Source organism: Cnephaeus nilssonii (genome assembly GCF_951640355.1).
Source record: "Cnephaeus nilssonii genome assembly, chromosome: 9".
NCBI lineage: Eukaryota > Metazoa > Chordata > Mammalia > Chiroptera > Vespertilionidae > Cnephaeus > Cnephaeus nilssonii.
Genome location: NC_137080.1, coordinates 35,684,827 through 35,949,900, shown reverse-complemented (window position 1 = coordinate 35,949,900; position 265,074 = coordinate 35,684,827). Strand labels below are relative to the sequence as shown.

Here is a 265,074-nt window from a genome sequence, read left to right as displayed (position 1 = left end):
GGCACTGGCCAGCTGGGTCCCACATCTGGGTCCTCGGCAGGCACGCTGCTCCTGGTGCTCGGCCTGCCTCCTGTGGGCCGCAGTCTCTCCATCCTTGTGCAGGGCACAGGCCCCAGAGCCTCCTCAGCCAGACGGCCAGGTTCTGCTCAGGGCATGTGAGGGGGGCTGCTCTCTATTCCTCAAGCAGAGGGATGCTGCTTGGTTTTAAAACAGCATATGCAGGTAGTCTACATTTTGATATAGACTTACAATGACATACTACACAGCTGTTAAAAACCATAAATATTTATTTACGTATATATTTTCTACAAACTAACATGGAAAAGTAGATATTATTTAATAAAAACATGATCTCATTTTTGCCAATATATATGATAGATAAACACATTCATAAATATCTAGATTTGTTTGTTCACCACTGGTCGCAGCTCCTAGCTAGTACACTGTCCAGAGCATAGTAGGCAATCCTATCTAATAAAGAGGGAATAATGCTAATTGACCCTCACGCCATTGCAAAGATGGCAGTGCCCACAGCCAATAAGGAGGGAATATGCTAATTGACTGTCACACCCTCAAAGATGGCGGCACCCACAGCCACAAGATGGCGGCGCCTAGTCCTCTCAGCTCCGCCAGGGCCACATGCCTGCCTCCAGAGTCCCCCAGTCCCCTCAGCCCCCCAGCCACCCAGGGCTGGCTCGAGGTGCAGGCAAGCCTCGGATGGTGGCTGCCCAGCCACCCAGGGCCGCCTGAGGCTCAGGTAACCAGGGCCGGCCAAGGCTTGCACTGCCGGCAGTGGCAGCAGCAGAGGTGTGATAGGGCATCGCCTTCCCCTGATTGCCGGGCCACCTCCCACCCCTGAGGGCTCCCAGACTGTGAGAGGGGGCAGGCCGGGCTGAGGGACCCTGCCTCCAGTGCATAAATTTTCATGCACCAGGCCTCTAGTCTATAATAATAGAAGGGTAATATGCAAATTGACCAAATGACTGAACAGCAGAACAACCATCTGGACGACCTTCCAGATGACCATGCTATGACACGCACTGGTGCCAGGCCAGCCAAGGCGGGTGCGATGTGATTGGTCGGGGGTCTGGCCATTGCCCCATGATGGCCCTGCAGAAGGAGGCCCAGGCCACCGGCCAGTGGGGTGATTGATCATTCGGGGGGCTCCACAATTGCCCCAAAGAGGGAGGCCCAGGCTACCTGGCCGGCGACAAGGCCTCCCTCTTTGGGGTGATCGATTGCAGGGCTCCCAGACTGTGAGAGGGTGCAGGCCGGACTGAAGGACAACCCCCCGAGTGCACGAATTTCATGCACCGGGCCTCTAGTCCCTATATGTTTGTCAAATGACCAAAAGTGACAAAAATTTCTGGAAGTGGTCGTTGCCTCCAGGGAATGGGATTGAAAAGACTAAATGAGAATGGATGGCTTTTATGCTATATACACATCTGGGTTGTTTGATTACCCCTCCCCCCACAACAAGCATATAGTACTTTATTCATTAAAAAGAATAAAGATTAAAAAGTAGTAAAATTAACTTGGCCTTGAACTTTCTGCCTCAAATTATTATTATCACCATTATCATTATTAGTTGTTGTTATTGTTAATCCTCACCCCAGGATATTTTTTAGAGAGAGTGGAATGGAGGGAGGGAAGGAGGGAGGGGGAAGAGAGAGAGAGAGAGAGATATCAATGTGAGAGAGACACATCAATTGGTTGCCTCCTGCACATACCTAATTGGGGCTGGGGATCAAACCTGCAACCCAGCTCTGTGCCCTTAACCAAGAATCAGGCTGAAGCTCTCACCACTGCACTTGGGGGGGGGGGGGGAGGTTACCTCAGCCCAGCCTGCGCCATCTTGCAGTCTGGGAGCCCTTAGGGAATGTCCAACTGATGGTTTAGGCCCACTCCCCATGGAGAGTGGGGCTAAGCTGGCAGTCGGACAACCTTAGTGCTGCCATGGAGGTGGGAGAGGTTCTCCCTAGCCGTGAGAGCCTGCTGCACTCTCTAGCCGTGAGCCCGACTTTTGGCTAAACGGCGCTCCCCCTGTGAGAGCGCACTGACCACCAGGGGGCAGCTCCTGCGTTGACTGTCTGCCCCATGGTGGTCAGTGCGCATCATAGCGACCGGTTGTTCCACTGTTGGGCCAAAACCCTCTCTCCGACATCCTCCGAGGGGTCCTGGATTGTGAGAGGGCGCAGGCCAGGCCAAGGGACCCCACTGGTGCATGACTGGGGATGGGAAGGGACGCAGGAGGCTGGCCAGCTGGGGAGGGACCACGGGAGGGCTCCAGGGAGTGTCAGGCCTATCTCGTTCAGTCCCAAATGGCCCGGACCCCAGCAGCAAGCTAACCTACCGTTCGGAACGTCTGCCCCCTGGTGGTCAGTGCATGTCATAGCGAGCAGCCTTAGCGTATCATTAGCATTTTATGCTTTGATTGGTTGAACAGACAACCAGACAACCAGACACTTAGCATGTTAGGCTTTTATTATATAAGATCTTTTTTTTTTTTTTTTAAAGAAATAGCATTCTCTGTGGACTGCTTGGTATAGAATACTTTGAAAAAGCTGTCAGTGTTAGGAGATGAGAACAGGAATGAAAAGAATGGCAAGGGGAAGACACAAGAGGGAGAGCGAAGAAAAGGTGGGGTGAAAAGATTTTTTCATTTCTCTTCGATGCCCTTAAATGGATTGGGGAAACCCTGGAGGATGCTCCTGCCAAGTACCTTTGGAATACAACCATGAGGAAGAACAAGGGGGGCTATTTTTATTTCTCCCACCATTTCCCCAGATGTGGGGGCCCCAGGGTCCTGTAGGCAGAATCCAAGTGCTGAAGTGTTGCTTTTCATTGCTGTTAGCGGGGCCTGCCTCCTGTCTCAACTTAGTCTAAGCCGAGAGGCAGGCACCCAGGGAACGAGTTCATGCTCCTACCCAGGAGCCTTTGCTGGGCCCCCTACTGCCAGGCAGCCTGAGTGGAGCTGTTTAGAGGGTGTCCTGCAGGTGAGTAACTTGGGTTGGAATGTGCCCCCCGTCAGTCACAGAGAAATATGATCCCAGGGGAAGTGTCAGGGAGTCTGGGGAACGAGCATTCCCGGCCCCAGGAGTCCCCACGGGGAGCTGGTTTTCAGGCTCACACACACACACTCACGCACACACACACTCACACACGCGTACACGCACACACACGCGTACACGCACACACACAGACGTGCGCATGCACATGCACACACGCGCACACACTCACACACATGTGCGCGCACACTCACACACACACACACACACACACACACACGCACACGCGCGCACGCGCACACACTCACGCACACGCCCTTTTAGCTGCCGCCCAGGAGAGGCGCTCTTCCCTGAGGACCACCGGGCACTCCCTGTCAGCGCACTTCCTCCTCCACGCCGCCCGCGAACTGCATCCGCTGTCGGTCCCATGGATGTGTGCGGGATCCCAGGCTCGGAGAGTAACTTCCCCGAGGTCCCACAGCCAGGGCGGGTGAAGGGTTCCAGAACCTTCCCACTGCAGAAGCGGGCGTTACTTCCCCTCCCCGGGGCCCTGTGAGTCCGGCCTTCCTACCCGCGGGTGGGACTCAGGCAGTGCTTTCTTGGCTCAGCTCTGGACTGTTCCAGAGCGGGAAGAAAAGGGCGGAGGCACCCGGAGGGCGGGCTGGGGCTGCCGGTTGCCATGGCGCTGTGTGTGCGGGTGGATGGCCGCTGGAATGAATAATGGGTCGGCACGAAGTGGCTCAGCCCTCTCCCTGAAGTCTAGGAGGAGCGGACTTGGCTGCCAGAGTCTGCCGTTTGCTCAGTATTCTTGCAAAAGGCTAATGAAATAAAGGTCAGTTCTCCCCATCTCTGTAAACAAAACCCAAAACAAAACCATTTGGATTTAATGCTCAGAAACTTTCCATTCCGCGGCATTCGTCTATTAATAGAGAGGAGGGGAAAGGAAGATTCACTGCTGGACAACGCCATGCTTCAACTGTTGCAAGGGGAGTGAAGCCAGGCCACATCACGGGAAGAGCACGCTCCGCTCGTCCTGCCCGCACCCTGCCAGGGGCCCGCTCGGAGGGGGGCCCTCCCCACAGCTCTCCTCGCGGGCTCAGGAGGAGGAGCAGACGTCCAGACGCCCCGTGTCCGGTCCCGCCGCGGCCCTCAGGGAGCACCTGCTTTATCCCAGACAGAGCCGGGTGCTGGGCATGCAGACCGAGAGGTTCTTAGCGTGTTCTGTGTCCCTTTCAGACGCAAAACGGTGGAGACGCAGGGCAGCCCCAAGCCGGCAGAGCTGCGTCCACCCGCGGCTTCTCCTCCGCTGTGGGCGGCTCTTCAAGTCCAGAGGGGCTGCCAGACCCAGGCCGAAGCCAGAATCCGTCCCCCTCCCTCCCTCCTGCCCGAGGACCCTGCCACCACCAGTCCAGGGGCTTCTTCCTTCTTGGCAGTTCCCTTGGGAACTCTTCCCTGTCCTGTCTGCAGACTCAGTCAGGACCCGATGCATCAGGCAAAGGGGTTCTGGTAACGCAGACTCTCCCAAGCAAAGGGCCAGCTCTCCATCCTCTCCCTTCCAAGGGGCTCCTCAACACCAGGCCGGGTTTACTCCCTCCTTCCCCTGTGGAGGGGACGCTGGGAACAGCTTTGGTATAAGGTCCTGCCGCATCCGTTTCCTAGGGCCCGGGGTGTCTACCCAGCTTCCATGTGCGCATTTAAAGGGGAGCACTCTAAAGTGCTGAGGAAAGCCAAAGATCATCTGCTCCAAGGATGATCTGCTCCAAGGGGATTCCCCTCGTGGTCAACCGGACCCAAAGTTGTTGGCAACTTCTCTTTCTAAAAAAGATGACGTCCTGGCCCCCAGGCTCCCCATTGCTACCACCGCCATGACCATAGCTAACCCGCCGCTGGGGCTGGTGGTGCAGCAGGGCTCTAAGGGCTTTGTATGCATTTGCTCACTTAATGAGGCAGGCACTAGAAGGCGACCTACCATTTATTTTATTTTATTTTTAAATATATTTTTATTGATTTCAGAGAGGAAGGAAGAGGGAGAGAGAGATAGAAACATCCACAATGAGAGAGAATCATGGATCGGCTGCCTCCTGCAAGCCCCCCCACTGGGGATCGAGCCCGCAACCTGGGCATGTGCCCTTGACTGGAATCGAACCTGGGACCTTTCAGTTCGCAGGCCGACGCTCTATCCACTGAGCCAAACCAGCTAGGGCAGGCGATCTACCATTTAATGAGTGTCTACTATGTGCCAAGTGTTTTTTATTATCTTCATTATAAAGTGGAGATAGCTGTTCAGTAGAACACCAGGTAGTTGCTTTCAAAGAGAGAAAAGCAGATAGAGGCCAGATTGTGCTTCTTATGGGGGCTGAACTCAGCAGGCCAAGTCGGAGGAGAGAGGGGCGTTTGGAAGGGGATGATGAGGAAGTAGCCTGAGCCCAGCAGAGGAGGTGGAGGGGGCACCGTGGAGCGGCAGCAAGGGCCCGTGTGGCAGCGGAAAAGCAGGTGGACCATCCCTGGGTCCCTGCGAGAAAATCTATAATAAATAATCTATGATAAATAATTCTCCAAGTGTTCTCTAGTTGGATGTACTCAATTGGCTGACTTTTGGACAGGTACATGGGCAGCTTTATTTAGGTTACATTTAAAAATTAGGATGGTTATTATAAAAAATAGAAAATGTCAAGTGTTGGCAATGATGTGAAGAAACTGAAACCCTATGCATGGTTGGTGGGAATGTATTAGTAAAATGGTGCGGCTACTATAGCAAACAGTGTGATGGGCCCTCAAAAAATTTAAAATAGAATTACCATATTACCCAGCAGTTTCATTTCTGGGTATCCACCCAAAAGAATTGAAAGCAGGGTCTGGAAGAGGTGCTTGTACACCTTGTGCGAGCAGTGTTATTCACAACCGGCAAAAGGTAAAAGCAACTAAGTGTTGGATGAATGAACAGGTAAACAAAAGTGCTACATCCATGCAATGGACTATTACTCAGTCTTGAGAAGGATGGAAATTCTGACATGTGTTACAACATGGATGTACCTGGAGGACATTATAGTAAGTCATAAAAGGACAAGACAGTCGTAAAGGACAAATACGGAATCATCCCACTTATATGAGCTATGAGTAATCAAATTTATAGAGACAGAATTTAGAACGGTGGTTGCCAAGGGCTGGGGAGAGGGAGGAATGGGGAGTTATTGTTTAATGGGTAGAGAGTTTTGGTTTTGCAAGATGAAAAGAATTCTGGAGATGGATGGTGGTGATGGTTGCACAAAGTGTGAATGCACTTAATGCCACTGAACTTTACACTTGAAATGGTTACGATGGTAAATTTTATGTCATGCGTATGTCACCACAATTAAAATAAAATAAAAATTCCCAAAGCAGCCCTGCACACTAGGTACTAGTAACCTCATTTTACAGGCGAGGAAAAGAAGGTGCAGGGAGGTTAAGTACTTGCCAGGGCTACACAGCTGGGTTTCAAACCACGTATGACCCTCTCAGAAGGCCACGCCCGGGCCCTGCACCGTGCTGCCTGGCGCCCACTTGAGGAGGTGGCACGGAGGGCAGTGGGCATATTCTGAAGCCGCACAGATTCATCTCCTTTCCGTGCCCGTCTCCCTCTCTCGTCTGCCCTTCCTCCAATACGGCTTTTGCTAGTGTCCTTATGCTCTCCCCTGCCTTTCCCTCATCAAAACCTGGTCACTCATTTATAGAGGTTGCACGGTGTGAATTTAAATCGCCTGCTACCTCTCTGAGGGGTGCTTGCATTTTAAGCCTCATCAACCGATGAAATGAAAGCCTTTGTTCCATATTAAAGGAATTTCAGACATCGGGTACCAAGCAGGGAGGAAAGGGAGAGTGGTGGTGGCAGGTAGGGCAAGCACAGCCCAAAGAAATGCATTAAATGGTGGGAATGTTAGGCATTAAGTTAGAGGAGAGATAACGTTTTTGGACAGACTGATCTTTCAAGGCGACCCAAAGAGATGAGGTGTGGGAGCCAGGGAGACACTTGAACCTTCCCCTCTGAGCAGACTTGGCTGACTGACTTCCAGGTTCCCTATGCTTTTAAAAAATATATATATTTTTATTGATTTCAGAGAAGAAGAGGGAGAGAGAAATAGAAACATCAATGATGAGAATCATCGATCGGCTGCCTCCTGCACGCCCCCCACTGGGGATGGAGCCTGCAACCCCAGCATGTGCCCTGACCTAGAATCAAACCATGACCTCCTGGTTCATAGGTTGATGCTCAACCACAGAGCCACACCGGCCGGGCTCTATGTATATTTTTAATTCCTTTAAGTCCATTTGTCTCTAGCATCTTCTGTCCTCTCTCCCCTTTCATCACCCAATGTAAGAGCATTGTCTCTCCTCCTTATTCCCTAAAGCACATCTAAGCCCAAGCCGGCATGTTAAAGGGTTCTTAAGGATTGGGGCTGTTTGCTGGTAATAGAGGGTCACCACGCCATAGGAGAGCTCAGTAAAGAGCTGCAAATTCAGAATGGGGCATGCCAGTCTGCAGGCCCGCTCCTACCCTTATAGGGATGGGACACAAGTGCAAATAGAGGCCCGGACACTCACCCCATCGCCCATGGTCTTCCTAACACCAGGGCATCCTGCACACGAGGGCCTGCATGTGTAACACCGGCCCATGTTTGACTTGTACCACCCGCTCTGGGAAGAGGCCTGCCGAGGAGCGGGGAATTCCACGGTCCTGAAGGAGGGGGTGGCTAGTGTGCACACACCCACTGGCCCACGCAGTGGGGCACTGCTCAGCACGCTCTCGGGAGCTGAGCCACCCCTTCCCACTCCACCTGCAGTGCAATCCCATGGATAGCCTGGAATCGGCTATGCTGTGGTGGGACTATTTCCACAGAGGGAACTAGCAAACATTTTAATCAGATGAGATTTTATTTTTCCTGGAGAGCCTGTTTATCGGTACCTCATGGACACCTCACTCCATACACGGGGGCACAGCCAAAAAAATGCCCATTTGGAGCCCTTGAAGGCAGCAGTTCTCAGATTTCGCTGCATATTAGAATCCCCCGAGAGCTCTGGCGTCTGGCTATTAGTATTTCTAAGTTTCCTAGGTCAGTGGTCGGCAAACTCATTAGTCAACAGAGCCAAATATCAACAGTACAACGATTGAAATTTCTTTTGAGAGCCAAATTTTTTAAACTTAAACTTCTTCTAACGCCACTTCTTCAAAATAGACTGGCCCAGGCCGTGGTATTTTTGTGGAAGAGCCACACTCAAGGGGCCAAAGAGCCGCATGTGGCTCGCGAGCCACAGTTTGCCGACCACAGTCCTAGGTAATTCCAAAGTATAGCCAACGTTGCAGACTGATGATCTAAAACATCTCTTATCACACGTTAGGGTACATATACATTTTAAATGACAGAGTCTGAGGCCTGGGAGTCTACATTTTAGTCATCTCTTTGGTCTGCTAATGCTGCTGTTCTGTGGACCACAGTTTGAGGAGCAAGAGTCTAAAGCACAGGGCCGGAGGGCAGTCGCGCTGTTCTGAGGACCCTCAGCTTTGCTTGTCACGGAGAATTTCTCACTGAAGTTGCCTTTCTCCTGATGCCCTGACCTTAGCCGTTTTCTGGAGTCTATTATGACCCCTGTTTTTGGTATTCTAGGTATGGGACACTAGTCTTCCTTGATGCCTTGGGAAAAGCCCCAAATTCCTCCACCTCATTTTGCAGATCACTTTAGTTCTTCCAGACCACGCTGGGAGGCTCGCCTCTCCTTCCTAACCAAACACCGGAACACTACACTGCTATAAAAAAAAGAAGCAATTCTTACCATTTGCAAATGGTGTTTTATTTTTTAATATATTTTTATTGATTTCAGAGAGAGGGAGAGATAGAAACATCAATGATGAGAGAGAATCATTGACTGGCTGCCTTCTGCTTGATCCTCACGAATTGAGCCTGCAACCTGGGCATGCGCCCCACCGGAATCGAACCTGAGGCCGATGCTCTATCCGCTGAGCCAAACCGGCTTGGCCCTAGCCGCTAGGGCAAATGGTGTTTTCTTAAACAATGAAGTTGTTTTCTTTCTGCTTTCCCTGGCTCCCCACCCAACACCTCTAGAATTCAAACTCACAGCCGCAGGGATTTACTTTTTGTATCAATTCCTTCCCTTCCTGTTATATCCTCGAAGACTGAGACTAGTGAGCAGGGCCCTGGTGCAGGTACGAAGGGCCGGCTGGGAGCAGAAGGCGCCGGTCCAGGCCTTAGTCACACGGCTGCTCTCCCAGCCCCAGCGAGGAGAAGCACAGGCCTTGTCTCAGGCTGAAATGGTAGCAAACCTTTCAGCTTGTCGTGTAAAAGTGCAACTGGAGAACAGTATAACTACACCCGATTCTTCCTACCGAGTGCGGGTCCAGTCACCATCAACAAGTCTTTCGTTGCTTCAAGTCTTGATGAGAAGCCACCCCTGTGCGTTTATAGATGCATCTCTAGACAGAGGCGACCCTCCCCCACCATCAGAATCCACGTCCTGGCTCCCCCGTGGCCTGACGAGGCTGGCAGGGCCTGGGGCAGGGAGGCGGCTTCTGTCTGAGCCGGGTCACTTCCAGGCCGTCCTGCCCCGGCTCAGCCCCGCCGGAGCCCTGGTTGCCATGTGCTGCAGGCACAGTGCTGGGAGTGAGAGCGAATCCAAGCTGTCCGGTGTCCCCAGACCCCTGACGCCCAGGTTTCTGTCCCACAGGCTGTGCACTTGCCGAAACCTGTCTCCGAGAGGGCGGGTCTCGGTGTCCGGCCGCTGAGCACTCACTGAGCAGAGCTTCCTGGCTCAGCGTGGATGCTGGGCTTCAGGCGGCTCTGCCTTCCTGCTCAGCATCCCTGAAAGCCCGAGTCCTCCTTGTCTGCAACTCCCTCTTCCCTTAATATCTACGCCCAGCGGCTGCAGTCCCCTCGCTTCCTGTAGGATTTCTGAGGCACTTCACAGCCTCCTTGCACTCTGAATTCCTGATCTCACTGGCTATGGGTGCGGCCATCTCCCCCCCACATTGGAGAGTCCCTGCCCCCCCCACCCCCCCGCGCGCTGTCCCTCCCCTTTTCCCTATTCGCTGGAAGGGCCACCATCACAACTCCTTTGCACATAACAGATTTTAGCTGAAGGTTTCGGGACAATGGAGGGAATGACAGCCAGGGCAGACCGAGAAAGCAATTTAAAATGAACTGGGTGACATTCTAGCTTCATTGGCCGACGTTGCCTTGGTGATCTTACTGATCATCTTTCATTGTACGATTCCCAGACCTTGGTGGTGCAAAACTTGGCCCCCCTCTTTCCAGAGATCTCCTCTTTCTCCCCATTCAGGCCCAGAGCCCTGTCCCGACACCCCCAGTGAAGACGATATTCTTGCAACTTCATCAGGCAGTACCTTCCAGGTCCTTTTCTCGGTGGTCACATGCACCTTCCTGACCATGGAAGGGATCTTACCTTTCATGGCCAACCGTGTCCCCTCATGGTTATTCCGTGAGCATCATCCGCCACTGAGATCAGCACTGCTCCCTAAACGCCCGACGTGACCATCTTTTTATGGTTTTGTAATGATATTTTTCTTTCCGTTACAACAGAAATTTTAGGAATATTGAACACACATTAGGATACCATTTGGGGATTCCTTAAAAAGTTAAAAGTTAAACATATGATCGGGCCATTGTTTTCTTCTGGGTGTATGCCTAGAAGAATTGAGAGCAGGGGCCTGGACAGGTATTTGTACACCCATGTTTATTGCAGACTATTCACAGGAGCCAAAAGGTGAAAACAAGCCGTAGGTTCACTGATAGGTAAACGAATAAACAAAATGTGGTATATCCATGGAAAGGAATATTATCCAGCCGTAAGGAGAAATAAAGGACTGGCACCTACGAGGCCAGGAATGAAATCTGACATTATGCTAAGTGAAACCAGGCAGACATAAGAGGATAAATATTATATGAGGTCACATTTTGGAGACAGGAAGTGGAAGAGAGGTTACTGGGGCCGGGAGAAGGGAGAATGGGGAGCCACTGCTTCACGGGTGTGGAGTTTCTGTTGAGGATGATGAAGGAATTCTAGAAACTGATAGTGGTGATGGTTGCACAACAATATGGATATACTTAATGCCAACGAATTGTATGTTTGGAAATGATTAAGACAACACATTTTATGTTATATATATTTTACCACACACAATAAGAACAAAACACAACACCGGGAGTCTTGGCTCTTTCATCTTCTACACCAGGGGTGGGGAACCTTTTTCCCGCCAAGGGCCATTGGATATTTGTAACATCATTCGAGGGCCATACTAAATTATCAGCTTAAAAATTAGCCTACTCTATTTGGTCAAACATTTAATTAACTCACCCCTACTGCCTTGGCAGGGCCAGACCAAATGATTTGTGGGCCCGACATCCCCCACCCCTGTTCTACACCCTCAGGGAAGACCCTTCTCCTTACAAGTCCCTGGAGAGCCCTGGAGGTGACAGGTGAGGGCCGAGGGCAGGTGAGCTGGTTGTTACAGCACAGCTGGGCCTGCAGAGAAGAGGGGCTGTTTTTCAAAACCTGCTTCTCTTTGGGACTCAGCATCCACACTTGGCTCTCAGGTAAGCCTTCCCTCCAAAGATCCCAAATGTGTTTCTGTTTTCAGTTTTCACCTGTCTTTTGATTGGGTTGAAGCCAGCTCCCTCCCTGGGATTAATATTCACAACAAGCAGCGAGCGATTAATTTAACCAGTTGAAATTTATTGTGCATTCGCCTTAACTCAAAGCCGGCTTCTGCTGGGTGTTTATTTTTCACTGTTGATGCATTGCTCATGACAGCCCCTAAGCACCTGAATTTAAAGCACAGCATCGCACAGAATTCCTGCTGCCCCCCCCCCCGCCCTCCCCCCCCCCCCCCCCGCTCCAACCCCCTGAAATAGATAGAAATCCACACTGAGTCTCAGAGAAGGTAATTCTTGATTGCTGGCCTATGGGAACAGTTGGGAGCCTTAAGGCAGTTTAAGATTTGGATTTCATGCCCGGCACATCGAGCTGGTGACTCATTTCAGGAGCTACAGTCAATAAATTCTGATTCTAACTTACAAGCACATCCCACCCCACCCCCAGCCATCACAGGAACAGCCAGAGCGTCTGAGCTTGTCTCTCAGACCAAGCATGAAACCTTCTCACTCAGGGCTGCACATGTGCCATCAGGCATCGGTGAGTGCATCCAGCCCCAATGCCTCCCTTCCCACCTCCCCTCTCGCCTCATCCCCCCCGCTGGCCCTCCCTGCAAAGTGACTGTCTGGAGAGGAGCTAACTGCTGGTGCCTAACAAGGCAGAACAAAGGCCCTCATGCTCCGGAGTTCCATTTGGAGTGCATGACAATTTCAGAGCACAAATGGAAAAAGAAAAAAAAAAAAGATGGTTTGAAATCTATAGCTAGCTTTTATCAAACCAGAACTTGTAGCTCTCGGCTGACAATCAGCCGGCAGCTAAAACCCACCAGGGACAGTTCTTACTGGCAGCTTCTGGCTGGCTATTAGCTACCCGCAGCCTTCTGACCCTTTTTCCAGGGACGTAACAGCTGGCAGCTGACAGAGGCGCTGGCAAAGTGGGCAACTTTCACTTCTCTGGAAACGGATGCAAGATTGGCAGGAAACAAGGCGTTTAGAATATGACGATTAGAAGCATTTCCACTTGCCTTTATTATGCTTTGGCTTTGATCGCTAAAATGTATTACATGCTAAGGAGTTTTTATGATATTTCTTTGCACAGTAAATGTCACTAACACCCATCTGGATAAAGGTGCATTCTATGAGTGTTGTCTGCTTGGCTATCTTTAAAGCAATCTATATATATAAAAGCCAAGCGACCAGAATGACCAGTCGCTATGACTCTCACTGCGGCAGGCCAACAGGCCCGATCGGGGGTGGGGCTGGCCACCCAACCTCTCGCATACCCTCCCCCCAGCTGGCCCAGCCCCGATTGTCCCTGACTGGGGTGGGCCGGCCGGACCCCACCAGTGCATGAATTCATGCACCGGGCCTCTAGTTGTTAATAAGCAAAGATGATAATCTAATGGCCACGAGTGTGGTGCCGAATAATTAAAACACGGCTTCAGTTTAATCAGAGCCAGCCGGGCAGGGCCTCCTGTGTGTTGCAGCAGGCAGGAGAAGTGAAATCAGGATTAACTAGCAATGCTGTGGATAAAGATCAATGTAGCCTAATTTCTCTGTTCTATGCACCACTCTGCCCTCCATTTTTCTGTCAGAAAGGGCCGAAGTGGTGGGTGTAAGTAGGAGGCCCCATCTCATCATCACTGAGGAGTGAGCGATGGGGAGATGGGCTAGCCACCCTGAGGGCCCGGCGCGACCACCCACACTACAGCCACTTCCGTCCCAGCTGCTTGGCCGCTTTGGGGCTCTTCACAGGGCAGAGCACTTTGGGACTGTGGCCAATACACTCTTTGCAATACTGCTGTTTTCCTTCTGATAATAACGTAAAAATCTGCTATTGTAACGGTTGACCTATATCAAATGTTTTCATTAAACTATAGATGAGGACAAAAAGCCAGGTTCTGAACCCACGTGGCCAACAGGATAGTGAAATATCTAGAAGGTCAAAAGGACTAGACTAGATGGAAGAAGGATGTTTCCATGATAGGCTTAAACGACAAACACAAAAATATGCATTTTGGCTTACTGAGCTGAGAATTTCCAGAATGCTGGATTCTGTTTCTTCTGTTCTTGCCCAGGAGGAAAAAAAAATGAGTCAATGTTGAGAGGAAGGTTTATTTTCCAAGAATGGTGGGCAGGGTACAAGGGTTTCTCTCTGCTCCCTCCCAAGAACCTATTGAAATAATAAAGAAGGAATAGGAAAGGGGAATGACAGCATGATAATTGAGGAGCAGGACTCAGCGGATTTGGGAGAAAGAAGGTAAGAGAGAGGACTGTTGATTTTCTCACTTAATCCTCTGTGCCATTTGTTCTTTAATCATGTAGGTATATTACTCTGATAAAAAAAAAAAGATTTTTTTTTTTTTAAGTTGGAAGAGATCTTTGTTGCCTTGTTCCTCCTACTCAAGTTTTTAATGGAGACCACACTTACACCACCCTAAAGAAACACATTGCCATCCTATTCCTAACAACTCCCAGAGAAAGGCATCGCTAGCCTCTCCTTAACTGAGCCATTTCATTGTCTGACAGCCCTCGTGGTTTTGATTCATGTTTTCCTTGTAGCCATAAGGTGCTAACGTGCTGTTTGAAGGAGCTGATGTACACCCGGGAGTAGCTGGGCTCTGTTCGAAGAAATAAAATGTCCAGAGCTGTCCTCTTCATGTTTTATACGGCAGCACACTTTTATGTGTGATTAAGAAACAAAACAACTAAGGGAAGAGCGTACTGAACTTGTCAAAGTATGAAAGTTTCTGCTTCACCAAAAAGCACACGAGTGCTTTCATTCCATTTCATTCTATTAGGCTGACCCTGGGGAACCGAAGATGTGTTGCATTGAAATAAAGAGTAACACTTAACAGTTATTGTCAACCCATGGCAAACCTGTGAAATAGGCAGTTTGTCATTAGGGTTTTTCCATCATCCCTTACTGGGTCTTTCTTGTTTCTGTCCCCTCTCTCAGCTCCAAGGCACCCGCTGCTCTCTAGGTGCCAGGAAAACAACACAAACTATTTTATACTAAAGTGTCATTGACTTCTGGTGAATTCTATCCCAAGAACATTTGTATTGCATATCACTCTGGATCCAATCAAGAGAGAAAATACACACCGTAATTTGGACAAAGAAAGTATAATATAAGAATTACTAGAGGCCCGGTGCGTGAAATTCATGCACCAGTAAGGGTCCCTAGGCCTGGCCAGCAATCAGATCCGATTAGGGCCTTCTGGTCGCCAGTGGGGCCTTCCTTCCCCTGCTGCCAGCTGCTGGCTGGGGCCTTCCTTCCTTCATTCCGCACCGCTCCCTGGTGGTCAGCATATGTCATAGCAAGCGATCGAACTCCTGGTCTCCCGGTCGAACTCCTGAGGGGACACTTTGCATATTAGCCTTTTATATATATAGATTAGCAATAACAGGAGATTAAGTAACAAAGAGTTAGTAGGAAGTAAAGAGAATTCTAAAGAATATAGGCAGATAAGGAACAACAGCTACCCTTAAGGCTGAATGAAGTTCTCAAGGAAGAGCTCTCCAGGTTGAGATTCAGACCTTGCTGAAAGGGCACCGCTGTGGCTCATAGGATGGCAGAGAAGGCTCTGGGGTGCAGCATTGGTGGAACTGGCTGGAAATATGCTTGCAAGGGTGTCAGGAAAAGCTGATCGCAAGAAGACATTTCACCAGAGGTACTCTGCTGCAAAACCACCTGAGAAACTGCAGGTGTCTGCCACTCAAGCTTAAGGGAAGCAGGACAGAAAACCCCTCCCTCTTGCAGGGACTCTCCAGCATCCTTATTGACAAAGCTCAATATTGTGCCAGCTGCAAAAGGAAAACTATTTGAAGGGTACAGGCCTATTTTTGAAGAGCAGGCAATGCTAAATTTGGAGCTAAGAGGCAATACATTGATAACTGGCATACACTTTAAGAGAGAAAGAAAAGATGCAGGTAACATTGAACCCAATGGGATTTTCTGTGGCAAAGTTCCAGGATAGGCAGGCTAGAGCAGGTATGTTGGGGCAGGAGAGCTTTATAACAGCTCAGAAGTCACACTAGTAGGTGACATAAATGTATAGTCAATTGAATGGAATTATTATTTTTTTAAAGTAATCACTTTTATTTATTTATTTTTATAGATGTTTTTATTGATTTCAGAGAGGAAGGGAGAGAGAGAGAGAGGTAGAAACATCAATGATGAGAGAGAACCACCAATTGGCTGCCTCCTGCACGCCTCCACTGGGGACTGAGCCTGCAACCTGGGCATGTGCCCTTGACCAGAATCAAACCTGGGACCCTTCAGTCCGTAGGCCGACGCTCTATCCACTGAGCCAAACCGGCTAGGGCTGAATGGAATTATTAAATTTTGCTTCTAGACAGGACAGGGACACTGTCAAGCCTTAAACTCCTCCATTCCTAGATGTGGCTGAAACTGGCTTGATCCCCACTAATTCCATTTCTTCTTTCAATAATAAATGCTACTCCTCAAGTACACGAAGAGACAATGTTCCCCAGGTTTCTTGGTTCTAGGTGGAGCATGCAACAAGTTCTGGTAAGTGAAATGTGAGAAGAGACAATAAATGCTACCTCCAGATCTGCCTCCTAAAATGTATGTCCCTTTAGACCATCAGTTCACTCTCTGTTCTCTGATGTCCAGATGAAGGCAGAGGATCAGTAGAGGGCTCTGAAGAAGCTTCAGGGGATGGTGGTGCCATAGATGGAAAGAACCTCAGTCATAGCTCAGAGGAGAGATACTAAGGAGAGCTGTTCAACCCACATTAGACTAGAATGTGACTAAATTGTGTTAAACCTCTGAGACTTCTGGGTGTTTTGTTATGCAGCTAGTGTTAACTTCTCTGACTGATACACTGGGCCCATTGGAGCCCTAGGACAGCATCAGTCTTAAACTTAAATAACAGAGAGATAACACCAGTCATTCCTTTTGTTTGAGCTTATCAAAATGAGGAAGCTGGATCACATATTTTCTTTGGTTCTATGTCTCATAAGTGTGGTATTTTAGAGTCCCCAAATAATTTCCCATGATCCACTGTGCAAGGCAAAGCATGGCAACTAGGTTTCTCTATTGAACAGAACAGAGGCTCCCTGAAGGTGAACGTTAGGGCACATTCTTTTCTCACTTCTGGGAGTTAATTTTGGTATTGTGGTGCAAACTACAAAGTTAGCTGTTGACCCAGAAGCCGGAGGTTGCCCTCAGTGGGCAGGGAACTTGTCCTGATGCACAGAGGCTCAAGGTCTGGGGCTCTCCTCTCCACCATCCACCAGGGAGCAGAGGCAGATTAGGTCCCCTCTACATTCTATTCACACACACACACACACACACACACACACACACACACACACACACATTTTTTTCCCCATTCACTTCTTTTCCTTTCAGTATGTACGAACTCTTTTTGGGTGTATATTGTTTAAAAAGGAAGAATATTGCACATGTGTTTTCTGCCATCCATAAAACCAAGCAAGATCTACTTCTGTGGCTCCTTCTATTATTTGGTGTCAGGCTTCAAAGGAGACATCTCCGCCCCTCAGCCTGGGGGAGGCATCACCCCCGACCTCTGCCATTCAAGGCCCTACGGAGGACTGCTCTGACCCTCAGGCAGTGCGTTTATGTGACTCCGTGGGGTTAGTGCACATCTGAAGGCCTGCCTCCTGTGAGCGGACACCTCATGAGTAAATCACTTTCAACAGCAGCGTGGCACCTTATAACGTTGATGGAGGATGGACATGAGTTTGAGTCTGAAAGAGCAGTTTCCTGTGGTGACCTGCAGGGAGGCTGGTGTGTTTAAGACTCACTTGCGCCTTCATTGGATTGCAAATTATGCCGGCTGGAGGCCTTTGTAGCATAACAGAACTCAGAATGAGGGTCTGCAGAGGGTCCAAGGTCAGACCCTGGCACAGGCATCCACGCTCGAACTCAGAAAGGCTTTTAATACTGCTTTTAATTTCCTAGGTGTAGGAAATCGATTCCGCTGGAGGCAGCACCCTCCAACCCCAAACAGACACCTTTCTGGAGGTTATGATGAACTCCAGAGAAACCAAAGAATTAGAACGTGGGTGGGGGTTGGGGGTTGGGGGTGTGATAGTGTTATTCCTTCGCATGTGGTTATATGGTTCTACTTTAAATTCTGGTTTGAGATAAAGAATTTCCAAAGAACTCACTGAACCAAACACGTGAGGGGCTTTTCCATTGAAATCCTTATCAGCTCTCCAGGTTTGCTGCCGAACCCACCTCTCCAGCTTTGTCTTGATTCGAGGCGGTTGCACAGGTTGACAGTTGTGAACACGAGGGACCTTGGAGCCTGCAGAGGTGAGAGCTTCTCACACACCTCAGCCCCAAGTCACAGGAGCCCTGGCAGGCTGGCTGATGGCAACTGCTGGGCTGCCCGAGATGTTCCAAATCATTCCTCCCCGAAGAAAATAAGGTGGGTGTAGGGCAGGAAAGAATCTACTGGAAGAGGAGGCCGATGGAGTAGGGCTGATGTAGAAGAAGGGAGTGTCACTGTCAAAAATGAGAAGTCTGGGCTAGGCTCGGACGTCCCCGGAGCCAGCAGTAGAGGCAGCTCTGCAGGTTGGGAATGGAATGGGCCGCAGAGGAAGCTTAGTGCCACCTGGGGCTGCGAGCTCTGCTCAGGTAAAGACCTGGAAGGCTAATGCCACTGTGGCTCCTTCCACCCCAAAGCAGGAGGTGGGGAAGAGAGGAGGCGAAGGGCTTCAAGGAGGGACTTATGACCGAGAAAGGAGACCGAGCCCACGCTAGAGGAGGTGTCTCGTGCGGAGATTAGGAGAGGGGATTCTGGCGCGGGGCAGTCGGCACTCAGTTCCTGGCTCCCCCCACTTATTAGGCTATGACCTTGAACAAGTCACTGAGCCACCTTGTTCTCTCAACTATGAAGTGGAGGTAACAGACTATGTGTACACTGTTTAGAACAGAACAAGGCCCACCAGGGGTTAAGTTAGGAGGAGGAGTAACGGTCTAAACCCCTATAGGGGAAGAAAAAGAGATGGAAGTCCTTTTCCTCCCCATGCTTCAGGCCCCTTATGCTTCATGAACATAGAAATCTACTGCCAGACACAGAAGGCCAGGCCCATAAAAATCAGTGCAGAATGAATACATCCCTAGATTCCTCCCTTTTAGTGAGGCAGCAAGGGGGTGGTGGAAAGACCTCTGGGCAGGGAGTCACAGGAATCATAGGCCCACCACCCAATCTTCCTGGCTTTCATTTATTTATAGATGCCTACAGCAGCTGAATGGGGCCTTGCAGTTAATCTAGTCCATATTCATAATGCTGACAATAGCATTGGCAACTGCTACCATCAGCATTTATTGAAAGCTTCCTGTCTGAGAAACTGTTCTTAGTACTTTACATGAATTAGCTTCTGATATGTGATAGTTACTACTTTTATACCCATTTTACAGATGGGAAAACCGAGGGAGAGAAGTTAAAGAACATATTTTATATACAGTACCTGATTATCAAATTAATATACCCAAGGTAGGTATTATCTCTATTTACAGATGAGAAACTGAAGCTCAGAGAAGTTAAACATTCCATCTGCTCCCCAACGAGAGCAGACTTAAATTTAAGGCAATATAAAGTTCTTTTAATATGAGCAGTCTTTCTCAATTATTTTATTTTTTATTGAGGAATAACTTACATTCACTAATGTGCGCTAGTCTTAAGTGTATACAACTCAGTGGATTTTTACTTTGACACCAATCTAACCATCAACCCGAGCAAGATTTAACACATTTCCTTCACTCCAGAAGCTTCCTCTGTGTTCTCTCCCAGCTAATATCCCCCAACCCCAAGATAATTGTGAGGCTAACTTTGATCACCATTGATTAGTTGTTTGTTTTTGAACTTCATAAAATGGAATCATAAAAAATGTACTCTTTTATATCTGATTTTTTAAACTCACATTATAATTTATTTTTTATATTTTAAAATTGATTTTTAGAGAGAAAGGAAGGGAGAGGGAGAAAGAGAGAGAGAAACATCATTGTGAGAGCAAAACATTGATCGGCTACCTCCTGCACGCCCCATACTGGGGGTTGAGCTTTCAACCCGGGCATGTGCCCTGACCGGGAATCAAACCAGCGACTTCTTGGTGCACAGGATGATGCTCCACCAACAGAGCCACATGAGCCAGGGCTCACATTATAATTTTGAGATTTTATCCATATTATGGCATGTATTGTTAGGTTTTTTTAGTTTTTTTTTATTGCTGTGTAGTATATTCCACTGTATGAATTTATTCACAACTCACTGACCTATTCTATTGATTAACATTTGGACTGTTTCCAGTTTTTAGCTATCATGAATAAAGTTGTTTGCTATGAATATTCATGTTCATGTCTTTTTGTAGGCATATGCACTAATTTCTCTTGGATATATACCTGAGAGTGGAATTGCTGGGACACAGGTAGTAGGCATATGCTTAACTTTACTGCCAGTTTTCCAAAGTGGTGGAATAAATTTATACTTCACCAGCAATGTTGCTCTACATCTAACATTGATATTGTCAGTCTTTTTGCTGTTCAATGCGATCCCACTGTAATTTTAATTTGCATTTCCTTGATGAGCAATGTTGAGTACCTTTTCCTATGCTTATTGGCCATTAGGATGTCCTTTTTTGTAAAGGGCCCGTTCAAGTCTTTTGCCCATTTTTAAATGAATTGTCTTTTACTTATAGATTTATAGTTCTTTATATATTCTGGCTATGAGAACTTTGTAAGAAATATGTATTGCAGATATCTTCTCCAAGACTGTGACTTGCTTATGCACTTGCTTAATAGTGTTTTTGATGAACATAAGTTCTTATTTTATTTTATTTTATTTTATTTTATTTTTATTTTTTTAAATATATTTTATTGATTTTTTTACAGAGAGGAAGGGAGAGGGATAGAGAGTTAGAAACATCGATGAGAGAGAAACATCGATCAGCTGCCTACTGCACACCCCCCACTGGGGATGTGCCTGCAACCAAGGTACATGCCCCTGACCGGAATCGAACCTGGGACCCTTCAGTCCGCAGGCTGATGCTCTATCCACTGAGCCAAACTGGTTTTGGCGTAAGTTCTTATTTTATTTTATACTAGAGGCCCAGCGCTCGATTGAAATTGCACGAGGAGGCTCCCCGCTTCCCACCTCCTTGTGCATCCACCCTTGTGCACCTCGCTGCGCACGCAGCCTCCTACTGATCGGTAGTTACGGCGTGATGGCATGACGGCCATTAGCATATTAGCTCTTTATTATATAGGATTTTTTAAATACATACATTTTTTTTTCTTTTTATCCTCCCACGAGGATATTTTTTTCCCATTGATTTTTAGAGAGAGTGGAAGGGAGAGGGAGAGAAACACCGAAGTGAGAGAGACACATTGATTGGTTGCCTCCCACATGCCCCCAATCAGGGCCAGGAGCCTGCAACTAAACCTGGGACCCTTCTGTCCATAGGCCGATGCTCTATCCACTGAGCCAAACCAGCTAGGGCCATAAGTTTTTATTTTAAATAATGTTCCATATTTTCTGCTTTACTTTAATCATTGAAATCTTCTAAAGAAATATCTTCCTAGTTCAAGGTCATGAAGATATTCTATTCTATTTTCCTCTGGAGGCCTATTCCTATTTAGGAAGATGATCCACCTTCAAATTAATTTTTGCACATGGTGTAAGTGTGAAAGTTCATTGTTTTCCCTCCATATGGATCCTTATACATTTAGAATCCTGTTGTCAGTTTCCATAACAATTCTTCCTGGGATTTTGATTGGGATCGTCTTGACTCTATAGATTGGTGTAGGGAACTGACATCTTAATATTATCAAGTTTCTAATCCAGGAGGGAGCAATATCTCTCTTTGCTTATTTAGTTTGAATAACAATAATTTGAATAAAACTTTTAGTATTTTCAAATGCTTAAGAATAGAGTTACCAATTCCACTCCTAACAGAATTGAAAACATATGTCCACACAAAACTTGTACATAAATTATTCACAATAGGCAAGAAGTAGAAACAATTCAAACATCTATCAACCAATGAATGGATAAATCAAGTGTGGTATATCCATACTGTGGGATATTATTTGGCAATAAAAAAGCACCAATAAATGCTAATCATGGATAAACCTTGAAAGCATACTAAGTGAAAGAAACCACACAAATGACCACATATTGTATGATTTTATTTAAATGATCTGTATTGGATAGGCCAGTCTACAGAGACAGAAAATAGATCAGTGGTTGCCTAAGGAGAAGGGGATGAAAAGGGAATGGGGAGAGATGGCTAAGGGGTGTGGCGTTTCTTTGGGGTAATGAAAATGCTCTAAAATTGATTGTGGTAATAGCTATATAACTCTGTGAATATACAAAAAGCCATTAAATTGTATACTTTGAGTGAATCGGATGGTGTATGAATTATATCTCAATACAGCTGTGTAAAATTTTTTTAAACTTATTTTGTCCATAATCTATTGTTATGGGGTTAGACACATTCTAGCACATTATGTTTTGACTCATTAAGTTACATTCTCAGGTCCTGGGATTTAAGGCTCCAACATGTGGTTTTGGACACGTGTCATCAAAAAGAAAAATTTCATATATTTAAAAATGTACATTTCTGGGTCTTGCCCAGGATCAGAAGAGCCCAGGGATATGCATTGAACCAAAATCACAGGTCTTGTTCTCTCAGCTGCCTGAAGCAGCAGCCAGCCAGGGTCAGAGCCGACAACTTGAGTAGCCAGTTGCCAGAGCCTGTGATACCCTGTGGATTCCCCGGGCCAGCGGGGGGCAGAGGACAGCTCCGCCTGAGGGTTTCTCAGCCTGAAGAACGCCAAGTGGGACAGGACTCGAGTCACCCAGCCCCTGAGGAAGTCCCTGTTGGCTGCTGGAATCCCCTCCACCCGGGTCCCATCCCGCCTCTCAGGAGGGTAAGGGGAGGCCCTGGAGGTAGTTACAGTCCTCAGAAGAGGGCATAAAAAGTGAGGTAATTACCTGTGGCCAGCCCAGGGACGGGGCGCTGGAGGCCACTTCACATGGAGACGTTCTCATTATGAAAAGGATGAGACAGGGGCAGGAATAAAGACAATGGGAGTTTCCAGTGTATTTTTTCAATTTAAGTAGAGTTGGCATACAATCTTACATTGGTTATGTTAGTTTCAGGTGTACACTCAATGCATTTTTGGACTAGTTTCATCTGTAAAACCAGGAGCTTGCCCTGAAATATAGTCCCTTGTCTGGAGGTTAGGTTCATCCAATCCAACCGGGCGGCACTTCCTTTAAGTGCTGGGGTTGAGGTTTGGGCTGAAGCTGGCCTCGTCGCCCCATATCAAGAGGGAGAAGAAATGTGCGCTGGGCATCTCTCCCTGGTATGATGGTCAGGTTATCCTCTTCCCAAAGCCCAGTCCACTTCACGGCTGCACCCAGGAGCCTGCCCGCAGCTCCCTCGTAGCAGGGACTTGCTTTCTCAGGGCGTGAGTCAGGCCAAGCCCTCCTGCCCTGCCCTGCCCTGGCCTGGCTGGCTTCTCTAAAAACTCCAAGTCCCGGGCCGAGACTGCTCTGTGCCCTCCCCGGAGGGGAGCGCCGCAGCTGTGCCCTGGGTGCTCTGGCCACCAACCCCTTTGGTGTCCCTCCTTGCCAGGCTGTGCCACAGCTGCCAGGGCAGCTCAGTCCAGAGTTGAGGGCGGGAGCCTTCCGTGCCTGGACCGCTGGGGCTGAGGCAAGTGGGACTTAAAAGGATGGTCGTGCAGTTCCCTGCACAGCTTCCGGGGGAGGAAAGAGCATACACGCTCAGCAACAGGTCCTGGGCCTCCTGCCAGGCACGCCTGACTCGGCAAGTCTGGGGAGGGGCCTGGAAACCTGCATTTTGAAAGATCCTCGTAGGTCCCGCACAGGCAGGTGTGGGAGCCGTGGCCTTAGGTCACTCTCACGGGGGATTGTTCAGAGAGTGTGGGAAGGGTCAGAGGGCATGTAAGAAAGTGAACTTTGCCTTAGGAGTTGGGAGCCTCCCTCCCTAGTCTTGAGGTCAAGGGCTTGGCTCCTCCCATGACCTGGAACCCCAAACCCAGCTCCCCAGCGGGAGCCTGGGGCGGTCAGATACACAGTGGCTCAGGCTGGGAGTATGGCCATGAGCCTATCACTGTCTACACCCAGCATGTCAAACTCAAAGGCTCACACGGGCCAAATAAACAAGGTTTAAGTTTATGTGGGCCGCAAAAAAGCAAAAGCTTCAATTTTCATAGAAACGTAGGTTTATTTCGATAGAGACATGAGTAATCGTTAACATAAAATAAATGAACATTTTAATAAAAATTAATATTTTTTTTTGAACATTAACTTACCAGGCACTGAATAACTGCACAAATTAATGAGCGTAATGCAAATAAACCTATTTTTCTTGTTCTCCGAAAGCGAAATATTTCCTGTTGCGCACACCAAACAAGTCAGTCCAAGACTAATGACGCAGCAGTCGGCTGCTAAAATATTCGCTGCTAGTATTAGTGGAGAGAAACGGTGCGCCTGCGTGTAAGGCGCGTAAGGGAAATGAATGCAACACGATTACAGTCATCAGTCATTAGTGAACATTGTAGTTCATTATTAGTAATTACGTATGACAGGATATTGTAAAAATTAAGTTATAAAATTTTTATTAAAACATTTCTTACATACCGTTATATTGGCTGGGCCTCAAAAATATTTGTTGTGGGCTGCATGTGGCCCGTGGGCCATGAGTTTGACATGCTTGGTCTACACGAACTGCTGCTTTCGATTCTCCACACGAGTCCATAGGATCTTGAACCTGAGTGGACATGTGGTCACATGCGATACAGCCACACCCTCTCCCCATACATGTGACGCCGGGTGTGCCTGTAACTGCAACGGAGGGCCTGGCTTTGCAGGTTCCACGTCCACAGGGAAAGCTTCTTTAAGTCTGGCCTTCCAGATTACCAGCCGGTTTCAGCCACGGGCATGCGCGCCAAAGCAATCCTAGCACTTCCAGTAAAGAGGCAACAGACTTTCCACCAGGCCAAACGTTTCAGATTACAGCGCCAAATCCAGTGCTGTGGTTCCAATCAAATCAGGAAATAAAACGTCTACAATTTATTTGGGTCTCTAAGACTCAGAACTCCTGGCCAAAAACGTGCCCTTTGATCTTCATCCCTTTAATCTATAAATGCAATTCCATTTTAACGAACAATGCCTTATATTGGCATCATACTCTTTATTGAAGAAACTTACATCGTATTTTAGGATTCCAACCATTGGATTAAGTTCAGGGTAATATCCGAGCCTAATGCGTGCCAAGTTCCTACCCGCCGTGAGGACAGAGGCAAGGAGGAAAGCTCAGGGAGTCGCGTGCAGTGAACGCAGAGGAGAGACCAGAAGCCAAGTCCGCGTGTTCTCAGGAGGGAGCCGTCACTTATGACTGGGGGATCGAAGAGGGCTTCGTGGGGAAGGAGATGTTTGAGTTGGGCCACAAAGGGTGGACAGGCTGTTAAGAAGAGGAGACGGGGCCAATGAACACTGCAGGCCAGGGGAAATGGCTGGGCAGCGCTTGCTTAAGGAGCTGTAGACAACTCATGTAGTCAGGATCTAGGGTGGGGGTGATGGTAGAGGTGAGGGGGAGATGAGGCTGGCAAAACAGTAGAGCTCAACTTCAGGGGCCTAACTTCCCTTGAATTAGCTAATTGGTGAGATAGTGTATTGCAAGGGATTGAGGAATCTCATGGAAATGCTGCTCAGGAAGTGGAGTTGGACAGCCGTGGTTCTCAGCTCTAACTCTCTCTGTGGCCCGTGCTCTCCGGCCATTGGTTCTCTCTGCAGACTGTGTCCTCTGCTTCCCCACCAGGCCCACTCTGACCCTGACTCGGCCTAACCTGTAGGCCAAGCATCCATCACCAGAGCCTCTTGAGTCTTGGTTCCAACTCAAGAGAGACAATTCCATTAGCTGGTGGTCAGTCAATAGATTGGTTCCTCCTGGTCAGGCGTCTGCCCCTGGAATCCTCAGCTGTTCTGGTGGGAGGTGGGGGTGGGGGTGTCACATGGTGAAAACCTAGCCTTCAAGAAGTATAGTGTGGGGGGAAGTTAAAGAAAGGAGTGTGGGCTGGACAGGCCTTCTAATCACGCCTTCCTCCACTAGTGGGGATCAGTGGGAACCATCACATTGTTAAAGAAGGAGAATCACACAGTCACAGGGTTGATCTTAGGTTACTCTCCACCATGTGAAGGGCAGACTGACAGTGAAGGGGAAGTTGCCCACACAGACTAAAGGACTACCACATACCAAGCACTATCCCAGACGCTGTCTGCATCTTCCTTTCTTTAGTTTCCATAACAGCCCATTTTACGTATGAGGAAATGGAGACAAAGAGGCTTAGAGACGTGAGGTAACTTGTCCCAAGTCACACTGTGGTGAGTTGTGAATTAACCTAAACTCAGCCCAGATGTTTCCACCACACCAGGCAGGAACTCAGCCTCTCATGGACGCCGGCAGGTGCCTCACGTGCCACACGTCTGCACCGAATCTGCCATCTCCTGCTTGTTTTCTAACCCTCCTCCTGGTCTCTATCTCTGTCAGTGCTGTAACCATCTACCCCGTCACCCAAGCCTACCCAGTGTGCTTTGGGCTACGGTGGGGAAGACTCCTTCGCCTAGCCCGAATAGACACCCAAAGGGACAAGAAGTGCTGAGCTTTGGGGGTTCAAGATTCAGGCTCTTGGGGTCAGCAGGGTTATAGAGGCCACCAAGAGAAGCAGACAGAACCAGCCACAGATTTGCCCTGAAAGGTAAAAATCTAAGGGTGGCACCGATAAGTAAACAATGGCCCTTTGTGGGGAGATGGAGATGAAGAGAATGAGTGAATATCTAAATAGAAATTCTATGGTTCTGGTGGGAGTAGGGAGCAGAGGTAAGGAGGATGGGCGGGGGAGGGGAAGGAAGATGAATGGTGATTGACTGGGAGCGCACTGTTGATGTGAAGGGCCTCAGGTCCCCCTCTGGGATTCCACCCGCCTCTGACCACTCTGGTTCTGAAAACCTACACTGGTCATGAACAAATATCATAATCCAATCCATCGCAATAACACAGCTTCTGAATGTCAAGGTGGAGTAAGGGTGCCTTTTTATTTCAGATATTGTAGATTGCAAAATCTCCACAATTGGAACGATGTTCTCCATTTTGCATTTGATTCTGTGACAGAATCGCAGCCACATACGGCTTTTTGTTTTATCTCTGTATCTTCCAAGGTCCCCTTTGGCTGCATGCACGGTGCTTTTGTTCTCGGCCTGCTGTTTTAAGTATAGCTTTGCTACATTGCCATTTCCCCTGCAATTCAAAATCAAGCACTTATTTGAATTAGAGCAGAAAAATCCTGAGTAGAATGAAGCATGCTTTCCAGCCATCAAATATGGTGAGGTCATGGTTAGTGATAGCAATGACAGTGATTAATGCTTCCCACTTTTCACTTAGAGACCTTCGGGAACCTATAAGCAAATATTTTCCGAAATTTGCAGGTGAGAGGAGGGGGTGAAGCGGCTCACACAGGAGTGTCTGATTGCAGTCTGATTCCCCTTCCCCTCCCCCTCCCCAATTATCTCATAAATTGTGCTTTGGTGAACAGTACCGGAGCTGTTCATATTTTAAATCAAACTAAAGTCCACTGAAGTAGGAAAATTATGCATTTTACATAAATGATGTGGGCAAATTACTGTTCAGTTTTTAACAGGGTTTTTTTTCCATCCCTTTGCTGTGCACAATGTAATACAGTTAATTTACCAGAAAGCATTGTTATTCATTCCCTAATTCTCCAGGCAACTGCTGCCACTTGCTCACCGTTTCCTCGCTGCTCCCTGGGAGTTGACAGACCTCCAGGCTCTGTGTAGGGTGGTTTGGGTTCCCCAGCGATCTCTAGTGGCTCCGCCTCCCTCCCCGGTATCTTCCAGGGCTCGCCCCTTGGGAGGACTCTGCAAAATGAAAGAATTCACATATCCGGATTTAGTTTTTAAAGGGATCCTTTTGTAAACACACACACACACACACACACACACACACACACACACACACACACACACACATCTTGCTGTTTAGTAATATTTCCCCACAGTATTACATGTACGCTTTTCATTAAAAACACTATCTGATTATACCCATTTCATTCTCTTGCTTCCTATTAGCTACTTATTGATTATTATATAGCAAACACTTGATAATTAACTAAAGGAGGAAAAAAATAGTCCAAAAAAAACAAAAAAAAAACAACCAGAATACCTTGCAACTGCTAATATATACCTTCTTTCATGAGTTTACCAGTTGCATGATGATTGAAGCAAAATAGCCTAGTAAATGGAAGGAAAGGATGACAAGAGATTCATAAAGGAGAGAAAACCCTCTAGTAATCCTTATTAACAGAGGTGGTGAGGAGTTATTACCAGTCTCTTCCCAAGCAATTATTTTATTCTCATACTCTATAAATATATTCCAAACTACATTCCAGCTGGGACATTGGCGCCAACAAGCTGTCTGAAACGTTACACTTTGTTCTTTTATGGTATCATCTACCCTCCAGTTAGCAGCCCACTAATCAGAATAAATGACGTGCCTATATGCTGTGTGTGTCGGGGGTGGGGGGGAGTTAATTTTCAGAGTTTTCATGGTGTGGTTTTGTTTTTACTTCACTTAGATGCATTTGCTGAGCATCTTCTGTATTAAAGCATGAGCCAGCCATAATAGAAGGAAACACATTCAAAGGCAAAAAACACTGGGCCTACCGTTAAGCAATACATACTCTGCTTGTCCTTTAAGACTGAGCTCAGGCATCACCTCCTCCAGGGAGCCTCCCCTGCACTCCCCATCTTGGGGTGAATGGCATTCTTTTTTTAAAATATATTTTAATTTTAGAGAGAAAGAGAGAGGGAGAGAGAGGATAGAAACATCAATGATGAGAATCATTGATTGGCTGCCTCCTGCACGCCCCCTACTGGGGATCAAGCCTGAAACCCGGGCATGTGCCCTTGACCGAAATCGAACCAGGAACCCTTCAGTCCACAGGCTGACACTCTATCCACTGAGCCAAACTGGCTAGGGCCTGAATGGCATTCTTTTGCTACCACCTGAGCTTCCACCCAGCAGGTAGCTCATTGCATTGATCTCTTACAGGTCTCCATCCTCACTGGACTGGAAATATTAATGGTCTCTTTGACTTTCTAGCGTAGAGTTTAACCTATAATTAGTAGTCTGTGGATGCTTGCAGAATGAATGAATGTTCTTACACATATCAACAGTCATATCCACCATCATCCCATCGCCTTGAAGAGTGGTGGCAAAAGAGTCCTCTCATTCCAGCTCTGGTTTCTGGCTCCTTGTCTACCATCTCCCTCCTGTCTTCTCCTGTTTGCTGCCATCTGGGACAAGCAGGCTGACCTGACTGGACCTGTACTGCCTGTGGACGCTGGACGGTTTCCTCTTTCCATCATCAACCCCCGTGTCTTCTGTTCCATTCCCAGTCAAAGTGCTGTTGTTCGCTGGCTAAAAAAAGTGAATCAGATATGAGAATCCATATTAATGGGGTTAATGTTACCTTTCCCAACTATAGTATTTTCACGTTAGCAATAACATGTCATGGACAGCATGCTCACCGTGCTTCTCGAGCAGGGCCCAGGCCTCCTGGTCACGCAGAGGTGTGCCGGGACACGGCAGGCCACAGGCTGGTTAACGATGCACAGCATGGAGGTCTGGGAAAATAACTTCATGTGAAGACAAAGATGGATATCTTAGGAGCAGATTATCCATCCAATATTCATAAAATCACAACGTTAGAATGAGACCTGAAGGCCCCAGGCCTCAGGGGTACAAGTGTATTCCCATTGGTGTTGGGGTGATTTCTGGGAAAGGTTTGGGGAACACTAATGGGGTTCACTTCAGGCTCCAGCCTGGGCCTTCCCATCATGCACTGACTCTTCAGACTGGTGACCACACACTGAGAACAGTGAGAACCAGCAGGGCTAGTGCCTCGGCAGCTCACGGCGAGTCCAGGTGGGCTCCGCAGGTTCTTAGTGGGTCACTCCCAGGTCAGCCATTCACCCTGTCGGATGGCATGCTCCTTCTAGCCATCCATCCATCCAGTGTCTACCATCGCCTCATCACTGCTCAGGGTGCAGGGAGAATAGTGAGCAAGTTAGGCAGTGTGTTCTCAAGGAGCTCACAATCTGCCAGGGGAAATGCAGGAAAAGAAGAGTCGTATTACTAAATAAGCGATGAGAAGAGGAGTAACTATTCTGGAAAAAAGCCTTGTGATCTGGATGCTGGGGGAGCTGTTTGTCACTGATCACATTCTCCGTGGAAGAGTCTCTGCCTCACTGGGAAACCATGTATTCCTATTGTCAGTCCTCAACGTGAATTTCAGAATAAAGGTTAAACCCCCTCTCCCCACCTAAGGGGTTCTGAATATTCTGCATGTTTGGAAGGAATGAGGTACAATTTAGAAATTAATTAAAAAACAACTTCTGGGAATGCACGTATATATAAATGAAGGTCCATTTGATATTTCAAAGATATTAAAGGTACTAATTTTTAATTATTTTCTCTGTAGTTGTAATCTATCCTATCTAATAATAGACAAATATGCAAATTGACCATACCTTCGCTATGCCCGCGATTGGCCAGGAGGCACGGGGGGGGGCGGGACTCGGGGTGGCCGGGGTGGCTGATTGGGCCGGCGGGACGCTGAGCTCGCGTCGCCAGCGGTGGCGTGAGCTCAGCATCTGCACCATGGCTGTGCTGCTGCACAGAAGGGGCCTGTGGGGCAGCGAGCTTACGTCCCACCGCGGACCATCAAAAGCGGGGAGCTGGGTGCCTGTCCGCTCAGGCACCAGGCCTTTCAGAAGCCTCCGCCGCGCAGGAGGCTTCTGAAAGGCCTGGTGCACCAGCGGACAGGCACCCAGCTCCCCTCCCCCAAACGTGCATGATTCAATCATGCACTGGGCCTCTAGTTTTTTGTTTTTTTTAAAATATATTTTATTGATTTTTTTACAGAGAGGAAGAGAGAGGGATAGAGTTAGAAACATCGATGAGAGAGAAACATCTATCATCAGCTGCCTCCTGCACACTCCCTACTGGGGATGTGCCCGCAACCAAGGTACATGCCCTTGACTGGAATCGAACCTGGGACCCTTGAGTCCGCAGGCCGACGCTCTATCCACTGAGCCAAACCGGTTTCGGCATGGGCCTCTAGTTTTTGATAATTAAATGAGATAAACATAATATTGGTAGCTGCTTTAGTCAATCTGTACCCCACAATATCATTTTTAGAATAAAAATTTGAGCTTCCTCCACCTCCTCCCCCAAACTATCCCCTTCCTCCCCTCTGTCGCCCTGCCTTTTAGCAACTATTTTGGGAAGTCAAACTAAACTCCAACAGTCTAATATATAATGGTGAGAAAGTCAACAAAAATCACGTAGAAAGTAGCTTTCAGGAACACACATGGACCAACACCATCTATCCACTGCGGCTCGTTAGCAAATGCCCACCTGGGAAGGCAGGTTGTGGTTCTGAGCCAGGAGGGAAGAGCGGGTGACACCGCACACAGCGGCTTCGGCGGCGTCTCCGCACACGGCGGGGACCTTGCCTGCTCTCAAGGCTCAGGAAGGACCCTTCCAGTGAGTTCCACATGGACTCTTAAGGTCCGGGGACATGTCTGACAAACCTCTGCAGCGCCAGTGCGGCTAGAACGGGCCTCTGGCGCCTGCAGGGGATCATCAGTCGTGTGGCCGAGGGGTTAGGAGCACCCTTCCCTTTCTGGGGAACCGCCTGGGTCTGCACCCGCCTTTCTCTGCCGTGACCGGGCAGGGCCGCCCGCACCCTCGCCTGGTCGGCAGCCGGTGCCCCGCACGCACGGGGAGGCCTGCAGCTCGGGCCGGCTCGCAGCCAGCAGCACCGGACGGCGCGGGGCGGGCACAGGGAGCCGCGGAGCGGACCCCGTTTTGCCCAGGTGCAGTGTCTGGGCTTCTTTGCCCAGCGCTCCTCCGGCGGCCACGTGAGCGTCAGAAAGGAAGGGCACGGTGTGCGCAGGTGTCCCGTGCGGGCGGCCCTGCCGGGAGCCCTCTCCTCCGGGACAGGGCGAAGCGACGATTTCTTCCTACACGCGGCACTGGAGGCAGATTTCCGTTACTCACGCCCGGGGACAGCAGCATGTCCCCACCGCTCCCCGCTAAGGGACCTTTCAAGGTGCGTTTCTTTCTGAACCAGAGAAATCCCTGCTCAGAGTGCACCTGCCTCACCCCGGGCTTCCAGGGCTGGAGAGGAGGGGGCCTCCCGAGGTGCTGGGGCCCCGGGGGGGGGAGGAGGCTCCTGCTGGGAGGGGCTACCGCAGGGGCAGCTCCTGACAGCACACCAGCCTCTCGGAGGAAACGCCCCCCGTGCCTCCATCTCTGTCGCTGCTCTTACCCTTCTATCTGGGCCCCGCCCTGCGGTGCAGGATGGCTCCAGCGCGGGTTTGGGAAGCGTGACCCCGAGGTAACCCGAGTCCTGGGTTTTGATTCATCTGAGAGAATCCACAAGGAACTCAACTGCTGAATTAATGGCTGTCCTTTGTTTTTTTTTTCTTAAAGAATCTATGTTTCCAACAGGTTTTTATGACTTCTACGGGTTTTTTTGAATGACCGAGACAAAAAAACATACACAAAAATCCTTCAGAGAATATTTGCAGATTATCCAAACTGGCGGGAAGTGAAGACTAAAAACAAAGTTATCTTTACAAATATCTAGAACATGTTAATAAATGGACCAGTGATAGTAACTGTATTAATACCAAAACAATACCATAAAGACTTGATTTTCCAGAAAATCCCTTTGTGTCACTTAGAAAAAAATGTTGGATACCCTTTCTAAACACAAAGGTTATTCCAGCAAGAAAACGGTCCTCCTTGTGTGATTCCACATCACACCAGTGATCTGAAAGCACAGGGTCTCAGACCTTGCAGGAAACTACAGCAAGTCTCAGCCAGCCCCTCATTTCCATAGACAGGACCCGGAAGTGAGAGAGGCCAGGTTGCTGTCCAAGGTCACACAGCTGAGCGCGTGCAAAGCCAGGCCTGGACAGCTAGCCTGAATGCCCACTGCCCCTCCAGGCACGCCAGCCTATGTCCCTGCTTAGCAACTTCATTACAGAAGTGGAGGGACACTGGGAAATACATATACTGACTCCACGACAAGGAAGATTCTCCTTGTAATTGCTTCATTCTCCTTGTAATTGTCTCTTTCCCCTACATGTGGGACACAGAAAACTCCAGTTAGAGAAAATGTCTGATAAATTAAAATGTTAAGGTATGCCTAGTCATGCTTTAACGTTCCTTTGAATTAGCTAGACAATAGCCTAGCTTTTCTGGGGAAGAAAAGAAAAAAACCACTCCAGGTGTCTCGAATGTTTCTGTCGTTTGGAAATCACTGCACAATGGTTACATTCCCCAGGTGGCTCCTCACCACCTGGTGTGGAACAGATATGTCATCACCAGAGTCCCTTCCATGTTTAAACAAATGAACAAAAAAAAATTCAAATGTAAAATGCTCTCTTTTTAATTACTAAATTAAGAAAGTTAAACAATTTAAAAATGTAAACTCACAAATAAATCATAACAAAAAAGGAATTAAGACTTCAGAGTTGCTACTCAGTATTAAAAACTCAATAGAAATCGGCTTTTTTGATTTGTTGTTGTTAAACATGTAATTCAAGGTTGGTACAAACAGCAACTAAAAATGTAATACTTTTTTGTGTGCATCCCCATGAAATGTCAAGTAGTGCATAGTTATTCCACCGGAGAACTGTCGGACACACAGAAAGTCATTTCATTAGCAGTACAGGACATTGAAACACTTAGTTTACAATGGGAAGTGCACAGCCCCCACCCTCACCTTCCTGGGAGTTTTAGTTGCATGAGAAAGTTTAGCAGGTTGCCATGACTACAATGCTATGGGTTTTAGACCATTTAAATGTGGTTACAAGATTTATTAAATAAAAAAAGTTTGAAACATTTCAGCATTCATATTTTTATACAAGGAGTTTGTGTGGTATCCATCTTCCAGTTCCCTTGGTAGTTTGGCCGTTGGTTGGCTTAAATGTGCCCACTTTTAAGTTTCAAGAACAAATCGCAGTAAGTCGAAGCAAATACTGGAAACAGGCCTTGTGAATTCAGCTCGGGGGCTGCTGAAAAGAGTCAACCTAACAGCCACCTATAGGTACAGTCATGAATCAAAAAAGTGCAATCCAAATTAAAAAAAAAAAAAATTCATGCTTTGAAAAAGCCAAAAATGAGGCCACTGGTTTTTCAAAATAACATCAGTGCTTTTCTACTGATTCCGCAGTAAAATCCTCACTCTGTGTCCTGAAGCTGTGGTCCAGGCTGGCCATGGTCTCCACGTTAGCACCCACATGGTGTATGTACAGGGACAAATATATTATATGTATTCCTATTTGTAAAAAAGAAAAAAACAAACACCTGTCCTGATTGGTTTTTGTTAAAACATGAAAAAAAATTTTATTGTTTTAGACAAAGAGGCCACTTTTGGAAAATAATACTTTTTTTTAGTTGAATCAGGTGAAGACAGTTAAAATCACATAGGATTTGCATTTTTTAAAAAAGGAAAGCACTGGGATTGTTGGCACTGGAGTAACTATTTACACTGAACAGAGGTTTGGCCTTTTACGTGACATCGATACAATGCATTTTCCAAAGTCTGAGAAATAGCAAGGTCTGTCTTGTATGCTTCACGGAGGAGGTTCGGATTTGGGGACACGTGTCATTAATGAGGGCCATGGAAGTTCGTCAGCTTCAGAGTCACATGCAATCTGATCCTGGACGGTTCTGGCTGCCCCAGCAGCTGGCTACGGATGGAAAGCTAATGGGGAGGGCGGAGCCTCTGGTACAGGCCTCTCTGCTGACCCCTATCTCACAGGTTTTCGCCCGGCTGATACTGGGGCTCTGTGGCCGTGAAGTAGTCTTCCAGGAAGCCCTGTAAGTACTCGAAAGTGGGCCGTTCTTCGGGGTCCTTTTTCCAGCAGTGGATCATGAGCTCGTGCAGAGAGATGGGGCAGTCCTGCGGGCAGGGCATCCTGTAGCCGCGCTCCACCTGCTCCAGCACCTCCCGGTTGTTCATGCCTGCAAAGACAGGGGCAGTGAGAGCGGGCACCTGCGGCCCCCAGCCCTGCCCCCCCCTTTCTATTTTAAGCCTGCACGTGAAACCGTGCTGAGGTCCCCACCTCATGCAGGGTGGGACCCTGCCTTTAACGGGACAGCACACTGCTCAGAAATAAAAAAGGAACGCACGACCGGTACACACAAAAACCCAGATGATGAACCTCAAAAGTGTTTTAAGTGAAAGAAGCCAGACACAAAAGGTAACATACCGTATGACCTCATTTCTATGAAATTCTAGAAAAGGCAAACCTGCAGTGATAGAAAGCAGATCAGTGATGGCCAGGAGGAGGGGCAGGCAGCGCCTGCAGAGGGCCCGGGTGTGCTGAGGGGTGATGGAAATGCTCTCCATCAGGGCTCAGCAAACTAGCCCTGTGAAGGCCAGAGAGTAAATCAGGCTTTGCAGGTTGCATGTATATATATTTAACTCTTTAAAAACGTACAAATAAAAACAGGGTGGAGCTGTATTTGGTCCCCGGGCAGCATTTGCCCTATATCCTGTATATGGTGGTGTGACTGCTTATGTTTGTCAAACTAACTGTTTTCTTAAAATTGTTGAGTCCTATTGTATGTAAAACTACATTCCAATCACGATGACAAAGAACTATGGATGAAGCAGACAAAAAGAAAAAGCCCATGGAATGAAAACACACCGTTTCTTGGGTACAGCATCTGTAAGCTCCATTTACCAAGTTCACAAATTAGCTTTCCTCCTGCCTGGGAAAGCACTGGTGCCCTATTGTCCGAGATCTGCCATCATGCCACGCGGGGCACTGTCTGACCCCCTGACCCTGGGGTTTGGTGACGCTGATGAGGAGACAGGATGTCTCCAGGGCCAGTGTTTCCCGATTACTTCGGACAGACCATCTATCATTTGAGACCTCGGTGACCCTCTGGGTTGCTGCCTCGGGGAACACCAGGCTGCCTCTCGCAGGAGGCATCGGAGAGACTGCTAACTCTCTGGGGAAAGCAGCCCCCTGCACGTTGGCCTTCTTGACAGAACAGGAAATAGCACACTTGGGGTGAGGCGAATGCCCCGACCCCGTTCCAATCACCAACAGGCACCGTTCTCTCGTTTTCCATCCCTTTTGTTCCGAATCACGTTCTGCCATCGCCTGCCAAGCCCTTGTATGTTTTGGCTGCTCCTTGGCCCTGAGCCTGTAATCTGGACTCCTCCCCAACCTCTGACCCCGATAATTGACAAAAGCAAGAACGGAATTTTAAGCCATACAGAAACCTAGATTTCTTCCCTGTCTCTCAGGGGCATAGCCATCAGGACCGAGCGTGTGCATGCAGCAGCTCCCTTAATTCTGGGGGGCTGAACCCTCAGCGGGGCCCTGAGCCTGTCCAGAGGAGCTGGCTCCGTGCACAGCCCTGTCTCCCCGCGGAGGCGACACCCAGACTTCGGGATCTGTTGCCAGTTCTCTTTGTTTTGTTGTTACTGTTGGAGCTGGTTTATCCTGGCTCCTGTGGCTGCCAACCACAGCCCTGTCACTCACATGTTGTCCAAGGCTTTTCGGTGCTTTCTTATTCTGCCACTCCAGTTTCTTGAGGTGATAAAATCCACATGTTCTTTCCACTGTACTGAAGTAGGCCTTCACTTCAATTATTGTAACATAACCTCCCTCACATTTCGGGGTGACCCTTACTTTAGTGAGAGAGGTTCTGTGAATGAGTCTGGGTCCCCGTCCCCACATCCTGCCAGACTTCATAGATGGCCCCTTCCGTTGGTGGCTAATTAGCGTAATTGGCCCCAATTGCTGGAACTCACTTGGAAAACTCAGATGGGGCGGGCAGCTGGAGCTGCGGGAGAAGGTCCTGCCCTGCCCTGTGCCCTGGAGCAGCCGGTGCAGGGCCAGCATTTCCTTACCCACAACCCACAAACCCAGCCGGCTCTGGAAACCCCAAGTTCTGGGAACTTACTCACTTGGCAGCAAAACTGATCTGAACTGACCTCATTGGGACCTAAAACCTGGCCCGACAGGAGGCTATTCAGTGCTTTTCTGTATTCACAGGTATTGCTGCAGAAGGAAGGATGTTTTGAATAGAGTGCTGCCTAGACTCTCCTAGGGCCGTGGTTGGCAAACTGCAGCTCGCGAGCCACATGCGGCTCTTTGGCCCCTTGAGTGTGGCTCTTCCACAAAATACCACGGCCTGGGCGAGTCTATTTTGAAGAAGTGGCATTAGAAGAAGTTTAAGTTTAAAAAATGTGGCTCTCAAAAGAAATTTCAATCGCTGTACTGTTGATATTTGGCTCTGTTGACTAATGAGTTCGCCGACCACAGGCCTAGGGTGTTCTATAATGTATGGCTGCGCACTGTATGGGCTTTAAAAAAAAAGTCTCATTCTGGAAGCACATCCGGTCCCAAGGGTTTTTGCTGGTTAGTCCTGGCAGGAGTGACAGCAGCCGGGAAAGGTTAGGAAGAGAGTGTAATGGCATATCTGGACTGGCATTCTCCAAAGCGTTTCCCTGTCTGTCAGCACAGTCCTTGGTTTCATAGTATCTCAGAAGCCACAGGGCCTGAACCTGCAGAAGTCGCCCTGTCCCCACCCTTGCCAGGAGCTGGGAGGAACTGGAGGAAAGACAAGCAGAAGGTGAACCCCGAGGCCTGACAGGCCCTTCTGGAGGTAGTTCCACCCCTCCACACCCCACGCCTTCTAGAGCTGTATTCTGGCACTGAGACCGTCTTGCACGGCACCACTGAGTTTAACTGGTCATTCAATTGCTCTGTGGAGCTTATGTCAGTAAATGTTTCATTTCATTAAAAATAACACTACTGAAATAGAAAGATTTCATGTATTTTTTAAAAACTCTAAATTTAATCTCCACCAACAGAAAGTTTAATTGATCACTTGGGTCAGGCCTATTTTTCCAGTGCTCGGTCCAAGCCTGGGACACAGCACACGCAGCAACTTGACCCTCCGCAGGGAGCATCTCCTGAGGCAGCCTGCTCCCTGGGGACGTGGCCAGGGGGGAGCAGTAACCCGGGGGACGCTGCTGGCCCCACACTGCCAGCTCCGGGGCACACTCCTTCGCCCTCCTCGCCACTCTCCTTCCTCTTCTCGTGCCTTCTCTCCACAGGCCTCTCCAAGCATGGAGAGCAGACGTGACCAATCCATGCACGGGGCCAAACAGAAACCCACTAATGACAGCGTTGCCAGGGAAGTGGGGTTAAGACAGTGGACTTGGCTGACAACGGCGATCTGAATGGGGCTGGCTCATTTCCAGCCACCCGCCAGGCAGCACCCACACAGCTGACCCGCGGCCCTGGCGCCTCCCCTGCAGGCCTTTGCAGCAGCAACTGCCCAACCAAGGGCTGCCCGCTCAGAGGCCTTAGGCTAGCTGCTGCTTTACAAGCAATGGCCAGTTTGAGTGGCTGTGTCACAGTTAAAACACAGTAGGAGAATACAGCTATGAAACTTCGAAAAATCATATTTATTTCAAGAATTTCTTTTTTAGTCAAAATGGATTTTACTCTGCATACTACTCTAAGATGAGCGTATTTCATTTTTCTGTTTTAGATGGTTTCATATTTTTTTTACAAAGAAAACTGTTATTTCTCCTCTTTTAGCCACTTTTCCCAAGACATTGGCTTGGCTTGTGCCTAGAGTGAAGGGCAGGGCTTGGGAAGGAATATGCAGGAGCTCGAGTGCCGGGCGGCCAGAGATGGAGGGACACGGGGACCCAGGAGAAAAGCACCCTTTCATTGAACTTTCTAAGTGACAAGCGGACAGCGAGGGAGGAGGGTGCTTGGGAGTGATTTTCTTTTTTTGCCTTTTTCAGTGGGAAGAATGCCAGAAATAGAACAGATAGAAACGTTAAAGCACGGTGTATGGGCACATTTTTAGGACACACTCATCAGTAGCTGGGGTTTCCCGGTTTCCTAGTGGGAGCTGTGACAGAGACCACTTCGCGGCAGGAGGGCGGTCTCCGCCAGCCCCTGGTGTCTGACCATGGCAGGTGCCATATTCACCAAGTGTGTCCAGGTTCCCACCCTCCACGTCCATCAGAGAAGGGGCGAGGGCCTGGCTGCCAGCAAGCACGGACACCCTGCCCCTTCCCCCCAGCGCTGCCCGCCTGGGCCCCCACTGCGGCACCTGGCCTCCTGCCGCGCGCGGGAGTCGGCCAGGCAAGTGGGCCGACTGTGCCGGGCCTGCTTCCCGGTCCCTCTTCCCCAGATCCTCCCTGCGGCCTCCTGTCACCATGGATGTTAGGCCGTCAAACGTGGTCTGATGGCATCACATCCCGTTGGGCTGCCCAAAACACGGCAGCCGACTCTCCAGCCAAGTGGACTGTGCCCACGCCCGCCATTATGATTCCATTATCCCTTCTAAATCCTCGTCCTGGCTTCCTCTTGGTCTCCGAATCATGTTGTTTCCAGCTCTCACTTTCCAACCCTTACTGTGCTCTGGTTGCCAGCAGTGTCTGTTCCCACGGGTGTGGGTTTCTTTCCCTTCTTCCCTTTTGGCCCCTTTAAACTTCCCTATTCCTCCTCTTTGAGCTACATACGAACCCGTAGTGCCTCCTCCTTTTCCTTTTAGATTCTTTAGGGAAGAAAACCCCTCAGAGCCACTGCGCTACTTCCAACTGCATCTCAGTGTCTTTCACTAGGTGACTTGACCGTCCTGGCCTCAGTTTCTCCATTTGTCAACAAAACACCTCACCATTCACTGTGCCTTCAGCTGTTTGGAAAAAATACCTCATATGAAAGAGAATGTTTTGCTTTACACGTTCCCTTTTTGTGCAGCTTCCTAATATGGGTCTTGGAGGGGCCGTCTCCACAGCCTGGGACCCTGAAGTGTTACCTGTTCACGTTTGCACTTGGATGTGACTGTGGGCTGCAAGAGCCTGGCCCTCTGTGCCACGTAAATACCTGAGCACGGCGACAATGGGAACGAAGTTCAGGCTATCAGACACCCAGGTTACACCTGAAAGCTGAGCTTCCCACTCAGAGGAGATGGTCTCCTGTGCACAGGCTTCCGTCAGAGGCTCCCTGGCTTCGAGCATGGCCCTGTGGAAGGCGCTCTGTCTGCTGACTGTTGAGCCTGCCGTGTGGGGCCGGGAGGGAGGAAGCAGGACTAAGGCTGTGTGGCTTGCTCAGCACGAGCACCTGCTGTCACATCACTGTAGGCTCTGGCTGTCGTACGGGGTAACAAGCAGGTGCCAAGTTAGGTTTTGGTGTTGGACCAAAGTACACATTTTGGGCAGACAGATGCTGGTCAAAGAATACAGATGGCAGTAAAGAGTCACCCTGAGAAGGCACAATGCCGACAAGCTTTGTTCTCTTTCCCTGCCTCACCAGATAACCTCAGGACAGTTATTCTTATTAAACCCACTGTACTGATAAGTACAGAAAGGACAGGTGCCATAATGCACAAGGGTTGTGTAAGGTAGACAACACAGCATCATAAAGAACTCCTGTCCAGAGGAGAAGTGAGGGAGATCATGAGGTGCCAGGAGGAATGCCAGGCAAATGCAGGGCTGGAGTGGGGAGCAGCAAGGACAGAGCACAGGACAGAGTGGAAAGCCCTTCTTTGCTGCTGCCTCCTCACCTGCAGTCTGATTCCCCTGCCCCCTCACCAGCACACAGGCCCGAGGAACCTCATTGGGGGAGGCGGCCACATGGCTCCTGGGCATCGGCAGGATGTCCTCACTGAGGGACCAGGTGAGCTGGATGTCCTCTCTGAGGGACCCTGGGGGCTGTGATGGGCAGAGAAGGCAAGGGACACGACAGTCTTGGCTAAGATCCGAGGTTCTATCCTGCTTCCCATTCTCCTGGCCGGTGAGTCCTAACCTCCTCCTACCCCAAGAAAAAGCTGCTCCTACAGGCATGCTGGGCACAGCAGGAGCAGGAGTGCGGGCCACAGGCTGGGCTGCTGAGCACAGCTCAGGGCTCTGGAGCATGGGTGGGGCCGAGGGAGCTCAGGGTAGGACTTCGGATTCTTTAAGGAAAGTGCTACCGTTTCACTGATTTCCCTTGCTTCTTTAAGTCACCATCAAGTGACTCAAACCTTTCAGCAGTCAGGCAGCTGCCACTCGCTAAAAGATTTGCAAGTGCTTCAAATGCTTGATAAATGTGATGTGTTCGAAGGAATGTTCCAGCTTCGCCAAATCCTGCCAAATGCACAGGCAGCTGTTGGGTTGAGAGCCAGGGTTCTGGATGGCAGGGCCAGTCTGCCTGGAATGGTGCTGGAACACAGTGTATGAGCTCACTACAGGGTCAATCTCCCCACACAACTTTGAGGACAAAGTCTATCTCATGTCTGAGAAAATACATGCTGTATTTATGTGTAGGATGATGGAACAGAGTTGAGATTGGCCGAATTAAAAAATCTTGTTTAAAAAACCTCATAGGCATGATCTTTTTTATTCCCTGTAGCATCCATCCATCCATTTACCCACCCACCCACCCATCCATCCATCTACCCACCCACCCACCCATCCATCTACCCACCCACCCATCCACCTACCCACCCACACATTCATCCATCCACCCACTCACATGTGTTCAGTCCAGACAGACACTGTGCTGGGCATTGGGAACACATAAAAGCAGCCCCCCCCCCCCCCCAGTTGTTCAGAGGTACTGGGAAGTACACACACCTAGGGGCTTCAACAGAGAAGCAAGCAGAGGGACAACCCATTCGATCTGCACATGGAGAAGGCTACACAAAGGAGGCGATGTTTTTGTGTTGGGCTTGGAAGAGTCTGAGGCAGACGGGGAAGCTGAGAAGAGGAACTTCATATTTAAGAGTGACCTCTTGGTGTGAAGGGTGGAGGTGTGGCAGGAGAAAATCGTACATCAGACCTCGTCACCCTCCCTCAGTGTCTCCCCATATCACTAAGAATAAAAGCAAAAGTCCTGAGAATGACCCAGGAAGCCCTATCTGATGTGCCCCGAGGCCTTCAGACTTCCCGCTCCCTCTGCTGCCGCCACACTGGCCACCCTGCAGCTCTTCGGGGCCTGTGCCCAGTCCCCTCGGAAGGAGGGCTTCTCCCCAGATCTCCACCTGGCTGGCGCCTTGCTTCCTTCCGTCTTTACTCAGATAGCACCTTCCCGACAAGACCCTCCTTGCCACCCTTTCCTGATACCCTCCACCCCCTTCCCTGTTTAATTTTCTCCCTACCTGTTACCACTAGCCACTACTGAATGCATTTTGCTTATTTATCTTTGTTTGTTTGTCTCTTCCAGGAAGAATAAAAGTTCATGAGAGCAGGAGTTTTTGTCCATTGTTCATTGCTGTACTCCTGGTGCAAAACTAAGGCTTCCGGTTTATTTGGAAGGTAAAGGGAAGCCATGAACGTTTATAACTAGGAGAGGAGGATAACGGGGTCTGTGTTTTCTAGGATAGTAACTGTTGGTGCCAATGACAGACGGTGGTGGTGGTGGAGGAGGTGGGGGAGACTGGAAGCAGGAAGTTCCGTGAAGAGGTCACTGCATGAGGGGACGTCAGCTTGACGTGGGAGTGGCAGTGGAGGGAAAGAGCAAAATACCTGAAGGTGAAATGCAGGGTAAAATGCATAATGCTGATTTTATGCATCAACACCAGAAAACTGCTTTTTGCGTTTTCATTTCTCACATACAACAATCCATCAGTGCAAAATCAGCTCTAACCTTGGTGCAAAACATGGTTCTGAACCTGGGCTTGTGGAAAAGCAAGCTGGACTGCTGCGCTGAGAATGTATTCAGGTCAGGCTACTACTAGGAAATTTGTAAAACGGAGCTGGTTTTTGTCACAAATCTTGCAACCTTCCTGTCTGATGTGGCTCCTCCCTGTTCCTCTCAGTGTCACATTTCAGTTATTTTTTATTTTTTGGCTTTAAGGCTCTCAATCAATTTGAGCTTGTCCTTCTCCCCTTCCTGTGAATCTACTCCTTTTACAAAACTTGCTAACTAACCAAGCAATCCAATGTTTTACTGTCTCCTCATACCTTCTGCCCTTCATGTGGCCACACCTCACATACTCCATTCTAAGTTCCTTCTCTGATTCTTACTTTGGACCTTCTTTCATGCTGGGCAAAGATGCCCGGAAAGCGTTAAAAACCCATTTATAAGCCACAGCCCCTCCCTTGACCTCCACCCTCACCTAACAGCCAAGTACCCCTCTCTGTGTGAAGGTAACACAAGGCCATTCTCAGGTATGAAAGGACTCAGAAAAATGTACCGCCACCAACCTTTCTTGAAGAAAGAATGACTTGAAAACGCACTCTAGCCAGCTGAGCAGGTACTACGCGGAGACCTCAGAATGGAATCATGGTGGACGGGGACTGGGAGTCTGGCTGGGTACCACCCACAGGCAGGAGGACGCGGTGCAGCAGAGAACGCCGGGCGGCAGCACACACTGGCTGACTCGGCCACCCCAACACACGCAACGCGGAGAGGAAGGGCCTTCCCCCCACAGTGACATCTGGATGAAGCTAATGAAACTGTCTGTTCCTTAAGAACTGCTCTCCTTCATTAAGGTAATAATCCTGTAATTGGAATCCTTCCGTAAAGGCCTCTCCCTCAAGAAGAGTCTACTGTGAGGTTCAGAGTCCAATTTAATCTGATTAGAGCCATGTTATAAGACAAAAACAGGAAGCACCCATGGCGAGGACCAGGCCTCGGAACAAGTTTCTGTGGCTTTCTGAGGATGAGGGGCGGCGTATGTCCCTCCCCTCCCCGGGGCCGTGCCAGAGGCCCCGAAGATGGGCTCAGTCAGCCCTTCCAGCTCTTGGCCTTCAGCCGCTTCCCAGACTCATCTCCAGCAGCTCCTGAACTGGCGCCTCCGCCCAGGCCTCTGTGCCCCTCCACATGCCCACCCTTGTCTGGGACGCTTCTCCTTCTTCGACTCAACTGGAGGAGGGAGCCCTATTTGCCTTCTTCATGTAAAGCCTCCCAGACACAGCCCCCTCTCCCTGCCACCCTGGCAGAGTCAGGGCAGCTGTCAAAGCCCCTTGCATATCAGCAGCTGCTCATCCTATGTAGCTGTGCACAACAGAGTGGGCTTAGTTCTCATTTCACGCTGCTCGGCCATCCTCACAGGATGCGGAGTGAAGGCCCCTTTCAGTACCTGTGGTGTGTAGATCCCTGCATCAGGCGTCCCAGACCCCACTATCAGAATGAAGATTTGGGGCCACAGTGGGTAAATTCAAGTAACCCGTCCCTTGCGATGATTTCCTCTAATAATAAATAAGTAACAAAAAGGAAAGATTTTTTCCTGGATTGGCTGCACATATTTTATCCATGTGACTAGAAGCTCTGTGGGTGCAGGGACTACATTTAGCTCTTTGCTCACTGCTTTATCTGCAGCACCTAAAACAGTGCCCCACTCCACTGTTCAATCAGTTTGCTGAGATGAGTTCTTATTTGTACTTATTTCCCAGGCATTGCAAAATGCCCTGCACAGTTCACATTTTCTGGCGCTCTGCTGAATGAAGGAATCCCAGTCTGTGCGTAAAACGAGGCCATCTTCGTTATGCTAAAACCAAACTTGATCACCACTCGCCCTCCCACGCACACACCTGCCTTCCTTCGCCAGGCCCCGCCCCCACCCCTTTGTCTGGGCTTCTGCGCGACCAGAGAAACAAAAAGCAGCTCGTATTACTGGAAGGACAAGCTTCAAAGAAATGCAAAGCAACATTAACCTTTCCCCCCCAACCGCATTTAACACGGGTGATTATAAACCTGGGGGCTCAGGGAGAAATGAGTGCAAAACCCAGACAATGAAAAAAGAGGGGCCTTCACATCTGCACAGTCCCGAGACCTGCACATCTACCCCCTCAAGCAACTACGAAAGGCGCCCCTGCTGCGCTCCAAGCCCCTCCAGGGCAGCCCTTTCTTCTGCCGCTGGGGGCTCCTCCCACTGGTGCACACAGGGGCCCCGCCCCTGGGGCAGCAGTAAAACCGCCTTCCACCCGAGACTCTAACCGCCCAGCGCAGGCGCTTCGGAGGCGGGGCATTTGTCAATTTTGACTCTGTGCCAGCCTGGCTCTCCCAGGAGTCTCGAGGCCACACCAACCCAGAAAGAGAACCTCTTTCCCTCTCCGCATTTTGACGATGACCAGAAACAATCCTAAGAAATGAACAAAGGGATTACAAATTAATCTGCGCCCACTGGCTCCTCTGACTGCAAAGACACGATGACAAGAGACCTCCATTCCTCGTTAATCTCCACTATCGTTTTCATCACTGCCTTTTTTTTTTTTTTTAAAAAGGCAGGGCATGAGGGGAGCTGTGTTCTTTCTTCACTTGGCAGTAACTAAAAAAAATACGTCCTTAACATTTCAGAAAGCAGATTGTCCCTGCACTAGAACCACTAAAGCGTGGAGGTGAAATGGCATGAGTGTCCTGTAAGTCACCATCTGTCCAAATTAATGAATTTAAGCGTGAATAACCTGAGCCTGGGCTTCCTTTGGAGACTGTGAATCTGATCCCCAGAAAAATTCCAGGGCCACAGACTCTCCCATTGCTTTACGTTATACTGGCTTCTGCATAGTTTGACTGTTTTAAAATGGGCAGTGAGTGGCCTCCAACTGCGTTTCGCATGTGCCTCTGCTCTCTGGCCATCTGGAGCCGGGCCTGCTGAGAGAACGGGTCCTGGCATCTTCCTGCCGGCGTGGCTCCACGGGTCAGTGCTACAGGGCAATCAAAACGCAGTGGGGGCCTTCTCTCTTTCCCAGAGAGTCTGCAAACTCCATCGGAGCAGAGGCTCTGCCAGTGACGTTTCTGCTCTGGGAGACACAGACACACTCCTACTGAGGGAGGAGAGATGCCTCAAATTGGGGTGGACCCAAGCGCTCGTTCCAGCTGCTAATACATTAATCCTGGCACCCAATTCATGGCGGCTGCTTGTCTACACACCACAGTGGCTCCCAGTTCTGCTCCTCTCTGGCCAAATACCTGTCCATGCTACTCACACTCATGCTCAGCAGGAAGCTGAGGATGGGGCTTAGAAGGCAAACTGGGTGAGGTTTCCCCAAATGCTGTTGAAAGAACATCCAATCAGAGGCCCGTTTCTGCTGGGTCCTGCGCTTACCTGGGTAGGGCACTCTTCCTTTGGTGACCAGCTCTGTGAGTAAGATTCCAAACGACCACACGTCGGACTTGATGGTGAACCTCCCGTACAGGGCTGCTTCGGGGGCCGTCCACTTAATGGGGAACTTTGCACCTGCAGAAAGAGCACCTGGTTATTCACCAAACCAACAGCATCACACCGAGTATGGGCCGGGGGGGAAAAGCACTTGGAAAGCGCTTTCCCAGGAGCAGGTTCACAGAGAGGACGGACAGGAGGTGAAAGCAGGAATGAACAGGGACTGAAAAGCTGTGGGGTCTGGTCCTGGCTCTGTGACCTCAAGCAAAGCCAGTTTAATTTTAATTTTCCCATCAAAGGGTTGCACTTCAAAGCACCTTTAAGCTCTGGCTTCTAGAACTTGAACCTATGGCTACACTGAATGCCATAGGTTTCGTCTGGAGGTGAATCTAACTTGTGAATTAGGAAACCAATTTTACACACACACACACACACACACACACTGCTTTGGAATAATGTTATCCTATATAATAAGAGAGGAATATGCTAATTATCCATTAGGCCTTGAGGCGTAACGACCAACCGTGTAACGACCAGATCACGGATCTGCAGGAGGGTGGGCCTGCAAACTACAAGCGGGCAGCGAAAAGCTACAGGACAGGGCAAGGCAGCAAGCTATGAGGAGGGGGGAGGGGGACAGGGGAGCTACAGGAGGATGGGGCAGCGGGCGGAGAGCTACAGGAGGGCGGCAGAGAGCTACTGGCGCATGGATTCATGCACAGGGCTACTAGTATTTTTAAAAAAATATATTTTATTGATTTTTTACAGAGAGGAAGGGAGAGGGATAGAGAGTTAGAAACATCGATAAGAGAGAAACATAGATCACCTGCCTCCTGCACACCCCCTACTGGGGATGTGCCCGAAACCAAGGTACATGCCCTTGACCGGAATCGAACCTGGGACCCTTCAGTCCACAGGCCGATGCTCTATCCACTAAGCCAAACTGGTTAGGGCAGGGATACTAGTATTTTATTTTATTTTTTTTTAATATGGAATGCTTCACGAACTTGCGCATCATCCTTGCGCAGGGGCCATGCTAATCTTCTCTGTATCGTTCCAATTCTAGTATACTAGAGGCCCGGTGCACGAAATTCGTGCACAGAGGGGGGTTGTCCCTCAGCCCAGCCTGTACCCTCGCCAATATGGGACCCCTAAAGGGATGTCCGACTGCCCGTTTAGGCCCGATCCCATCGGGATCGGGCCAAAACGGGCAGTCGGACATCCCTCTCACAATCCAGGACTGCTGGCTCCCAACTGCTTGCCTGCCTGCCTTCCTGATTGCCCCTAACCGCTTCTGCCTGCCAGCCTGATCACCCCCTAACCACTCTGCTGCCAGCCTGTTTGCCCCCAACTTCCCTCCTCTGCCAGCCTGGTCACCCCTAACTGCCCTCTCCTGCAGGGTTGATCACCTCCAACTGCCCTCCCTTGCAGGCTTGGTCCCTCTCAACTGCCCTCCCTTGCAGGCCGGGTGCCTCCCAACTGCCCTCTCCTGCTGGCCATCTTGTGGTGGGCATCTTGTGTCCACATGGGGGAAAGATCTTTGACCACATGGGGGCAGCGATATTGTGTGTTGCAGTAATGATCAATCTGCAGATTACTCTTTTATTAGATAGGATAGAGGCCTGGTACAGGGGTGGGGGCCAGCTGGTTTGCCCTGAAGGGCATCCCGGATCAGGTGGGGGTTCCCTTGGGGTGTGGGGTGGCCTGAGCGAGGGGCCTGTGGTGGTTTGCAGGCTGGCCACGCCCCCTGGCAATCCAAGCAGAGGCCTTGGTATCTGGAATTTATTTTCCTTCTACAATTGAAACTTTGTAGCCTGGAGCGGAGCCAAGCCTGGGGCTCCCTCCGAGGCCGGCCGGCAGCCATTTGTATTGGGGTTATAATTGAAACTTTGTTGCCTTAAGCGGGTGGGCCTGGCCAGGGTGTGCGGAAAGCTTTGCTTCCCCTGTTGCCGGCGGCAACCCTGGCCTGCTCTCTCAAGCTCCATTCTGCCGCCATTTGTTTACCCTTCTATAATTGAAACTTTGTAGCTTGAGTGGAGGCTTAGGCATCCAGAAAGCTTGGCTTCCACTGTTACCTAGGAAACCTTGCTCTCTGTGGCTGTAGCCATCTTGGTTTGGGTTAATTTGCACACTCGCTCTGATTGGATGGTGGGCATGGCTTGTGGGTGTGTCGGAGGTATGGTCAATTTGCATATTTGTCTATTATTAGATAGGATGTGCCGCCGAAGCGAGCACAGGGCTACTAGTTTTTAATAACTACACATAGCATTAAATCATAATGCTACTCTTAGGAATCCTTTCGTATAGAAAACCATGGTTCTCACCTGGTGCGTAAAAACCAAATCAAACCACCATGCTTCTCCCAGTAGGGAGAGGATTTGCTGCAGCCCCTGTGTTATGGGCTCCACCTCCCTAAGGCCTCTCACACTACAGCAGAGAAATGATTTACCTCCAGCTGCCTCCCTCCCTCGGCCCATTCCCGGAGAGCAGCCAGCTTTAACTCTGGGGCAGTTTTTTCCTCCAGGCTGTGAGAGCCCTTGCTGACCTCCCTACCTCCCCCCTGCCTGCCAGAGAGGCTACTCTCTAACGTTTGTCTTTTTAAAGAGAGCCTGGCCTCCATGACTGTCTTATGAGTCTCTGATTTCTCAAGACCAAGGAGCAAATTTCACGCCTAAGCCAGTAGGACGTTTTCTTTTAAACTTCTCCAATCGTGGAAAGAATCCTCTCTCTAATCCAAAAGAAGGGTGGGTCCACCCTGCTCTCCACCACTCCCCGTGTGTCCAGGAGTGACACGGACCCGCAGCCCGTGCTCTCACACACGGGCTCAGCAAGGATCAAACGGCTCCATATATTTCATTGAACAAACTAAAAGGGAACACGAGGAGTTTTATTTGGTACAAACACAATTATATGTTTAAAGCACGTTAACTTTACTTAGGAGCTCCTAAAAAATCACACAAAGGTGAACAGAAATTTCCATAGTATCCTCCATAAAAAGTCACAATGTGCAAAAGAGGCAAGTGATTAAAATCTTTAAATTAATATGGTTTTAATAACCAGAGGTATGATAAATTATAGCAATTAGATTTTTGTGTTTTAAATACAGTATATGATAACATCTTTAGCAAATCTAACTGGAATTTTCTGGCAATATAATTTTCCTTCCCATCTCTTCTATGCCAGTGTGAAATGAAATTTTAAAAAATCCTACTATTTCATTATGTGGCATTTCACATTAACACTTTTTTTTTTCTTCTATGCACTGTACTATTTGTGCTTAACTGTTTCTCAAGCATAATTATTTATCTCTGTCCTTAAGGGCTGCATGATTCCACACGAGGCTTGGTATTCTCTGAACAGCCACTTAGTTTTAAAAGTTTCTTTCAAAGGATTCTTCCCATCCTTCCTACCCTTGAGCATTCTGATCACACAGCTTTGGACTCTGAGCTACTGGGATTAATGGGATAGGTTTCCTTCAGTGTTGAGAGCAGACTTTGCCCTGGACCAAACTTCATTTCAGAGAATTAAAGGTATATTAAATTCATTCCTATTTAAACCATCTCTTGAAAATCTATGCCCGTCTCTGAAGCAAATAGAACATTCTTCTCCACCGTGCAGACACAAATCCTGTAAATGAAACAAGCCAAGGAGCCTTTCTTCCCTTCTTGGAATCACTGACATTGGAGATGGTATGTGTTGCTGAAAGTATACTATTCAAAATTTGATTAAAGGCATTCTGGATTTTCTGGGAGAAGATTTCATAATTTCAGATTTAAAAAAATCCCAGATTTCAATATATCAGCCAGCTGTGCTAGTCTGCTTTATTTTCTCATTATAATATCTACAACAAGAATTATAATACATAAGATTTCAAAAAATAAGCTAAAACAAAGGCTGTAAAGACTCTCTGATAGGAAATCATTTGTAGATAGGTATTTTGACTTAATAGCAAGAGCTCACTTAAATTTATTTTGTACTCGTTTTCTTTCTACCTAATGTATTTATATCTAATACATTTTGGAGGGGAGAAAATGAAGGATGTCTTTGTTCAATTTCTCCTATTTCTTTCCCTTCTTAAAATAGCACGTGCAATTGACAAAAGAAGGTTCTTTAAATATAGCTCATATTTTCCTTTTCAAGGAAGATAAAGATGAATAAATTAAAGCCCCTATAAGCTGCTAATCATTAATGAATGTCTCAGCAAAATACCGAGTCTATGCTCACTTTTTTATTCATCTCATTACCTCGATTTCCCCTCATCGTGTTCCCCCCTTTCCTGAGGACACAGATGTAGCTCCAAACAGGGGAGAGTTCACCTGGCCTCTGGGGCAGGGGTCTTTGTAAACGGCCATGCCGGCTGCACATTGCAAACCCTAGTCAATGAGAACGACGTCCCTAAGACTGCCAGTGAGCACCTATGCGAGCCCATGGTGGCCCTGCTGAGGCTGCGGTGGGTTCTCTCCTCGGGTGGAGTTAGGGAAGCTCAGGCACCGGGGAGGAAGGACTCCTGGGTGCAAACAATGCTTTTCTCCTGAAAGTAAAGGCCTGCCCCCTCAGATTTCCCCCCACATATCGCGGCAGGCATAACGTCAGGATCAAAGTTGTCTTCTAAGCGGTATGGATTGTGGAAAAAGAGGAGACAGCATCAGGAGACCTACACTACCGTGAACTTGGTATTGATTCACTGTTTTTGAAATTCTTCTGTTAGGGGGCGGGATTCAGATGCCAACACAATTTCCTCTCCTCTTCACTTTATTGAAGGGAATGTAGCAAATTAAACAGGTATGATAAACTAAAAAAATAAAGGAATCACTATCACTCTAGTTTTTATTTTTTACTGAATAACTGTAACAGTTCAGGCTTCTTTTAAGCCAACAGACAAGGCCATGCGTGATACATAAGCATTTATGTGTGGACTCGGCAGTTTCCACGTTTCACTGCCTCCTATGGTAAACGCATTGCCGTCACTGGGCCCACGTCTGGAACCACCAGAAAAGTAGACCATCTTTGTCCTTTAGTTGCTTACCTCCCTGGAATAGTACCGAGGACTGGTTAGCCTAAGTCTGAATCCTTTTCTGTAGTGATAAACACACCAGGGTTTCACATAGTTTCTCTAACTTCAATTCTGTTTCTCTAACGTTTGTTGAGATGTGAAATGAGTGGTCATAGGCTTCATGGAACAACAGGGGTCCTACTCACTCTCTTGGCTTCAATGGTTCTTCTAATTCCAACGACATCAGATGGGACCTCCCTCCCACGTTCCCGACCTCCTCGATGTCTCTGAAGGGCCTCTCAAATACAACATCCAAAATTTATCTTCCCCACAATTCTGCTTCTTTTTCAGAGGGTGCCGCCCTGTAAACTGCCTGGCTGATGGGAGCAGCATGCGGACATCCTCCTGGCCTGGATGCTGTGTCTATCTGTCCTTCGCGGTGCACGCAGGCAGCCGCACAGAGCCCGCCTAGAGGAGGAGCTCAATACATCTTCACTGAGGCCCCTTTGCCCCTGCTGCTTTGTCATTCTCCACATGGAGTCCACGTCACTGCCCTCACGCTCATCCTCGCTCACTCACTGTCACCTGCCTGGACTCCTGCAGTGGCCTTCCAACTGGGCCCACCTGGTCTCTCCTCCCCACTCTCCGGCTCCTCTATGACCCTGGGCCTGCCCTCCTTTGCCTCCTGTCCCACTCCAACCTCTATGACCTCCGACTGCTCTTACCCACTGCAGGGCCATGGGACGGGCCGTTCTCTTTGTCTAAAGTCCTCACCCCACTCCCATCCCGTGGCTAACTCCTGCTCCTCCTGGTTACTTGCACAGGGGATCTTTGCCTGAGCACCAGGACTGGGAAAGGTTCCTTAGCTTTTTGCTGCCAAGTGTCTTATTCTTTGTAGCTGTTACTATTCAAGTGCAAGCAATGTGTTGCAGGTATCCCCCCACCTTCTTAAACGTTAAGACACTCTGCTATTATGGGAGACCAACACTAGTACCTGTTTTCCCTAACCAAAAGAAATCCGAGGAGGGTTTTCACTTTCACAAAAAAAGGCAGAGAGCAAAAATAGCGATCCTGTTTGTTTTGCCGCGAGCGTTTTGGAAGCAGCGCACACCCAGAGCGGCAGGAGCAGCCCGACAAGCTCCTGGCCAGGGAACTCCGCTCAGCATCTCAGCGTCACGCCGCCTGAGCTCCGAGCTGCGTCTGTGAGCACCTGTGCTTCATCTCCATCGATTTTGTGCATCCGTTAGCAAGATGTGTCCCGAGGTGACTGCTTCTTTGCTTTACGCCACTTAGGCTTACACATGGCTTCATTTTTGGACAGTGGGGAACCTGGAGCTGCCTGAACGGTGACTCTCGACAGGTACCGTCCTTGAGAGCAGGAGCGGGTCTTTCTGTATGGCCAGCATCGCCCCAGGACAAGCCCGGCGCCCGGTGCCCAGGAGCAGCTAGATGAAGAGGTGCTGAGTGAACACTGAACCCCAGCTCCTTCTAGGGCTCATTACCAATTTCCTGCTCTCTGATGAGGCCTCCTCTCCTTGTCCTCGGCGACCAGCTGGGAGCCCTTTTAAGAGGCTAACAATTGCCAAGTACAGTAGAAAAAGCATCTGTCACACACTACTGACGCTGAAAAACTCCTGGAAAACCCTGTGTTTTTGGTGCCAAATGAAGTGTTTAGATCCTCTTTGGGTCCGAGTGAGACTGTCTGAGGTGGAGGGAGCCTCAGACTGCTCTGTGAAGTCAGCAGCCAGGGGGTGGGGTGGTTGTTATCAGTGGAAAGATGAGGTGGCCAGAGGCCTTGGGAGTGCTCCCAGCAAAAGAAAGCAGGAAATCCTTTTAATAGACTAGGGTGAAAGCAGGTGACTGGACATCGATCGGTCAACCCATGGGGCCATGGTCTCTCCCATTTAAATAAGGTTAATAATCATCTATGTTTTCAGCAAGAGAAAGGAGAGGGTTGTGGCTGTACTCTGCTATCAAAGTTTTCCCACTAAACAACAACAACAACCCCTCCCTCCCCCCAACTGGGCCGGTTTTGTTCTCTCTCTTCCCACCATCAGTATTTCTGGAGCTTCCCCACATGCTTGGCCCTGTACTCAGTGCTGGGCGAACCCAACCTCCGGCTCTCACGGAGCCTGCAGCTTTGCTTGGGAAGGAGACAAAATAAACGAGCGGCCATTATGTATGTCAGACAGCGACAAGAGCCATAGCGAATAACAGAATGAGCTACAAGGACAGATTTTGTGGGCTTTGCGGCCACAGTAAAACCTTGGGATGCCACCCTACGTGTGACGGGAAGCCACTGGGGCGTGTGAGCAGAAGTGTGATGACATCCCACCTCATCCTTTCGCCTTGTCTCCGAAACATGGAACATAACATTACTACCTTGAGAACGATTTATGAGGAGACAGAATGTGAAAAGCATTTTGACTTTTCAAAACTCTCAGAAAGCATCGTGACATTTCAGGGCCCATGGGTGTCTGTTAGCAATTAGCAACTGGGTAGATTATACTTCTATTGTCACTTCTGTCATCGTGTTTGTCTAACTCGTGCTGGCTCTAGACATATTTATGCTATTTTCTCCCACTTTCACATTTGAATAACACTAATAATCTGAGGGACAAAGGAGTAAAAAGCCTTCTGCAGGCCTGTGTGAAGCTCAGACATTTCTATGAGAAATGTCCTTCCCGATGTGCTTCCTTTCTTCGCGAGCATTTCCTTTGTTCCGCTGTCGGCTCTTCTTCCTTCTCCCACTCTAATTACAAGTGTCCAGGGACCTCAGTGTTGCAGACTCCTCTCTCTCTCATTGCTTGTTCCCCTGAGGAACACCCTCTCTCGTGACTAGCCCTGCCCATCATCTCTATGTGAATGGGGCTGGATACGCCACACACGTTGTTTATCATCTGAAGTCTTCTTCTTCTTCTTTTTTTAAAATATTTTTTATTAATTTTTTTACTGAGAGGAAGGGAGAGGGATAGAGAGTTAGAAAAATTGATGAGAGAGAAACATCGATCAGCTGCCTCCTGCACACTTCCTACTGGGGATGTGCCCGCAACCAAGGTACATGCCCTTGACCAGAATCGAACCTGGGACCTTTCAGTCCACAGGCCGACGCTCTATCCACTGAGCCAAACCGGTTAGGGCTGAAGTCTTCTTTTTTGATCTGCAAATGTCTAAGTGACAAAGTCTCAAAAGTGGCAACTATGAACCTAAATCGACTTTTCACCAAATCATTTTACTATGAGTAAGACATTTTGTTATAAAGGAGATTCTTTTATTGGGTAAAGGATGCTACTAAATGACTAACTTATAAAATTTATTCTCACTTTAATTTTTTAGGATGCAAATGAAGTTCCTTTCTCACTCTCTTCTGGGGTTAGATCCCCATTCTGCCAGTCTCCAAGCTGAAAACCTAAAGTGGGCTGGGACTTCTCCCTGTCCTTGAACCTCTGCTCTGATCCAGCACCAGCGTCTACTGGTTCCCTCTTTGAGACTTCTCTCAAATTTGCTCTTTCTTGTTAAGCTCTCTGCCAAAACTTGGTTGGGGTCCTCATCCGTCGTAAAGCCCTCCTTCCGTGGTGCCCTGCCTCCAGCTCACTGTCCATCCAACCACAGATGATGGCACAGGTCCACCTCTACGTGGGTTTTTCAATTGATCCACCAATTCAAACCCGGGTTGCTCAAGGGTCAGCTCCACAGTTGGGAATCTGCGTTTTGGAGCGTTGACTATAATTATACATGGATTTTCAATGGCGTGGGAGGTGGGCATCCCTAACCCTCATGTTGTTCAGGGTCAGCTGAATGGCTTTAAACCTCAGCTTCGTAATGCCCCTGCCCCAAGCATATAGTGAGCTCCCTAGTGCATAAAATCAAAATCCCCCACCTGGTTTTCATGGACCCACATACCCATTCAACTTTGGTTCTTGCTACCCCAAACACTGTTACTCTAGTTTAGTTTGCTCCCCCATAACCTGTACCTGCACTTGGCATAATCATACTTGCTTCTTACACATTACCTTGTTCTAAATGCCTTCTCTCCTTCCACCTGCTTAACTAAAGCCTATTCAGCTCAAGGCTCCTTCATGAAGTCATCTGTGATTACTCCTGCCTTCATTGGCCTCTCTCATGCGCTTGGGGCCAACACTATAAACAACAGTCGAATGCTTGACCTTAGTAACTTCCACAATAGCTAAACATGTATTGAATGCTTATTGTCAGGTATCATGCTAAGTGCTTTACATATAGGAGGTTGATATTGATAACAGTCCTGTTCTATAAATAAGAAAACTGAACACAGAGACAAAATGATATGCCAAAGGATAGGTAGGAATGGTGGAATGGGGTTTTGAACCAAAGGAGTCTGGCTCCAGAGCCCAAGCACTTAAACATGACACACTATGCTGCCATTCCTATGTCTCCAACATGTCTTCCTACTAGCACTACATGTGTTATTTTTATCTCTTTAAATAGAATGGAAGGCCTTTAGGTTGGAGACCATGCTTTACACTTAACTTTCTCCATAGTACTTTGCTTGAGGCTGGTTAGACCACAACTGCTCAATAAATGTTCTAATTGGCTAACGGGTCAACCTAGCAATGTACCTAACACTCTGATGGCCAAAGAAATTTTCTCCCTTTATACAGATTTAATCAAACTGAGCAAAGAAGAGTGACAGTACAGCAGTGTAACAAACTAGTAATCGCACTCTAGGACAGTCTGACTGAATGCTCTCATTTTTAAGGTGAAAACAGGATGACCAGCACATCCCAGCCCCCAGGCCCTCCATTCCGGTTAATGAAGGTCCTCTCTCCCCAACGGCCAGGCTATCTGCTTTCTCCTGCCTCTAACAGAAACGGTTCTCCCTTGACCGGTTACTTGCTGTACTTGACGCATCTTCAGACATTAAGATGATGGCAGTGGCATTTCAAAAGCGCGAAGGAGGATGGCAGAGACTTTTGCTCCCAAGTCTAGCTCCCACACCAAGTGTGTGTAAATTGGCCAGAGAACAGGGCTCCCTAGCGAATGCCCTTCAGTGACCATACAAAGCGGCCCTTCTGTGTGCTGAGCAGGGCTGAGGGGTCATTGTGGGAGGTCTAGGGGACTCATTTAGGAAAGGAGCTCCAGGGTCCAGCAGATCTGGTTGGCACGCCAGATTTCCTGGGTGACCATGTAAAACCTCCCTCAGTCTCAGTCTTCTTACTTGTAAATCAGGGATGCCGATACCCTCATAAGGTTGTGGTCAGAATTATAAATAACTTGAGAGGCTCAGCACAGACCTGGCACCTCGTAATAGCTACATAAATGCCAGATATTATTTTCTCTGGGTAGTAGTGCAAAGGCTCTCCAAACTTCAAGAGAGGGAAAGAGGATGAAGGAAACCCCAAACACTCACAATCAATCACTGAGAACTTACTAAGTGTCGTTAGGCCTCAGCGCAGTGGGAGGGGCCTGAGAAAACCAAGCGTAGGTCACCTCCTACCCTAGGACTTGCCAGGCAGCCGGGGAGACCAAGCTCACTGGCAAACCCAACAGAGAGCTAATGTGGTGCTGGCTTTAGGAAGAAGGGGCTCAGGAGAGAGGAGGACGAGGAACTGCACGGAGCCCTGGGTTGAGGTGGCCACATGGAAGTGCTACAGTATGACCCTGGTTCTCCCGGGGGAGGCTCAGGGCGGGGCCAGGGCAGCCCTGGGTGGGGCCCAGCTCACAATACAGGCTCTTGCTGGAGAGTTGGGCTATCAAGCCTATTTTTTTGTCCTGGTTATCAGGCCAACTTCATAGCCCTGCTTCAGAAAATATCCCCTCTGGCTAAGAGCCGGGCCAAGGTGGGGAAGGCAGAAGCAGCAAATCCTTCCTGCAGAGAACACAAGGGCTGCCTTCGCAGCATTTTCAAGGAGGAAAGGCATCAGGGTCAATAACAGACACACTGGTTCTCCGAGCCAAAGACCCACCCAGAGCCCCCTTTAATTATGGGGCCACAGACTGCAAGTCATTATATTCAATATGAAATAATGTGCAGTACTTCAACTTTAAAGGGACCCTGGGAATAAGGGAAAAGAAATCACAAACTATGCTAATAACAGGAAGCTGATTACACAGGGAAGTGGCAGGATGAGGACAGGATATCCTGGGAAAGAGGTGAAATCAAAGTAGGGGACTTTGTGGTTACGCAAACAAAACAATGATTTCAAACCCAATAAAACCTGGCAGGGCAAAGCTCAGAACTTTCACAGCAGCCAAAGGAATGACTTTCACATTTCCTAAATGTGTCCGGAGTAATACAAGTGTGTGTTTTCCAGTTATTCCTGGTGCCACATTCTGCTGAAACTTCTACTCTACGTTCATAAGGTTTTAGCATCCTGTTTTAAAGATAAAACTAAATGACAAGTAAATGGTACAATGGAGTGAGATGATATTTCGTCTGAAACGCACAATGGTGGGCGGGGTGTCTGAGAAGAAAGGAGATGGGAACAGGGAGGAGTGCTATCCCACAGGTGGGATAGAGGAGGGACAGGCTGGGCCAAGGAAGACAAGAACCAAGGGTGAGAGGCAAGGCCTGAACACAGCACACAGATAAAGATGGATTCGCTAGCTCGGATCCAGTCGGGGGGAGCTGAATCCGAAGAAGAGATGTTCTGATGCACAGCTCCAGTGGGGCAACCCCAGCGTTGTGGACCTTCAGCCAGGACGAGAGTCAGGGCGGCTGTGTGCAGGGCTCCCTCGGCTGCTGCTCACAGGGGTGAGAACTCAGACCCAAGTAGTAAATGGATGGAGCTCAACACAGAAATTATTCCAAGAATCCAGCCATCCTGGAGGGGCAGTCGGCCCGGGCCAATCTGCATTCATGTGGCAAGTGTGCCAGGCAGCAAGGACGAGCACTGAGGTGGAGGGCACTGCCTGGGAACAGCTGGTGTCAGATGGAGGGTTTGGTTGGGAGTTAGGGAAAGAGGCTACACAGACAATAGCCACTTTGGGTGGCTTTTTCCAACGGCCCCTCCCCCCTCCCGGGGAGCCGGGTGTGATGGATGCTGCGGTGCACCCTCCTTTGGCAGGAAGAGACAGAGGCTTCAAAATGGGGCCAGTTTTCCTATGCGCTGCCTGCCCTGGTTATCCAGACGACGCAAAGGCAGGAGTTACTTTCGCAGCCAAGCAAGACAAGGAAGCCAAGTGACATTTTTGATGTTTGATGGCAGTCTGCAGTTCCTATTTACACACTTTAAAATCACAGAGGGTGACCATCTGCTTCCTTCTTGCTGATTACTAGGAAATGTGGGGTGCAGAGACCAACGACTTGCTCTTGACCACTCAGAAACCACCACCAAATTGCTCTGCTCAAGACCATACAAAGGAGAAGGCGTCCCCTCGGGGTACATGGAGGACTGCCCAGGGCAGATAAAGAGGAAAGGTATTCAGACGAGAGGCTCTCCTCAGTGACGGGGCTAACCCCAGTCCCATCTGTGTCCCTGGGCAGTCAGGGCGCCGCCCCACTGTGGGAGTGGAAGAAATGAGCCCGCCCCTCCCCCACAACAGTTTTAAGCTTAAAGGAGAGCCGGGTAGGCAAGGGTGAGTTGAAATCCCTTTCTTTTCATTTTGAGTCCTTTCTCCCAGGGAAAGGATGGTCTGTACTCTCCATCTCCCTCTCCCTGCAGTCTGATCCCTAGCCCCGAGGTTAACCTGGCCGGGCAGCTCGGCTGTGGCCCAGTAGACACACAAAGCGTCCCTCTCTCTGGAAAGGCGGTGGAAGCCGGGCACTGTGAGCGGCAGAATACAAATGAAGGCGCTTTTCTCCCTAGCGACAGAAGTGTACCAAACTCAGATCTGGGAGGATTGATGAGAACCAGGCTCGGTTCAGGCTGCAACCCATCCGCTCAGCAGGAACGATGGCTCCAGCCCGGCCACCAGCAGGCGTTCTGCGGGAACCCCCAGCTCTCACCAGACGGCCCCTGGGGGCCATGTGTGGTCAGTTCAAACAAACGCGTTTCCTGCTCGGTACTTAAAACAATGGCTGCATTGGAAAGGGTTTGCTTGTTGTTAAAGGATGGTTTGCTTCTCTAGCATGGGAAGAATTAGATTAAATTCAATAATTAACTTCCCCTGCCGCCTCCCCCGCCCCCCCGCCCCGCCCCGCCCCGGCACACACACACATTTGCTGTTCAGGTCACAGCACACTGTGTGGGAACTGCAATGCTGCTGCTGACAGAGAACAAGAAATGCATGTGCGGCCAGGGGCAGAGGGAGGGCACCTCGTGGCGAGATCAGCCTTGATCTGCCACGGGATTACAGGGGCCTCAGAAGAGCTGATTAAGAATTCTGCAGGAGCCCTTGAGCTGGAAAGCTGGCGTTCTGAGCCTGATAATCCCCAGTCGTAGTAACACAAAGGAAGGACAGGAACTGAATTCACAGCTCAGAGCTGTGAAATTCAACATATGAAAGAAATAGGGACCCGCTTCTTCCTGACTGTGTTTGTCAACCTAGCTGCCTGCTTGTTTGTGCTAAATGGCTACTGTGCTTTTTGAATCCAAAATCTGATTATATTTAATTAGTACAGGCATCTGGGATATCTAATACACAAAGAGTTATTAAAGTAACAAATCTTTCTAAAATATGTTCTCCATGAAAGAATGTGTTAATTTATGCAGTAACAATTTTTTAACATGAAATAATTAATATGAAAACTGCAACAATTATGAATTCTTTGCAGTCTAATTTATACGCAAAATTTCCTCCAGATAATACTCTTTTCAACGTAAACCCTTAGTACTGAGAGCATCTGAACAGAGGCGTTTTTCTTTTTCTATTTCATACACAAATCGAAACTTACAGCAGGTCTTATACAACGTCCGAATGCCCGTTTCTATGTACATTCTGAAGATCCAGTGATTAAATTGCCTTGACATTTGCTTCCACAACAATGATCTTGTCCTTAACTTAGACCTTAAACTAAACCCCAAACACAGAGCAGCTCTATGTTCCTGTCTTTGTGATGATTCAGATCAGGAGAGGAAAGGGTTAAGGAGGCAGGTCCTTGAGAAAGAGCCTGATGGGAGCGAGTCAGGAAAGACCAGGGCGATGTGTGCCTCTGTGTGTGAGTGTGTGTGTGTGTGTGTGTGTGTGTGTGTGTGTGTGTGTGAGAGAGAGAGAGAGAGAGAGAGAGAGAGAGAGAGAGAGAGAGAGAGAGCGAGCTGTCAAATAATGAAATAACATTTTTTCTCTTAAAAGATTGATTCTTTTGTATTGATTACCAATAGCCATTTTCTTAAAAAACTTTTAAGTAAGAAAATAAAGATCCTTTTCAAGGAAAATATACATAAAACATACAAAAATCAGATTATGAGAATGGCTTTTATATTTCAGAACCCCCAAAGAACTTTTAGAGACAGCCCATTTAATTCTCATGTTAATTATGTGAGGCAATTATTTTAATCTCCATTTTACAGATGCTAAAACAAGGGTCAAATGGTTAAGTCAGTGGTCAGCAAACTGCGACGAGCCTCGGTTTGCCGACCACTGGGTTAAGTGATTTGTCTGGGGACAGCACACCTGTAAGTGACAGAGCTAGTGCAAACCCGGGCTCCTAACCTGTAACTGCAGGTTCCTCAGTCTCCCCAGGCCGCCTCAGCGGCCCAGAGGGAACGGAGCACTGGGAACAGCACAGTAATGCTAGGCTTGCTCTATGACTTAACAATTCCACCCCTTCAAATATACCCAATAAATAGGAGGACGTGCATGTACCACCAGGCAGCTTAATTCATAATAGCCCCAAACTAGAAATGGCGGTAGAATGAACTGATATATTTGTACAATGGAATACTACTCAGCACTGTAAAGGGAAGAACTACGGTTATGTGCAGTGACATGGATGAATCTCACAGACATAATGATGGGTAAGAAGCCAGTCACAAGAGTATAGCCTATGATTCGTTTGTATGAGGTTCAAGTACAGGCAAAGCGAATCTATGGTGACAGGTGAAGACAGTGGCTCCCTCTGGGTGGTTACTGGCTGGAAGGGGATGAGGAGGTTTTCTAGGGTACTGGTGGTGCTCCCTGTCTTCATCTGTGGGGGATTTCAGGGGCATATACAGATGTAACAATTCACTGAGTTGTACACTTTAAATTTATTCATTTTATGGTTTGTATATTATGATTTCAAAAAAATGTGTCCACTAGAGCAAGCCATTTTTTGGTTTTGTTTTGTTGTTAATCCTCACCGGAGGACATTATTTACATTGATTTTTTTTTTTTTTCAGAGAGGGTGGAAGGGAGAGAGAGAGAGAAACATGGATGTGAGACAGACACATCAATTGGGTGCCTCCCAAACGCACCCAGACAGGGCCGGGAATTGAACCTGCAACCCAGGTACGTGCCCTTGACCGGGAATCGCACCCGAGACCCTCCGGTGCGCAGGCTGACACTTTAACCACTGACCCACACTGGCCAGGGTGAAAAGAAGTCACTCTTATACATAAGCCAGGTGTGTCTGAACTTGTTAGGTTTAAACGATGTCTGTCAGCACCGAGTTTCCTGAAAGCTAATGAAGAAAAAAAGCACGAGTCTGTCAAGAATTCTCCTGCTGCCTCCTGTCTGTCTGATGGCTGAAGCGGCTGTGAGTCTTGGAAGTGCAGCTGGGTGACAGCTGCCCATGCTGGGGGTTACAGGAGACAGGTGTGGTTGCAAGTGTGAGGACCAAAGGGCAGACGGCAGGTCTCTGCGGCGCCCTGGCACGGCATGGTTGGGGTCAGCTGTGGAATGAGGCTGGGATGAAGGTGCAGTGCTGGGCTGGGGAGGTGGCTGGGAACAGGGAGGGTGTAGGTAGCACGGGGGTGAGGCCATGGCCAGCTGAGGCACAGGGATGTGGGAGGGCTGGAAGGTGAGGACCGGTGGCAGGGGGCACCCTGACTGACCTCTCTGGGCTTCAACACCTCACTTGGATGTAGCACCACAACCACCTCAAGCTCAATAAATCCCAAACTCACCCTCTTTCTCTGAAAATAAGACCACTCATTTCTGTTATGGGCAACTCCATTCTCATGATTACTTGCATTAGACTATGTGGGAATTAGGTTTGATTCCTCTCTCCCTTTCCTGAAGAGTGTTTCAGCCTTTCCATTGTGCCTGCAATCCATTCTTGCATTTGTTTATTATCCAAAAGCTTAGTACTATGTGGAACATAACAAGAGTATTTTTTTATCTATTATCCGCAATGCACCGGATACTATGCTAAATACTTTACATTTATTGTTTTACTTAATATTTGCAAAAATTAAAACATAAAGCAGGTAAAATATATTTCCACAACTAGGCAGACTGAGATGTGGCAAAGTTAACGAGCTTGTCCGCGACCCCAGATGACAGAGCTGCTTTCCCACCTGGTTCTACTTCAGCGATGCTCCCATGTGTTCCTCCCCATGCCTGCTCCCTGCCCCTGTGCAGTCTTAGGCTTCCTAATACCAGCAGCTCCCAGCAAAGTCCCTTTTACACACAAGGCCCTCAAATAATGAGTGCTGGCATTACTCAGAGGCCCTGAGTGGTCAGAATTCAGCACAGAGTCTATGACCAAAGAGATCTATAGAGATGTATCTGCTGTAGCTGAGGAAAGTACAGGTAACAGAACGAGCAGCACCACGCCATGTCTGGTTGCCTCCAGACTGCTGTTGGCAGAGCATCATCCTCACCGATTCGGGCCTAGTCCTGACCTTCCTCCTCACATGGGGTGGGGCCTCTGGGCAGTGCAGTGGGGTAGGGGGGTGGGAAGGAGGAACACAGGAAGGGCTGTTTGACACAGGTCCACGTTCCAGTGCTGCTTGTGCCCTGGGAAATGCCATCATAGCCACCCAGGGGGAGGACAGACATTTCAGTGTGCCCTTCAATGGGGAGGTCACAACTGTGCTGAAAACAACTGTCACTCACAGTCCCAAACACCTGTGTTCAGCACATGCTTCAACACTGCTCACAGTCTCATAGTCACGATGCTGCCTGGCTGAGGCCTGTGGGATCATAAAACCCAACCAGCAAATATTACCAGGCACACGGGCCAGCTGTGTGGAGAAGCGGCTTCCTCCCAGCAAAAACTTCAGCACGCAGCACGCATGCCATCTGCAGAGCACACCACAGACACACACCAGGCCTCCTGCCTTGCCAAGAGGCCAGGGCAGGCAGACCCCTGGGAGGAACTCTGTAAGCAGCCGAGTTGTCCCGGAGCCGGAAAAGGAAAGTCTTTCCAACACACATACACACACATACCACCACCACCACCAAACTTTTACATAAAATAAAGGGACTTATGACTAATCTCAATTTTTAATTTTCTGTTCTTTTAATCACTGTCTGGATCGGAGGCAGTCAACATAGTTTAGGAGGGCAGAGGCAGTAGGGCCAGCCATACATAGAATCAAATCCTGCCTCTGCCCTTTCACTAGCTGTGGGACTTGACGTGAGTGACTTAACCCCTCTGAGCCTGTTGCTGTTGTTGCCTGTCCACTGCTCACATTCTCCCGCTCAGGCCTGGCACTTGTAAGTACATTCCATAAATGCCCCTGCTCCTGCCACTCCCTCTGGTGTAGGGCAGCATTTCTTTTATTCTCCCTTGCAGATCCTGGGGCCTCACAGACTTTGTGGTCCCCCCACCCCAGTTCAGATTTCCAGTTCATTTACTTCTTACTTATCTCTTTCCAGTCCTTGGCATGGATCTAAAGATATTAGTGAAAGGGAAGACTCAGTGATTCCACTTCTGGGAATTTATTTGACGAAACCTGAAACACTAATTAGAAAGAATAGATGTACCCTGATGTTCATGGCAGCGTTATTTACAATAGCCACGATTTGGAGGCAGCCCAAGTGTCCATCAGTAGATGAGTGGATAAAAAAAGTTGTGGCACATTTACATAATGGAATACTACTCTGCTAAAAAAAGGAAGAAACTTTTATCCTTTGCAACAGCATGGATAGATCTGGAGAACATTATGCTAAGCAAAATAAGCCAGAGAAAAACAAATACTATATGATTTCACTCATATGTGGAATTTAATGAACAAAAATTTAATGAACAAACTGAACTACCAAGCAAAATAGAGATAGACTCATAGATAGAGAGCAGACAGACAGCTCTGGTGGCAGGGGTGAGGGTGGGGGATGAAGAAATTGAGAAAAACAAAAGAGAGATAACTCATGGACATGGACAACAGTGTGGTGATTGCTGGGGTGGAGGGGGATGGGTGGAGGTGAGAGAGGGCATAGAAGGGATAAATGGTGATGGAAAAATAAAGAATTTTAAGAAGGAAGGGTGAATACGCTTTGTGGAAATTAAGTGAGGAAAACATAGTACTCAAACGGTTTGAGGCCAATCCTTTGAAAGGTGATGGTGGAGGTGAGGGCCCACAGAAAGCAATCAGGAGAGCTGACTGAAGAAGACAGGACTTGAAGGCTGGGTTGGCCGCTGGGCCTGTTCCACAGCAGCCGCGGGTGTGAGAGTAACCAGTGAGGGCTCCTCACACGCCTTCCCCATGGGCGCTCATCACCCAGGGCCACCGCCAGAGGGGTCTCACTCCAGGAGCTAAATAGCCAGGCCCTGTCAACAGCACTCCTGCCAGCATCCTCGGGCTTCTGGCCCGGTAACCCTCTCATTTATGGATGGTTCAGGACCACAAATTCCATAAAGTCTAAAGTCCAGGAGAAGGGGAGAAACAAATCCTGGACCAATCCCTCCAGCAACATGAAGGATGCTTACAGGACCAAACAACAAGACTGACTCTCTCTCACCACGTCCTAAATCAGATATTCATGCCTCATAACCTTCGCCGCTCTGCTCTGCTCTGCTCTCCTCTCCTTCCAGGTCTGTGAGCTGAGATCTGACAGGTTTGCCTCTGGGTAAAGGCTTTCATTTAGGGCCAGGTTTCAGACCCAGTGGTACTTCAGATCCTCTCAGCTCACCTTGACTCAAAATCACGTCCACATTTTCTCTGGACTGCCAGTGCCAACCAAAGCTGTCCGTGTGCCTTTGATTAGAGATCCGCATGCCATCTGGCCCTGCACTGGTGTGTGTGTAATGTGTGGGCATGCTTGCTGTGTGGGCATTTGGCGCCAGGACAAGAACTGCCACATGTTGGGGAAATTCAAATAGCCAAGCTGTCTGACCGACACATAATTTTGCATTTGGACAGTGTCTGTGCAAGCCAGGATTTGAGTTTAACATTTTTCCTCATCACTGGAGACTGCCGAGAATGATAAAAGCAGGGAAGAATTGGCATGAAATGAAAGAATTGAAAAATAAAGAAGAATAAGAATTCTGGAGGTGGCCTTTATGAAATCCAGCAGAAAGCACCGCCCTGTAATATATTCCAGTCACCACTCAGCCTTGCTCAGAATAACCAGCTTTGGTTAAAACAACAATGAAGGTTACCTCTTCCTGCAGACACAGGCATTATATTCCACACGAGGAGCCTACATGTAATTGCCAACAGCCCTTTTAACTCTGCATGTTTACCTGCTGACCGCTACGTGAAGATATCTGAGGACAGAAATCAACCGTGGGCATTTCCTCCCCGGTGCTCTTAAAGCACCTGACAAGCTGCCCACCGGAGAGGCTGCTGGTTGCGATATATTTTTTCTAGAGGCCAATTCTACAAATCTTTGGAGCGGGTGGGTAGGAGGAGGTAATTAAGGGAAGTTATTTTCAAGTGACTACACGTTATCTTCTATTTTCCCTCTAAATCCCCTTTTTACTGTTCTTGCTCTGGACCCATCTGAACTCATCAATGGGCACCTTTGACCCCTAGCTTCTTGTTGGGTTTGGCAGGAGGTCTGGAGGAGGCTGAAGACTGAGCCTGGGTATGAATCCTCCAGACCCACCCTGTTACCTCTCTCATGAAAGGTGGCTTTTCAGCATAGCTGCGTCCATAGTTCGGGTGCCCGCTGCCCCCATACTCCTTTGCCTTCAGGCCTCAGGTCCACTGCTGATACAAGCCTTGGGATATACAGTGGAAGGCACCATGGTCTGCTGGCTTTCTGAAACCCTGCCCATGCCTTTGTAAACAACTCCTGTACTAAATTACCCAACGAGCGTGCCTTCTGCTTTTTGCCGAGACTCTGGTGGAATGATGAGCTATTGCCTGACTGATCTATTGGCCTTCCACAACCCTCCTTCAAAAGCAAAGTGTCCCAGGCCTGGACACTGTGAGAGTGGCACAAACCAGGAGGACCACACCAGTGAACACTCACTCATCAAAAAGGAACATCTCATCCATCTACTGAAACCCACGACAGCCTCCCACCAGCTGAGTTGTCAAATTCCTGCCAGATAAAAAAGAAAAAAAAAAATCTAGCTGAAGAATGACATTTCAAACATTTTCTGAAGGAAAGGGAAGGAGGGAGGAAGGGCTCTGCAGGAAGTGACTGTTTTCAACGATGCGATCAAGAGCTATCGTCATCCAAGTGCCTACCTTGTCTGGCTGTGTACTCATTGTCCTCGATCAATCTGGCCAATCCAAAGTCGGCGATCTTGCATATTAGTCCATTCCCCACTAGAATGTTTGCTGACCGCAGATCTCTGTGGATGTAATTCATGCGTTCGATGTAAGCCATTCCTGCAGCAACCTGTGCAAGTTGAGAGAATGGAACACGTTACACCTTGGCTTGATGTATTTACACATCATTATATCTAAGGCAGGAATCAAGGTACCATGGGGCCTACCTGTGCTGCCATGTCCACCAGATTTGGTAATTTCAGAGCTCTTCCTTCTCCATCTTTTAAGAAGTCAAGCAAACTTCCTATGAAGAAAACATGATACCATTTCAATTTACTTTGAAAAATAAAATGTCTAACAAAGGGCTATATTTGGCTTTCTTATTAGAAGTAATGAGGTAACTGAACTGAATAATGCCATCCGTGCAAAAGAAAGGTTCATACCAAAAACACAGAAAAAAAAACCTATGCAATGGAAGGCAGTAGTTTTACCTTTTAAAAATAAACCATGGTGACGCCATTTCGAAGGACCACAAAAACTTGATGAAACTACAAGAAATGGGACTCGATTCCCTTTTTGTCATAAAGAAGAACATGTGAAGAGCCGGGCCACTTCAGTCGCCTACCCCAGGGTCAACCCGCACAAAGGAGTGATGTGGGGAAAGACCATCCAGTGGTTTCCGAAATGGGGTCCTGGGACCAGCAGGAATAGCATCCCTCAGGGAATGTGTCAGAAATGCAACTCTCAGGCTCCACCCCAGATCTACTGAATCAGAACTCTAGAGGTTAGGACCAGAAACCTGTATTTTAAGAAGCCCTCTAGGTGATTCTGACACATAGTCAAGTTTGAGAACCGCTGGCCTAGCTTATTTACAGATTTTAAATCAAGAAAAAAATACCTGAAAGAAAAGAATATCTAAGGAATATAGGGTGGGGCAAATAGCTCCCCATTACATCATGGCCAGCCAGGCCTCAATGAGCCCTGTATGTAGATAGCTGAGCTTCAGTGCCGCTGTGATAACGCAGCTCGAGTAGCTCAGAACTAATGCCACGGCTGGGACAGCCACGTGCAGAGGCTGGAGGCTCATCATGGTCACGGTGAGTTTTTTCATGCTTTAATCCCAAAGTTATTTACCAAATCACCCTGGATACAAAGGACAATCTGCCAGGAAAAAAAAATTCCTAGTATAGTTTCAGAGAACATGGAAAGGAAAAATTACACTGGTATCCTCTGATGTACAATGCATGGCCTTTTAAGGACATTTCTTGTTTGGTTCTTCTATTTTTCCAAAACAAAGTGATCTTTGGCTTTATCCCCAAAAATACTGCTTTGATTAGAAGACAGAGAGAGACAGAGCCACACACAGAGAGAATGAGAATAAAATGTGCTCTTTAAAAGCATGTCTTTCTTCATCTGATTTTAAGAAGAGAGCTGGGGAAAAAAAAAGTTAAAAAAATAGAGACTCAACTTAGCCCAAAGACCAGCGTCTGATATTAATTGCTCAGCCCTGCACAAAGAAAATTTAATACAAGCGATGGCGTTCAAAATAACAGCAAACTGTCACAGGCCCCTGTATCACTGACATTAGAAATGGATGCATTCATTAAGGGGAGGAGCTAGTACTCTGCATGTGCAGCATGCAAAAGGTACAGGCATCACAAGGACCTGGGGGGCAAACGGGAGGTCACGGCCTGTTTTAAAACGTTTTCACTGATGAGCACACAATTTGCACTTCCTGATGGGCATGCTTGACTCATGCAGAAACCAGGGAGAGAAGCAAGCAGGCAACTCCACCCCTCTCCCCGAAACAAGCCCTGCAGGCCACTGTGCGGTGAAGCCCGGAGAGGCCTGGCCCACCTTTATTCATGTACTCGGTGACGATGTAGATGGGTTCCTCGGACACCACGGCATACAGCTGGACCAGCTTGTCGTGCTTCAGCTTCTTCATGATCTGCGCTTCCTCGAGGAACGATTCAGGGGACATTGTGCCTGGTTTAAGAGTCTTTATGGCTACTTTTGTGTTTCCATTCCAGGTACCTGCAGACATCCCACAATATTAAGTCAAACAAAAGGTCCTCTTTTGATGGAAAAAAAGTTTTTAAATTAATAGCTATTTATATAAGGTTAGATTTTAAGTTAAAAATTTAATAAAGTTTTTATCAAACAAAGACAATAAAATGTAAGGGCTCGGTCAAGGATTTTCGATAGAAAAAATGTATTTACTTCTGGCTATATTATGGTTTATAATTGAACTATTTTCTTATTTTGATATATACCACATTCCTTTTCTGATTCAGCCATTTGATTACAAATGTATGCCAAAAGCTCTGGACACTTCTTTACAAGAATAAAAGCCCAGGGGTTAGAACAAGCCTGGCCATCCAATATCCATCCATTAGGCAGTACAGTGAGCATGGAAGAAATGAGATTAAGTTCCGTTTTATGGGGTATACCATTTTAAAAAGATGGCAACACGCTGAGGATGTCTGGAAATTACCACCAGACTTTCACTTGTCTGCCATGCATGAGCTACTTGACTGAGTCCTTGAACAGGTGATCTATAAGTAGAATGCAATTATGCTGATAAGCAGAGGCAAGCTCATAGACTTCTTGCCCATACTTCAACCAGGTAAGGAAAATTCCTCAGGCTTACTGATGGTCAGCCACAACAGAGCAATGACTTCTATCAGCTAGACTGGAAAAATTAGACAACAGCTAAGAGGGAACAGAAATATTTAAACTTTACATGTTAAAAATATCTAGTAGATCCAGAGGCATGCCTGGTTTATGATCATCAGTTACCTCATCTGCAAAATACTGAAATGAAACAGGATTGTCTTTTGAGTTTCTTTCAGCTCCCAAATTTTTAAAAAAGTAGGTTGTATGGGTATTCCATTATTAGCCCTATGACTTTGAATTAAAACTATTTATAAGGGGGGGAGGATCTTCTACATTAGATTATATTATTTTCTATTTGGAAAATGCTAGATTAAATTAAGATTAAACTTTAAATTTAATATAATTGAATTTAGAATTAAAAAATTCTGTAAATTGAAGCAACTTTTGTTACCCTTTTAAAAACATGGTTCATATACTTATAAAATGCAACCATGTTTTAAAAACATGGTTCATATACTTATAAAATGCAACTTATAAAATGCAACTTATAAAAATATGCATCATGAAAGAATAAGTAGCTTAAAGAAATATTCATCAAATCTTACAAAATATCTGACCACTAAACATAAATGGGAACTTTGACAACTTGTAAGTGGTCTTTGCTATTTGAGTGTTAGTAAACCAAAATTTTAAATAGAAATCTTTTTGTCTAATAACAACTCAGTTACTTACATTGGCATTCCATCCTGATCCTGAACTACCAAAAAATGATGTTTTATGTTCAGTGGGAAGCAAAATCTTAATAATATGTGTAATGATTTAAAGTTTATAATTAAAATGTTTGTAAATAAATTTTGTATAGTGTTCAATTATTCCTGATTGTATTAATGATTGGATAAAAATTCTTAGGACCCATAATTTTAATTATAAATTGGGCAGATGGAGGAGGTCATATAAACATATTTTACAATCCTTGAGCTAAAGTCCAGTGAGAGATGGACATCACAATGTGGACTCTGAAAAACAATAATAGTGATAATACTTATTAAAATAGCTTATACATATGCACATATGTGTCTGTCTGAGTATCTACCTGTCTCTCTATTTCTATCTCTAACTCTGGATCTATGCAGTATGTCCTCATTGTCAGACTCTGTTCCAAGTGCTTTAAGCATGTTAAATCTTTTAGTGCAGACTACACCTAAATACCTACAGCCACACATAACAACAATTATTTTTCATTGAATCTAAGAAAGGAAGAAGGATGACTCCATAAATACTAATACTGCCTTACTGACAGAACTTTTTTGGGTGGGGCCTAAGTCCATGGATTGTCTAAGCAAAGCTGCAACTGCCTCAGAGGGAGTTATATGGGGAAGGCCCAGTGCTGAAGGCCTTATCCATGAGATGACAACCAAATTAAGAGAACTACCTGTATCTGCTGAGCACCTATTATGTGCAAGGGACTCTAAACATATTATCCCTTGTAATCCTCCTAGTTCTATGAAGTAGCTATCATTCCAGTTTTACAGATGAGGAAACTGAGGCTCAAAGAGGTTAAACAAGCCCTTTGCCCATGGTTAATCAGCTAGTAAAGATTGAGCAAAAAACCCAGGATCATTGAGCAAAAAAGCCCAGGGTCTCCTCCTACAGTAGCCCATCTATAGTATCTTACCTTCCCAGGTCTTAGGCAGAAGAAACCCCAGAGTCCTATTGTATTGGTTTCCTGTACTGTGCATGCCTTAATTAACCACGTGAGGTAGGATAGAAGAGAACAGGAAGGTACTGCCATGTTCTGAAAATCTGGGTGGCCTGTACCAGCTATCCAGGTTAAGTGTCTTGGTCCCAACGGCTGTTAATGTGTTTTGTTCGACACCGTCCTTTTAATTGGCTTTGAGATGCAGCCAAAACAAAACGTGCCCTCTGCCTTACCAAGCCACACTTCTGCGAAACACCCCTGACCCAGCTTCTTCTGCAGACACAACGAATCACGTGCAACTTCCCACGCATCTTTAGCCAATCCAGAAGTTTGTGGGGTACAACTCGATGCAATCACAGTTAAGTTAAAACACAACCCATCAGCTTTCTCTACAGGAAAGAGGATTAATAAAGAAAACACAGTCCTTATAATCCATAATCATGCATGCACTAGGGAAGATGGAAGGTGACTTGCCCTTGAGGGCGATACTGAGCTCATTGAACAGACATCTGCAGTTTGAAATGCAGAGCAATGCATATGGTGCAGGTTGGATCATTCCTTGTGCCATTTACTGGTTTATGAATCGAAACACATATAATAGTGTTTGAGCCATTTGCCAATCTTGACCACTTACATAGTTTTTCTAGAAATTCCAGAATTCCAAAGTCAAAATCATTATTCCCCACTATTAGTAATTCCAACTTTCCTTCTGCTCACAGTCTTTACTTTCACCTTCCATCTTTGACTTCCCAAACGAGGATGCTAGTAATAAAGTAACTGAGGCTTAGCATACCCATCCATACTTCCCCAAACTGCCCATTTCCCAGTCTCTTGATCAACTGCAGGGATTCTCGAGGGATTTCCCAGACATCTTTGGTTTTGACAGACAGATCGGTAAGCCTTGGCATCCCTTTGTGACAGGGAACTACTAGGCGGCAGCAGAGACCTGCAGCTCTCTCTGACGGAGCGGGGGCAGCAGCGAGAGAGGGAGAGAAAAGCAGAACACGTGAAACAACAACACTTGCAGGTGCACACACCCAGCCAGCACACAGCGTTACTCCAAACAGTACCACACGGGCAGAGAACTACACACATCTTGGAAGATTAGACACCACACACTGAAACATGTTTATTGAAGGTAGAATAGAGGACATCTGAAGTTTGCACTACTCCATATCCCCAGGTATAATAGGGTCTATTCACATAAACAGATACAGACTGTTTTGGTTTCTATACTCATTAAATAAGAAAAACATTTTCAGCCCAATGTGCTAATGACATGCCTTCCGCAACCCTGCAAACACCTCCACTGATTTCCAAGGGTACGCTGGACTATAGATTGTCAACATGATTGTCCTCCCCCCAAAATTAAGGGTTTGGAACTATACTGAAAATGGTAACTTCAGAACAGGATCCTTCTACACAACATCAGACTTACAGTCTACTAAGAATCAAGATGGTACCTGGCAGGGGCAAAACTGGCCACATTTCTCTGGCATTTTAACTGACTCCATCCTGCTTCCTTGATACTTCCTATTAAAAATGTTTATAACAATCTCCAGTGTATAACTTAGGAGACTGGTTTGAAAGCAGAAAGAACAAAACTAACACCTATGGAAATTTAAGGATGTGAAGAGCTCTCTATTTCCCATGAAAAAGAGAAAGGAAAGAAGTAGTTATCACTGTGAGGTGATCTGGAAGTTTTTTCCTCTCTCCCTTTAAAGATTATGCCTTGTAGAATTCAGCAGCGGTCAGGGGAAATTGCCTAAATGCCAAGTTCAACATCAATCAGGTGAGAAAAGGGAACCAAAGACAGGAATGAGGGCAGTGGCAGAAGCTACGCAGAGCCTGGCTGTGAGGTAGACAGAGCCCCAACCGCCCCCTGCAGGTCCCTCAGATCCGGGGAAATCAAATGTAGTATTGCTGCCTTTTCTCCAGGAACCAGTGAATTTTTTTATTCCTTTCTTTTTGATAGAATTAGGTTCCAAGATGTTTAGGTAGGAAATTATTTATGTGGCCATATTTCAAAGGCACTTTATTGTGTGAGAGAAATGAGGGAAGAGAAAAAGTCAATATAAAAACAAATCTAACTTGAGATGAATTTTTTTGAGATTAAAAAAATGTCTGTTGCTCTTCCCATCCCTTCTCTCCTTCCAGCTTTATGATGTTATTAAGGTGCCTTTTCCGACACAATATTTTCAAATGATTCAAACTCTGGGGATCCTGCTGATGTTTGGTTGTAATGCAATATATTTTGGCATTTGAAAAATCCTTACAACGTGCAGGCATTCTGAGTACATCATTTAAGCTCAGGGAGATATTCTGCTCCATTTCTCCCAAATATTTCATTAGAATTTACATAAATCAAAGTTCCCCAATGCCATAATCCACAAATACACCGTGTTGCTAATTTTTTCACTTGTTCATTCGTGCCTAGGATCAATAGATAGGTATTACTTATTGCCATCTTCAAAAGACTGTTTTTTTGTTGGTTGCTAAAAAAATTCACACACATGCACATATACTTTTTAATGAATGTACACACAGCAATAGTTGAAATCAAGGCATGTACTCTTTTGGGGTACTGGCATTGTCCTGAAGAACAATTTAAAATTACATATAAGCTACACAAAAAACTGCTGGGTTTACTGGGACATAGATCTATATCTGCACATGTATATCTACAGTATATCCACCTATGTGCATGTTTTATACAGTGGAATATACTTGCTCATCTAGGAAAGAAAGCCATCATTTTAACACTGGTACATAAGACCACACTCTTTAATAAAATGCACAAATCGCACACCCAAACATCTAAGTGTACATTTCTAGGAACAGCAGACTACTGGCGACATCTGAGTGTTAGGATGGAGACTGATCACTGTTTAAAAGTTTAACACAGCAGCTGTAACTGGCCTGTGGGTCACATAAGTCTAAGTCTAGTTAGGAAACAGAAGTATTGGTGGGGAAGGAGAGCGTGATAAATGGGTCAGAAAACTCATCTAGTCATGAGAAAATGTACGAGCAGTCATTCCTGCAACAGAGCTGAGTGTAAGGTGATGGTAGAGACACCTTAGGAGGCCCATGTAAGTGTGTCTCTCCCCACCCCGCCCCTCCCGCCAGAGATTGCTCCTTCACCCTCTCACAGCCTCTGAGCTCTTTCTGTAGGGGAATAGGACAGATAACAACTTAAGGTTTAACCTATGGCTTTCCACTTGGGAAACTAGAATGTTATAGAATCTTTTGATGGAACTTATAATTACCGTAGAAAAACATCAAAAGAACCTATTTAGCCACCGTGAGGGGCTAGCAAAGAAAACTACCATTGACCCTTGAACAACATGGGGGTTAGGGGCTCCAACCACCATGCTGTTGAAAATGCACATATAACTTTAGACTCCCCAAAAGCTCGACTACTAATAGTCTACTGTTGACTAGAAGCCTTACTGAACATATAAACGGTTGACTAGTGCTTATTTTGTGTTACATGAATTATGTACTGTAATCTTATAATAAAGTCAGCTAGAGAAAAGAAAACGTTATTAAGAAAATCTTAAGAGAAAATGCATTTACAGTACTGGACGTATTTACTGAAAAAATTCCCATAGAAGCGAACCTGCAGTTCAAACCTTGTTGATCAAGGGTCAACTGTATTTGACCAGTGACTTTGCATGTATTTGCTATACTTGTTCCCCCTGCCCTTCCCCTTTCCTGCTCTGTGCCCACCCAGTCCCTCCAGTATCCAAATGTTTAGTGGCTGGTTAGAATTAAGGTTACCTGAGTAATGCTGTACAAGCTGCTGAAGTGTTTCAAACTGGGCCCGGGTGGTAATGTAGTACCCACCATTGTCAAGTTTGCGAATTTTATAATGTTTGACATGGTCTCCTTTCATATCATCCCAATCACGGATGGAAAGTGAATAGGCACCTGGTAAAAATGCAAAGTATTAGCAGCTCCAATCACTGTGAGTACTCATTTGTTATTTAGGTCTCATCTACTTGACTATTCTGATTAATAATTAGCAAGCGGAGACTCTCCCCCACCCTCTGCTCCCCTCCGCCCACACACTTCCACTCTGTAACATAGGAAAAAACACCTCTTTTCTGAAAATGTCAGACGATATTAGCAATAAAATGATTTGCCCTTGAGAATGAAGGCTATTTGAATTTTTCCCTACACTCCTTCCTCCCCCATCCCGTCCCCTTTCCCCGGCAAGATGGAGAGGAGCACAGACATTCCAGGCTGCGCCTGCTCTTTGCCCTGGAGCACCAGGGAGGAGGGGATGGTGCGAACCAGGGAAACGAACCAGGGAAATGTAGGGACTGCTTCTCTAGGAGTGAGCGTCCATTTCTGCTTCCCAGTACTTTCCCAGGAGCAGGTAACCTGTGTCTGCAGAGGGAGCTAGAGGCCTCTGCTCTTTTCCGTGGCAGGGCTCCTCTTGTGGGCTCTAATGAGACGTTAAATAATGGAAAGGCCACTAGTGGAGGAAGAGCAATCCTCAGTTATGAAAAAAATCACAAAGGAAATGTAAAAACAACCTGTATGTTTGGCGCCCGAGGAAGTAAGAGTTTCAGAAATTTATAATTCTAAAGGATTTGTGAAAATTCTGTGATCTTGTGTGCCTGGAGGAGGGAAGCTGCCCAGCCCCTGTTACAAGAGGAGGTCTTGGCTCTGAGCCTCTGTAGTCTTTTTGGTGCTGTGTGTCTGTAGTTCGAGAGCCTGGAGGAAAAGCTGAAAATAGGACTCCCTCCCTCAGAAGGCAGGGAGGGTCTGTGCCATTTACAAACCCCGTCCCTTAGAGATAAGCCTTTCATCCCCTCTGACTGATCCACAGATCTGAATGACAAGTGAACTTCTTGGGCTTATTATCTTACCTTTGGTGGTTTCACTCTCACGGATAAGAAAGGTACCTCGTGGGTTTCCAAAGGACAAAAGCTGTCGCTCAGCATCTTTTCGGCCAAGTTTTCCAAAGTACCACCTATAAATGAGATAAAGAAAAGGAAACATTTTATAAGAATCACTTACAAAAAATGGAATCACGCAAGCTCTTTTGCCCCCCCCCGCCCCATCCTCCTAACCTCCGATTTCATCCTTAGCCTTTCCCTATCTATTTTTCCCCAGCCTCATTTAGTTCCCTTTCAATCTATTCCTGATTCCACCCTTAATTCATCTCTTTCACTCTTAAAAAAAAAAATCACATTTGAATTATGGGTTATTTTCCTTCCCTCTAGAGATGACAAGAACTGATTTGTGTTAAAACTGCCACCTGCCTGCACAAAACGAGAAATCTAAGACCTTGTTTAAAATGGCAACCCCAGGAAATCCTTCCCACACACATCTACAAGACCATGGATTTCTGAGCATAATTACAATCCCTAGAAAATAACAAAAACATAGTCTTAGTGTACATAAAGGTCATTAATCAGGCATTTTTTTAAAAAAGGCAGTCAGAATGGATAAAGAACAAAGACAATATTTTCAGTGCCTGCCTACCTATAGGAACTCTGAAAAACGAGGCCTGCCCTGGGATGCTGTCTGCATTGTCTTCCTGTTCAGCAGGTGTGAGGAAGCCCATCAGTAAAAGGCGTTTGCCAAGCATCTGTACTGGGACGTGCCGCACGCGTGCTCTGTCACAGCTGCAGGGCAGGTGACTGCATAGTCAATGAGCGTGCCCTTGAAAACGACTCCGTGTCATACACGGCCTCATATTCTCTTTGTGATGACACTCCTGTGCCACTTTAGGATGCATCGCGTGAAGTCACCTCGCAACCTTTGCCATTTGTCTTTTATCCCCTCCTGCACTCTCTAGCCCTAACCATGGCCTGGCAATCAGTTAACGTTTCAGTCTGCTCAGTGCTGAACACGCAGCAGGGGCTCCAAGAACCCAAGCGAGAATTCGGGAGCACCCCATTGGAATCTGCGTAAAGGAACCATTTTTAGAATATTTAGCTGTGAAAGAATCCAGCTTCAGAAGTGAAATTTCAATTCATTACACTTGAACATAGCTATTGTATGTTCACTGTCAAATTCTTCTGTGAATGAAAGAGCTTCCCTGAAGGTAAGAAAAGACACGCTGCACGCTAGCTCCTCAGTGACTTTTAAAGGCACCAGACTGTGCAACAATCCTAACCTAGCACTAGATGGTATAAAGAGAATTACACCAATTGTTTGTGAGAAATGACTCTGTGGGTCTGTATCAATTAAAATGCAGTGCAAACACGAACAGTGGTGAAAAGAGAGCTGTTAGAACAATGGATTGCACTGAGACAATAGTATAGATAATGATAATTAATTGTATATGTAAAACCACAGGCATTTAAAAAATGCTATTTTATTCTTTAAAAACAAAATATTTAAAAATGGACCATTATAAATACAACTTAAATATATAGTGGGTAGGTTCCCAGTTAAATTAAAAAAAAAAAAAAAAGAAGCTACATTTTGGTGGTACCTTTTATGCTGAAAGAACTCAAAGATGTCTGCCAATCTGCCCCAAAATAAAAATTCACTACAAATTCCTTTATTCACTGATGATGAAACACACTCACTAGGAGAAAAAAGGAGCTCAGAACCCCTGAGTATTTGAGAGTGGGAAACAAAACCAGTCTCTGTAGAGGGAATACGAAGGAATTAGAGACAAGAGTGTGATCCAGTGGGGATTTGGCTGAGGTGTGGAGTCTAATGTTCCCTGAAACTTAAATCCAGGGCAAAAATTAAATATCAGGGCCAAAGGTTGGGCTCTGTGGCTGACGTTTCTCCTAAGGCAAGACGGCTCCCATTGAGCAGGAGAGGCAGGTCCCCAGGGTGTCAGGGAGGGGACCAGGTTCTTGCTTTCGGGAGACCACAGCCCAGCTCCCTTTCCCTCAGTTCAGAAATTAGGGTCGTCCACAAGCCACAGACAGTCCTCCAGGCTGCAAGTGCCTGCGAACTCCCACAGGTCCGGAGAGGAACAGTGCTTGTTCCTTCTAGAATGCCCCCAGACTATGGGCCACCTTCCAGAACTATTAGCAGTGAGATCATTGGGCCAACTCACTGCTAGTCACTATTAACTACCAAAGAAAAAACAGAGATCCCAAAGCAAAGGAAAGGACGATTTGAAATGCATCACCACAGGATTTCTCGAGTTGTGGGACACACCCCATGTGAGACAGTTCGACCTGTGGCATGGAAGGCCTGTCTTCTCAGTGCTCCCTTAATATTTCTGATTAGATCGAGGAGCAAAAATCTCAATTTGGTAAGAATTATTCCCTCCCTCCCTCCCTCCCTCCCTCTCACTCTATCACCCTCTCCCTTTCTTTTTTCAGGAGACTGTAGGCTTAGAACCTTGGGTTGGCAGTAATATATGCTCTAGCTAGAATTTCATCACATTTTTATGGTTATTCTCTATTTATGGCAAGTAATATTGAGTTTTCATTTAAGTTACTGACACAATGTTTCCTTTCAAAAATAAATGTCTTAAAAAGTGAGCAGGCTTAAAGAAAAACAGTAAGTTAATAATAGCATGGTATTCCATAGATAGGGCAAACTTAGGCCTGGGAAACATGGCATTACCATATCTCACCCTTAATCACTCCAGTGAATTTCTTCTCCCTCCTGCACAACGTTAATGGCATTTTATTATGCCAACTAACTTTTAAAAGCAAGTAGTTAAGTGAAATGACAAAACAAAACATACTCTTCTGCCTGGATAGAGTCAACTGGAGCCACGTAATTGCTGGGAATGTAACCCGTCTCTCCAGTTGTCAAGGAGCGGGCTTCCCACCAATCTCCTTCCCTGCAGAGAAAAAAGAGAGAAAGAAGTGAATACAGTGACCATTTCAATGTTTTGCAGTTACAGACTCAGTGCTGTAAGAGTGTATGACTATCTCCTAGTCATTCTACCACCTGATTTCTCCTATTCCAACACAGCCCTCTGTGAGGGTCAAAGGATCTCCTGTGTGTTAAATCCATCACTGTCTCTTATCTCTTGCCTTATTTGTTATTCTTTAAAAATTGATTTTAGAGAGAGGGAAAGAGAGAAAGGGAAACAAGAAAGAAGAAGGAGGAAGAGGAGGAGGAGGAGGAGAAGGAGGAGGAGGAGGAGGAGGAGGAGGAGGAGGAGGAGGAGGAGGAGGAGGAGAGAGATGTGAGATCAAAACATTGATTGGCTGCTTCCTGCACACCCTACTGGGGATCAAGTCCCCAACATGGGCATGTGCCCTGACCAGAAATCGAACTGGTGACTTTTCAGTGCATGGGATGATGCTCAACCAACTGAGCTACACTGGCCAGGGTTCTTGTCTTATTTGTGAGTTTAGAATATAGGACCTGGGCCAGGAGAGGGCTCTCTGAGTGGGGGGTGCAACTTTGCTTGGTAAGTGTCCCCAACTTGGACAGAGGAAAGGGAACTCAGCCTAGGTTATTTAAGAAAAACACTGTAACAACATCGAAATGTTCATTATGTGAGGTGGAGTAGGTGTTAACTAACTTGTTATGGTAAACATTTCACAACATATACGCATCAATCCATCACACTGTACACATTAAACTTAGACTATTATGCCAATTATCTATATATATAAAAGCCTAAGCAACCATTATGACCAAATGACTGGTTGACCAGTTGCTATGAGGTACATTGACCACCAGGGGGCAGACACTCAATGCAGGAGCTGCCCCCTGGTAGTCAGTGCGCTCCCACAGCCAACCTCCCATGGCCCCTCCCCCTGGCCAACCAACCCCCTGTGGCCCCTCCCCCTAGCCAGCCAACCTCCTGTGGCCCCTCCCCTTTCCCTGGCAAGCAAGCCCCCCAATCAGCCCTGATCAGGGGGCCGGCCAGTCAACTTCCCGTGGCCCCCCTCACTGGCTGGCCAACCTCCCGTGGTCCCTCCCCACAGGCTTTGATGGGGGTGGGGTGGGGCTGCTAGGCCAACCTCCCGCAGTCTCTCCCCCTGGCTGGCCGACCTTCCCCATGGCCCAGATTGGGAGGGCCAGCCAGCCAACCTCCCGGGGTCCCTCCCCCAGGCCGGCTGGCACCCCCATAGGCCTCAATCGCTGGCCAGGGCGAGGGACCCCACCGTGCACGAATTCGTGCACCAGGCTTCTAGTATCTCAATAAAGCTGGAGAAAAGTAAAGCACACACTGACTGTCTCCAACAGTCTCTGTTTTGTCCCCCACCCCAGGCAACCGGGATCCTTTGGTTGCTGGAGAGACGCAAGCTGTTGGCTTTAGTGTAATTTGCCAGCCATTAAAAGACTCATCAGAAAAAGAAAAAGAAATGCATTAAAGCTGCAGATCATCTGAGAGAGCAAGCCTGCTAGCAGGCCCAGTAAGGGATGGAAGCATATTCTGAATACTTGTCTGGCTTGCTGAGGAAAATGGGTAGAATAATAAAGATACAATAGGGTATGCATTGCTCAGACAGGTTCAAGCTGAGGTCATTTCAATGTCTACTTATAGCAATGACGAATCTGGTGGGGAAGAGGGAGGTGGGTGTAGCTGTGAGTGTACAAATGCAGGGGGAGGACCAACACCTGTGAGATTCAGTCACACCACTTTGTTCGGATGCAATAGCCTGGTCTCAGTCTGGGGAGCTCTCAGAGCTGTGGGCTGAAGGACAGGAAAGGGGGCTTATAACGCCACTCACAGCTTAAAACCGGTGAGAGAACTGAATGGGTAGTTCACGTGCTCGACTCACAAGCTGTGTGCGGCAGAGAGCGGGGATGGCGTGCGTGCTCCTCCCTGTCCACCGGGGTTAGCAGATGTGCGTGGGGCTGTAGCTCTGGCACGGACTGCCCAGATCCCTCCACCCGCCTGGAGTCAGGAGTGTGAGGGGCAGGGAGGGACTGCTGCCCTTGAGACGGGAGCTGAAGGACCCACCCTGTCCCCAGAGGCCCAGCGCCTTCTCTCCTTCCTTGTTTGGTCCTTGGAGTGAGCAAGAGAAACCCCAGGCCTTTCTTGAGATCACTTGTTGGCTGGACTCTGTGCCAAACCCTCGGCCAGGGAAGAAAGCGTGTTGGCTTTTGGCCCTGGTCAGGATCTTCCCCAGACGGATTTAAGGAGAGAGAATAACCAGCCTCCACATTACACGGGAGCCTTACTCAAGAGACCCATTCTTTAAAGATGGAATCTGAGTAAAGTGACCGATGAGCAACAGCTCCATATGCGATTGAGTAAGGCCGCAGACAAATGGTGACAGCCCACATGTGTGCAGTTGTGGGAAGTGTTTGGTGGCACAACTAACACAGAACAGCCCACAGGAAAACAGGGCGCTGGCAAAGGTTTATAAAAACGTATGTTAGATTAGATTTTCAGTCTTTTTCCTTTCTCACCATATTAAACAAATTTAAACAGGAAAAAAAAATCAGTCAAAAGAGGGAAATAACTGTTCTCATACCTAGGAAGTCCTTTAATAATTTTAAATTTAGTTCATGTCCAGATTTTTATTATAAAATAATTTATACATACAAAGAATAGATTTATATATGAACACCTATGAGTCCATTACCCAACTAAAGAGCTAGATCATCATCAATTGTGTGCAATCTACCTTGTGCTGCTTCTCTACCTCATCCCTCTGCCTTTCAGGTTCAAACATGTCAACATATTTACAGTTTGTATTGGTTTCTTTTCTTTGTCCTCCAAAAGAAATACATGGAGTTGTAAAGAAATCATATAAGAACACGTGGGAGTTTACTTTTCTCTTTAAACATTGCATGTATTTAAGGAAATGTTTGGCGACACTATCTTTAACAGGGTGACAATGCTTACTGCTCTAAAATTCCACTAGATGGAGACATTTCATCATAAAAAACAATACTTATCATCTCCCTGCCTTCTCTTTTCTCCTCCCCATAACCCACATCCACTTGGGAAATGCTCCAAAATGGTGAGAAAAAAATTAAGTGCTGCAGCACAGACTTATTTTTTAATGCAAGATAACCTTCATCAAGTTAGTTCTAATGGATTTAAATTAAGAAAAATGAAGTATAGCATCAATTTTGGGATACTTGGTAATGTCAGCTGGGGCAGGAAGCCAAAACATTTTGCTGCAGGTTGGGGCAAGCTCAGTCTTATTCAGGTGATCTTCTATTAATCAAGAAATTTCCATTTCAAATCCAGCATTAACTCTCTCATTCTGTTCTGGGTACCTAAAGAGTTTAGCACAAATTAGAATCCAACTATCAGCTCATTCTCAAGTCATGTACAGGAACTCATGAATTTCTCTTAAGTGATTCCATTAATCTCATAAGAGTTTTCAGTTACTCAGGAGAAAGATAAAATCCTTTTCTCTTTTTCTAGGCCATCTAGGATCACTGTCTTTATCAAAGGAGATATGAGGTGACAAGGACACAATGTATTAGGTAGTAAACTTAATTATGTGGTGCCCAGAGAGGCTGGCACAGACTCAAAACATCTATCAAAAAAGTCTTTTGAGCAAATAAATAAGTCATCTTTTTAAATAGCCCAATTCACCTATATATTAATAATACACTCTTTATAATTCATTCACTTGATTTAGGAAAAGAGGGTCTTTACTGTGCTACCTTTTATTTCCTTTTTGAAAATACGTTTTTATTGATTTTAGAGAGAGAGGAAGGGAGAGAGAGAGAAACATTGATGTGAGAGAGAAACAATGATTGGTTGCCTCCCGTATGTGCCAACATGCAGCCTGGGTATGTGCCCTGACCGGGAATTGAACTGGCGACCTGATTTCAGTGCATGGAATGACGCTCAACCAACTGAGCTACACCAGTCAGGGCCCTTTTATGTCTTTACTTGAGTAATTGTGAGTAGCATTATTAAAGGTGCATGTCTTTAAACTGTTCTTACAGTTCAGATATTTCATTAATTTAAGAGTTGATGAGCTTTTCTTTAACTGTTATTCTTTTTTTTTTTAAATTGATTTCAGAGAGGAAGGGAGAGGGAGAGAGAGATAGAAACATCAATGATGAGAGAGAATCATTGATCGGCTGCCTCCTGCACACCCCCTATTGAGGATCGAGCCAACAACCCGGGCATGTGCCTTTGACTGGAGTTGAACCTGGGACCCTTCAGTCTGCAGGCTGACACTATCATTGACCCAAACCAGCTAGGGCAACTGTTATTCTTTAACATATCCAAATATATGATTTCAGCCCTGGCTCTGAATAGCTTTTAAGTTTTCACAACAGCTCCCCCTGTTCTTCTAATTTAAAGATTTATTAAGAGTGTAGCCCAATCCCCAAAACTGCTCATAGGGCTTGAGGTCCCAGGAGCTGGGAGCCCTGATGGAGCCAGGAAGTGGTATTTGCAAAGGAAGGTCAGCCTTGATCTGACCAGCTGTGGAGCCATTTTATTTTAAATGCTGGATTCTTTCTAAATTGACACTGCCCATCCTACTTTCAGAGAGCATGATCCATAACAATTTTATCAAATGTTTAGGTGGGGCGCTAAAGCAGGGCTTCTTCTTATCCTGATGAAAAGCATTTGAAAAGAGTCACTACCCTAGGCAATGACCCCAGTTCCACTGTTTATTATGTTTTGAAGAATAGCTGTTTCTAGGTGGTAAGTCACTCACCATGAAATGAGAAAACAGAGAATGAAACAGATGAATTAAACAAAGATATTTTGCAAAATGGGTTCAAGCTTAATACTGTCCAAATATGCCACGCTGAATACTTACTACAGGTCAGTGAAGGACCACCCACCCCCAGGCTGGGCGGCAGTGCCATTAACTCTGGGCACATATGCACACACACAGATCACATGGTTCACGCTGCACTTTAAAACACAAAAGCCAGCCCTGTGGCCTCCCATTTCTGCCTCCAGTCAGGGAAAGGAGTGGGAAGACACACAATGGGAGGTGTGGCAGCTGCCCCAGGGAGACAGAGCCCATCCTTCCCTCTGCCAGGGAGAGGCTGGGGGAGGGGAGACACATGCCATCTGGCTCTGTATCGCTGCTTTGTTTTTCCTTCATGATTTTGTCTTCCCTGTTATTACCCTTGACTTCAGGTTATTGCATTTGTTACAAAAACCTTCTTTCCCCCAGAGCCTTTACATGGCATGTAGAATGAGGAATTCCACTGGCAAGAAGGAAAAACATTAAAGGGAAAAAAACCTTGTAATATTTTCTTCTAAGAGAACAGGGTCAGAGGCTCAAAGCCTTCCATAAACATTAAAGGCAAATCACAAAATATAGATTGAGATAGATCAGATCTTGTTTTGAGTGTTTCTCCAAAATTTCAATTTTGATTGAAATTTTAGATTCTATCCACATTACCAAAGGAAGAAGGCATGGCTTTGACTTCGGCAGGACTGGCTTGCCAGGCGCCTACAACCTGGCGCCAAGCCCACTCGCAGTGTGGAGAGAACCTGCCGGAGAACTGGGAACAGCACTTGCTGCCACTCCTTAGTTCTTATCTTTCTGGATCTGGTTAAAAGTTCTAACCAACTCTGGCTTTGAGGGAATATTACATGAAATGGGGAGGGAAAATGGAGTGTATTTCAAAGTCAGTAGACTCTGACAAGAAACATTCATCTGAGAATCAAACTAACAGTAAGGTATCGGATATCAGAAGAGATCAAAGCCAAATTTTCTCCTCCCACACCCCCAGCCAACCTTTCACCCTCATGTACCTTGAATGGTTCAGTCCCCTCTGATGGGAGTCTCTGGGCCTTTCCAAGACCAAACCTGACACTGTACTTAGGATGCATGCCCACGTGTCACTCTTGGCTCTGGCACCTGCTAGCTCCTCTGTGCACCTGGGCAGCTTCCAAACTTGAGCCTCTGGCTCCTCATGTGTACAAGGATGACTATGAGACACACCTCAGGCAGTTGTTGTGGAGAATAAACGTGAACATTTGCAACTTAGCACATGGCTGGCACATAAGGAGCCTTTAATAAATGGCAGCTGTTCACTATTTCCAAGAAAATTCCTGGGGCTTTTCCCTTCCACGAGATGTGGAGAGAGTGGCTGGGACGGAGACTGCACCTCGGTCCCCGCCACCTCCCACAAGGAGCTCCGAGTGTGCTGCACCCATGCTCCTTGGGAAGCAGAAGAGCCAGGCCTCAGGTCCTTCCACCATCATGAAATCCAGTTCGCTCAGGGAGCAGAGGACAGGGCAACCAGACTTGGGGCACAGGAAAGCTTCCAGGGGGGCCCCCACTCCTTCCCCACCACTGGGAACACTCACAGGAAAAGCTGAGGTGCAGGAGACAAGGCTTGTCATGTCAATGTTGGACACCTCCACCTTCTCCAGTGCCCGGATTTTTCTGGAGGGCACTCATGCATGCACACTGCCTTCACCGGACAGAAGCAATATTTAAAAACTACAGCGAGATCCGACCCCTATTTACTCTTCCTAATGGAGGTATTCATTGTAGTATCTGAAGAGTGAGTGATTCTCACCCTGGAACTTCCCCCATGGCCTGTTGACTGTTGTTCCTACAGCCACATTTAAAATGCACACATTGAAGTTACTCAAGAGTGGGCGAGATCACTTCTTCTCCCACCTCACAAAGATTTCAGTCACTCACAAATTTTCACTATGGGGCAACGCCTCCTCAGGCTTCACCCAACTGGAATGTTCAGCAGTTTTGAAAACAGAAGGAACTTATTGCCAGCCTTAAGCGAGGGTTTAGCTAGTGCAGCATCTGAAATGTGAAGAAAATCCCCAGGCAGAGGGAGGGTAGTGTGGGTAGCCAGGCCTGTGCCAATCATCTGAAAACGCAGATTTGCAGAGAGTGATGTGGGGGCATTTATAACCAAACCAAAACCAAAACCATCAACTCGGCTACTATGGGTAGCCTCCCAAAAGCGCCCCACACAGACAATGCCATATAATATGGCACTGGTCACAGACTCTTCGTTTCTCAAGTTAAATTGGTGTGAAGGGATTAACTGAACAGGGTTCTTCCAGCATTTAATACATCTGAAAAGGCGCAGCCTGGCAGCAAGGATATTTTCCCAATCTGAAAGGCACACGCTCCCCCTTCCTCTCCAAACTTACGAGCTGTTCAATATCTGAAATTTCTCTCCTTTGTGAAAACTCAGGTCATCTTCCGTCCTTGCTTCATAATCGTAAAGGGCCACAAACAGGGTCACTCCTGGAAAAAATGAACCGAAAGGGGAGAGATATCACAAGAGGAACTTAATTCCAAGAAATTAAATCTTCGCTAAAACCTCATTCTTAAAATCTAAAGCTAATCAGCACGGACAACACGCTGCGGCCTTGTAAGTAACGTGTGAACCCAGAGTCCCAGGCTGGACTCATGCCTTGGTCCTTGCGGGGAAGCATTGTTCGATCCCTCTGGCGTTGAAGGACTTTCCTCTATGCACTTTGGAATGAATCCTCGGGAAGAGACAGGTGTTAATACCATGTCCACAGCGAAGGGCGGCAGCAGTGTAACGCCAGATTTGCAGTTCCGCAGCAATCAGACACCCTTTCTCTGACACTTGGGGGCCCACGTTAGGTTCTGGTAAATGCATCCCTCTTCCCTGGCATAACAGGAAGGCAGGACGTAGCAGGAAACCCCTGCAGCTGGGGGCTGAGAAACCTCTGAAAATGTTCACTCATTAGAGGGTATCTTGCCCTTTGCATCTGCAATTGCTTTTGGATCTCCCGTCTCACCTTGATGTTGCCTCTCCTCACACTGACTTGTAGTTCTTGCGCTTCCTCATACCCACCCTACTCTTCTCTTCTGGTTGAGTCCCCACACAGGTCTTTCCTGCTTTGCGGAAGTTTGCTATTAACAGCACAGACTGTCCTGTGTCCCATCTGTCCCACTTCCTCCACGTAGTGGGCAGGACTCTGAGACAGCCTCAGTGATTCCCACCTCCTGGTATTCATGCCCTTGTGCAATCCCCCTCCCCTGAGTGTGGGCGAGCCTGCTGACTTGCTTCTAACCAATAGAACATGGCGAAGACGATGGGATGTCTCTTCAGTGATTAGGCTTCATATGATTGGGACTTCTGTCTTCCTAGCAGTCCCATTCTATCGTCACTTTGGCTCCAACACTTTCATGAAGCAAACTGCCATGCTGGAGAGGCCCACACGACAAAGACTGTGGGTGGCCTATGGCCAACAACCAGCGAAGAACTTAATCCTGCCAACGCCATGAGCTTGGCAGCAGATCCTTCCCCGTTGGATGGCGAGGCGACTGTAGTCCAGCCAGCACACCTAGATTGTAGCCTGTGAGAGACTCTGAAACACAGGACCCGGCTAAAGGCAGGACGTAGGTTCCTGACCCACAGAGACTGGGACATAATAAATGTGCATCATTTTAAAGTTGCTAAGTTTGGTGGTAATTTATTATGCGGTAATTGATAACTAACACACCCCATTTCTCTGCTCTCTGGCTTCTCATTTGATCTATACACCTTACAGTGCTCGGTGTGGATTGTACTCTTCACCAAGCTGCCGTTTTGCTGAGTGGGCGGTTCCAAGGGAACAGATGTGCCCGGGGGACTACTGAAGAACCAGAGAGGGAGGCAGGGCTCGTCTTTCTACCCCATTCCTGTGAGACCTCCCGTAGGAGAGCTGGCATTCAGAGGGTCTGACCCTGCAAAGCATGGCTCATTTGGCAACGGTCCTCCTTTCTTTAGATTTCTTTAAAAGGTTAGAAGAGAACTGGCTAAAAACAAAATAGCAGGAGCCTGTAAAGTCATGCTTATTATTTATTCTCATTGAACACTCTGCCAACAGATTCCTTTCATTACATAATTTAAAAACAAATCAAAGCTGCATTGTGCGTAAGACAAGCACACGAGGATGGACACTTCCACTCTCTCCCTTGACCAGCCAGCAAGTTCTCATAGGGTGTTTTTTGTTTGTTTTTGAAAAATATGTTTTTATTGATTTCAGAGAGGAAGGGAGAAGGAGAGACAGAAACATCAATGATGAGAGAAAATCATTGACTGGCTGCCTCCTGCATGCCCCTCATTGGAGATCCAGCTCACAACCCGGGCATGTGCCTGGACTGGGAATCAAACCATGACCTCCTGGTTCATAGGCTGATGCTTAAGCATTGAACCATGCTGGGCTCACTGGGTATTTTTATCCTTTAGAAACGGAAGGGAGAGTCAAAGGAGGTCACAGAAACACACAGACACTGTCCCTGGCCTTAATGTTCTGAAAGCAGTGGCGAGAAGAAAGACATGCATGTATAGTAAAGCCAAATAATGCAAGGCACAAAGATCCGCTAGTATTTGGGGATAATGTTTTCAACTTTCAGATTTATAAGGACCAGATGGCCTTTACACTAAGGTTGTCTCTGAGTACAGTATAGACCCACACATTCAAGACAAGTAGCTTTATGACCCCTCTGGTGACTTTATGAATGACACCTGTGGACACAGGGATTCATATCCAGCACCGACGAATGAATGAACAAAGTCAATGCCTGTATCAGCAGAATTCAGAGGCTTGTTGGCAGAGCACTCAGCAGGCACAGGGTGGATGGCTGGGTGCAGTGCTGGCTCTTTTTTCTCTCTCCTGCATCCTCAAGAGACTTTCCGAGACAGCCTGACAGCCTCTTTCCTCCCTCCCTCCATTCTAGGCGCCATTCCGGAAGGCAGGAAGGACAAGTAAGTGTACCTAGCATTCATTCACCCGAGCGAGGCCTGCTTTAAAGGGAAAGCTAGGCAACCATCACACAAGGACACAATGCCCAAAGCTCCGGGTCAGGTGCATGGATATACGTGCACTGCCCTCGTGCATGCAATGGGACAAAAACCCCGCTAACGTCTCAGTAATGCCAACTCCCCCAGTAACAAGGCACAAGGGGTCTTATATGAGACACTGGCTCCCGGATGAGTTGAGAGCACAATGGTTGATGTATATTTCCTTAAACGTTTGTAATGAACAAAACAATTTTGGAACAAATAATGTCCCATATCTAGTTACCATGATTCACATACTGGGAGAAGATTTGGAAGACTAAGGATGCATGAGATAACTTGCAAATGTTTTGGAAAACATATGTCTGAGAATGTATGCCAGATATTTTACAAAGTATTAGCTCAGTCAGCAAATGCACATGGCTGTGAAACATAGGCCTTGGTGGGAAAGAGAAGGAAACTTAAAAAAGAGAAAAATATCCCTTAAGGATACATACAATTAGTTTTAAAATACAGAAGATACATGGAAATACTTAAGGGCTGATAAACTCAGTCATAATGAACATAATAGGGAGGTCAGCGAGAGAATCAAAGATGACGAATGGCCAAAAAATAGTGCCGCCAAATGGCCCCACTGGCTGGGCAGTGACAGGCAGGCTGAAAATTAGGAAGGCGAGGGAGAAGACGCTACCCCTGGCTTTCAGCCGGGAAATAGGAGTGCCTTAATATCTGGAAAACTCAAAATATGTGCTCTCAGATCCAGTCCTGGAGCTTCAGATTCAAAAGCTCCGAGAGGGGCTCGGGCATCTGTATTTCGGAAAAGCTGCCTAGTTGTCCGAGCCAGTGAGCCAAGGTGGAGAGCCCCTGCCCTCAGTGCCTGGGAGAGCTGTGCCTCACACCCAAGCAGGCCTCACAGAGCAGCCACGCGGGGTCCCTGCACCGCTGTCTGCAGCATTCTGATGTGTATGTGAAACGCTGTTTTTTTTGTTTTGTTTTGTTTTGTTTTTTACAGCCCCTTCTCTGGTAGAAGATAGGTGGAAATTAATAAAAACTTAAATATGAAGTCCTTAGTCAAAAGGAGCTGGAGCACCAATCTTCAATTGGCAAAAGAACGAAGAGCAGCTGCCCCCTCCCCCGAGCCCTGTCACCGTTGGGGCTTACCTGTCCCTCCTCTCGTACGCAAGGTCCCAGTATGAGACGAAGAGTTCACACCCCCAAAGACGGTGAGTCCTTGGCCTCCGGCTGCGTGGAAGTTGTTGTAGTTTGGGATGGAGGTCACGCCGAAGCTGGGGTAGTGCTGAGGAGTGGGGTCTGTGCCATAGCGGTACCCGGAGCTCTGGTTCAGGCTGCCATCCCTCTCCTCTGTCAGTTTTGTTGCTTCTTTATCCTTACATTGCACACAGCCCATTATCTAAATTCCTGCCAAAACCAGAAAAGGAGGCACGTGAACTTGGATGCTCCTTCATTACCAGTTGCTTGACTATGAAAGAGGCCCTTGGATATCTCAAGCCTGTGAGGGCATGAGACAAAGCAGTGGCTGGGGTTGATAGTTAGAAGCAATTCCAGTGCCCTTAACTTGACAATCACATTTGTTCCCCATATGCTCTGAGCAATGGGATCAACACAGAGTTGATGTTCACCACACAGCAATTTTCCTCAAATGAGGTCTGCACACCTTAAAATTCTATGATATCACACACTTGCCTGGAAGCAGCCTAATAATACTTATTATTATGCTACTAGAGGCCTGGTGCATAAAAATTCATGCACTGGAGGGGGGTCCCTCACTTAAGCCCAGCCTGCCCCCTCTCACAGTCTGGGAGCCCTCAGGAGCGGGAGGTGATCTGGAGATCAGGGGAAGGCAATGCCCCCATCACACCTCTACTGGGGCCACTACCGGCAGCACAAGCCTTGGCTGGCCCTGGTTACCTGAGCCTCGGGCGGCCCTGGGCGGTTGGGCAGCCGCCATCCGAGGCTTGCCTGCACCTTGGGCTGGCCCTGGGCGGCTGGGGGGCTGAGGGGACTGGGGACTCTGGAGGCAGGCATGCAGGAGCAGCCGGGCCCATCTGGGGGTTGTCCTGGCCTTGCCACGCGCCTGCCGCCCCGGCGGGGCAGAGGGGACTGGGCACCACCATCTTGTGGCTGTGGGTGCTGCCATATTTGAGGGCATGGCAATCAATTAGCATATTCCCTCCTTATTGGCTGTGGGCGCTGCCATCTTTGAGGGTGTGGCAGTCAATTAGCATATTCCTCCCTTATTGGCTGTGGGCGCCATCATCTTTGCGATGGCATGAGGGTCAATTAGCATATTCCCTCTTTATTAGATAGGATTTTTAGTCATCTCCAAAAGTAACATATGCTCTAGAAAATGAGTCTACCACAGTATTAGAATAAAAAACTCCATCATGGCAAAGGACATTTAAAGAAGAGGGTAGAGCCCTGGCCAGTGTGGCCCAATTGGTTGGGCATTGTCTCATGCCTGGAAAGGTGGAGGGTCAGAGCACATGCCCAGGTTGGGGTTCGGTCCCCAGTCAGGGTGCATATGGAAGGTGGCCAAAAGATGTTTCTCTCTCACATCATGCCTTTTTTCCTCTCTCCCTTTCCTTTCCTTTATCTCTTAAATAAATAAATAAATAAATAAATAAATAAATAAATAAATATTCTAAAAGAGGGTAGAGGTGTGTTGGAAAAGCCTGAATACAGACCCTTAATGCCTTACTGTACTTCTTCACTCAGGGTACCCATTGTTCAAGACTCATTTGGTAAAATTTAAGCAATATGATAATGATAAGTATCAAAATGAAGCAATAGTTGCTGGATAAAAAGCTAAATTGGCAAAAACTAAGAGGTCAAATTGTATCAGGAACAAAACTAAAACCTGCAACTTAACACCTTACATTTCCATTAGCTTTTGGCATCTTTCAAAAACATTTAAAAAGCCATTCCCATGTTCTAGGGGTAGTGGTGGATAAAAAACTCGAGTCTTTGCCACCCTACCCTCCTCCAAACCTACTTCTCCTGAGCTCCTAATCTCAGTAAATGGCACCAGCGACGACCCAGTTGCTCAAGTCAGAATCCTGAGAAGCTTCCTTATTTGCTTTTTCTTGTTTACTTCTCCCTCTTCCTGTCTCACACTCTACTATCCAAACATTCTGAGTTTCTCAGGTCCTCAAAGGTTCCATTTTTTCTGCTCTCCTATAGGCCTTGGAACATGGCCTCGAATGCTCTTTCCCTCTCCTCTTTGATACGCAACAGATCCTTCAAGTCCCAGATAAGACACTGCTTCCTCTGCAAAGCCTTCTCTGATTCTCCCCCTCCAGGCTGGGGTGGTGCTCTTCTTAAAGTGTTCCCATGGCATCTCGATTTGCCTCATATTGGCACCTGTTGTGCCCTATTAAAACGTGGCCTGTTTACTTGTTTCACTGCCCGATCAACTGTGAGTTCCAGGAAAGCAGGGCCCTGCCCATTTTTGTCATAGCTATATTGCCAGTGCCTGGCACATAGTAGGTGATCAATGAAGAGCAATGGAATGAGTGAAGATTCTCTAGCCCACTGTGTTTCTCTTTCACCCTTTCTTTCTCTCTGCATCAAGACCAATCGTTCTTCCAGTGACTTTTATCAGAAGTTTGCCCTGCATTTTTTACTCTGTTGGTGTGTGAGAGAAGTGAAGATGATTCAGAAATACAAGGCAAGTTGGTTAAATGACCCCACTATGGACTAAAATATCCTGTCAAGCTGACAGTGGGGAGGTAGAACGTGCAATGGATGTCCCTGGCAAAACTCTGAGAAGCGGCCCATTTGGGACCAAAGAACCAAATAAGAAACACATGACATCATGCATAATTACATATATTCACCGGGGAGGGCACAGCTGGTACAGGATGGGAATGGGCTTGGTGCGGTGAAGGAGAATGAAAAAGCTAGCTTTCCCACAGGATCCTGCAAACCAAAGTGGGGAGTGCCACGTCAGACATGGAGGCTCTCGGGGGCACTGTTGTGCGCACTGCTTTCCTGCTGGACGGGGCCATGGAAGCAACCTCCGATTGTTCCAAAGTCCTCTCGCATTGCATGTTTCAACAAATACTTATTGAATTGAATGTCGGTTCCTGAGAATGGAAATATTTGGAAATGAGCCGCCTACTGCTTGAGCTGAGATCACCAAATCTGGAACACATTTACTTGTAAATCATTTGAGATTAACTTAGAGTATACTGTGTCCAACATGCTCTCTAACTTACGGTAAATGAATATGATTTTAACAAGTTTCCAAAAGGAAATGCAAAATATCTCCAAGATGTCATCATTTGTTGCTGGTGTTGCTTCATAAGACTGAAAAATGTCTTGCTCACTTTAGATTAACTCTTTCATGGTGGAAAGTTACTCCAAGCTTTTACAAAGAACAGACAGAAGACACTTCTTGTCCCGGTGTTTTTTGTCAGGGATCTCACTGATGTACTGTGCCTCGAGGATGTGAGACCTGAATCACAGAATAACATCCATCACACCAGTGGTTCTCCGCCAGGTCTGATGGAGGGATGTATTCTTTCTTTCTGCATCAAGACCAAATGCCTGGAGGAATTTTTGGTTGTCACATCTCTGGAATGAGAGGTACTACTGGCACCTAGTGGGAAGAGGCAAGGATGCTGCTAAACACCCCACAGTGAACAGAATAGCTTCCAAGGACGAAGGGTTACTTAGCTCTAACTGTTAAAGTGTGGCAAGGCTGGGAAATCCTGACTTATGGAGGGGAAAGGTTTATACCTTTGAAACAATATAACAGCTGTTTCCCTTACAGGTATATGATTAGCATGTGATCTAGAATGCATTTCTTAGGAAAATAGGCTTGCTAGGTAAAAGGAGGCAATTAAAAAAATAGACATGAAATGCTCTGATTTTTCTCTAGAAGCTTGTCTCTGTGATAGAGAAAATAATCTAAAATTGCCCTGGCCCGTATGGCTCAGTTGGTTGGCGTGTCATCCTATACAGCAAAAGATTGCAGGTTTGATCCTTGGTCGGGGTTCATGCGGGAGACAACCGATTGATATTTCTCTTTCACATAGATGTTTCTTTCTCTCTCTCTCTCTCTCTCACTCCCTCTCCTCTCTCTAAAATAAGTAAAAACATATCCTCAGGTGAAGATTAAAGAAAAAAATCAATGAGAACTCTCATATACTACTCTTCCAATTCTAACAAAACAAAACAAAACAAAACAAACTCTATTATAAGGATCTTGCTGAAAATATGAAAATAGGACCCTACATCTAACCAAACTAAGAAAAAAAACAGTCTTTCAAAATCTACTAAAATAAATGAGTAACAGCTTACATATAATTCTATAAAATAGTGGAAGGAAGTAATAGTGAGTTCCTTAAAGACAGGGATTATTATTATTTTTGTTTCCTTATTATATCCCTAGTGTCCAAGACAGTGCCTGGCACGCTGCAGGAGCTCAATAAATATTTGTTAAATGTTTAAATACAAAACAAAACAAAACCAAAAAACAAACACGCAAAACTCAATTCATCTTGGAGAAAACAATTCTCTTTTATACAAGGGACAGCTCCGTTACCACTTCGTGCATTTGGAATTTTGAATAAGGAATGTTTCCGCACAGATCTTGCTTATTCTTTTCCTTTCATTGACAAACATGAAGACTCTGAAATAAATCAGTAAACGCAGGCTCAGGCCATTAAAAGCTAATCACAATGAAAATATTTGTGTAAGAGCTTGTGGTCTTCTTCCTCCCCCTTAGGGTGGCCTGACTAACCATTCCCTGATGGAAGAGCAAAAGATGCTATATGCGTTGTGCTCAATGTGACTTCAGGCTCCTTGCCACGAGGCAAACTTCTCAGCATCTGAGTTAAAACGAAAACATTCTTCATTACGCACAGTTTTGTGGTGGGGCTTTTATGGCCAACGCTGTAGGTCCACGATGAACTAATGCACCACTATACTTGCTCAAGATATGTGGGGCATTGGGAAACTCTGAGTAATGCCATTCTGAAAGAGCTAGGGCCCTGGAGTTACTCTGATCAGTAAATCGCACATCATGAACTCATGACCATCTTTCTCTGCATGTTGCTGTGCCTAGAAAAACCGATGGGCAAGCACTCTGACAAACAGGATCTATAGCTATGGATCTCCCTATGTGCCAGTCCTGCAAACTGAGGGGCTCTGTTTCTGTAATGCATGGAAAATCTGATTTGCTTACAATTTCTTTAGTTTGGTGGATCTTCTCATATGTGCCAACAGTATGAAGCAACTCCAGGAAGAGTTGCTAAAGGGAGATTGCAAGGATGGTCACACCTTGCTCCTGTGAGCCTGGCAGACGCCATCAATTGACCAGAGCACTTTCTGGTGCTATGCCATGTGCAGCCCCAGAATCCGTCTTCACATAGCCCTCGGGTGATTGACTAAAACTGACACAGAGGATGGGATCTCTCTGCTCCTCTGGGCATAGGCTGCTGGTCCACAGTGAGTCTGGTTGAACTACATTCCCTCCACTGATGCCAGAGACCACGAGACCACGGTCTGTTCTGCTAATGGCCATTAAACACAGATGTGCTTATGTTTTCTCACATGCCAGTTGATAAAGCACCACCTGTATGCTCAGGGTATAATGTTGCAGGGTTGCTGAGAAGATTTCACAGGTGTGTGAGAGCTCGGTACCAAAAATGGGAAAAGGCCACGGGCAGTCTTCTGCAAAGGCAGAGTACTTTCTCTTGAGACACCTAAACTTGCAGGCAGAGGAGGGGATGGCAGGAGGAGGAAAGGTGAAGCTGACAATAACTAACTAATTTCAGCAGCATAAGCACTTTTGTCTCAGAAACCAGCCTAGGTGCCTGTGGAGGAGCGACAGCCCCTAGGCATCAGTCACCACTCTTGCTCCTGACAGCCCAGACTTTGGAGGGTGACAGGAAAGCCACGTTGGCCGGTACTCTGATGTGGCATGTTTCCTGGGAACCTAGAAACCAAACACAAGTAACTGAGATGGGAAGGTTGAAAAAGGACTTAGAGCTGAACTGTAGATCTACTACACAGTTCCACCCACTTCTCTGGGAGAAAAGCAAAAACTGGCAGCTTAACAAGCAAACATCCTTTTCCAGTCAACAGGGACAGCGGGAGGCAAGAGGATAATAACATGTGGCAGAGACACATCAGAAAGGACTTCAGGAAAGAAGATTCATGGCAGGGGGCTGTTGCTTCTTGAAAAATTTCTCAAGAATCAACCTGAGAAATTCTGCAATGTTCTCAATGGAGAAAATGAATCCCTTCAAGCCCAGGGACGGCTGGCCTTGGTTCCCCCCTGTTTAGTGACAGGCGAGTGCCACATTGCTAGCAATGGTAGTTGGGACACAGGACTTGTCACCCAAATTTCCTAACACTTTCAATCCTTGATGATGATTTTCAATCCTCTTTGTAGGACATTGGATCCTGACACCCCACAAGGGTCTGCAAGCAGGGCAGTAGGGTCCGAGATGACTGGGGAGGCTAACTCACTAAATTTTCAGGACAATACTAAGACGGAGGTATTCTCATTTCCCTCACATTACAATGGAAGAACAGAGAAGTTTGGGAATTTGCCCACGGCTCAGTCAGGGGTGGAAATGGGATCTGATGCCAGACAGAGTGATACCATGGTCAGCACATGAAGCCTTTATCCTGGAGCTGCCTCCCGCCCCATGGAATCCAGGTCAGTCCACGCAAGCGTGTGGGTGGGAGGGTGGGAGAGACCTGTGGGGAAGGTCCTCTAGTTCTAGGGAACCCAACTTCATGTGTATGACTGATGAAGGCCCTGATTTCGGGTCCTGGGCCTCACTCCCCCACACTCACACCCGCCCCCTGAGACTGGCTCTGTAGGGGTGCTGGGGCCATGCCAGGCGTGGTGAGTCACCAGCTCCCTTTATGTAGTTTGGCATCTTAATGAACGTTTGAGCCAATGACAGCAAAGCAGCCCTGAGTGTCCTATGATTTCCTAGACATGGTGGGGTATTTAAATATATCATGAAGGAGTCAGCATCGGTCTCTTGGTATACAAGTGAGCCTTCCTATTGCACTTAAAACGTGATTTGTTTACAAGTAAAACTTCCTGCAACATATTTACTGCATAAACTGAGCTATACACGAAATGCCACCTCTAAGCACAAAATAACAGATTTCTACTCTCAATGGAGTCTTTTGAGGGCGAGGCCCCCACTCACACACAAGTGATCAACACTACACCTCTGAGAGGAGAAGGCAGATGTAAAAGCAGAAATACATCCGATGCCAGCACGGGCCACATGCAACACTGGGAGAACAGAGCGTATGTGAAAAATCACATCAAAGCTCTGCTTCAAAAATGAGTCCACGTGGAGCTGGCCCCATGTGATCATTTATGCACAACTTGCAAAGACCCTCTGGAGGGTGAGGAGGATACACCTTGTTCTGCGCTGCACAGCCAGGGAACTGAACTACCATGGACCACTTGTACAATGTCACATTACTTTAAGGAAAAGCCACATTCCTGGCACCTAGAATGTATGTTTGGCTCCCCCTCTCTGGCTTGTCTCATTGAAATGACCCCCAGGCTGAGAAGCACAGCTCCCGCCCCCGTAGTGTGCTCTCCTTTCCCTTCTGTATCATCTTCCATTCCCCAAAGCTCAGAGATGCAAAAGCACTTAATAAAAAGGGAAATGGAAGCATTAGATGCCAATGGTGAAATTTAACGTTGCCGTCAGCTAAATGCTGGAACCATTCCCAAACCCAAATGGCCAAATGAGGGTTTAACACCAAATCATGGAAAGGCTCCAAAAGGAGGGAAGGACGTTTTCTTTCCACATTCACTTTACTCGGCGTGAAATGGTGGTAAAAACAGGGATATGTTTTAACTGTCTACGCCAGAGGTTCAGAAAGATTTAGAGCACAGATTGTAAAGCTTCTCAGGCCTCCCCCACCCCTTTTTGGATCACATCGAAGTTCCTTGTGGTCAGTATTTTACAATTTTATCTTATTTTCTTTTTATTGAGATATAATTCATACACCATAAGATTCACCTTCATAAAGTGTACAGTCCAGTGGTTTTAAATATATTTACAAAGGAAACCATTACCACTATCTAATTCCAGGACATTTTCATTACGCCCAAAAGAAACACGCATTCATTAAGCAGTTACTCCCCATTCCCTTTTCACTCCAGTCCCTGGCAACCGCTAATCTACTTTCTGTCTCTATGGATTTGCCTATTCTAGACGTTTCATATAAATGGGATCATACAATACGTGGCTTCTGGTGACTGGCTGCTTTTACTTGGCATAATGTTTTCAAGGCTCATTCATTTTGTAGTACAAATTAGTACTTCATTCCTTTTTATGGTTGAAAGTATTCCACTGTATGGATATACCACTTGTTTACCATTCATCCGTTGATAGACATTGGGGTTGTTTCCACTTTTTGGCTATTATGAATAGTGCTGCTAGGACCATTCATGTATAAGCTTTTGTGTGGACACATGCTTTCAATTCTCTTGGGTTAGTATTTTAATATATAAGGAATTTATACAGATACGAAGAAGTCTAAGATTATGTAAATGGAATATGATGTGAACTGGCAAGTCAAAGAATGGAAAAACAACTTGTGAAACATATCAGAAAATGTTACCTTCAGTAGTAATCAAAGACACACAATTTAGGTTAGTGAGATACTTTCACCTCTAAATTAATAAAATTTAAAAAAGAAGTCTGCTCAATAGTAATGAAGGTTCCTTTAAATGCATATTATACACTGATGATAGAAAACTAGGAATAAGTGGATAACCTTCTCGTAAACCAATTTGACAATATTATAAAAAACAACAACAGCCTTGCCCTGGCTGGGTGGCTCAGTTGGTTGGAGTGTCGTCCCCTACAATAAAGGTTGTGGGTTCGATCCCCAGTAGGGGCGCTTGTGGGAGGCAACCGACTGATATTTCTCTCTCACATCGATGCTTTTCTCTCTCTCTAAAAATCAATAAAAACATATCCTTGGGTGAGGGTTAAAACAAACAAAAACAAAAACCTTAAAAATGGGTCTGCTCTTTGTCTGAGTCTGTGCTAAAGAGATACTTAAAAAAGACATATAAAGAAGTTCTATGAAGTATTATTTACAATTTGAACTGTAATTAGAAAACTTGCTAATTGCTTAATAAAAAGGTAATAGCTAAGTAAATTAAATGTAAGGCATGCCTGTAATATAAAATTAAACAGAAACTAAAACCTATGTTTACAGAATATTGTTAGTAATACGAAATAATGCTCATGTTACAGTAAGAAGGATCACATGAATGAGACTCTATGACTAGAAATTGGGAAGAAAAGACACTGAGACGCTTGCTGGTGGTATGCAGACGATAAGACTATGGGTGACTGTTCTTCCTTCTTTCTGTTTCTTTATTTCTCAGATTTTCTATACTGAGAACATACCATTTTTAAAAGAAATTCTTCCCTGAGGATATTTTTCCATTGATTTTTAGAGAGAATGGAAGGAAGAGAAGGGTACAGAGGGAGGGAGGGAGGGAGGGAGAGGAAGAGAGAGAGAGAAGGAGAGGGAAAGATACATTGATATGAGAGAGACACATCCATTGGGCCGGGATTGAGCCTGCACTGAAGTACGTGCCCTTGACCAGGAATCCAACCCATGACCCTTCTGTCCAATGCTCTAACCACTGAGCAAAACCAGCTAACTCAAGAACGTACCATTTTAATAAGAAGAATAAATCATCATTTTAAATAAGAAAGGTCCCTTTAGTCTTATCAGTTACTGATTTAATCTCTATATATAAAACCCTAAGCAACTGGTCGACTGGTGGACCGTTTGACCGGTCGCTATGATGTGCACTGACCACCAGGGGGCAGATGCGTTCCCACAGTGGGAGCGCCACTGCGGCAGCGCTAGCCTCTCCAGCCTCAGTTGCAGCACTACTGAGCAGTGGTGGCAGGCACAGCAGGGCCCGGGGATGAGCAGGAGCAGCACAGCACCCAGCAGGGCTAGGGCTCCTCCCCGGCCGCCTGCTGCTTCGTGCATTACTAATTCCTCAGGGGTCCTGGATTACAAGAGGGCGCAGGCCAGGCTGAGGGACCCCACTGGTGTACAAATCCGTGCACCAGGCCTCTATTTTGTATATAAATTGACAGCAACCATACATGGATGAAGTATGCTTCATGAACTTAAATGTTAAGAGAGGGAGAATGACTGATTCTAAAGCCTGTTAGGAGGTAATCTCTCCTTTTGGAAGGTGTGAATGGTGACAGTACCAAAGGACAGAGAGACTTCTGAGTGTGTTTTTATAACATCTGTGCTGGGTAGCGGGCAGTGAGGGAGCAGTGCTGGGGGTGAGGGGTTGGCGCACACAAATGAACAGCCATAGGAATCTAATTAAGGTCAGATTAAGCAAAGCCAGAATATACAATCAACTCACAAGATCCTGTTGGTGGCAAGTGTCAGAATCTGAGATTACAGAACCAGGAGTGGGGTGGCTGGGTTGGTGGGCTTTTGAGAACATTGGGGGCCCAAACTCCTAGGTACCTGGGGAAAGCCAGTAAACTCAGAATGGCAGTAGTACTCGTTCAAGTCGCCCGTGGACCCCAACCAAGGAGTCCTGGCTACTTGCGGTATTTGCAGGACCTCTCGGTGAGAGAGTGCCTAATGACCACACATCGGCACGGCTCTAAGAAGGTGGGGAAGATGAAGCAAAGCACTGTTCCTCTTTGGGTGCCTGTTAGTGGTGAAAACAAGGAGACTTGCTTAGGGCACAAGGCAGAAAAGTTCTGTATTTCCCCTCATCTTTCCTCTTGTTGCCTTCACCCTTTCTTGTTGGTATGATAGTCAGCCTAGCATTTTGATGTTTTGACTTTTTCCCCCGTCCCTAGATTTTGGGGCAATCCAAGCAGGGTACAGAATAATACCAACACTCGTTTACGCAACCTGAAAATTTTTCAGAAACAAAAGATCCAACAAAGATGTTTCTTTCTAATGTTGGTATTCAGTCAAGCATCTTTCCTTGGCCCTGTTCTATAAAAACAACCAGAGGAAAACAAAATAAAAACAAAAATGTGGGCTTTATTCATGAAGTAGCAAAGAGAAATAGGAAAGTCAGTGTCACATCTGGGCCACAGTGGCAGAGACTGGCTTTCTGGGCTGGACTGGCTGAGGGCCCAAGGGTCAGGGTGTCAGCTGGCGGAGCCACAAGAAAACACATTAGCACAAAGCAGCTGTTTGAATAGGCGTCATCAATGCCCCCTCCCCGCCAATGCTGAGAATGAAAGCCAACGAGGTTCACTCTCCAATGCTCAACAAAACCCTCTCTGCCAATCTTTCCAGTCTCTATAGAGGTTCCTCACCAGATGATTCTGTAAATGTGACCTCCTCCTTTCAAAAAACAGTGAATTCTTTTTCTCTTTAATTCACTAGTTCCAGTCAAGACAATCCATTCCTTTAAAGAAACAGAATGGACTTCGAATAAGAAAATGTTATTTTTCTTCTTTTCGCCCTCGAGCTCATGTGTGTGTTGTGACCCCCACGTCTCCCCTTTTCACTGATCAGTTATCTGGTTATGCAGTCAGAGCCCATCAAAATCTACTCCCCTGAGAATCTGGTTGTGAGGCCATTTGTACTGTGTTTTTGGAACCGAGGCTGGCGTCTTTTCTTTGAAGAATGACATGAAGCCAGGTCCCTGCTCCTCTGGATCTTTATGTTGGCACATTCTCAAGTTGCAAGGAATCCAGCAACACCAGGAGCCATAATTTTTGTATCCCTGGCAGTGGTTTAGAATTTCAAAGCATCTCAGGCAGCTGTTTAGGTGTGAATGCTGATAAAGTAGGCTGTCGGAAAACATACCCCTCTCTAATTCCATGGTCTGTACTGGGACAAGGGACGGTGATAGTGATGGTGACGATGGGAATAAAGGGGAGCAGAGAGGAGGACTGACTCTAGCCACACTCTTCCTACCACTTCCTCGCCTAAAAGAAATGAGGACTGTCTCTGCTTGAATTTACTTTCCTTACCTCTGCTGAGGCCAAGTTGGTTGACTGGGTATACAATTTGTGGTAAATCAATTCAATAGTGACTTTCCCCTTGGAATATCAATGAGACAGAGTATGATTTCTTTTTAGAGTGTTGTATTGCAGAGTAACTGAACTTGAGATTATCTCCTTAAAGATGACAGCACAGAAGTTTATCTTCCCCTTTGCTGAGGGTTTGCAGGATTCTGAACCTGGGCATACAGCCTTGCAAACTCGAGTCCCAAATCTACATCACTGAAAATAAGTGAGTAGTGGGAGGATGAAGGCAGGAGAAGGGTATGGCAGACTGCTCACTGCCTCATCAAATCCACCAGCTGCTTCTACAGTAACAGTTTCAACAAGGCCCATCTATGGCTATTCAGCTGAAGACTCCCTTTTTCAGACTCGATTGTAGTAGGTGTGGCCATGCCACTTAATCCTGGCTAGCTGGTAGTAAACAGACGTGATATATTCATCTGCTGCATCCTTCCAAAGGAGTGGGTTAAGCTCCATTCTCCTTCCCCTTCCTTGTAGGCAAAAATGGATGTGGTGCTGGTGAACTGGATTCAACCAGACCGAGGATAGCAACCTACAGGGGATGGCAGAGCTGCAGGACAGAAAGAACCTGGGCCTTGGATGGCCTCACGAAACTGCTCGTTCACCCTGAAGCTTTGATCTCAGACCCTAACATCTATTTTGTGTGAACCACTGTGTTTTTGGGGGAGTGAGGTGGGGGTCTTTTGATTATAATAGGTAGCCTGCACTCCAACACAAGAAGGAAGTAAAGGAATTAAACTTAACACAGAGGTCAAAGAGTAGCTGAGTTTGTCACTTGTGTGTCTCCTCCCCGCCCCACCCCAACCCCCTCCCGCCTCTAGACCTAATATGATTGTCTGACCTCCTTTGATACTGACAGCCAACCTTGGGTTAAGGCAGGTTCGTAGGATAACAACAATAACGAATCGTAACAATTGCCACCATTTGTTGAGAACTTATTTTTCGCTTGGCACTTCACATACGGTATTTCATTTAATCCTCAGAGCATCCTTAAAAGTGTATTTCACAATTAAGAGACCTTGGACTCACAGAATTTAAGTAACTTGCCCAGGGCTACCCAGTCACTGGGACCTGGATCCAAGTCCATGTCTAACGCAATCACATCTTCTTCCGACTCCCCGTATGATCCCTTTTGAGAAGCATGCTCTCTCCCAGCCATCATCTTTGCTCCTTTTGCAAAAGCCTCATCACAGTGAGGCTCCCGTTCTCTCCGGCTCTTCCCTAGGCTTGCTAAATACAGCTGTTCCCCTCCTGAACTGCTGGAAATGAGGAAGTTAAAAAGAAAACACTAAGAACAAAGAAACTCCCCCCAAAAAAGTTACTCAAAAATCACCATAGTAACAAACCACCAGTTTTCAACTGATTTCCCCTGCATTTTTGTTTCTCTGTACATATCCTTTTACTTCCATTCAGCAAACATATTTTGAGCCTCTCTATGTGACAGGCACTGTGCAAAGGGCTGTGGATATACAGTCAAGTAAATAAGGCCCCTGTCCTTGAGTTTATATGTACTTAGGAGGGAGAGAGACAAGTCAATCAGTGGACTTGGGGTGGGAAATTCATCCAAGTCTGCAACTGTGAAGGTGACTGGACCTTGGCCCAGGCAAGGAGGGGGTGAGACAGCACATCTGAGCGCACAGAGGTGTGGTACGGCACGGTCCCAGGTGGCTCATTTGATTTGTTCGCATGTTTATGGAGCACTGAAACATGGGCCAGGCATACTGCGAAGCTTTGGGCTTGCAGAGCGAAGGAGACAGGCTCCTGCTGAAAAGGAGCTTACAGCTTAATGGAATGGATATGTACAGCTGGGAAGGTGGTTGGAAATAAAGCCAGATCATGAACAACTACGTGCACGTTCTAGTGAGCACTCACTATGGTGCCTGGCGCTTTGCTATGTGCAATCAGCAAAATATCTCTTTCAACCCATCAGCGGCCTTGTGAACCAGGTATTAGTACCATCGGCATTATTTTACAGGTGGGGAAGTAAGTGTAGGGAGGTCAAGTTACTTGCCTCAGGCTCACAGCTAGGCTGGCTGGATTTTAACCCAGACCTGGCTGAATCTAGGACATGTACTCTTAATCACGTGCTCACAGGCTAAAGCATTTGTATATTAGCCAGCTGACACTTACTCAGTATTATGCGGGAGTGAAACTGAGTCCTGACAGGCACATACTGAAACCAGGAAAAGAGAAGCATGGGGAGCCAGACAGGGAGGCAGAGAATGGGAAGCGATTGCATGCACGTGGACAGAGGGGCATCTGAGGAAGATGTGATTTACTCAGCTGGACAAACAACTCTATCCATTCTAGCTACATGTCGATGCATAATTCATACCTCATAAATCATCCCCAGCCGAAGCAAAGCTGTAGCTTTTGTTGCCCGTGAGCATAAAGATCTGAAACCGTATTGCTGCAGAGGCGGCTTACTATGGGACTATGTAAATTGCATTTTCCGAGAGCCCTGTCACAAAAAGAAGCCCCAGATCTTTCGGGGCTGGTAGGAGTGGGAAATAAAGGCTTGTGTGCAGCTGTGTAGCTAGCTGCTGAAGCATGACCAGGATAGACAACAACAGACACAGATACTGCAACACAGGACATTTGGGCAAAGACTACTGCTCTCTAAAAAGGGTATGTAACAACCAAGATCCAGTGATGGACTGATGTCCTCTGATGTCCATAAGAGCAGCCTGAAGGGGCTCGAGTTAGAGGTGCAGGTAAGTGGAAGGTAAACAGGGGCCCAACACCCTCCAATTGTGGGGCGTTTACTCCATCAAGTCAAACAGGAATGTCATTTTCATGATTCAGAAGTGGCAGTTACCCCTGTTTTGCACAAATAATGTAATATTAACAAATTCTTTGTGCTAATGTCAGAATGTGGCTTATGTTTTAACCGCAACAGCTCTGTTCACATTTACAGGCTCCCCACAGTGAGAGGATGGAAACTCCTGCTCATCCGCAGCACCAGTCATCCACCAGCAGCCCCAAGCAGCAGCACTCGGTCCCAGCACGGAGCAGAACTGGCCTGTCCCCAGCGTTTGTGCTGAGCTCCAGGTAACAGTGACCCGAATGCGGCTTCACACTCTGCCCCAGTTCTGGTTGAATACAGCCCGAGCTGACTCAGGGAGTAACAATGGCACACACTGGAATGAGCCCAGGCAACAGCTTGCCATAATTCTTCTTGACAAAGGCTGACCCGACATGCTGATTATCAGCCAAGTGAAAAAAAATGGCCCTTTGTATAAGCAGCCTACACAGCCTTGGTTTCTACCAGGTTTCATTTTTAATCTGGATACACTTTCCCTGGATGCAGTCTTCTTTACACCCCCCTCTTCATTCCTAGCCATCTTGCTTCCCTTTTAAGATTTACATTTTCTATATACGTTCCACTGCTAAAATTAAACTGTTGCTAAAAAGTAGTGAATCTATTGATCTCTTATAGAACAAATTGATTATTTATACCAATTACTGCCTTTTCAAACCTATGAAGCTGTTTACAAACTTTGTTTTTATTAACCATACCTCCACTGACTGTTTTAAATCTGTTTCTGCTTTAACACGCTTGCTGGTTAATCTCCCATTCTTCTCATTATTTCTTTTGTGTCTCATACATTTGATTCTTCTTCAGCTTAAAAAATGGCTTAAATAAATTTCTCCTTTTTACTTTTGGCCCAGTTGCCCCATTGCAAAACAGACAAATTTTATCACTTTTTTTTTCTTTGTACCAGAGCAGAGCATTTTGCTTTCCCATTTAGGCCAGGTGACAATGTCAAACATTTTCAAACAAGACAAGACAAAACAGAACAAAACCTACTCCAAACCCAACCCTTGTTTCTATGTTGTGATTCCAACACAGACAAGTGATGCTATTGGCAGAATTTTCAATCTGCTAACACCAAGTACAATAAGTCCTAACTTAACATCGTTGATAGGTTCTTGGAACTGTGGTGGAACGATGTATAACGAAACTAATTTACCACAGGCTAATTGATATAGGCAAGAATTAAGTTCCTATAGCATCTCATCAATGTTATAACGAAAGGATGTTATTCAGGGACTCGCTGTAATGGAGAGAATGTGGAACAAAATTCACATGTACTGTTTGCTGGTGGATGTAAATTCATACAACTAATCTGGAAAACCAGTTTTACATTATTTAATAAAGATGAAGATGCATCTCTCCTACGAGTAGTAACTCTACTCCTAGGCACATGCCCTAAAGAAACATGCCTACATGAACCAGGGGATATGTGCGCCCTGCAGGATTGGGGAGGCCCAGGAACCTGCATTGTAACAGCTCCATCGGCAATGTGGGGGGCTCACTCTACTGCAAGGGTCTGGGATTGCAGGCTTACAGTAACAACTCAAATCTGTCTGTGGCTGCAGCCGGAGGAAAGCTCCCTGAGGAGGAGTGCTGGGGAAAGGCACGTGGCTGTGTGACCATCCTCGGAGCTCTGATCCCTGGGCAAAGGCAGCTAGTTTGAGAATCTGGGAGAACTCACTGTGGTTTCCTCCTCTCCCTTCTGTCCCCCTTGGCATCCCAGGCGAGGTTTGGCTTGTGCGCTCCTCACTCAAACCCTGCCCCACTTCATCTTAGAGTCACAGCATCATCCTCATCCTCATCCTCATCCTCATCCTCATCCTCAACACAAATCCCAGCCCAACAGGGCTGCTCTGAATGTGGTACTCTCTGCCAGAAACAGGAAACGTCTAGGCGAGGCTTCAGGGATGAGGCTGGGAGGTGAGCCCTGGTGAAGAGCCACCGTCTTTAGCGCACAGGCGGCGTGCCTGCTCTGTGCAGGCCTTTACATGGCATCTCTGTGTATTCTGGTTGAGCCCAACACAAGCACAGTGCCAGTGCAACCTGGCCTTTAATAAATACTTCCCAAAGGCAGTGAACAGGGAGTGAGAAAGTGAGCCAACCTCTTTTAAATAAGTGAAGGGAACGGAGTGCTCTGTCTGCTCTCGTTCAGGGAGGTTGTGTAAGGATGACTCTCTGTCACCCTCACTTCCCCTCTTGACATCAAGAATGACTTCCGCCTTCTCCCCCTAATCTCTAAGTGAACAAATGGGGAAATGGCACAGATTGGCTAGAAGGCCTCCCTCTACTTGTCCATTCTAATAATCTTCCTATCTTGAAACAAAAATATCCCCAGGGCAAAGTACAGATGATCACGGAGCTAGTGTTCTTTTAGGTTTAAAAATATCTTCACGGTGTCAAAAGCTCTACTGATTCCACTGGGCACCTGAAATCTGCTCTATTATTTAGCACCAGTAGCGTACTGAGGGTGGAGGCAATTTGTTTAAATTATTAACTCATAATAATGGGGGGTTCTGGCAAGGTGCATATGTGTGGGAGACGATGCTATGTTGGGAGGAAATCAAGATGATGGTAGATGTAAATACATACGGTGTTCATGGAGGCCACAGAGCCCATCTCCACATCCCAGGGCCCTGCCGGGTTCTCTCTCTCACATGGGGCTGCTCTGGTCCCCACTGGGGCTGCCTGCCGCCTGCCCAGCCACTGTCTCCAGAGGCCTCAGCCAGGCAGTTCATTATTTGGGCATGTGGGCAGAGACAGGAGCGATTTTCCTTTAATGGTTTTAATTTCACTCTGTTCAGTTCCGAGATGGGTTTCCTTTCATTTCTCTCCTCTTCCCATCCTCTCTCATAGCCTCAGGGTGTCAGAAAGGCAGAAAGCTATGATCCAGGGGAAGGGTTTACATTGTGTGTAAGTGACTAAACTTATTCTGGTTTCTTTCCTGTAAAATGTGCACTATGCCAATTTTTATAAGAACAGCCATATTCTAATATTAATTGCTAATAGGAAGTTACTGATACTCAACCATCTTTGACCATCCCTAAAAAAGGGGTCACCCATTTCACATGGTTCAAATTAGTAGACAGCATCTAGACCATTATGAGCCACACAACAGGTGCTCAATAAACCATAGGTTTGCCCTAACCGGTTTGGCTCAGTGGATAGAGCGTCAGCCTGCGGACTGAAGGGTCCCAGGTTTGATTCTGGTCAAGGGCATGTACCTTGGTTGCAGGCACATCCCCAGTAGGGGGTGTGCAGGAGGCAGCTCATCGATGTTTCTAAGAAAATATATTTTTTTAAAAATGAAGAAAAAAAACCAGAAAAAAACAACAACCCCACTATAGGTTTAACAGGCATGCGTGTGTGAGGACAGGAGGCATGCTGGAGCCTGGGGGTTCTCCTGAGGTCATGACTGGCCTTTCTATCCCAGGCACAGATGACATCTACGGACTTCCTGGCTGCCCAGGAGACAGCCAGCCTGCCATCACGGGCGCCCGGCCGCACCACCAAACTAATCACCTTGGATTAAGGATAACACTTAACAGGTCTAACTGAAAAGACAGTGAAATAAATTATTCTGATAAAGATTAAGAGAAAATAAAAAAGGAAATGAGGAGGAGAGATAGCTGAATTCTTGCCTAACCTTTATTTGGTTTTAACTCCAGAAAGAATCCACTGCCTATAATTTTCAAAAGGAACCACAATAGTTACACCATATGCACATTTTAAAATGTATTAGTTGGAAGGTGGGGATGGAGGGTTGCTTATCTTTTAGAAAGAAAAGGAGGTTTTAGTATAACTCTTGGGTTAAAAAACTGCGTTTGAATCATACCATCAAAGGGTCAATTTCAGAGGTCACTAAAATGAAGGCACCCCAATCAGGCAGCATCTTTGCATATAACATGCCCGTTACACGTAAATAGCAATGCTCAAGTGCAGACTTCTCAGAAGCCCTACTCTGACGACTGAGAACACAGAGAAGAGTGCCTGGATCTCCGAACAGCAGGGGTTATATTTAGCTCCACTTCTTCCTCCAATGCATGAAGAGAGGGCTCTGAAAGCCTGGCGTTTTCGGCAGAGTCCTCGTGGCCTGGTATGATGTGAGATCAGAAAGCTCAAAGGGAATAGGAACAGCCACATTCTGGTTCCACGGATCACTTCTGTGGCTCCATGAAGCACTGTCAGCCTCTCCCATTACACTTTCCCAGAGGGCCGGAGTCCCTGACTGCAGGGCCTCTCCCAGACACCCTGAGACATTCACAGATCAGAGGGACAGCAGACCATAAGTAGGTGCTATGATGCCAGCAGCCGCCACCATCTCAAAGTCACCTGAGCGAGGTCACATGGGCCTTCTCCTCTTTCCTGTGTCAAGGTAAGGGCATAGTCCTCTGCCACACAGACTCACTCATCCTCTGACCAGAACGGAATGATCTGGAAGGATGTGGCTTTGAAAATTTGGGTTAACAGTTTTTGGACTTACGGCTTTTTCTGATCGTTACTGTTCCTGCTAACCAACTACCTACTGACCTATATACCCAACACTCATTTTGTTTGCTGCAAATAGGCTCACTGGATTCAATAATAAAAATGAGAAAATGATGGAGGAAAAAGACAGATTGCTTGGTAGTGTTTGGAGAACCTTTGGAGTGTTTTTAGAGGCCCTGGCTCTGTGGTGTGATGGGCTGCCCAGCCCAGGAATCCTCCGAGGCTGACATCAGCTGTGGGTGGAGGTCTGCGTATTCAAGGTCAACAGTACCATGTGCACACAGCCCCGTGGCTGAGAGATGGGAGGGTAGTGGCTCCTACAACACACAAACGTTCCTTCTTTGTCTTCAATTATTGCTGAAAGGAGCCTAAAATGCTCCTGACTTCTGGAGGAGACCAAGTGCTGGGAGTGGGGAGTCAGAGAAGGAACCCAAAATATAGAACTGGAAACTTGAAGAGTTTTCTCTTTGGATTCTAGCTAATTTCTCTTTTCCGTCAAACACACAACAAAAACTCCAACTTTCCTTTTTAGTCCTCCAGTTTTCCTGAGAAGGTAGAGAACATTAAAGAGTCTGAGCAGAATGAAGAAAACAACTGGCCGCTGTTGGGACTGCAAGATTAGGCTGTTTGACGCCCAATGGGCTTCTGTGAATCCCACAGAGGAGCCATGAAAACCTAGTTATAACCCCAGGTCAACTGAGCAGGACCAGGAAGCACATCAGACATGATGGCAGCCATTCATGAGGTCAGGGAAAAGTATGGTGCTTAAGATAGCTGTGTCCCACACACCTATAAATGATGAGCATGGATCTAAGACCCATTACCTGTTACATACCTGTGTTTTCTAATTACTTGAGAATGAAGATGATAATGGAAACATGCAAATATGTGGCTAACAATTAAATTAATGATGTAATTCTGTACATCATTAAGGATAAGTAAAATTCAGACTCAAAACCAGAGACAAATCATTACTTATATTTTTCTAAATAATAGTGCCAGGGCCAGCCCTAGGATGAAATGAGTGAGATACTTGCCCTGGGAGCAAAATATAATGTGATGCCAAAAAGCTCAATAGGATGAAAAAGATAGCATGAAGGTATTATCTTGAGCACTGAGGTTTTTTTGGGTGCCCTTACATTACATACATAAGGAGAGTGCCTCAGTTGCCTCCTTCTGGTCCCAGGCTGGTAAAAGTCCATCAACTAAAGGTAGTAAATGACTGGAGGATGCCTAGTTATAGAATTGCAGAAGAAATCAACTAAGATACTCAAGAAAGAGTCTTCAAATATATCCACTGTTGGCCAAGGATTTCTACTTCTTGGAATTATCCTAAGGAAACAACAAGGCTGTGCGCAAATATTTAACAACACTCATGTCTGTGTTACTCGTAATAAAACGTGGGAAACAATCTAGGTATTTACCCACAGGGGATTAACAAAATACAGTATCATACCAGATTCCTATGGAGATTAAAAATGATAATGTGGCAGAATAGCAATAATCCTGAAAGATGTTCATGATAAAGTCATGGGAAATATGCAAGTTACAAAGGACTAGCTGGAAATATAATCCAATCTTTCTTGTTTTCATTCCTACCCTTCATACCCATCCCTCACATGGCAATCAGGTGACCTTTTAAAAAAAGTTATTCCTAGTCTTAAAACGCTTTCCTGTTGTACTTAGAATAAATGTAAACTATACAGCATCAGGCCCCTGGCCATCTATCCCTCTGACCTCATCTTCTACAGCTCCCCCTGTCACGCCTCTTCCCCAGCCATCCTGGCCGCAGTTAGGGCCTCTGCACAAGCTTTTCCTTTCACCTGAAATGCTCTTCCCCAAAATACTCACATAGCTGGCTCTTTCCCAGGATTCAGGCCTCAGCTCAAATGTCACCTTCTCAGAAAGGTTTTTCCTGGCATCGACTCTCAGTTGGCCACTGCCCTGTCACTCTATCATATCATCCTGTTTTCTTTCTTTCATAGCACTTAACACTCTCAGAAATGATCTTACTTAATTACTTATTTTCTTGTTTACTGTCTACCTCCTCCCATGAGAATGAAAACTCCATGGGGACAGAGATTTTTCACTGGGTACCCACAGTTGTCCCTGGCATAGAGCAGACTCTGGTAGATAGATGCTGAATGACTGTATGGAGATGTGTATGTACATACACACAGATTAATGTACACGTGTGCATTCATGTAAAAAGAGAAATACATGAAATAGCACAGCACAAAGGAATATCTCCGAATACTGAAATTATGGATGGTTCTAAGTTTCTTCATTTTGCTTATTTTCATTTTCTATAATAATGTATTACCTCTAAAATAATGAAAACAAAGTTGTTTTCCCTCTGTCTACTTTTCAGAGTATGGTCACTAAGGAATGTTGGCACAGCGTGATTGAGACCAGAACCATGAGATGTCAGAATTGGAAAAGATCGTAGAGGGGGTTGGGTTCAATCCCACCTCTCATTTCAGAGATGAGGTGGCCCAGGCCCAGCATGGAGAAATGATTGCTGGTTTACGTAGCCGAATACTTGAAAGCTAGTCCGGTGTTCCTTTCACTACATCAGTGGTTCTCAAACTGCACACATGTGAGAGTCATCCAGAAGGCATGTGGATACACAGGCTGCTGGGCCTCACATCCAGAATCTCCGAGTCAGCGGGGCAGGGCAGGGTGTGAGAGCCTGCACCTCTGACAGGTTCCTGGATGATTCTGATGTTGCTGGTTTGGGGTCATACTTTAAAAACCATGAGGCTATGTCACATTGCCTCTCATGGCTCCCTTACAGAGGTCTTCCTCTTTTTGCAGGAATGGGAGTAATGAAAACAATACCTTCAACCGAAGGATTCATGGAAAACCCTACCTTTTAGGTGACAGAAGGAAAGGGGCACGGGGATAAATGATTTTGAGAGTCTTCTCTACACCAGGCATTGTGCGAGGTGACCTACAGTTTGTTTAACCCGTTTTACTGGATAAAGCCTAAACTCCGAGAAAGGAATTTATCTAAGAGCAAACAGCTAGAAGGGATGGAATCAGATTTCAAGTCCCTGTCTATTTGACTATAAAGTCCATGCTCATTCTCTAACCTTCAGAACAAAACAAAATCTGGCATTCAGAGTGGCAAATCAACAAGTCCAACATAGAAACAAACACCCCCAAGAAGTATTAATATGATGCCACATTCCCAAAGGTATGGAAGGTGTATGCACCAATATTAACAACCAACCTTTTCTCTGGGTCTGACGCCAGGGTTTATTCATTTACATGATATTCAGCAATTTCCAACCCCCAAACCCCAGGGTATAAAGATGATTTGCATCAATGCCTGGCTTACTGCAAGCCATCTGTGAAAAAAGTGGAAAAGAGAGAATTTATCACTGGGCCAGCGTGGCTCAGTGGATGAGCATCAACCTATGAACCAGGAGGTCATGGTTCAGCACATGCCCAGGTTGTGAGCTCGATCCCCAGTGGGGGGTGTGCAGGAAGAAGCCGATCAATGATTCCCTCTCATCATTGATGTTTCTATCTCTCACTTTCTCTCTGAAATCAATAAAAATATATTTAAAAAATAAATAAAAAATGTTTTTTAAAAAAGAATTTATCAACCTCAACCTTCGACAAAGGGGAGAATCACACATGCTCTGTGGAGAAAGAACCCAACAGACTTAGTAGCTGAACAGAAAGGTCCCACTATTTGAGGAACTAAATTTAAATTCAAAGGCCAAAAGGCAAATGTAAATATTGGAATGTGTTATTTACCACTTTATGTCAAAAATAACCTAGAAACTACTTATTGCTTCTTTTCTATTTAATTGAGGAGGAAATTAACAGGGGACAAGGAAGTCTTGGTGACAAGGTCACCACACCCACAAACATCCACACAATTAATGACTTAACAATTTGTAACTCGTGACCACATCATGGTCACATGCGATCCAAGTCTGGGAAAGCTCCGTAAATACTGAGGTCGAAAGGGGCTGGATGGCATTCTTTAACATCACAGTTTTCATCAGAATTCCAAATCAAGAACAAGGTTAAATATTAGTGAATGATTTCAGGAACAACAACAAAAAATGTGGTTTTCTTTATCTGTCTCTCTTTTTTCTTATTCAACACCATGATTTCCTCCATGTTTATTCCAGATCCCTGAAGCAGCTGCATAAAGAGGTTTTACACGAAAATAAAAGTAAATACTTTCTGCGTAATTCTGGCTATAAAGCAAGGGTTCAACCAAGACAGCTCACATGATCAGTCCCCTCCCATGTTCTCTCCAAGGGCCCTTTAGTATCTCTTTCAGAAGCTCATGTTCTTACTGTGACCAGTGACATATCTACATTTTGGCTAGCAAAGCTTGCCAGTGGAGAATTCCGAAGAAAGATAAGTTGTCAAGGGTGAAGAGGGCAAACTAGACATCATAAAAAGACACAAGATTCCCAGAGATGGGTACCTGAGAGCAGTTAAAATTTGATATCCAAGGCAACCTTGCTCTAAACACAATCAAGAGCATGTTTAAGGTTGGAAATGACTGTGGCCTTCTCTGTGTAGCACATCAGTAAGGTGGACCAAATTCACAGCCTCTCATTTGGTAATGTCTGAGAAGATCTGGCTCTCTTACCCCCAATTAAAATGCACAGGATTTTATTTGTTATAGGAAAAGAAGGTCTGAAAGATCTTGTGGAATGAATCCTGGTTCTCAAGGCTGAAGAGCTGTCTCTGCAGTCAGCTTCTAAGCTAGGCGTCTAACACGGGACACGAGATTGGACCTTGTAGTATTAAATGTGAGCAGTTCTTTTTGTTCCCGATGCTCGCCCTTTATGAAGAGTTGGAGAAGAGCCATCTTGCCTTCCCCAGAGGAATGATGCAGCCGCAGCTGCAAATGCAGGTTCAGCAGCCGTTATCCTACTGTTACATGTTTGCTTTTAAATATTGCACTGGCCTAGCAGAAACAGCTCTCTCTCTCTCTCTCTCTCTCTCTCTCTCTCTCTCTCTCTCTCTCTCACACACACACACACACACACACACACACACACACACACACACACACACGGGCGACAAAGCTTTATCTGCATTAGTGCCCACACCTGTGTCCTGGCAAGGATTTAAGAAAAGGCAGTCTCTAATTTCTGTCTGAATGGCCAGTTTCCTATTCCATAGGTTTCTAATATACGTATACTGGCAGTGTGTGGCGCTCCTGATTCTCACAGATCTCACAGTGGCCTTCAGCCTGGGGGAGTTTATGCTGAAGACAAAAGAGTAGCTACTTGGCAGATAATGCTCTTCAGGCCTTAGGGAGGGCACTCAGCTGGAAAGATCTGTTTTCCTTGGAGATCGGAAGTGCTTTTCCAGCAATTATTTGATCTTTCCTGGGAACTCGTACTTTTGAACAATCTCCCAGGCTGGTGGGAGCACTTGGGTTTCTATTCTGGTCTCCGCATTATCACTAACCAGACGTGTGACTTTGGGCAAATCATCTGGCCTTTATTTCACCTCAGTTTTCTTATTTGCCTGCAGGGACAATTATCCCTTCCCTGCTTAATTCACGGGATTCCTGTGAAGATAAAGCAAAGAGGTATACGTGAAGGAATTGAGGAAATGTCAAAAAGCTAACATTGTTAGGTGCTATTTGTATTATGTCTTTCACTTTTTTCCTGTTCTGGTGTACATTATTAGTGGTATGTTCTGCGTTTCTTTCTCAGAACTGGGTAGGAATTCTTTCACGCAGAAAAGGAGAGGTAGGGAGTGCAACCCAGGAAGAGAGCATTGTCAGGTTCTGGCTCCCACTTGGACAAAGAAAGCAAAGAGAACAGGACCAGAACACGGCAACATTGTCCCAGAAAGTCTGCTTTTGCTAGGCCCCCAGAACATTCTGGTTCTTCTCTGTATCCTTTCAGAGGTCCTACAAAGAAGGCTACTGCAGTGTTGAATGAATGAACAAATGAATGAATCCACCCACCCCTCCACCCACACTTTATGGACCAATACTATGTATCCCAGCAGTGTGCACCGAACACAAAGATGCGAAATGCCATCCCTGTAGCTGAAGAATGTACAGCCAACGGGAGAAGGCGGTCATGGAAAGGATTTGTTCTGTTCCATGTGGCTGGTGTGCTCTCCTGAATAAATAGACGTGGGCCTCTGAGGAGCTCAGGCATGTGTGGGTCACTCCTACCCAGAGGAAGCTGGGACAGATTCTCAGGATGGGCATCCTAGCTGGAATTGCGGGGAGGGCGGTGAAGGAATGGGGTGGGCCAAGTGCTCCCCAAACTGAGGAACAACTCCGTGAGGCACAGATTCAGGAAGGAGCACTCCAGGATGCAGCCTGGGTTGGTGTGACAAATGCCAAAAGTGTGTAGGTGGACAGGCAGAGAGTTGGGCAGGGGCCGAAATGTGAAAGAGGAGGCAGGCCACCAAGGCCTCTGGGCAGAGTCACACAACAGATTTGTATTTCCGAAAGATTGCTGACCAGCAGGAAGGGTGGACTGGAGTGAGAGGTCGAGGGGCTGAGTAACTGATTTAAAATTTAATGTTAACATTTACATTTCACAACACAGAACACAAAAAAAAGTCCTGGTTCTTTCTGTAATCTTTGCAAATTCCAAATTAACACAACCAACCATAAATTAGGGAGTGACTATATGCCTTCCAAAAAATATTCTTCAAGTTATAAATGTGTGTTGCACAACTTACAAAAGATTGATTTCCCATATAATCTAGGACAATCTCTGTGGAAAGGAAGCAGTACTACTCCATCTTCTAAGCGTGGCTGGCCGTTGGTGGACCGTGTCCAAAAGAAACAGGAAACTGCTGTCCCACTATGCACCTGGTGCAAAAAGGGCTGGTAGCCAGCTTTGAAAAAAATACCTCAGAAATAAAAAAAATTTTCTAATAATTGGGGGAGGTTTAGTAAGTATTACACATTTTTTCAGTTCCTTCCCTCTTTTTTCGTAGTTTTTTTCCTTAAGCTTAGGTGTAATTCCCATGCAGTTCCATGTGTAGATGTTAAGTTACAGCTCAATAAGTCCTGACAAATGTCTATACCTGTGTAAACTAAGAGAACATCTTCATCGCCCTAGAAAGATCCGTCAGGGCCCTTCTGCAGTCCATCCCATCCAGGGCGACCACAGTGGTGACTTCGACCACCACAGATTAGTTGTCTGGTCCAGGACTTCCTATAAATGTAATCATATCTTTGAGTCTACTTATTTTTTATTTATCCACGATAATGTACATTTCAATAGTTCATTATTGCTGAGTAGTATAGTTTTTATTGCTTTATTCATTATAGTAGTTTTATTGCTAAGCAGTATTCCATGGTATAAATATAACGCTATTTGGTATGTTTTTAATGGCTTTCTCTTTTGCTAAAATATGCAACTGCTACCCCAGGCCAACAAAAAAGAAAAGGCATTGAGTGTGCAGGTCAGGTGAAGTGGCGACTGTTCTCCATGAGGCAGGCAGTGACTTTACACGTGGGCTTCATCTTCTGAACCTTCCCACAGCAACAGGGGCTAAAACTTCAGGCAAACCAGGCAAACCAAGAGAGAGACCATCCTTAGTATTATCTTAGTGCTCACGTCTGGCTCACAGGAGCAGATGAAAAATGGTTCCCAAAAGAGAGATGCCAACTTACGGAGAATGCAGGTACTCAGGATGAATGGTTAGACAAATAATTTAGATAGCTACAATATTCTTTAAAGAATTAAAATGTGCCCACAGGCCCAGGATTCGATATTGTTTTCCCACCTAAATGTCAATGTTTTACTCTTACAAGCAGACTGAGGGAGTTGAGAGAAAGAAAGTGATGCAAACATATTGTAAGAGCTCACCAGTTTTCAGTAGAACTGTACTTATGTCACGAGTGCCAAGTCACTACTCGGCATGACTTCAGTTGTGTTCAACCAAAAAGTGACACCTGGAAGCTTCTGGGAGAGCCAAGGAACTCCAGCTAAAAGGATTTACTGGGCAGCAGAGCCAAAAGGCAAAAGGCAAGGGAAGAAGGGAGTTATCTTGAAAGTCTTGTATTCAAAAAAATATTTCCCCCTACTCCATGGAACTTGTTTAAAGAAGCATCCCAAATGACACCCAAACACTTCCTCTGCCTTCTCCAGTTCAGCTGTCACAATTCCCTATGAAAATCAAGTAAGAACGTACTCTGAGGACTTGAAACACACTATCTGGGTCAGCTCCTCCCTCCGCCATTGTTACTATTGTTACGCTGCAGGAGCTAGTCGTTTTGGCTCCAACATTCCCGTTATCATTGGAAGTGAGGTTGGTTCGAACAATCATGCTGAAGACACTCTGCAATCAAAAAGCACTCAGCTCTGGGTGGAGTCTGGTTTGGTTCCAAGAATCACAAGGATAATGTCCTAAAAAAAACACTGGCCGGCTTCCTTTTTCAGAATAGATACACCTATTTGCTCTCTATTTTGCCCATCCCCCTTTTCTGAAGGAATTGCAAAGTAAATAATAAAAACAGCTATCATTTTTGTTGAGCACTAACTATGTGTTAGATACTATGTTTTATGCTTCATCCTCACAAATCTTTGGGGGTAGGCACTATTATTATTTCTATTTGAATGATAAGGAAAATAAAACGCAGCCTCAGCTTTCACAGTTATTCATTACAATTCCACGTGTTGCCTTTGGCTAGCTGGGTTGGAGGTGGGGGTTGGGAGATGAGAAAGATGATGCATGAACAGAAAGTGAAATATCCCCCTTCTTTGATCTCCCTCCTCACATATTTTAACATTAAATTTTATAATTAGGTCAAAGTGAGAGATGAACTGTTGAAAGCTACAGCTAAAGTTGAACAATTATTTCTTAGACGTTTGTTAATGAGACTGACTTAGGATACAGGCTTTGGAGTATATTCATTCTGGGTAGCAGTCACAGTACAAGACATCTCATAAAAAAAAGCCATGTAGAACATATCCACAGGAAACAGCTGCAGCTGCTAAGGGAACTCTGACATTAAGGAAGTACGGAACTTCATGGAATTCGAGGAAGGCAGGAGTAATATATCACACAGCAACACCACCATGGCAAGGGTTGGGCCACATTTTCAATAGATACACTCATTTTACAGCAGTTCATGCTTGTTTACCTCTCTCTGGGTTTTCAGGAGACAAGCATGGCCTATCGAGAGCAAAAGTTAAAAGAAATGTGAACTAGACACAGAGTCATTTACAATGTCAAGGGCGAGGGGCCTGTGGTTTGTGCAGACTTGGGCCTGTTCAGCTGTCCAGTATGCTATGTAGCACTAACCACACGAGATGTGACGCAAGCGTAAAGTACATAACCGCACTTCAAAGACATAGAATGAAGAAAAGAATGTGAAATATCTCATTAATAACTTTTACGATATTGGCTGCATGTTGAAATGAGAATGTTTTGGATATATTGTTTTGAATAGAATATATTATTAAAATTACTTCCATCTGTTTCTTTCTCTTTTAAAAAAATGTGGCTATTGAGTGAATGTTAAAAAAAGTAAAAAAAACTGTTGTCTGCAACTACGGTTTGTATTATATGTCTATGGACAGCACTGGCATAGATATTTAATAACGGAAAAGATTAACCCAAGTTGAAGGTTTGGGGCATTTAATCAAAAGTGGTAAACTGTCTTGTGACACATGTTCCCTAAGAGGTGAATAAAATGATTTAACAGGAAGCAGCCATGCCTTCTGCGCTAACCCACTGGTGACCTCAGGTAAGCCACTCACTCTTCCTGCGCCGAGACCCCATATGAGTGATCCAGATGACTATTTCTTCTAGCACTAACATATTGAGTCTGTGGCAAACTCCTGGGGGCTGGTAACTCATGGGTGAAGGTGAACGAAAAATCGCCCTGTATTTGCTCGATATTTGCAGCCCCGAATGTTGCCTGCTGATCTCTCACATGTGAGGCACTTTTGATTAAGTCTTTCTGGAGAAACGGCTGAAATGTAACAGCAATAATAATCGTGTTTATGATATACAGATTGGGCTCCCTAAAGAAAGGATGACTCCACTTGCTCTGCGCACCCAAATAAGTAGGTTTTATATCGATAAGATTATACTTCTAACATGAAAAAACTTAAGATCTCCTAAAAAACCCAACAAATACTTAATAAAAAGGTCCTAAAATATCCTTGAGGGAGGGGGTGGAAACAGAACCAGTTATTCTTTTAGTTCAGGTTCTACCCTGTTTCTATGTATTTTCAAAGCATCTAATTAGCTGCTGGAAGTTATTTTGAATCTCCCAGGCAAACTTTGTCATTCTAAAAGTTTCCCTTAAAGGGTAAAAAATGTCAATTGGTAGCTCAATTATAACTAACAGGGTAAAGTTTCAAGTATAATGAAAGATAAATAGCATTCATGACCCCATAAATATTTGAAGTAAATGTATGCTCAAAATCTATGGGTGGAAACAAATGTGGAATTAAGAAAGTGTAGTGAATAATGCCTATACTGTAGGATGATAATCTTGCTTATTGTAAGACCTCCAGAAATATTGCATGATCTCCCCTGGAAAGAATCTCATATTTTATATCCCCATTTTTGTAGAATTCCCCTGTTATTTCTCATTTTAATCTGACATCTTTAACTTCTGACCATGTAGTGACAGTGTTCAACTGCTACTAATATACTTACTTGTTCATTTTGAAGCCGTCCTTGCTTTTAGTCCCAAGGCTCTGAATGCCTTCAAATGTGACTTTCTGTAACATGACTGTGTCACTAATACTGATAAGCCTTGTTTGCACTAGAAATAACCCAAGAAATACTTGGTAAGAAATGTTTGACATGCAGGCTCTTCCCTTCTCTTGCCTTCTTCTTCCCTTCTTTCTTTCTTTTTTAGCCAACCTATCCATATCATGCCAATAGAATTCAGGTCATTTTTGTTTTTGTACTAATATTGAAGGTAAGTTGGAAATTATGACTGAATTGCCAAAACAAATGGCTTGTGATTCAGATATTCCATACTTTGGGGAAACTTTTTTTTTTTCTTTTAAGCAAGAAAGGCTCAGCTGGAGTGGCTCAGTTGGTTGAGTGTCGTCCTGTGCACTGAAGGGTTGCCAGTTTAATTCCCGGTCAGGGGCATGATCTCTCTCTCTCTCTCAGCATGTTTTCAGGTGAGGATTAAAAAGAAATAAGCAGGAGAGGGCTCCAACATCACAGAACAAGGAAAGGGCTAGATTGGCCTCCTTCGCTTTTGAAATTAGTGGTGTAGGAGTTGGTCAACCCATGAATGAGAGCAAGTCGCTGTGGGGCTACTATGCAAGATAATAATTTGACTTGAAAAAGGAAAAAATGACCCTGCATTTCTTTCCCCTTTCCACTACCTATAGAATCACATTTGAAAAAAACAAACACTAAGATAAGCTAATAATAAAGAATAGCTTCTGGCTGGCTTTTCCTGAGCATTTCATACTTATATTCCTTTGTTCAACCTCATTCCCAATTATTGCACTGTTTTCAGGGCACAGGGATACGACGTCTGGGAAACATAACACATCAGCGCAACTGTTTTCTCTGTGAATTCCTTTCAGCATCTTTACATGGCAACAGGAAGGATGTGGGCTCCCTTTCAGATTCAAATGAGATAAGTCAGCCCTCGCTCAGGTAGACAACATCATGCCTGAGAAAGCTAGAACCACCAAATCTTTAGGTGGGGTAACCATTTCATCCTGGGCCTTAATCTCTATTTTTAACATCAGATCCCTAGCCAACCCTTCACTTAAAATAAGTAGAACAAAAAAACCCAACCAACCAACCAAACAAAACCCTGCTCACACAGTACAACCCAAGCGTCCTCTTCTATGAAGAGAATCGTGAGTTTTAGATTTGAAGAGCAATGTTTTCAATGTACTTGCAGGTGTTTTAAATTGTGTGGGACAAATGTTCCCAAGTGGTAGTGTCTCCTTTCAAATGAATTCTGAAGCTTGAAGACTGTGGTAGGAAAAGCTCATTATACCTTCTCCCTAAATTTATATACCTAAGCATGTAAAACCAAGGGATAATGCATTTTTAATGTAGCAAACAATCAAATATGAGACTTTTGTCTTAATTCTTAAAACTGGATATTTATTACCAATACTTCTACATAAAGCTCAAAGCAAAACTATGGAATAGAATATGGTACAGTGTTGGAAAAATACCTTATTAGAGACTTTTGAAACTGACTCTATTATTAATTCTACTAGCGGCCTGGTGCACGAAATTCATGCACATTAAAAGGGGATTAATTAGAGGAAATATTTTAATATTGCTATTTGTCTTTTCTCTATAATAAAAGTGTCAGAGATGAAAGAAAATTAGTAAAATGTATATGAAAATCTTCCTCCTGTCAGAGTCTGGGGCGCGCCACGGGACCCAGAGTCAAGTGCCCACCCACCCGCAGCGCCTCAAAATCATGCAAGACCCAGACCCAGCCGGCCCCACCCCTGTCAAGCCCCACTGGGCAGGGTGGGTGCAGCCTCAGGTCCCCTGTCAAGCCCTGCTGGGCAGGGGGTGCACCTTGAGATCCCCCGTCAAGCCCTGCCGTGCGGGGGGCACAGCCTCAGGTTCCCCGGTGCTGGGGTGAGGCCTGAGGTCCCCTGGCCTGGGGCGGGGGGGAGCAGCCTGAGGTCCCCCATCAAGCCCCACTGGGGGGGGGCATGGCCTGAGGTCCCCCAGCCTGACGCCGGGGGCTTGAGGGCACGGCCTGAGGTCCCCAGGCCTGGCGCCAGGGGCGGGGGTTGTGGCCTGAGGTCCCCTGTCAAGCCCCACTGGGCGGGGGGCACAGGCTCAGGTCCCCCAGCCTGGTGCCAGGACAGGGGCGCAGCCTTAGGTTCCCCGGTGCCAGGGTGGGGGGTGTGGCCTGAGGTCCCCTGGCCCGAGGCGGGGAGAACAGCCTGAGGTCCCCCAGCCTGACGCCCGGGGCTAGGGGGCGTGGCCTGAGGTCCCCAGGCCTGGTGCCAGGGGCGAGGGTTGCGGCCTGAGGTCCCCTGTCAAGCCCCACTGGGCGGGGGGCACAGGCTCAGGTCCCCTGCCTCGGCCCAGCGCCACGCAGCCTCAGGTCCTTGCCGATTGCTCCTTAAGGCTCGTTACGGGAGCTCGGCCTCCGCTGTGGGTGCAACCATCTTTGTGACAGTGTGATGGCCAATTTGCATATTCCCTCTTTATTAGATAGGAGTAGTCAAAATTTTGTGATCTTGGTAAATTATCCTCTCTTTAGTGTCAATGCCAGTCAGCCAGCATCTATCCACCCGACTTTCTACTAGGTGCCTGGCCCATGGTGAGCTTATAAGGTGAATAAGCTATTGTTCCAGCACCAGAACAGCTTTAGATACTAGTACATAAATAATTCTACACAAGACATCTGTCACTATTTTTATTTGTTTTAATGAGAACTTCCCAAAGATGATAGAAACTATCTTGACACATAGTGTTAACGGGAGCTTAGTGGTGGAAGAAATAATTTCCAATAGAGGGTTCAGTTGAGACTTCACTGAGGGAAAGCATTTAGTTTATTGCTTGAGAGAGGAGCAAGATTTCTAAATCTAGAAATGCACTGGGACATTCCTGTCCTCAGGAACATTCGGGACACAGATGGGCATCAGGAAGACCTGGGAGACATTTAGGGAAGAGTGATGAATCCATTAGGTGGCGTAGGGTCTGAGAAATGGGAAGGTGGCTGCTCTGAGCAGATCACCAGGGGAGAGAGAGAGAGAGAGAGAGAGAGAGAGAGAGAGAGACAGAGAGAGGAGTACTGGACTTAATTTGAAGTGTGGCAGGAGTCCCAGAAGAGTTCTGAGCAAGAGTGACTTGATGTGGTAGCTCTACACAGGATGGCTCAGCCAAAGCAGCACCTGAAAGAGGGACGCGCACCAGGAAGCAGTCTAAGCCGGCGTTAATGACTCTTGATTTAGGGAGATGATGGTGAGGGTGGGATGGAGGGATAGACAAGGCTATTGACTGGTAGACTGGATTGGGGACATAGTTTATCTCTAATATTCTAGTATTTGCTAGGTTAGCATAAGTGAGGGAAATTGTTAAACTGAATGCCCACAAAACAGGTATAAAAATAGCTTTGGGTGAAATTCAGTCCTATTTTTGTATTTGTAATCTCAACATTAATTGGTCTTATGAAAAAAAAAGGAAAAAAGAAATCTTATGTAAAAATGTCAAAGTGCTAGATGAGGGAAAAAAATAAACAAATCTGGGTAACCCTACTACAGTGTTTCAGCATTTGCTCTGATGGTTCATATAGGGTGGTCTCAGAGGAGAGAGTTAGCCCACCTTCTATTGTGATAGGGATTACAAAAATGTGGCTCTCTGTGAACTTCAGCAAGCATCACCCAAAAAGGCCTCTCACAATCCTTTGGGAATAAGATGGGAAAAAGTGGGCTGGATACTAAGGCAATGGAGTGAATAATATTATTTACATGGGGCTGGTTAGTGAGACCAAGTCCACCTAGAAGGTGACCTCTAGGGACATAAAACAGGCTCTGAGCTCTTCAACAACATCGCCAACATCTTAGTTAAAGTTATGGAAAACTTGCTTGCTAAACTGTTCAGATTCAACAAATTTTTGGAGGGATAGGAAATATTGTAGGTGATAATCTCAAGACAAAGTATCTTGATAGACTAGAGCAGTGGTCGGCAAACTCATTAGTCAACAGAGCCAAATATCAACAGTACAACGATTGAAATTTCTTTTGAGAGCCAAATTTTTTAAACTTAAACTTCTTCTAACGCCACTTCTTCAAAATAGACTCGCCCAGGCCGTAGTATTTTGTGGAAGAGCCACACTCAAGGGGCCAAAGAGCTGCATGTGGCTCGTGAGCCGCAGATTGCCGACCACTGGACTAGAGTAATGGGCCAGAAATGAGATTATAAAATTAGTGAAGGGAAATGTAAGAACCTGAACAAAAATCTGTTGCATAAGAACAGGATGGGGGACATGTGGTTTAGCAGCAGCATGTGTGAGAAAGATTGGGGGGGAGGAGGGTGTTAGCTGAAAGTAATTTCAATTTGAGTCAATTGTTTAACCTGGCTGCTTAAAAGCCAGTGTGACCTAATGTGGTATTTACTGAAATATAGCAGGTCTGGCCTTAGTTAAGTTGGGCTCCAGAAACACGTGCATGTTTTCGATATAAACATGTTGGGTAAAGCTGCTTTACAAACCTGGCTTGGCTTAACCAAGGAGAGAGGCTTTGCAGGTTATCATTCGGGTCACCCCTAAGTTAGGTTGAGCTAGGGCGGCTAACAGATCACAGTTAAGAAGCTGCCAAGGCAGAAGCTGCACCCACCCATTCTTAGCAAGTCTGAACTTGGGAGTTTTTAAGTAGCAATGATAATACAATTTTAGGCACCAAGAGACAGAGACCAGTTCAAAGGGCTGTCCCTCTATTTCTTACTAAATACAATGCTAAGCAATATTAAGCTATTACCTGTATTGTCTGTCTGAACATAGGACCCCTCAAATGTCTGAATAGTTCTGGGTCCCAAGCTGGGGTTTGCTTTCTTGGTGGTTAGGGAGGATTATGAGGATAAGGGGTGAAGTGCCTATGATTTACTCCCTGCAAGCACAGTACTACCTTCCCTCAGTGTTTAAACTGTGGACTCTGACACTCTCAAAACTAACACTTTATGTCAGCAAATGAAGGGCAAGCTTCCCCCTATTCCCTATTAGAAATACAGAAAGCAAAACAGCATAATTTCTAAGCAAAGTTGGATTAAAAAAACAACCCAGGAAATTTGTTGCTATGTATTGTTCTTCCTCGTGCAGTGCGCCATTGATCTTCAGGAAAAGGATCACATGGATCTGGGTGCACATGATTACGAACAGTAGGCAAGAGACTTTTATTCTTAGTTGCTTCCCTTGAGAGAGAAATCGTTACATGATGGGGTAAGTGGATTTTAGCCTCAGTATTAGATATTTTCCTGAGGTGTTTCGTTAATAATTATCCTATAAAATATTCCTTAAAACATCCCCCTCCCCCCAACCACACACATATACCGGTGTGTGTGTGCAATATGAAAGTCACTACATAAAATCTAGAACTTGTTCAGAAAACAGTAATCAGGATGTTAAGAAGACCTGGAATTATGTGTGTGTGTGGGGGGGGGGGAGTGGGGGCGGGGGAACCTAATACAAAACCTGAAATTGTAAATCCTAGAGAAGACATTTTCAGCAGTCTTTAAAAAAAAGAAACAAAACTTGTTGGGTATTATATGGAAGGATATTTTTATTTGTTTTAATAATGAGAACTTCCCAAAGATGATAGAAACTATCTTGACACTAGTGATGTTCTTGCAGAACTTAGGTATAACAGATACTAGTTGAACTAGACCAGTGGTTCTCAACCTTTCTAATGCCGCGATCCTTTAATACAGTTCCTCATGTTGTGGTGACCCCCAGCCATAAAATTATTTTCGTTGCTACTTCATGTAATTTTGCTACTGTTATGAATCGTAATGTAAATATCTGTGTTTTCCACAGGTCGGGAACCGCTGCTGTAGAGCCTAAGACCATCGGAAAACACAGATATTTACATTACGATTCATTAACAGTAGCAAACTTACAGTTATGAAGTAGCAACGAAAATAATTTTATGGCTGGGGGTCACCACAACATGAGGAACTGTATTAAAGGGTCGCGGCATTAGAAAGGTTGAGAACTACTGAACTAGACGAACTTTAAGGCTCCTTCAAGCACATCAGCTCTAAGATTTTATGATATATATTTTTTTCTTCTTCCATGAAATAGCCCATAGTGTTGAAGCCAGCAAGGTTATCAGATGTTAGCCTTAGGGCTAGGGCTTCTGAGAAACGGGATTCCTGGTTGCTTAAAAGCTGAAGGAAGGAATTCACATTTTGCCAGCCAGTAAACAATGCCTATCTTCAATAGTCTTCCTGGGAAGTGGATTTCACCAGGTATAAAGCAAATCATTAGAATTATAAGGACAAAGTGACATAGTGAGAGGATTAATAAGTATATAAAAGATTTGAACAACACAATCAAGAGGTTTAATCCAATGGGTATACTTAGAACTCTATTTCCCCAGCCCCTATTAGAAAATATGTATTTTAAAAAGTCATGGAATGTTTTTAAAAAACTGATCACATATAAGGCCAAGAACCAAGGATCAATAAATTTTGTGATACTGATATCACATGAACAACATTCTCTGACAACAATAGATTTTTTAAAAGTAAGACTTCAAAAAAATGATTACTAAAGAACTAATTTGGAAATATAAAAGCACACTGCTAATAACTAATAAATCAAAGAAGAAATAATTATGATAATTATAATATTCTTAGAACAGAGTGATGATAAAAAATGTTTCATATGAGAACTTGTCAGATGCTGCTAAAGTTGTAATTAAATCTTACCCTAGAACAGTGATGGGCAACCTTTTGAGCTTGGTGTGTCAAACTTCGCCAAAAAACTGAGCATAACTCGGGTAGTGTGTCACTTTGAGGAAAAAACATCATTTCGCGATATTTATAGTTTAAATAACATAAATGTATAATAGTTGTATATAATTGTATTTAATAAACCAAACACTAAATATTTAGTGCTGACACGCATGTCATAGGTTCGCCATCACTGCCCTAGAAAGAAAAAGAAAATGAATGAGTATCCAATTCACGAAGTGACAAAGTGAACAAAAGTAAATCCAATGAAATTAGAAGAAAGTAATAAAGAGGAATCCTATATAATAAAACCCTGATATGCAAATCGACCAAATGGTGGAATAACTGGTTGCTATGACATGCACTGACCACCAGGGGGAAGATGCTAAATGCAGGAGCTGCCCCTGGTGGTCAGTGTGCTCCCACAGGGGGAGTGCTACTCAGCCAGAAGCCAGGCTCACGGCTGGCGAGCACAGCGGAGGTGGCGGGAGCCTCTCCTGCCTCTGCTGCAGGCGGGCAGTAAGGAGCGAGCGGTCCTGGACTGTGAGAGATATGGAATGCAAGAGGACTATCTGACTGCCAGCTTAGGACTGATACCCCCCGAAGGCGGTCATCCCCTGGGGGGTCCCAGACTGTGAGAAGGCGCAGGCCAGGCTGAGGGACCCCCTCCCCGCCAAGTGCATGAATTTCATGCACTGGGCCTCTAGTAACTCATAAAATCATAAAAAAAACATTCACTAGAGAAGATTATCAAAGGAAAAACTGTTTATTTCAAAAGATCAATAAAATAGATAAGTCATCAAAAACTGATCAAGTAAAACACAAAGAAGGTACTAATAATGATATTAGGAACGAGAGAGAGGACATAACTAGATTTTTAGCAGAGATTAAAAAATAGGAGCATACTATGAACTACTGCATCCCATGCTTGAAAATTTTAATGAAATGAAGAACTCATAGAAAAATACCACTTATTACTGAAACAAGATGAGAGAGAAACCTGGGTATTTTCAGAACCATTAAAGAAATTGATTCATCTTAAAGAAAACAAAACCGATAACATCTGGTTCAGATGGTTTTAGAGTAAAAAAGAGGCAAGTTTCAGAGATAAAAAATGGGAAAGAACTAGTATAATCTTAGCACCAAAATCAGACAAGGACAGTAGGAAAAAAAAAAAAAAAGAAATTATAGTCCAATCTCAGATATAAATACAAACATAAAATTCCTAAAAAAAAAAAAATCAGCAAACTGAATCCTACAGTTCATAAAATAGTTCATGGCTAATTTGGATTTTTACCAATAATGCAAAGAATGGTTTAAACTTTAGAAAACTGATGATAGTAATTACCTCATTCTCAGATTAAAAGAAAAAGAACCCCATGATATTATTAATAGGCACAGAAAAAGCATTAAATAAAATTCAACACTTTCTTGTGATTTTAAAAAATAGGAACTCGTAGCACACTAGGATCAGAAGGGGACTTTGTTAACCTAATGGAAAGTGTTTACTAAAACCCAATATAGGCATCATACTCAGTGGTGAAATGTTAGTAGATCTTCCCTTTAAATTGGGAACAAGCTAAGAGGTGTGCTCTCCCTACTTTCTTTTAACACTGTACTGCAGGTCCTAGCCAGAGCGGTAGGACAAGAAAAATAAATACATAAAAAATTGAAAAGGAAGAACTAAAACATAATTATTTATACATATGATTGGTTATACAGAAAACCTAAGAAAAATACAGATAAATTATTATAATTGGAGGCTTTAATAAACTGCCAAGTATTAGTTCAATATGAAAAACTGTGTTCCTATGCATCAGCAACAGTTAGACAAATTTAAAAAAATAGAACACTGTACTTATTTTTCTTGACCTTCATCTCTTCCTCTTCAACACCTATCTAACCCAGATAATCATATGATAAAAACTGCTAGGAAAAACAAGTAATCTAATGATATTACAAAACTCTGACAGGCAGGGAAATAATTTCATGGAAAACTTAGAGGATTCTATGGTTCTATTCTATGTTTCCCTCAAAAATTTTTTCACAGAAAAAAAACCACTGAGATGCTGTAAATGGGGTTACCTTGAACTGTGGTGAATCACCCATTTTACTGGAAATGAAACACACGCAGGAAGTTCCAGGCCTTTGCAAACCAAACTGGGCTTCTGCTCAGCTTTTAACAAAGTCAGCAGGAACCAGCCCTCCAAATGCATCTCATACCAGGAAGGATTCGGGGTCTTACAGGGAGACATTGTCAAGAGGTAGGTAGAGAGAGAGAGAGGGTTAAGAAAGTTCCTGAATGTTTGGTTCTTCATCTACATGAAGGTAATACGGAAGGCTACTTATATTTTATGGTTGTTGAAATTTCACTACAATCAAGCACAAGATAACATTTACCAGATCCAACTAAGACCCCTAAATTATTATTCTATATTCGAATACATCCATCAGCATGGCACTTGGTCTTCCTGTTTTTAACTGTCTGAGGGAAGCATACTATGGCACATACAACTCTTTTGCACTCAGGGTTGATTAATTATCATTTTCAGCAAAGTGATAATACAAATGAGATAAAACTTCATGAAGAACTTTCTATATTCATTTGGATCTGACTGGGCAATTCACTCAATAAAAACAAAATTATCTGAAAATACTATATTATAATGTTTTAAAAAACGTTTATTAGTAAAACCTAACTCACTAGAAACAACAAAAATAGGAGACTGGCTTCCTATTTGAGTGATTACATAAATTATGGTACATTTCTATAGTGAAATAGGATATAGTGCTAAGATCATATTGTAAAATAAACTTAGTGACACCAAAAACGTTCATGGTATACTGTCAAGTTAAAACAAAAAGATATAAGACATTAAGTACAATTTGAAATAATTTTTAAATCTTCCAAATTCACCTATCAGAAAAGGATTTTAAGCAATATACTAGTGTGTGATAACCTCTGAGTGATGGAATAACAGGTGACTTTTGTTTTGTCCTTGGTGCTTTTCTGCACTTCTAAGTAGTCTACACTGGGGGTGTGCATTGATGCAGATACTATTTTAAAGAGTCCATCATGATGAAAATATCTAGAGTTCATACAGCACAAATTTCTGGAGCTCTCCAAAACACTAAGTACAGTTTCATAGCAGCCAAAACAATCAATGAAAACAGTGTCCTACTGACAGTCCTGCTGGAGGCTGTTCTATTTATTCTTCCTCCCGTTCGACCACTGCAGCAGTAATACTTGGCCTCAGTACGTCAGTGCCCCAGGAGACACTGAAAAGGTTCAGTGCTCATCCCAAGGAGACCTTTACTTCCCTGAGCTGACTCTCACACCGCCAGCAAAGGGACAGTGCAGAGCCCCCAGCCCAGCACCTGAGGTAGCAGGAAATTAATGAGAATTCTGTGCATAAACAAAAGATTCAGTTTGCCACCTTCATAAAGCCGCTTCTCTGCTTAGCAACTTTCTCCAGCTCTCCAGCCTGGCTTCCAAGAATTCACCCAGGGCCCCCAGACCTCTTCCATCAGCTTCCCATGGCTCCAATACGAACTTCGTCCAGGATGGAATATATCTCCACACAAATGTCCACACAATTCCCAGAGCTCATCCATGTGCCAGGCCCCAAGCCAGTCTTACCTGCCAGAAGCCTCCCTCTCAGCTCCTCAGGCTCACATCGCTGTCCCTGTTTCTCAATTCTTTAGCTTCTCCCCTTGGGGTTGATCATGTGAGGATGAGGCTTCCACATTATTTCAGTGTTTCCTTGGCATGGCAGGGGCTCCTAAGAGTTGGGGCAAGTTCTGTATCTCTTTGATTCTGCCCATTGCCCTCTCTTAGCTCCGAGTACAGGGCTGCAATGTAGTAGGTTCTCAAATCCAGGAGACAGACTTTTTAAGGTAGGGTGAGTTTGCTGGTACCTTTCTCAACAACAGCTTTTTTTTCTTTTTAAAAAATATATTTTATTGATTTTTTTACAGAGAGGAAGGGAGGCTAGAGAGTTAGAAACATCGATGAGAGAGAAACATCGATCAGCTGCCTCCTGCACACCCCCCACCGTGGATGTGCCCGCAACCAAGGTACATGCCCTTGACCGGATGGAACATGGGACCCTTCAGTCCGCAGGCTGACGCTCTATCCACTGAGCCAAACCGGTTAGGGCCCAACAACAGCTTTATGAGTAATCTATCCCTTTCAGTCAGTCTGTCTGCTCCCTTTCCTCCCTCTTTCTGCTTATCCCATCCTTAAGAGAGAGAATGACATTTCCCTTGCTCACTCTTCTCAGCCTATATCCATATGGTTTCCTTCCATATCTTCAGCTTTCATTTAGCTGCACTAACGAATGGCAGGTCATCAACACAGACAATCCACGAGGGTGCCTAGGCCTCTTGCTTTCTGGCTCCCAGGCACCTGGACACTCGAAGGGGCCTGTACCCCCTGGGCCTGTTCCCATCGAGGACCGTGCACCTTTCAGTTTCTCCCTAGTTCTCCCCCTTGCTTTTCAGGACTTTGATGGTTAACACTATCCATTCATTTATTCACCCACTCATTCAACTCCTAGTTCTTGAGCACCTTCTGTGTGCTCAGCACTGTAACGTAAACTCACAGTTGGAGAACTAGTGTCCCCAACTAGACTGGAAGCTAGCTCCCTGTGGCAAAGGTTGTCTGCTACAATTATTTAAATGTCACCAGAGAATCTAGTAGTGTGCTCATACAGTGTTTGGAAAATATGAAAATGAGTGACTGATACGAGAAAGGAACAAAGCAAAAGGCTACAGTTTTGATTCTACTTCTCTCCCCTTTGTGGTTTGACCAGAGATGATATAAAGACAAGGAAAAACTCAGACTCCAGCAGAGGGAACCTTCTGTTTTTATGTATTTATTTATTTATTTATTTTTGAGCCTCTGCCTGACCACATGAGACAGTTATGTATGTAAAAGTACTCTTAATGTTGCAGAATATTTTACAGATATGAGTGCCATCATCATCATCATCACGACATAGCCATACAGTGGTGTGAAAACTTTCATTCCAAACAATAACCAACCAAGTCACCCCATCCTGCACACTCCTGCAACCAGCAGCAACATACACCCTGAAGGGAAAGCTGACAGCCCGACAAAACCCAAATGGAAAATAAAATGAGCAAGAACAGCTACACCCAAAGAGAGCAAACCCACACTGCTTGGAGGAAGAAATCCTCTAATTGCCTCCACACTCCAGCTCGCTTCCATCTGCTTGCATTTAAGGAAGCCCAACTACTGGGCTCCTGGCAGCTGCGGAGAAGAAAGGAAATGCTCCCCAAGTGCTTGGATGGCTGCAGCAGACAAGGACGGAAGGTCCACAAACAAAGCTCAACTGCAAATCGAGCAACAGATTTAATGTCTGCTGTGCCAAACTGAGCAAACAATCTCCCCTGGTTTTGAGACCACGTGCAATAATACCGGAAGTCATTCTTGGAGAAGGCGGCAGCAGCAGGCGAGGGCCGGAATGCTGCAGTGGTCTACTCCTCTGTCCGCAGCAGCCTAGGAGCCTCCCCCAGGCGGGAGTCACAGGGGCCCAGGCTGCAATTAGGCTTCCTGTGGGGAAGTGACTGGGAGCACAGGCACCCACACTCCTCAGTGTGGTGTAACTCAGTCTCCCTCGGGGCCCGCCCCTGGCAAAACTCCCAGGTGGCAATCTTTGTTTTTAGAAATGCCAGCCTTTTGATTCTGGCCTCATTACGATCATTTCTCCCGGACCCTCCCTACCTTAAGCTCACCAATCCCTCAGTCTCCAGTCGGCTCCCAGCCCTCACCCTTTCCGGGCTGCCCCATGCTTAGGACCTTCCTGAGGAGCAATTAGACAGTATAATTTTTAAAAATCACAACTTAATGGATAACAGGCAGTCCAAAAACAAAACTGCGGTGCACAGATGCCGAGAGACAAGACATGTTCACACCACCAGCTATAGGCAGGGATATGAGCCCTCATCTCACACCTACAACATACCACACAGATGACAGAAAAGGGAACCAGAGCTTAGTGGCACTTGCTATGGGCCCCAGACTATGCTGGGGGACTTCACACATTTTATCTGAATTCAAACCTTACAATGATCACAGGAGCTGGCCTTACAGAAATTCAGCAACTGTCCCCAAGTGTCCCAGCCAGTCATGGTGAGGTTGGGATTCACGTCCAGGTCTAGGTACAAAGCCTGCTCTTCTAGCCTGTTCTGCCTGACACTTCAGGGTGAAGGAAGCTGATGGAGTAGTTAACTCAAGAGATAGATACCTCTTAAGGGCTTTAAACTCTTGCTCAGAGTATAGTGAAAGAATAGCATAACGGTATAAATACCAGTGAGTCACACGGGCCCCAAGATTCAATCGGAGTTTTGGAAATTAGTGGAAACTTCTTGATTTTCTGGTATGACCTTAGTTTTGCAGTTTGTGAGGATCCTGGAAGATTCTGGAGAGGCAGCTTTCATGTGCCTAAGCAGCTCTCTCCTCCACAGCAAGCTAATGCTCGGGGGCAGAGCTTTTCCTGGGCCAGAAGCATTTGGCCCCAAGCACGGAAGGGCGGGATGGGTAACAGCAATGACAGCCAAGCTTGGGCTGCTGGACATACAGGGCTCCAACCGGAGTGGGAGAGGGGCCCACCCAGGCTCTCCTTGTACCATCAGCAACAAAATGCCCCGAGGAATTCCCTGGACAGCCCGTCTTTGCCTCCAACCAGCAACCCCACCCAGCACAGCAGACTGCTCAGCTGTTCCTGACCCGGCCAGCTCACCATCAAAGCAGGGTCTGCACTGCATCGTGGAGCAGTGTGGAGGGCTCTATGTGCACGATGTAGTATTTGAAAAACTGATTATGCCCTTCCCCACACAGGAGCAGCTTCAACATGCAGGCTGCTTGTATGCAAAATGTTCTGTTGGGTAAATGATGGGATCCCACCTACGATGCCGGAACTGGAAAAGAGAATTGTCCACTGTTATGTCTGGTTCTGGTCTTTCACGGAGGCAATAGCTAGGCTTCCTGAGCTGTCCACAGTGGAGGGGCCACCTGGGAGAGGCTCTGCTTTTGCAGCTGGCTTTCCGAGTTCTCTAAGACCTCACTGGTTAATGTTAATGGGGTACATCAAGCAATTTCCATCCCTGGCTTGCTATTTTTAAGATTAAAATTCAACCAAGGCTCCAATCTGTCTCTTTGGAGCAGGTACCAACACGATAGGTGTTTGGAAATAGCTTGTGTGTCTTGTCCTCCTCTTGATGGTTAAGACAAAATTTGTTCCTCCTAACATTTTATGGTAAAAACTTCAAACATAAACTTTTAGTAATTTTATACCGAACACCCATGTACTACCACTTAACTTCTAACATTAATTAACATTATACCATATTTGCTTTTATCACATAGCTATCCATCTATCCATACTGTAAAAAGTTTTAACTACACATTTTTTTTATGGTCCTTATTTTTCCAAAGTGCAGCTTAGGGGGAAAGCACGCTTTTCAAACAACTCTGGGTGTGAATCCCTGCTTGAGTGCTTCTGAGCTGGGAGACTTTAGGCAGGTGTGTAATTTCTTGGAGCTTCAGCTTCCAAAGTCGTAAAATGTGGGTAACAATGCACAGGGGTGCTGTGAGGAGTAAATATAGTAAGGTGTGTGTGTGTGTGTGTGTGTGTGTGGAGGCACCTGTAGGAACAGGTAACCAATTTTTAGTTCACGAACTAGCTCACTTTCTGATCTATGAAACACATTTGAATTAGTAAAAAAATAGTGACAATAATCCAGATACAGATGAAAGGAGAATGGCAGAATGTGGATAACTGTGGGAACTGAGGGAGGGATCCATTATGCTATAATAAACATTAAATTTCTATAAATTTGAAATTCCATAGTAAAACAACAAAATGTTAAAAAATATTAACGGTCATTGGACTTTGTCAAGAAAAAAAAAAAAAGGAACCCTGTATTTGAAAAATGCAATATGTGACCTCTGAGGAAGTAATAAGAAGCGATGACACTGGGGTTAACAGTACAGGGCTGGGGAGGCCCTGGGTGCTCTCTTGGGGTGGGGTGAAGGGGAGGAGGAAGGACAGGGCTTGGGTGTTCTGTAAACGCTCCCAGGTGGCAGGTTCACTTCGGGTGAGAACCTTTGTACTGGCACAAAAGTGAGACACCACACTTTCCATCATGTTAATTGTGAGAAAGATTGTGGGACATTACGGTTATTTCTTGTTGACTGAAAACTTCAGCTTTAGGAAAAGTGAAAATCGATCATGAGAGACCCAAGCTAATTTCTTGGATCTGACCTGGGCCCAACTCAACTTCTCTGTGCCTCAGGTTGTTAACCTGTAGACCGGGAAGGCAGGACTAGATTCCTTCATGGCAGAGTAAGAGCAGGGGTCTTTACCTGCAACCCTTCTCCATCGCTTCAAACTCAAGAATAATTCTGCTAAGAACAACTGGATTAACGCACCAGGTCTTTATCCTCAGCCAGCACTGCAGCAACTGAGGCTCATCCTGAGAAGCAGTGCTATTTATCTGTCAGTTCTGCTTCAGTTCCTCTCCTGGGAGCACGCTTACGGACTCTCCGGTGACTCATTATCACAGTTACATATACACAGAGAACAAGGAGTGCAGGATGGATAAAACAGACAGATTTCATCCCCTTCTTAAGGATCTAGAGAACAATTTCAAAAAGAAAAAGTCTACAGATGATAGTCAGAGGGAAATGTATTTGTTTTCTTTCAAAGCTACAGATGAACTATCTGCTATTGTGCTATTAACCTTCTAGTTAATAAATGCCAGGTTTTATAATAATATGCCAGTTAAGTAATACTTCCAAGAAACCTAACTTTCCTTTTCTTCAAAATTCAAACACCCCTGAAATCAAATCTCAAGAATATTAATTTTTATTTAAAAGAGAAAGTTAAGCACAAACAGACAAGCAGTGAATTCCATTTCTAAACAAAGCCTCGGCTGACTCAAGGTGGCCTCCGCCAGCAGTAGTGTGGATGCTGAAAACTGGTGACTCGACTGGTGAGTGTCAGAATATATATAGAGTAGTTGCCAATATTAAAAAGTTGGAATGATTAATATACAGATCAAGATTTCTGATAGTGCTGGGCCCACATTGCCTGAGACCCAGTAACATTTGCTCCTTTTAGGTGTGTGTGGCTTGTGTTTCTCCAGCCGCACCCCCCTCCTATCTGACATTCCTTGTTATGGACCTACCCAATCAGGTAGGCATTTGTCTGAGGTAAGAACTAGGGTGGGAGACACAGCCAGGGTTGGGGATCAGAGGGCACATGGAAGAGTAGAGGAGCCCTAGCCCTAAGCCTGGCAGATCTCTAGTGATCTTAGGTCTATTGGAACTGTGTGACCTTGGGCAAGTCCATGCACTAGTCTGAGCTGTTGTGTGGGAAGAAAGTGAAAATGTTCTATAGGTAAGGATCCTGTGTGGTACCTGGCATGTAGTAGATGCTCTGCTAGAGTTACACCTTCTTATCCCAAAGGCAAGAAAGAAAAATGTTTGGCACAATCTATCATCACAAAAAAATGTAGCTGACCACCAGGTAAGCAGCTAAAAAATCATTCTTGTAAAATTAGGAAGGCCTACATCATTCACTGTAAGTAGTTGAAAGAAGAGAAAACAAAGGGTAAAAAATATCAGACACGATCCCAACGTAATAATGATCCAGGCAATGATTATCCACTGATACTCAGAGCACTCCAAGGTGGGGGGAGGGAGGAGAATGGACAGGATGTTCACAAAGGAACCACACACCAGCCCAAAGATGCCTGACTGACTCAAAGTGTATCCTGAATATTGGTGAGCTCTGGTTACCACCTTACCCACGAGATCAGATGGTAGGACAAGTTGATATCCTCCACCTCTGGATGTGATATAACATCAAGCATGCGATGCCACCAATGAAGTATTCTTGCCAAAAGCTGTTAACCTGCAGCTTCTAGATCTAATAATTTTAGATCAGAGCATTTCCTTTCTTCTAACAACAAGCTTCTAGATCTAATAATTTTCAGGCAGTGAGGCGCAAGTTAACTCTGTAAAGAAACAGACCATCCCAGAGTGCAGGACATTCTACACCACAACCAGAAAATCTGAATATGGACTTGATAGTAGAATATGTTATGAAATTATTGCTAAATTTCTTAGGTATGATCATAGTATTGTTATGTAAAAGAATGTCCCTATTCTTGGCAGATACATGATGAAATATGTAGAGTTAAAATGTCAAGATGTGTGCAATTTTCAAATGGTGCAGCAAAAATTTACCTAATATCCTATATAATAAAAGAGAAATATGCAAATTGACCATCACTCCAACACACAAGATGGCCACCCCATGTGGTCAAAGATGGCTGCCCCCATGTGGACACAAGATGGCCTCCACAAGATGGCCAGCAGGGGAGGGCAGTTGTGGGTGATCAGGCCAGCAGGGGAGGGTAGTTGGGAGGGACCAGGCCTGCAAGGGAGGGCAGTTGGGGGTGATCAGGCCTGCAGGGGAGGGCAGTTGGGGGTGATCAGGCCTGCAGGGGAGGGCAGTTGGGGGTGACCAGGCCTGCAGGGGAGGACAGTTAGGGGCGACCAGGCTGGCAGGGAGGGCAGTTAAGGGTGACCAAGCCAGCAGGGGAGGGCAGTTAGGGGCAATCGGGCCAGCAGGGGAGCAGTTAGGTGTCAATCAGGCTGGCAGGGGAGTGGTTAGGGGGTGATCAGGCTGGCAGGCAGAAGCGGCCAGAGGCAATCAGTCAGGCAGGCAGGTGAGCGGTTGGGAGCCAGCAGTCCTGGATTGTGAGAGGGCAGTCAGACATCCCTCGAGGGGTCCCAGATTGGAGAGGGTGCAGGCTGGGCTGAAGGAAATCCACCCCCCCCCATGCACGAATTTCGTGCACCGGGCCTCTAGTATATATATAATTGGAAGAGGAAATAAAAAAGCAAGTGGCACATTTAGAACATATAGATGTTGAGTTTATCATTCTACTAACTAGCAGGTTTGAAAATTTTCAAAATAAAAAGTTGGGAAACTGGAAGAGAGAGAAGGAAAAAAAGAAAAAACAGGAAAAAAAAAAAAAAGCCAGATCAGATAATATCACACTTCCCTTTTTTATAATCACCTCACCATTCATATTTAGGTCAACTTCACTGTGTGCCTTTTCATTCAGTATGGTTTTATTTTTACCACTTTAATAAATTTCATGTGTGCTCATTCAAACTGATGTAGCCACCCGTCTTGGTTTCTTTGCTGTCTGACATCAAAACCAAACTTTAAACAAAGCTCCAACAGCAGGCTCTGTAGAAGTGGACCAGGTAGGTACGTGTGAAGCCAAAGATATCATCTCAAAACCTCCTGAAATTGACACCTAGTTCCCTATCTAGATGGTTTTTAAGCTGGTAAGACTGGATCAAAGGCTGTGGGTGGGCATTCTCTGGGGCTTTGATCTTTTCCCAGGATGGCACTGGCTCTCTCTACCTGCGCTGGGTGTTGATAGAGGAATGACAGGTACAGGATGCTGGTCAGAGAGGACACGGCGTTTTAGAGGCTCTTTCCACATGGAGTGTGCTGAGCCTGAGTTCTGGTGCAGAGAGCAGCTCGGCACAGGCTGCAGAACAGCCATTCTGAGTTCAATTGTAATGCCTGCGAGCTCCGGACAATGGGCAATGAGGGAATGAATACTGGGGTGCCTTTAACTTGGAGAGGGCCATAAGGGGCCTAGACTCAGAGAGAGCAGGGATGAACCGGGCTCTCCTGCATATTAGCTGCACAGCTTCAGAGCAGTGCTTCTCAGTGGGGGCACAGTGGTCACCGTGCCTGTGCTGGGGACAACTCTTCGCTGGGCAGGACTGACTTAGCACTGCAGCATTAACCACCTCTGTCCCACTTCCAAGCTCACCACACGCCAACCCTGCCTCCAGTCTTTGAAAGGAGAACAAACACCCCACACTCTCAAACGCCCCCTGCCTTGGACATAGGCTAAATTCTCTGAGCGTCAGATTTTATCTGGGGAGGATACCTGTTCCACCACCCAAGTGGTGGTTTGGGAGGAGCAAATGTGCCACATCTCCTATACAAGTGATAGCATAATACGCATTGACATGGGCAGCCTGCCCGTCAGAGGCAGAGCTGTGGGGCAGGTCCAACCGCCTGGCTCCCAAGTGGGTTCCATTCCACAGTGTTAGCTGTCCGACAACTACTTATTCTGAAAATATTTCACCTCTGTAGGTGGGAAATTTTGGCTTATAAGTGTTGCCACAGATAAAAACCACACCACAGTGGGAATTTAGTATGAAAGCTGATGGCAGACAAGTGGGCCATGGGAACTGACAAGCAGGATGGCAGTCTCAAAGTAGCTTCCAAGAAATCGGGTTTAGGATGGCGCCAAAACTAACCTGGAATGACCACCAAATTACTTCAAGGATCAAGAGACTCAAGTAACAGAACACCATCCCATGTACACCACAGCAGGGAACAGCAAGCACAGGTCTGACTTACAAAATGATGACTGATCAGTAATTTACAGTCTTCAGCAACGCTCCTGGAAAGGAACCTAGGAGGCTGGGCGGGGCTGTTGCACACAACCTCGCATGGAGCTGGAACTGTAGGTCTTGGAGTCGCTCTCTGGGTGATTCGGTTGCGGAGGGGCGGCCGATCGCCTCTGGGAGAACTCGGATACTTCTCCAGAGATTCTCAACTGTCCCTCATGGAGCATTCTGGCTCTCATTGTGTTGCCTTCATGCCTTACAATTTATGTAAAAATGCTCCTGTGCCCTTAGAACCGATTTGGTTTCTGGGTTACAAAACTGCTTGTTCTTGTTCTTTTTTTTTTGTAGTTGTGCTTTTTTATTTTTGTCACACAAAAGAGAGAAAAAGGAGGCAAAGGAATAAGGCCCAACCAGGCTCCACAACAGCTTCTGAGGCACATGTCTGTGCGGTTTTGTTTTGAAAAGACAATTTCAGGTCTGTTTCAGGAAAACTCCCTGGACTGTCAATCTCGGTGTAAAGACCTTAAAATGAAAACTTCCCATCTGTTTTCCACCCAGGGATCCAACAAGAGATATAAAACAAACCTGTTTAGAAAATGCCCCCCTTAACATAAGGCTCTACAGATGCATAACACACAGAACCTTCCAGGAATCAAGTTGGCTGGGACTTCACAAAATCAAAAACACCAAGTAACACTTCCAACTGTAAAAATGCTGGCTCTAAAAAAAAAGGACTTAATGCCCTGGCCAGTGTGGCTTGGTTGGTTGGAGCACTGTCCTGTACACCAAAAGGCTGCAGTTTCGATTCCTGGTCAGGGCACATATCCAGGTTGCAGTTCCATCCCCAGTCAGGGTGCATGCGGGAGGAAGTACATCGATGTTTTTTTCACATCAATGTTTCTCTTTCTCTCCCTTCCTCTATCAAAAATCAATAATAATTAAAAAAAAAAAAAGACTTGAACATAAAGAGGAGGACCACAAAATGCACAGGTGGGGTCCCCCTAACACCTGCCTCTTTTTTTTCTGTTCTGAACAGACTCACGGACTGGAGCAGACACGCAGGCTCTTTGGGGAGGGCTCAAGTCTCTGGGGGACCAGGGCCAGGCTCACTGCCGCCTGCCAGCCGGGCTTCTTTTCTGGCTGGCCTCTGCCAGTGCCTGCGTTCCCGCCTCTGCCACGGCTGCCAAACACACTTCATCCAGCACCCCCATGCCACGACCTTTCACTGCTTCTGCTGCCGCAGGCCCCCACGGCCACGACCCTGGGCCACCACCTCTTCTTTGACCATGTCAATGGTCTCACTGGGGATGCACAGGTACTTAATGGTGCTGCTGCGGAGGTAGCCCTGGAGCATCCGCCAGAACTTGTCCCCGTCCCTAGATGTGCAGATCACCCCGCGCAGGTTGATGTTCATCCAGTTGTCACAGCTTACCAGGTGCCCACTGTACGTCTCCCCGTTTTTAAGCCCCATTAACATGGGGTGATTCTGAGCTGTCTTCAGCATTGACAATGGGAGCATGGTGGCGGCAGGGACCTGGCCTGCCGGTCACTTCCACCGCGGCCTCCTCCGTTCATGCGCCCTGCTTGTTCTTATTCTTTTTTAAAAATTTATATTTTATTTTTATTTTTCTATCTTTTTTATTGTCTAAAGTTTTACATATGTCTCCTTTTTCCCTGATTGACCCCCCCCCCAAAAAAAAGAAGGAACTTTTACCATTTGCAACATGGATGGAACTGGAGAGCATTATGGTAAGCGAAATAAGCCAGTCGGAGAAAGATAAATATCAAATGATCTCACTCATATGTGGGCTATAATGATCAACATAATTTGATGAGCAAGAATAGATCCAGAGACAAATGTTATTCTTTATCTCTGTTCCTCTCCACTCCCTTCCCCCTCTCCCCACCCCCCCTCCCACATTGCACACAAGAGAAGCTAACTTTGTTTTGCTGATCTAATCTCTCCTTTATCATTCACTTTTAAATAAGGACTAGGAAATGCTGACTGGGCAGAAAGTCTGACCCTCTTTAAGGCCAAGGCCTCAGGAATTAACAGGGAAATGAGGGAAGCCAAGAGGTGGAGCAGGGAAAGGGTACAAGTCTTAAAGAGCAGAAGTGAAAGCAGACAACCACTCTAGGTTATCAGACCTGAAAGAGCATGGAAATGACCCACACATTATTAGAAAGGGGGTTCTGAGAAACAAGTAGCTGTAAGTGTGTGATTTCCCTTTAGATTCACTAAAATATTTAGCGCCAACGTGGTATTTTTATAGTATCACTCGACTCTGCTTACGATTCAGCTTTGGTAGTTTCTCCAGATTCTATTCATTGTAAAAACAGCAGACTGATAACATTTAGTCCCTAAATCTCTGGGGTAGGCCATCTGAAATGAGATCTTTTATCCTCTCTTCCCCCGCTTTCCAGAATGCATTTTCATAGCATTCTTGCAAGAAGAAAGATTATCAGAAAGAGAAAAATGAAGGGGAGTAAAGTTTAAAGAATATCATACCAAAGCTTTTGGTAGGAAAACATTTATGTCCGCAAGCACACACCACACCCTTTCTGGGAAGATATATTACGGGTCTTGAAGCTGGGTTAGTGGATCCCAAAATATACCACACAAACAGCACAGTTACCCTCCCAAAATAGGCCCTATAATTAAAGTCTTTTCAAGTGGATTGTCCTATATCACAACCTGACATATGTTGCTTTAATCTCCCTGCTTCAGCAAATGTAGCCATACTGGGTACAGAGGCTCTAAAAACTACTTGAATTTAAGCCAGACTGTGGTATCGCCAGGAAAATGATGCAAATATACAGCCCTGTGAACCAAAATACCAATCTCAATCATCTGTCATGAGATCTCTCCCCGCCCTAAGCACATTTTTTGTCGCACCAGAATCGCTACCCCTGATTCAGAAGAAAGAACTAGCCCAGACTGAAATGCCGTTTCATCTCAGAGGCCATCTAAAGACAAGCGTATCTCAAGAAGCTGGGGTTGAAATTTAAAATATAAGACAATCTCTTTTGTGTGAATGCTGGGATCGTGTTGTGTGAGCCTCACTTTTGGCTTCAGTTGCCAGTTTTCAATACAAGTCTTCAGGCACCCATCTGTCTGAATTCATTACATCAATTTTTGCTTGGAGTCAGAGTTCATGTAAGAGATAGCTTCTTAGGAGCCCTTTCAGACCTATTATTCTTTAAATAAACTTTTCAATGTTTTATACACACACACACACACACACACACGTAAAAATAAATGTCAAAATATTTTAAAATTTAAACCTTCAAAATACTGAGTACTTTAGACATTAAATTTTTTTTTATTACTTCTGTATCAGGTTTCTCAGCCTTGGGATTATTGTTATTTTGAGCTGGATCACTCTGTGTGTGCGGCGCTGTCCTTCCCATTGTAGGATATTTAGCAGCCTCCCTGGCCTCCACCCACTAGAAGCCAGTAGCACACACCCTTTCTTCCCCATTTGTAACAATAAAAAATGTCTTCAGACATTGCCATATGTCCTCTGGGAAGACAAAATTGACCTGGATTGAGAACCACTGTCCTCTTTATGTATTTAGATATCTCCCCCGGCATGGCCAGGAAAAAGAAATCTAGATTTTTCAAGGCACCCACAAGTTTTAATTTTTAGAATTTCAAACTTCCTATGACTCATAATGAAGAATCGGGATCTGTGATACATCTGTGATACAAAGATTTATAAAGTTATAAATCTTTACTACCCGAGAGATTTATAAACAGCACTACTGCTGTCTCAAAATAAGGGTGGCCTGGCCTCATTTCAGTCATTTAAGAGGATAAATCTGCTACCCGATCTCTTGGATTGCTAGCCCCCCTACTTTTAGGTGCTCCATTCTTAGAAGACTACTCTTAAGATATTTACCAGGCACTCAGGACTGATGATGAAGGAGGAGGATCAGGGTTGGGGTCTATTAACATCACCTACAGAATCGATGGCCCACTGAACTCCAGGGCCAGCCCACTCCAGGGGCAGCGTTCTAAAGCTGGGCAGGGTGTGAGGAAGCACATGGTAAAGCAGGTGCTTCCTCAGGGAGAGTTGCAGGGTGGGGAGAGATAGGAAAATAGCTTCAGAAGACAAAGAGCCAATGAATGGGAGGTGGTAGGTTCAGCTGAGAAGAAAAGGTGAAAGAGGAAGGAGATTGTCCTTAAGTATCTGGTGGGCTGGTGTGGGAAAGTGGGTGGACTTGTTTCTGTCTGCTTAGAAAGTGGTAAGAGCGGTAGGTAATTCAATAGATGTTTACCACCGGCCTTCCAGGTGCCCAGGAACTGAGGCGACAGGAAGGACGAACACCCAGTCTCTGTCCTGTGGAGTGCACACTGTAGTTCCATAGAAGGACCGGACCTCTTCCCCTCCCATCCACCTTTCCTCTTTCTATTTTAACAATTTGAGCCAAATGCCCAGATATTTGTCTAACTGCTTGTGTGGTTTGTCATCCCCTCCCCCCCACCTCCATTTTAAAAGTTAAGGTTTAATTAACATACAGCAAAATTCAGCCTTTTAATCGTATGGTTCTGTAAGTTTTCACAAACTCATATAGTTGCATAAATACCACCACAATAAAAATCAAGAACAATTGCCTCATCCCTTAAAATTTTCCTGTGCCTCAATTGTTTTTTAAATTGGAGCAAATGGCTTGGGGCAACAGCAGGCTCATCTCTGAGAGAATGTGAAATTCCCTCTACTGGGATACTGTGGAAGAGATTTGTTTAGCTGGTGGGAGATTGGGCCAGACAAACCCTGAAGCCGGGTCCATCCCTCTGATTCCGTGAAACGGGACACCCGATCTTAAACATTACCCATCTGCAATGATACGGTTGATTTTCCCCAATCACAGGTAAAGGCCCCACCCTAGAGCCATAGTCTTTTAGTCAAAGCTCAATAAAATTGGCCCAATAATTGGATCTCTATGAAAGCTACATAATAAGCATAGACAAAAAAAAAAAAAAAATCAAGACAGGTTTGGAAATGAAAGCCTGAATGTGGTAACTGAGGTCCAAACCAAGGAGACCATCTACTCTAAACCCTTCTTTTACTTCTTGGCATTTTGGTTTAAAATAACATTAACTCCAAAACTGAACCAAGCTCAAACAATGTGACCACACTTGGCTCTAAAGGTGGGAGGAAGGGAAGTTAAATTAGACAACTTTGTCTAAGAATGGATGGACAGGGTTAAAGACAAACATCTCAGGGGTTCCCACAGCTTGTTATGGAGGAGGGACTGTGGGGATCAAATGTGATGTGCCCTGTGACAGCAAATGGGGCATGACCAACCCATCCCCAGCAGCCCTTCCGCTGGGAGATATGAACACCTTTTGGTGGCTTGACCTCAATGACAGATGTCCAGTTTCCAAACAAGCCTGTTCTGTTATCAAGAATAACTGCCTTATTGAGCACCTACTCTGTTACAGCCCTATCTAGCTCCTTTTATTCTCACAACCACTTTATGAGGTAGGTAACATGATGAGACTCATTTTACAGATGAGGAAACTAAGGCCCGAAGAGGTTATATAACTACCAGTAAGTGTACAACTTTTTATTATTGCTAGCAAGGTCTTCTGGGTGGTTGCTGAACTTAAATGTCTTGGTCTCTCAGGCCACTGCTATGCTTGTTTTGTAGGCTGGCTCCCAGGCATGCTGGATTCCCCAAGCAGCCAATTGCCTGTTCTCTCTCATTTCAACCGAGAGGCCATAAGGATCTCTCTGCTTTAGAGTTTTTATTTTATGTCACTCTTTTGGTCTGCAAGTTTATTACTCTTGCATTCTACAGGTGGCTTAGAACATAAGCTAGACTGTCAAGGCTATTCCTTACCCTGCATCCAGAAGTTTCCCTAAACCTAGACTCCTCATTACATCTTAGAAAAACCCATGTTGTTTAATAACATCAACAATAACAAGAAAAAAAGTCATACTGTCAGAAAACACCAACTGAATGTCACATTTAATTATAAAACTGCATTTTGTCTGAGTTTAGTGCAGATTTAAAATGCACAGAACGAGACAATGGCTGCCCTTTGTGAGCACCATTTTACAAAAGAGGGTATTAGAAAACAATGCAGTGACACTTACCAAATTTCCCCCAACTATCACAAACTTTATATACACCACATGTCTTCTAATACCGCTGCTGGGGTGGTCCTGAAAAACAATACCACAACAGAAGGATAGATGCATCATTAAAGACATAATTTAATATATGTATATATTGTGTTTTTCTCCTGGATACCACACGTCTTCCTGTTTTGGGCTCCCATCAATGTACCAAACTCTTACTGTCAGATTCCTCTTTGTTTTCACAGGAAGATAAAACTAACTAACAAATTAATTCAGCACTCACTAATCCTATATAATAAAGAGCTAATATGCTAATTAGACTGGGTGGCGGACGACCTTCCGGAACGACCTTCCGGAATGACCAGTGGGCAGGGGACAGGGCCGTGAGGCAGCTGGGGCTGCGAAGGCCTACCCTTACACAATTTTCGTGCATCGAGCCTCTAGTAACAAATAAATAAAAATCTGGATGACAGAGTAAGCCAGAAACTATGCTTATAAATACTTTATTTGAATTTTTAGCATTTTAAAAGAATTGAATGCAAAAATATCCAAAGTTGAACTCATTATATTTTCCCCCCAAGCTAATTCCTCTTTCCTATTTCTTTCAGTAACACAATCCTGTCTCCTTTACTGGCCATGAAACCTGATTGTTCTTTTCTAGACTTCATTTTATTATGAAAAACTACAGGCCCGATGCATGAAGATTTGTGCAAGAATGGGCCTTCCTTACCCTGGCTGCCGGCACTGCATTAGCTCCGGCCGGAGCCGCCTTTCCACCTTCCCACACTGCCCAGAGGCCCAGAGCAGCTGGGGCGGTACAGAACGCCTGTGTTGTCGCCATGGCGACAATGCAGTGTCCTGTCCCACCCAGCCACTCAGCGCCTGTGTATGCAAATTAATCCGCCAGCTTGTTGGGGTTAATTTGCATACTCACTCCTGATTGGCTGGTGGGCGTTGCGAAGGTACGGTCAATTTGTATCTTACTCTTTTATTAGTGTAGATAGGAATAATCATACTAACCTCCCAAGGTTGTTATGAGGATTAAATGATATAAATTTAATGACATTAAATGACATAGGAAGGCTTAAAACAGCACCTGGTCCACAGTAAATGCTGGGTGAACGTGAAGACTGATTTTCATTCTCCTAGTCACGCAGGCCTGAAAACTACCGTGGCCTTCCTCACCTTCATGGTAAACTCTGGCCTAAGCCTGCCTTTCTAGGCCCCAGGCGTGCTGCACTCAAGGCCTCCGTATTCTCACTCTGGGGTTACCCTCTGCTCTCTCTGGTTGGCATTAGTCCTGGCAGAAACTGATCACTGGCCTCCTATTTCTTCCCTTCCAATCCCACACTCCTGGTTCTGCAAAGCATCCTTCCTAAACACCACTTAAGGCCTCAGTGGAAACACCTTCCACTGCTTCCTGTCACCTACAAATTTATCTGTGAAATTATATTGGCCCAGTGGTACAGCTCACCTCAGCTTTCTCTCCACTTCTCCCCATCAAATGCTTTGGAATCCAGACACCTGTCCCCCCTGAGCCTTTTGGCATGCCAGTTCCCTGAATGTCTTCTGTCCCATGCGTGCTGGTAGGAGGCCCAGCCATTCACTCCCTAAGGCAGGGACTCTTTAACTTTCTGTGCCCTAACAATCTAGAGATATGTTTCTCAGAATAATGTTTCTAAATGTTTGAAATTAGCACATGAAATCCAAAAGAAGTATATTGATATACAGTTGTCAAAATTGTTATGTGCTTCTTTTGATGTTTAAATAAATTCCAGTAAAAGTCTAATAACAGCTAATTTTGAAGTACTGTTGGGGTGATATTTCAGGATATCTTTAAGTATAATGTAACATGAAAATACTCATAATTTCTATTGGAAACAAATAGTTAATGCCACTTTCATAATAGAAGAAAATGTTAGATTTCAGTTAAAGAGTTAGTGAAAATAAAGAGATAATTTTTCCCCATCCAAGTTCACAGACCCCCTGAGTTCCATCCATGGACTCAGGTCAAGCATCCCGACTTTAAGGCCTAGCCAAATGTTCATCTTCTTCTTGAGCTCTTTCTACCTTGATTTTCCCAATTCGGTATTACCTTACCCTCTTTGTTTTTCTCTTTTTAAAAATTCTGTATTATTGATATACTTTAAATGTTTCCTACTTTTCAAGTTGTAAGTCTTTTAAGGTGTAAGGGAAGGCCCTATGCTTTTCCATTTTTTAATTCCTCTCATGGCTAATAATGTGTGGCCTCACAGCAGGCACAGTAGGAAGGCATGAGGCAGCACTGCTTGAATTAATCTGTGAATAACAGTGCTATCTTGCTTATGCTACACAGACTCAGCTAATATTAATATTATCTCATCTCTCTTGGGAAGTATAGGAGGTCCTAACTAAATATGTCCATGTTTAGAGTATAAAGTACTGGAATTCGGCAACAAAATGCTCTCGTCCTTTACTTTTCCTCTTTAGAGAGTAAATGCTTAGTCAATGCTGCTGATTGACTGATCTGGGGAAAGACCAGCTCTTCAATCATTCTTCCGATACAGGGGCTGCCTGCCTGACACACAATTCCTGCCTTTGTGGAGCTCCAAGTCTAGGAGCTTCCCTGGGCTAGTCTGAGGATCTCTCAACCTTTCAGGCCTTTGCAGAGACAAAGAATAGCTGGTGATCCTAAGTACAGGTGCCTTTATGAGTCAGGTAGGCAGGGCCAGTTAAGAGTTGCCATGGCTTCCCATTGCTCTCACATATGTGAGCCCCTGGTTCCAGGGTAGGCGGTTCCAGTAGATGGAGCAGTGGAATTCCATCTCCTCTCCTGAGTGATGCTGTCTCTGCATATGAGGTTGGAGATAGCAACCCCACCAAAGGGCCCATCTCAGGAATGTCTACTAAACACCTGGCTGAAGAGTTCACTGTGAACTCCACTGAGTCTATAATGGATCAACCTCATGATAGATATCAGTCCTTCAGTCTATCAGCTTTTTTCCAAAATAGCTGCAGCTCAGGACTCCTGTGTGTCTTTGCCAAGAAAAACAAAAATATAACAGACTAGTTCATCCTTTTCAAATGAAGAGAGAATAATGATAGTCTCCACTGAAACCATTCATAAGGGCATTGTGACCATTTGCTTTGGCAGAAATTCACCACTGGCAGCATTTTCAAGCCCTACATCATGTCAAGTGACTCTTATGATAAGTGGGATGTAGTCTCCCATCCCAGTAACCAAGACTAATGAGATCTCCATTCAGAGAACAAAGGCTGGACTTGGCACATTCTTTTATTCTTAAAGACATTTAAATGCATTTCGGTTGAATTTGTTCCTTTTGAGACTCACTAGATATGTGGTACTAAATAAAAATAGATGAGTGATCATGGAGAGGGTAGCATGACTGTTTTACCTTCTGTTTCAGGAATTATGATGTATCCATTCTCATAAATAAAAAGATGTTTAAAGGTGCTCCCACACAACAACACATTGCACTGTATGTACTGTTTGCTTTTAATACATATCATAGACTACGGTGTGGCTCCTGGTTTAAAGGGAACATTCTCAACACACACTGAGAACAAGTTTTCTTGAGTACAATTCCCATGTGCATGGGGCCATTCCCTCTTCCATTTTCTAACGTGCTCCATATTCCTTCAGTCACAGTGTCTCATGGACAGGTGACAGCAGCCCCAGCTGGAGGATGGGGACCTGAGTAGTCGAAAGCTGTATAGTGTGCCAACAAGAAACATCAGCATCACCTGGGACTATCTGAGAAACGTCAGTTCTGAGGCCCCACCACAGACCTACTGAATCATAACCTATTTTACAAGATCCCCATTTCATCTGTGTGCACACTAAAGTTTGAGATTCACTGATCTAAGGGAAACCCCTTTCCAGTGATGGGTTTAAGAACTGGCATGTGACCCAATTCAGGACAATGAGATGTGAAGAAGGTTTTTTGGGAGCATCTCCTCTTTCTTCTGGGAGAAATTACCTCCTTCTGACTGCTGTGTGGGATGTGACACCTAGAACTTCCACAGCTACCTTACTCCCATCTAAAGAGGGAGGGCAGAGACAGAAAAACCACAGGGAAGCAGAGCAGGGCTGATTGCATTAGGTCAACCCTGAAGCCTGTGGAATCACCGAACTGCCAGTAAATTTCTCATTGTTCAGGCCTCCTGGAGTTGAGTTTTCAATCATCTACAGCTAGAAAACACCCCAAAATAAAACATTATTAAGAGAACAGAATGCCCAGGCACCGAGCGCAACCACATGCTGAAGAGTTCAGGCAAGACAGTGCATTGAGGGACCAGAGCGAGTTTAGAGCCTTGTTTTGTTGGGGGAACTGACCCAGTTAGTATTTCCGGTTCTGACAACCATTGTTTACTTTGCCCATTTCTAAAAGTTTTCCAAATTGGCCAGTCTAAATTATCAACTGGAGAAAGTGCTGAACACTTTCCACATTATTTTAACCAGAGTGATCAACAGAAGTCACATGGATGTCATTTCCTGCAAAGACAATGGGAGACTAATTGCTCAGCCTCACACTCTAATAGGGAAGACAACCTGTGACATGTAATTACTGGAGGGTAAATAACGAAAAGCTTGAGGCTCTCAGAATCTGTTCTGGATCCACTCCAAAAACTTGGGGAAAAGGAAAAAAAAAAAAAGAGAGAGAGAGTCAGCTGATCTAAGAAAAGATTTGAGAGGCTAGCAGTTTAGGTAACCACTCATACCATTTTTACACATCACTGGTACTTATTAAAGACCTATCTAAGGGAAACTAAATAGACCTACTATTATATAAAACCGTATATGGCTTTGGTGTAATTTTGCTTCACATGTAGGAGTGATGTCGTCAAGGAAAACTGGTGTCTAAATGGACATTATCTCTTTAGTGTGTCATGGCTTCTTAGCCACAACAGGATATTTTGGGGGATGGGCTTGTGTTGGCTTGATGAAGAATGTGCTATCATCTATCATGGAGTGGATGTTAGTTGGTTTTCTACAGAATATTCCTTAAATTCTATTACCTCAGGTCTCTTTTTCTCTCCAAACCTTTTTGCTTTATCTTCCTTGGTACCTCATACACTGTCACAGCTCCAACCATCATACCTTGTCATGAGTTTCAAACCATCCCTAGATCTATTGCCCACACTCCCAGTTCCTCTGCTGCCCCTAGATAGACAGTACCCTGAGGACGAGCACTTTGATTTGGTCACTGCTCTATTCCCAATGCTTAGCACAGTGGCTGGCACTGAGTATTACATGTTTGTTGAATGAAGAAGTTAAAAGGCCTCACAGAGTCTTAAGATGTTTCACAGAATTTCCTGCCATCACCCTCTAACTGGCCTGACTCAGTTCTCTCCTTTACTCACTCGATTGACACAAATGAATGCTCTGGATTACAGCACTTGGTAGTGTGAGTTCTAGAATGTCTCAGCTGAGAATGACTTACCAGCCCAGCCCAAATATTTCCAGGTGAGAAACTGGTCCCACCGAGGCCAGAAAACTTGCCTAAGGTCTTATGATTAGTGGGCAGCAGAGGCAGCATTATAACTCAGTGGCTCTTGCTAACAACATGTGACTGACTAGTTCAAAACCTTTAATACTCTTTTTCAGCAGAACCTAGTACAGGGCTAGGTATGTAGGAGATAACCAATAATATTTATTGACTGACTAATTGAATAAATGAATGGTTCTCTTTGGCATATACAGTAGGTTTCAGTTTTTATTTTATTTTATTTAAGTGGAACTCTCTTTAAAAGAAAGATAATACCCCAGTACACAAAATGGAGAAGAAGGAGCTGCTGGATCTCTGCCCCTGCAGTGCCTCTGAGCCACTTTCTCAAGACCTCCAGGCTTGGTGACACTACTAGAAAAACCAACGACTTACACAAACTCAAACTCTTCAGCTTTGCCCTCAGATTCACCCCTCATTGTTCCAAACCCACCTCAGCCTTATCGTCCATTTCTTCTTCCTCCCTCATGCCCAGCCTCACCAAAGCACTTACCTCCACCTGCAAGATTGGAGAGCCAACCTGTTCCCCACACCCAACTCTAATATAATCCTTCCCTAAAGTTCCTGCCCAATTTTCTCCACAGGAATTAATCTACTATAGGACTTATAGTACCATCTGCTGCCAGGGAAAGGGCCAGCTCCCTGAGGGCAGGAATGTACTCTACATTAGTCTTCGAACCATTGGCACCTTGCACAGAGGAAGCACTTCTAGTCATTTTGTTGCATTCAACTAAATTATGTAAGTTTTGCAATGGGGTTCCAAATCCCGCCCTTCCCCCCCCCCCCCCCCCCCGCCCCAGCCTGTGCAGGCTGAAGATAAAGCCTGCACACACTTGGAGGCCCATTTGCTAGGGAACAGCTGTGCGAGTCTTATTTTCAAAAGCAGAGGATGGGGGTGGGGGGTGGGTGTGAGGGGCAGAGAGAATGACTTCCCCTCTCCTCAAGAGCTTTTCTGTGACTATGGATGTTCTGTGCAATGTGAGATACAAGATAGGCAGCTTGTGTTAAAAATAAGAATAGATTTTATTAAAATATAGTCCTGATTCCATTTATGCCACAATATTCTCTGCAAGACCAAAGTCAATTGTCTGAAAAATTAAAGTGTTCCCAGTGGTGGGAAAATACATTAAACAAGCAAGTGCACAAAGGCCAATCGCCAGTCGCAAGAAAACACAGGGTTCCCTAGGAAACCAAGCCTACTTTATGACTGACTGTAACCTTATGAGGCTCTGAGGAGGCATCACTGACCCATCTGCTTCCCTTGTCCTCAGGGACTCTAATCCTTCTGGCTGCACTCCAACAAGGTGGGGAGACTCAAATAAGTTTGTGGTGGTTGTTTCCTTTATTATTTGCTGGAGGTGGAGTAAAGAGCAGAAGAAAAGAGGAGAAAGAGAGATGAACAGAAAGATGAGCATGGAAAGCACTCAGCCAGCAGAAGGGGTTACTGACCATGGGATAAGGGAGTAGGAAGGTCGAACTGCAAAAGGCTAGCTGCTCCTTTCTCGTCAGCTATTTCCAGGACAAGAGAGAACAAGAGGCTCACCAAGGAGCAAGACACCGCCAAACCACCAAATGAGCTTATCCTCACCTGCTCTAGAGGCCAGCTCTGAAGGCAGACTGGAGACAGGTACACTGTGGGCTCATTGGCACCGATGGCTGGGCTGAGTCACAAGGGTGACTGGAGGGTTGGGAGAAATTTTAAGGCTCTCCTTGCTCCTCTTAATCTCCATCAACCCCAAAGAGGAGGAGTGATATAATTTTCTTCCTCCTCTTTCGCAAAAACCACCACCACCACAACAACATAATGCTTAAACTTTTAGGCTGAGGATGCCCAGTTTACTTGGGGAAGAAATAAATGAAGTAAATGCCACTGGAATAAGGAGTTGATTGCCAGGAAGAAAAAGAAAAGATTGTGCTTCTATAAACGAGAATGAAATATATGTTTATAATCGTGTCTTTTCTTTCTGGCAATGAGTTCTGTCAAGTGATCACATCAGTTATGTAGCAGGTAAAATAAAACAGCAGCTCTGTTTTTGTAGTATACTTGAATTATTTCTGACTTGCCCTTGTAATGAAGCTATTTCTAGGGATCTGTGATCCAGAGTCTAAAACGCCACTTTGCTACCACGCAGGTGCAGCTGCTGGACAAATGCCGGAGCTCTCTCCCAACCTGATTACACTCTCAAGACCCTCCAAATAGACATTGTGTAGTGGCTGCTGGGAAAGCCCATGAAATGCACACAGTATCACAATGCTGCCAAGATCAAGGTTAATAATGATGCGTGCAGAACCCCTGGGGTGGAAGTTGGCTACAATGTTAGAATCCCAGAATCCTGAGGCTGAATGGAAAGTCTGGAAGTATTTAAGTAATTTTGCAATCACATTCACATATACCACACACACACACACACACACACACACGTCTGCATGCATTTCAAAAGTGTATGCTAAATTCCAAAATATTGCATATCAGTGGAACATAACAGCTCTGGTTCAAAGGGAAAAGGACTTAAAACACTACCACCTTTGCCATCTTCCTGGCCCATTTCTGGGGAACCCTAACATTCTAAGAACACTGAAAATCCCAGATTAAGACCCCTCCCCCACCCAATACCTGCATCTTGCTCTTAACATCTCCTCCAGCCTGTGTGCAGCTGTCCATGTGGCAATGTGGGAGACCTAACACTTCTACCTTTTTTTCTACCAAGGACCTATTTTATTCACCTCTGAGGACCCCACATTTTAAACCATTTCACCTCTCACAAAACATTTTTGAAGGGATAATTAATTTACCCAGCTCTTATTTAGAGTTAGTGAAAGCTCAATTTAAATCTTAGTCCTGGTAAACTTGGGGAAATTCCTTGATAAAGTGAAGTAGTAAACCCAGTACAAGGTTTTCTTCTCTTCCTCTGCTTTTTTATTTCATCAAAACAAATCTTCATAAAGGAAATATCAAGTATCTAGGAATAAGTCCAACAAAAGTTGTATAAGACCTTTACACTGGGATCTACAGAACATTATTGAGAAAAATTGAAAGAAATTAAAGAAGACCTAAATAAATAGAGGGTTATATCATGTACATGGATTGGAAGTCTTGATATTTTTAAGATGTCAGTTCTACCCCAAAATTGCATCTTCAATGAATTTCAACGAAAAAAAGGTTATTTTTTCCTGTTGGAAACTGAAAAGCAGATTCTAAAATTTATATGGAAATGCAAAGTGCCAAAAGCCAATGTAATCTTGAAGAAAAAGAACAAAGATGGAAGACTTACTCTATCAAATGTCAAGATTCATTATAAAATGATAATGCTTAAGACACTATATTTGTGCAAGGATAGTAAAACAGAGCAACAGAACAAAAGAGAAGGTCCAACATTTGACCTAGAGAGATAGTCACCTAATTTGTAATAGATGGCATTGAAGTTCAGTAAATACTCACTATGTTGTGGATTGAGTTGTGTCCCCCCAAAATATACATATGTTTTAACCCCTAAGTACCTCATAATATGATTTTATTTGGAAATAGGGTCATTACTGATGTAATTAGTTAAAACGAGGCTAGAGTGGATTAGGGTGGGCCCTACGTCCAATATGACTGGTATCCTTATAAGCAGCAGCAAATTGAGTCACAGACAGACATGAGGGGAAGAAGGCCATGTGACAACGGAGGCAGAGATCAGAGCAATGCAGCCCAAAGCCCAGGAACACCAAGGATTACCAGCTACCACCAGAAGCTGAAGAGGCAAGGAAGCATTCTTCTCTAGAGCCTTCAGAGGGAGCATGGCCCTGCCGACACCTGGATTTTGTACTTCCAGCCTTCAGAACTGTGAGAAAACAAGTTTCTATTGTTTTAAGCCACCCAGTTTCTGGTACTTTGTTATGGCCACTCTAAGAAATGAAGAGACTGGGTATCCATATAAGAAATGAATCTTAATCTCTACCTTCACTATGCAAAAATCAATTCCACATGAATGATAAAACTCAATATGCAAAGTAAAATACTTTTAGAAGAAAACATAGAGAATATCTTCAAACTTTGCAAAAATATAGACTTTTAAAGAACTGAACACAAGAAAATGTTAACTATGAAGGAAATGAAGAATGTCTTTATCAAATGACATCAATAGAATTGAAACGTAGGTCACAGAGTGGAGAAAATAATTGCAATACGTCTATCCAGCAAAATCTCCTACAAATCCTTAAGGTAAAGGCAGACAATCCAATAAGGAAATGGGCAAATACTTGAGAAGAAATTTTTCCAAAAAGGAAATCCAAATGGCCAATAAACATAGAAAAAGATGCTCTAGTTTAGTCATCAAAGAAAAGTAAGTTAAAATGACAATGCATTATCAATAAACACCTACCATATTAGCTAAAATGACAGAGACAAAACCCACAGTGCTGGTAAGGATACGGAGTGACTGGAACTCTCATACAGTGCTGGTGAGAGTATAAATCGATAAAGACACTTTGGAAAATTGGCAGTATCTATTAAAGCCTAACATACCCATATCCCCTGACCCAAGATCTCACATTGAGAAATCTATCCTATAGAAATGTTACAGATGCTCACCCACTGACGTGTACAAGAAAGTTCCTGGTCATAATATCTGTAAGAGACTTAACTGGAAATGACCCAAAAGCCCATGTACAATAGAAGGGTTAGACAAATGTTGGTATAGCTATACAATACATGACACAGCAATGAAAATGGACAAATTACAACTCGTAACAACATGGTTTAATCATCCAAATATAATATTAAGAGAGACACAACAGTATGTACTGAATATTTTATTTATATAAATAGACAAAACCAACCTATGTTAGAAATCATGCTATTCGTTTCCTCTGGTGGGAGTGGGGTGGTTAGTGACTGTGAACGGGTCTAAGGGGCTCCTGGTGTTTGGGTGATGCTCTTTCTCCATCTGGCTGCTGGCTACAGGGGAGAGTACTCACTTTGTAAAAACTCATTATCAGTGCACTTAACAATTTGTGTTCTTTTCTGTATGAATATCATACTTCAATTTTTAAAAATCGCAGTGGTTAATGCCGTGAAACCAGAGACAAAACAAAGCTCTTAGAAGAACTGAAAGCGAGAGAGTACAGCAATTTAATCTCTGCAAGATAATTCAAAAATTTGCTTTGCTAAAAGCTTATAAGTGCCATTTCATTTAATTGTGTTTTTTATTCACTTAAGATGACTGTCAAGCCAAAACTCTTTTATTATGAGATGTTAGGACAGTATGAAGCCAACAGTTTTGAAATAAAATAACACAAATCATTTTAAAGCAAAATTTGGATACTGAAGTCCGTTGTTTTTTTTTTTCCCATGTCAATTAAAAATGTTTCCTTAAGGCCTTGGTTTACAGCTTGCAGCGTCCCTGGATGGGAAAGGCCTGAGGATAAAGGTGTTTTCTTTTTGTGGTACACAGTAGGCACTCAAGATCGCCCTTCCAGTCACAAGTGAGATCTGCTTGTTCCTGCCACTGGAAGCCACACAGTTGAGCTTGCCTCTGCAGCCTTGTCCTGGATAAACGTAGTTTCCACCTGGCAGTCTGAAACACGGAAAATAACTCCCAGGACACCATACCTGCCTTTGTCGATTTCTGGCCTCTTCAGATTCCCGCTGTGAAATACACATGGTCAGGAGGTGGAGAGCATCACACTGATGGAGAGAGAATTCTGGGCCCAGCATCACACTGATGGAGGGAGAATTCTGTCCCCCAGTCTTGGGGGCAGCTGGACCTCTGCCTTTATGCTAGGCCCTCTCCCGCTTCTGGTCAGAGTCTGTGCAGAGGTGAGCCCATCATCATTTGACATGTGCTCCACAACTGCTGCAACTACCCCTGAAATTCATCCCTTGGAGCGCAGGAACTAGATGGCCAGATCGGGCTTCCCCAGACAGCTGTGTTCTCTCCGACCCTCTGGTAGGAAGACTGACTTGGGCACTTATACAGCATCCTGCATGGCAGGCAGCCCCCACGGGAAGCGAGAGAGGGCCAAGCTCACGGTGGCCTACATTCTGAGTTGGGAAAGGAACCGTGTGTGTGGGACTATGGAGGCTGTGGGATTCCCATGAAGGAAACCTCAGTCCCCTCACCTTGAGAGGAGAGTATGGGGACGGGTCCCTGGAGCTGAGCTAGTCTTTCTTTGGCCATTCCATTTCCCTGTTAAGTTCCCAAAGGAGACCCCTCAGATTCAAACTCTGCTGTTATTGTCCAGACTTTCTGATGCTAATTCTACTCCTAACTGCACCATCTGACAATGATTTTGTGGGTCATTTAAGAAGAAAGTTCTCTCTGGTAAGAAAATAATATTTGCTTTGTAAACAATATTTTATTATGAGTGGCCACAGGGATTTTCTCAACTGAAAATATAGATAAATCATAAGAGTCAAACATGAAAATAAGTTAAGAATTTATGTGGACTGAGGAAAATCGTCCAGGCCAATTCTTTGAGAGCCTTTTTACTACCCAGACAGAGCAGAGGTAAGGAAATTACGGCCTGTGGGTCAGAGTGGGCCCACTGCCTGTCTTTGCATGGCCTATGAACTAAGAATGGTTTTTACATTTTGAAATCATTGAAAAAGGAATTAAAATACTATTTTGTGACATGTGAAAATTATAGGACATTCAAATATCAGTGCCTATAAATGAAGTTGTACTGGAACACAGCCATACCCATTTGTTCACATATTGTCTCTGGTCCCTCTCACGATACAACAGCAGAGCTGTCTCGGCAGAGACTGGACAGCCTGCAAAGCCATACAATGGCCTTACAGCCACTTATAGAAAATGTTTGCTGACCCCCTAATTAAGATAATTGTTATGCATTTGCAGAAGGTTATACTCTCTGATTTTCTCACTCTGCCTTACATGCTTTGTTCTGGAACTGTCTCTACATATGATGAGTCAAAGGCAAGTACTAAGGCTGATGCCAATTTGACACTAACCTGGTAAATTAATACAGCCCACTATAGCAGTGCCTTTCAACCTATGGTCCGGTAATCAATTTAGTGGGTTGCAAAATTCAACTTAGTTGATTGTGCCCAGTATTTTCTATAATGAAAGAGAAGAGAAAAATATCAAGGGGATGCTTATAGACTGAATTGTGTCCTTCTCACCATTCATATATTGAAGCCCTAACCCCCAGTAACATAGAATGTGACTATATTTAAAGATATGGTCTTTAAAGAGGCAGTTAAGGAAAAATGAAGTCCTAGGCTGGGCCCTGGATTCAATATGACTTGGGTCCTTACAAGAGGAGGAGATTAGGACATGTGCAGAGGAGAGACCATGTGAAAATGAATGGAAAAGACACCATCTACAAGCTAAGGAGAGAGGCCTCAGAAGAAATCAACCCTTCTTAGTCAAGTCTATTGATTCTTTCATCAAGAAATAATCAGGGAAGGGAGCAAATATTTGATACCAGAATGCTTACTACATGTTATTTATAATAGCAAATATGAGAACATTTGATTACATAGTAATAGCATGGTGGATGGTTAAATTAATTATGTCTATTCATACAATAGAAAACTCCATAGTCACTACTAAATTCATTAAAAAATTATCACAATTTAGCCTGGCTAGTGTGGCTCAGTGATTGAGTGTCGACCTATGAACCAGGAGGTCAAGGGTTCGATTCCCCAGTCAGGGTACAGGCCTGGGTTGCGGACTTAATCCCTAGTAGGGGCCATGCAGGAGACAGCCGATCAATGATTATCTCTCATCACTGATGTTTCTCTCTCTCCTTCTCTGAAATCAATAAAAGTATATTAAAAATGATCACAATTTAATGTTAAATGAAAGAAGCAGGATCAAAACTATATATATATATATTATGCATCCTCCACACAAAAGAGGAAAAATAACATTGCTATCTCAATATGGTGTAATTAAGAGATGTTTTTACTTTCTTCTTTATAGCTCACTAAATATTCTATAATGAGTGCATATTTTCAAGTCAGGAAAAAATAGAAACCATTTAAAATATGTTTAAATCAAAAAACAGTATGCATATAGTATTTCTACTGTGCATCTTTGACTTGCCAGAGGCCTCTGACCACACTGGCAAGTGGGACAAATTTTGATAATGTTATATATATAATTTATATATATCATTATAAAGTCACCAGGAAAGAGGTTTCAAAATAGATTCAGCAGTGACTAGGACAGTCACCAGGATGAATTATAATGAATTCTGGCTTTGGCAATACATTTGTTCAACAGCATTTACTGAGTGCCTGTCATGGTCCAAGCACTCTTCTAGGTATTAAAGGGTCAACCTGGGTCTCTGGGAACAAATGACCCATTGGCCGACACTGAGCCTATGCACCTGGACTCTAGCAACATCTGTGTAGCCTGGCCCTCAACATTCCAACCACATCTGGCTCTGACCCTGCCTGGATCTGTGGTCCTGAAAAAGGCTGGCCTCACCTTTCCAGTTCCAGCCGCCTCATTTGTAAAACAAGGATAATCCTGACCCAGTTTGCAGCACTGTGGTGAAGAATAAGTGAAAAGCATTCTGGGCTTGTTTTAATCTATTCAGTGCCAGATGGATTCTACCCGGTAATAATCAGTGTTGCTTCCTTCCGTAGGAAATTGCATATTCTTAAAGAAAAAGTAAAGGGGTGGAGATGAGGTTCAGTGATTAAAGGGATATTCTGTATTTTTCTTCCTCAGAATATCCAAATTAACAATTACAGAAATGAATACCTGTTTCCAAGCCTCAGACAAGAACAGAGAGAACTCAAAGTTCTTGAAAGGTTAGGTAACATTCCAAGGACAAAACTGGGTGAGATGCTGCAAATCTTTAGGGAAATAATTCAATTACAATCAGTGCTTCAAAAATCTAATAAAACTAGAGGCCCGATGCATGAAACTCGTGTACTGGGGGGGGGGGGGGGGGGGGGTTGTCCCTCAGCCCTGCTTGCACCCTCTCCAATCTGGGACATCCCTCTCACAATCAGGGACTGCTGGCTCCCAACCACTCGCCTGCCTGCCTGCCTGATTGCCCCTAACCGCCTCTGCCTGCCAGCCTGATCACCCCCTAACCACGCCCCTGCCAGCTCGATCGACACCTAACTGCTCCCCTGCTGGCCCAATTCCCCCCAACTGCCCTCCCCCTGCTGGCCCGGTCGCCCCTAACTGCCCTTCCCTGCTGACCTGGTCACCCCAACTGCTCTCCCCTGCAGGCCTGGTTGCCCCTAACTGCCTTCCCCTGCCAGCCTTGTTGCCCCCAACTGCCCTCCCCGGTCACCCCTAACTGCCCTCCCCTGCTGGCCTGATTGCCCACAACTGCCGTCCCCTGCCAGCGATCTTGTGGTGGCCATCTTGTGACCACATGGGGGCGGCCATCTTGTGCAAGGGCATGATGGTAAATTTGCATATTATCTCTTTATTATATAGGAGGATTAACTTTTCCCCCACCTCTTTCTTTTAGGAAGGGTGATTTTAGAAAAGCAACATTTAAAAACAAACAACTGTTAACCCAAGTGTTAGTAAATTTAACCTTTTTAAAAAAGACTAAAGGACATTGAAAGAATACCAACCATTATGTCCCAAGCAGACATAAATATGAACATCTCTTCCAAATTGAACACATTTTGCAAACATAGGAACATCCGTATAAATTAATGCCCATTATTATAGATAGAAGAGGAGGTAGAGAAGGAGCTGGGACAAGTGAGAAGGAAAAACATACAGACCTAAAAATGGAGCACATTTAGGAGAGAAGTCCCCTTTACTGGTTAGTGAGGTGAATAAATAAGTATTTTAGAAATATACTGAGAGAAGGTGAGGCTTTAACTCCTAGTGTTCGTATTTTACAAGAAAGGTTAAGGGTATTTCCTGGTTGTTGCTATAACATCTTCAGATTCTTTGTGATCCTTCCACCACAGGAAGGATTAGTGAATGGAGTGTTCTGATAGCTTTACAATTACCTGAATTAAATTCCCCTCAAATCTTCATTTCAGTGGTTACCAGTCAATAACCACACAGGTAGGGCACAAATGCTCAGGGGAGTAAACATCTCTATATACTTTTCTCTGTCTTGTGGGTGACAATAAGGTAAGTTCCCCTTTCATTGCTCCCACGCCTTTACCAGCCTTGTTACTGCTGAGTCCAAACACTCTTGCCCCCAATGGCAGCCACAGGTAAAATCTCCACTGCCTGTACACAGGGACAAGGCTTGCAATTTCCAACGGGGGTGGGGTAGGGCGGGGGAGTGGTTGGCCAATACTGTACATATGGCAACCATCGTTTATTCTGAAGGACACAAGTGTGCTATGATATGTTCAATAATTGCTCTACTTTTTAAAAAGGAGTTGTAAAAATTATATTAAAAATGCTTGTTAATGCTCTGTGGGTTTGAGTCACTTGTAAAGCAGGATCAAAATGGATCCTCTGTTGTGGGCTCTTGCTGGTTCTTTGATTCTTAACAACTTTGTTAATGTTAATAGGAGTTATGCACACATCAATGAAACAATAAATTCCTTGGGTTTAGTGGCGCTTCAATTAATGATATGTAATAAGCAACGTAAAATGCTTTCTAATTTTGTTCCAAGTAATGGCACACTACCCAGAAGAGCTGAAAATCAGGCATAGGTCTCACTGCTGGGTGGGAAAGACCCAGGGGTGGGAGAAAGGAGGCTCTGTAGCTGGCTGGAGGCCTGCCTGGGGCTGCAGATGAACTCCTCTGCACAGTGCGTGGGAGTGGAGCAGGAGGGACAGACACAACTTGCCCAAGGGATAATGAATGTGATGAAGGGAGGAAAAGAAAACGCACAAAAGCGAGCCTGATGCAGAAGGAATTTAACATAATCTAAGACAGAAACGACTGACTGACACTGTGCTTCTTAAATCCGTCACAGAATGGTTCCATCTTTTCAGAGCATAGGTTAATACTATTCATTGACTTCCAAAAATACCCACCAAGATGAGAATGGGAATTTAAGTTGCAAAGATGATGCAGCAGAATTCCTAATGCATAGGTTATTTTGCAATGACACAAAGTACTGCTTCCACTTTCTGGAAACCCAGCTTCAGATTTAACCCTCTCTTGCCCTGGCCTGCAGGTCTAGGTCTCTCCTTAACTCTTCTCATAACCAAATGCCAGATGATTGATATCCTGTGAGGACAGGAGATTTGCCATGGAGGTGTAGCAGAGATGCATATAAACGGCAAATGCCAAACTTCCATGACTTGGTAAAAGAACGATGAAAATTTTAATATAAAAATATTTTCAGTGTTTTCTGTTCCATTCTTAATCACCTTTTCCTTCCTTACACCTTTTACCCCAATGCTTTGCAGATAGTGTGACGAACTCTGCTTACAAGTAACAAGACCCCACAGCTTAAAAGTCTAGACACACAATGACAGATGTAGGGGGTGTCTGCTGTTAGCTGCTGAGAGCCCAGTTTCATATTGGAGAGATTTGGGAACACCATCTGCATCACCTGCAGTGCTGTAGATGGCCAATCCGCCCTCTAACCTCTGGCAGCACCTGGATTGTTTGGCTCAGTGGTTACCTCCCACTTGGCAGATTTCAGAGCACTTTGAGTTTATGGCACATTGCATCTAAGCATTCCAATGTAAGCCATTTCCATCATGACCAAGCAGGGCATTTTATTTAGGATTATGTGGCTTTTCAAGGGAGTTCCCTGTTTTTCCTGAGACACCTGCCTAGTCACTCTGAAGCAGAATCCATGAAAATTCTTATGACATGTAGTTTAACTGAACAAATATTTATAGGGAGAGAGATTTGTTGCTAGGGAAATGAATATAAAAATTCAACAGAATTTCCATATCAGCCACTTTATATCTGGGAATGCACCGATGGCTCACTCTATGAGTTATCAGAAAACAGGTCTCTCCAGTTGTCCAGATTATACTAAAAAAATAAGCCAATTAGAAAAACAGCAAGTGCATCCAAAACTGTGACAATTGAAAACGGTGCCTGGGTTGTGCACTGTTTTGGGATTACTCCTCCCCTCGCCTCCACTTGGGTTAGAGATACAGCAGTTTTCTGTAGACAGCCTCTGTGCGAGCACAGCCTTTGAGAAAAAGGCCTGGCCCCAGATCTCAGCTCCCCACAATGTTGGGCATGAACCTATTGGACAGGTGACTGAATAGGGATGCTGTTAGGTGCTGGTATCAGACACAACCTCAGCCTTCAAGATGTTTGCAGCTCACTTGGCAGATAAGCTATATACATATGCCAGGTTAACAACACACTGACGACCAAGACGGATACAGAATGGGTCTTGAAGAAACTGGGTAGAACACCTAGATTTCCCCATCATGCATGTTTTTCTTGGCTAGCAAACTAAAATTTGGGATTAAAAGATGACTAGAAACCAGATGAAGTTCCTCTAAGTGAGAAAAATGGAAACTTAACAGACTGTTTACCCATTGTCTATAGAAAAAGGCCCTACCCACTCTGAATAGTATTCCTAGGATCCTCCAACTGCTTCAAAATAGCAGCTTCCCAGTGACCTCCGGAGGCCTCTTGGAGTTCCAAGGTCATGTTGCCACTTCATCCTTTTGCTGCTTCATCCCCTGAGCATTGGGCTAATTTGCTAGTTTTTTGGATTTTCTAAACCAGGTACTTTTCAGGAGCACACATTTATTTGACTGTTTTAAGAGGATTAATTCAATCACTTCAAATATTTGGGCTTCATTAAAAAAATTTCCACCAAACAATGCTGCTTTTCTGGCTTGACTCTGGAAGTGAGGTTTCACATTTTTTAAAGTCAATTGGTAACATTAATAAGTGTACAAGAGGTTTTCCTATTCTCCAGCTACTCTGAATTGAGGATCACAAATTTCAAAGCTGATCATAACCCGGCCAGTTTCATTCATCATATATCCTCAGCCTTTTAGTTTCACCTTCTCCGATCTGTGAAGAGTTTATTACAATTGTTAACATCAGGGCAAGTATGTAATCCACTTCATCATGTTTTCAGCCAGTAACTCCTGGGGAGGAGAATGGAGAGCACAGAGGTTGTATAGGAGGGTAATAGAAGAACCTGAATGACAGTTGGTGACTTTGCCTATGGCTTTGGCTGGCTGATGTTTAACATTATCATTTCTGAGAAACAATGTGCTGAGGCTAATTTCATCTCTGTTGCAAACAGTACAAATGTAGAAGTACCCGAAGAACACGTGGAATTTCAGCTTCCCAAAGAAGCCATGATGTTAATGTGGAATATTTTGCTTTCCAAGAAAACATTGCAAATATTCATCACGTCAGGAATGAGCAAACCACATGAATGGAGGAGAAGGAAATGGTCTTCATTCCCATACACGACCTTCTCCCCTCTAAATAGTTTTCCCACGTGTTAATTTACTGAGTGGGTAAGACAGTGTGGACACAGCACTGGTTTCACTGAAGAATTCTTATCTTTAAATCCACAATTTACATCAAAAGCTGCTAAAATAAACCAAAGAAACTTAAAAAGAACATTTCATTCCCACATGCCTGAAAGCCAGGAAGAGGCGGCATGGTCCTGACAATGTAGAGAGACCATGCGTAAGGAGTCAGAAAACAAGTCAAAGTTAGGCTTTGGGGAATATCCATACTTTCTGTTACCATAAAACTCTCAGTCCCTGGAGGAGTCAGCGGGAATGGTTTTCTCCACCTCAGAAGGGACCTCTCCCTCCATCACTCTACCCTGAGCATTCCTTTCTCCCCTACTGGACACCAGAACTCTGGGCGATCATTAACAGACTGCTGTTGACTATAGAAATGGAATACTACATTGAAAAACCCCTGATATATATTTTTAAGACAGGAGGAAGCACAACTTTAGGTTTTTCTTTCTTTTTACTGAGTAGCCAGATTTTGGAAACATACCTAACTGCCCCAAATAGCATGTAATACAATGAATGGCAAAATCTGGATTTTTTTGGCTCTGTGAAGTGGGACATAAAACATAACGCTTGGTAACCAGGGACTACCTAGGTGGTTCTTACATCAACAGAAAAGAAAATGAGGGTGGTGACTGACTCATAAGCAGAACGTGGTCCTTCCCACAAAGTTAGCCTAAGTGGGTACTGTGTATATAAAGTACGATTGGGTGGAAACTTGGAGGCCTGAATAAGAATCTGCTATGTCAGCACCATGTAGTGGAAAGAACTCAGTGAAGACTTAAGAAACCCGATTCTCTACAGGCTTCACTGATGATTTTTTTCCTGTGACTTGAGTAGTCATTTTACCTCATTAGATCTCGATTTTCTCATAAAATAAAGAAGGTAGGCCAGGTGACTGTTCGGTTCCTCCCAGGCCTCTGCTCTAACCCCACTGAGGGTTCATTTCCTGGAGTCTCTGCCAGCCTGCTTCAGCCTCTGAACTCCCCGTGCCTTTGGGAGGGCCAGTGTGGACCCTCTTGCCCCAATCTCACCTCCTTCTAGGGCCCTTTCTGCCATCCACAATAAACACCAGGTGGCCCAAAGTGTGTGTGTTTACAGCTCGCTGTTTGGTCCTTTGGTGAATTCTCCGTGGATGGTTCAGGGGTTAGGAATACTAGCTCTAGAGGCTTTTTCACCAAGAGGCTGAAAACCACAACCCTTTTAGCCTTGGCTTTCCCGTCACCAGAGTCGGGCAAACAACATTTTTCTCCAGAACTGCGAATGTCAGAAGCTTAGCTACTCTCAAAGCTGCCAGATCAAATTCAGGAGGTCCAGTTAAATTTGAATGTTGGACAAACAATTTGGAACATACTTATACTAAAACTTGTTTATTATTTATCTGAAATACAAATTTTATTGAGTATCCTGGTTTTTGTAATTTGCTAAATCTGGCACATGTAGATGCTGCTGTTGATGGTGGTAGGTACCAGGCTGCCACACTAAACTTATACAGAATAAAACCACCACTGGCATGACTCCTGGGCCCTAGGAACAAAAGCCCTTATGGTTCAAGTTTATTTCTCCTTAGACCCTCTCCCACCCCAGGACCGCCCCCTTTCAAGTTCTCCCATTGGCTTCATATCACCACATATCCTGCCCGGATCCCCTTGGAGAGGTGCCCAAATTGTCTAATGACCACTTTTCCAATCACAGCCCCATTCCCTGGGCTAATCAATTTGGTGGAATTAATTCATATACATGTGCCACTGTATGAGGTTAATGAGTCATCCACCTCCTCTGAAGCTACTGCTTTTTTTTTTTTAAAGGTCATTTATACCCTCAAATTAAAACGACCGAATTGTAGGCCATCAAAAAATTGAAGCGAAAAACAAGTAGGCTGTGTGTGAAAGAAAAGCATTGTGGGGGTGGGGGTAGGAGCTGGCTCTCATGACAGTTTCTCTAAAGTGTTTCTGCTTTTCCTTTCATCTTCTTCTTCGCCCACAACATCAGCTCCCACAGTAGCAGAAGACTCATGGAAAAGGGGCAAGTGAAAGGAGGAAGTGGCATAGGTGGAGTAGGAAGTGGGTGTCTACCTGTGAACTGGTCATCACTCTGAAACAGTGCAGTTCTGAGGGTCCCCCAGCTCCAGCATCTTGATTTAGACTGAAAAACACAAGGCCAGACTGAACTATTGAGCACCTTGTGTTCAGAGATGAAACACAATTGCATAAGCTTGTACCCCTGAATCCTGAATGCTGGGAAAAATATCTCTAGGGACCATTAAGAACCACCTCTATCTTTACAGGGCAGATCAGTCTAGGTGGTTCTGAAAGCGAACCGAACCAGGAGGAGGAGAGAGGTTGCTTTGAGATGGTGGGACACACTTCAATCAGAATTACTCAGGCACTTCCAACTGGGTCACAGCTGGATTCCCCTCAGGCCCAGCTCTGCCCTCCTGGGAAGGACATCTATCCAAGATGACTCTTTATCTTAATGTTCACTGCCCATCAGCTAAAAGCACTTTACCAAAGCATTAAAAGAAAAATGGCTTAAAATGAATAAAATGGCACAATGTTATATAACAGACCGTTTACTCTCCTTTTCAAGCAATTTAGCCCTCATCAGTGACCCTCACTCAACCTTTTGGAAAGACAAAATGGCCACATGTTCTGGCTCACTATTCAAGGTGAGATGAATTACTATTAACTTTGGATTAAGAAATTCTGTTTTGTAATTTTGCAACAGCCATTGCAGGGTAGCTGGAGGCCCCTGGGGTGTACTCTACTGACTCAGCAGAATACACCTTCCAATTATCTTTATATCTTGTAACTACCGTGAGATCAGAGATGTGAATTTTTTAAGATAATAACAGAGTTCTGGTGGGAGCGGGGCGGGGGGCGGGGGAAGGCAGGGAGTAACACCCTCTGAGAATCACGTGCCAAGAGCTTTACAATCTATGTAGTCCTCGAGAAATGGGCCTCTTGGTCCAAGCAGAATTTGATCTCATGCCCACTGTCTACCATACCCTGTTTCATTCAAGGCTTTGAGCACTGATTTCACTTTCCCCTTGGGAGACTGTTGTTTTTACAGACTGTGGTCACTGACAGGGATGGACTAAATATTTTATGGGCTTATAACAAGGTCTCTGCTAAAGGCATTCATTTTAGCACGACAGGCCCGATGCACGAAATTTGTGCAAGGGGCTTGGCCCTCACAGCCACTCGGCCCCGCCCCCTGCCCACTGGTCATTCTGGAAGGTCATTCCACTATCTGGTCTAATGAGCATATTAGCTCTTTATTATATAGGATAGAAATTATTTATAACTGTTTTTGGCAGGAAAAACAGTGTCCAGTATTTAGATTATTACATTTCATATCTTGAGTTATATTTTGATAGTCAACAAGAATTTTTTTCTTAATAGATGATAATGAGGAACTCTATGGCAAATTATCAAATTATCAGACACTGGGCTTCCCTCCTGGATAACAGGGAACCATCTCTTCTCTTCCAAATCTTGCATAGTGAGTCAGGAGGAGTCAGGTCACTCCCAATAATGCATGAGTTAACAAGGAGTTGAAAGACCAGTTATTACCTATTTCAGATTAGTTTTATCTCATTATATTGTTAACTAGTAGCCCTGCATGAATCCATATGCCAGTAGCTCTCTGCCAGTAGCTCTCTGCTGCCCTCCTGTAGCTCTCCGCCCACTGCCCTGCCCTCCTGTCGCTCCCCCCACCCCCTTCCTCTCTCCTCCCCCCTCATAGCTTGCTGCCCTGCCCCCTCCTGTAGCTCTCAGCTGCTCCCTTGTAGTTCACTGCCCCACCCTCCTGCAGATCCGTGATCCCGTCGTTATGCCTCAAGGCGGTGTAATGGTTAATTAGCAAATCCTCTCTTATTATATAAGATTTTTAGGAGAATTCTTATTTAAAATCTTAAGTATTTCACTCATTCGCTCACTCATCCCCCAGGTAACAATAAATCATGGCACAAAAGGTAGGGGTCCAGTGTCCTTTAACTAGTTATCTGTTCAGAAGGCTATCTGGGCTTGGGGTAGTATAAATTATATTCTGTGTTTAATGAACTACAAAAGATCAGTCATTGCAAGGGCCTTAGAACTGTCCTCTGTACCTCTAAGTCAGTAGGTAGAGGGGTGGGGCCCAGGAACCTGCATTTTCACAACCTCCCCAGGTAATCTTGAAGCACCCCTAAATTTGGGAACCAGACTGGTATAGAACACATTGCTATTATAGCTGAAGTCAGAAGTCAGTCCGTCTGGAACCAGTCAGCTTTGCTGTGTTGCAAAGAAACCTGCATATGCACCTTTTATCAGTCAAGGTACAAGCAGAAAACAGGGCACACCAATTATGATAACTTGAAGGGCTATTTGCAAAGAGGTGGGTAGGGCACAGAAAAGCCACAAAGCTTAGTGCAGTCCTCTGGGCTAATAATGAGGGGGATATGGGTAGGGCAGGTTCTTCCCGCCCCAAGGCCTGACAGCGGGAGGTGAGGGATGGATACCTGACTCTGGGACAGAGTGCTGTTGGGTATCACTGCCTGACAGGAGCGGTGACCATCACTTAAGGGCCACGGCCAGTCTGAGCGACCCTGGAGGGAATAGTATCCTAACCTCACTCTCTCTCCCCTCTCTCTCCCTCCAATCTGTGGGCACTCCCCTTGCTGAATCCGCCTAGAAACCAGAGGCAGAGGGGCCCACAGAGGCAGAGCACAGATGTCAGGTTTCTGGGATCAGAGCAAAGCAAAGAAGGGTGAAGAGTATTTGGAGCCAGAGGACCAAAGGGAAGATGCCTGGAATAATATCTCTAAAGAAACCATACCAGGGAGCGTCAAACCTTCATCTTCACGACGGACAGCAGCATTCCACATGCAAATGATGAAGCGCCTGCCATGCCCACTCATGAAAGCACCTGGTGGTACAGGTAACTACAGAAAGGTTACAACTTCACCAAGGAAGTCTTTCAAAAACAAACTCACAAATGTACTTATTAAATATTTACTGAACACCAATTCCATGAAAGACACGGCATTTTACTTTAGCCTGCAGTCTTTTATGTTAAACTCAATAGGGCTACTGCTAAGTGGTCATCAGGTTTAGTGAAGTGCCCTGTCACTATCTTTTTTCTAAAAGAAGCAAAAATAACTGTACAACATAAAAAAAAAAATCTCAGATTTTTAAAGTGGAAAAAACATTTAGCTTTAATTGCATGCACTCATAGCCTTACAGCAGAAGTGACCCTTACTTTTTCTTGATAAAATACTTGATTTTCCAATTGGGTTTTACCTCCATATTATCAGACAATCAAAGGCACAATGTGCCGTCAGGTGGCCTGAAACAAATGGGTTGAGGGATGGATTTATCCCATCTTTCAACTTCCACCAACTAGTGTTAGTTCCACTAAATTTAAGAAATTCTCAGGAGGCATTATGTTTGATCACCATGCTCTACTCTATGGTCACCTGCAGTGGGTGCCCAGTAACTGGCTTTTAACTCTACCCGTCTGTCTCCGAGTCCACCCACTTCAAAGCAGCGGTTTCCTGGGCTCTCTGGTCGACCACGTTGGCTGTCCATGTGGGCAGCGGTGTGGGCCTCCACGGATGCCCCAGGTGATTTCAGACACACAAAGTAGAATTATAAAATGAGCACCTTACTCCTTTTTAATATTTTTCAAGCCTCTCAAACACCACTCAGCTGGATGTCGCATGTCTGCAAAAGCCCTATCTTTAACACCTGCTTACACCCTTCTTCATCAGAGAGGGGCAGCCTTGGGCCGGAGTCTATTACAGGCAAGGGCATCTATGAGAATGTGGTAACACTCTTCTTTTTACATATATGTTGTAATGATTCTCATGTATTTATATCAAGTGATACTGGTTTACTACTTGAGGAGGTCATATAAAGTTTCTCTAAAAAAACAAATTTGGTTTAGAACAAAAAATCAATCTTAGGGAATTATACAAACAATATAGGTGGCACATAGATATGGTGAAAATCGTACAGGTGGTATACAAATGATTAAAGTTTGGAAAGCATTGATCTAATGCTAAGTATACCTCACTAGTCAGAGAAACCTAGGTTTTAGTTCCAATTGCTTTCAAATAGGCAATAATGACTAATTTTATTGCCTTGTAAATAAAGAATTTTTCATTGAAGGTAGTAGCTCTTCTGAAAGTGGCAGCACAAAGAGTATAAAAACAATTTAGTCAAATTGCTTTGTAATCTGAATCCTATCTTGTTCATAGAATAACAGAGATGCTTGTGATACATTATTAAAATTAAGGTCTAAAGATTTATATACACTATACTATGTAGAATGAAAACCTGGGAGAATATAAATAATGAAGTGAGGGGAAGATAAGCTAAATGCTGTACTTTCATCAGGTCTAACGAGGGGGCGGTTGGCAGTCACCGAGATGTGGAGAGAAAAACCTTTACAGGAGCCCTTCATTGAGAGTGTTCAGGGCCGTCCAGGCAGAATAAATTACCAAGGCAATCTGTCACGGTACATGAATCCTTTTCATGTCAGCCTAGTAAAAATACTGCATATTCTGTGTACTGATCTGGGAAAACACTGTCAACAGTCGCCTCCTACATGAACTGTAAATCTCCTAGACATTTTAGCTCAGCCCTCTTTCATCTCAAGTCACCCCAAATTCTATCCTCCTGAAACATGTACACTTATGTTCATGTTCCATTCAAGTCAAGGCCTCAGGAAACGCGAAATCAACCAAGGTATGGTGCCTGTTTTCTTCTTACAAACATGCGAGTGAGGAAGCTGAGTGCTTGGGTGCACTCACTTGCACCCACTTCCATGCACACCTGCATGTCCCTGCTCCCTATATCCCCACCCCCCTAACCCACCCAGTGGGCAGAGCTGGAAACTAATGCTGCCCAGCCCATTCCAGAAAGACGTGTTTGAAACAAAGCCTTCTGTGCTTCTGAGCCCTTACTTACGCTTGTTTTGCTAAATGCCACATATCAGCAGACCTCTTTCTGGGGCTGGGCCCTTTTCCTATGCAGTCTGCTGTTTACTTGTTTTAAAAATATACCCACAATGTATCTATTGTTCTCCATTCACTATATAATTATATGATACATTGGTAAGCAACTGCCCCTCAATGAATAAAAGTGCGTTTACAAAAGAATAATCAGAGTTGCCTGGCACAGGGAGCAGACCTTGCCCAGCAACAGCTGATGTACGCGGCAAACACAGAGTCGTCAGCATTCTGCCCTTGCTAGATGGGCAAGCAGTCAGAATTTGCTAATTCTCATTTTAGCCACATAAGGTAGAGGCATGCTATTTTATACTGTAAGTGAATATTTTTACTTAGTTGCTAGAATTATAGGAAGTAAACAGACTTTAATTTTACTCAAGTCCTAAAGTTTATATTCAAATGGAATGGTTTTAAACATGCCATAAGAGATAGCTGATTTTAGGGGTAGAAGATTCATACAACATAGGATTTGAACCTATAAATCCTACCTAATAAAATGGTAATATGTAAATTACCATCACTCCGCTACGCCCACGATTGGGCCAGAGGGAGGCGCAGGGGGCGGGACTCGGGGTGGCCGGGGTAGCCGATTGGGCCGGCAGGACGCTGAGCTCGCGCCCGCCATGGCTGTGCTGTGGAACAGAAGGGGCCTCTGGGGCAGCGAGCTCACGTCCCGCCGTGGACCATCAAAAGCAGGGGAGCTGGGTGCCTGTCTGCTCCGGCACCAGGCCTTTCAGAAGCCTCCGGCTCTGGCACCAGCGGACAGGCACCCAGCTCCCCTGTGATCGAAAGCGAAAGCGTGTAGGGGACCCTACATGTGCATGATTCAATCATGCACTGGGCCTCTAGTATAAGTATAACAAACATTAGACAAAATGGGTCAAGATGCTTCTGAGACTCCAGTTTTACAGAGACTTATTTGAGGGGAAAGGGCAAAATATGTATTTATGTTTTAGGGTCTTCCAAATCATATCTGTATTATACATGTTTTTAGGTGTCTGTTCCCTTTGCTTGGAATCTGTCCTGCCAACAGCTCAGCAACAAGCCATGTGACCAGAACTTATCCAGCAACAGATGATTGGACAGGAGTGAACAACTGAACCAAAGGAGGGCCACCCCTATATCCTGGCTAGGTACCTACAAATTGTCTGGTTTGGCTTAAAAAGAAACATTAAACCAATCAGATAAATTCTGCTAGGAACTGGAAATTAAAAATTGGGGAGGCGATTACCAGTTAAGTTGTGGGTTGCTAAACTGACAGCAATGCCTTTTTTTTTTTTTTTTAATTTGGGGGAGTAATAAGCAGAAATAGCTGGACTAGGTATCCACAAAACCTTCTGCTTCCCAAAAGACATTTTGGGTAGAACATTTCTGAATGACTGCTCTATCTACACTAATAAAAGAGTAACATGCTAATTGACCATACCTTTGTGATGCCCACCAGCCAATCAGGAGTGAGTATGCAAATTAACCCACCATCTTTGGTGAGTGGCGGGGTGGGACACTTGTGTTGTCGCCATGGCAACAATGCAGGCGTTCCGCACCACCCCAGCTGCTCCGGGCCTCTGGGCAGCGTGGGAAGGTGGAAAGGCGGCTCCAGCCAGAGCGAAGGTGGTGCCAACAGCCAGGGGAAGGAAGGCCCATTCTTGCACGAATCTTCGTGCATTGGGCCTCTAGTAAATACATAATGCATATTATTCACCGAGGGAGAACATTTGAGAAAGAAATGCATGTACATAATTCCTTGGTGAGTGGTGCAGAAAGTAGAGGCTGGTGTTTGGTCCATCTGATGCATGAAGCCTACGGCCTGACACCTGCTGGCTCTCCAGGCATCACAGGTGACAGCAGAAGCTGTAGCCTTGAAACTAGAGCACAAAGGAAGAAACATATGTGCCAGTTCCCAGGGATCATGTCCCAAGACCTCTGCACCCAAGCCCCAACTTGAGGTGTGGAAGGTGCTCAAACATGCCTGTGAAACTCTCTGGGACTGAAGTTGGCCCAGGAGCAGCCTTGGGTGGAAGTCAATAGGCTTAGAGTTGAACTGGTTTTAGTGAAAAACAGAGAGCAGCTGCTCTCAGCACTGTATCTAAGCGAACAAAGGGAAATTTTGAAGAACAGGCCGTGACTGACTGACTGGGTAGGAGGAGTGGGTGCCAGGGCCTCGGAGAGGAGGCAGGGCAGATGGTGATGCTTCAGGGGAGCAAACAGAAATGCCCACAGCAGAACCCTGAGACTCTTTCACCTAAATGGGTGTGTTAATGGCTCCCATGGAGCGGGCAGAAGAGAGCTTAACACATATGCCTCCGTCTACTGTACTGGCTGTAAATAAACCATGTGTTTGTCTGCACCATCTGCTTAGTGTGCACTTTGTGGAGCTGTGAAGAGAAAAAACCATTTGGGGCCAAATGGCTGGAAATACTTTAGTTGTATACTTAGGAACCAAGTATGCTTACACAGCTAAATTATTACATTTCCTTTAAAGTGGGTAATTAAATTTAAAATGCTTTCTATTGGGGGTGGGGAGTGCTGGACAGTAGGAGGCCACACAGCTTTCCAAAGGTCAAAGAGCAGGTCACGGGCACAGAATGGGGCTGGAGACAAGTCTCCTACCACTGAAGTTATTCAATCTTCAGTTAGTCACACTTCACCAGTCTCAGCCACGAATTCTTCATCTATAAATGAGGCGTGTGTCACTCATCTTCTTCAGAGTGGCATTAACTCATGTCTAAAATATGAAGTTTTTTAGCTAAAAGTTATTATGATTATACTAAATGTTTTTATGGAGCTGCTCATGCCCTCTATAAAGTATTGGGTATACATTACATATGACTGTTGGCCTCATACACACATTGAGATTGCTCATTGCTCTTTTTTTTTTTAGTTTCTTAAAATTATGTAAATAATGTAATTAATTCATTCATGATACAACTATTTACTGAGCATATAGTATGTTCTAAATCCTGGGCTAACTGCCTTCAAGTACAATTATGTTCTAAAAGCAAAGAATATTTTGCAAGCAATTTAATGTTGAAAACACAAATTCAACTGTGTTTTTTGGAAATTATTTGTGTTTTCAACATTAAACAGTTCACAATATTTAAAATTCTAGATTTGTGATTATCTAAAGTTTAGTGAATTGAAAGAGTTCAAGGAGCCTCCTCACTTTTCCCAAAGCCCAATAGCAGCAACTTTACATAGATAGTATACACACGCCCAGAGAGCCACCAATGTAAAGAAAACTCTAAAACAGCATGAGCTAACCACCTGGTTTGTGAAATGCAACTTTGAAAGAATAACCACACTGTGTTAGTATGTCCATTTACAAACTATGTTTCAGGATGCTGAATTTTGACTCTCTCAGAATTTGTTTGGAAGAAAGAAGAGGTCATAAGTGCAGTGGTCAGAGATAGTGCTGTGCACTCAGACAAACCCCTACACCGTAATGTAACAGCAGGTCTTGAATCAGCTATCTTACCTCTCTAGGTCTCCATTTTCTCATCTACAGAATGGAGATAATACTACCTATCTCGCAGAATGTCAGGAAGTGTCAGTTAAAACAGTAAAGGTCTTAGTATATGTTAAGGACTCAATGAATGTTAGCTATTACAGAGATCTTCGCTGTGTGGTAACGGAATTTGCATGGAAGCCAGAGTGTCATCAAAGAGGTGCTACTGAAACTGGAACATGGGTTGGGGATGGGAAGGGAGACCTGGATACTTCTAAGTTCCCACAGCAGCTCTGCCAAGCTTGCTATGTGAAAGCACAGAGGTGCCAAGGCACTTGAGGGAGACGGATAGTCCTCCTTCTCTGAGCTGAAGGAGAGCGTGCAGGCTGACCTGGAAGCAGCACTAGCAAACCTTCACTTCTCATCACATCCCAACATGAGAGTGCCTCAGCGCCATCTTGATTTATGTTAACGGTAAAGAGAAAGCACAATGTTGGCTCCGGAGGAGTTTAAAAACTAAGGGGAAATATGGCACTCCAACGATGTTTTTCAACTCTATTCTTATTAAACACTTTATAAACAGGTCAAAATGGTGGGGAGAAAACAAACCCTAACTCTTGTGTAAGCTTTCAGAAATGAATTTGGTTTTATGAATTAAGTTTTGTTTCTAAAGACAAAAGTGGGAAGGAGAATGACACAGCCACATTCCACTGTCCAGACTCTAAAGAAAAACAAAACAAAGTAAAACTGAAACATGAAAATATTTTTTTTTCACTGCAAGCTTTTGGAATTTCCAGGAGAAGGGCAAACATATAACTAGAACTATGAATTTAATGCAGGTAAATTTTGATTTTCCCTTTAAACTAAAGGTTGAAAATAATTAAGAACCCAAAATGGAAAAAAAATCATGCAAAAATCTGTGTATACATAGTATATAAAATCTTTATGCAAAACTGAATATACATAGTACATAAAAATGTGTACTATGTGAAGAATTAAATTAAGAAAATAGAAACCCAAATTATGAATTTCACTCAGTGACAAAAATATACTCAAAGATTAATGCTAAACAAAATAAATATTTAAAAATATCTATTTGCTTTGAGCCTTCAAAACAATTCCAGCTTTTTTTAATAACAAAAACTAGTGGCCTGGTGCACGAAATTCGTGCATTGGGGGGGCGGTGTCCACCCTCTCCATTCTGGAACCCCTCAAAGGATGTCCTACTGCCGGTTTACAGGGATCGGACCTAAACCGGCAGTCAGACAGTCAGACATCCCTCTTGAAATCTGGGACTGCTGGCTCCTAACTGCTCACCTGCCTGCCTGCCTGCCTGATTGCCCCTAACAACTCTGCCTGCCGGCCTGCTTGCCCCCAACTGCCCCGCCATCAGCAGCCTGCACACCCCCAAATGCCCCCTTGCTGTCCTGATCACCCCCAACTGCTCCCCGTGCCAGCGTGCTTGCCCCCAACTGCCCGCCCTGCCAGCCTGCTCGCCACCACCTGCCCTCCCCATTGGCCTGCTTGCTCTCAACTGCCCCCCTACTGGCCTGCTCACCCCAAACTGCCCCTCCTACTGTCCTGATCACCCCCAACTGACCCCCACTGACGGCCTGCTTGCCCCCAACTGGCCCCCCTGCTGATCTTCTCACCCCTAACTGACCCCCACCACCAGCCTGATCACCCCCAATCTCCCCCGCATCAACCTGATCACCCACAACTGCTGTCCCATCCTGGCCTGATCACCACAACTGCCCTCCCCTCTTGGCCTCTAAACTCCTCTACCTTGGCTCCACCACCATTGCTTTGTCCAGAAGAACATCCTGAAGGTCTCCTGGAAGGTATCCCAGTCTAATTAGCATATTACCCTTTTATAAGTATAGATAAGAAAAATGGCAATAAAATAGAGACAATTTTTTCAACTAAAATGAATACACTCAAATCCTAGGTGGCAGAAATATAAGCTAGAATTTGACTGCTAAATATAGGAGTGCCGAGAATATCTGAGTTCCCTACTTTCAGAAAATATATGACATATAATTCCTGGACAATCTCAACATGGAAGGTAGATAAATTAGTAAGTTCACAGTTTTGCATGTGTGTATGTATGTATGTATGTATGAGCTTTAAAAAGATTTACCACGAGTCTTCTTTGAAGAGTTGGCCTGCCCTAAACAGAATTTAATAAACAAAGTTAATTTTGATACTATTCAGTAACACAACTATCTCGGAATGAGACTTAGAAAATGGAGAGTGATTCAGTCCACGTTCGGTCAGGGCAAGACCGCCTTGCTATCTGGGAACGGAAGCAGTGTAGCCAGAGCCGTGCCTCCTGCAGTCTGTAAACTGTTTAAACACCTTATCAAATAACAGAGAAAACCACCATGTTGTTTTTATTTGCATAGAAGCAGACCTGCACACTGGATTAGGAGGAACTGAAAATTTATGGTTTTAATTGTCCAAAATGTCTTTCAATTAAACCTAATGTTCATTCTAATAAAAAATTTATTACAAATAAACATTAACACCTAACAAAATTCTCCATTAAACCAGTATAAAAAAATAAATCTGGGTAACCACTCTCTCTCGTTGTTGAATAATTAAGTGCTCCTATTTGCTGAAATTCAACATGTTGTACAGTTTTAGTATGCTAAAATATGTATCTGGTGGAAAAAAATACTAGAATAAAATAGTCCCCAAACCAGAGACAATGGGTCATCTCTAAGTGGTAGAATTTCAGCAAAGAAGTTATAACCTTTTCTTAGTGTTTCTAATTTTGCTAATTAGCTTCCTACAATAATAAATGTTGTATTTATTGAGCACATATTATATAACAGGCAGTATGCAGGATGCTTTTATTTTCTCACAGAATCCTCACTGCTCCAGGAGGTAGACAGCATTATTACCTCTGCACATGTGGAAGTGGAGACCAAGGCAACTCATATTTGAGGGGTAGGGACTTGAACGCAGACGTGTCTGTCTCATAATCATTCTATTACAACTGAATTTCATTTGTGGCCAGAAAACAACACCTTAAAAATAAATGAAAATGTTCCATAGCCAGGTGAAGAGCTAAACAAAGGAGATATACCTGTAGGCATTTATGTTTAAGATTTTTGTTACATACTCCATACATGCCTTTATGATTTCTTTTTATATTTTCAAAATTTATGGTATTTATTTATTTGAAAATAAAAGGAATTTAATCAAATCTTATATGATAAAACCAACACACTAGGCTTAAAGCACCAATCATATTTACACAACTTCCTCTCAGTTATCTATAACAGACAACTCCTCATTGATTCTAACCTGACCCTGAAGAAGTAAGTAAAAAAAAAAATAAAAAAAAATAAAAAGAGTCTTCCCTTTTGAGAGGGATAAAATTAGGTCTCAAAGAAAATGGCACTCCACATGATATTGAAGCCTCGACTTCTTACTGGTTAAAATTCCCAACCAAGTACACCACCAATCAAAGAAATCTAAGTTAAAATAGTCGAGTATCATTTTTCACCTATAATTTGGACAAAGATGATAACCAATTGAAAAGCATTACCATAAGAGTATTGAAAAACTGGCCTCATTGAAAACTTTTACTAGAGAGTGGTTAGGCATTAAATGTGGATCAAATTTCAAAATGTGCAAACTCACTGACCAGCCAATTCTCCTCCTAGGGACTTATTTTAAGGAGAAAATTAAGTATATAAAGATACATGCTGCAGTGTCAGCTGCTCAATGCAGTACTGCTTATAATGTAAAACCAGTAATGATCTAAATATCCACTGACAGGGGATTTTGCAGCTGTATCTCCACAATTTAGCATAGTTTCTACTACATGTAGGACTAACTATAAATATCTGGTGAATGAATGGTAAAATGAATAAATTAAAAAGATATAGGTATACAACTGAATTTTATGCTGGTATTAACATTTCTGATGTAAAGTTATTTTCAAAAACATAGAAAAGAGCTCATTATCATTTCATTAAGTGATCGAAACTGATTCACAGACTGGCCTATATAGTACAATCTCATTTGCATAAAATTGTGTGTATGTCTACCTGTGTATAATATGTGCGTAGGTGTTTGGAAAGATAGTGTAGGTGGGATTTGGAAATTTTTCACTTTTTATATTTTTGTATTATTTGGTTTTAGAGAAATAATAGCTATATAGTTTCTATTTGGTTGAGAAGAATCCTATTCTTAAAATTTTTATCCCAACCACTCAAGGTATAGAGAGGGTAATATTTAAGACAATTACTTTACTGTTGATTTTTCAAATATTGCTGTGCTAGAAGTTCTCTTTTTTTGTCACTTACTCCTATAACATGCCCAACACAGACGGGACACGAGGCACATCTGTTTTAAAACACTTGTAATCAATGCCTTGGTACCCATTACACTGAAGAAAGAATGTGAGTGCATGACAGTTCACTATTTTGACTTTCTCTGTCCAGGACCCTTCTGAACCCAGCCTCGTTAACTTTCTGGCCGACCCTCTTAGCCCAAGGATGCTCTCCTGGGCTGTGTGCATCCAAGTGCATTCACCAGCAATGGACTCCATCTGTCAGCTCCATGCACAAAGACCTCAACTTATTTGGTAAAGAAACACTGCTTTTTTGAATTCTGACTTGAGTTCAAAAGTGGACAGTTTATATTAATAACAAATAGTTTCTGGTAATTTTCCTTTTCTTTCTTCTTTTTTTTAAAATATATTTTATTGATTTTTTACAGAGAGGAAGGGAGAGGGATAGAGAGTTAGAAACATCGATGAGAGAGAAACATCGACCAGCTGCCTCTTGCACACCCCCCACCGGGGATGTGCCCGCAACCAATGTACATGCCCTTGACCGGAATCGAACCTGGGACCCCCCAGTGCGCAGGCCGACGCTCTATCCACTGAGCCAAACCGGCTTCGGCCTAATTTTCCTTTTCAATCCAGGAGAAAATACAAGCATCCCCTATAAACAAATGACAAAGTGTCTCTCTTTGGATTCAAGCAAGAGAAGCACTGTCTGCTTACAACAGTGCTGGGCTGCGATTCTGGCCAGCCTCTGAAAGCAGGAGTCAGCGCCAACAAACGTTACATCTACGCACATGTACTCTGAAGAATCAGCAAACCGTGAGAATGGCAGAGAGAGCACATATGAGCTGATGACTGACAAGCTGCCTCCTCTGGATGCCATTTATCTGAATTACAGAAATTTGGTGAAATTTATCTCATGCCATGCCAATGCACGGGTTCATCAACTCAAAAATAAGCTACATATTTTGGTATTGTAGTACTTTTCCCAAAATAATCATGCACAGAGTGAGAGCAAGATGGAGGGCTGAGAGAAGAGACAGAACGCTGGAATAAGACATACATCTGTTACTTTCCTCCTTGCAATTCTTAGGTTCAATCTGAATTCAGGGGGGCTCTGAGGACAGCAATAGCACCCACCCAACATGCAAAGCATTCTAAATATCTCAGGCATGAGAGCGGCTGGCTTGACCCGATCAAGCTAATTATGGCTTTAATGTTGTGAACCCTCTAAAAAGGCGCCATTATTCAGGGGTGGGCAAAAGTAGATTTACAGTCGTAATACAAATAAATAATATAATAATTAATAAATAATACAAGAATAAACTTTGTGTTTCACATGCTCACAACTGGAAACTTACTTTTTCCACTGCTGTATATGAAGGCAACCCTACTGGGGATGAGCTTTGAGTTGTGTTTTCAGTGGTGGTGACAGTTTGTAATCATGTTTGTGGGATGCTGTACCACTCATTTACAAGATGCATGGCCAGCCTAGGGTCTGTATTGTTCAATGCCCACAGGCCTCCCGAGAAAGGAGCCCAGACCATGGCCCATCTGAGGAGCCTGCGTTCATCATGGTTCCGAGTACTTGATCTTTCGCCTGGCTGCGGCCACTGATGACTAGTTTTCCCTGATGTTATTGTCATGTGCCTCGTCTCCCTGAGCTGTCTGTATCTGAGCCACAGCTATTTCCTGAGGGATATAAAACTCAACAAACTGCAAATAAACAGTACAAAACATGATCTCATGCTATCATGCTCCTGTTTCTCTAAATTGTAGCATCGTGGCAGCTCCATGCTTTACAAATATCATTTGATACTCATTTTTTCCCTGTCAGTTACTTCTTTCCCTTGCTTTTACCTTTCGCCCACCAGCTCCCTCTCTTGCCTAGCTCTATCCCTCTTGGACCACCCCGCAACTCCCTACCAGGATTCTGGCTCTCAAACTCACCAGGCGACAAAAGTGTTCTTGTAAAGTTCACCACCAAGTTAACCTCCCTTGTTCTCAAGAGTTTAACACTGTCAGTGTTGTCTCTGAGTCTTGGCTATGTTAGATCATCTTCTGCCCAAATTGCGCCTCTCTGTTTGCTCATTTTAGTCAGAGGCACAGATATCCTCCCAGGCCCAGACACTCAGAATGAGTCTTGTCTCATCTCTTCTTTCTCATCCCCTACATCCAGGTAGGTTGCCACCATCATCCCTGGAGATTCGGTCTTCACAAAGGCTTATAGCTTATCAAGATTTAATACAGAAAAAATAACTCCCTCAAAGGGAGTCAGTAAACGATAGTACCATATACAAATATATCAGTATGGGTCCATTCATTTTAATTAATTTCTGTTCCTGTCGAAGTCATTCAAACTCTTATTCCAGTATTTAAAGCCTATTATCTGGATTCATTTTGAGTTTCCAACTAGATCATAGATTCTGAATTTAAATATTCTTTCCTCTCTGAACCTTTCTTTTAAAACAGCACTTGAACCACTGTCCCCAAGACCTTACCCAGATTAAACTGAGTTTTAGCCATTCCAGCAACCCCTTTGGAAGAATTTTAATTAGTTTAACAGACACATATGCATTGCAGAGCTTTTATTCCATTCCCATTTTCCTACTTCTTTATTTTCTAATTTGTGTTGTTTACTCATTTCTCCAACTGCATGAGTTCATGTCATGATATGGACAGTTAGTGACCAACTGATTTCAGCTCATTACTAATGATAGGTTAGTCTCACCTCCCCCATCTTTTTTTACACACAATTAAAACATTAAAATATCATTTCCACACACTCACCCTTGGTGTCTCCTCCAGAGGGTCTGCTGAAGAAAGAGTTATTAAGAGTATTTAAAAGTCTCATTTCAACTCAGGAGCAAGAAACTCATCTAGCCCTGACAAAAACAGCTTAAGGATAAATTCCAAACACCAAGTGTTATTTTCTTCATCCCACAAACCCAGGAATATTACACAGTTGTGACACAAGCTTGGATGATAGTCCACAGTGATCAGATGATAGCTGTTTTCATTGGTTTCTCGTTAAATTGGGGCTATGAGCAGCAGCATGCTCAAATTAACCTCAGCAATAGAGCTCAAATTGTATCATACAAGGCTCACTTCATAAACCTCAGCTATTTTCCTACTGAAGAGATGTTGTATTAAGTCAATTCTGTTTATACAACCATTATGCATTTATATTTTCTGTAAAGATAACTGAGACTTTTATGAAGAATGAATTGCACACAAAATACTATCTGCCTTAGAAAAATGCCCAAACACATTTATTTTAAAAACAAAAAACAAAAATAACCAGCCCAACTAAAACAAGTGGTATACAGAATTCTCTTTTGCATGGTAATCTTAATGAAGGAAGAAAAATTAATATTAATGTTAGGAAATGACCAGAGAAATAGATTAACTGCACCTTACAGTAATTAAACTAACACCGTATTTACTATAGAGCTTAGGATATTTTAGCTTGGATTTAAACTATGGTGTAACTTAAGGTATAATATAAATTATAACAATCTAATTGAGTAGACAAAAATACCAACATTCATCCATTCACTCACTGAGTATGTACTGAGGGTGCTTTTAAAGATAGCGGAATATGAAAAGACACTGTCTCTACCAGCTTAGAGTCTTAGGAAAAACACACACACACAACCATAGAAACAACATTGTCAAATGCTGTACTTATTCAATGTGCTATGCTAGAAAACAACAACATTTAAGAAGCTGGAAGATCATAAAACGGACAAGGTAAAGATCTGTTTATACTGACCAGGGTCATCTCCAGGTCAAGAAGCAGTATCTACAAAATTATCTTATATATGTTAAACAACAACAAACAGATCAGATTGTATGGAAAAGGGTTAGAAAAAGAGACTCATCCAGAGGTTAACCATGATTAATTACCTCTGGGAAAGGGAGTGGAAAGGACAATGGTAATAAATAAATAAATAAAAACTATGTTTTTACTTTATATACCTTTGTTATTGTCTGAATTAAAAAATATATGTTCATGTAATACTATGTAATAAAAGCCTAATATGCTAAGTGTTCGGTCATCTGGTCATCTGTTCAACCAATCAAAGCGCAATATGCTAATGATATGCTAAGGCCATTCAACCTCTCGCTATGGCATGCCCTGGCTACCAGGGGGCAGTCGACCGGTCAACCAGTCACTATGACATACACTGACCACCAGGGGGCAGACGCTCTGACTGGTAGGTTAGCTTGCTGCTGGGGTCCGGCTGATCAGGACTGAGTGAGATGGGCTGGACATGCCCTGGAGCCCTCCCTCAATCCCTCCCTGGCTGGCCAACCTTCCGTGTTCCTCCCTGGCCCCGATCCTCCCTGGCCCCGATCATGCACTGGTGGGGTCCCTCGGCCTGGCCTGTACCCTCTCACAATCTGGGACCCCTTGGGAGATGTTGAAGAGCCGGTTTCGGCCCGATCCCACAGGCCAGGCCGAGGGACCCCACTGGTGCACGAATTAGTGCACCAGGCCTCTAGTACTTCAATAAGGAAGAAATAATATTAATTGAAGCAGACAGTGGAGGAGCAGCCAGCAAAGCAGACTGAAAGCTGAGCAAGAAGGAGAAGGAAATTCAGAAGGGGGTGAAAGCCACTGGGGAAGTGTTGAGAGGGAGGGCTAGTCAATCAAGACCTTTTAACAGAGGTGGAGGAGGAGGACCCAGGAAAGGGCATATTAGGAAGCAGGAGGACTTTCTAATTTGGCATGTGGCTGTTTCAGGAATGGAGACTGCAGCAGGGTGAACATGGGGTGCAGATTAAATACCACAGGATAGGCAACTTGCATGAGCAAAGTGAACCGGGAGCAAGAAAATTATGTTGCCGTCTCTGGTTTTCCATGTTGCCAAATGAGTACAGGAGAATACTTGTTCATTTTGCAAATATCAGTAGTACAAATGTGATCATGAATTACAACCAACACATGTAGCCACAGACTGTGGGTATGGGGACCCATGAAGAACCAGACAGACTGCCTAGGAACCATTGACAGGATGAGTGCTTCTCAGCTCCAGCCCCACCAATGGCTACTAAGAGGCCATTGGCCCGGTGTGGCCAGGTTATCCGATTTTTAAAGAGAAGCCATAAATCTGAATTTTTAAAAATGTGAATATCCTGACTTTTAAATGCTGGACTGAACTTTTAAAAAACACTGGAGTAGAGAAAATGTGTCTGTGGGCCACCTCTCACATTGTGACCCTTTACAAGTTTGACATTGAGGAGAAAATGTCAAGTAAGAATTGTATTCTTTTTCTCTCTCTCTCTTTCTTTTTTTTTTTTTTTTTAAGTTTTCACAAGCTAAGGGCAAAGAAATGATGGATAAAGACCACTCTCTCTTTCTTAATTTTTATTATAAAATTCTTCTTAAATTACAGTTTACATCAACATTATTTTGTATTAGTTTCATGTGTACAGCATAGTGGTTAGACAATCATATACTTTACAAGTATTCCCCCAATATTTCCAGTACCCACCTGGGACCATACATAGTATTGTAATGTTTTTGACTATATTTCCTATACCTTATATCCTGATGCCTATTTTTAACTATCAATCTGTACTTCTCAATCTCTTCACCTTTTTCACCCTGTCCCCCAAGCACCCTTCCCTCTGGCAACCATCAGTCTGTTCTCTGGTCTTTGAGTCTGTTTCTGTTTTGTTTGTTCATTTATATTGTTCTTTAGATTCCACATATAAGTGGAATTTGTCTTTCTCTGACTGACTTATTTCACTTAGAATAATACTCTCTAGGAGAATGGCTATCATCAATAAATCAACAAACAACAAGTGTTGGCAAGGATGTGGATAAAAGGGAACCCTTGTGCACTGTTGGTGGAAATGCAGATTGGTATAGCCACGATGGAAAACAGTATGGATGGAGGTTCCTCAAAAAAGTAAAAATAGAACTGCCTTATGACTCAGTGATTCTACTTCTGGGTATATATCTAAAGAAGCTGAAAACACTAACTCTAAAGAATATGCACCACTAGTTCACCACAGCATTATTTACAATAGCCAAGATATGGAAGCAACCCAAGTGCCCATCAACAGACGAGTGGATAAAAAAGCTGTGGTCCATATATACAATGGAATTAATATTACTCAGCTATAAAATAATGAAATCTTTCTTATTTTTTAAATATCCAATATTTGAACTAAAAAGGGCTGATTTTGCTTTCCTTTAAGAGTTGATGCACTCACATTCTCTGCTACTAAACATTTAATTGAAACTCTTGTATCATGTTACATAACAGAACTCAGCTAACTGTTACAAGGGAAGCACAAAATAAGGGGTAATTTTAAAAAGGAAAACATGAGGAAGGACAAGAAATTCTCACAGAAAATATATAAACACTCAAGTTGACTTTCAGTTTATCAAATTTCCTCCGGAAAGAACTTCCCATTTGCAGCTGACTTATATTATAACAACACACCCAACAATTGCATTAGAATGCTATTTTAATCAGTTCATCAGATCACTGTGCCTCAAGAACTGAAAGCCAGAAGTTCATAAAGTCACCAACTATGGTACAGAACATTCAGAAGTCAAATGCCATTTCTAACTGGGAAAATAGCTGGAAAATCATAGCATTTCCACAAAGAAAGGGTATCAACATGCAATATTATGTGAATACATGGTCTTTAAAAAATTTTTATTGCAAACTTTTGAAAATTGAAAAACATCCTATCTAATAAAGAGGGAATATGCTAATTGACCCTCATGCTGTCGCAAAGATGGCAGCACCCAGAGCCAATAAGGAGGGAATATACTCATTGACTGCCCAACCTCAAAGATAGCAGCGCCCACAGCCACAAGATGGTGGCACCCAGTCCCCTAAGCCCCACTGGGGAGGCAGACATGTGGCTGCCTCCGGAGTGCCCCAGTCCCCTCAGCTCCCCAGCCCCCCAGGGCCGGCCCGAGGCGCAGGTAAGCCTCAGATGGTGGCTGCCTAGCTGATGCCCGAGGCGCAGGCGAACCTCAGATGTTGGCTGCCCAGCTGTCCAGGGCTGGCCCAAGGGGCAGGCAAGCCTTGGATGGCAGCTGCCCAGCCGCCCAGGGCCGCCCGAGGCTCAGGTAACAAGGGCCAGCCGAGGCTCGCGCTGCCAGCAGTGGCAGCAGCAGAGACGTGATGGGGAGTCGCCTTCCCCTGATCGCCGGGTCGCCTCCTGCCCCTGAGGACTCCCGGACTGTGAGAGGGGGCAGGTCGGGCTGAGGGATCCCCCCTCCAGTGCATGAATTTTCATGCACCGGGCCTCTAGTCTATTATAAGATTCAAAGAAATCTATTTGGTGATGACTCATTTGTGATAACATCATTGGGCGGGTCATTGCCATAGAATCTATTTTAAGTTCATTCATTTTGCCCTGGTCCTCACAGTTGATTAAGGGGCAATTTGGATGATGGACAGATATTAGTGTTCCCATTTTCAAAGGATTTTCCTCCTGCCCAACTAATGCAATTTCAGGCATGTGAAAAGGGAACTCATGTGAAAGCTTTCCACACACCAGGCATAACTGTCTATTGAAATTTGGGGTAACGCCTGGACCCTATCAGGGATTAGAATAGAACCCGGTACAGCATCTTGTTAGCACTGGGTGAGGTTCTTGCCTATGGTTCCTTGTGTCTTTGTCTTTCTGTCTATAGAACGTTTCTCTGTCTCATGTCTATAGAACGTTTCTCTGTCTCATGTCCCTTATCTTCAGCTCCTACATAGTTCTGCTCCAGCCTGTCTTCCCCGTTCACTCTCTGTCTCATCTATTTCACCTTACTCCCTCTCATTCTTACTGTGGATTTTGCTTTGTATTTGCTTGGGTTTAGTTGTTTTAAATCGATGGTCTCTTGTTCCTTCCCCTTCCCCTCCCTGCCCTAAAAACTAGGTGGCCACAAAATGCACTCATACCCTTACCCCTAAGGTTCTAATTTGTATCAAGTTCACAAATTCACACACGGAACCAGCGTGTTTGTCATAAAGGATCTGTATTTTATACTTGTGATAAAGGAACTGTTTAAGTTTCCTGTATGCTTGAAAGCTCCTCCCAACTCCCACCTCTATGCATCGAAGGCATTCCTCAGATTGCCAGCCCGACATTAGCTCTGCTGGTCGTAAACCTGCCAGAAGACCGAGAGTCAGGAAGCGATGGACTCTGATGTGTGGGAACAGTGGTCCACACAACTTCCCGGGATCTCTCTGAGCAAGATCCAGACTGTTCTCTGTGCTTCCCAACAAGACAAAGAATCCACTCCACAAATCTTTGGGAGAACATCTTCTTTTCCACTTAGCTACCATGTTTTTAAGATCTTTGCTGAAAACAGATTTAACTGTCTCAAACAAACACCAGAGCGTTAGCTTATTTGCAATTATGCTTCCCACCCAAACATATTTGGCAACTGAAATCACATGGAGCCTCTGGGAGGTGGAGTACTTAGAGACAGCATCCTACAGGAGAAAGAGCACAATCTGTATGACTAGACAGACCTGGCTCAAATCCTAGCATTCTTTCTGTATAGCAGGAGACCAGGCAAGTTACTCGCCTTCTCTGACTTCAGCTTTTCCAGCAGTGAAATGAAGATGTCAAGACCTACCACACAGGATTCCTGTGAGGCTTAAATTCTGTGAGGTAGTATAGGAGAATGACAGCACAGCAGTAAACCACGGAGGGAGGGAGCGGAGATGAAGAACGTGCTCCCAGGCTCTGTTCCCTCAGCTGCAGAAGCGGACTCTGGTTCTGCCTTCCTGGTTCTTCCCCTCGCCCACGGTCCTGGGCAAATCATGATCCTGGCCCGGTTGGGGGGTATTGTATGATTCAGAATCAGGAGGAAAGGTGGGAGAGAAAGTGGGTCACAGTGAGGAAACATCTGTAAGGCTTTAAGGACCGTAGGGTGTGAGGGAAGCTGGGGAGGGGGAGAGGATGGATTTGCAGTACTGCTGCCGAGTCTCTCCCCTCTGTGCTGAGAAATACAAGTGCAGCATTTGCTATTTGGAAATTACTGTCACTGGACAGTATTTGTTTGACTTCAACATCATTGTGAAACTGGATTGTGTGGGTCTGGATGCATATGGGTTAGAGCGAGTATTACGTCAGTTTTATTATTACACAAACTTGGGAGTGGAAGTGGCCCATTGTGAAAGGAATGCAGGGAGGCACAGGGAGGCGGGTGACTGATGGTCAGAGGGTGAGGTGGGCAGCCAGGTCCCATTATCCATCCCTGATGCACTGATTCTGGTGAGTCATTAGCATTTGGTTTCAGGTCTTCCCTTGTAAAGTGGCAGGATGGAGGGCTATATTTTATGGCACACCAGTTGGCCCTTTAAAAGTTAGCTGGGAAGTATGCCAGCAGCTGAGTCCTTCCAACTCTGGCTTGTACAGCTCCTCAGAAGTATGTGTGGGCGTGCACACACACTCATCTACGTGTGTGTATATGCATGAATGTGCATGCATGCACACATTCTGGAGCTACCCCTGCACAAACCACTAAATCATTTAAAAAGAAAGCCTTCAAAAGGATCACCTGATCAATCCCTCTACATTTAATCAAGGATATCCCTGACTCTAAAAAGATAAGTAAACTTTCCTAAACTTCTCCACAGGATATGCCTCTCAAGTACAGCCTCCCAACAATGATGTAGCTGATACTCTGACAACTCTCATGATGGGCAAGCTCCTCTTTGACACATTTTAAACACCTGCCTGCATTCCCAATTCCTCTTACATTATTTTGTTTTTGCACAGAGCATGCCACCTTCTAACAAGTAAATAATTAACTTAGGTGTTAACATATACTGCTATTGTCTCTTCTCCTTTCCCTCCAGCTAGATAAGCTGCTTTGCGCACTGATTTACCCCAAACGCCTAGCTCACACCAGGCACTCGGTAAATATTTATAATTTGAAGCTGAATTCGTTTTAGTTTAACCTCTGATGAAATCACAAATTGATAGAGCCCGAAGATACTTAGCAAGGGCCCTTCAGAGGTGAGAAAACTGAGGCCCCCCGAGGGGAAGTGGCTGGCCAGGGATTATACAGTTTCCCAAGCCCTTATTCGTGTGCTTTCCACTTCACCTCAGTACCTCCATAAAGAACTCGATCCTGGGGAAATAGCTTGGGTGGGCGGTGGCCAATCTGCACCCATTAAAGCAAGAGTCAGAGAAAATAAGCTATAGCATTTATTTACAGAAGAGTAAAGCCTCATATAATAATAATAGTTTGTGCATCAGTAGCCGCTTTCATCTAAGGATCTCAGAGAGCTTATGAAATTCTCATCCCACAATGTGAGGTATCATTATCTGCTCTCAGTCAAGGAAGCTAAGAGACTGGCTGTCCTGTGGCCTATTGGAGGATGGTTCAAAGCTCTTTGGGATTACATATCCACTCCATAGTTTTCTGTTCCTCCATGTCCTCATCCTTATCAACATCAAAAACAGCTTGATAAAGCCCCAGCTGCTATAGTGACCTCCTCAGTTTGTTCTCTATTAGACACCCCTAGAATCATTCAGGACTATGCCAACTTTTAAGTCAGTGTATAGAGAAATGACACTGGGCATTTGGGGTATTCAAGGATGCAGTGCTTCCTTCCAGGTTACCAAGGAATGGCTGGGGCTCCCTGAGCTGGTCCTAGAGCCAGGCAGACCGCCAGGGCATCTGAGGTACGCAGCAGCTTTGGTAAGGCATTTTTTCTTTCCTCAGTTTACTGTCGTTGCCCCACATACTCTTTCTACCTGTGGAAGGTAAATCAACTCTGTTGGAATTTTTACCTACCCACACAATTATAGTGTTTACAATTACCCCTCAATTACTTAGGAACCACATTAAAGGCAAATTAGATTGAGTCAATGCAACAAGCCCTGTGGAGGGGCCCATTTAGATTTTGACCAGGTGGCATTCTGTCCTCTTTAGGGAGATGAAAGAAGCAGTGATTTCTGAATTCTAGTAATTCTCACCATAAAGCTTTCCCCAGGCCTCTTATGGCACAGAGGCAAGAGGGCTCACTCTTCTTTATGCTCTTGGCAAACAAACATGCCGGACCAGCCAGTGCAGCTAAATGGCATTGCTGCACACAGCCTCTTCGCCAGTGCCGAGTCTCCAGCATCGGGCTCAAGCTGAGGAACTCTGTCACCATTTGCTGTGTGCCCTGTGTGCTTCTGCAGTTCCTGGGGCGATCCTGCCAACCTTGCCCCTGGGCTGGGAGCTTTGTGGCTGAAGGGTTGGCCAGCATCCTTACCTTGCCTGCCCCTTGGAACAAGTGGAAGTCCTTACTGAACTCAGAATTTCCCCACGTGTTTTATGAGAGGCCCCTATGTGTGATACCTAAAGGAATAGTGTGAAAAAGGAACTCTGTGATCAAATAAGCTTGTGAAACTTGGGTAGAAAAATACATTAAATAACAGTGGTTCCTCAAAATATTAAAAATTGGAATACCAAATGATCTAGCAATTCCACTTCTGGGCATATATCCCAAATTAGTGAAATAGGGTTGAAGAGATACTAGTATTTGTACACTATGTTCAAAGCAACATTATTCCCAATAACCAGAAGTTGAAAGCAATCCAAGTGTGAACTTGGGTTGAATGGATAAACAAATGTGGTTTATCCATATAATTAAATATTATTCAGTCTTTAAAAAGGAGAAACATTTCAAGACATGATACTACATGGATGAGTCTCGAGAACATTATGCTAAATGAAATGAGCCAGCCACAAAAAGACAAATACTGTATGATTGCACTTATATGAGGTACCTAGAATAGTCACAGTCAGAGAGACAGAAAGTAGAATGGTGTTTGCCAGAAGGTGGGGAAGGAGAGAAGGGTGAGTTGATTAAGGGGTACAGAGTTTCAGTTTTTCAAGTGAAAAGAGTTCTGAAGATAGTTTGAGCAACAATGTGAATATACTTAGCATTACTGAACTGTAAACTTAAAAATGGTCAAATAATACATTTTGTGTTATGTGTATTTGACCACAATGAAAAAATACACGCAGCAGTCTTCTTTCCAGTAGGACTTCTCAGAGCCTTTAAATGCTAATGTGCACTGGGAACCCCCAAGAGGGCGATATACAGCAATCAGCTTTCCCAGCTTATCTTGCCACACAATTCATTTTTCACAGAGCATCTCATGGGACCAGTGTGCTTCAGAACACACTGTAGAATGAGCTACTAAACTGAAAACTGGTAGAAAATAGGCAAGCCTGTTTTTTACACTTACATAAAGGAAGGCAAGATTTCAGAGCCTCAAGCCATATTTTCAAAACAGTTTTAACTCACTATCATCCTCTGATAGAGGAGAATCACATTCTCTCCTCACCTGTATCACTTATCAGTTGCATGGTCTCGAACCAAGTCATTATTTCTTCTCCTCTGATATATGAGAATAATACCCACTCAATCTATCTCACTGGTTTGTGGTGAAATTCAATCTAAAACATGAAAGGGCATGAAAAGTACTGACTGGTCCTCAAAAATATTAGATAATTATTAAGTATTTAGGTTTATTAAGGTGCAGCTGACAACCTAAGGCAAGCATGAAGAGCCCCAAATATCTAGTGGGCACTAAACAAGCCCTAATAAGCATAGAGATGAAAGAGAAGGGGAAAAGAAGAACCATACATTGAGCACTTGCAATGTAGCAAAAAGAGAGACTGGGAGTCAGAAAACAGGTTCTAAAGCTGATTTTATTGCTGTCTGACCTTGCACAAGTCATTTAACCTCCCTGACTCTCAGCTTGCTCAGCTGTCAAATGAGGTAGTTGGAGGAGATCAAAGGTCACTTCCAGTTGAGTCTAGGAAATACTGAAATAGATGTGCCATGGTACTTTGCACAGCTCCTTCCTCAGACACTTCAGGGCCTGCCCTGTGCCTCGCTCCATGCTAGGACACAGAGTGGGCCAATCACTGTGCTCCCTGGTAAGCAAATAGAGAGTCACTGGCCTCCAGACCAGCATCAGAAGATGAGACACAGAAGCGCATCTTCCTACAGGCTCAGTGACTTTATGAACAGAAACTGTTAGAAGCTCAGCCACTGTTTGTCAACACTCTGACAGCCTTTCCTAGACACCCTCATGGAGGGGCAGAGTGTCAGTGGTGCAGAAAGATGGGAGAGGAGTGGCTGGAAAGGGACATTCAAGGAACCTGGGGAAAGAAAGTCTCTGGGGGAAATGGGATTAGGAGAGCCAGTTCCTACAAGAAGGAGCAGACAACTTTGAATTTGCTGTGTGCAGTGACAAAGGACTACTGGTGGTGGGCAAGGAGGTAAGGGGCAAGGTAAAAGTGTGCTCTTGTGACCAGACCACATAGAAGGTAGACTAGAGTCCTCAATGTGTGGCAGGGTGGTTCTGGGGGGAGGGAGTGCAGGGGAGAGGAGGTTGGGACAGTTTAAATAAAGGCCAGATGTTCAAGGCTTGCACCACGGTGGTGCTGATAAACAGAAGGGATGAAAGAGGTAGCTCTTGATAGAACAGGTGATAAAAAAATTATCAATCTATTAGATGCATGGAGTAAGAGAGCATGTTATTCTTAGCTTCTGGGGAGACAGGGAGAGGGAGAAGTTGATGATTACATACAATGGCTAAGGAAATAATGAGAGGAGCTAGAAATCAGTGGTGGTAGAAAAGGGATTTCAGTTTCTGTCACATTTAGACTAAAGATCTAAATGAAGATACTGAGTAAAAATGTCCAATGGAGAAAAAAGTATAAATAAAAATAGATTTATAGACATGGGCAAGAAAGAGACTAGGCATGGAGTCCGAATTAAGGGTGGGAATGAAAGGGCTGGTTGTACAATTCCATTTATATCAAGGATTCACACCTTTGGGTCCAGAAAGCAGCATTCAGGGCTCCAGAGACCCCCTAAAGCAGCATACTGTATCTGTTTGTGTAGATGTGTCCAGACATTTTTCTGGTTGGAGGATTCCTAGCTTTTATCTGGGCCTCAAAATGGCCCCAGAACAGTGGCTTAGTTGGTATTAAGATCTTCAACATCTGATAGGAAATTTCTCTCCTATTTCTTGACAAATCTGCCATGTCAGAGCACATTAAGAATAAGGTGCTAAGATAGTATTTATTACCAAATTTAGGAACCATGAAAGCTATTCTCCTTTCATCTTGTCAAAACTAAGGTATGTTGTTAACACTCCAAAGGCTAAGGACATTGGCCAGCATATTTAACACAAACATTTTAAATTATGTTAAAAGCATATTTAGAACTTTTCAAATATAGGTTCCCTGCAAAAGGCTTAGTATGTATGGTAGGTACTTCAATACAAGGAAATCTGAATCTGCTAATATTCACAACTAGATTCAAAGAACTGCCAAAAACAGGAGCTCCTTTTAACAGTCATGACATTCTTTTTCCAAAAGGAGGTTATCAAGTAGACTGTGCAGTAATGACTATAAATACATGACATGCCTATATTGCTATAAATAAATATTGCATATTCTCCAAACCCATTTAATTACCGTTCACCTAACGCAGTACAATTAAGAAACTGTCTGTTGAATTCTGAAAATGGGAAAAGCCCTCCTGTCTCTCTCAGGCAGTTTTACAATCCTAACAATAGACTTAATGAAGCCTTTTAAAAGAAGGATGATTACATTAAAATGACCAGGGCATGTAAAAATTCATTACAGAGATCCTCCTGCTATCTGATGGATTAAATGCCTCATCACACACTAAGCAGAAGTAGGAACAAAGAAGAAAGAAAAATCACAACTTTCTGAGTGAACATCTTATTCCTAAAATTTAATCCAGCCTCATAAATTGGTCAGAACTTCATCCTACACCCAAAGTGGAAAGAAGATATGCTTGGTATCAGATAAACTATGAGATGGTCCTAGGAGTGCTGTTGGCTTGTTGAATATAAATTAACATTACAATTCATGTCTTGATGATACTAAGCAACAGTTATACAAAGTTGATATCGCTTTTCCCCTTGAGAAATGATAAGGGATACAAAAATCGAGGCCACTCTGGGGAACTGTCTGGGACTGTTAGCGCCCACCCACTCTCCACTGCCCCCAGAGATAGCACCACCTGACTGGTTTTTTGTTAAATGCATTCCTGTTTTATGTTTTTCTGTTAGTATTATTGATAGAATTGTTTCTTTGGCTTCATTTTACACCTATTAGCTGCTAATACATAGAAACACAATTGGTTTTGTATATTGACCTTGTATCCTGGGACTTTACTAAGTCCACTTATTAGTTCTTTCTGGTAGTGGTTTTACACATTCCTTAGGATTTGTCTACATAAGCGGTCATGTCGCCTGCAAATAAAGACTACTTGACTTCTTCCCATGAAGTCTTTATGCCTTTGATTTCTTGTCCTTGCTTTCTCCCCTTTCTTAAATACTAGCCGTAACAACCTGTTTCGCTGGCAAGAAAGTGCTTGCCGCTGCACTCCAATTTGCCTCATGCCATTTTTGGCCTTGGAAGACAGTCATGAGGAACTGTGGCCTCTGGCAGAAAGTTTCTGATTCCACTAAACCATCTGCAGAAGACCAGAGGCCTGATTCAGAGCTTCAGACTTTTAAGGGAAAAGAATTATAGTTGATGTCCTATGGTTAAAATACTTGTACTACTCAAGATACTGGTACATTAAAAAAAAAAAAAAAAAAAAGGAATGACTGAATCTCTGGACTTTTGAGCTAAAAGGGCCCTTAGAGATGAAACATCTTACAACAAAACTGAGGCTCAATATGCCCAGTGACTAGCATCAGGCCTGGCAGAGGCAGCGGCAGAGGCTGCTCTTCTGGACAACACAAGAACTGAGAGTTCAGAGACCTGGATTCTAGCCTTGAGAGGTCAGGGAATGTACTCCTGCCTTAGACTAAGTCTAAGGGTCTAGGGGAAACCTCAGATACTCTGAGTCCTGGTCCAAGCAGATGGGATCACTTGGTTCCATGTGAATATAGGCACCTTTTTTTGAACTTTTGCTAAAAGTGTTCCTTAAACGCAGGGCAAGATTACATTTTCCAGTGTCTGGCCAATCTGTAGCCGCCTGCTACTATCACAGAATTAATTTTCGTCTCCCAACTCGAAGTAAGCTTATGCTGATATAAATTAGGGCCTCATAGAACATCTCTGTCCCTGTTTACACCAACTGCTGAACATGATCACCTCATATCATCCAAAGTCTTAAAGGCTCAATTTAACATCATAGGGTTCCCACACAGCTCCTGGGGGTCCTGGTTGAATTCTTCTCTTACAACAGTTGACCCTTGAACAAACACAGGTTTGAACTGCACTTATACGCAAACTTTTTTCAGTAAATACTATAAATGTATCTTTTCCTTGTGATTTTAAATAACTTTTTTTCTAGCTTACTTTACTGTAAAAATACAGTATATAATACATACAGATGAAAAATGTCTTACTGTTTTATGTTATCAGTAAGGCTTCCAGTCAACAATAGGCTATCAGCAGTTAAGTATTTGGGGAGGGGAGTCAAAAGTTATACACGGATTTTTGACTTGGTGAACCTACCCCTATGCTGTTCAAGGGTGAATTGTATTTGTACCTGTCTCTTAGAAGAACTTGGCAGAGCCAAGAAAATCACCAGCTTGTTTAGCAAGCACATAACATGTTCTCTCCTCACCAGCCAAGGGATGTTAACAAGGGGTGTTCTCAAATTAGCAAGCATATTTCTGTCAATCAAATACATATATTTGAACAGCTGAAATTGTAGGTCTTTTAGGAAGTCTAATTCTTCAAAATTCCCTTCTTATCACATAAGGGCAAGCATTCTTATTCATCAATCACTTCTCTAAAATAACCGTCAGTTGTCACTACTAAAACAGAAGTTCCAAGAGGTCAAAAGTGTTTACTGAGATCAGAGAGAGGTCCAACTGAACAAAATAGAAACGAGACATTAAAAGAGCATCACTCATGGCTGCCGGGTGTGTGCTGGGAGAGGCTTGTTTCATCAGAGAAGGGGAACTGGGGAGGGTGGGAACCACCATAGTAGCTACTTGCATGGGCAGGGGAATATTAACTTATTTGACTTGGCAACAACCCTGTGGGAATAGATATAACATCTTTAGTTCCCCAGGAAGACAGTTAATTAGATTGCCCAAGGTCAAACAGCTGGTTAATGGTAGAGTAGCAATTTGAATCCAGATTGATCGCTCTTAAGTTCATCATTTTAATTAATTTTATTATAAAAGTAATATTACCACATTAATAAACATTGAGAAGAAAATCCTATAATCTCAAATACAACTGTTGTTAGCATTTCAGCATAATTTTTGTAGGCTTTTCGCATAGGTGCATTTTGCTTTCAAAATTAAAATCATATTCCACAGACATTTTTGTATCCTGCTTTTTTCTACTTAACAACTTAAACATTTGTCCAACTTATTTAACAATTTTTGTACTCATTATTTTAATTAACAGATAATATTCCAATTGAGTAGACATGTCATAGCTTACAGAATAAGATCTCAATTTTGGAACACTGAGTTTCTTTAAAATTTTTTGGCAAATCACAAGTGTTACTTCCAGCATACATGCTACTTTCCCAAATATGTAATGCCACCACCAAAAGTTTCAAACAGACAATACCGATCAATATATGATGAAAAACCATTATTGAAATATTTTGAAAATGCCAGCACCGCTGAGCTCTCTGGCCTGGAATCAAATAAATCTGATGAATGATGTTAATGAAGGGTGACCCAAAAATAAAAAGTTAAAAAAAGCTGCACTTCTGAGACTCCGGAGCACACATGCTTTTAATGGTTTAGTGCTCTACTTTCGTTTTCATAGGCATGCCAACCAAAGAAATTATCCTCATTAAAATCCAGATTTGGAAGAATGAAAATTCATTGAAAAGAAAACAAATCCTATCAGCTTTACATGTCAGGGTGGTCAGAACTCACAAACAAAGCCAAATTCTCCCCTAGGACTGTGTCATATTTCGTAGTTAATTTGTTATCCTAAATGCCATAGACCCATTTTTCTCAGGTCAAATGAATGAGCAATTTACAGAGCAGCTTCAAGTTCTCATAAAAAAACAAAACAAAAAAACCCTATGAAGTAAAAGAGAAAGCAATGACAAACCCTATGTAAGTTTACTGAATTTATAAAAACACAAAGCATGGCTGTCAGAAAAATCTCCTGTGTTTGGAGGAAAGTAATCTCTGAAATATGTGTGTGCCTCTGGTGGATTATCTGTTTTGGAAGCTTAATTAGAATCCATGCCACCATCAGTTTGATGTGGAAATAGCACACTTACATGCCTGGCAGCATCTATCTGCTCCCCAGATAAATAATAATCTTTAGTTATTACTATAGTAATATATATATATATATATATATATATATATATATATATATATATATATATATATATATAAATAACTAAAGATTACTGTATTGCTGATCGGAGAAAACTGAGTGAAAATGGAGAGAACTGGGTGTTCTTTCCGACTAAGATACAATTTCCTCCCTAATGACAATGTGACTACAGTTCATGCAAGATGATTTTCTCCCTTCCCACAATGGTTCCTTAAAACCTACACTTTTCATAACCCTAGTTCTTTCTACCACACTTTGATGGGAAGTTGTAAGGCCCTGAGGACATCCTCTTCCTCTCCAATATTTAGTTAATCCTTCATTTCATCTTTCCCTTCTCTTAAAATTTAATCTGAAAAAAAATTTAATCTGTTTACTCATGGGAATGTCAAATGGAATGTTTAAATATAATGACTTTGGAAAACTATTTGGTATTATTCAGTAAACTTGAAGATGCATATACTCTAAGACTCAGCAGTTCTTCTCTTAGGCACCTACCCTGGAAAAACTGTTGACAGCAGGATGTAAGAATGTTCATAGCAGCACTGTTTAAATAGCACAAAATTGGAAATGACCCAAATGTCCATCAAGAGGAGACTGAATACATAAATTGTGGTATATGAATGCAATGCAAGACCATATAGCGGTGAAGAGCAATGAATTTCATGCATGCCACTTCATGCATCAGTGGGGATGACTCTTATAAAACAAATGTTGATTGAAAAAAGCAAATGGCACAAGAATACCATTTATTTATAGCCCCAAGGCAAACAGAACTTAATAATAGATTGTTTAGGGAAACATACTTACACAGAAAAGCCAGGAAATGACGAGCACAAAATTCAGAACAATGGTTTCTTTTGAGGAATAGGGGTCTGGCTGGGGAGGAATACATAGGGGCTCCCAAGGTACTGGTGAGATTCTAGCTCTTAAGTTGCAAAAGGTTGTGGGGAAGGGTTGTATTTCTCTCCCTCTCCACTCCTGTCTCTCTCTCTCTCTCTCTCTCTCTCTCTCTCTCTCTCTCTCTCCACACACACACACTCTGTGTGTGCATGTTTCTGACATGCATGCACTCCTCTGTATGCATATGTATTCTTTTGTATACATCATCATCAGCAGCATTTTTCCTGTTACCCTGAGCCTGGCCCTACCTCAGCACCTCTTTGCCAGCTCTCTCTGAACCTCTGCAGAGCCCTCAGCATGGCCCCTTGGTTTAGATTAAGTGCTTGCCCCCTCCAACACTGATCCAATCAAACATGATGACCACTGAAGACCCAAAATGATGTCCTTTGTTATCTACATGGACTCACCTGGAGCATTTATCCAGGCCACCACTGATGCAGCGGCCAACTCTACATGACATCTTGCTTAGAAGGTGGTGCCAACTGTGTTGCAAGGGGACATGAAATGCCACTCAGAGTGCAATGTCCATTTGCTAAATTACACCATGGAGCTGTAGGCAGCAATGCTGGCCTGGATCTCCCACACTGAACCAACTGCAGGGTCTCCTGCTATCCTAAGAAGCTTGTCACATTTGCTCCATCAAATTACTGCTGCCCAGCCTGAGTTTCCCAAACCACCCCTTCCTCATTCCCATAAAATAATCTCAGGTCCACCCATCTCTCAGACACCCAGGCTTCCAATCTTGACATAATTCTTCATATTTTTTTCCTCTTTTAAGAGTAAGCTCTGATGCATATATGAATAACTCATGGACATAGACAATAATAGTAAGGTGAAGGCCTGAGGATGGGGTGGGGGCTGGTTGGTAGTGGGGGGTCAATGAGGAAAAAAAGGGAACATTTGTAATAATTTTAAAAAAAAGTGTAAACTCTGAAATTACTTTTCTGCTCTAACCTTAGACAGACTCCTTCTAAGAGTCCCTGATCTTGGTACCACAGCCTTAATTTAGACAAAATAAGAGTTCTTATTAGATTTATTCTATTTCAAGAATGCTTATTCTAAAAGCTTCTCCCATTTTTTTTACTCAAAAATTAAAACTGATAAAAAATTATTTCAAAAGCAAATGAATGTGGCAAAGGTTTTTTGTTTTTTTACATCAGTTCTCCCTCTCCCCTCCCCTCCCCATTTAGTAGACTACTTGTGAAAAAAGAAATAAACAGATTATAACTACTGTCCTGGAGATGCAAGTCTAGGTAACTAGATTTTCTCCAAAAAATGTTTCATTTTACCTGTACCATAACCTCGAAACAGAATAGCATATCTCCATTTTCACTTTAATAGCCCTATTTTCATTTGACCACAGAAGACATACCAAACTAAAGAATGAGTATTTAAAAAAATCACAAAGAAAGTTTATGTAAAGAGGTGATAGGATACTGTGAAGCAACTCCACATTCAGTCCCGGGGGAGCAGGATGCTGTGTTACAGTTAGGGGGCCAGGCTAACTGCATGACTTCTATCAAGAAGTCTATATTCAGCAATAAACAAGGAGACTGAAAGACCAGTCTGAAATACCAGGCCAGCGAAGGTGATTCCAAAGTGAGAGGTGGCAAGAACCTGACTCAGGGACCTGATTGTGGGAAAAGAGAAAGAGAAAAAAGCACGGCCTTTGCAGAAAAGCAAGTTGGTAAATTCCTTTAATTTGGGTGAAGAGAGTTCTTGATGGTCATGGGATATAGAGATATAGTGATGTAAGAGAAAATGCAAATATCTGTCATTCACCATCTCAAATTTAAACCAAGATATAGCAATGGACTTTCATGGGTTAAAGCATCAGGTGAAGTGATGGCTTCCTAAAATGTACATATAAATAGGCCTATGCCCCCCCCCACACACACAAAAAAAACAATTTCCAAATTTTCCAACAAAAAATACTCCTTGGTCTTTAATCACACTCCTTGGTATTTATTCAAACAAATGAAAACTTAAAGTCACACAAAAACTTGTGCATGGGTGTTTATAGCAGCTTTATTCATAATTGCCAAAACTTAAAAGCAACCAAGCTTTGTTGAATAGAGGTGAATGGATAAATAAACTGCGGGACATCCAAACAATGAAATATTATTCATCACTAAAAAGAAATGGGCTATCAAGACACAAAAAGACATGGAGGAATCTTAAATGCATATAACTAAGTGAAAGAAGCCAATCAAAAAAGGCTACACACTGTATGATTCCAAATACATTTTAGAAAAGGCAAAACTATAGAGACAGTAAAAAAGTCATTGGTTGCCAGAGATTAGAGTGAGAGGAGGATGAACAGATGGAGCACAGAGGATTTTTTAGGGCAGTGAAAATATTCTGTATGATACTGCAATGGTGTATACATGTCATTATACATTTATTCAAACCCATAGAGTGTTCAACATTAGGAGTAAACTCATATGTAAACTATGGACTTTGGGTGATAATGATGTGTCAATGTGGGTTCATCAGTTATAATATATATAACACTCTGATGCTGAAGGTTGACAGTGGGGGCGGCTGTGCATGTGTGGGGATAGGGAACATAATGGAAATCTTAGTACCTTCTCCTCAATTTTGCTGTGAACTTAAAACCGCTCTAAAAATTAAAGTCTATTATTAAAAAAAGACTTGAAAACAACAACAACAAAAAACACAGTGCTTTTTTCTGCCCTGACAAATCACACTCTGTTGGTTCTGAAATGATTGATTCTGAATCTTTTTTTAAATTCAAAATACATTATATCATGTCTTGTTGTTATTGCTGTTGTTACATTTACTATCTAGAAAACACAAAAACCTAATTATATTTTCCTCTCGGACACTGTTACAATTGAATAATAATAAAGTTTTTTGATTGGCTAGTAGCCAATATTTATTAACACAAACACAAGAAAATACAGTAAATATTAAGGTAACTGTCAAAGATTTTTGTTCTACCAATTTGTGGGTTACAAATGAAAAAAACACTACTGATATTTTGCTCATGAGACCTCCCTCACATCTGAAACTTCACCATGGATCACTATGACAACTTCTAAACTTCATGAATAGGTTTTATAGGTTATTTCATTTTCAATACCAAAAAGGTGTACAAACTTTTTCCCATTATCAAATTTACTTTCTTTCAATAAGCATTACCTTGATGCATTAATCAAGCTTTTCCCCCTCATTTGATTAACAGTATAGTAGGCAAAGTGGCAGTTACTTTGTTTTTTAAATTGCTGTTTCCTCCTCCCTGGTCTGTGTGGCTCAGTTGGTCAGAGCATCATCCCATATACCAAAAGGTTGTGGGTTCGGATCCCCAATCGGGGCATGTACAGGAGGCAACTGATTGATGTCTCTCTCTCTCTCTCTCTCCCCCTCTCTCCTCTCTCTTCTTTCCTCTCTCTAAAACATATCTTCAGGTGAAGATTTTAAAAAATGATTGTTTCCCCACCCCCAGTATGAGAGGACTATTTTTGAGAATATTCTTCTAAAGGTGGACAAAATCTTCCCCAAACACAAAAAGATTGTGTTTGTTTAAAATAATTATTTAAAACTAGAGGCCCAATGCACGAAGATTCGTGCAAGAATGGGCCTTCCTTCCCCTGGCTGCCGGCAGCGCCTTCGCTCTGGCCGGAGCTGTCTTTCTGCCTTCCCACGCTGCCCAGAGGCCTGGAGCAGCTGGGGTGGTGCGGAACCTGTGTATGCAAATTAACCCACCATCTTTGTTGGGATAATTTGCATAGTCACTCCTGATTGGCTGGTGGGCGTCGTGAAGGTATAGTCGATTAGCATGTTACTCTTTTATTAGGTAGATAAAATAATGGAAAGGAATCTTCTTCCCTGGTCCAGTCTCTTACATTAAGTATGAATCTACTCCATATCATACCTGAAAGTTATCCAATCCTTGGCCAATATTGACCAAAGGGAGGACAACAAATAGAAGTTGGTAAATTATGCCCTTTCTTCATCAGTGTCTTCATCTAGCTTCTATTTGGGACTCTCTTGTATGTATTTCACAGCACCCTGTACCCCACCTTCAGATACTCCCCAAAGTTGCAAGTTTATACTTGATGACTATCTGCTTCCCCCACAGCCAACATCACACAGCTCTTCAGTGGCACGGTCAGGACTTATTCAAGCCCCTGAGGCCCACACACTCTGTCTACTGCATCACATGCCTTCTGATCGACCTTGAAACCATCTCACTTTCTCTTGGTAGTCTTATTCGGAAGGACTATGCAAATGAATAAATTGGTGTGTTATCTTTTCCTCTGTTAACATAAATGATCCACACAGCATTGTCACTTCCTTTCCCTCACTTTACACTCTGACTATATCCAGTAGTGACACATTTCACAACTTAACACACACCCTTCCATTTTCTGAGAAGTGGTGGTATTCACCCAACAGTGTGAGTCATACAGTATGTAGTCTTTTCAGCGCTCTTCATAGACCACACATAAGTCACACAGGAGGATCAGTCTTTAGCAGAGATGAGCCCTTAAAACAAAGGTTACGACTCCACATCTGAATATGGGGTTCTGTCCCTCCTTAAAAATCACCCACAGGCTAATGCCCAGAGTGAAACCCACAGACATCAATGAGAACTGGTACCTCTGCTCTGCCCTCAGAGCAGTGAAGAAGTAAGCACTCCACAAAGTCCCCCTTCCCACCTCGAGGCATTTTCTCAGGACTATCAGAGTGATAGGCTGTGGACACATGTGATAGGCATGTCAGCAAAGCATCTGATAGTCACTGAAAGCGCAGCTGATCAAGATAGGGAATCCCGGGCCAAGTGACAACTCAGTTCGGTGAACTCAGAGTTGACTGAGCACCAACATCACTGAGAAACAACATCCACCTGGAAGGAGGCCCTTGCACAGCAGGAGTATCGTTCTTGGTTAATGTTTTCATCAGGGTGTGCTTATGATCACAAGTAATTCACAGGTGAAAGGGGATAGTTAATTAATTGGAAGAAAGAACAGAAATTGTAAAAGATATCAGACTGGAATGACTGCCAAAACTGACCAAAACAACAAGAGAACCCCCCAAATTAACAGAGATAAAATCCTGCTTTTAATTGTACAAAAAAATCCAGTATCTATATGTCCAATCTGTTTAGCTGGGACAACGCCCCCCTGTTCGCAAGTTCTGCGGTGACTCTGGCCCCAGGCTCTGAGTGGCTGAGGTTCCAGGCCATGGACACTCAGACTCACATCAATGTTATGACCCTGGTTTCAAACCTGGGGCTTTTATCCTTTGGGCTAAAGCTCCTGTCTTGAGCCCCACTCCCATTTCAGCAGTTGTAACTTGTTCTGGGCCCAACTCTTTTCATCAGCTTCCTGGCTAGAGTCTTGTTCCTGCACACCGGATTCCTCTCTCTGGCCCTCGCCTTGCTCAGCCAAACAGTGCTGCTGCTAAACATCTGTCCCTCTAGACTGCTGCCTGCGGAAGAACCTCCTGGTTATGCCTTACCAAATTGTCCTAGCTGCCTCCTGTGTACTGCCTGCTACTGGTACCGTTCCCACGAGCATGGCCCAGCCTATGGATCTACCTCTTCTCTGGATTCCTGTCTGGACTATATTTTGGATCCCAAAGCTGATCTGATCCTTCTACTGCCAGGAACCCAGCTCTTCTACGTGGCAGGGGCAAAGGGAAAGGTTTCAAGCAATTCATATTTTAAAGTCTTAAGGATTTTTATTGAACACAAGCTCAATGCAAGCTGACGGTGTGATAGAGTGGCTAAATGAGAGATGCAATCTTGGTCTGCATTAGTTAAGTATATAATGATGTGGAAAATATGTGCATCTCCTAAGAATTAACAGTCTAGGCACAGAGTCCTTACTCTACCCTGAGTAAGCCATCTCTGAAAAACCTTTCATGTTTGAGAGCCACATTTTAAAAGAGGCAATGACATAAAGGGAACACATCTAGGAGGAAGTTATCAGAATGACAGAATTCCTGACACCAGGTAAGTAAGAATATTTGTAAAAACCAGGGCTGTTGCCCTAGGAAAGCAGGATTTGCAAGGTTTCAGGTGCTGAAGAGCTCTCATATGAAGGAGGACCCAGAGGCTTACATTCTGAAAGGCAGCTTGGGGATCTGTGTGCAGGAACAGAGAGGAAGGGGTGGGCTAAGCACTAAGTGCTGGTCCTATCTCTAACCTCAGTTTCCCCCAAGACTGAAAGGATCTGATTTCAAAGGTCCTTCCCACTCTCAGAACCCAGAATTCTTCATTCTTACATTAACCCCAATCTGAGAAAGAAGATAGGCATGGCCTTCCCTTTCCGAGGCCAAAGAGACAAGGTCAGGTCTTAGGTCTTCCTAATGGCTCCTTCCAGGAAAATCAAACTCATTAAAGTAATATGTGAAACAAGTGGTCACAAGCTTGTTTCAGGAAATGAAAAATATAGAAATTCCCTAGGAGAAGTTGTGGGAGGCAGAAAAATGTCCACTTCCTTCACCAGATATTCACTTCCTATTCCCCGCAATCTGTGCCTGTCACTTTCTATGGCAGTATGGTATGGTATGATATGATATATGATATGGTATGATATGATATATGATATGATATGATATGATATGATATGATATGATATGATATGATATGATAAAGTTAAGAGTCTGGAGAGAGCAGCTTATCCTGGATTGCCTGGTGGGCTCTAGAAGCCAGCACAGGCAGCCTTATAAGAGAGATGCAGAAGGAGATGTGATAGAGACATGCAGAGGCAAAGGCCATAAGAAGGAAGAGGCAGAGACTGGAGTGATGTGGCCATAAGTCAAGGAACACCTGTAGCCACCAGGAGCTGGAGAGGCAAGTAACAGATTTCTCTAAAAGCCACTGGAGGAAATTCAGTTTTACTGATATTTTGATGTTGGACTCTGGCCTCTAAAACCATAAGAGAATACATTTCTGTTGTTTTAAACCCCAAGTTTATGGTCATTTGTTATGGCAGCCACAAGTTAATCCAGAAAGTTTTCTGCTTTAATAAAATTTTGTTGTGGCCAAAAAGTGGGTAGTATTAACCTTTTTAAGGGAAAACCTTGAATTAATGTATTTTTATGGCTTATTCCATACCAGTCTCAGAACAAGTGCAACTCTGCTTTTAAAAGAGTTTAGGGGCAGGGACAAAAGCATCTTTCAAGCCATTCTTCATACATATTTTACTAATAATCTCTCCTTCACAGGCGATTTCAGCAGACAATAAGTCTATGCAAGGCAGACAACCAAATGATCCCAATCTCTACCCAGCAGGCCTGCTGCAGTGGAACAAATTATGCAGCACCTCACAGCTATAGGAGAAAGCCTACAGAGTGGTGGAAACTCGTCTTGATTCTCTATTTTAATGTGGGCAGTATTTCTCCCCAAGCTCTCCCGGCAACATCCTGCTCTCGCCTTGTAGAATGATGAATGCTACTGAGATGAGGAATACAATGAAATGATCCCAAGACTAGAAACCAGCCATGGAAGGACAATGAGTGTCCCACAGGCCTCCCCAGACTCCCACTGCCACAGAATGCCATCCTTGGAACTATTCTAATGCTGTTATCTAGGAGACCACCTGGTGAAACCAGATCAGGTTGGAAGAGATAGTTCCTCTTTTAAATTTCTAATTTCTTCTTAATAAAAACATCCTTAAAACCAAAAGTAAGAGAGAAAGTCTTTTAAAATTAAGTGAAGAGAAAATGAAAAATGCGTATAAAATTAACAGTTAAATACATGAAGCTGATGATGAGTCATTTGTCTTTTGCTCTGCTGAGCTTCAGAACAAGAGAACATCCACCCTGGAGTGGAAAGAGAAGGAAGTGCCAGGTCCCAGGCCTCCTTTTGGAACTTGCCACTTCCTAGATGTAAGTTTTTGGGCAAATCATTTAACTTCTGTTGGACTTTACTTTCCTCACTTATAAAATAGCGCAACTGAATAAGATAGCATGTGGACTAGTGACAGTGGTCGGCTACCGGTGGTCTGTGAGGTCCGAAAGGTTGGCGACCGCTGGACTAGAACAGTAGTTGGCCCACAGGTATTCATTAATGTTTGAGAAACGAATGATTTAACTGTTCTGCATCCCAGACAATGTTAAGTCATCAAAAATTTTCAATTCTTAAAAAAAATAATAAAAAAAATAAAAATAAAAATAAAAAAAATTTTTCAATTCTTTACTTGGATGACAATGTAAATACTGTTATCTGTAGCTCTTCCAAGGGTCATAAATATCTCCCTGAGTTTGTAATGTCTAGGAAAAAATATCTTTAATTATCTTGGAAATCTGAATTGGCAGAAGGCAAGTTTTTTCTTCTTGGACAGCAGCACTTAATTTTACAATCTAGAGATTTATGTAAAAGAAAGTTGGTCAGTTATTATGGATGATGCATAACAACTATTTTGGGTCCAGGACTAAAAATGTTTGCTCTTCAGTTTAAAACAGAATTCTAAGCAAGTTCCTCCTTCCTAAACATTATCCCCTAACCCAAAGCCATTCCCTTTCCCTGATCCCCGGTCACTAGGGAAGCAGGCTGTGTGAAGCCTGGCCTTCACTCATTGATTACCTAGTGACAGAGGCTGGTCTTTCCTGATGCCTCATCATCAGTAGAATGGGCCAATCTGTGTGTAAGGTTGGGGCAGTGGACATGAAGAATGGAAGCTGACTGGGCATCCTATAGGCTCTGGGGCTAAACTTAATATCCCATAGGCACTGGGGCTAGCAGCCCTATGCACGAACATCGGAAGAGTTCAACTCCCATGTGTGCATAGGAGTAGCCCTCTCCAGTCCCCATAAGTACTGGTGAGCCCTCCCCTCCATTCAGGAAGCAATGGCTTCTACAGATGGCAGGGAGTTTGGCCTATGCTGTTCTTTCCTTCCTCCTCTTTTTAAAATAATATTTTCATAGAATTTGAGAGAGAGGAAGGAGAGGGAGAGACAGAAACATTAATGTGAGAGAGAAACATAGATTGCCTGCCTCTGGCACGCCCCCTACTAGGGATACAGCCCACAACTCAGGTATGTGACCTGACGGGGAATCAAACCAGCAACCTTTTAGTGCACCAGAAGATGCCCAACCAACTGAGCCACACCGGCCAGGGTCTTTCCTTACTCCTCTTACTCTCCCCCTTAAATAACACACACAGTGAGATGCTGCTGTCACATACCCTCCTAGACACAGCCCTATGTCTTCCAAGTGACCAGCATTCTCAAGCCTTTGGACACAGGTAAGCACTGCTGACCTTCTGATTCCTGGAAATCCTATTCCTTCCCACTCGAGAAAAATCTTGTATGAATTAATTTTTCTGCCTCTAAACCAGGTGTGTAGGAATCATGTACCCATGGCTTTACAACTTGATTCCAGACGCAGTCTCAAATTGGAGCCTCAACTGTTTAAAACCAGATTTTGTCTTCATAAGACTATTAGTCCCACAATAAGAATCTAATATATTTTTATCGTTTCTCTTGGGACTTTATTAAAATAAAATAAACATTGTAAACTGAGCAACTTCTACATACATTCTACATTTATAGACTAACACATTTCAAGGAACTCACAGAAAAAAGGAAACATCTCTAAAGCAAGAGATAATTTTTCTATTTGTTTTTCTATTTGAATGACAATTTTTATTTGGGGAGGCCTGTGTCTATCAAATAGACAGTAGCATTTGTGGCCATAGTTGTAGCCTGAAGGCAACTATCTAAATCCTGCAAACAGTTGGAATAGCAACCAAGGAATTCTTAGTTTCACTCAAACTACAGAAATGATGGGGCCTCTCTCAGGGCAGATGCCAAAATACTTAAAAAAAAAAAAAAAAAAAAATATATATATATATATATATATATATATATATATATATATATATATATATATTATTGATTTCAGAGAGGAAGGGAGAGGGAGAGAGAGTTAGAAACACCAATGATGAGAGAGAATCATTGATCTGCTGCCTCCTGCATGCCCCACACTGGGAATAGAGCTTGCAACCCAGGGATGTGCCCTGACCGGGAATCGAACGGTGACCTCCTGGTTCATAGGTCAATGCTCAACCACTGAGCACGCCAGCTGGGCCAAAATACTTTTAGTCACACTAGACCAAGGACATGTATAATACATGAAAACCAAACGTCTCTCCTCAGCCCTTTGAGAGTAGTTATGACCAAAGTAGATGTTATTTTAATCAAATCCATTTAAATTATGATTTAAATTACTAAACAGAATGATTCAATTTAATCAGTTTTACTTTAAAAAATGCATATTTGTTCCTCTGACATAACCTAATTACATATTCTTTAAAATTCAGTTAAGTATGAGTTTCACTTTTAGAAGATAAACTTTATATATTTAAATCTGATTTATGGAAACCATACTCAGAAGTGTATCCCTCAACAATTCTAGAAGATTCTGTGCAAAAAGAAAGCTTTAATATTTCCTTTGTGCTTTTACTGCCCTCCCTCTTTTATCTTCAGATTCTCTTTGCTTACCCAGATTCGTTCATTTTAAAGAATTATCCATTCATTTGTCTGCTTGAAACTTTGTATTTTTGGAGAGAAAGCCAAGGACTGACTGTCTTATCATCATAAAATGCTATTAACAAGCATAGTTTCCACAGATAAAACCCATAGATGGAAAAGAGAAACATGATATCTGGCATACAAAATAATATTTTTTACTTTGCCACCTACCAAACTTGCTTTCATTGGCTCCCATTACCCCTTAATTTGGTCAGGTGCCATTCATTCATGCCTTAAGTCAACCTTTTAAGAGGAAGGCTAGGAGCCAGTCACTATGCTTAGCACATGTAAGAATTTAGTCCTGACAAAGCTTACAGTTCAACAGAGAACACAGATAATCCACAGTTATTGTACAAACAGCTATACAACAATGATAGTTAAGAAGTGCAAGGTGGTAGGGCAACTCCATGCAGATTGGGAGAGAGAGTGTCAAGGAAGTCCTCTCTAGAAAGTAACATTGCTTTTTTAATTACTTACTCATAAAACTTTTTTTAAAAGATTATACAAATATATTGTCTCAAATATTATAGCAATTCCAAGGTAAGATAGGGTATGGGAAAGAGAAGTCTGTTACTTCTGTTACTATGGTGCCTTGAGCAACTAACGGTAAGGGACATGGTTCCCTCACAAGATTATTACAACGGCCAAGTGTGACACATGTAAAGTACTCTGTATGTAGTGGAAGTCCAATAAACTATAGACAATAATTAATAATTACAGAATTTATGATTTATGTTTGACGTTGGCATGTCAAAATAAAGCCAGCTTTCCATTCAGTTCTGTCTTTACAAAAATATTCAACTGAAAGAGAAAACTCAAAATTCCATTAAAAAATACACACTATGACTTCTGTGACTTTTTTCACTTGGATTAGCCAATTGTCATCATTCAGTTGTACAATGGCAGATATATAAACAGAGAAAAAAGAACAGTTGATACATCTATGCTCAACAGTATTACCAATATTAGAAAAATATTATGGAATTGGAGCTTTTGAATTAGAGCTTTTAAACAGCAAACTCCCATAGGGCAGTTAACCATTCTACTGAGAGGGTGTAGGCAGAGCCCTTCAGAGACAGTTCAAATTCACACAGCCCAAGAAGCATTTCTGACCCCATTTTTAGCTTCTCTCATTCTGAATTCCCTCAATACTTACAAACACACAACCCACATGACAGGGCTGGTCACACTGCTCATTCCCTCATTAGACACTCCCTGTACCTCCAGGTACAAAACACAAGCCTGTGCCTTCGAGGAGCTCCCGACCTGTGGTGGGCCTTACTAAGCACTCTTCAGACTGGTGGCTAACGGTACTTTATCCTTTTTGGCACAAAGTCCAAACCAGAAAAACCAAAAAATATGTGTGGTTTGTGTTTTTAAGTTAAAAAATGAAGAACTTTACTTGGTCCTGGAAAAGAGACCACTTTACTCAGGAGAAAAATGAGGCCCAGAGAAGAGGAAAGATTTGCATAAGGTCTCAGAGCAAGTGAACAGCAGAGCTGAAGTAAGAATTTAATTCATTCCACTCAGGGCTTCCTACTCTATTTACTGAGCACTCCTGTCTGCCAGGCGTTGGGTTGTACAGGGAATGCAAGGTAATGGGCCCGCCTCCTGCATAAATTGGACCTCCCCCGCTCATGGTTACAGGATTCACCTCAGCCTGAGCTGCACCAGGCATGGCACACCCTGCAGCCTGGAGCTGCATCAGGCATTTCCTGGACTGCTCTGGCAGAGGTTCCAGCTGTTCTGTGCTACACCAACCTGAGGTGGCTCCTGACACCCAAAAGCTTCAGCCTGCTGTGAGTCTGGCCTGGCCCGGGAGGGACACAATGCTTATTCCTCCTTCCCCAGAGGCAGCGCCTTTGCCAACCTGGGCTTCCACAGCCAAAACCTCAATGCACAGGGATTCTAAAAAGGCTCCCCTCTGCCTGGCTTTGACTAGAGCCTTTTTATTTTCCTGAGTCCCCTTGGTTTGTCTGAGCTACATGACTGAAGTAGATCACAGACCATTCTGCAGGAGCTAGGGGGTTGCATGGGTCAAAGGTCAAGAAATGCTCATAATTGTTCTAGAAGGAATTTTCAAATAGTACACTTCCTCAACTTAAAGGCAGAACGTCTGCAATGGAATAGTGCTGGTTCAGGGAGAAGAATCGCTCTTCCACCCAAATTCAAAATGAGAAATAACCCCAAGTCATTCTCAGATGATGAAGTGGCAGCCCCCGAGTGGCCAGGAAATCAAGGAATGCAACTCAGAACTGCTGATAAATTACACCCAAGGCAACAGAACTGGGCAGTGGAGCTTGGGGCAGAAAAGGATCCTATAGGTGGCTAGTGAGTCTTAAATCCCGCCTTTTATGGGAACCCAAAGCACCTGGAAGATGAGAGAGAAGTACAAGCAGAGAAGATGGCCAACGTTCACAGAATGAATGCATACATGGTTCTTTCATACATTCTCTCCACCAAAGAGCTTTTCTAGATAGCCCAGCCCTCAGTCTGAGCTTCCCGAGCCCCTTCTGCACAGCTCTAACACACTGTATAATAATTACCTGAGTACTCATCTGTCACAGTCATTCCTGTCTAATAGAGTCCAGCATGGTGTCCAACACCAGTGAGCACCAAAAAAATGGTAAGTGAATGAAAGATGAGATCTTACACAGGGCTTTTATTTATTTTTATTTTTTAAATATATTTTTACTTGTTTTCAGAGAGGAAGGGAGAGGGAGGGAGAGATAGAAACATCAATGATGAGAATCATTGATTGGCTGCCTCCTGCACGCCCTACACTGGGGATCAAGCCTGCAACCTGGGCATATGCCCCAACCTGGAATCGAACCGTGACCTCCTGGTTCATGCTCAACCACTGAGCCACACCCTCCAGGTGAGTGCTTTTAATTCAAAGGTGCAAGTAGGGACAGAGGTAAGCAGTAGCCATCTGAGGCTGGAGAAAAACAACAATGAATGGACTAAAGACGACTTCCCTTAACCAGTTTGAAGAAGAGTGCTACCATCCCACACCAACCCTGAAGGCTCATCAGGCACAGGACAACTGCTCCATTCTATTTCTAAGGTGAAGAGACATATCTTGTAGCTAAAACATATGTCCTCATACTTATCAAAATTGAGTATTACAACTCAACTTTGGGAAAGGGGAAAGAGTAGGTTCACCTAAGTGAGCTAAGACTTGCTATTTCATATATTAGCTCCATCTCCAACTCTACGTCTCTCTTAGAAACCTATAGACTCAGAGTCACAATCCCAAGTTCAAAGTGGACCAAGTCTTGGGTTCCAATTGGAAACCCTTTTTAATTTATAAGGTAGGTACTCTCCGTGTGAAACTTAACAACTTACTTTTTCCAGTCTAGATCAGCATCCTGCTTCTTCAAAAAACTGTAGAAGAAAAAAAAAGAGACATCAAAAGAGAACTGAGCACTTTGCCTGTTAAACCACCCACAAAACACCACCATAAAATTTCCATTTGCTACAGAAAATCATTTTGCCCACAATTTTTTTTTTGTTCACACAATTGTTGCAAAGTCATAGTTGCCACAAACACCTGCCTGAAACTGCAAAGAACTGGCCCTGTACCACCAAAAGAAGCTAGCATTAGATTTTAACTTTCAAAAGCCAGGAAAGATAAGAATGGAGGTCTTAAATGAGAACGTGCACACACACACACACACCTTCTTCAGGGTATCTACAAGTCATCCATAGTTGGGACACACTAAAAGTGAGTTTTTGAGTTTTCTATGGTCTTGTTCAATGTACCTCTTGGCTTAAATCTCCCCCAACCCCCAGTACATGTCTGTCTCACTTCCTGTCTGACTGTGGGTGGGCCTCACTGTCAAAACAACCTTCTTGAGATGAACCCCATTTCTCATTAGCTGGGGCTCCCCCTCTCTGGGAGACTTGCCAACTCACCAGCCTGTACCAACTTGCCATGGAATGCTAGCCCCAGGATTACCTTAGAACCTCATGCCAAGGCCCTGGCAAAGCTGAGTGCTAATTCTGATGGCACCCATGCCCACTTCACATTCATCTTTAAAGTGCTAGCAGGGGGATGGCAGATTTCCAGTTTGCTCATACACTCTGTCTACAACCTGCCAAAAGTATAGTACCTCATTTATTATTTGCAATTTTAGCTGTTTAAACAAAAATGTCAGTATTAATAAGGTGTCTAAAGAAAACAATAAAAATGGTTGAATGGAATTAGGTTGACAATAATATGTTTAGGGCAGAAAGTGAAAGGTTTGAGGAATCTGAAAAACAGGAAAAAACAGAAGCAATTTTTCCTGTCTTAGTAGAGATTCAAACTTTGCTCAATATGATTCTTAGCTTCTTTCTTCTTGGTCCATGGTTTCAAACACCCCCATCATAAATTACTATCCCCATCAAAAGCATCCCCCCACATATACAAAAGAGAATTTTTGTGCTGTTTCAAAGGATGCATAATTAACAGTAGCATCTTTGTTTTGTTTAATCAAAGATGACTCAGAGTGTAGGGGGAAAAATGACCATGGGGAAGAGAATTAAAAACTCATATATTGTCTTTTGCAGATGGGCATTCAAATCATGAACTCAGTGCAGACATGCAAGAGAACTAGCAAAGAGGCTGGAGGGAGAGAATGTGCTAATGAGCATGCCATGACAGCCTGTACCTTAGCAACCCATGTCACTCCATCTCTTTATTGCTCCTGAGACACGCTGTCCTGTCCTAACCAAGGAGATGTCACCAGGCATATATGCCTTTTCTTCTGGCTAACCCACTGGGAACTAGATGTTGCCAAGCTGTAAAAAATGGGAATTCTCTCTGTCCAGAAATATTAACTGGTCTCCTGATAACTAGAAAAGAGTAATACAGTACTATGAGAACTTTTCTCCAAAGGGAACAGATATACAGAGAAAGTCTGACTTCCATTCTTGCACACTTCCACAGAGGTTTAGGAAGGTTGTCATTCTGATTTGTAGGACAAAATTTTCTATTTGCAAGGTGAAATATTTCTTCACTGGCCACAGAAAGAGCAGCTGGAAAACCATTACCCTTTTCCAAACTATTGGGGAAACTTAACATCTCTCATGCACGCAGCACAACTGCAACCACACAGGATGCCCAGTTCAACAGCAGGCTGTGAGAGCATGAGCCTTCACTTCACGGCACTTTAGCAAACAGTAACAAAAGGAAAACTGGAAAACCGCTTGGAGCTACGGGCTCACCACTGCACAAGGAATCTTACCCATATATGTATATAGAGCATCATTTGATTTCTGTTTCTGGCTTACTAAACAGATGGAATTAATTAACGAAAACAATATATATATACACATCATTATGCAGCCATAAACCAGAAGGATGTCACAGCTTTAACTTCCAGACTCCCAGCAAGCACATATGACCTTAGATATTTTTAGGCACTGCCTCCATTGTTTCAAAGAGGGTAGGGATGGATGAAACAGAATTGCGTAAAAGTAAAATTCATATGACAACCTCATCTAGAATGAAGAGTGGCATTTGTTTTAAGAACCAGGTATATCTTTCGTAAATAAAGGTTGTGTTTCTGAAAAGTTGGGAATAAATAAATTTTGGTCATGAAGTGTTTCAAGTGAAAAGAGGTATATTTAAATGACTCCTACAGCCCTAACTGGTTTGGCTCAGTGGATAGAGCGTTGGCCTGCGGACTGAAGGGTCCTGGGTTCGATTCCGGTCAAGGGCATGTGCCTTGGTTGCGGGCACATCCCCAATGGGAGGTGTGCAGGAGGCAGCTGATTGATGTTTCTCTCCCATTGATGTTTCTGACTCTCTATCCCTCTCCCTTCCTCTCTGTAAAAAATCAATAAAATATATTTAAAATAAATAAATAAATGACTCCTACATTTTAAAAAATAATTTTTTTAAATTGATCAATTAGTCCTCTACTTTATTTTTATTTGAAATCTAGATGGTCAGAATATTCAAGTTTAAGTTTCCAAGGCTTAAGGCAAGATAGGCCTCCTCCACCCCTATATGTGTGTGTGTGTGTGTGTGTGTGTGTGTACAGGTACGGATGTGCATATTTAGTTATATAAACATTTAAAATAGTTGACTATGTAATCAATTGTGAGATTATGTGCATTTTCCATGCTTTTATTTTTTCTCTGATTTGGTGCTGATGTTTTGCTTGAGAAACATAACTGAAGTGATGCAGATTCCTCAGGTTAAAAGCTGATGCATAAACGTTACAGATTTGTGATCTACTGCAGAAATAGGTGCCAAAGGACAAGGCTCTGGCCAAAAAAGAACTACTGTAGTCCCCCCTTATCCATGGTTTCACTTTCTGAGGTTTCAGTTATGTCCAGTCCTGAAATACTAGATGGAACATTACAGAAAACAACAACAACACAATTCATAAGTTTTAATTTGTGCATCATTCTGAGAAGCCTATGAAATCTTGCTCCGTCTAGCCTGAGATGTGAATCATCTCTTTGTCCAGCATATCCATGCTATATACATTCCCCGCCTGTTTGTCACTTAGTAGCGATCTCAGTTATTAGATCGATAGTGCTTATATTCAAGTAACCCTTATTTTACTTAATAATGACCCCAAAACACAAGAGTAGTGGTGCTGGCAATTCAGATATGTGAAAGAGAAGATGTAAAGTGTAGTATGCATAGGAAGAAACAGCATACACTGAGTGGCCAGATTATTATGATCTCTGAACACATAATAATCTGGCCACTCAGTATATATATATATATATATGAGGCCTGGTGCATGAATTCATGCATGGGTGGGATCCGGCCAGCCTGGCCAGGGGGAGGAGACATGGGCGGTTAGCCGGCCTGCCTGCTGGTTGAACTCCTCCTCATCGAGGGGACAATTTGCATATTAGCCTTTTATTATATAGGAGGATATATACTGAGTGGCCAGATTATTATGCGTTCAGAGATCATAATAATCTGGCCACTCAGTGTATATGGGGTGGTTCCGGCATCCATTGGGGCTCTTGGAATGTATCCCCTGAAGATAAAGGGGGACTACTGTACTCCTAACTATTTAGATCACATCAAATCCTCCATCTTTGGAGGATTTTTATTTTTAGAGAAAAAGGATTTTATTTTTAGAGAAAGGTTTTTATTTTTAGAGAAAAACCTGAAAATAAAACTGAGAAGCCCTCAACTTTGAGCTCTCTCTTGATATGACCATCTCTCCAACCCCCACCACTCTCGTATTTCCAAATGCCTAGGGGACATCTCCAATAGGTACCTACCAAAAGCACCTTATGACTGGGCAGGGCAGGCAAAGGGATAAAGAGATCGTGAAAGAGGTGTCAGCCACATGTTCAGAGAATGGCAAGAGGCTTGGTAATGCTACCGGATTGAGAGACGGATAACAGGATGGTGGCAGGCTGGTGGGAGAAAGGCTATAAACTAAGGTAGAGACCAGATCATAAGAGGCGGTATATGTCAGCTAAGAAGTCAGCCAGATAGGAGAACATTTTTGCTACCTTTGACCAGGTATTTTCAACCTGCCTCTATCCCCGGAAGAGGCAGAAAAATAGATGCAGCCCGAGCATATTCCTGGACTTAGCATCATCATGTCAATCTCACTAACCCTGCTGGGTCAGTAGAATTTTCTCCTAATTGGTCTTCAGGGTCCAGGACAAAAACCACCTTTTCACTCTTGTTTCCTTTGGTCCCACTTCTATGCAGAACTAGATCTCCTCTCCTCTGTTCTTACAGCACTTTATTCACTACCTGTTTCACTGTCGCCCCTGCTCGAATGCCAGCCCGTCTGTGGCCAGACACACACACTGAGCACTGTGCCTCTACACAACTGGTGCCATCTCTGCTGGCGGAGGGGTGAGGGGGATGAGGGGCTGTGACAGAGTAACTAATGAAGAAATAACTGACAGAAAGGAAAGGAGTGAAACTGTACTAAACCACGCCCACCCCATTCACTCCTGCATGTAGGAGGAGGGTGCATGTTGGGAAGAAAGGGTATACCCACAAATCACACACAGCATATCCATAACCAGAAGACAATCTTTTCTTTCAATTTAGTCCTGTGTCTTTAGATATAATTAGACAACAATGATCCCATCTGGAGAGTCTGTTGTTACAGTATCTTTAATATTCTCCAGTGTTTCCTGTTTTATTTTAAAAATGTGACTGAGAAACTGAGATTCAATAGGTTAGAATCACAGTCACATCTCATATGTGATGAAGGAGATTGAAGGGGGCCATGATGGATCCAAGAGTAGAATCACGGTTTGAATTTTGTTTAATTATTTTAAGAAAAGAAAGGTTGAGAGAGAAATGAGGTGTACTTTTCTCTTGCCACAGATCTTCTCTATTCCCAATTCAACCCTTTTCACTACTTGCAAATGATTTAAAATATTCATTGGCCTGCCAAAAAACATCCGCACATTACTAGACACGTCCTCACACATTCACATTTGAATGGCTTCTTTCTGCTCCAACGATCATGGCTCTATTCAATCAAAATTAAAGTGAGAACCTCAGAACTGGACGTGGCGTGATGTCGTGGCGACTGAGGATAAAATAGTCATTTGATAGCAACTTCTATATAAAGCGTGTCAACGGGGGCAGTGTTCCTTCAGTTATTCTTAACTTAGGACCTAAGGCACAAAAAGACCAGGCAGGGCCAGACTCTGCCACCATGCCAAAGAACGCTGGGATACACACAGCGTGCACACAGACGCTCCTCAATGTTCTCTGGCGCGGGGTGGCCCCTGGCTCCCAGCCTGAAGCCCAGGAACAGGCCCATTCTCACAGTGGCCTCCCAGACGCCTCCACAGCTGCACAGACACGAAGTGCAGTGTATGGGGCCATCCACGCTCAGGGTCGCCACAATCTCCTGTGTGTCTGACGGCTGGGGCAGGCCTCAGAGACAGGACCCAGCTCAGACAAGGCCCTTTGTTGCCGTTTCCCTAGGAAAAATGCATTTTCCTCTAGCCATTCCTTCTGGACCTAGACTAGCTCATTATCCTGTGTCCCCCATGCACAGACGAACCTTCTAACAGGGCTCGAGATGGCAGCACTGAAACCTCTCATCCCATCTCACTCGCCCCTGGTAACAGTGCAGTGAGTGATAAGTGCACATTCAAAACGGGGAGGGGCCCAGAGCAGTGACAAAGTTGGTAACAAGTCGATGCCACCCAACGGAATCTTCAGCACATGGACATGGTGCCAAGGGAATTCCTAGGAAAGGGTCTAATCTAGAAGAGGCCAGCAACGATGACCAGGAACATCCTGAGTCTCCCACACTGGGAGGACATCACTGGCTCAGCCAATGTCGTATAAACTTTGTCCTACCGCCTTGTTTTTACCTTCTTTTCTGTAAATATTCATTTACTTCACTGGAGAGGTACTATATGCTCATTGAAAATCTGCACCCCCTAGTAAGACACTGGAGCTTTTCCCTGCTGGCCAGTTTTCTATATGCAAACAAGTGGTCACACTTGCTTGCAGTACCCCCATCTTGCACGTCACAACTGGCAGCACATACAAATTGACTTCTGATAGAAGCGAAGCAAACAAGAGTGAGAGGCACCCCAAATATGACAATGTACCCCATCAATTAACTGCATAATCTTTTGCTATTAGTAAAGTACAAAACATAGGCTCTACCACCTAAGGGTGCCTCTTACCACTGAACTATAAATTCTCACCATTGACTTATAAATTCTGTGTCCACAGCTAGGGAGGGAGCAGTTGGTTCGGAAACCAAGTTCCAATCCTAGCCATTTATCTGCTCTGTGAATGAGTGGAGGGAAGGGGGTGCAGCAAGGGAGATATTAAAACACCCACAGGGCCAGGCCAGCAGGTAGAATAAACAATGGAGCTGATGGTCCTCCCCATCGCGAGAAGACAGCTGCTATGCTGCTTGGGTAGGCTGTTGTCAGGAGAGAATGCAGGCTTAATTTTGCCGGATCTTCCAATATTTTCAAGAGAAGCTAGACATATCAGTTTTTATACAAAACCAGTTCTAGTTTACAGTTTTTTAAATGCACCATGTGGCCCAAACAAACATAAATGAGGGTATTATCCACCCCGTAGACTGACTGGTTTGCTACTATTTTATAAGTAGTAAGATCTATTCCATGGTTTCTCTTTCTTTTAAATAGGACGTTGACTGCTATCTGCCCTCCACTCAGGGTTTATTAAGAGCACAGAAGGGGTTTTATTATCATATAACAAAATAATCCAAGTACATTCAGATGCAAAAAGCAGCATAACATGATCTGACCCCCCCCCCCTTTTTTTTAAACCAGGATTTATACAAATGTTCATACATGAACTTGACATTTGGTAGAATTATTTGAAATATGTACTTAGGTATGTTAGCTTCTAAATAAACAAAAGAGGAAAACTGTAATATCCATAGAGGATGAGGGTGTGACCAACTGGTTCAAGTGGTGGGGCGAAAGCCTGGCTGGAACAGCTCTGATTTTTTAAACAAACGCTGTGTAGAGACAGGTAACGTAGACAATACCTCTCAGGAAGCACTGCCACAGAGGGCAGCAGGGAAATGGGGTCGTTGCCAGAAGAGAATGCAATGAAGGTGAAGATAATGTATTGTAAAAATTGATGGAATTACAAATGTTTGTATGTTGATGGAATACATCCTGTTAAAGCAAACAAACAAATATGAGTACTGACTGAAGGGATTTTGTCTGCAAAATACTGGACAGTGTGAGGTGCAGTAAAAATTTTATTAGTAAGCGTTAAGAAGCCAAGATCTAATAACACAGGTTTTCCCTAAACAAGAAGTCAGAAAAAAAGAGAAAAAAAAATCTTTACTATAACACACATTGCCCCACATTTTATACTGTGCCATTTCCGTATTTGTCCTTTTTAGCCTACTTCTAGCAGTCTCTCTTTGCTAAAATACATTAGTTGCCATGGAAACGATGTTACAGTGTGTGAAACCATTTACTGTCCTTGGAAAGGCATTCATGATAAAACTGAACAGTGGTATGTTTTAAAAAAAAAGAGAGATCCAACAGAAAGCAGTTGTGTAAGAACACAAGATCTCAAAATCGTGACTTCATAGTAAGTATTCCTCTACCACCAATATCATATTCCCAGTTTGGCCCACATCAATCAGAGAAGCATTTTCCTCCTCCTGTACGCCAAGTGGTACCTAATCTCTGACCTGTTAGGGAAAACAATAGACTCCCTATAATTCCCATTTACCTCCCCTTAGGGCGGCGTTGGGAGACTACAGAATCAGAATGGCTTGTAGGCTAGACAACACCTCCATAATTGGGGAGGATTTAATCCTGATACATTCTGCTGTCCAACTTTGTTATTAAAGATAGAAATGATACTTGGGACATAGAGATTTGGACTTGAATTTCCTTATTGCCATAGATTAGCAAGACACTTATTTTTTTTCTCTTTCATCTATTCGAAGTAAACCATGCTCATTCTTTTGAGAAAATATACTGAGCAGCTCTCATGCGCAATATTGGCAAAGAAAACCAAAGGAGAAGGCCCTTAACAGCTTAAAATCTAGTGGGGCCAAGTGGACAAGGGTGGGAGCACGAAAAGCCTTCTGGGCCACAGTGAGGAGCTGGACTTTATGTCATAGGAAGACAATGAGGGGTTTTACCCAGGAATGTGATCTCACATAGATTTTTAAAAGCTCACCCAGCTGTTGTGGGAGTGGGATTGGAAGACAACAGTAAAGGAATGCAGAACGGTAATGTTATCAGAATAGTCCAGACAATCAAGGATGGTGCAAAGGAGATGGAGAAATGTGATCTCTAACTAGGGTACCCTTACGCCTAGGCTTGTTTGTGAAAGTGCTAGCTTACACCTATTGTTCCAACAGCCAGTTGGATTAAGCATTTGTCCAGAGGTTTCATTTTTTAAACCAAGTATTACTAATAGTTGCATTAAAATGTACCAACATTGGTGCATATGCACTTCCAGCTTCTGCCAGTCTTACCAGTGGGTGAGACAACTGCATGGAGAAGAGAATTTTCACCATAACATGGGATTAAGTCTGAAAGGTGACCAACGACAATCCATCTCCTTTTCTGTCCTTCCCAACCTTGGCTTAAGTAAACACCCCCTTTCAAGGACAACACGCAGGATGCTCACCAATAAACAAAAAACACTTGGACATGAGCAGCTAAGGACAGCCAACTCCTCCAACTGTCAAGTCTACTAGTCGCTGGATGCTACTGGCCAGCTGCGCTGTGACCCATGCCGCAGCCCGAGATGTCCAAAATAACGAGGCAGAGGGACCAACAGGAATCATAGAAAGTTACAGGTTAGGTTTATATAAAATATTTGTGGGAAATAGGCCTTCTCAAGAATGGTGTGAATGCTCTCATTTCAGTGTTTTTGTCATTTATTGATAATTAATGCTATTTTACTCTGCAATATTTAATGAAAAATTGAATTTGTTTTTCAAGAAAGGTGATGATGAATGCTAACTGGCACAAAATGTTTACTGATATTAACTATCTACCATGGAAGCCATAGTGATATCATTTACTACATAAACCATAAGTCACACATCTACTCTAACAGCAGCAGCAACTACTGCAAATGTTAATAGTAATTGTAAATAGCACTGTGTCTGAGGATGACACGTTCTTAGAGTTCACTAACAGCACTCTAGGAAACCTGACTCTTCTTTTAGATTGAATGGCTGCTTTTCTAGGTTGATTCTGCTTATTTTTGAGTTCAGGTTTTTTGTGCTTATATGGAAAGTGAAGTGATAGCTTTAATGTGTTGGTTTTATTAGCAGAAGGGAAAAACTTCGCAAACAGTTAAGTGATTCCAGCTTTGTGTTAGTATTAACAGGTATTTTAAAAAGAAAAATTAATCAGTTCTAATAATCGTTTGATTTTTTCTCTTTCCTGAGAGCAAAATAAAGCTGTGGAGGTTCATTCTGTCACAGGTAAAACATCTCATGTTATTGCGAATGCTACTGTGACTTGTGAAAAGTTTAACACAAGAGATGAAATTTTGGGGGTAACACAAATACAAATTTTGTGCTGCTAAAAGCAGTTGTCCTTACTAAATCAAAAAACCTATGGAGAAAAAAAAGTTACTTGGAATTGGGTATGGCATATGAACACCTCATAACTGCATTCAAACAAGTAGTTAAATCCTACCAAATGAAAAATAAACTATAGGTGAAGAAATTGACAAGTTAGAAATATTGAACTACAAAATTTTTGTGACAGTATTCTGTGAATATTCAGCATGTTCGTACATGCCTTCTGTTTTGCTGCCTGTCAGCATCAACCAGGTTTTAAAAAGGTCTGAGAAACGTCTGAATCAATGTAGGTGTGTCATAATGGTATGATAGATGCATTCTATAAAGTTTGGGTGGGTTCTGTGCCAAAACAGTTGGAAATCTTTGTTCAAAGCAGTGACACTACACTTCTGTTTCGAAAGCCTTTAGCCAATAGCAGGTATTAAAAACAAGACTTGCCAATAGAAAGATGTTGAAATTTATCCCGAAGAAATTATGAGAACTCAAGTAGTGTCCAAGATTTAATTTTCATTCTGAAATTGTATTATGTTTTGGAGTATCTCAACTTGTGGTGATCTTTTGATGGTGCTCCTAGTTTTGTTGTTTTGTTTGTTTGTTGTTAATGTTTTTATTGATCTTTAGAGAACGAGGAAGGGAGAGGGAGAGATAAAGAGAAACATTGATAAAGAGAGCAATACATCGATAGGCTGCCTCCTGCATGCCCCTACCCGGGATCAAGCCCACAAGGGGCATGTACCCTGATCAGGAATCGAACCTGCAACCTCTTGGTACATGGGATGACGCCCAACCAACTGAACCTCACCAGCCAGGGCAGTGCTCCTAGTTTTAATTAAATACATTTATATTCTGTACCAGAATGAAGAGAAATTATGAAGATCTATGATTTTGTATCATCTAACTGTGATAAAAGAACTGAAAGAACAATAGGGGAACTTATTTTCATTAGTTTTGTCTTATAAAAATACTGAGGATAAGAATTCTGAATGGGGTAAAAGACCTGTGACAATATTTGGGCTAAAATATTTATAAATTTCAATATAAAAAATTATTCTGAGGCCTCCATTTAGCAGAACTTACTCTCAGCTGAAGTGTATCTATAGAAAGAGCTATTTCCTCAGTTAAAAATATTATGACATATACATAAATGCCATTGAACATAGTAACAATTTCAAATATTAACTATAAAACACAACTTTGAAGATTAAAAGTAGCTCTATGAAAAAATAAAAAAACATTCTTCACAAAAAAGAATCAGTGACATGAATACTAGAGACATATGGCTAAAAAGCTGAGTAAGGTGAGTGAGTATGTACCAAGAATAACTAGTTTTATGTTCTTTTTAATGTCTAAAAAGTTCTTTTTTTTTCTAATGTATATGGGCATGATTATAATTTTTAGAAATGTTATTTTTGAGATTTCAAATAAACCTATAAATACTATAAAATGATGTTGGTTAACAAATCAACATTTAAAAAATTCTATAATTTTAATTATTTTACTTTAAAAATTTTTCATTGTTGACACTATTATAGAAATTCCCATTTTCCTCCCCTTTGTCCACTTCCACCAAGCCCCTACCGCCCCCCTCTTCCCTCTGACCATCACCACACAGTTGTCTGTGTTTATGGGCTATCCTAATATTGATCAACCAAAGGACTTGTACACATGCATATAAGCATAACCAATGGATATAAGACACTGGGGGGGGGGGGGCAGGCATGTGAGGGCATGTACTGGGGGGTAGGGGAGGCCGGGGGGGTCAATGGGGGGAAAAAAGGAGACATATGTACTACTATTTATAATACTTCAAACAATAAAAATAAAATGACATAAATAAAAAAAATAATTTTTTAAAAAGCCAGGAGCCGCCACGACCGAAACAACCAGATGGACGACTGAACAGCGGCTGTGTGGGGCGACCAGGCTGGTAGGGGGGGGGCAGTATAGGGCGACCAGGCTGGTTGGGGGGCAGTTAGGGGTGACCAGGCTGGCGGGGGGGGGGGCAGTTGGGGGCAACCAGGTTGGCAGGAAGGTGATGTTGGGGGCAACCAGGACAGCAGGGGGGGCAGTTGGGGGCAACCAGGCTAGCAGGGGGACAGTAAGGGGCAACCAAGCTGGCGGGGGGGCAGTTAGGGGTGACCAGGCTGGTAGAGGGGGGGCAGTTGGGGGCGACCAGGTCGGCAGGGAGGGCAGTAAGGGGCAACCAGGCTGGCAGAGGGGGGCAGTTGGGGGCAACCAGGCTGGCATGGGGGGCAGTAATGGGCAACCAGGCCAGAAGGGGGGCAGTAAGTGGTGACCAGGCCGGCAGTGGGAGCAGTTAGGGGCGACCAGGCCGGTGCAGGGGGCAGTTGGGGGCGATCAGGGCGCAGGCAGAGGCGGTTAGGGGCAATCAGGCAGGCATGCAAGTGAGCAGTTAGGAGCCAGTGGTCCCGGATTGTGAGAGGGATGTCCGACTGCCGGTTTAGACCCAATCCCCGGGTTCGGGCCTGAACCGGCAATCGGACATCCCCCAAGGTGTCCCGGATTGAAGAGGGTCCAGGCTGGGCTGAGGGGACCCCCCACCCCGTGCATGAATTTTGTGCACTGGGCCACTAGTTCATATATATAGGGTGTCCCAAAAAATGTATACACACACTTAGAATAATTAGAAAGTCATGTTTATTAAAACACATTTCTTTTTCAAAACTGAACTATCTGCTGTTAAAGTGTATATACATTTTGGGGGACTCCCTATATGTTCTTTGGCTAATCCCTTCACCTTCTTTCATCCAGCCCCCTCTTCTCCCTCCCCTCTGACAGCTGAGTGGCTCCTTTCAGTAAATGTTATGGTCCCCCATCTCTAGCTCTCTTGGCTCCCACTGACAGATGAGGGAAAATATGAAAAGTATTTACCTTTTGAGAAGATGTGCTCAAAACATCACAGTAATTTTCTAGTAGGAAAATACATAGTAGGTATCCCAACAGGCAACATCCCACCTCACTCCGCCCTGCCAAACTCATGTTTTTTTAAACAAGACTAAAGATTTCTCTTCCAAAATTACTAGGCACTTCAAGAAACAACAGGGTTGAAAACATCTTCTTAAATGCAATATCATCCCTGTATGAATGTCAAAGAGGAATGAAATGTACTGAAAAAGAGCTAACTGGTCCCCCCTCCCCCTTCATTTGAGTGTTCTAGTAACTACTTATGAATTATACTTGAAAATGAATCCTTTCATAAACTCATGCTTTATTTAGTCAATGAGGATGGAATAAAAATGAAGAGCTTCTCCTCTCACAGAGATTACAATTCCTAGTATTCACTCTGATACCTTTAAAATATGAAATTGAAGGGTCACACCCAGTGAAAATGCTTGTCTTCAGCATCTCAGGATATTGATTAGAGAAAGGCCTAAAATTCGAATACTTTCCTCTGACCTGAGGCTCCATAGCAACTGAGGTCCTTCCTTCCAGGGCACTCGGAAGAACTGCCTTTTACCAAACAAGGGACGCCCAACCCCCACTATATTTTGGAATATCTGGTGGACAACTCTGCTCCTCCAAAGGGCAGATCGCCCCACTTCTTCTCCAAGATGAACCGACCATAAGGGATGTTAACCCACAATTTACTCAAAGAAAATAGCATACTAATAGTATGCAGCAGCAGCATACTATTAAAACACAGCTCCAATGCAGTGCGGCAGGTTTGAAATTTACACTGACTACTTAGCTGTATATACACTAAATATGTTACTTCATTTCTCTACAGTTGAATTCAACTTGATCATGACCATCGCATTTCTGCTTATGAAGAAAAAACCAATATTGCTACTTCCAGATAACTTAATCTCTTCAGATACAAAATTTTGGCTGCTTCAGGGCAATAAGTCAAATTTAATTAATCTCAAACTGCCTCTCATGGCTGTGTTCATTTCTCCCTCCCTCCTTCCCCAGGGGAAAATTATAGACCACCACGGGATGGGGAGAGAACCTGGTCCAGGTGCTGCCCTGCAAGCCCTCACCGGCCTCCTCGGGAGGTGCCATCCCTTTGTCTCTGAATGTTGGCCTGGCTCTGCTGATGGGACTGGTGGATACCTGCAGTCATGATCCCAGCCCGCCTTCAGCAGAGGCTGGCACAGTCCATTCTGTGCCCGCTTCATTCTGACCCCAGGCCTCTCCCACCTGGCTCTCTCAGCACCTCCACATTTACCTGAGGAGGCCTGCAGTGCCGTCAGGATGTCTCCTATGCCACAGGCAGGCACCGGGAACCATGAGGGGACACATCTCAGGGCTAGTTTCCACAAGGTGCTTTCCTTCAAGAGTTCCAGACAGGATGCGGGGGCCAAGGGCTGCTGCATGCAGATTATCCTCCACCCACCTGGAGTGGGGGATCCCAGCCACCCATTCATTTCTCATCTCTCATTTCATCCAAATCTCTACAAGCTCCATCCTCCAATCCAGAAAGGTATTTCCTGCTTCCTGCAGCTTCCCTCCTGCACGGCTGACTGTTCAATATATGCCAGGCCTTCTGAGATCTGGCTCCTTGGAATATTTTTTTTTTTTTCTAACAAAGTCTGCCTCTTTTAAAGGAAGGCCTGGGCTAACTCTGATCTCTGAAACATGCTTTAAGTGCCTGTTTTGAAAGTCCACAGCTGAACAATGTCTTCTTTGTTCCAGCCTATAGTCTGTCCTCTCCCTGAAGTAATAGAATCCTTAGCCTCCATGGGGGAGACTCCCAGGGCAACAAGAATTAGGAGGGAAGTAAAGTAAATTGAATATCAGTTCAAAATATTAGCCCCAATAAATTGGCTGGTCATCATGAAAGGTCTCAGAGGTCCCAGAACACTCACTCAGAATGTTTAAAACGTGCCACATAAGACAAGACATTCTTCTGGAAGACACCGTTTATACCTATTTAAATCAAGGACTAAAGGGGCCTGTGCCTTTCAGTTTCTTGAATTCTTTGTATCTAAGGTCCTAAATTTCTATTTTGTTAAGTGGAAATCCATTCAACGGGAAGTGACCCTGTGCACTATCATTGTGGATCTCTCCAATTCTATGGGTTCCCTCTTCCTAGGGCCTTCTCACCGCTGTCTCTCCTCCTCCACACCTGCTATGTTTACTCATCAGATTCCTAAAACTTCAGAGCCTTCCTTACCTTGGCCATCCTCCAGCTCAATCCCCTCTTCAGCCTGAACCTACCTCCAGCTGATGCAATTGATATTTTCTCTAGTCTCTTAGAACATCCTCCTCACTTGACCATTTAAACCAATTCTCAACTCTAGGTCACCCCCAACATGATAAGTACTTTCAGGCAAAGTCACAAAACTGGGCTAAAGAGAACCATAAAAAATACCTACAGATTCCAATGGGACCTCACAATTTCTCTGCAATACCTTCTATCCATTTATTAACAGATCATCCTATATTTTTGTTACTCTGGAGTTTTTCTGCATTCTCCAAGCCCCCTTCCCATCTCTAAATCTATGACCCTCAGATGATGGCTTAGCCTCTAATTTTACTGAAAAGTTTTAGGAAACTCCACTCCTTCAAACTTCTTTCTTTTCACATAAAAATGTCACTGTATCTTCATCTATCTCAGAGTTACAAATCACACATGTAAAGTACTGTGCCTGCACTTTCAGCACTCAAACCTATAAATACCTTTCTCTTCTGTTATTTCTCCCTCCAAGCTGGTAATTTTTATCTTTCTGAGGGCTATCATGGATTGAATATGCCCTCCTCCCCCACCCCCCCCCCAAAAAAAAATGTCCATCTGGAACCTGTGTGACCTTATTTGGGAAAAGGGTCTTTAAAAATGTAATTAAGAACGTAGTGATAAGTTTATTTTGGATTAGGGTGGGTCCTAAATCCAATGACATGTATCCTTATAAGAGGAGAATGCCATATGAAGATGGAGGCAGGAATTGTTGGTCTACAAGCCAAGGAAAGCCCAGGTTTGCCAGTAGCCACCAGAAGCTAGGGAAGAGGCATGGAACAGTCTCCCTCAGAGCCTCTGGAAGGAACCAACCCTGATAGCATCTTAATTTCAAGACTTCTGGCTTCGATGTGAGAGTTTTTGTTGTTGTTTTAAGCTACCCAGTTGGGGAAAATTTGTTTTGGCAGCCACAGAAAACTAATGCAAAGACTCCTTCTATACTCACCATCACCTTGCCCATAACAACTCTTTGTTGATTCCTTTCCATCCATTATCCCCTCCATTTCCAGCCTTACCAACATCACTCTCTTTAGGGAATAATTGCCGTATGTTCTAGCCCATTCAGGAGACACTGAGAGTGCAGTTAGGTGTTCTGCTGGGAGACACGGGGCAGGGTTCTTGCCACAGCAGCAGTTCTGGATCTTAAGTGCACAGGAGTGCTATTGTGGGGATAGAGGCCCGGAAGCCTCATCCCTGGGAACAGACTCTGTCACATCTGGGGAGGTGAGATCAGGGAAGGCAGTGGGGCTTGCCTTCGGCCTCCCGTATTGGACTCTCCCCATGTGGCCAAGGTACAATCAGAGAATGTTTGGGACTGCAGTTTTCCAAGTGCCAATCCTCCTGGTATCACACCCAGCTATAAACTAACCAGAACTTCCCAGGAATTACTGGCACCCACAGAGGCATCTGGGTTTGCTCCTTATACCACAGTCCTTATAGGTTCTTCCCAGCCACGCCTCACTGGCTTTCATTCGCAATTCTTGACCTCTTAGCATTCTGAAGTCAAGAATCAGTTGAATAATGACTATAAGACAGTGAGAATTGTATGGTTAACCTCACTAGTATAAAAAGGGTGTGGTATGGCACATCATCTATTCTTTGAACCCAACTTGAAGATAGGACTAGGATTTGAGATCACTGCATTTCAACCTAAGGACGTGTAATATAAGGTGGAACTTAAAACATTATACACAACCAAAATATGGATTCTAAACATGACTGAGGATCTATCAGTGAAGAGGACCCAATGTATTATCTACAAGAAGAAAATTTATTCAAGATGCATCTCATTCTACAAGTACTGAAAACACTTGGGAAACCTCCCAGTTTGCACAGTTCAGTATTACACTGAGCACAAAGCAAATTAAGTGAGGTGAGCTTCTAGCCTTCCAGTAGCTTGCTACTGAAAATGGACAATTTTGATGCTGACATGTACGAAAGTGAGTGAACGTGAACAAATTGGAAAAAGTGGTGACATTATATGCCAGCCAAGGGCAAAGAGCATTTTGTCAGTAGCATATGATCTCCCACACTTAAGGCAGTGGTTCGGCAATGGGCAGGAAGGTGGGAAAAGCACTGAAATCACAGATAGTGAATGGCTGAGGAAGAAAAAACAGTTCACCACTACTTTCCAAAGACCATAATGGTACCCCTTGCCCATCTGGGCTGCAGTAATTGGTCTACACCCACAGAAAGTGTTCTTCTTGGTCTCCACCCTTCAGATACATTAAATCTGACATCTAGGTGAGGGTTGGGCAAGGGAAGCCATTAATGAGGAACCACAGAGGGCTATTCCCAGGTAGGTAAGAAGACCCTTAATGACAGGTAGGTAAGAAGAACCTTAATGAGTGGCTGACAAACACTGCATATTGTGCTGCTGTGTCTTTTGTTACACATGTTACTTGAGTAGTGCCTCCCCTCAACCATGGAAAACATTTTATAAGGCTTATTTTCAATCATTCTTTTGAAGGCTATAAAACAGAGACTGTGATATTTTGGGGGATATAGTGTGAAATAATTACTTTAAGTATATGATGGAATCCTCCCCGCCCCTGCTAAGGAGAGTCTTCAAATGGTACTACTACCAAGTGAAATAACGCATGGAAAGAAAGGCACTCCCCACAGCCGAAGCTGGGGTTCATATGGCCGAGGAATGCAGTTAAATGCTACTCTGAGAGGTCCAGAAATGCGCAGGTACATAATAGGTGAGTGCCTGCCTTCTCTCATACCTCCAGGATACACTGGTGGTCCCTTTCCCATCATTTATTACTGTATTATTCCAGTTTCCTCCAGATTTTGAAATATTCTGCATTTACCCGGGTCTTAGATGTTCTTGTGCACTGGTGACTTCCTATTGTTTTTAGTGAAAATCTTAATGAAAGTCGGACAGCACAGGGCAAAGAAGTAACTATTTCCTTGACCACCTTAAATTTTTAACAAAAAGCTCAATATTCTGAACAAAAAAAATATCTTTAAACATATACCATTCTGAAATACAATGATGGGTCCTAAAACAGTCTAGGACAGTGGTCGGCAAACTCATTAGTCAACAGAGCCAAATATCAACAGTACAACGATTGAAAGTTCTTTTGAGAGCCAAATTTTTTAAATTTAAACTTCTTCTAACGCCACTTCTTCAAAATAGACTCGCCCAGGCCATGGTAGTTTGTGGAAGAGCCATACTCAAGGGGCCAAAGAACCGCATGTGGCTCGCGAGCCGCAGTTTGCTAACCACGGGTCTAGGACAATCACCGAACCTAAATCGTGTGAACTACAGAAGCTCCATATCTGAGGAGATGCCAGCCTAGCCTCACAGATGGCCGGAAACCAGCTATACATTCCAGTATCCTGCCCCAGGGCCTGTCTGAGTAAACATCTGCTGACTGTCTACACTATGAAAGACATCCTGCTACATGCTATAGGGGAACCAAAAAACAAAAGGAAGGGGGAGCAGCAAACAATATTTTTGCATACGTGAAGCCAATAGTCTCTTGAGAAAACAGGACCCATAAATACGTATTTCTAGGAAACCTAGATTCTAGTCTAAACTAAATTAATAACTGGATGTATAACCATGGGCAAGTCACAGAATTTCTTTACAGCTTGGATTCCTCACACCAGGAATTAACTAACAACATAAGGCATCACATATTAGGAGGTAACCGAGAGACAAAAATGTTCAATGCAAGAGAATGAGAAGACTAAGAGAGTCTTCCCAGATTTGGGCTTCCAACTGGACCTTGAAAAATGGATAGAATTCTGAGAGAAAGAAGGGTCAGGGAATTCCAAGAGGAAAAAAACAACAACAACCGCACAAAGGCTGGAACACATAATTCATATTAATGTTACAGTAGATTGACATCTGGCTAATCAAGTGTTAATGTCATGGTGAACGAGGTCAGCCAGGTATGACTAAGAATGTGGAGACAGTTGGAGGCATTGAATATCCAGTTAAGAAATTTGGTCTTTCTCTTATTCATTGGGTTGTTAATAAAGGAACAAGGCAAAAGAACCAATATCCAGTATCAGCCAGCACATCCATTTTCACATGGATCAAACCTCCTCATTCAATCTAGAAAATATAGGAGTAACACAACAGGAATTGTGTGTGTGTGTGTGCGCGCGCTAAACACTTTGTTTTTTAGCAACTGGAATTGTTATTTGCAAATCATGGGAGCGCCTAAAGGACATAACATATCAAGAGAATATAGATCAGGCAAAGGTATATACAGAGGACAGACACAGCATTGACATTTTCAAGGAGACAATAATAAAAGATACATAATGACGGAATGCTAGAGTTCATTGATATCTGAAAATAATGAGGTGCTCGCTCTGTTCTAGGAGGTTAGACAATAAACTAGACAACAAAAAAGTGAAACCCTCCAAACTCTGAGAGCAAACAAGAGAAAACATTAACAGAAATCAGCACTTTCCAAATTATCCTGCGTGCATGTGCCTAGCTATAGGCAACATATCACACAATTTCTAAAATAAAATTAAAATCAAATTTTACAAATGACAGTATTTAAAATTATTATTGCTTTAAAATAGACACTCCAATGTGTGGGAATGAAGGAACTTGTTCATGTTTATTTGCCTTTTCAGTAGAATTTAAATTGGGCAGGATTTCACAGAAATCCAGATTCAGTAACTTTTTCTAGGGATCAGAGAGAAAGGACTGGAAAAAGTGCCCTGGGCTTTGTTGTGGGAAAGACGATCTGGATCATTTTTAATTTTCCACTAAAGTCCTGCTTTTCAGTATACAGCAGATGGAATCCTTATACAACTCCATGAAAAGCCTACTATTTTTGGGTACTTCAAAGATGGAAGCTCTGAAGAAAATAAGTGTTTAAATTCATCAGCACATTCAAAAGGAGCAGGTACTTAGAAATCTTAAAAATACAAGGGAAGAGGTCTTTCTGTGATGGATTTCTGATCCCCAGCCTCCTCTGGGTGCTGCTCCCTCCGGCTCCAGCTGATTGATGATTCTCTACCACTTCATGGCCTGCTCCCATCACTGTGGCTCAGACTCACTACATTTGCTTCATCCCTCGTCTCTCAGAAGCTGCCTCCCAGCCATTCTCATATACAGGCAAGATTTTGGGGTTCAATCCTGCCAGCCCCATACTTACTAAATGAGAACAGGGTCTGGGAACATGCATTCTGTAAGGTCCTCAGAGGATATTCATGCAATGATGGCCCTAAAGCTCTTTCCTTATTATGAGCTGGTTCAATAGATTATTAGTCGTTGTGCCAAGGCTGATGTTTACTGTGTGTGGACTATGAGGTACAGGGCGAGGTAGTTTATATTCTCATTTGAGACAGAACAAATTTAGTGTTAAAAGCACAGACCCTGGAGTCAGACTGATTGCCTGGGTTCAGATCCTAGCTCTGCTGCTTACTAGCTCTGTGACCCTGACTAAATCACTTAACCTCCATGCCTCAGTTTCCCTACCTGTTAAATGGGGATAATAAAGGCAGTGCCTCATCAAATAGTGCTGGGTTTGTGATGGGAAAATCAAACCATGAAAAAGATACAATACCTGACTTACAAAGAGCCCACAAGTAATAATCTATATATATAAAAGCCTAAGCAACCAAATGACCAAACAACCAGTCGACGGGTTGCTATGACATGCACGGACCACCAGGGGATAGACGCTCAACACAGAAGCTGCCCCCTGATGGTCAGTACGCTCCCACAGCCAACCTCCTGCTGCCAGCAAACTGGCCAGCCACGGTCCCCCCCTTCCCCTCCCACGGTCCCCCCCCCTCGGGCCGGCCCTGATCGCCCTGAATGGGACTGGGTGAGATGGCCCCAATTGGCCCTTATTGCCGGCCTGGCCAAGGGACCCCACCTGTGCACAAATTTGTGCACCTGGCCTCTAGTAATAATAAAAAAAGACAAGTATCTGTCCATTCTCCCACCCAGCTGACTTCACTTTGTCAGACTGTGACAAGGGTGATAATGGGGCAGTAACCAAGTGTCATGGGAGCCCAAAGGGGGGACTTCCCAGAAGGTAAGTCTTGAATGGAGCCAGAAGAAGGAATGAGATTTCCACAGGCGGGGAAGGTGCCTTTGTACCACCAACACTGAACACAGAAGGAAGTGCAAAGCAAAGGCAAGGAGGCTTGAAAATAGGCAGGGAGTGAGAAACCACAGCTTTGGAACAAAAGCAAGCATGAGTTTAGGAGCCAGACAGACCTGGCTTCTCTAGTAATTAGCTGTGTGACGATGGGCAAGTTACCTTTCTGAGCCTCAGTCTTGCCATCTGACCAATGGGGATAATAATACCTGCCTCATAGAGTTATGACTAAATAAATTACTGTAAGTAAAGCACTTAATAAGGCCTCTGGGGTTCAATAAAAATGGTAGGCATTATTATTTTTATGGTGTACTTAGAGAGGCATGAGCAGCTGTGGTATGCACAGACCAGAAATAAGTACCCTTCAGAAAAAGCCTTCTGAATTGAAATAACCAATGGGTTAAAATTTTCCCATACTGTATTTTTTTTCTGCCCAAAACTTACAGTTAATAGGCACTCAATACATATTTGCCCAAACAAAGTGGGTGTTGCTTGGGGTCACAGGGTCTATAAAGATGCTCTCGGCTTCCTGCGAATACCCGGGAAAAGGACCCAAGTCTGTCTCACATCCAGAGAGAGGCACCGCAGGTCATTCTGGAAGCTGGCTCAGATGAAGGGGAAAACGCTCTCACCCGAACACGACGGCGCAGAGCCTTACAAACACTGTTAAAGTTTCATGAGTCAGTGAGCATTATCTTTTCTTCCCATGTTTTTATTGGGCCATAAATCCAGTTCAATTTATATCCTTCTAGGATTACTGTGTTCTAATCAAGTCCAGAGTGCCACTTATTTCTAGGTTATCTGGACTGCATGTCACCCAAGTCCATTTGGACAATACTGTTCAGGCTACTCATGTGTTTTAGCAGCTAATAATTAGATTTGTTCAACTAGATACATTAAAAAAAGATCATATTCCCCTAAATAACCCAAACCACCCCAGTTTTATAGGAACCAAGTGCATGAAAATCATAACGTGTGGGTGGTGGTGGTGGTAGTTCCAACTTCATAGCTTATTCCGCCTTTAGAAAATCCAACTCAAGTGATTTTACACTGTAAATAGGTCAAAATTCTGATTATCTGACTAAAATAGAGAAACCCTTTTACAGGGCTAACTTCAAAGTGCTTTTGTTTTCTATTCTCAAGAATAAAAAGGCTCTGCATTTTTTAAGAACACTTGCTAAAAATGCTGTTTTCAAGCATACTATATAAATTAATTTTCTACCTTTTCCCAATAACTCTTGATCCAGAATTGGCAATCACCCATATCCCTTTCTAAAATATTCAAAATTTCTTTTTATGCACACAATACATTTTCATCCTCCCTTCCCTAAGGGGCCATATATGCTATATGTATGTATGTGTATATATGTAAACGTTGTGTGTATACACACACACTTTAACAACAGTAGCAAACACAAGGCTTTTCCTGTGTGGGGGGGTACTATTCTCAGTGCTTTATATTTATTAACTCATTGAATCCTAACAGCAAATATTTGAGGTAGAAACCATTATCCCCATTTTAAAGGTGAAGGAAGGGAGGCAGAGAAATTAGGTAATGTGATCCAGTTCACAGAGCTGGGAGGGACTGAGCCAGGACCATACCCCGGGTATGGCCCTGGGCTGAAAGGCTTGAAATCTGGCTCTCCGTGGTAACTCTGCCACCTTGGTTAAGTCACTTAGTTCTCTGGAGCTCACCTTCCCTCATCAGTAAAATGGACATGTTGGACTACATGATCTCTAAGCCCTTTAGGGTTGTATGTTCTGCAGGTTTTGACATCTATTTCTACCTTGGTCTGGGGAGCAGTAGAGTTGTAGACTTCCATCCCCTATTCCCCTGATGCTGCTCTGCCTGGATTCAGAGATCTTTGGTGCTAAATGCAACTGTACTTGTCATTCTTAATCTTGCTTAATATCTGAGCATACCCGCCGCCCCCTGGGGATCAGGGACACCTCGCTCCCCAGGGCCTGCCCAATCCTCCCGCTGTCCCTCTCCCACTCAGGGCCTGGGCTTCTCCTCCCCCTTCTCCTCTGTTCCCAGGCTCTCTCTCAGCCCTGACTGCTCTATCTCTATGCTCTCTCTGAGTGATACCACCCACATCTAGGGCTTCAAGTATTTTGTAATTTGCTGCTGATAGATTTACATTTCAGTCCTACTCCTCACTCCAGACCCATCTATTCAACTGCCAATGAAATACCTGGACCTGGAAGAGAGAAGTATTCATGACAAAGTCATCACTTTACACACACCAGCTTTTCCTACTGAATTGATGCGTCTCAGTGTCTCTCTTCACCCAATTCCCAAGGAACCCTCTTCTGGCCCCTCCATATCTATCTCACTCTCTCTTATTCTGCCTCTTTTGCTCCATCCAGACCCTCATCTACTGCTCATCTGAGTTTCCATAATTATCTTTCCTCCATCTTGACCACCACTGGTCAATAGCCCACTGTGGCCAAAGGATCTTTATAAGTTAAGATCAGATCAAGGCAGTGTCTCCACTTACAACACTTAAATGGCATTCCTGACAAAATATAAGAACATTCTCAGTTTTTCCTCCAGCCCTATCTTCTCCCTCTGTCCACCTCCCGCCCACCTACCCTGAACTTCTTGAAGTTTCCCAGAAGGTCTGTGCATTGGCCCTCCGGGCTGCTCTTTCTGGGGCAACAGCCATCACACAACACTCAACCAGGTGACTCCTACTCTTCAGACTGTTACTCTTCATCTCGAGGACACCTCCTCCACCCTCTCTTTGTGGGGGTCATGCTCCCTCCTGTATGTGCCCATGCTCCTATGAGAATCCCTAGAATCGCAGATTATCATAGTGGGCAGAGTTTTCCTCCTGCAGGTAAGTTCCTTGAGGCAGGATCGTACCTTTTTGGCCCTGAATCATCTAGCTCAATGCCTGGCAAGTGGTAGATGCAATAAATGAATGCTACTGAATGAGTACATATGTAGGACAATCCACAATCTCATAGAGACCTATCTGTGGATCACTAGAAGAACCCAGCTTAAAATAATCACACTGAGTAAAGGTATTTCCAGTATCAACATGCTGTGCTTTCTCATTTAAAAATTTTATCTTATTTTCTATTTTCTAGGTGAACAACAGATGAGGGTCTAAATCAGTGGTTTCCAACCTTTTCTTGGCCGTGCCCCACCTAAGCATCTCTAATATCTTGATGCCCCCCTGTGACATATAATTCTTATTATTCAAAAAGTGAACTCCTATTCATGTGATGGAAGCCTAAAAGGCCATTAACTTGGTCTAAACAAGCTTCCAAAGAACATGGCTTCCATGAAAGAGAAAAATAAAAGGACAAAAGGACAGCTGAAATACTGAGGAAGAAGTCACTAAGAAATTGTTAAAAAATAATAATAATAATATAAATTGATAGGAAAATTGGCAAAGTTTCAAAACATATAATAGAGAACTGAAATACATAAATATGTCACAACATATATTTATATACTGTATATGCCCCTAGAACCATAAGAAATGCAAAAAATTCACTGTTAATAACTCATTCTCGAATTGCTCCCCTTAAAAATCAAAATGTCCCCCCTATGGGGCGTGTGCCCCACGGTGGGAACCACTGGTCTAAATGGAAGAAGTGAAAGTGGGAATGAACATTTTATTTTTTATTGAAATATAAAGTCCTATTTCCCAAGCAGAGTATCAATTTCCAAAGCATTTACACCCCTCTCCACTCCTTATGGCATGTAACACATTTAATTAATATCATCATTACATCCATATATAGTATTTTGCATATTGCCTAGCGGCTAAGAGCAAAGGCTTTGAAACCAAACTAATTAGTCCTAAATCCTGACTCTACCACTTACTGGCTATATGATCTTGAGTACTTAACTTTCCTTGCTTCAATTTTCCATCTGTAAAATGGGGATTACATATGAAACTACTTCACATCATTATTGTTAGGACTAGAATTTAAACAGTGCTTGACAATAGCAAATGCTCAATAAAAGTTAGCTATTATCAATCATTTTTATCTCCTCTAGTAGACCGTGAGCTCCTGAAGAACAAGGACAGCAGAGGTATTCATTTTGAAGGCCTTATCTCCCAGCGCCTTGCACACAATAACATCCTGGCCTAATGTTTGCTGAACAGGTGAATATAATGAACTGTTCATAGCAAAAGTATGTACATTATTAAGTATGATGACTAGTACAGACCGAATTGCTCCAATAATTTGGAGGCCTGTGGAGAACAGAGACTATACTTTGTAGAACATTAGCAGTTCACCCTGCTCCTGGAGGTCTGGAAGCTCACTTAACCTCCTAGGAATACACAAGGCTCACAGTCACATGGTCAGGGTAGCTGTGTGACTTAGGGACGCAGGTGGGACTGAAGAGCTGGGCTGACTGAGGCTCCCTTCCCATTAGCATGGCCTGGGGCAAGAAGTTTCTCCTTTGGAGTCTGCTTAATTTCCTCTTCCAATGAACAGAAGGTTGGACTCTGATTTCTAAGGACTGCCCCCCCTCCCCCCCCCAGCCACTTGGGGAGTCTCTAAAATGAGCAGATAAAAAACTAGGCCAAGAAAGGTGCTACTGGAGTAAAAAATAAAAATGAAATATCAAAGGCAACACAGGAGCTGTCACATCACTGTACTACAAGGGGTTGCTGTGAGGGAACTGGCCACTTGAACTGACAAAAAGCAAAGTGTTTTGAAACATGTTCAAAATGAAATGATCTGAGCTTCTAAAACCAAAAGAACAAAAACAATGATGGGTATAGACTCCAATTAATTTGTCATCAGCCTACAAACTCCTTGAGGACCATGACTATGCCTTGTTGAGTGGCAGCATATGGCAAAGCTGCTGGCCAAAAATGCATTTCTTCTTGATCTTTCATCTACTCACATGGCTAACCTCTATTTCCCAGGCTCCCTTGCAGGTAAAAGTGGCCAAAGAACTAGCCCTCATGTAAAGGATGGAAGGAGAAGTGATGGGTGTCATTTCCAGACCAAGGTAATTAAAAAGTGGGTGCACCCCCTCCACCCCCTGTTTTGTTTTCTGCCAGCTGAAAGCAGGTTACAATGGAGCACTATGAGACGGTAGAACATGGGTCCCAGAATCAACACCTGGAAGAAAGCCACCCACCGACCACAAACACCCATTTTGGACTATCACATGAAGAATAGTAAATATCTATTGCTTTTGAGCCATTATATTTTTGCAGGTCTACTTGTTACAGCTACTAAAATTAGCCTAATTAATCCAGATGCCTAGCACATATCAAAGACCCAACTCACATTTGTTGAGAAAAGATAAATAAGACCAGGTCCCTTCTCTCAACTAATGAGGGAAACAGACACATGCCAAACATAATGTCTGCTGCTGAAGCTTGAAAACAAAATTGGAAGCATGGTGTGTTTTGGAGGAGAAAGGATGGAGAAAGCTTCACAGAGGAGATGACTTTTGAACTGGGCCCTAAAGGTGAAATGGTACCCAAGCAAATCAGATGGGGTTGGAGATTCCATACCCAGAAGAAGGCACAGAGTAAAGGCGCAGAAAGCTGAGGGTAGATTTGTTCACATTCAACCTTATCATTAAGTCTAACTTGGTCAGCAGAATGCCTATTTCCTGTGCACTGACTTTCCTTCTTGGGTCTGGCATCAAACAAACAACTCTTTGTTTTTCTAGTACACTCATTAACCCTATTGCTTTTTTTTTTTTAATATAAAAAGTTCCACAGTGAATGTCCTTAGAAAATGCAGAAATAAATGTTTAAGATTAATCTTAACCTTTTTCTAATAAAATTCTTGAAGAGCAAACTTGAGGTAGTTCTATTACTTATAACAGTTTAAGAATCACGCTCGTAGGAATCATTGGTTTCAACCTACGTTTTGACGTTATCAATTGAGCATGTAATAGTTACTGGCTTACAAAATGTAACACTAAGCCCCCAGATTTACACTAACATTTCCTCTTTAATAGGAACATCACGCAGATGGTTCAAAGTTCAGTCAAAAGATTCTCTACATCCTTTGCTCATAGCTAAGTGCCTCCAAAACCTTGAGAGAGTAACAAACCACTTCCTCCAAAAGTCTGTGAATCCCTTCCTCACAGTACCCATGGGGCAGAGATCAGGAGAAAGAGAGCAGAAGGGTGGAAAGTATTGCAGTCACTCGGGTGGAGAGGAAGGATGTGGGCCTCTGAAGGCTACCCTGAGATAAGAAAGAGACAGTGTCTCGTGGTCTCCCCAATACCAATTTAATGCTGTTATCAATGCCCCAAGAACTTGTTTTACTATAAGGGCAAAGGGAAAAACACTGGGAAGACAAGATTTCATTTCCAAAGACTTCAGTTTCAGCACTCTGAAGACTGGAGAAGCAGCAGCAAGTCAGGCTGCTCTCCTCATATCAAACACCAATTTAATTCTCTGACTCAGAAACAAAATTTTCTGCCCCCACATTAATTTATCCCACTCCAGCTCTTAGCACCAAAAGAGAGGGGGTTAAAACGGGTAGGGAGGGCTACCTTGAAAGTAAAATAACTCTTAAGATGGCTGGAATCATTTCCCCCTTGAATCTAAGAAATAACTGCAGCTGCCAGTCAACACTGCCAGTCCAGGATTACTGCAAAATGCTAGCACCTGCTACCCTGCATCTGGGGCCATTTATTTTTCTTCTTCTTCTTCTTTTTTTTTTTTGTAAATGTGGCAGGAAAGACTGCTTTATCTGAGAGAAAGGGAAGCCCCAAGCAAGAGAAGGAAGAAGCATTGCGCCCATCCTTGGGTACTTTGTGCGTCTCTTCTCTGGGCACTGAAAGAGCTCTTTGTGTCACACACACACACACACACACACACACACACACACACACACACGGAGCGTCTGTGTGATTTATTGGGGGAGGAGGGACAAGAAGGGTGACTTTATTATCCCTCTTCTCACTGAGTCCCAGCAAATCTCCGCCTGGGCCCAAGAAGCTCTGTGGCCTCTTTCTGGCCCAGTCCCCTCCGCCTGTGGCCGCAGAGATAAGAGAGGGGAGGTGACCAAATAAAAACAATCATCGACCTAGGGAAGTAGATAGGAAATCCAGCGACCAGGGAAGGGGGGAGGAAGGAGCTTGGGGGAGCAAGAGTGGGGAGCAGAGGAAGAGGAGCGAAGGCTCCAGCACTGGGGACGGGGAAAGGACGGGTGGGTGGCGGCACAGGAAGAGTGAAGGGGAGGATGGGGGAAGTGCAAGGGAGGTGCCAGAAACAGGCAGGAGGATGCGCTGGGGAAGGCGCCGGCCCTCGAAGGAGGAGGCCGAAAGGTGGAGGAGTGGGGCAGGGGTGGGGTGGAGAGGGAAGCAGCACGGGGCATCAATTATTAAGTGATTACATCATCCCTGACATTAAAACAACACACAGCCCGGGTCCCCGCGGGGGGCCCCGAAAGGAGGGCGGGGGCGGAGTCTGGGCCAGCCTCGCCTCTCAGCCGATTCCCATTCTCACCCGGCTCCCGCTCGCGGACGGGAAAATGGGCCCCCATTCCTGCGCTACCTCGGCGCAGCACCCGCCTCGCGCTCGGCAGCGGGAGGACTGAGAGCGGGGCCACCTCCCCGAGCCCCGCAGGGCGCGCAGGACCCGGAGACCTTAGCGCCGGGCCCCACCGCGGGGGCAGCGCTGCGCGGGGCGCCGGCGGCCGGGTCCCCGGAGCATCCCCGCGGCCTCGCCGCGCATCCCCGGACGCTTACCTGTGCGGCACTCAGGCTCCGGAGCCCATTCACATGGTCCTCTCCCCGCCCTCCTCCCGTGCGGCCGAGGCGGCTCCTGAGGATCCGGTGGCTGCGGCGGGCTCGGGAGCCGGTGGGCCTGCCGCGGGCGCTGAGGGGGCGGCGCCGGGTATCCCCGGCCCGGAGGCCGGATCCTCTGCAGGCGCGGCCGGCGGCCGCCGGGTGGTGCGGTGCAGGCGGCGGCTTTGTGTGCGCCCGGGGAGCCCTCGGGGCGCGGGGGGAAGCGCCGCGCGCCCGGACGGCGAAGGACGCGCGGCTCCGAGGGCAGCTTCGCTTCCGTTCCCGCGGACGGCCGGCGGGCGGGTCTCGACGATCTTCGGCTCCCGACGACCCCTCCTCCTCACCCGCGGCAGCCCCCTCCCCGCCGGCTCAGCTCTGACAGATGGCGCGACTGCAACGACGCGCCGCCGCTGCTGCGGCTGCTCCCAGCTACTCGCGCTGGATGCTCCTGCCCCTCCAGCCTCAGCCCTGGGAGAAGGGGGCGGGACACACCCTAAGAGTGGCAGGCAGCGCTACCCTATCCACGGGCCCCTCGGGAGCTTCGCGCGGCGCCCATTGGTGTTTGGGGCGGGGGCGGTACTGAAGTGGGTGGGGCCACCGAGTGGGTTGAGCGTTGCTGTGGCAGCCGGCATCCTGGCTCACTGAGTGTTTGGAGAGACGCGAGGTTGGAGTTGTGTGTGTGTGTTCTTAAGGGTTGTGTGGACTTGTGAGGTACTGAGTTAGGGCGGGAGAAGGAGGGGCGAGAGTGAGCTGCAGCTTCTGCTTTGCGGAAGGTTGCAGCTGTCACTGCAGAAAGACATCTGCCATTCTCTCAAACCAGGGGACTGTCTGAGAAAGGGCTATCTTGCCTTTCTGGTGTCTTTTTATTTGCAAGGTGGAAGGATAAATTGGGGAAGTATTAGGGTGGTGAAAGTGTTTTCTCTGATCAAACTGAAGCATACAGAACAAGGTGGAATCTCATCACAGAACCCTGAAAAGGCGAAGAGAACCTTGGAAACGCACAATTAATATTATTAATAACAAGAACGAGGAGGGGGAAATTAGGATTAATTTATTAGTCTCCTATTTTCGTGGACACACACACACACATATATATTTATTTTCAAGCAAAAAGTCTGGAGGAATTATTACTGAAATGGGGGGAGAAGGCGGAGAAGACAGGTGTTGATTAAGGAATCTGCAACATTGAGTGGAGATTTGTTTGTATATATTTTTTCCAAATCATGTTTAATTGCAGCCATTGGTTGTCTTTGGCTTCTCATATCTTCTTATGTTTTTTCCCTTCACTGAATTTGAGCTTTGGCTCAGATTTTCCTTGATGGAATAATAGCCAGTTTTGCATACATTTGGGAGTGCATCAGTCTTTATTTCCTATCCAGCTTTTCTATGGCAGGATGTAACTTCACACAAAGAAACGCTTTGGCTTCCTGATTTTCTTCATAGGTAATTCCTGTTTACTGAAAGTTCTGCTTTAAGGCATGCTCAGATTCATTCTCAATGATTTTGGCCAGAACCCATCTCTCCCCCCCGCCGCCCCATAAAATCTAATGTCCTGAGAAATATAAGTGAATTGGCTTCTGTCTGTGCTCAAAATCTGTAACACTGCCTTTCCTGCCCACTAATTTTTAACTGTAGCTTAAAAATATCAGTCACTTTTGCTGAGTCTTTTTTTGTACACAGTACTTTTTAAAAAAGTCGCTAATATATTAAAGGATCCCTATTTTATGGATGAGGAAACTGAGGACAAGAGAAGTTAGTAATGAAACTCCAGGTGATAGCATAGGGTAGTTACTGTGTTTTGTTTTCTCCTTCAATAAAATGATAAATGAAATTATGTGTCTGGTAATTCATTCCATAGTCCCAGGAATTGGAACCACAACCAGGACTAGCAGATTCCCACAGAAGAGAATTGTTTAACTAAAAATAAAAGACTCCTCTTTTTCAGTACTAGCCTGCCATGGCTAGCCTAGTTTTTGTGGTTTTTTTTATTCAATTGTCTAGAGCAGTGGTCGGCAAACTCATTAGTTAACAGAGCCCAATATCAACAGTTCAACGATTGAAATTTCTTTTGAGAGCCAAAATTTTTATAAACTTAACTTCTTCTAATGCCACTTCTTCAAAATAGACTCGCCCAGGCTGTGGTATTTTGTGGAAGAGCCACACTCAAGGGGCCAAAGAGCTGCATGTGGCTCGCGAGCCGCAGTTTGCCGACCACGGGTCTAGAACAATGGTTCTCAAACCTTAGTGTGTATCAGAATTACCACATGGGACTTGTTAAAACACAGATTGGTGGGTCCCACCTCCAGAGGGTCTGATTCCGTAGGTTTGGAATGGGGCTCAAGAATTTGCACTTCTAACAGTTCCCTGGTGATGGTGGTGCTGCTGGTCTGGGTACCACACCTTGAGAACCACTGGTCTAGGACCAGGCTGTCCAATGTGGTAGCCAGTGGCCACACGTGGTTATTAAGCATTTGACATGTGCTTGAGTATTTGTATAGCTTATATTGAGATGTGCTGTAAACATAATAGATATATGGGTTTCCGAGATTTACTAGAAGCATGAAAAGAAAACATCTAAATTTTATATTGATTAGATGCTAAGAAGATAATAGTCGGACTATAATATGCTAGATAAAATATATTACGAAAGTTAATTCACCTATTTCTTTTAAATTTTAATGAAGCTACTAGAGAATTTAAATTAGCATATGTGGCTCACATTATGTTTCTATGGGTAGCATGGTCTAGAGTAGTTTTTTTTTTTCTCCCATAGAAACGTAGGTTTATTTCGAAAATAACAAGAGCAATGATAAAATTAATGTTTTCTTCATGACACTTGGCATCTCTTCTCTGCTACTATCTTTCCGACTTCAGGAGAAATCTTGATCGCAGTGATTACTTTCAAAACTGACTCAAGGTGAATGTCACTAATTCTGGATCTGATAGGAGACTTATTTCCTTTCATAATTGTAAATAACTGCTCACACAGATAAGTACTTCCAAACATGGAAATAATTTCATATGCGAATTTTCGAGTATTTTCAAAACTGGAGGTAAATATTTGTAAAATTCAGGCACCCCAACCTCACTGGATTTTGCCTTCAAATCTGAATCACACTGGATCTCAATTACCTCCGTTATCATTTGGTTAGGTACTGAGATTTTACATTTTTGGAAGACAAGTTTTCTTTGTTTTCTTCGATTTTTTCAATAAATATAGAATCAGTACCTAATCAAATGCAAATAGGATAGTTTTTGATTCCAGCTCCACAGTGCAACTGTTGAGAGCACTTAATGAGGCAAATCACATGTTCACATACGCAACATGGGGAAATAGTAAAACGGAGCTCACACGGCTTTTGTAAAGATTAAATGGACATGAAAGCTGTTAGTGCGTACTTCCTCCTTTTTAAAGATAAACTGTCAGGTATTCTCAGAAAACCACCCTTAAGATATACACCTCCTTGGAATTCTTGCCTTGGGCCAGGAGGAGTTGACCCTGGGAAATCTCATGTGGGAAGGGAAGGACCCTTCATATTCCCCACCCCAGTGTAAGCTTGGGAGGAGGTAGGGGTAGATGGTGTTAAAACTGCCTTTGGGAGAGGCCCAGCAGAGTGTCTGAAGCTGGGATTCTGGTGCTGCTTTCATACCTGCTCTTTCTTATTAAATTTTGTCCAAACTGGGTAGTTGCCTCTCTTGGGCCACAGCAGAGACCACTTGTTGTGTGGCTCTCCAGCTTTCTTCCCATTTAAAAAGGTGGAGACTGAGATGAATAGACTTAATAGTGTTATTATGAACATGGTTTTAGAGAACTGGACCTCTGCTGGTGGGTGCTCTCAACATGCGAGTGTCCATACTAGGCAAGCTGGGCCTGTCAGGAAGGATTGGACCTACAGAACAAGAAGCCTGTATCCCAACCAGACCACAGGGAAAGTAGGAAAGGGGGTGGTGATTGAAGATGGGCATCTTTGATTATTTGCCTGACTCCCCAGGGAAGGCCTGGTTTATTACCTGATATGATTTAAATGTCAGGAAATGAAGCTTAGTCAACTTTGAGGGTATACATAGAAATACTACTTAATTTCACGAAGTAGTTATCTTCCAACAGATCTCTTACAGGAATCATTGTGGGATTCTAACAAAGGAGGCTTTCTTCTCATACCATGGCCTGTTCCTTTCCTTTACTCTAACTAGTTGTACCTCCCACTCTGACCCTTTCTTGATTACCCACTCTTATCTACTTCCTGGTTCCACTCTACGCAGCGATGGTGCTTGAGACTCAACCAGTGTGGCTGAGACATAAGAAAGCCCCACCCCTGTGCAGATAATTTGACCAGAGGCCTTCAGAGTCTCCTCTTTGGAGGCCTAGGTTGGCAAGGCCTGATTTTATTTGAGTGAGGTGAGCCTGATTTGCCACCTCTGGCGAGATACTCAAGAGCCACATAGTAAGGCAGTGAGGCCAATAGGTGCTGTGTGTGTGTGTGTGTGTGTGTGTGTGTGTGTGCGCGCACGCGTCCTTGGTGATCAGATCTCAAAGTCTATTGTAGCTCTAAAGAAAAAACAAAGGTAATGTTTCAGCTTTCAAATTATTTTAGGGATCTACACCTGTATGAGACATGGATTTTATAACATTATCTTACTACTTTTTTTTTTAAGTTTTTAAAAAAATATGTATATTTTTTATTTCAGAGAGGAAGGGAGAGAAATAGAGAGATAGAAACATCAATGATGAGAGGGAATCATTGATTGGCTGCCTCCTGCATGTCCCCTACTGGGGAGGGGCAAGGGGGGATCGAGGCTAGGGCATTTTACCACTTTTAAGAATTCAAATATCCTGTCAGGTTGTCAAGGGGGAAAATATACAGAAGGAAGAGAAAATTATTGGTTACAAGCATTAGAAACTAACTATGTCTAATTTAAGCAGGATAGGGATTTTTTTTATCAGGATATTAGTGGTTTATAGAATCAATGGGAAAACCTAAGGCCCAGGCTCAGAAAATGAGCAGGCTCAGATACAGCCAGAGACGTATCTGAGGAGTGATTAGGACGCTCTGTGAAGACCTCACTGCCAGGGGCTTCTGCCACTACTGGAGGTGAATTCTAAGCTATCTCTTCATCCTCCTCTCCTTTGCTATAGCTGTCAGCTGGGGGGGGGGGGGGGGGGGGTGGAGGAATGGTGAGACCTTGTCCCCAACCAACTCAGGTAATAGGATTCTTCCCAAAATAGGAGGAGAGGTTGGATGCTGGGCGGGGCCAGAATTTTAAAAATGACTAATGCCCCCCTGCAATTGTTCACCCATACCTCTGCAAACGCCGATGTTCCATGATTGTCACCACTCATTTAACAGGAATTTCTTCCTTTCCAAAAATGACTCTGTTCCCCACAAGAGTATGACATGCTAGGTCCCACAGCAAGGTACGCAATATCTACTTGAACGTGTCTCACATGAGTGACCTTTTAACTTTCATTTAATTCAGCATTTCCCATGGGAGAGTTGATTCTCTTTGACAGAGAAGGATTTATGATGGTTTTATAGAGATCTGAAGCTCCTGAGGAATAGGAAGATGGATGAAATTTTTACCCTTGTTCCTTCCTACCTTGAGAGCCAGCATAAAAGGCTCGGCTAGTCTTGGCCTTTTCCTGTGTGTTATCATCCTTCAGGTACAAGAACTCTTAGAGTGGCTTCCCAGCTCGCAGTGATTCCTGGTTTTGGAATCGCTCCCAAGGCCCAGGGGTGAGTGTCTGGAGGCCACGTCTACATGGAGTGACCCTCTAACACCCCAAGCTAGCCATAGCCATGTGATCAGGGGGAGACAATTACTCCAGAATGAGCCAAGTATTATTTACTAAGAATATGAAAATTTGATCAGAGATATACAGACCTGGGTGTATTCGTTAGGAAAAACCAACTGCTATAAACAAAAGAACCTTCAAATCTCTGTGGCTTTACACAACAGAGATTTACTTTTCTCTCAGGTAGTAGTCCAATTGGGTTTTTGTTGGGGAACTTTTGACAAAATGATTGAGGGACACAGGCCACAGGCTCCCTTCAACCAGGATTTTGCTGGATTGTTTTCATACCATTGGGAAATGAGAGAGAGAGAGAGAGAGAGAGAGAGAGAGAGAGAGAGAGAGAGAGAGAGAGAATTGTGAAGCTAGACCTAAAACTGAAATATATCATCATTTCTGCTCACATTCTGTTGGCCACAAATAGTCATATGGCCATGCCTACTCGTATATGCAAAGGAGCTGGAAATGTAGTCTCGCGGTGAGCGCACTAAATTGGCAGATGGTAAAACTGAGCAGTGCTCTGGGGAGACTATCCACAAAGCCCTGCTGCTGAGCCTCTTTCAGCATTTTGGTTTCTTACCTTCTTCTAACTTGGTTTAGTCGATTCCTTCTTGGACTCACTGAGGCAAAGGGATGTCCAGTAAGTATCCCTTGGCAAGTAGATGGGAATATCAAAGGTATTTGGTGGGCAGGACACTGGTAGTGTCCACCACATGTTAGTAAAAGAATGAGTTGGACCTATATATAAAAACTGCACATTTCTACTGAGAATCATGAATAAAAATTCAAATGGAAAGATGGATTATATTCCTGAGAGGAAATACTTAATAACGTTAACATTCAATTTCCCTAAAATTAAACTGTAAAACGAATACAATTCCAATTAAAATTCTACTGGAGCTCCCCGCCCCCCACCTTTAAGTTTATCTGGAAAGAAAAAAATGAATGAGAATAGTTTCAAAAATTTAAAAATTTTCACGTAGTCAATACTATCCTTAAAAATCCATTAGCCCAGCTGGTGTGGCTCAATGGTTGAGCATTGACCCATGAACCAGGAGAACACAGTTTGATTCCCATTCAGGACACATGCTCCAGCTGTGGGCTCAATTTCCAGTAGGGGGTGTGCAGGAGGCAACTGAAATCAATAAAAAATATTTTAAAAAATCCTTTAAATAATGAAAGGTTACTGTCCTTATCTGATAATAAAATAGAGTGGTACTGGTGCAGGAATAGAAAGGCAAACAAAGGAAAAATTCTAAAGATTGCAAGAACACACCCAAACATTTATAAGCATTTAATATATACTACATGTGGCATTGCAAATCAGCCATAAATGAAAGTAATAATTATAAATATTATTGGGACAAGTTAAATGTGCAAAGGCCTTGGAATGGCAAAACATTTAGTGATTTCAATGAATGGAAAGGAGGCCAGTGTGGTAAGGGAGAGGGCAGAGAAAGTGGTACGGAATGAAGTGGAAGAGGTAGACATGGTTAAAGTCATGCAAAGCCTTCTACATCATGATAACTAGTTTGGACTTTACTAGAAAAATTACGGGACTCCAATGAAGGGCTTTAAGCAGAAAAATAACGTGATCAAATTTTCCACTTATGGAGCATGTCCTGTGATTACTTTATGAACAACAGACTAGAAGAATGTAAGAGAATAAACAGGATGACAAGCTGGGAAGTTATTGTGTTTATGTAGAGTAAGCTAGGTGATGTTGACATAGATTGAAGATTATAAAGGAGATAGAGAGGAACTAAGATATATTTTGGAAGGAGAAATAATAGGACTTGCTTATGAATGAGAAAGGAAAGAGCATAATAAATGACCGTCAGGTTTTTGACCTAAGTAGCTTTGAAAATGGTGGTGACATTTTCTACTACAGGGAGGACTGTTTACTTAAGAATATGTGTAATTTGAGATCCAAGTAGTAATGTTACCATCAGTTGAATGTCTGATTCTGGAGCTAGGCACAGGGGTAGGGAGTTGGGGAGTTTGGGCTACCAATATAAATGTGGTAATAAGTATATGTTGTAATTATATGGGAGGTGAGTGAGAGCACCTTGAGAGGAGTCTGGGGACTAGGCCACAAGAGAACAGAAGAGGAGAAGAGGAGACTGAGAAGGAAAAGGTAGAGAAACAGGAAGATGTGGTATCTCAGAAGGCAAGACAGCAGAGGGTTTTGAGGAGGAAGTGCTAAGTGGTGCCAAATATCACTAAAAGGTTTAGAGAAATGAGATCAGGAAAATGGTCTCAGCATTTGGTGAAGTGTAGGTTATTGATGATGGGTGGGAAGTGGGCTGAGAGGTGAGTGAACAGCAAGGTGGAGACCCAATGTCTAAGAAATGTGGCCCTGCAGAAGCACTGGAATCAGCAGCTCTCAAGGACAAAACACAAAGGTCCACAAACAAATCGAAAAGCATTTCAACTCAGTAGCAACCCATGAAAATAAATTAAAACAAAAAAGGCCAATCTTTTTAAAACTATCAAATTGGCAAAATACTAGGTATTTTCTAAGTTTGGTGGTGGGGAGGGGACAATGTATTCTTCCACACACTACTAAAGGGGTTGTAAATTCATATAAGATGTCTGGAAACTTAGCTTTGCATTAACCATTTTGACTCAGCAATTTCATTCCTAACAAGATATCGAAAGGAAATAATCAGGAAAGTGTGCAAAAATGAGGCTATCAATGTTTTTGTCACAGTGTAAGGCATATAAAATTGTGAAATATTGGAAACAATGGGAATATTTAACAATAAGAAATTAGTTAAATTGTAATAGATCTTTACAACTGCAGCTATTAAACATCTTTGTAGCTACTAAAAATTATGTTGTTGAAGATTGTGAAATAATATGAAGAGATAACAGTATATACTACAAAATATATCATAATGGGTCACATTTACTCGGTGCTTAGCATGTACCAGCACCATTCTTAGTGCTTTACATAAATTAACTCATTTACACCAAAACTATGAAATAGGTATTATTCTTCTTTTCATTTTATAAGTAAGGAAACCCAAGCTGAGATTGGTTAAAGAAACTTGCCCAAGGTTGTGTAGCTGGTAAGTAATGGAACCAGCACTCTGTTGCTGTTTTTCTAATATCCCATTTTTACTAACAACAATACCATATATTAATGAGATAATAAACCCATACAAAAATATTGCCATTGAGTATTTCTTGTGGTGGGACTATGAGTGATCTTTCTAATTTTTTGTATTTTTTTCTTGTCTATATTTTATAGATTTGCTACAAAAATGTATACTGCTTTAGTCATTTAAAGAAAAATAATTTCAGAGAATGAGCAAAGGACAGGGTTTTAACATCATGAATTGTGATATACCTTAATAGACAAATGGACCTGTGGTCTAATTTCTGCCAGAAAAAAAAAAGTGACCTTAATCATAATTGATCATAATTCCAAGTCATCTCTTTGGGTCAGGTTTTCCTGCCTCCTCACTGATGTAGTTAATAACCCCTGTCACTGGTTCATTCATTCATTTATCTAGTGCGGGTTATGCAGTTTATCTTAACTGTGTACCAAGAAAGACCATCAAAGGCAGACATTTTAGGTGGGAAGGGTCTCCTGAGAGTTCTTTACTAGGATAAGACACAAGCAGGAGTTGATTACTCCTGCTTTCAAAGTTTTTCCAAACTAAAATTGTTAAAAATAAGACTTTATGGCACGGAACTTCAGTGCCTCAACGACCTGTTGGTGTTTGTTTCAGAAGAAGTTCAAAATTATCTCCTTAAGATAATCTTGACCTCCCCGGAAGCAATTTCAGCCCATCTCTGAAGATGGTGGTGAGATGGGTAACTATTATATGGTTTTGTTTATATCGGAGGTCAAGTCCTATTTCTTGAAATGTAAAACAAGGCACCTCACCAAAGTGTTCACTCCCAGTGGGCGATAGTGTTAGGATGGATTTATGTTGTGTTTCTCTGGGTAGTAAATGGCTTCCAAGGCAAAAAAAGAGTCCTGGCTCCGCACTTCAGTCGCTGTGTGAACTTGGGAATGTTACTCAGCCTCTCTCAGTCGCACTTTCTCATTTATAAAATGGGGTTAAGAGCACTCACTTTCAAGAGTTATTGGGAAAACTAAATGAGGTAATGTAGACTAAACCCTTAGCATAGAGCCAGGAAAGATTTCATGATCTGTTAGGTAGGAGCTCAAAATATGTGTTTTTAATTATTTCAAAAATGTAGTCTGTTTGTTTATCTTGAAAAGCATAGTGATTTTTTGGTTTCTTATGCCTTATTTTATAAATAAGAAAACCAAGAACTTGTGAGGTCATTCGTTTTATTTTATTTTTTTTAAAGTTCATTTATTTTTGCTCAAGGTCATGTGGTGGCTTGGTTTTAACTCCTTTAGTAATTAGGAATGCTTTCAACTACAAATAATAGAAAACCTGATGAACAGTGGCTAAAGCAAATAGACTTATTGTTCTCATTTCAAGAAATCTAGAGATAGGCAGTTGCTGGCATTGGTTCATCAACTCATTGAGGTGAGAAATTCAGGAGCTTTTTATCCTTCCAACATCTTGGCTTTTCACCTGAAGACTTACGCAATAGCCTAAAGCTTCAAAACATTTGAAGGCCAGAAATGGTGGAGGATGGGTGGGGAATTAGCCTAGGGACAGCCAGGTAGAAAGCGACCTTCTACTCATACACCTTTAGCCTTTTATTAGGAGGAGACTCCCCAGCAAACTTCCCCTTACATATATACTCGGGTCTGGGGAGAGATGAACAGGTGATCTCTTTCTTTCCAATGATATACACTGAGTGGCCAGATTATTATGATCTCTGAATGCATAATAATCTGGCCACTCAGTGTATATTATTATGTGGCCAGATTATTATGATCTCTGAACGCATAATAATCTGGCCACTCAGTATATATCTTCCTATATAATAAAAGGTTAATATGCAAATTGTCCCCTCGACCAGGAGTTTGACCAGCAGGCAGGCCGGCCAACCGTCCATGTCCCCTCCCCCTGGCCAGGCTGCCCGGACCCCACCCATGCACGAATTCATGCACCGGGCCTCTAATATATATATACACTGAGTGGCCAGATTATTATGCATTCAGAGATCATAATAATCTGGCCACTCAGTGTATATCATTGGAAAGAAAGAGATCACCCGTTCATCTCTCCCCAGACCCGAGGCCAGAACTATGTTTCTTGATATCAAAGGCTCTCTGCCAATAGCTGAACACAATGAGGATCTGTTGGGAAAGCAACTATAGTGTCTGCCAGAGTTCCCCCCTATGGCACCGGAGCCACCTCACCATTTCCCCTGTCCCATGATATCTCTCTGCTCTGACACCTGTCTGTCCCCCAGTACAGCTTTCTAAGCTCTGTTATCCTGGCTATTTCCCATAGCATTTCTGACAGGAACTCTGCAGACAAGATTGCTGAGCCCCTATTCTAGACAAATCTGCTCACCAATATATAAAAAAATACTGTTATGTGTTTTTTATTGCCCCCAGAGTTCCAAACACCAAAAAAGCAAGTAAACCCTGAATGTTTGATGAGCGTTTTTGGTTTGCAGCCAAGCTCTTAAAATTTCAATACAACTTGAAGTTTATTGAAACGTGTATAATAGTCACACACATCCATAAAACGAATCCATCTTTGCAACCTTTAAAGGTTACATATTAAAAGCCCCCATATGCTGCCAAAGTCCACACTGGAAGACAGGAAAAATATACTTCTGGATGCAACTTATTATTTTTTTTTGAGACATCATTTATGCTTATTCTTCTTATAGATCAACTTTTAGTGTTTTCTTTGCTATGAATATATTCTTCATGAGTTCATAAGACAGAGACTAATTACTGAGGGCACTGCTATGGTTCAGTCAAACTATAGAATTCAACATTCCTGGGCAAGTGCAGTCAGAACTTAAGACAGGCCAGGTAATATATCTATAGGAAATACTTGGTTTAAAAAAAACCAAAACACTGAAAAATTCTTACTTTGCACAGGATTTGGCTATCTGAACATTCCAGAGTATGTGAAATTATTTTAGAAATAAGGTGATACAAATTGCTTTAGCAAATACTATGCCATATTTACTCCAACTAACAAAGCAACAAGGTTGGATCTTACAGTTCCTGGTAGAGACTTGTTAACAAAAAGCCATGCATGAATTTAATTATTAATTCACTTGGAATTTCTCTTCTCCTTATTTTCTATCTTACATGCCCACTATTGTAAGTTTTCCAGGATCATGATCTTGGAATTCTGCCTCATTTTCTGGTAAATCTTTAAAGACTCAGGATTGCTCTTTTTATTCTTTTGAAATCTATTAAGAGGGTTTCCTCTCTGCTAACCCCATGGTGTGTGTTCTTTCTTTCTTTGTGTTCTCACAGCTATTTCCACTGTGTCTTTCAACAAGCACAATGCAATGATGATGAGAGGGAAACTGGCTGAGAATTTTGAAGATTGGAAAATTGGGTCGATGCCAAAAAGTATGAGCCCGCCTGTCTCTCCCCCTCCCCCCGCCCCCGGAGGCCCCTGCCTTTGCTCATTTACTTGCTCAGGTCACTGAAGACTTGAAAGTCTGAGGCCAAAAAAAACATATGACAAAACATTATCTTTTGTCAATATAAGCAAACAAACACACAAGTGTGCACATTTTAAGCAGTATTGTAACTATTCAATATGATGAAAGAGAGCACTCTCAGCAGGTTCATGAAAAATATGTATGGAAATCATTCGGAGAATTTTTATATGTATTTTTATTGATTTCAGAGAGGAAGGGAAAGGGAGAGAGAGATAGAAACATCAATGATGAGAGAGAATCATTGATTGGCTTCCTCCTGCACGCCCCCTACTGGTAATCAAGCCCGCAACCCAGGCATGTGCCCTTGACCAGAATCAAACCTGGGACCCTCCAGTCTGCAGGCTGACGCTCTATCTACTGAGCCAAGCCAGCTAGGGGCATTCGGATAATGTTTAAAGAATTGTTATTTTAACCAAAACTCTGATTCTTCCTTATTTACTTTCTAGTTTGTGGTTCTTGCCATCTCAGGTCTATCCTCTCATCTCTAGAAAGGAGGATTTGGGTTTTCTATTTAACCTGATACTCAATCAAGGTAAGTCAGCAGCAGGATGCTCTCCGCATCTGAGGAGTAAGGGTCTCCTACTGGGAAAAGGACAGAGCTAGAGAGAAGCCCTAGGGGAAAGCAGAGAGAGACCTCAGTGTGGGCTTAACTTTCCAAAGTTGCTTGCCCCTTTTGGAGGAGCCAGAGGAGGATCAGAGGGTTGAAGTTTCCTCCAGCACTTCTAAAACCTACTGAGGGCTTTATCACTAACAAACCAAGACTACAATGCACAGTTGGTATGTACACTTCAGTTAATTCCGTGGAAAGGAAAAACAGGCCTACTTACTTGCAGATTTAGACAGAAGCCTAGGACTGTGGCCACATAGGGTCCAGGTGATCCTCACTCCCACCATCTTCCTTTCACATGAAATGTTATCATTTTTTTTGCTCCCAATAACTACTGTCGAGGGTTACCTCTGGGGAGAGGCATGGGGCAACAAAGGAGTGGAGGAACTTTTATCTTTTATTTTTTAAAATATATTTTATTGATTTTTTACAGAGAGGAAGGGAGAGGGATAGAGAATTAGAAACATCCATGAGAGAGAAACATCGATCAGCTGCCTCCTGCACACTCCCCACTGGGGATGTGCCCACAACCAAGGTACATGCCCTTGACCGAAATCGAACCCTGGACCCTTCAGTCCGCAGGCCGACGCTCTATCCACTGAGCCAAACCGGTCAGGGAGGAACTTTTATCTTTTGCTCAATATCCTCTGTGCTGTTGGAGCTTGTTATAAAGTTCGTATGTTATTTTTTAAAATAGTGATTCAACATTTAAGTTATTAAGATATTAAAGATGAGCTACTTTATTGTGGAACATAAAGATAAAGAGAAGTTAAAAAGGAATTAAAGAAATTCCTTTTTTTAGAGTCCTCCCCCCACCCAAGAATGAAATACCAGACCTGTCCATTCAGGTAGAAAGATGGACAATAGAATGGTGGTACTTAGAAGCAGGGGGATTTGAACTTTAACACAGTGCTACAAACATGGATGCACTGTATTGGGTTTCTTTCTTTTTCTGTTCTGAGGTTTCTCCATTTGCTTTTGATTAATGATATAGCCTTCCTACAGCCATACAGAGCTTTGAGCCTTGCTCTCTAGAAGCCCATTGTTTCACTGGTTTCCTGGAGCTTTCCTCCCACAGGATTGCATGCTTGATTGCAATTGGATTTCTCCTTTCTGTTCCAGTTCCTACATGTAAATTGAAAACTAAAAAGCCTGTGGGTTCAGATGCAGAAGGCTGGAAATAGATGTATCTTCTTCCATTTGGCACTAGGAATACAAATGCTGGCTTAGCACTGAGGAGGGAGAGAGGACAAAACGGAGAGAGGGAGGCATAATAGATAGAATTAATGGGCATGGTCTCATTTTATAATTAAACATAGGAAACTCTAATAGATATAGGGATATTTCTCATAGATAATACAGCAATACTACAATCATTTCTTAATTTCTACAACTAAAGTATTTCTTAAAAAGAAATGTAAATATAATTCTTTTGAAAATCATATAACAATTTATGGGCCCATGAGGAACTTCCCATTTAGAAGACACTAATTAGGAATGTATTTGTAAAACTCATTTTATTAGTTATCTCTTCCCTCTTATATGCCTCAGAATTTTTCATTCTACTCATTTTTCCTTCTTATCAAATAGACAACTTAATCTTAAAACAAAAAAAGAACCCTTTCCCCAAATGTTTCTTGCCCTGTCTCCTCCCTTTCACAGCTTACAGTCTAGTGATAGTGACTTTATTACATACTAGAGGCCCAGTGCATGAAATTCGTGCACTGGTAGGGTCCCTAGTGGCTGCTGCCTGCCGGCCGAGTACTCCTTCCCTTCCCCTGGCCGCCTGCCGCCGCTGGCCAGGGCCTCCCTCCCTTCCCGGGGCTGGCCCCGCCCCCTGGTCAAACTCCTGGATGAACTCCCGGTCAAGGGGACAATTTGCATACTACACTTTTATTGTATAGGATGTGCTAACGGTCACTAGGATGAGAAATCCAGCCCAGACCTTTCTTTTCAGTTGTAGACTCATAGAACCAACACCTGCTAGACATTTCTACTTGCATGACTCAGGCATTTAAAACTAAACATGCTTAAAATAGAATTGTTCCTCTTTCCATTCTTACCCAAACACTCTCTTTTTTAGAGGTCGGTGGCTGTCTACTCAGTCACCAACGGCAACTTGGGAGAAAATTTCTTGTCTCCTTCTTTTCCTTTAACCTTTGCATCCATTTGTCACCCAGGTCAGTTGTATCTTTATGAACATGGCTCATATTTGCCCTCAATGCTCTCCAATCCCAATGTGTCCACTATCACTTAAACCCTTATAATTTCTTGCCTCCTAACTCATCTTCCTGCCTCTATATCTATCCTCTTATTTCTTTACTATATGTTTCCCAAATATTTCTGAAATGCAAGTGTAATCCCGTCACTTGTCCATTTAAAAACCTCTGTTTTCTGTTGCCTGCTGGGCAACACCCAAACTAGGAAGCATGGCGTGTTAAGCAACATACTAGGCGCACGTAACAGATGATGTTCTGTGCTTCACAAACTTCCATACCTGCCATATTGTAGTGCATATGTATAAATACGTACTAATGTGTCCCCAGAACATGTTGGCTGCTCTCAGGCCTTGTGCCCTTGCATAAAATCTTCCTCTTCTTGGAATGCTCTCCTTCCTCTCAACTGTCTAATTCCCATTTTTTCTTAAAGAGCTAGCTCAGTGTCATGTTGACCAGGAAGCCTTGCTAAACCATCAGTCTGGATGAGGTGCCCTGCTGTGACGTTTCGTCTCACATAGGACTCAGTACATACATTATATCCCGGTATACTATAGATACTCAATAAGTGTTTATTGAATGAGTAGTGACTATAGTCTCCTAATTTATGTTGGAATCATAGAGTTGCAATGTCCCAAGGGACCTTATTGAGTATCTATTTTACAGAGTGAAAAACTAAAACTAGCATGTAAATCTCATCTCCTTTTCATTACTTCTGAAATTTGTATTTTCATATTTCTCAACTGATTAAAGTTAGATATCTTTGTTATGAAGTTTTAACTAGGAAGTGACCAAAGTTATCCAAAGGTATAAATATAGTGGCTGTTAGATGAGATGCATAGTATCCTTACTATTCTTCTAGGTTTAGCTCGTTCATATGTATTTATAAATGCAAAGGATGTCCTGCCAGTAGTTACCATGCCACTTTTCTTTGGTGATATTACCATTTTAAAACTATTCTTTATTTTTTAAAAAAGAGCAGATAATGAGTATTTCCCATGTAGAATTTTCATTTTTCTTTTCCCAGTTATTTTTAGTCTTTTTTTCTAATCATCATCTTCATCATCAGCACATCATCCAGAGAAGCAAATCAGTTTGCAGAGAGGTTGCTAACACATTGGAAACCAGCCAAAAAAAACCCTACAATATCAGTTAAAAGGCCTATGTTTAAGAAGCAACAAAAATAATTTGGCATGCATAACTTAGAAGAATGGCAGGAAAACAAGGATATGGGGATTTATAAATAACTAAGAGCCACTAAAAAAACGAGAGAGGAATGATATATTAGATATGATCAAGGAGATGAAGTCAAGACAAGAGAAGAATGAAATAAGAAAAAAAATGTAATGTATAAAAACTATGTTGGTAAATAGCTTAGCAAGAAAAGTAAGAAATTAAGCTGTAAATATTGAATGCTTACTAAATGTCAGGCACTATCCAAGAGTATTACTGTATTAACCCATTAAATTCTCATAACTCAGTGAGGAAGGGTATTATCTCAGAGGAAAATACTGAGCCTATAGCAGCAAACATCGAAGAAGATAAATCATAACTAGGACTGGCTAGCACCCAAAAGACAAGCCTGAACCCCTTTTAGCTTATCTTTTTTCACAAAAATGTGTATTTAACAGCTTTATTAAGGTGCAATTCATATGTCATAACATTTTCCAATTTAAAGTATACACTTCAATGGTTTTTAGGATACTCAGAGTTGCATAAGCATCACCACAATGCAGTTTTGAAACATTTTCAGCACCCCCTCTAAAGAAACCCCATATCTATTAGCTGTTATTTCATATTCTCTCCCCCCTCCAATACCTAATAAATACAAATCAACGTTCAGTCCCTATGGATTTGGCACTTCATATAAACAAAATCATTGACCATGTGGCTTTTTGTGTCTGGCATCTTTCCACTTAACATCTTTTCAAGGTTTATTTATTTTGTAGCAATACTTCATTCCTTTTTATGGCTGAATTATATTCCATTGTATGACTGTGCCACATTTTAGTTATCCATTCATTCATTAGTTGGTGGACATTTGGGTTATTTCTACTTTTGGACTATCTACACTAATAAAAGAGAAATATGTAAATTGACCATACCTCCATGACGCCCACCAGACAATCAGGATGGAATATGCAAATTAGCAAGACAAAGATGGAGGTGGCTCCACCCCCCAGCCGCTCCAGGCATGGAGCGGCCAGGTGGGGCAGGATGCCTGCTATGAGGGGCAGGGTGAGGGGGCGGGGGTGGAGGGAACTACAGGAGTGGTGCTCTGGCCGGAGCGAAGCGAAGACTCCAGCCGGAGTGAAGCGAAGACTGCAGACTCTGGCCAGAGCGAAGGCGGAAGGTGGCAGCCAGAGTGAAGGCCTGGGTCCCGGGTGCCGGAGGAAAACTGGTGCTGGCAGCCAGGTGAAGGAAGGCCTATTGCACAAATCTTCGTGCAATGGGCCTCTAGTCATGAATAAGATGCTAACAAGTGTTCATGTACAAGTTTTTGTGTGAAGGTCATGCATTTTAAAATAACTATTTTCACAAGTGTCCTAATGACTGGTCCTAGAGAGGACTGGTCCCATGAAAACAAACAGACAGACACGTTCTATGGTCAAATAAATTTTGTTAGTGCTTCAAAATGTACCTCTGTGCTCTTTTAGAGTCACATCACACAACAAAGCACCAGGAAAACCTATGCTAAGGAAACCTCCTTAATTTGTACGCCTATATCCCCCAGCTTCTATAATGCTGGGACCTTCCCACATGATGAGGAACTGGTGCACTATGGGACACATCTAGAGAAATGCTGCCCCAAATGGTATCAAAAGGGCCTTTCAGGGAGTAGAGCAGAAAGCTTGGGATTCATTATGGGATGCCCCCTTCCCTAAATCTGATCCAGCATCCTTGTATATGACATGCGTGGTATAATAATAGACAAGCATATGGCCCCATTTCTACTTTGAATTGGGGAAAATAAGTTAAAAATGTCTCTCAAAATACGGCTTTTTTGGGGTGTTTGTGTAAAAATAGTAGGTTGCTCTGTCTGCTTTGTACCTGTTTCAGTAGAACTCGATGTCAGTTAGTGACCAGAGAAGCCAGGAATGAAGGTTCCGTGACCACATAAGTCATGCCTTTGTCATCTCTGTGATTTTCCTAGCACCCAGCAGAGGGTTTGGCCCACAGTAGGCACCCACACTGCTGGGAAGGAGTGGGTGTCGATGATAGCATGTGTCGGGACTCACCATCTTACAGATGAAAACATGAGCCCCCAATGCACGAAGTGATTTGCCGAAGGTGACGCAGCTGCTACTCACTGCAGCCCCAGACAGGATCCAGGTCCTCTGACAGTTCTGTATTCTTTCTGACATGTGCAACTTGGGATTGGAAACATGTATTTCAAAATTTAAATTTCAAATGAAACTTTACAAATGTTTTTACACTTTTTTTTTTTTTAATGAGCTGGGCTTGAGCAAGGCTAAAGGAAATCGTGCCAAGAAATCAAGGTCTGAGTTTTTCCTTCCTTGGAATGGTGGAATCCTGAGAAGAAAGTCAGCACTGGACCCAGCTGGAGGCTGAAACTGCCAGGGCATAAGCAATGAGCAGTTAAGAGAAATACTAAGACCGAGAGATGAGAGCTAAACTGCAAACATCATGTGGGGTTTGGTGGGTCTGCCATGCATTTTCAGCCAGTTTTTGGAGTGGCAACATTATCATGAAAAAAATGTGTCTGAATACAGTCTGTGCTAAACAAGCTTGCGAAGACAAGCAGCTTGCTTCTCCTTCCTGATTTTACTGGGTCACTCAACCTTTGCGAGAGTACATGACTCTGGTGTGCAGCCATGGAGAAAAATAGCATCGATGTAGTCTAGGCACCTAAATTCAAAACAAATTAGACCCTGCAAAAGAGGAAAGCGTCTGCTTAAATTATTCACCGATATTCATAAGACTATTCTAAAAAATTGCTTAGTATCAAGTTTTATAGGAAGATGCTGTCACATTGGAGATGAAATGTAAACTCAGGAATCCCTTTTGCCTTTCGGAAGATTTATTTTGATACCCTTTGCCATATATGTGGAGAACTTCAAGTCAGTTGGTTTGGTAAAGCATTCTTTGGATCATTTTGCTCATTTTCACTAGAAGTTATGAAGGTGCCAAACAGTTCTTCTGGGCCCTCCCCTGGGCCCCCCAAATATGCCCTCTTGACCTATTTTCCTGAATTGTAATGTAAACCCCTAGTTGGTTTTCTCTTTTCTGCCACGTTTAACACGGTGTACTTCCCCCTAATATTTAACTTGATCCTAACACACTGTACTTCCATAATATTTCATTAGGATAATAATAACATAGTGATTCTCCCTAACACTTGCACAGTGCTGACCTCAGTGTTTAATATAAAACACCCACTGAATATAACTGAAGGCCTAAAATAGAAGTTCCTTTTCTGGGAATGGGAATCAAGGGTGGAAACCGATCCTTCTATCATTTGCGTGCAGAAAACTGCCAGCATGGAGGCTGTATCCCCCGGCACACGCTTCCTGACCAACTTATCTCAAATAGCACCACCCCAAGTTGCTGTTTCTTACATCCTTCTGTCTCCCTTATTGCACGTGCCACGCCTATTTGTTCGCTTGGATTGGTTTGTGTTGTGCCTGTCCCCACGCTAGGAAAGCAGTGTAACCCCCCTGCTCCAGGTGGCTGGTGTGTCCCAGCGTTCAAGTTTAAAAACTGAGGGCTCCATAACCCTCTGCGGGGGACCATGGGAACGAGTGCAAAGAAAGGGGAGATACCTGACTCAATGTTTTCTCTTCAGGACACTGAATGGCTTAGGCTTGAGACAGGCAGTGCCTCAGGGACCCAGAACTAGAGATTCACTTTTTTTCTTCTCCTCCTTGGGTATAAACCAGCCTCCCCCAAATCCACAACATAAGCCCTAAGACGTGATTTTCATACATTCAAATTCAATGACTTTTCAGGAATGCATTACGTGTAAAAAGTAGGAGATGCAAAATGCCTGCCGCTAGGCACTTAGCCTGGCGGGCAATGGTTGCCTGCTTTTTGATGTCGTTTATCCCGGGTTCCCACGCTGCTGCCCCTGGCTCTCAAGTCCTGCCACCGCTGGGCAGCAGAGAGAGCTTCTAATAGGAAACATACCTTCCTGACTTGGGTCCCGGCAGACAATGGCTTCCCAGGTGAGCAGGAACACGAGCATCATTTCACCTTCCAATAAATACTGCTTTTTAACCCTTTCACGATCATTTGAGCTGCCCTAAGAGAAAGGAAAGCAACAAGAGGGAAACAAAGTCATCTGTCATAAAAAGGATGGAAACAAATTTAGGATTCAGAAGATAAGAGGAACTGATGCAAACTGACAACACTAGTTTCCGGTTATAGTTAGATTGTAAACACGTGAATGGACATAGGACTCGCGGGTGAAAGAGAAACAGCAGAGGAAGTATTAGGGTGCTCAAAAGGAAAGCAGGCTTAGGAAGCACTCAGTTTGTTTCCAAAATTCGGTCTTTGTAGCCGCTCCATAATTTTGGACTTAGTGGCATTTCCTTTGTATGATTATTTACCTAATAATCTTCTTTACATAGACTTACCATTTTTAACTGAAATAATTTCACTTAAATGAAAGTTTATATAATTTTCACGAATGAAAACCAGGATTACTTGCCAAAGATAGCTCATTACTGTAAAAACAAGTTAATGAAAACAAAAGAATGTTATTAAAACATAAAAGTTAACAATGAGTTAAAGGTAATCATAAATCCATTCATAAAAATATATATTTAAATAGTTTCCTCAGTGGAAACAATGAGGTCATTTTTGGTTAACTGGTAACTTGATGCTGCTAAATGTAAGACTAAATGAGATTCTATATCAATGAAAACATTTTAAAAACTTATTATTATTTTTTTAATCCTCACCTGAGGATATGTTTTTATTGATTTTTAGAGAGGAGAAGGGGGAGAGAGAGAGAGAGAGAGAGAGAGAGAGAGAGAGAGAGAGAGAGAGAGAGAGAGAGAGAGAAACATCAATTGGTTGCTCTGACCTGGGGATGAACCCTAAACCTGGGTATGTTCCCCGACTGGGAAACAAACCTGAAACCTTTTGGTGCACAGGATAATGCTCCAACCAACTGAACCACTGGGCCAGAGCTGGCTGAGTGGCCTTGGTGAGGAAAGCCATTGAACCTAGCTGGGCCTCTGTCTTCTCATCTTCTCTTCCATTAAGTGGTGCGTGTGTGAGGGGCATGGGGAGGGGTGGGATGGGGGTGGTGGGAGGGTGGGGAGTGAATGATACCTACCTCACAGCTTGGCTGGGAGGATTAAATGAAATTCGAAACTACTGGATTCCTTTGTAAACATTGCAGCTCTCTCCAAGAATGAAGCATTTTACTGGTGTTATAGTTGGGTCTCCCACTACAGTATCTCCAACATTTATTTCAGAAAACACTGACTTTTCATTTATTAAAAAAAGTTAACCCCAAATGGGTGAACATTTGTGCATTTTGGACAGTTGAACACGGCCCCAGAATTCAACCTATATCACGGAAGGGAGGGGATGGGCAGCCCCCGGAAAGAATCTGAAGGTGTGTAAAACAGCCACTTCCTCGGATTTAAGGCAAACATTTTAACTTACTGTGAACCTACTCGTTGGTCTCAGGACTGCAGAGGGAACAGTCTCTTCCCTTTCCAAGTCCTGTCTCTTATTGCCTACCCCCACCTGCATCCGTCTGTCCTTCCGTCCTTGGTTACTCCTCCCGAGTCCAGTGCTTCCATCTGGCCTCTCCTGGGTGCCCGGGGCTGTCCGATGTCAGGAGAATGCAGAGGGTCCTGAACTACCTGATGTCTTTTCGGGGAGCTGTGCCTGCAAAATAATCAGCCTTTCACCAGCCTGGATGAACAATCCTGCAAATGTCTCCCTGAGGCTCTGATGTCGCAACAGCTTCCTGACCCAGGTGAGCGGGTGGCAGGAGGAAGAGCTCATCCTGTGGCATAAACATTTAGTGCATGGCTGTAGTGACTGGGGGGGGGGGGGGGGGGGGGGGGCTGTGACACTTGGGGGAGGAGCACCCAGTTAGGGGGAGTTTGAGGATCCGCTTCAGAAAGGGTCACTTCAAAATTTAGACATTCAAGTCAGACTTGCAAATAAGTGTAGAAATATCCATCACCAGCCAAATAGGAAGTCTCTAAAATCCTTTTACTCCCTGGGTCAGTGACCTCTGAGCCATATCTGATCATTCATTCATTCATTTATTCATTCATTCATTCATTCATTCGGCATTTAGAAGTGCCTACCAGCACCAGGTCTCTGTCAGGATTGCATTTTTTGGCTTAGCTTGTAAATATCTAAGAGCTCAGCCAAATGTTGGGTTCCTGGGGCTGCTGGTCACCAACTTATTTAGAAGCCTGGTTAAAAGCGCCACATTCAAAGCTTTCCTGCTTTGAGATAATTAACTGCCTATCACCTGATGAGAATCAAAACCTGCTTCATTTCGTATTGTTAAGAACCAGCAACTGGTAAGTACTTGTTTTGTTATACAAGTGCTTTTTAATTTTGCATTTCATTTCTGAGAGTCGCTTAGATGCTATCATTTGGAAACATGACTGTAAAAATACCAAATTATACAGAAATTACAGCACAATAAGTATTTTAATCACTTTTTATGGCTTGCAATCAAGTTGACAAATAAAAAAAATTGCTTGAGTATTATTTCTTGAAAGATCCTGTAATTATCCCTCTTGTTTTCCATCTTCTTGGAAGAGGATTCGCTTTGCTGTGAATGTTGCTTAATGATCAAGAAATATGTGAGGAGAGTGGTGTCTTCTAGCCAAATAACCTTTAATTTATTTATTCAAAACTCCTCATGATGGACTAGTACTTTCTTGAAATAATTTTCAGCAGTGTTTTCTTATGGAGCTTACTTTTTTATTGTTAAACTTACTGGGGTGACATTGGTTTATAAGGAAACTTATTTTCTTAACAATAATATAATCACATAAACTCCTTAAAGGTGCCTCCACAGCCCCCACCCTGTTCATCTCTGACGGTCACAACAAGAAATGCATTGTGGGAGGGCTTGGTCATCTTTCCATGGGACTGACCCCAACTCACCCTGTTTCCCTTAACTCCCAATTATTCTATTCCTTCATTAATTTATTTTCTCTAACCCTTAATAAAAACAGATTTATATATTCAGCAAGAATGATTAATATTCTGGGAGGGCATCCAGTCACAGTAATTTGCAAAGTTGTTAAAAATACTTTATTTTTAGTTTATTAGGTAAACATTTATAGAGCAGGGAAATGATCTGCCATCGATGACATCAGATATGGGAGGTTCATGGTCACAGGATAATTTGAAAGTAACAGTTAGAATCTGATGAAATCACAGCGGGTATTGCAAGAGACACCCTTACAGAAATTTGAAGATTATTTTGAAACTGCTTAGTTAGTGTATTCTTTTAAATAATCCTATGTACTGCTTATGAATTGTAATTAGCATGGATGTTCTGTCATATCGTAAGTATTGTCAATGGCTTTTGTAAATACACATTTGCTTCATAATTACTCCAAGTCACTGAATGCCAGCCACGTACATGGTCACCTTTAATCGCTGCACAGCTCTGCCAAAGACTTAATTACAAAGGAAAGGGTGGGATTCTTTCAACCAGCTCTGTAATCCTTTATAAGGTACATTGCATTATGGGATGTTTAAAATTTCAAGCTTATCTCAATTCTTGTTTGTGTCTTTGTATGTTTATTCATTCTCCCTCCCTTCCTTTGCCTCCTCCTTTTTCTTCTTCTTCCACGTTTTCCCTTTCTTTCTTCCTGATATCTGTATACCATGCATTGTTCTAGGTTCTAAGAGTTGGCAGAAGTGTCAGAAAACAGCTCACTCAAAATTTTCAGTCCAAATCCAATTAACCAATACCCTCAATTTGGAACAACTCCAGATGGGCCACCTATTACAGAAGGGAGCTGGCAATCAATTTTGTGAATAAGTTTATTGCTCCAAAAACTTCCATGTAGCACCATCAGCCAGCAACTTCATGTAATCATGTGTAATCACAATTGGAAATTTATTTAAAAAGGAAAAAAATTCTGGCTTCTTTTATCTGAGGATACAGTAATGTGTTATGAAATGCTGTGCAAATTATGAAATGCTACAGAAATGTATAAGGTTTTTTTTGTTATTCATCAACATTGATATGCTCTGATTTCTGCTGTTTCTTCTGACTCTTGATTTGAATTTTGTCAAAGGTTAATATAGGGGCCAAGGTGTTGGAAAATAGTATATGGATAAAAATAAATCTGCAGGGACACAACCTGGCCATGGTGAGAACTGACCTTTTCCCTTTCCTTCCTCCCTTCCTTGGACACTTATAGTCTCATCCCCATATGCTTTCCTCAAAGATGCTATTTAAAGGGAAACTATATCTACTTGGCTCAAACCATCCCTGTGAAAAAGACACTGTCAATTCTATACTATTTTGTTTCAATAAGACAAAAATAAACACAAATTATATCCATTTAACTTTTATTTTAAATCATCTGCTGAGATTCTAGCCTTCTAGAAACATAATTGTATATCAGATAACAATCCAAGTTAGGAAGATTATAGGTATAATGTAGGACAGGGCATTAAAAAGAAAAAAGAAGAAGAAGAAAGATCTTACTCTTTGAGACAGCATGGAGGGACCTGGAGAATATTATGCTAAGTGAAATAAATATCACATGACCTCACTTATATGTGGAATCTAATGAACAAAATAAACTGATGAACAAAATAGATCCAGAGACATTGAAGCATGCAACAGACTGACGTATTTCAGAGGGAAGGGTGGCGGGGGGAGGAGGTTAACCAAAGAATTTATATG

General features: G+C 44.1%; 2 protein-coding genes across 5 annotated transcripts; both read right to left on the bottom strand.

Moving 5' to 3' along the window:
* Nucleotides 1–33,192: 33,192 nt before the first annotated feature.
* On the bottom strand, nt 33,193–240,459 carry FYN (FYN proto-oncogene, Src family tyrosine kinase). 4 transcript variants are annotated; one of them, XM_079779966.1, is made up of 15 exons: nt 239,960–240,459; nt 211,307–211,345; nt 165,570–165,639; nt 144,630–144,698; nt 89,430–89,687; nt 85,660–85,756; nt 78,364–78,462; nt 75,563–75,666; nt 74,466–74,615; nt 71,479–71,643; nt 68,225–68,404; nt 66,595–66,671; nt 66,344–66,497; nt 45,869–46,000; nt 33,195–34,813 (listed from the first exon to the last, which is right to left on the bottom strand). In XM_079779966.1, the coding sequence occupies exons 5-15, from the start codon at nt 89,674–89,676 to the stop codon at nt 34,605–34,607; spliced, it is 1,614 nt and encodes a 537-aa protein (XP_079636092.1). In that variant the 5' UTR covers nt 89,677–89,687; nt 144,630–144,698; nt 165,570–165,639; nt 211,307–211,345; nt 239,960–240,459; the 3' UTR covers nt 33,195–34,604. The 4 variants fall into 4 exon arrangements, with proteins under 4 accessions (XP_079636094.1, XP_079636093.1, XP_079636092.1 ...); XM_079779968.1 differs by lacking the exons at nt 71,479–71,643; nt 165,570–165,639 and adding an exon at nt 70,919–71,074 and having other exon boundaries at nt 33,193–34,813; XM_079779965.1 differs by lacking the exon at nt 165,570–165,639.
* Nucleotides 139,191–140,053, bottom strand: LOC307105527 (U6 snRNA-associated Sm-like protein LSm4). The gene is given in 3 exon segments (XM_079781367.1): nt 139,191–139,718; nt 139,721–139,747; nt 139,750–140,053. Coding segments are annotated over 3 exon segments (477 nt in total). The 5' UTR covers nt 140,042–140,053; the 3' UTR covers nt 139,191–139,560.
* Nucleotides 240,460–265,074: the final 24,615 nt, after the last annotated feature.

Bases quoted from the DNA above. Each gene is read 5' to 3' on its own strand.
- FYN (XM_079779967.1), bottom strand. From the start codon at position 89,676: ATGGGCTGTGTGCAATGTAAGGATAAAGAAGCAACAAAACTGACAGAG. The intron at 78,463-85,659 runs GTAAGTTTGGAG...TTTTCTCTGCAG, and splicing joins TTTCAGATATTGAACAGCTC to GGAAGGAGATTGGTGGGAAG. The intron at 66,498-66,594 runs GTAGGCCCCATG...CAACTTGCACAG, and splicing joins TGGTGGACATGGCAGCACAG to GTTGCTGCAGGAATGGCTTA.